Consider the following 273,200-nt stretch of genomic DNA (forward strand, 5'->3'; position numbering starts at 1 on the left):
AGTTCATTTGCATTTAATGTGACTATTGCCATGGTTAGGTTTAAAAATCATATTGATATTTCTCTTTTTGTGTGTGTGTGTGTGTGTGTGTGTGTGTGTGTGTGTGTGTGTGTGAGATCACTTCAACTGGTTGGTTTTCATAGGTTTTTTTGAGTGCACAATATTTTTTTAGCTATCAAATACTGGTATTTTAATATTTCCATAAATATTTTTCTGTTTGCTCTGGAATTCATTTACTTGGAAACACTGGATATCTTTTTTTTTTTTTTTTTTTTTTTTTGGTCGTGGGGCTTGAACTCTGGGCTTGGGTGCTGTCCCTTAGCTCTTCAGCTCAAGGTGAGTGCTCTACCGCTTGAGCCACAGTGCCACTTCTGGTTTTTATAGTGGTTTATTGGAGATAAGAGTCTCAAGGTCCTTCCTGCCTGAGCTGTCTTTGAAACGTGATCCTCAGATCTCAGCCTCCTGAGTAGCTAGGACTACAGGCGTGAGCTACCGGCACCCTGCAACACTGAATATCTTATACTTTGTTTTTGTGATTTGTTCACTGAGACCAGAGCAACATTTAGTTTAGGGATAGTTATTCTAGATGAGTAAAATTATACCTTCCTTAGTATTCTCCTAAATGCCCATAGCTTGCTATTCTCAAGAGAATCTTTAGATACTTAGGGAATTCCACACATCATAGGTCCCAACCCCTATCACTGTGGAAACCCTAGACCACTGTGGGGACTGTTACTGGCTGCAGATATGACTGGTATTTGAATAATACCAGTCAAACTGTGGAAAATCCTGGTTGTGTGGTTGTCTAGGCTGTCTGAGTGCTTGACCCTCTGCAGTAATCCTGTTAAATTACAGGAATGAGTGCCTGAGGATATTTAACTTAGTACTTCCTGATTTCTTGTTATTTACCTCTTGGAATGTGCCCTTCTGTTCATTTCCCCATAACTCCTTTAAGCCAGTCTCGGGACAATCTGAGCCTAAAAACAGAGATTGGAGAAATATCTTTGGTTAAACCATACCTGTTGGTTAACCAATTTTTTTTTTACCCCTTGGAGGTATTGGTTTATTACTTATTTAATATTGAAATTATTAAATATGAGATATTACTACATGGTTATTTCTTCATCTGTCATTGTGTAGTGTGCTGGTCAGAATCAATACTTTACTATAGAAGTCATTCTTATTGTTCCAGCCTCTCTTACAACTTTAATTTTGACATATAATCTAGGATCCAACATCAGGTCCACCCATACCAGAATCAAAAGTTTATGTCTACCAGGTGCTCTTGGAATCCATTCTGATGAGATTCAAAGACCAAATTCTAGTTACAGAGCGTAGTCACAATGCTTGGGAGTGTTTTCAGCCTTTAAATGGTGAAACTGGAGACTCCATTAACCAGTTAACATTGTTATTTGGTGAATTTCATGGCTATCTAGCTTCTGAATCTAGTTTTCTGGTTCCTTCATGCTTTATATATGCTTTAATACAGAGATTGGTAAGCCTTTTCTATAAGGAGATAGTTAATTGTTATGGGGTGAATTGTGTCCTTCCCAAATTTGTGTCAACATCCTAACCTTCAAGGTAAAGTTATTTGGCGGTGAGTCCTTGGGAAGAAGTTGGGTTTAGATGAGATTGTGAGAGTGGCTTCTCTTGATGGGGAGAGATATGAAAACCATCTCTCCTTCCCTCTGCCATGTGAGGACACAGAGGAAAGCAGTCATCTGCAACCTAAGGGAGGATCCCTCGTGAGAAATGACTATGTTGGAAATATCCAAAACTATAACAAATGTTTCTATTTTTTAAGTTACCAAGCCTAAAATATTTTGTTTTGGCATACTGAACCAACAAAGACATTTGTAAGGAAACGCCCACCTCGCAGGCCTAATCTCTGCCCTCCATGACAGCGCCTGCACAGTAGGTGAGGCACCTCCCACTTCCGGCCTCCACTATAAAAGGGGCCTCCAAAGAGCCAGACGGCGCCATTTTCCCCCTTTCCTCATGAGAACTTGGCTTTGTCAGCTCTGCTGGCAATAAATCTTTCCTTCTACTTAACTTCTGTCCGCGTGGTCTTTGGGTTCCTTTCTTTGGGTTACTTCCTACCCAGGTATTACATTTTCTCCTTCAACATTAGTAAACATTTTGGCTTTTATCAGCCCTATCAATAAATGTTTTAGACTTTGTTGCAACTGCAGTACTCAGTTTTGCCACTGTGGCATGAACATAGTTATGCACAGAATATATGCATATAGGTGACTGACTCCCATATGGAACAGTGAAAGGTGAATTTTCCTGTACTTTTCTTGGCTCAGAATGTTCTTATTCAATTTTTGTCCAACTATGTAAAAATCATGCTTAACTGTGGTTCATATAAATTAGTGGTAAACTCAAATAGCCAAAGCAATTCTAGATTAAAAAAAAAAAAAAAGCAATACTGGGGGAATCATGATCCCATACCACACACTCTGCTACAGAGCTAGCTACCATAACAAAAACAGCTTGGTACTGGCACAAAAATGGGCCCAAAGATGAATGGAACAGACTAGAACCCAGAAATAAACTATATAGATAACTATTCAGTTATCTGATATTTGGCAAGAGAGCCAAAAAACATGGTGGGAAAAGGATAGCCTGTTCAATAATTGGTGCTGGGAAAAGTGGACATCATATATAGAAAACGAAAATTGGATCCCCGTTTGCTACCATGCACCAATATCAACTCAAAGTGGATCAAAGACCTTAACATTAGACCTGAACTTTTGAAAATACTGCAAAATGGAGTAGGAGAAAAATTAGAATTTATAAATATAGGTAGAAACTCTTTGAAAAGAGTCCCAGGGGCACAGCAAATAGAAGAGAGACTTAACAAATGGGTTTATATCAAAATTAAAATTTTCTGCATAGCAAAAGATATAGTTACTAAACTAAAATGTTAGCCAGTAGACTGGGAGAAAATCTTTACCAGTAATATATCTGACAAAGGCCTAATATCCAAAATATGCAATGAGCTTAAAACATTAACACTCCCCCATATTAATAAACCAATCAATAAATGGGCAAAGGAGCTAAAGAAAGACTTCTCAGAAGAAAAAGTAAGAATGGCAAACAGATACACGAGGAAATGCAAATCAAAACATGAGATTCCATCTTACCCCAGTTAGATTGTCCAACATTATGAAATCAAACAACAAATGCTGTCAGGGATATGGGGGGGGGGGGAAAGGAACTCTGTTGCACTGTTGGTATGAATGTAAACTAGTACAACTACTCTGACAGGCTGTTTGGAGGTTCCTAAAAAACTAAACATAGAACTATGACCCAGCCATACCACTTTTGGTGATCTACCCAGATCCTTATGAGTCCAGGATACTGTAAAGACACTTGAACATCCATGTTCATTGCTGCACTGTTCACAATAGCCAACCACTCCAGATCTGTTTTAACAAATGAATAGATCAATGAAGTGTAGTATATATGCACAATAGAATTTTACTTGTGTAGAAAAAATATGATTATGTCATTTTCAGGGAAATGGATGGACCTAGAACAAATCATGCTAAGTGAGGTAAGCCAAGTTCAGAGAGACACAGAACATGTTTTCTGTTATGTATGGAAACTAGATCTAAAATATGACTGGACATGATAACCTATATAGGATCTGGGCATTCACACACAAGCAGTCAGTCTAAAGAAGAATAGCCTTAGGTGAGCAACCCAAAGGTATAACTTCTCTGAACATTTAAAATATTATTTATCAAAACAAATGCCAGGGAATGGTAACATGGGTTTTTGTTGTTATTGTTATTGTTGGTGGTGGTGGTGGTGGTGGCAGCAGTGGTGTTTGTTTTTGTTTTGGGGAGGTTTTTAGGGGGGCAAAACTGGGGGCACAGAAAGGGAGGGAGGAAAGATGAACAAATGCAATCATACTGTTCAGTATATACTATCTGAAAAATAAGCTAAATAATTTGTGGGCAGAAAAGGGAGGGGAAAACTGAGGGAAAGAGAAGGAAGGGGAGACATTGTCCCAAACTGCCTTAGGAAATGGTAATTCCACTGTACAATAAGTCAAAAATAACAATAAAAGCATATTTAAATAAAAAATAGGTAGGTGCTAGATCATATTTTTGAATTCCAGCACAAACAGGCCTTTTCTACTTAAAGGATCCATAGCTGGTTTCTGATTTGGAGTTAAGAAGCATGACTGATACATAGGGTCCAGGCCTATTAGAAGAGAAGCTTATTCTTAAGCAGCTGAGATAGAAAACACCCATCCTGCTTTTCTTCAACTGCCAGAGAAGAATTTTCTGCATAAACTTCCCTGTATTACCTGCTGCAATTTTTAGCAACTGCAGAAAGTTGTCTGATATAATCTAGCATCTTGTCGGGAAGAAAGATTTTGAATATTTTTTTGTTTCCTTCTCCTGCAGAGTGCCCTGCTCTAGAAAGCCTTTGCTCCTCTGTATGAACTATTTGTTCTGTTGTCACCCGTGCCACGTGACCCTGGCTAGCTAGACACAGCTCAGCAGCCATAGCTGTAGCTCAGCTCTGCTGTGGCTGACAGAAAAGATTTGTGGAACAAGACAGATGGCAATAAAAGGAAGTAGGCTGCATGGTGGAAACGGCATTGCCTGGACTCATTTGAAAGGTAGATTTAGCCACACCTTTCTAGGAGCTCAAAGTGACCAGAGTCATGAGCATTGAGAGTCTCTCCTCCCCCTTTTTTATATTCAGGTACTTCATGGCAAACCCCAGACTGTGTTTGCATTTTCAAATAGAGTACCTTGCCTAATAAAAATATGATGCTTAGCAACAGAAATGGATTACAACTATATTTAGCCAAACAAAAGGTGTCTAAAAATGGACTGGACGATGTGATTGGCACCTTTGGCAATTCTTCTTTCCCTCACTGACAGCATCACCTGGTTTGTACGCTGCCACAAGAAGAGTCTTATAGTCTGGGATGATTTGATTTATCAGAAAAGTGATGAAGGCCGAGACTTCTTCCAAAGTGTCTCCTTAGATATGGGACTACAATGTACAGAAGTCCTGATTGCATTAATGACTCTCACTTCTTCAAATGTTTGGTATAATTTCCCTTAGGAAATTATAATAATTAATATAAGTCGATCCAAGGGCAGGAATGGTGGTGCGTGTTTGTATTTCCAACACCCGTCAAGTCTGAGGCCAGCCTGAAGTCCTGTCTCAGAACAAATTAGAAAATTAGAAAAACTAATCAAAAGAGAAAGCAAAGCAGTGCTACTTGAGGACCTGGAAGCAGGTACCTAAGATTGAGAGGAAAAGTGATTAGCACAAATTCAAATAGTAAATAAGTCCTATCAGTACAATATATGATGTACCCCTGATTTTATATGAAGAGTGACTCTTTCTTCTTGGAGCCTCCTCCTCAAACCCATAACCCCAATCTAATTATAAGAAAAATGTAAACAAATCCCCATTGAGACACTTTGGAAAGTAGTATGGAGGTTCCTCAAAAGACTCCACATAGAGCTCCCCTATGACCCAGCAATCCCACTTTTGGGCATTTGCCCAAAAGGTCACAAACAAGACCATACTAAAGCTACCAGCACAACTATGTTTATTGCAGCATTATTTACCATAGCTAAGATATGGAACCAACCCAGATGCCCCTCAGTAGATGAATGGATCAAGAAAATGTGGTATATATACACAATGGAATTCTATGCCTCCATCAGAAAGAATGACATTGCCCCATTTGTTAGGAAATGGAAAGACTTGGAAAAAATTATATTAAGTGAAGTAAGCCAGGCCCAACGAAACATAGGTCCCATGGTTTCCCTTATTTGCAATAATTAGTCTATGTCTGAGATAAGCAGAAATGGTCAGATAAGATGATGTTAAGTGAAATGAACCTCAAGATAAGGATTCATATGTTTTTTCTTTCTTGCTATTGTTTCTAACATATTTATAAGGTACTACGTGATTTTTTGTTGCTTTGTATGTCCCTCCCCCATGGTATAACCCCTGTTTTCATTTTCACTGTATTTGATGTTGGTATAACTTGGGGAGTGGAAGGGAAATAACAAACTGTTTAAATAGGGATACAGATTGACCCATTGCAACAATGAGATGTACAAGACTCTGTCAAAAAATGAACTTTACAATTCAGGTGGGGGTGGGGGGGGGGAGTGTAGTTGTGGAGGTGGGAGGGAAGGGATGGTAGGGGGAAAACAAAGGAGGAGGCAACAATGCTTGATAAGAAATGTACTCATTACCGTGCTCATGTGATTGTAACCCCTCTTTACAGTATTTTCACAATAAAAACTTATTTTAAAAAATCCCCATTGAGGAATACTACAAAAGACTAACCAGTCTTCCTCAAAGGGTCATCATATACAAGGAATGAAGAACTGTTACAGCCAAGAGGAGCTTAAGGAGAGGTGGCAATTAATGTGGTATCCTGGATGGGATCCTGGAAGTGAGAAAGGACATTAGGAAAAAGCTGAGGAAATTTCAGGAATCTTTGAACTACTGTGAGTAATAGATACTACTTGTCATTAATTTCAGCAAGTGTATTATAGTAAATATGATATAAGTAATAGGAAAAATGGTATTTGGGGATGTAATGGGTGGGTGCTCTTGGTACTACCTTTAAAATAATTCTATACATCTAAAATTGCTTTACAATGAGTTTAGTAAAAAGAAGAAAATCAGTAAGCTAACTGCCAATGATACCTGTCATCCTAGCTACTCAGGAGGCTGGGAACTGAAGGTCATTATTCAAAGTTATCCTGAGGAGAAAGTCTGTACATCTCCAATTATCCAGCAAAAATCTTTGAGCAAGCAAGTCAAGTGAGAGCAAGAGTTCAAGCCCCTGTACCAGCAAGGGGTGGGGTGGAGTGGGAAAGATGAGGAGGAATTAGATTTCCCCTTTTGCTAGACTTATTTTCAAATAGACCACAAGAGCTGGTGATCACTATCTGCTCTGAGCTCCATCCAAAGGACATTATCTACATCTATATACAGAGAAGATTGAAACATCCAATCAGACATTTTTAAGATTAAGCATGGTAGCACACATGTATAATCCCAGCACTTGGGAAGCAAAGTAAGAGGATCTAGAGTTTGAGCCAGCTGAGCTATATTAGTCAGTTAAAGTCCAGCCTAGGGCACATTATGGGGCCCTGCTTTAAAAAAAAACCAAAAAACTATATCTAAACAAAAAAAAAAACACATCAGAATCAAAACAGTATACACTAAAGAATAACTTCCCACAGCATTTTGCTATTTGTCACCATGAATTCGACATAATGTGTGAGAAGCTACAAAATGGAATCCGACCTTTTATTTTTAACACAACAGCTGAACTCTCAGTGGTTGCCTGCAATAACTACAGTCATTGCCTATAGACAGCACCTCTTCCAAATTAAGGAACATTCCTTGAAGTTCTCATTAAATGCACATTACTGTTTTGAGGTTGATATCCTGGGAGCTACGATTGTTCAAGTTACTCTTTATGGAGCCTAGTCCTTTATAAAGCAGAGGTACTATGAGGAAGCTGAAATGTCTTCTGCAGAGCAGGTTTGTCTTCAATATTCTGCACACATACCTCCTGTGGGAATTGTACTACACTAAGTTTCTCTGATTAGTGCTCTATGACTGTTGTTTCTGTGGCAATGGCTCCTCTTCGGATAACTTTTAAGAAGTCATTCTTTGAGACAGGATCTTACTTTGAAGCCCAGACTGGCCTTGAAATTGAGATCCTCCTGCCTCAGCTTCTTGGTGCTGGGATCACCGTTGTATATCACCAGGTCTGATCAGAAGTCTCTGTGAAATAGGAAAGAATCAGTGATTATCTTACCTTCTGTAACTGGTCACAGGCTTGGCTGGCCCCTAAACAGGAGGCAGTAAAAATAAAAAATAAAAACATGAGGGAACCAAAAAGTCCCTTAGTGCTGTGTCCAAGCCTGTTCTAGAGTTGGAAACTTCATGGGCAGAAACAGCTGCCTCATATCATTTTTAATTATGGCCTTTACCTTTCTGTGCTTTATGTAAATTCAGTTCTGATAAGCACTTTTTTCTCGCTTTTATTTTGCTTGTACAATATAAACTTATGAAGGAGAGAAGCGAAAGATCAAAGGATTTGAGTTCAACCTTCCCAGCTATGCTTAAAATGTATTTTGGGCTATTTTGTTATTATTGTTCTTGTTTTTGTTGGTGGTGGTTTGTTTCTCTGTTTTTGTACTGGTCCTAGGGCTTGGAGTCAGGGCCTACAGGCTGTCTCTGAGCTTTGTGCTCAAGGCTAGCAGTCTACCACTTGAGCCATAGCTACACTTCCCACCATTTTGGGGCAGTGAATTGGAAATGAGAGTCTCATGGACTTTCCAACCCAGGCTGACTTCAAAGTGCAATCTCAGATCTCAGTCTCTTGAGTAGCTAGGATTGCAGGCATGAACTACCAGTGTCTAGCTAAACACGTTTTGCCACTTGAGCAGGACAGTTGGTTCTCTTGATTCATTTTCTTAAGCTGTAAAATTGTATACTTGCCCCATGTTACTGTGAAAAGCAATGCTCATAATAAATAAATGCCAGTTATTCCAGTTATTTGGGGGGACAGAGATCAGGATTGCTGAGGTTAGCCTGGACAACATGTTAGTAAACTCCCCTCCTTATCACCCCACTGCTCCATCTTAACAAACAAGCTAGGTGTAATGGTCATGAGCCTGTATACCTATAATCTAGTTATGGAAAAGGCATAGGTGGAATTTCCATCTGAAACTGATTCAGACCAAAAACAAAAGACCACCATCTGAAAAATAAAGGTAAAAAGGTGGGGTGGAGGGCTGGAGATAGAGCTCAAGTGGCAGAGCACTACTGCAAAGCCCCGAGTTCAATTCCCAGTACCACACCTTCCTCAAAAAAAGGCACAAACTCAGTTTGAAATACTTAAGGACAACCATTTCAAGCCATTATCCAAGTCCTCAGAATAGAGTTTTACTTGTGACCAACATGTCAGAAGCTACTATTTGGTCATGAGTTTCACACAACAGAAGCAAATTCTGGCTAACATGGAGAACATTCTCCACAGTACCTAAGTCTTTGTCACTGAAGTTAAAGGCAGGTTTTCCTTTTTTTTTTTTTTTATAAAATGGTCATAAACATTCTAAAATAGTCACATTTTGTTGTTGCCATCAACATCATTACCTAGAGCTCAACATTCACCTATTTTGAACATGTAGTCACAAAAACTGACATGAGTCTATGTATAAAAGGTAATTTCCCATTTGTAGACATCTGATAGTAACAAAGAGTCAGTGTATGACATATGGTATGTGTTGGGGGAGGGAGGGACAAAAGATATGTTGTTTGTGTCAAAGAATGAGAACCAATTAGGTTTTAAGCACTTATCAAGAAATGTGCTATGATTTGAATATAGTTTGAGGTCCCCCAAGTTTTCATGCACTAAAATTTAATCCTCAAAGAGAGGCATTCGATGGAAGAAACATTCATCTGACTATGGTGTTAAGAAGTGGGGCCTGTGAGGAGTAATTAGGATTTGACAAGGTTATTGAGAGGCAAGCCCATGAATGAATCTGGGTGATTTTATAAGAACAGGAGGAAAGATCAGAGAGAAACAGGCATGTGCATTCTGTGTCTCTGCTGTGTGATGAATGCAAGTGTTTTTATGCGGATTTGCTTACATTTTGTGGCACCATTTTCTAGTAAAGGAGCTAGAAAATGAAGATCTGACATTTTCTGCTTCTAAAGTGAGAAGCAAAGAATATTTCTCAGTGTGAATTATAAAATAGAAGTCTCCAAACACAGAAAGGTTCAGAAGTGTTCAGTAACACCAAACAATAACAAATATCTCCCATGCAAGACTATATTTAGAAGCAAGGGATGTCATCAGAGAAAGGAAAGGAATGAGGAAGATTGTTGGAGATGAGAAGGCAAAAAATCTACAACTTTGCTTCTCAGTTTCCATTCAGATCATAAAGCCTTTCAGAAAAAACAAAAAACAAAAAAAGCAAAAGGGCTGGGAAGGTGGCTCAGTGGTAGAGTGCTTGCCTTGCTTGCATGAGGCCCTGGGTTCGATTCCTCAGCACCACATAAACAGAAAAGACCGTAAGTGGCTCTGTAGCTCAAGGGGTAGAGCACTTGAGCTGAAGAGCTTAGGGACAGAACCCAGGGCCAGAGTTCAAGCCCTATGACTGACAAAAACCAAAACCAAAACAGCTCACAAGGTGGAAGTTTCACAGATTTATTTCATAAAGCATTGAACATCAGGGATTGACAGAAAAGGAAAAAGAAGCACTCTCATCCTGACACACAAAAATGTGGGCTTATGAGGCTCAAAATGGCAGTCCCCATCCTGCATGTAAATATGCCTTCTACACTAAGATGGAGAATTCTTTTTTTTTTTAATTGTGAAAATACCATACAGAGGGGTTACAATTACATGGGCAAGATAATGAGTACATTTCTTATCAAGCATTGTTGCCTCCTCCTTTGTTTCCCTTTCCCACCCCTTCTCCTCTTAAGATGGAGAATTCTGTTTAAAATTTTCTTAAATAAATGGCTCTGTCACTGGCGACTTTTAATCCAAACATGTAAACAGTGGGTTTAGGTTGGCTCTATAATCCTGTTTTGATGTCCTTTCCCTAAAATAGAAACAATGGGATTAAGGTGGCTTTATAAAGAAAGGATTTTGTAATAGAGGAAGTCTTTTTTTTTTTTTTGCCACCTTGAACATTCCTTTCTAGTCAAAGAATTACCTTCTATTCTTAGACTAAGTTACTAAGTGAGTTTGCAAATCACTTAGCATCTAAAGAACAGGGTATATTGGCTGCATGCACTTTCTTAAAATGGTTAATTTTTTAACGCTTACTGCTGTAAAGATTATTTAGCAAAAAAAAAGGTTATTTATCACTCAATATTATTCCTATAAATGTGGCTTTTCTTTAGAGTTTTTTTTAATGCAGTGATAAGAGGACTGGGAATATAGCTCAGTGGTAAGAGCACTTACTTAACAGGAGCAAGACCTGGGTTTGATCCCTGACACTATAAAAAAAAAGAAACAAACATAAATAAATAAAAATTAGAATGCCAACAAAGGGAGAGGAAACTAAAATCACTTTGCCAAGGACAACCCCAATGGAGTAGCCATAATCATAGTATGACATTTTACTCACATATATTTAAATCTTTTAGTGGTATCTTTTCATTTTAGGTCATGTCTCTGACTTATTTTCTGAGTTTTCCTGATGGCCCTGTCATCTTGTTCTAGCTAACCTATCTCAGAGAGGACTACCTAATTTTGAAGAACTGTAAATACGCATCCAACTGAATTGGCCTATGTCTTGAGCATGTTTCCAGTATTCTATCCATGGCCTCTTTGTGTAGCCTATTTTTGTGACCTTTAGCTTTCTAAAACCTGAGCCTGTTTACAAACCACCTTACACTCACCTCTGTCTCCCATAAATTCCAACTTGAGGTATGACTACTAATAGAGTATTTTTAAGTATGCCAAATAGCCCATTGTTTAGGCAAGCTGATAGAGACCTAAACTATTAAACTATAGCATGTTTTTAATATGGAATCTTAAAGTTATTCTTTCAAATTTTGGAAATGTTAGTTCTTTTCGTTATCAGAAATGTTCCCTAAACAGTTTGTGCAGGCATTCTCCTGATGGCACCTCGGAGTGCCAATTACATTTTTAAAAGCTTCTTTTCACATTTTTATTTGATGAATATAGAGCTTAAGCCTCGATCTAAAGATGAGATAGACCTTATCGTATCCAAGTTTTTAAAGACTCTCCAATGATCAAGAAGCTCCCAGGGGTCCTGAAGCTCAGTGACTGGCTGAGGAGATATCCAGAACAAGGGCAGGAAGCAGGTTGCAGGACTCCTTATCACCCTGTGGATTTGCCAGTCCTCCATTTGCTTTTAGGCATCAAGGAGAGACTATGAGGTATGTGCTGCAAAAGCTATTTTCAGAGCTGTTAAGATTTAATCACTTTACTGTTTTTAACTGGAGGAAACTATTATGTCTTTTATTACATGGGAGCAAATTTTCAAAGGAAATCCCACAAGGCAGTCCCTGACTTTGAATAATTGACTCCAAGCGCTTCCTCATCCTCTGTCCCTGTTATCACTCCTGCCTAGTTCCACCAGCTGCACACAGGTGACCTCTCTTCCATGCACACTTCAAGTGTTTGCTTTGGTGATATGTTTTGTGTCTGGCCCTGTGCTATGCAGAGGAGAATTCCAGGAACTTCAATTTCATAGGTCTCCTTCCAGGATACACCTAATAATGTATTCATATGGTCCTCCATTTTTGTACATTTTACAAAAATGATATATTCATGACAATTAGTTAAGACCTCCATCTACCCTGACTACACTCCTGTAGTTTGTGTGGTGGTAGAGTCTGTGGCCATTTGGAGGATTTGTCTAAGGAAATTTGAGCTAGGAATATTTAGCTTGGGCGTAATGTGATAGGTTTGTGTGTTTGGCAGTCATTTCTTTTGGGTGCTTAAGGTATTACCAGCCACTCAAGCTTGAGATTGGTTCGTTAGAATAGTACTCTTCAATTTGCCAAGTCACTGATATCTACTTGTTATAGAAAAAAGCCTTACAAGGTGTTGCCTAAAAGTAACAGAAGAATGCAAATAAAAAGTAAGAAAAATGTATAGAGAGATGTGTCAGATTATACAAATATTCCATTTCTTAATTTCTTTTTCTTTTTTGGTGCTGGTACTGGCGCTTAAGCTATGGCCTGGCTACTGTCTCTGAGTTTTTGTGCTCAAGAGTAGAGCTCTACCACTTTGAGCCATAGCTCCATTTCTAGCTTTTGGGTGCTTAATTAGAGATAAGAGTCTTATAGACTTTATCTGTTTCAGACCTGAAGATGCTGGCTTTGCTGTGGTAAATAAATGCACAGGCATTAAAGCCCACCTCTGACTTTCAAGTACTCAGTTTCATAGAACAGACAAACAAGGAAATAAGTAATTTACTTGTGTGATAAGTACTAGAAGTGGCATCGTTTGACCAATTGTGGGGGAAATGGATCCCAACATTACATAGACATCTGTGTATAGCTGTTTCTGCCACCAAATGTGTGGTAACTTTTCTAACAAAAGCATGTTCAAAAATGACTTTGATAATTCTCTCACAACAACTGGATGTGCTTTGATTCTCACACTATCTACAAAGAGTTCATCCAGACTTCCTAGGTTGAAGGCTCATCCCCTACAAAGCTACCTCTTCAGATGCCAATTTTAAGTCCTGGGTCCCCAGGTTACTCATACCTATGTTCTACTTGGTTATAAATTCAGGGATTTACATAACCCTGGCTCATGTTTGGTAACTTTCTAGGATGAATGATGAAAGTTAAGAAAGTGCTTTACTTAAGATGACTGGTTTACTGTAAAGCTTATTCTATACAACCTAGAATAATGGGGAGAAGGAACGTGGACATCTTCTATGTCCTCTTCAGGGAACCACCACATCTCTTCAGTGCTATTACCCTGGAATCTCTTCAAAGTTCAATTTTATTTTATTTCATTTTTGTAGTATTAGGGGTTAAAGTCAAGGCCTCATGCTTGCTAGGAAAGTGTTCTACCACTTGAGCCCCTAGTCTTTTGGCTTTTGAGCTTTTTTATTTCAGTATTTTTCTGATAATGTCTCACCTTTTTGTCCAGGCTGGCAAAATGATCCTTCTACCTTCATGTCTTGCGTAACTAGGATTTCATAGCTCAAGAGTTTTAATCAAAGTTTTATTAAAGAGGTATGAATAATTAGATCATTAGCCCTGGTAACTGACCTTAGTCTTTTATGCCCCTCGCCCCTCCAAAGGCTGGAAGGGGCCCCTCTCTGGTTTTTCTGGTGACTGGTGCATCATCGATCTAGATGCCCCTTTTAGTCACTTCATCAACGTAAGTCTGTTACAGCCAAAAGGGGTTCATTTATTGGATGTGGAGGTGCACATCTGCAACCCCACTGGGAAAACTAAGACAAGAAGATCAAGAGTTTGAGGCCCATCTGGGCTATAAGTGAGGGCCTGTCTTAAAATATCAGGAAAGTGCTGAATGCTGGTGGCTTATGTTGTAATCTTAGCTACTTAGGAAGCTGAGATCTGAGGATCGTGGTTTGAAGGTAACCCAGGCAGGAAAGTCCAATAAATTATTCAGGAAACCCAAAGTGGTGCTGTGGCTCAAGGGGTAGAGTGCTAGCCTTGAGAAAAAGAATCTCAGGGACAGCACCCAGGCCCTGAGTTCAAGTCCCAGGACAGACATACACAAAACACACACACACACACACACACACACACACACACACACACACACACACACACACACACACACACACACACACACACACACACACATCACAAAGGAGGTAATAATAAATAACAAGGCACTCCAATCACTTAAAAATTCTGAGTTTTCAAGCTTTTTGCCAGTAACTGGGTACAAAGGCTATTTATTTTTATTTACCCATAACCTAAAGCCATAATTTGATTTATAAAATTAGAATTTCAGACAAACTCTTTGTACCATATACATAAAATCTACTCCCAAGACCTACCAAGAAACTATCAACCTCCTGGGAATTATTTTCATTTCTATGGCCCAAGCTTCATTGTAATTTTGACTTTGTTGAAAAATGAAAATAAAAATAAAGAGCCAATTGTGACAAATAGTAAGAGGGTGTGTGTGTGTGTGCACACGCACATGAGCCCACCAGTACTTGTCATACTGGGCTTAAACTCAGGGATTTCCTCTTCCTCTTAGCCTTTTTGCTCATGTTACCATTTGAACCATACCTTCACTTCTGACTTTTTGCTGGTTAATTGGAGATAAGAGTCTCTTGGATTTGTCTACCTGGGCTACTTTTGAATCTCAGTCCTCAGATCTCAGGCATGTACTACTGGTACCCCTTAGGGTGTATAGAGTGTATACACAATAGTGTATAGAGTTTCTGTACAGTATTTATCTGTTTTAATTGTATGAATTGAGTTCTGAGTGATGAATTACTATTTGAATTTTATGTTGTTGAAGCCTACATGCTCACTCTTCAACATTATGTATATGATTTATGACTATAGGTTGGGAAGTTGTGTTCTGTGTTTGTAAAATTGAAGGTGGGTATCTGGATAGTTTTTAAAGTTCCTTCTAGCTTCTAACTTGTTTTGTTTTAATGAACTCCTAGCCTTCATTAAACCATGAGCTTCAGGCTCTTGATCATATGCTTGATCTCCTTTTTACAGACTTAAAGGGGGAAACTGGTTCAACTTACATCATTTTATTGATAGTACCTTTTTTGAGAATAGTAATTATAAGGTGTATGGATTAGTAATCCTATACCTTTGTGATAGTATAACTTCTTTTAAATGGTTATGTTCTGTTGAGAAGTATTTAGAGTATTTTGATTTTTTTTTTTTTTAAAAAGGTAAATGTCTCTTTGAAGATGCAGCTTGGCCAGAGCAGATTGTAAAGCTGCAGGGTTTAGCAAAGAAGTCACTTAGGCTAATTAAGAAGTGATGAAGGAGGAAGTTAATTGAGTGAATTAGTAATAGTAAACTATTCCTGACTGAGAGGAAACAAAGTGGTTAGGTGCAGACTTTGGACAGTTGTAGATGAAAAGTCAAAGTTGGGAAAACATTAGGTTTTTATCTGAATAGGAAGACAAGAAGGAAAGACTGAAGAAAATGGATGTGCCTCACCTGGCACCAAATGACTTCACGGCCACCCAGTGAGTTGTAGATACATGGCTATACGTGAGGAATAGCTGTAGATAAGGCTTTCCTTCGCTAGGGAGAGAAATTGTCCTTTTTGAATTTCAACATTACTGGAGCTGGGGCTAGGAATAGAAAGGGACAAGAAAATAGGGAAAGAGGAAACAACACTCTGGCTCAAGTTGTAGAGCGCTAATCTTGAGTGAAAAAGCCAAGCAAGAGACTAAGTTCCTGAGTTCAAGCCTCACTACTGGCATAAAAAAAAAAAAAAAAAAACTGGGAAAGAGCCAGATTCTTTGATGGCACTGTTGAACTTGCTAATTAGTCAATGTGGAAATCACTGACTCCTGTGTAGAAAAATAAATTCCTTACTGTTGAAGACCCTTGTACTTGGGTTTTCTGTTCTACACAACCAAATGAGTTAGAATTGATATTTGGGACCTCATCTCATCAACTTCCCATCAAGAAATAGCATGTTTTCTAGGAAAATCAGATTCCTTTGTCTTATAAAGAAACAAGAATGGGAATATTAGAATGTAATAAAAATCGACTAGAGTACCCTAACCTCAGAGTTACTCAGGATTACCTAGTATCATTGATAAGTTGCCACATGTAATCTGATGCCTATCCAGATTTAATTCTAGTCCATATAAGGCAGATGTGCATCTCTTTACAAGTACAGACAGCCTAAAAAAGATATAGATATGCTTTTCCCCACCTTTTCAGAGCAATCTCATTTGCCAGTGAGACAGACATAGACATTTGAAATGTATTATAGCCTTCACAGCCCATGTGGGCATCTCTCATTTGGAATGCCATCTGCTGAGCTCTTCCAAAACTGTGCTCGACAGGTAATTCTATCCATAAGGAAGGCTTTCAACTAATTTGCAGTTATTGGGTTTCTCTCAACAGGAATGATGGTACCTATCTATCTATCTGTCTGTCTGTCTATCACACATGGACATCTTCCTTTTATACTTTTTTTTCTGTACTATACATTTTGGTCTTTAAATATATTATATATGATTCTTTACTTTTTTACCTTTTTAAAATGCCTCTTCTTATTATAAAAGTTACCATTTCTTTTTCTTTTTTTCCTTTTGACAGTACTAGGGGTTTAAACTCAGGCCTTATGCTCACTAAGCTGGCTCTATACCACTTGAGCCACACCTCCAGCATTTCGGTGAAGACAGTTCTGTTGACCCTAGGAGATGGGTTCTGAATGAACTTGAGACTCTGAGCATTCCAAGTGTGGTAAATACATACAGTTCTACTAAAGGCACCATAGTACTTAGCAGGAGATTAAAGACAAAGGAAAAAAATCTTCATAACAAAGAGAAGGAATAATGCCTATTGTAGATTAATAATTAGACAACAAAACACAAACAACAAGATGGAGCTAATGCTTTAAAAGAGAAAATGCCTCTCAATTTAAAAATATAAAAAAAGGAAAACAAGCCTGGCACCAATGGCTTATGGCTGTAATCCTACCTACTAAAGATGAGATCTGAAGCCAGGGGCCAATGGCTCACACCTGTAATCCTAGCTACTCAGGAGGCTGAGATCTGAGGATCACAGTTCAAAGCCAGCCTGGGCTGGAAAGTCCATGAGACTCTATCTCTAATAAACCATTCAGAAAACCAGAAGTGGTGCTGTGGCTCAAGTGGTAGAGTGCTTGCTTGAGCTGAAGAGCTGAAGGACAGCACCCAGGCCCAGAATTCAAGCCCCACAACCGACCAAAAAAAAAAAAAAAGATGTGATCTGAGAAGCAGAAAAATCCATGATACTCTTATCTCCAATTAACCAGCAAAAAACTGGAAGTAGAGTTGTGGCCCAGGTGGTAGAGCTCTAGCCTTGAGCAAAAATAATTATATATATATGTATAATATACTATATGTTATATAACATGTATAATAATTATCCATGAAAAGAAGAAAAAGGAAGACACAAAGGAAAACCAGGGGTTTTCAGGAAGCCATCAGAAGCCAAGAAAGATACATAGAACAGATGGATCCCCCCTCAGTGCCTCAGAAGAAACCAATCGTGGAGAAGAATTAGGTTCTAGGCTACAGAAGATGGACCAGCATCCACCTGCCTTGCAATGGGGATCAGACTAATCCTGCTAGAGAACTAATCAGATTTCCAGACTTTCCCCCTTTGTACAGGGTGGGTTAACAGAGATAATGCTTTCTTCTCAGAAAGCCCCTAGGCATCTTGGACAATTCAATAGGAGAGCCTGACAGGGAGACCCTGGGAGAGAGCACAAGATAATGAATAAATCATTGGAAAGTGAAAAACCTAAAAGTAGGTTGTTTCTGGTCACACATGTGTCCTTGCAGTTCAAGATTCTATTCTACTGCTGAGTGGAAATTCCCAAGTGAGTGGATCTAATTACCTTGACTTATCCAGGTGCTTATTTCTGGTCCAGGCAACTAAGACTCTTGGGAGTCAAGTAGGCAGCATGATAGGAAAGTCTAGTATTACATGAGCAATGCAGAATACTCTTTTTTTTTTTTTTTAATTGGTTGTGGGGCTTGAACTTCTGGGCCTAGGTGCTGTCCCTCAGCTCTTCAGCTCAAGGCTAGCACTCTACCCCTTGAGCCACACCATCACGCCTAGCTTTTTCTGTTTATGTGGTACTGAGAAATCGAACCCAGGGCCTCATGCATGCAAGGCAAGCACTCTACCACTGAGCCACCTTCCCAGCCCGCAGAATACTCTTATTACAAAGTTAAGCCACTACATTAATAATATATATATGGGGTACAAAATACTCTTTTCATAGATTCATAGAAACATTATCTAAGAGTAAAGGTTAACAAAGCGACAAGCAGTATAGCTCAGCACAGCATGAATTTTGGAGCCAAAAAGGCATGAATTTGAACACTGAAGTGACTCAGTACACACGAACTGAGTTACCTTGGAAAATTAATATATCTAAGCCTGAACTCTCTCATCTGTAAAGTGGTCATAATAATGAGAGTTGTACATCCTAAACAAAATGGTCCATACATTTATTCTATTTTTGGGATAAAGTCAATGCTGTTTGAAACTTTACTAACAAGAATTAGCAGTATTCTTTCAAGGTGTCTAATATTTCAAGACATTGTTCTCTAAGGTTTGTGAATGATCAGTATTCTTTGGGGAAATGTGCCCTATTTTGAAGTAATTTAATTTGTGTTATTTTGATGGTTTAATGACACGTCATATATACAAGACCAGAGAGGACTGTAATATTCTTCCAGCTATTCGTTCTTAAATAGCGAGTGCAGCAATCAGAACTCCTACAGTTTCAAAGGCCCACGTAGCCTAAACAAACAAAAAACATTTACTGACTCATATAAGTGAAAAGATTGAGGACTTCAAAATTTTTGAGATCTGATTACCCAAATGTTGCTTTCCTATGATGATTGTATTGTCAGACAGAATCTCCTACAGTGATGGCAAAGATGCCAGAAGGAACTCTAGGCTTTCATTCTAGCCATTGGAAAGAGAACATCTCTTCTTAATAGTTTTAGTACAAAATTGGAGGAAGGTTCTCTTTGCCCCCATTGGGTTACATACCTACTTCTGAATCAATCATGAAGACAGGCAATAGGGTATCCTAATTAACCAGGTTATTCTGGATTATCATCAGATCCTGGGGCTGGACTGGGATCAGCTCCACCTAAAATATATGGAAGGATGGGAGGAGATTCAGTATTATTAAGGCCTTTTTACCAAAAGGAGGAGGCTGGCAATGGATGCCAAAAAGGCATAGAACAAGTGAAGCAATCTCTACAGAGAAAAATGTAGCTCTGGGAAGAAAGGTTTAAAATAAAAAAAGGACTATACTCTACTTTTATGTGTTACAAAAGGAGTACAATGATCTCTCTCTGTGTTCAGGCTCTGTATCCAAGGACTCAATCAATCCTGGTGGAAATATCCAGACTTTTTTCCTGGTGGAAAAAAAATCCACCAGGAACTGGATGTGGTAGCATATACCAATAAGGTTGAGGCAGAGAATCACCAGTCTGATATCAGTTTCTGCTACATACATAGTAAGATGCTGTCTCAAAAAAGTAAAACGAATTTGCCACAAACTAAGATGAATCCATGTGAGCACAGTATTGTGCAGGCCCAGAGACAGTCTGCTGTCTCTTCTGCCATTGTACCCATTCTCCATCTCTCTGGCACCCCGTGTTTAGATAGTGTTCACCTTGAGTCTCATTCAGATCCTGTGGTAGGCCCACAATAGCTGTGTTGGCACTGAAGATTTAGAGATTTTTTTCTTGTCATTACTCCCTAAACAACACAGTATAACATCTATTTCCATTTATATTGCATTCAATATTTGTGATTTAAAGCATATAAAGGAATGTGCATAGATGTATACAAATACGAAAGCATTTTATAAAGGACTCGAGCATCTGCAGATTTTGGTATTATCAGAAGTTGATATAAGGTCCTGGAATCAATTCTTCATGAACACTAAGGGATGACTCTATCTCCCTCCTAGTAAGCACTAATGCATTTTCTGTTTTTTTGTTATTTTGTTTTGTTTTGTTTTGGTCAGTTGTAGGACTTGGAACTCTGGGCCTGGGCACTGTCCCTCAGCTCTTCAGCTCAAGGCTAGTGCTCTACCACTTGAACCACAGTGCCACTTCCGGCTTTTTCTGCTTATGTGGTGCTTAGGAATCAAACCAAGGGCCTCATGCATGCAAGACAAGCACTCTACCACTGAGCCACCTTCCCAGCCCCACTAATGCATTTTCTAATTCCATTTGTTGTGTGCTTTGTTTTGAGATAGGCTCCCTCTTTGCAGACCAGACTAGCCTTGAACACTTAACCAACCTTCCTGCCTTAGCCAATCTGTTAGTATTACTTGTACTCATCACCACATCTGGCTGTTTATTTCATTTGAGAGGAATGATATAAATCTGACCAATAATGTACCAAAGCTGACGCCGCTTATAACTTATCATCAGCTGACAATAAAGTAATTCCTTTACATAAAAGTAGTTTCACACTATGTGGATGATTTTTGTGTCTCTGACCACTACCCTAACCAGCTCATCTATAACAAAGGAAATCGCCATCTGTCACTCTGCTTGTATGAAATATTTCTGGAGGTGGCTTGCCAACTTCAGCCAAAATTATAAAACTAATGAGTTTTTAGCTACCATATGCACAGAGTGTAATAATAGTAGGTTCTAGGCAAATGTTGTCTCCTTGCTTTTGGAAGTGCTTTCCCTCCATGATAGGAGCAGATGCCTGAGGCTCTATTAAGAATTCTGTTTTCTTCATAAATCTGTACAGTGACATGGAGTCCTCAGATTCTTGTGAAGTGGTTTTTATTTGGAAAACATGGCCCTCGTTACCCTGTTTCTCATGAGGTTTTCAGGATCTGTTATGCAGAGAATGGCCCTTAATTAAGTCAGAATTGAGGACCAGATATCTCTTAGGAAATTTGACCAGTTTCAATTTTCTGATTGGTCTTCTGCTCTTTTGATGCCTTGATGATATATGTGAAAACAAACACGATTTAAATTTCTTGATACTTCTTGCTACTTATATTAAAATGACTATTTTTACTTAGCCTTGAGCTTTGTGCTGTAATACCTGTAGTCAGAACAGGTCACATTATGCAGTGGTAACAAATGACCCCAAATATCAATGGTTTCTAACAATAAGGACCAATTTTCTCATTCATTTTATGGATTCTACAACTTTCCATACTGTGAGAAAAGTAGTTTGCTTCTTTTCTGTTAATCTTGTGAAAATTATTTTTCTGAAGGGTTCCTGCTTTGTCCAGGTAGTTTTGGCTCATATTTATATGCTAGTTACAAACATCCTTTTCCCCAGCACTTTAAGACATCCTGTTAGAAGCTCCTAGAATTTCAGTTCCATCCTGTAAATTAAGCCACATCCTTTTGCAGACTGTGAACCTGAGCTCAGCCAATGTGAGCAGAGGGGCAGGGCTTGCTGGGTTAGGGATCAAAAGGGAGCAGCCTGCCTGCTGTGTGTGCTTACTTGCCAAATTATTGGCTACTGGTACACTGTTCTGCAAAAGTAAACTGTCTTGCTGAGTTCCTTTTGAGTTGGTGTCCTTATTCTTAGGCGACACTCCAGTACAACAATACATGCAATTTTCTTCCTCTGGGCTCTAGCCTGTTTGACTCGATAAAGAAAAACCCAGAAATACAAAGTATTAAGGGAGTAGTAGGAAAGTATTGTGTTGTGTTTATAAGTTGTATAAGTTTATTGTGTGCGTTTATGTTTTGATTTAAACTAATAGCAGAAAGCCAAGCTCTTTCCATTGATATAGCCCAGTAGCAATGAGCACACCTAATGCCTAATGGATCTTGGCTTCTAAACTCCATCTGCCAGTGATGAGAGAAATCCATGTTCCTCAGAGAAATAGCTGTTCTAGGTTTGGGTCAGGGAAAGGCCATTGCAGAAAATTTTGAAAAAAGTTCTAGGAAACAGAAAAGAACAAGTGTATCCTCTCAAACCATTGATAGATAATTGGATTTTACCCTTTATGGATAATAATCTATAAACATTTCATGTACAATTTTTTTGTGGGCATATGTCTTCAATTCTCTTTGACATGTACCATGGACTAAAATTTTTAGCAGTGTTTTCCGAAGTGGCTAAAGCATATTGTATTTCTACCAGCAATGTTTCAGAGTTCCCAATTTTCCTCTTGGTATTTTTCCTCTTTCCCTCATAACTAAAATGCCTTTACCTCACAGTCCTGGGGCTGGAACTTTGAAATACAGGTAGGGCTGGGCAAGGCATCTTCTGAATCCTTTAGGGAAATTCTCCCCTCCCCCACCTCCAGCTTTCCAGCTTGAACCATATAACTGGAAACTTCTTCCTAGGTACCTGGCTTATGGCTGTGTGTCTGTCTTTCCTGGTTTTCTTAAACCAGTCATATTGAATTAAGGGCTACAGGAACCCAGTATGATATCAGATTAATTAATTGCATCTGCATTGACGCTATTTCTAAATAAGATCACACTCTGAGTGATTTACTGAGGATTAGGATATCAACATATCTTTGAGAAGGGAGGCAGCAGCACACAATACAACCCACTACAGGTTCTAATTGGCAAAGTACTTAAATAAAACATTTGAATTCTGGGTTTAATTGGTCTACAGAGTTTTTGTTCTCTATTGCTCCTCCTGGTAGTGGTGTTTGGTTTTGCATCCCAATGGAGCCAGGGCTACTTTGCATTATCTTTCTTAGTAAAGGAATGCTCTTGGGCCAATTAGCTAATCCTTTATGCCTCAGTTTCCGTATCTTTGAAGTAGAGATAATAATAGTATGAGATAATATGGTACTGTTATAAAGATTGAATAGATTAATACCAGGAAATGGCAGGCAAACACTGTCCCTGAGCTTTTTTCACTCAAGGCTAACACTCTACTACTTTGAGCCACAGCACCACTTCTGGTTTTCTGGTAGTTAGTTGGAGATAAGAGCCTCCTGGACTTTCCTGCCTGGGTTGGCTTCAAACCACAATCCTCAGATCTCAGCCTCTTAAATGAGGATTACAGGTGTGAGCCACAGACAACCAACACAGAATCTTGATGCACATTAGCTAATCATACTAAAGTGAAGGTCTGTAATGCTTAATAAAGTTGTTAACTTGATGGGATTAAGGAACACCAAAAACTAGAGAAGCATTACTTTGGGTGTCTCTATGGGAATGTAAACAGTGGAGGTTAGAGTATAGTTCTGAATGGATAAAGTTAAGCCAATAAGCCCTTGGCGTGAGCAGGCACCAATCAGATGGGAGCCTGGGGAAAATAAATATAGTGGGCAAATTGATATGTATTACCCCCTCATCTTACCTCATTCCTCACCCTAGAGCTGGGACAAATACTCCTGCCTTGGACTTCAAAATCCTAGGCTTGTGGACTTCTGGGCTTGGGATTTATACAGCTACCCCTTCCCTGTTTATCAGGCTTTCAGCTTAGGACTGAGAATTATACCACTGTAACTCCATTGGCCTCTCAAAACTTAGCCTGAGCTGCTATTGGCATCCTGGAATCTCTAGCCTGAAAATGGCCTGCCTCATGACTTTTCAGCTGCCATGATTGCGTGAGCCAATTCCCCAATGCACACCAATTGGCTCTGTTTCTCTGGAGAATCCTGGCTAACATGATACCCATGAGTTGATTATTCTTGTATCCAATTCCATTAGAAAGAAGAGATTGTAGCTAGGTTAAAAAAAAAAAAAAAGTGGATGCATTGTCCCACCACAGACCTACACCTCTGACAGCCACTTGAAGAGCTGTGGGGCCTGCAGTGGGTGAGGGAAGTTGGTCAGTGCTCTTATTGTGTGGGTTGCTTAATTGTCTTTCTTGCTCTGACAAACTAAACAGCCAATAGACTTCCAAAACCCTCAAAGAACTCATTCTTTCTCTGGACAACTAGCCTCTGAAGAGCAATTAATGGAAATGTTTCTGAGAAAAAACTTCACTATTAGAAAAGACTATATACATAATTTAAACTTTCTTTGGTTCTTTTTTCTTGGGCTCAATTTAGGATGACCTGTAGTGAAACTAATATATCTCCAGGAGAGTTGTGAATATTCTTAGGAAGTCTTGAAAATCTTCCTTCCTTTCCTTCTTTGTTTTTTCTTTCTCTTCCTTTTTCTCTTTCCTTCTCTCCCTTTCTTCCCTTTTTTGTTTCTTTTTTTCTCTTCCTTCCTTCCTTTTTTCTTTTGCTGCTACTTGGGTTTGAACTTCGGGGCTCCAACTTACTAGTGGCTCTACCACTTGTGCCTCAAATCCAGCTGCTTTCTGTTTTAGGGGTTTTGTTGTTTTCTTTCCTTTTTCTAAATAGAGGTTTGTTCTTCTTGCCTACAGTGGCCTTGGACTTCTATCTTCCTTCCTATGCTTCTATGTAGCTGGGATTACAGGTACAGCCCAGAATACCCAGGTAATTTATTGAGTTGGAATCTCACTACTTTTTGTCTAGGCAGGCCTCAAAACCAGGCTCCTTCCTTGAGTAGCTGGGATTACTAACATATTGCATCACTCTTGGCCTATTTGTTTGTTTCTTTGTTTTTGATTACTGATTGGTTTATTAGTAGTAGTAACAGTGCTATCACTAATAATTACAACTACATTTATTGAGCTATTATTTATACTGCTATTTATTGGGTAGGGCATTAAGTTCTTCACTAATTGGCACACAGCTGTCACATTTAGGTCTATTTGATTTTGAGATAAGATTTCACTACTTAGTGCACTTAGGTCTTGAATTTGTGATCCTCCTACCTTAGCCTCTTAAATGCTGGGTTTGCAGGTGTGTACTACCATACCCAGCTTGACTTGGACATTTTCTTTTTTGACTTGAACATTCTTTTTTTTGGGGGGGGGTCCAGTCGTGGGGCCTGAACTCTGGGCCTGGGCACTGTCCCTTAGCTCTTCAGCTCAAGGCTAGCACTCTACCACTTGAGTCACAGTGCCACTTCCAGCTTTTTTCTTTTTGCTTATGTGGTGCTGAGGAATCGAACTCAGGGCCTCAGGCATGCAAGGCAAGCACTCTACCACTAAGTAACCTTTCCAGCCCCGACTTGGACATTCTTAAAAGCAAATTTTCTATGCCTGGAAGATCAACCAGGTAGAGATACTTGTTAGGAAAACAAGATTTCCATTGTAATCAACAAGATGCAGAAAAGAATATTCTGTAGTCTATAATTTGTAGTCATGAAGGAAGCCGAACACAATGTGCCAGTCTTATCTCCCATGAAACTGCGTGTTAATCTTTTGGTGGGTGGAGAGGATACTGAAATACTGAAAAAGAGTTGAAGGAAGATATTATTGCAAATGGAGTTAAACTATTGAACAGACCCATTGTCTTGCCTCATTTAAACATTGTAGAGGATTTTATCTGTAAAGGCCCTTGAAAGGTTATTAATTCAGCAGCTGATCCAAAATGTAGAAAGTAATAGGTTATAATAACAAAAGTATAGCTTGTGATTGACAGATTGACTGATGGATAACAAATTCCAATAGATGCAGTATTCATCATACAGTGACTCACAAAGGGAGATGCTATATCATCTGGGAACTTAATAGAAATTTAAAATTTGGAGCCCTACTCTAGATTCACTGAATCAAAAACTTCCAGAACTTGTGACTTCCAGGCAATCTTGATATTCCCTCCAATGTGAGAACCTTTGTTCATGTGGCATCAATCTGAATCCTGTGGCTTTCATGGGAATCTTATCAAGGGAGAGTGGCAAGGATGAGGTGTACAACTAGTGACTGGGGAATGGGCTGTGCAAGTGTCCATGTAATCTTGGGTAACTCATTAAGAGAAAAGGTGAATAATAGTGACCTCATTTATAGAAGTCAAGGCTGAGGCACAGAAGTATAAGTGTCTTACCCAGGGCATGAGCACCACTAGGCAGAAAAGACACTCAGTTTCCAGAGACTCACCACTGAGCCAAGGGGAAAATGGGTGGTCTCTAAAGGTGAGGGCTAACTCCCTTCTCAAGAGAGATAAGACCCAATGCCAAGTTTTGAAGTCTAATGGAACCTAGACTTGGTACTCATCCATTAGTAAAACCTTTTGGAGATTAAACAAGAAAAGAAATGTGTGTGTGTGTGTGTGTGTGTGTGTGTGTGTGTGTGTGTGTGTGTGTGTTTAGTGCTGGGGTTTGAACTCAGGCACTTATGCCAAGCACTCTACCATTTGAGTCACATCCCCTGTTCAGTTACTTTTCAGATACTTTGATGGGGCTTTAGTCTTCTATTTAGCTGGGATTACAAACACATACCACCATGCCTAGGTTGATGCTGAGGTGGAATCTTGCTTATGTTTTAGCCTGGGCTGGTCTGGAACCACAATTTTCCTGGTAGCTGGGATTATATTCAAGAGCCAGTGCCTGCCTTGTATATATCTTAAATGAGCAAAACTTTTTATTTTGGTGAAAAGCACAACTTTATAAAACAATATCTTCTATGGACATAATTTTTTTCTAAAATCATGTTTTTTCACCAAAAAAAGGATATTAGGTAGGATAAAGTGTAGAGTCTTTTAAAGTTATTTAAATAAGTATAGCTATTTGGGGGGTCTGGAGGGCACTAAGGTTTGAACTCAGGCCTTATGCTTGTTTGGCTGGAGCTCTACCACTTGAGCCGCAACTCTACCTCCAACTTTTCCTGGTTTTTTGAAGAATCGGAGATGGAGTCTCCCAGACTTTTCTACCTGGGCTGGCTTTGAATCTTGATCCTTCAGACCTCACCCTCCCGAGTAGCTAGGATTAGAAGGCTGAGGCCACCCTTGCCTGATACCCATCTCTCCCCCCCTCTCTTAAAAAAAAAAACCATAAAAACATCTTTTTGCTTTACTTCCTCATTTCCCCACAGAGCATTGAAGCTTTGCGAATAATCATATGAGGCTCTAGCATCCTGCTTTAGTCCCTGATGAATGGGGCCAAGGCTGCTCACCTTGGCCTGTAAGCCACTGTCACCAAGTAGGCATTTTGATAAATGTTCCTTGATAATAAAAATGATGAAGACAGAATGGATTTATGATATTTCTTACAGTTACAAAACTACCTGCTAGAAGTAAAGGGGACTTAAATTGCTTTTCCAAGGTCATACAACTAGTTATAAAAGCAGTTGGTGCAGGAATTGGAAGCTTCTATTCCCTGTTTTAGAATCTTGTTTGCTCCAGACATTTCTCTCAATGACTTGGGAGAAACAAGCTTGTTTATCCAGGCAAGAAAGATACAGGAAATCCAGGGTTGAGACTTATTACCATAGGTAAAGAAAACATCAAGGGAAATGATGTCATTTAATTTGGGAATGGGAGTGGCCCTGAGCAAAGAGAGAGAGAAGCATCCATTTAAGTGAAGTACTACTGGATGCATTCATGATGTAGAATTCTAGGCTGAGTCAGTGGAAAATAGCCTTGAAACTTTAAATGGTGCACACATCCATGTGGTCTTCTTACATATTCTATTGCTGGTATATTAAAATAGGGGGTAACCATACTGTGGCATGAGCTTAATTTGATGCAAGCAAAGCAAGAGGAAGTGAATTTACCATGACAAACTTTGACAGAGCTCCTGGTGAAAACCAAAAGTCTTCCCTACAACCAAAGCCTATTCTAGAAAGTGAGCTTACAAAAATAAGTAAGAAAATAATACTCATGTTTTATTGTGCAAGAAAGGATCTGCAACAATGTAAAATGGCCATCTATGCTACAAGGACTTGAGTTCTCTTGGATTGTTAGGCTGTCTTCCGTAAAATGGCCATCTATGCTACAAGGACTTGAGTTCTCTTGGATTGTTAGGCTGTCTTCCGCGCACCTATTAGTTTCTAAGAAAGTGACATGGCACCAGAAGTAGAGACATCAACAGGAAATGAGCTTTTCAAGTGGCAAAAGGATGACACCACAAAGATGCTAGGAGATAAGGTAGTAGTGTGAAATACCTTCTGGGCCAGTGGCTTGTGGCTATTGTCCCTGATCCAGCCAGCTCTTCAGACCTTCAAGGGGAAGCTGAAAGTTTGCTTTCTCCCTGCTGCTCCTCTCTGCCTCTTAATCTTCCATAGCATTTTCAATGACTTAAACTTGCCCCAACTTACCAAGATTGACAATTTTCCATATAAATCATCCCACATGTGTGTGAGTGCATGCGCACGCCAGCACACCAGTCCTGGGGCTTGAACTCACAGTCTGCTCAGGACTATCAACTCCACCACTTAAGCCTCAGTTCCACTTTCACTTTTTTTAGTGGTTAATTGAAGAGTCTCACAGACTTTCCTACCTGGACTGGCTTTGAACCACAAGCCTCAGATCTCAGCCTCCTGAGTAGTTACTAGGATTACAGGCATGAGCCACCAGCACCTGACAGAGTTTTGGGGTTTTGTTTGTTTGTTTTTGGTTGGTTGGGTTTTTTTTTTAGTTTTGCTTTTTAGTCAGAGCCCAAAGTATCCCTAGACTTTAAGACCCAAAGTTTTGTTTGGCATTGTTTTTGGCATGGGGGAGTTGTTTGTGTTTACTGTGGTGCTCAGCCTGTTGATACCCTAGTGTTGGCAATTTTCTGATTGTTTCTAGGATTGAAATTTTTGCTTTCCCCAAATATTCACCCAGCTGTAGTCTCAGGGAGAACTGGTGTTAAAGGTGGACACAGAGCAGTGGGACTGAGGCCTAGAGGGAGTGGAAGAGAGGTGGAAACAACCACAGCAGGGTTTTCCACAAAAAAAAAGAAAAAGGACGGGCTGGGAAGGTGGCTCAGTGGTAGAGCACTTGCCTTGCATGCATGAGGCCCTGGGTTCGATTCCTCAGCACCACATAAGCAGAAAAAGCCAGAAGTGGCGCTGTGACTCAAATGGTAAGGGGCTAACCTTGAGCTGAAGAGCTGAGGGACAGTGCCCAGGCCCAGAGTTCAGGCCCACAACTGACAACCCCTCCCCCCCAAAAAAAGGACATTGATCCTGAGAGTTCCACCTTCAGGGGGCTCCTTTCCACTCTCCTGTATTCCTCTAAGGATAATCCTTTGGTTCACTGATTGTGAACTTGTGTTAACTTCTTAACACAAGGAAAATGTAAATAAATGCAAATAAAGATGAGATACTCTATTTTGACTCACCTAATTAGCCAGCAGAAGATATGAACTAGGCATTCCTACGCATTGCTAATAAGGACAAGTCTGTGGATATTTTAAGATTAGATATCAATAGTAAACTGTTTGCTAGTACCACAGACAAGAATGCAGTTCATACATTATGTTTCAGTATGAACTGTATTCTCACAATTTTGGAGGCTTGAAGACTGAGACCACGGTGTGACAATGTTGGTTTCTTCTGAGATACTTCTTCTTGATTTATAAATGACCACCTCCACCTGTGTGTTTACATGGTCTTCTCTTTGTATGTAAACCTTTCCTCTTCCTCTAAGCACTTGTGATATTAGATGAGAGCCTGTGGAATGAGCCCATTGTGTTACCCTGTTGAAAACCATACATCCAAGTATGGTCACATTGTGAGATACTGGGAGCTAAGACTTCAATAAATAGATTTACAAAAACATATTTTGTTGAATTTTTCTACTTCAGGAAACTGTTCTGAAGAAATAAAGAAAATTCTCAAATTATAGGAATTTATCTTCTTTATAGCCTATTTTTCTTATCTCTTATATATATTTTAAACATTTCTCTGTATTTAATCACCTACGACACCAATTTGAATCAGCAATATTCTAATATACCTCACAATAATTTAACATTCTCTTTATTTAATTTAACTTTTCAAATAAGGAAAGCATTCGTGTTTCAAAATGAAAATACATGGAAAGTAAACTCTAAACACTCATTCCCTGTTCCTCCTAAGTTACCCATTTTATTAGTTTCTTGTGTTTCCTTCCAGTGTTTTCCTAGGTAAATAAAAGCAAATGCAAATACACGTTCTTATTTCCTCACTTGCTTACACAGAAAAGAACATGCTATTTTCACCGCTTTGCACCTTGCTTGTATTTCTGAAACTTCTGCATTATCAGTGTAATAGAAGCTCACCATTCTCTACTAGGGCCACAAAACAGACATAGTCACTGCACCATAGTCTATTTAACCAGTGTTAATTTTTTTCCATTACAAATAGAGGGAGAAAGAATAAACTCATACATGGTCATTTTGCTGAAGTACAGGTGTATCGCTAAGATAACTTGAAGGAGTGGGATTGCTGAGTGAAAATGCATTCATAATTCTGATTGACATCCCATGTAGAGGTCATCTCATGTTGGAGTCCACCTGCGGTGACCACTGACTAATTCTTCACAGCTTTGCCAATAGGAGGAATTGTAAACCTTGGGCTATTGGTGAAGATCAAAAAGGACACCGTTGAACATTTAGATTGTTCCTACTTTTGCCACACTTAGCAACACATAGATTAATGCCTTTTTAGTTATTTCCTAAATAAATTCTTGAAGTGAATGTGTCATTCTAGGGGTACATGCATCTTTCGAGTTTCTAATCTCCAAGTCTTGGGAGATTTTAATGAGAGAGAAGAGCCTTTTCCATACCTGTCAAGTAACTAATGCTTTACATTCAGAAAGCTAAGAAACAAAACTAAAAAAAAAATATCATTTTTGTGCCTATTGAAACAGTGATTCTAAACTTAAAATGACTTCAATAGCTTCATATTATAAATTTAATATGAAGCATTTTTAGAATATTTTGTTGGTTTTTTGTGTTTATATTTAGAATATTTTGAATGCTTTAAACAGCAGTGATAACAAAATTTATACTTATTCCTTTAAAATAGCAACACCATGAGTTTAGTTCATGATTAAACATTATTTCTATACTTGCTTAAGGTCGTAACAGTGCTAACTTTTATATTTTCAAAGGATTGCGGTAATTTTACCAGTGCCAAAAATCTTAAAAAAAAAAAAAAAAAAAAAGAAATGAAAAGGCCAGAGCATACCTATAGTTACAGCTATTAGGAAGGCTGAGAAAGACGAATCCTTCGAGTTACAGCTTGTGTCAACTTAGTTGAGTTGTGCTTACATTTTTTTTTTTAAGTCGGTCGTAGGGCTTGAACTCTGGGTCTGGGCACTGTCCCTCAGCTCTTCAGCTCAAGGCTAATACTCTACCACTTGAGCCACAGTGTCACTTTTGGTTTTCTGGTGGTTTATTGGAGAGAAGAGTTTCACACGGACTTACTTGTCCAGGTTGACTTTGAACCGTGATCTCAGCCTCCTGAGTAGCTAGGATTACAGGCGTGAGCCACTGGTGCCCGGCTTGTACTTATTGTATTTTAAATTCAAACATAAATCAACTCAATCAACTGTTATTAGATTTGGCTTTTCCTACCTTTCCAGCCCATTCCTTTTTAAATATACTTTATTTTTAGAGCACTTTAAGGTTCCCTTTTCTTATTTTTTCAGTCATGGGGCTTGAACTCAGGAACTGGGTGCTATTCCTGAGCTCTTTTGCTCAAGGCAAACACATACCACTTTGAGTCACAGTGCCACTTCAGGTTTTCTGGTGGTTAATTGGAGCCAAGAGGTTCATGGACTTAGCTGCCAGGCTGGCTTTGAACTGCTATACTCAGATCTCAGTCTCCTGAGTAGCAAGGATTACATGCCTGAGCCACTGTACCCAGCTTCCTTTCTTACATATGTATAACCTCCCTACTGCCATCCCCACCATAACAGAATGACACATTTGTAACAGTCAGGTATTGACATACTGTGTTCAACTAAAGTCTGTAGTTTAGATTAGGGCTTGATCTTAGTGTTATAAGTTCTATGGGTTTGGATTTGTTGACTATTATAGTATGATATTAAGTATTTTCACTGACCCCCTTCCCAAATCCTCTGGGTTCACCTATTCATTCCTCCTTCCTACTCAATGGCTAGATTTTTTGTCTTTATAATTTTATCTTTTCCAAATTATCAGAGTTGAAATTGTAGTCTTTTTTTAAGTTTGTAGTCATTTTAGCTCCTTCCTTCAGTAGTAATAATATGTAAATTTCCTCCACATTTTTTTCAATGCTTGAGTAATATTGCATTGTCTGCATGTAGTTTATACATTCACGTACTACATTTTTGTTGCTCCCAATTTTAGGTATTTATGAATAAGCCTGTTTTTTTAAATCCATGTATAGATTTTTATGTGAACATAAATTTGTTTTTCAGAGTCTTCATTTTCAAAGTGACTGCATTGTTTTTCCATTCCCACCATCAGTGAATGAGAATTCTTGTTGCTCCACACCATCATCAACATGTTGTATTGTCAGTGTTTTTGGATTGCCACCAGCTTTTTGCTAGTTAATTGGAGATAAGAGTCTCAGGGAACTTGAACCTCAGATTTCAACCTGTTGAGTAGCTAGGAATACAAGTATGAGCCGCCAGTATCCAGTGATAAAATATCCTTAATTATATGTAGATCGATGGTAACTAAGGATCTCTGTCCTCTTTTATTGTCAGTAGTAACTGAAATAAAGGCCTGCACTCACTTGAGCAGGAAAAAACAAGAGTTCAGTGTGATGGAGCAACTCTCTTGAAAGAACAGAATAGTGCAAGTCAAAGAGTTACTGAGATTTCTTCACAGCTGTGAGACCATAAAATTAGAACCAAAATTGGAAGAGTGTCTTAAAATGCAGCTTGGAAGTATAGCTTACCCTGTAATCTTAGCTACTGGGTAAAAAAGTTCCATAGACTCTCTCTCCAAAATAACTAGCCAAAAACAGGGCTTGAGAATTGGCTCAAGTGGTAGAACACCAGACAAGCAAGCATGAGACTCTAAGTTTAAGCCCTAATACCACCAAAAAGATTAAATATTTAAAAATAGAAGCAACTTTCTAACCTACGAAAGCAGTAGTTTATATGATCTCCTGACAAGTATGTCATAAAGGGTCTTTCTTGATTGAATGGCTGGATATGTGCCCCAGCTGTCCTTTCAAATGCTTTGAAGTGAGTCAAGTAAGGTAAGTGTTGATATTGTGGCTCTTCTTAAAGACTCCTCTGTAGAGAGCTGCGAGAGGCCGCACCTGGAAGATGGCGCTGGCTTCTGCCCTCTGCCTTCCCGATGGCGAGTGCTGTCTGTGGTAAACAACTCCTTATATGGCTAAGGCAAAGAATCTGGCTTGCTTCCGCACACCTGAACCTATTGGTGGTTCCCACGTGGCGTATCAGGGTTGGCTACCCAGCGGGTACTTAAGGCTGTGGGGAATTCTCCCCGGGGTTGGGGTCAGAAGATTACTCAAAGTTCCTGAATAAACTGCAGAGAGAAGAGTCCGGTGTCGCGTCTTCCTTGCTGGTCGAGGTGGTAGCGACACTCCTCCTCCCCTCCACACACATACACCTCCAGCCAGTAATTTCACAAGAAGTTGATGATGATGAAATATCAACTCTAAACATTTAAACTATAATTAACAAACATTGGTAAAATGAATTAAATTTAATTGCAAACTTTACCAATGTGCAAGCTTTAGTGATAAATTTAAGAAGACAGACAGATAAATATAAAAATAGAGTTTCATAGCTAAGGCTATAGCTCAGTGAAAGTGTATGTTCCCTAGGTCTGATCCCCAACATTAAGAGAGAGAGGGAGAGGGAGAGAAAGAAGGAGAGAGAAAGGGAATCTCAGCAAAGGCCTATATGATTTGTTAGTAGCAATTTTCAAGTGATTTAGATAAATAAAAGTTTAAAATGGATCTTTAGACATTGTTGATGCTAAGTAGGACTTTTAAGGAACTTCATGTTGGGCTCTCAAATAATTTTGATTTCTGATCCATTGTATTTAATTTGTCTAAACCTTAAATTCTTAAGCCAAGACTACCTTTATGGATTCTAATACATGGTACCAAGATTATAAAATGTGAGGTATGCAAGTTATCCAAACAATGCAGAGAAAGAAGACTTGGCTTTGTGACAGATATGTTATATTTTAAAAAAATGGTTCCAAGCCAGGTGCTAGTGGCTCATGCCTTAATCCTAGCTACTCAGGGGGCTGAAATCTGATGATCATGGTTTGAAGCCAGCCCAGGCAGAAAAGTTGTTGACTCTCTTATGTCCATTAAACCACCAACATGTTGGAAGTGGAGCTTTAGCTCAAGTGGCTCAAGTACCAGCATTGAGCAAAAAACCTAAAGGACAGTGCCCAGGCCCGGAGTTCAAGCCCCAGTATCAGCACAAACAACAACAACAAACCAGAAACAAAGTAGTTCTAAACCATGGTTGTTGAATAGCTCAAAATTGGAAACACTTTCAATCCTTTAATGGGATGGTATCACTGAACTGAACAATAACAATGCAGGACTGGGGTGACAAAACAAAAACAAATGAATGAGCAAACAGAAACACCTTAAGGATAAACTGAAGCTTGTTTCCGTTAATTAACACAGTTAGTTATGGAATGCTGAACAAAGACATCTTGGATAGGAGGGAAAAGTGGAAACCTCATTATTACTATTTTCCAAAGAAGCAATGTACATTTAAATAGGACTGTATTTTCTAATAGCCTTAGGTCTGATCTAACTAGAGGGAAAAGAACTTCCTGCTCTATTGGCCTCTCCTTCCAGTCTCCCTTGTTTTCACAATGGTTCCCATGTGTTCACGACAGGGAATTCCTAAGTCATCACCTTTATTGTAAGCTATGTCAAAGCTGTGCCATCTACTCAGCAATTACAAACTATCCATTAAGAACTAGCTTCTTTTTCTCCCTCTTAGAGTTGTCTGTTTACCCACAGAATTTTAGGTATTTGTTCATCAGTATTCTGTACAATGAAGACATGACCTCACCAAACCTTGTATCCCATAATTCTTACCTCACAAAACCTTTACTAGGAAACTTGCCTCCAAAATTTCCAGATTCAGTTTGAAATTTGACCCCTGTCCATGATCAGATACTTCGTAAGCAAAGGCATCCACAGAAATTTAGAACCTTACTGCACTCACATGAAGAGAAACAAGGCCTACGGGCCTGTGAATATCAGAGGGATTCTGGGATTCAGGACTTGGGGCTGAAAAAAACACAGCAACATTCCTTAAGTTCTGATCCCAGAGTGACCTTGATCTTGTGCTCTAGCCTAGAAAACCTACCTGACAGATACACATGTCCATCCCTAATAGAATATTCTAAGAGGAAATTTTCCTAAGTAGCAAATAACTTAGTGGCAGAGAACCTTAAAAAGTAATCCTTTCAATATAAAAAAAAATGACTATGGGGCATATGGCCCTCTCACTAGAAACTTACTAGATGGATAGGAATTTATGTTTATATGTTAAGAATTTATCACCGGGCGCTGGTGGCTCCCACCTGTAACCCTAGCTAGTTAGGAGGCTGAGATTTGAGGATCACGGTTCAAAGCCAGCTCGGGCAGGGAAAATCCGTGAGACTCTTATCTCCAATAAGCCACTCAGAAAACCAGAAGTGGCGCTGTGGCTCAAGTGGTAGAGCGCTCGACTTGAGCTGAAGAACTGAGGGGCAGCACCCAGGCCCAGAGTTCAAGTCCCACGACCAACAAAAAAAAAAAAAAAAGAATTCATGTTGTAGTGCTAGTATGTAGATCAATGGTAGAATTCTTGCCTGGCATGCCATGGGTTCAATCTCCAGTATTGCAAAAATAAATAAATAAATAAAAATAAAGTAATGATATATATGATAAAAAAAAACCTCAGGCCCAGAGTTCAAGCCCCATGACTGACAAAAAGAAAAAAAAAAAACAACCCAAAAAACTCTGATGCTCCGGGAGGATTGGGTGGGGGGGCGGGGAGGATGGGAAGGGATGGGAAGGGGAAACAAAGAAGGTGGCTACAATGCTTGATAAGAAATGTACTGCCTTTTTCACCAAGATGGCGCCGAAAGCGAAGAAGGGAGCTCCTGCCCCTCCTAAAGCCGAAGCCAAGGAAAAGGCTTTGAAGGCCGAGAAGGCAGTGCTGAAAGGTGTTCACAGCCACAAAAAGAAGAAGATCCCCACTTCACCCACCTTCCGGCACCCCAAGACGCTACGGCTCCCAAGACAGCCCAAATACCCTCGGAAGAGTGCTCCGAGGAGAAACAAGCTTGACCACTATGCTGTCATCAAGTTCCCCTGACCACTGAGTCAGCCATGAAGAAAACAGAAGACAACAACACACTGGTGTTCATTGTGGATGTTAAGGCCAACAAGCATCAGATCAAACAGGCTGTGAAGAAGCTCTATGACATTGAGGTGGCCAAGGTCAATACCCTGATCAGACCTGATGGAGAGAAGAAGGCATATGTTCCACTGGCTCCTGACTACGATGCTTTAGATGTTGCCAACAAAATTGGAATCATCTAAACTAAATCAAGCTGGCAAATTATAAATATACATTTTTCCCCACCAAAAAAAAAAAAAAAAAGAAATGTACTCATTATCTTGCCCATTTAATTGTAACCCCTCTGTACAGTATTTTCACAATAAAAAAAATTAAATTAAATTAAATTAAAAAAAAACTCTGATGCTGTCAGAAGTCGTGCTTCGTTCATTTTAATCAATACTTTGTTAATTTTAAATAAAGCACCTAAGTGGAGAAATGTGTTGTACATTTACTTTAAAATTGGTCGATAGGTACATAGATAGGAAAGGCTTTATGTTATCACTGGTGAAGAACAAAATATTTGCTTAGCTAGTGGGTTGGAGAATAAAATTATATGTCAAATTTTCCTTTGTCATGCAGGATTTAAAGGCCATTTATAATAATTCCTTATTCCTATCCTGGAGTCAATCTGACCTATTTTCTAATGCATCTTTGGTTCTGGGTCTAACTTCCCATTCTCATCACTGCCAACCAGCCACCAACTCTATCTGGACCAGCTGCTCTCACAGCCTGCTAATTGAATAATCACAATGACCCTGTTATATCTATCCAAAATCGTTCTAGGATTTCTCCATTGCACTTTCAAATGTGCTAATTTTTGCACTGAAAGTTATTCTACTCATTTCTAATATGCAAATAATTTACATTAATTTTTTCCAATTGATGTATGAGGGCCAAGTTGATCCACTGGTATTTCTTAAATGATGCCACTGAGCAAAAGAGCTTCATGCTCTAATTAATTGAGCAGGTATACTTTTAGCATGTTAATTGAGCTTATGCATTTATGTCACACATTAAATATGCACATCAGATATATTTACATTGTATTTCCAGCTGGCCAGCCCAAGTCCTTTGTCTTTCTCCTTTTTTTTCTGTTCTCATTCACCCCTAGGAACTATACAACATAGCTGAAGACTTTCCTTAGGTTAATGCTTGTTTTTAAATTATTATTAAGAGAAAGACTGCCTTTTCTTTTCTTTTTGCTGGTCGTGGAGCCTGAACTCTGGGCATGGGCGCTGTCCCTCAGCTCTTCAGCTCAAGGCTAGTGCTCTAACACTTGAGTCACAGTGCCACTTCTGGCTTTTTCTGCTTATGTGGTGCTGAGGAATCGAACCCAGGGCCTCATGCATGCAAGACAAACACTCTACCACTACCACTGAGCCACCTTCCCAGCCCAAGACTGCCTTTTCTAAAGAAAGACTACCTCCTCTATATGAATTGATCACATAAGCATTTATTGAACATTTGCCCTGTTAACATTAGACTAGGCACTATGTACCAGGCACTGAGGATGTGAAAATAAACACATCAAATCTACCCATGAGAAACTTGGTTACAGTGGCTCTTATCCCTTAATTTTCTTCTATTTTTATTTTCTAGTACTTTTACTGGGAAGAGCAGTACTGGAGTTTGAACTCAGGACATTGAGCTTTCTAGGCAGGTTCTCCAACACTTGAGCCACACCTCTAGCCCATCGTCTACTATTCTTCATGAAAAACAAGTGAATTCTGTTGCTCCTATCCATTTTTTTCTTTAAAATTTTGGAATGGAGCCCAAGTATCTGTGTTTTAGAAACTTTCCAACTGATTCTGATATAGGTGGTCCATTGACACCACCTTGGAAATATCACATTAAATATGACTGAATGTTTTATATTTGTGTTTGTAGCCTGTGTTATTTGAAGTATTTAAAAGCCATTTAAGGGAAAATGTTTTGTTTCTTTTCCATAAGGGTTCTTCAATTCTCCTCTTGATCGTGTGTGGGGTGGGGGGCATTGAATCTAAGGCCTCATATAACTAAACACATGCTTTTCTACCCAACTATACCTCCAATCCTTGATCTTTAATTTTAAAAAAAAACTTCCCAGATTTTACCAATCCTGTATACAAAGGCTTAAAGTAGAAATGCTTCGCCAAAAACCTAGTTTATTGTATAATTTCCTTATTTTTTGCTATTATTAAACCATAAAATGAAAAACCTTATAACACTACTTTATGCAAGTTTATATTTCAAGCATTAACACTTTAAGTCTGTTCTTTCTTCATACTTTCCCTGTACTTAAGTCTCTTGCTTCTAGGAAGAAATGTTTGATTTTCCTGGTGTAAATAAAGGCCCAAATAATGATTTATTTGAGATGCAATTTCTAGTCATATGTCTTCTACTTAGAGACTCTGAAAATAAGTTTCAGCAAAGCAAAACACGAAATGATATCACCAAGTAAGCTTTTAGAGCCAAATTTACATGGTATAATTGGGCCCTCCTCCTCTTTTTCTTCCTCCTCCTCCTTTCCCTCTTTCTCCTCCTTCTTCGGAAAAGGTCTTGCTATGTGGCCCCGGCTGGCCCTGTCTATGCTTCTTAATTCAGTTGCCTCTTGCCCCAGTTCTAGAATAGCAAGACTACAGCTATGTAGCATTAATTGGATGATTTCCTTGATAATGCTTACATTGGATAAGGCCGAGTGCCCAACCCCAGACTTAAACTCTTTTCTAACTCATTGTGAAGTATAATGATGCTGAACAGTGGCCTCTTTTAAGAAGTATCACATCTTTGTTAATATTTCAACTTCAAGGTGCTTGGGATTTTTTTTAGAGCTGTAGGGTGTTCACCTTACAGAGAGTAACTCCCTTCTCCTGTTCTAGCATCTCCATAGCCTCTGTCCATGCAGCCGTGGGAGTTGGGGCAACAATGATATAGAAAATACAGACAGAGAGCATGACTTTGCCTAAGAAGCCAAGTAGCTATGTCAAATTTTTGAGACCATTAAAAAAAATCCCTGTGGGTTCTATGTTTTCTAATTAGTAAGAGACAATTGCCTACATTACACTTAAAGAAAATGAAATTGTCCCACTATGACTCTCTGAAGGCAACTACAATGCCTCTTAAGCTTGTTGGGATCTCAGTGGGTTTCACAATGACAATCACTTTTAGGTGGTCATTTATACGCTCAACCAACAACAAGAAGACAATGCCTTATGAAATGAACAGTGCTGATTATTCAAGAATAATATGCAGAATTTCAAGGCAACGATATGTTTTGTTATTATTACCCATTGGAAAATAATAGATATTTAAATTTAGAACTGATTACTGGTAGATCATTTATTATACTATGTGTGTTTGCCTTAGTGTCTGAAATCTTGTTGGGAAAAGGACGTTTTCAGTTGTGAAAAGGATTTCATGCCTTTAATGTCAAGGGATAGAAGAATTTCACTAGTTCCATCTCTACTGTCAGCAAATATATGAAATACATGAAATGCATCTTAGGGAAATCTTGCTGCTGACTCCAACATATCAGCATAGACTGTCTGTATTTTGAACTGATTGGGGGAAGATATAGTAGGAAGGAGAAGAGAATGAGCAAAGTGACATAGGGCTGCTGCTTCAATCCTCCCTTTTTTTCTGATAGGATGGAATGGATTTTTTTTCTCCTAATAGAAAATAACTGCAATGGTTCACATTCTACTTTTATATAAATTTTATTTCACTGATTTTTTTCTAAATCAACCATAACAATTTACTGTATTCTATAATAAAGAGTGTAGAACTTGAAGTTAATACAATAACCTTGCTCATATATTAAAAAGAAAAAAACAAGGGATTTCACAAAAATTCTTTTACGTACATCTCTTCTTTAATCTATTTCTGTAGGTATGGAAGATTTCAACTCAGTGCTGCTGTGCAACAATGTGTGGGTTGTGCAAAACTCAACCTGCACAACCATATGTGGCTTCCCTGTTAAGGTTCATTTTCTCACACTTCCTGAGTGTTACATTTACACACGTTAATATGAGTAGAGAGCAAAGAAATGCAATTCTTCAATGGCAAGTCTCAACCATGTTCTTTATGTACTGTCATGGAAGCCATTGGCTTTGAGCATAATAAGAAAGAAAAGAATACACACATAGAGCAGGAAAATTTCACTATTAAAGCAATATATAAATGACACAACAAAACAAAAACTAAATCACTATGCAGATGTATTTTATGTTATGGAAGATGCAAGGTTTTGAGGTTTATGAAGTCCCAGTGAGAGAGATTCTACTCTTCCTGAAGTCGGCCTTTCATTCACTCTTAGTCCTGATATTCCTATGCGTGACTGCTGGCTTCACGCATTTACTTTATGTTAGCATATGGTGGAGCTCACAGATTGCTTTTTTTAAAAGCAAATGTGTGGTTACCAATATTATGCATGTTTATACCTGAGCAGAAGGGCTTAAAGAGCTAATTTAAACAAGAATTCTTATAACTACTTAAAGCACTTTATTATTAATTACAAAAAATAGCTGGGTTTATGTCTTTACCACTTAACAGATTCTGTACCAGAAAACTAAAATTATAGATCTAAAGTTTATTAATCCACTACTCCACTAACTCCAAATCTGACAATGATACCATGAAAATATAACCAGGGAACAAATAACTTATTAAGTATAATTGCCTGTTATGGATAGGCTCAAGACCTTCTTTTTCAACAGCCAGAACAATCAGCAAGATGTCGAACCTGCAGCATTTAAAATCAGCTAGTTTTTCAGTTACTTCTATCCTGTTGGCCATGAAACTTCAAAGTCCAATGTTACAGATTGGCTTCTACAGATTGGCCAAAAGCTCTTTACAATATAAATGCTCTTTGCAGGCTTGCCACTTATATGAGATAATCATAATCATAATAGTAATAGTAATAGTAACGACAACAACGACAAGCCCATTTATTTAAAACAAAAATTCTCAAAATATGTAGTGAAATAATATTGAGAAATGCTGAGTCAAAGTTAACCTACTTCTGGACTTATGAAAGCTTTGAAGATGGTAGCATGCATTGGGAGTCTTTATAGAAAATTCTAGTATGCAGCATTTCTCTTTGTGAAGGATCAGACATCTGTGATATGGATGGTTCACAAGATACCCTGAGGATAGTATATTGGCCTTTAATGTTTATTATGGGGTAAATCCCTTTCTATGTCCAGGTAGGATTATTGTTACTGACAAAATGGGGTTTTTAAAGAAGCAGAGGGACCAAGGAATTTCATTTTCAGTGGTAGGAGACTTAAAACTCTGTTTTCCTGTGCTTCTCCTAAGGACTTCTCCTGGCTAGAATGAGATGTCTAAAAATACCCATTACTTAGGAATGTTAAATGAATCTAGAGTGTGACTTAGGAGAAAGAATATGCTCAAATGAGCATCTCCATCCAGCTGATGCAGATGTGAGAGGAGCGTGGTACTCCTTGATCCTCCTGCACCCAAACCCGTGCAAGTAGATCTGGAAAATTTCTGAGATTGTTCTTGCTAGGACTCACTGGGTTCCTGAGGTATGAGGGCAGAATCTAGACTTATGGTGCCTGAAAGTTACCAGTTTGGAAATGGGGGTATTCGTTGATAAAAAGAATACAAAATTAGAAATCAAGGTAACTAAAGTAAGGAAAGAAATCACCAGATTAGATTTTTTAACTGAAAAATACCATTAACCTCCCACAAAAATTCAGAAAAATAGCATACACTCTAAATTCCTGAATACTTATACATTTTTTCCAAAATTTGAGTGTTTTGTTTGTTGTTGGAGTACTGCAGTTTTATTTCAGAACTTCGTGTTAGCTGGGCAGATGCTTCACCTCTTGAACCATAGCTTCAATCCCTAAGGTTTTTTTGGGGGGGGGTTGGCTTTTTTTTTTAATAAATGCTTGTTGTTTGCTTCTTTGCATGTTTGAGAGAACATTTGACATAGAATAGAAAGACAATGTAGGCTTTTCCCTAGTATCTGCTTCAAACTCATATTTTATTATTGATAATTTTAGAAACATAACCATCATTTTCTAAGGTTCTCTTAGCATCTCTTGTGTTGCTCTAACAAGGTACATAAGGCTTGGTGATTTATAAAGAAAAAAGGTGTATTTAGTTTTGAGGGTCTAAGGGCATAACATGGCATCGGTCTGACTTCTGTTGAGTGCTTATGACAGATGGCATTAGTTCTGATGGGAATATATAAGACTTTAGGGAGCCGGGTATAGTGGCTCATGCCTGTAATCCTAGCTACTCAGGAGGCTGAGATCTGAAGATCACAGTTCAAAGTCAGCCTGGACAGGAAAGTCTGTGAAACTCCAATCAACCACCAGAAAACCGGAAGTGGCATTGTGGCTCAATTGGTAGAGTGCTCACCTTGAGCTGAAGAGCTGAGGGACAGTGCCCAAGACCAGAGTTCAAGCCCCACAACCAACAAAGAAAAAAAAAAAAAAAGACTTCAAGGAGTGAGGGAGGAGAAGGAAAAGAGAGGGAATAAGAGGCAAAAATGCTAATCTAGTCCCAAGAGACCAAAATCACTCCCAAGAGAACAAATCTGTTCTTGAGTGATCTAACCTAGACTCTTCAAAAAGATGATGTAATCTATTCATACCTGAGGTTGGAGCTTCCATAATCTAGTTATCTCTTAACACTATTACATTGAGAATCAAATTTCAACAGGGATTTTTGTGGGAGCAAATCATAATTTCTTCATAACGTATTAGAAATGCCATGTAAAAATTTTCAGACTAATGTGTAGTTTTGGAAAACGTTTATCAAATTCATTTTATTTATCAGATTTCAAAGCAGTTAAAGTGATGACTAATAAAACTCCTCTGAGTCAAGTCACTAGTTGAACAGTTTGTTACCAATGTGCCTTAATAATGAGCCTTATGTTGAATCCTGGCCCTGTACCAGCGGGGGTGTTCCAGATGTTCCTCTTTGCAACATCTAAGGTTAGGCCATTGCCAAGTTGTAGCAAAAGAACAACAAAGGGTAGTAAAGATGGATTTATTAAGAAAACATAATTAGGGGCTGGGAAGGTAGCTTAGTGATAGAGTGCTTGCCTAGCATGCATGAAACCCTGGGTTTAATTCCTCAGTACCACATAAACAGAAAAGGCAGAAGTGGCATGATGGCTCAAGGTGTAGAGTGTTAGCCTTGAACAAAAGAAGCTCAGGGACAGCACCCAGACCCTGAGTTCAAGCCCCAGGACTGGCAAAGAAGGAAAAGATATAAAGAAAGAAAAGAAAGAAAGAATAGAAAGAAAGGAAGAAAGAAAGAAAAAAGAAAGAAAGAGAAAGAAAGAAAGAGAGAGAGAAAAAAAGGAAGGAAGGAAGGAAGGAAGGAAGGAAGGAAGGAAGGAAGGAAGGAAGGAAGGAAGGAAGGAAAAGAAAACATAATTATAACTTGAGGGGTGAGGTGGGCAGTTCGGGTAAAGCTTGGCTTCTGGGAAGCTGAGGGGAATGGGGTTTTATCCAATGGAGTGAGTTTAGTAGATGGTGAAAAATCAGGGTCCTCTCCTTATGACCCTCCAAATGGTTTAGCCACTGTTCAGGTGCGGGAAGGACTATTCTTGTGCGTTTGATTCTCCTAGCCCTTCCAGGCTGACCTTTTCTGCCCTTCTACCTTCTTATGGGCTCCATAAGGATGAAGGACAATTTGCTTAATTGGTTTGGTGGCCCAGACATGGGACATCTTGGGGTTTTAGAATGGAATATTGTCACCCAGGATATTACCTGTTTCTGCTTATGTTTTCCTGTCTGCCTATGATAACACATATTGGGAATCCAGTGATTTTGCACACACTAGGCAGCATAAGATTTCCTTAAAAAAATATTCCCATGCTTCAAAGTCTGACTCTAATAGAAAAGTGACTTCAAATTCCCAGATGCATCTCACTAGCAAACTGAATGAATCCTCAGAATAACTTTCCTTCACCTGATCTCCCAAATAGCCACTCCATCCCAAAGACATTCACATTGTATTGTGAGAGTGGGAAGCCAGAGTAAAAATGAACAGCCATTCTTATAGCTTTGCTTTTTACTAGTTACAGACTTTTCTGCCGAAGCTTACTTTGAACCACATTCCTTTGTATCTCAGCCTCCCAAGAAGCTAGGATTATACACTGAGCCACTGGCACCCAGCTCATAGTGGATTTTAAAATATGAATGTTGAAAGCAGTGACATTGATCAAGACACATTCTATTCATAAACTGTTTTGTTGAATGACAACGCCTTTGTGCAACTATTTAAAGATAATAATAAAAAAAAATAAGCAAGAGGGTTGCTAGGTGTTGGTGGCTCACACCTAAAATCCTAGCTATTCAGGAGGCTAAGATAGGAGGATCGCTGCTCAAAGCCAGCCCGAGCAGAAAAGTCTGTGAAACTCTTATCTCCAATAAAGTACTCAGACAAAGCTGGAAGTGGTACTGAGGCTCAAGTGGTAGAGCGCTAGCCTTTAGAATAATAAGGCTCAGGGACAGCACCCAGGCCCTGATTTCAAGCTGCAGGATGAGTGGCGGAAAGTACGAGGCTTCTTCTTACCCATGGGAAATCAAAGATACATGAAATCAGATTCTTTTATTTTTATTTTTGGATCAGGGTCTCTAGTTCAGTCTAGTCTTGAACTCACAATCCCCCTGTTCCAATATATCAAGTTCTGGGATATTAAATATACATAGCCACACAGCACAAGTCAGATTGTTTTTTTAAAACTATTTTTTATTGTTATTATAAAGGTGATATATAGAGGGGTTACAGTTACACAAGTCCAGTAATGAGTATATTTCTTTTTGGATGATGTCACCTCTTCCCTCATTCTCTCCCAGTTTTTACCTCCCATCCCTACCCACAAGTTGTATAGTTCATTTTCAACATAGTGTCTAGTGAGCCACTGCTACATTTGTTCACCCTTTGTTCCTCCATTTCTGTGCTCCCCCTTACCCTCCCACAAACAGATAAATGAACAAATGAGACAAAAAGAAAAGAAAATGAAAACAACAATAAAGAAAAAAACTTCTGTTTCTATTTTCTGAAGAAGTCAGTTTTTTCATGAGATCAATGAGAAAATTTGGGCAGAATGTTTCTTGGTTGTATGGGATTATCCCTACATATATCAAAAGATAATTAGTATGTCTGGCTCTTGGATACTCATTAACGGGGGGGAAGTTTTCCCTCCTCATTACGATAATCAAATTGGAAGTTTCCTGAGACATCCCTACCAGAAAGAGAGTTTGTACTGACAATGGAGAAGAGAGGCTTCCTGGTGTATTACACTTCATGTTTGTGTCTGGTGCCATGGAGCACAGAGGGAGGGGTACCCCCCATAAATCTGCTGGTTTCACAGGAATTTGAATAAGGGTATAATAGTCAAAAGAACCCAACAATGTCATTCCTACTCAAACCATTTGAGAACTTCTCTTTAGGGTTTACTTTTAGAGCTTGAGGCATAGTTTTTTGTGTTTTTTTTTTTTTAATTTGTTAAACAGAGGAAACTTTCTTTCTTTGGAAATATCCCAAAGTCACTAGCCAAGCCTTGTGAATAAGATGAGTGAACAAGCTGGACAATATTATTTTTAGTTAAGAGCATTTCACAGAATACAAAATTATGAGCTGACACTTAGCAGTTATTGGATTATGAAAAGCACTTAGTGTAGGTTTTAATAAGAGGTATGAGTTCATTTATATTATAAAATTGTCAGTGTTCTGTTAGGTTCTATGATTATGGAAATGAAAAAAAGCTTGCTTTTAAGGAGTCTACTATCTGGTTAGAGAGATAAACAAGGAAACCAGTCATTGTAATGAAATGTTTAATGCATGCTAGCAGAGGTATATTATAATGCTATGGAGTCCATAGCAAGGGCTGTAGCTCAGTCTAACAGAAGGACTGTGGAAAGTTTGGTGAGAGGAATTGATGTGTTATCTGATATTAAATGTGGAATGTTAACTGGCTTAGATGAGGGGTAGAAGACATTCTAAGCAGCAGCAGCAACATACCCAAAGATAAAGGATGCAAAGTGTGGTATGCTTTGTGAGCTTCAAATTATTGGGTACCTAGGGCAGACAGTATCTGCTAGGAAGGGGCAGGAAATGACACTGGCAAATAGGCAGGGTCATTTGTCATACCACTTTTATGTGCCATAGCAAGGAATTTGGACTGTGCATTGAGAATGAAGAATGGCTGTGAAGGATTTAAAGGGTAGAAATCTGATGATGCTGCATTTTAAATAGCAACAGAATGGGTAATGTACCGGGGAAAATTCTCAGAGAGGTAGGAGAAAGGATGAGGCTCTAAATAGAGAGATGGGAGCAGAGATAAAATGAAGAGGAAGAGATAAGCAGATATTAAAAATCATTTTTAAATAAATCATAATTAAAGAATGATAATAAGGCAGGAAATGAGATTCATTCCAATGAATGGATCAAGATAGAGAGAAATTAGTACAAATATGGATGAGAATGAGAAAGAGAGGGAAAGGGGGTATTAGATGGTTATATAGTCAGAGATCTAGAAAAGGTTGCATTTTAGTAGAAAATGGATAGTACTCTTAATAAAGAATGCTGTTTAGAAAGGCACATTGGTCTCCTAATTAACAAATTACCAAAAACCTGGATTCTTCAACATTATAGAAGTGGAGCTAAGTTCTTAGTACATTCCAGTGAGTGATCCGTGATGTCAACTTACCCCATTTCTGGTGGTGTTAAGTCAGCTAGTTGATTAAGATAGTATCTGTAGGTTTCTCTGCTGAAAAGTTACTTCTGTGCACACTGTAATTAATAAACACTTAGGGGAAACACTTGGTAAAATTCTATTCTTTATTCTACTTTTATCCACTAATATCCATTGGTGCTTCATCTAAAATTTTACTATGTTAAGGTGATGTTCTGATTCCATCTTTCTTTTCACATTTATTAGTATAGACAGTGTGATTTCCCTGTAACCCTCTTCTCAGAGATATCTATGACTAACAGAAATTTTTCTTAGTCTGATGATGATTTTTTTCCTTAGAAGCTCAAATTGGTAAGAAGCTAATGGTTAGACTGAATGGATGCAGTGAATGATATTTTCAAGGGTGTAAGAGTTACTTTGTTTGACAAGGTAGGGTGGGGGTGGGGCGGATGTATCATAGGGTCTATTTGGATAAGGAATGAAGTAAAACCAGCTAGACTATTACAAGGAGCCAAGACAGCCAAGGACCTTGATGGTGCTACTGTGATGAGAAGATGGCTCTGGAGCAGCACAGAGACATCAAAGCAAGCACTTGGACAGAGCATCAGAGCAATCACATGGCTTTAGGGTCTGGCTCATTGTTTTGGTGTTCAAAAATGTTCTGGAGACTTTATATTTATATCACAATGCTTAAGTGCACGAGGTTGGTTCACAGTGATGGAAATAAAGATAAATACCAACATTGCCTTTATTTTTGAGTCAAGACAATTTTGGGGTATTGGTAATAGTGTTACACCATTGTGTGTGCATGTATGTGTGTACTAGTACTATAACTTAAACTCAGGGTCTCAAACTGTCCTTTAGCTGGTGCTCTACCATCTAAGCCACTCTTTCCAGTTCCATGTTTTTGCTGGTTAATTGGAGATAAGGGTCTTGAGAATTAATCTGCCTGGACCAGCTTTAAACCTCAATCTTCAGATCTCAGCCTTGTGAGTAGATAGGACAGGAGTGAACTTCTAGTACCTAGATATATTACTAATTTTGAAGTTCTGTTTCAAGGTCATGAAAGCAATACCAATTTTTGTTTCAATGGCTCCTTTAAATATTTCTTGCTAGTGAATAATGAAATAGGATATAGATAATGAATACTGACAATTGTCAAATTCAGACCTACTTCTACTTCTTCTTTCTCTTTTCCTTCTTTTTTCATAACATTCAACAAAAACCAAACATTTTCTTTAAAAAATTCAATGAGATGTTAATTCTCCCAATTGCTGCTGAAGAATATTAATAAATGACAAATTTTTTGGTTTAATTTATAATCAAAAACAGTTTCTTGTAGTCAAATTTACTTACAGATTGAATCGATTCTAAATTTAACTCCTCAATCATCATTATCAGAGTTTATCATATTTGAAAGTTGTTACCATTTTTATTAAGCTTATAATTGTATATCTTATGAAAACCATCTTCTCCAACTTTGAACTTTATATGAAATTCAAAAGTACTTCTTCAAATCATTGTTTTATGCCCACATACCCCTAATACAGCAAATGACTCATTTGCAGAATTTATATGACTGAAAATTTAGTCTCAAACTTTGGCTGAATAACAGTCCTTTATTTTTAAGCCAGTGAAGAAAAAAAAAATCTCCTGTATTACTGAAGCTGTAAGTTAAAATGTATTGCAACATTCTTAGCAGACAGTTTCTCCTGTTTCTAAGAATCATAGGAGACAACAATTGATCTCTTTAGTCTGCAGCAGTCCTGTGCTGATATTCTGAGATTTCACTTGCCCATACTGAAGAAGAAATATTCACATAGATAAAAAGAACTGGTGGTACACTAAGCTTTTATTTCTCATCAAATCGGCACTTGCATTTCTATGACAAACACTGCCCTTTGAGACCCTGGCACCTGGAAGGCAAATTCACTCTTCTGTTCTTTAGTGGCTCCTTTGAATATTTCTTAGTTGTGAATAATAGAATTAATGTACAGAGAAAATATCGTCAGCTTGTCAAAAAAAATGACTTCCTCTTCCTTTTCTCCTCTTCCTTCCTTTTTTTTTTATACAAGGAATGGAAGGAGCTAGTTGCTTAAATGTCAGACTCACTGCAACAAAGAGCCTGCCTGTGTTTCAACGCCTCTCAAAGATGTTTAGAGGACATCCACCCCTTCTCTACCCTATTTTACCTCTTAACAAAGATTCCAATTCATATTTACCTGATTCTCTTAACTATTAGATTATGAAAATTTAGGTCTTTGAAATGAGAATGAGAAAGTGAAAGAAAAAAATACCATCATGTATATTCATTTGGTTGGGAAATAAAATGGTGCCCTGTAACTTAAAATAAGAGACAGGATGACTCATTACAACAATGGAGGTTATTAAGGAAATGAATAAATCGGTCACATCACTCCAACTGTGCTTGTCATCACTGCACCATTGCCAACCTTTCTATGCCATTGGTAATTGCTAGTCCACATTTTCTTGTATGGAATATAAGGCCCTTTCCTATGTAACAATAATGTCTTCACATTCATCATTAGGTGGGCTATAAAAAGCTGTAACTGGAGCAGGTAGAAACTAGCTCAGAGCCACTCAAAATGACAGCACTGAGAATGCACTTACTTACCCAATGCAATAAAAACTATGTATAAAATTTAATAATCATCAGTGTAAAAGGCCACAATACTTGAAAATTAAGACTGTTTAGATAATGTTAAGTTAAATTGATCACTCAAACCAGAAAAATGATTCAAAGCCTAAACTCACACTTGTATTTCTTCAGTTTAATAAGTCTATAAATGCTTAACAAAAAGAGTGAAAGCGGTATACATTATAGAGCTTTGTTTGACTATATTTAGACAAGGAAGATCTTAAGCTTCTCTGTAGTTTTCTGTATCAAGCTGAAACCACTTCAGCGAAAGTGCTGCTTGATATGTCTCAGTTCCTTTGGAATTCCTGTTCTACTGTTGTTTCTGCCTGCTAGCTTAGCCTAGCTTACTACCTACTGGCACCTACCCTAGCATGTTCATGCCCAGTCAACAAAGAGAGTGATAGTAGGGGGAAGGGGGAGAATGAGAAGCTAAAGAGCACACTTCCCTTCAGTTTCTGCCTGATAGTGAGAGCACCATGACATTTCATCCCCAAACCAAGCACCGTATCTGTAAAAAACAACAAAGAAATAAAAGACATAGAAGTGAAAACTGCTTTATGCAGTCTTGAGCTCCAGTTCGTTTCTCCTCTCAATTCCTGAGTCACCTTGGATAAATTTCCTAATCTCTCCAAACCTTATTTCAGTCATCCATTATTTCTCTTATTTCTCTCTCTCTCTCTCTCTTAATAAAATGAAGATAACAATAGCATCCATATCTTGACCATTGTTAGGGTCACATTAGATAATATATAAATACCGATGGTAAGCATTCAGAAATGCCAGATGAAAGAACATGTTGATGCTAGGAATATATAAATATATATTTTAATGTACTATAGTAGGGTATGATTCCACATCCTTTTGGGGGGCTTTATTTATTTATTTATTTATTTATTTATTTATTTATTTAGTCCTGGGGCTTGAACTCAGGTCCTGGGTACTATTCTTGAGTTTCTTTTGCTTAAGGCTAGCACCCTACCACTTGAGCCACACCATCACTTCAGGCTTTTTCTGTTTATGTATTACTGAGGAATCGAGCCCAGGGCTTCATGCATGCTAGACAAGCACTCTACCACTAAGCCACCTTCCCAGCCCTGTGGGCTTTATTTAGTCATGATGCTGTACTTATGTCAGCTTGTTAGTTGAGAAAGACAGGTTTATAGAATGATCAAATAATCAAGTTTGTATTTGATGGCCAATTCTGTTTCAAATTGGATTTATCTTTCCAGTGATAAAAGAACTGGTGATACACTAAGGTTTACTTCTCATCAGATAGGCACCTGAATTTCTGTGACAAACACTGCCCTCTGAAACTCTGGCACTTAGAAGGCAAATTCACTCCTTTAGTGGCTCCTTTAAATATTCCTTAGTTATGAATAATGGAATTGATGTACAGAGAAAATACTGTCAGCTTGTCAAACCAAAAGGACTTCTTCCTTTTCTCCTTTTCTTCCTTCTTTTTTTTTTTTTTTACACAAGGAATAGAAGGAGCTAGTTGCTTAAATGTCAGACTCACAGCAATAAAGAGCCTGCCTATGTTTCAAAGCCTCTGAAAGATGTCTAGAGGACAAATCAGGTGCTGGGAGATTCTGCACTCAACATTGCATGTAAAATGACAATCATGAAGAGCACCTTGGCAGATTGGAAACTTGCTCATACAAAACTAAGATAGAAAAGTGGTGTACTCCATAATTATAAACATGGAGAAATGTGATCCCCAAAGATTTTTCTGTCCAAGAAAGATTTGAGCTAAGTCTTGGATGATGAGCTAGCCAAAAGAATGGAATTTTGAGCTGGGAGAAGGCAAGGGGAGCGAAACCCAATATACAACCTGTTTGGCCGCTATAGTAAATTTGGTGTGGCTGCATTGTGGAATTTTCCGAGGGTGTAACCAGATGTGAAAACTGGAACAACAAGCAAGTGATAACAAGATAAAGATAGATAAAGAAAAATCATATAGTGTTAGAAAGTTTGAACTTTATCAGTCACCTAACGAAGAACTTTAAAATGGAAAAGCCTGTTCATATTTGGTATTAGAAACACAAAGGGAAGTACCCCGGCACTAACACTAAGTACGAAACTCCAGTACCAACACAAAGGGAAGAAAGAAAGAGGGAGAGATAGGAAGGAGGGAGGGAGGGAGAGAGAGAGAGAAAGAGAGAGAGAGAGAGAGAAATGAAGAAAAGAAAAAAAGGAGAAGAAAAGCAAAATACTGGAATTTACTCATGGCACTTGAACTAAAATGGGTCAAAAATGAAGGCAAGAAAAGTAGTTACAAAGCTGTTTCAAGGCTAGATGAGATGGCTCATACCTAGCTACTTGGGAAGCAGAGATGGGAGGATTTCCAATTCAAGGACAGCCTAGGTTTAAAAAAAAGAAGAAGAAGAAAGAAGAAGAAAGAAGAAGAAAGAAGAAGAAGAAGAAGAGAAGAAGAAGAAGAAGAGGAAGAAGAAGAGGAAGAAGAAGAGGAAGAAGAAGAGGAAGAAGAAGAGGAAGAAGAAGAGGAAGAAGAAGAGGAAGAAGAAGAAGAAGAAGAAGAAGAAGAAGAAGAAGAAGAAGAAGAAGAAGAAGAAGAAGAAGAAGAAGAAGAAGAAGAAGAAGAAGAAGAAGAAGAAGAAGAAGAAGAAGAAGATGATGATGATAGAAAAGGAAAGACAAGTAACAAGCCACATGGTTCGATTTCAGCCTGGCACTGACCTGGAACTTTTGTGCTCAAGGCTAGTGCTCTACTAGTTGAGCCGCAGCTCAACTTCCAGCTTTTTTTTTTTTTGGTAGTTAATTGGAGAAAGGAGTCTTATGGGCTTTCCTGCCTGGGCTGGCTTTTTCAAGCCTCGATCCTCAGATCTCAGCCTCTTGAGTAGCCAGGCTTTCAGGCATGTGCCACTTGGTCCAACCAGTTCACATTTTTAATCCTAGCTAGGCAATAGGCAAGATTGTGGTCCAGGGTTAGGGACTCATGAGGCCTGAGAGAATGGGAAATGGAACAGTGAGTCTTAGATTTCTGATTTTAATAACTGGGTCCTTACCTTAGTCCTTATTTCTAACCATTTTTACCCAAAATAACCAATAGCAGAGGAAGAAGTTAAGATACCTATGGAACATGCAAGGGGAATGGGAAGTGACCATTCTGACTATATTGGAACTCAGGAAAGATGTGGACTCAGGATACAGATTTAAGAGTCATCATTACATATGTAATTCTTAGAAACAAAAGTGTGAATGAGATTAGGCAGAAAGTTGTGTATGTATCATTTACTTATTTTCTTTCCTAGTCATTTTATTCCCTTTACTTAGCTATAACAATTGTTTACACTATAACCCTACCTTACAGATTGCATGTGGCTTTGATCAAGCATAGCATAAATGAATGAATAAATACAATTTCAAAGAGAAAAATTAATTCTCATGTGCCATATACAGTCTATGTGGAGAAGCTCTCAGTCAATCTTGAGTTAGTATCAATTACATTTTAAATCATTGAATAGTATATTGTGTTCTCCTTTCCTTAAGTTTGTGAAAATACACAACCCAAAAAGCAAGTGGTATCCAGAAAGTAAGGTAAAGGTCAACATGATTAATTTAAGTGATACAGTGAAACTTTCGATATATTGAAGATGGTGTATCTAGTGGGAGTTGAGTGGTATTTTGGGAAAATGAGTCAAGAACCACAGTACAGAGCTGAACTCTCTATATCCTGAGCATTCATAGTTTTCCTCAACTGTGCTCTTTGAAATCATATACTTGAGAATGGATCAAATGTATATAACTTTCTTTTTCTTTGTTTGCCTTATATTATACCAAAAGTTTTTGTGATGTTGCACCAGCACTTTCAAAGTGATCATAACTGTGGATGAATAATACTGAACTAAGAGATATGGTATAGTTATAGTTGATTTTGGTGATATAATTAATTTTGAAAGACTTAGATATAAGAATATATATTACATAATTGTACTATACATACATATTCAAAATACTTTCTAAAATGTTTACATTAGTTTAACTAGATACTTGCCATAATAGAATGTGCATAATTTTATTATATACCTTTAACATTTTATTGAAGTATAACATACATACATCAAAGTGTACCAACCTAAATGTATAGTGTATTGAGCTTTCACAAAATAAACATTAGGCAATCTGAACCTAAATCAGGAAACAACTAGTGCTGGGGATATGGCTCAAGTGTGTATCTAGCAAGTTTGAGACCTTGACTTCAAATCCTCCTAGGATTTGAAGGTCAAACAACAACAAAACCCCCCCCAGCATTTCAGAAGCCTCACTTCTTTGCTCTCAATAGTAATGGCTGTCATGATTTCTAATTTATATAAATGGAATCACATAGTATAAATATTTCTATCTTTTCTTTAGCATTATGTTTACACTGTTCACCTACACAATTGTGATCTATCAATTCTTTGTATATACATGTGTGTGCAAGTATTGGGGCCTGGTCACTGTCCCTTAACTTTTTCACTCAAGGCTGCTGCTCTACCACTTGCTAGATAATTGGAGAGAAGCATTTCATGGACTTTTATGCCCCAGCTGGCTTCAAACTGGGTTTCTCAGCTCTCAGCCTCCTGAGTAGCTAGGATTATAGGAATAAACCACCAATGTCTGCTTAATTCTTATGTTTTCATACTGTTCCACTGTGTGAAAATTCCACATTGTATTTACTCTAGTTCTGAGCTATTATGAAGCCCTTTTTACATTCTTTGACACATCCATTGTGAATATATGTGTTTCTGTTGAGTGCATACCTAGAAATATAATTAATGGCTTAGAGAAATGTTTATGTTCAGCTCTAGTAGTTATAGCTACCCTTTCCCCAAGGGTGCCAATTTCCACTCCCACTAGTGTGGATGGTACTCACAAATGCTCCACTTGCTTTCTAGTGAGCAGTATTGTATTTAGCTTTAATTTACATTTTCTTGTTAACTAAAGGTATTTAGCATATTTTCATGTTTTTAGGGCATTAATTACTTTTTGTGAAGTAATTTTTTTCTCACTTTTCTACTGTACCATTTATCTTTTCTGTAATGATTTGTAGGTTTAGTTTGTACTTTTGCATATTCAGAATACAAGTTCTTTGTCAAATATATCTTTCCCAAATATCTTCTCCCACTGCTTGTGTCCACTGTCTTAAAAGTAAGTCTTTTAATGATCAGAGTTTTTTCTAATTGTATTTTTTATTAATTTTTATTATCTTTAAGTAGTTTTACAAAGGGATTTCCATTCAACATATCAGTTTATGATCAATGTCACCTCTTTAATCAGTCTTCCACCATCTTTCCAGAGTCCACTTGTCCTGTTTTTCTAGTTCTATTTTCACATATGTATTTCTTAGTTCTATTTTCTCACCTATTCCTCCCCTTCAGATAGGAGTTCATGTGTATACATTGAATATTATGACTACATTCTTCCACGCTTTCTCTCTTCATTCATTCCTCCTCTCCTTTCTTCTACATTTTGTTAGGCTGTAAATTAGTTGTTCAAAGGAGTTACATCATTGAATCAGGGTTTTGGGGGTTGTGTGTGTGTGAGTTTGTGGTACTGGAAATCGAATTCAGTCCCTGAAGTTTGTTAGATAACAATTCTACCACTTGAAGCATGTCCTAGTTCTTTTATTTTTAAGATAGGATTTCTTTTTTTTAAAGTTTTTTATTGTAAATAGTGTACAGAGGGATTACACTTACATGAGTAAGGTAATGAGTACATTTCCTATGGAGGATTATTACCTCCTCCTTTGTTTTTCCCCTACCATCCTTTCCTTCCCTATCTCCCCAACTCCTCCCTCCCTCCCCCCCACAAGTTGTAAAGTTTGTTTTCAACATAATGTCCTGTACATCTCATTGTTACAACGGATCAACCTGTATCCCTATTTAAGAATTTTGTTTTTTTCCCTTCCCCTCCCCAAATTAGAAAAGTGTATATACAAGATGCAGGGCACCGACATCAAATACAGTGAAAACAAAGGTTATACCATGAGGGAAGAACATACAAAAGAAACAAAAGAATCACATGGTACATTGTAAGTACATTAAAAACAATAGCAAGAAAGAAAAAAACCACTTGTGTCCCTGTCTTTGGGTTCATTTTGCTTAACATGATCTTATATGGTCATATGTACATAGCTTTTGACCTTTTCTGCCTGTCCTAGAGTTATACTAATTGCAAATAAGGGAAACCATGGGACCAATAGGATTTCTTTTCCCCCCATTATTTTTAAGTAGTTGTACAAAGGAGTTATCATTTAACAGAGCAGTTTATGAAAATAGTACACCTTGATCAATGTTACCCCTTTCAACATTCTCACCCATTCCTTCCCTTCAGATAGAATTTCATATTACCTTTCTCCATGTTGGTCTTGAACCTTGATCTTCCAGTCTCCATCTTTTGTGCAGTTGGTATTAGAAGCAAGTGTCACCATACCTGCTCTTTATCATAATAAAATTCAAACTGCCAGATTTATCTCTATGGTTAGCATATTTTACATTCTGTTTAAGAATTCTTTGCCTAACTCAAGGTCATGGAAATATTTTCCTGTTTTCTTTTAAGCATTTAAAAAATATTTCCTTTAAGAGCTACAATCCACTTAGAATATATTTAGTGTTCAGTATGAGGTAAGGATCATGGTGCATATTTTTTCCATGTGGCTTTTCATGTGACTCAGCCTCATTTATTGAAAGTATTACTCCTCCCATGCTGGATATTAATATTTTAAGTTTTTTCCATTTATCAAGTGGAAAATGGTAGTTCCTTTTTAATTTGAATTTCTTGGTTATTTGGGCAATATTGAGATAGAATAGGTAATTCTATAATAGCAAACAAAGCATCAAATTTCAGAGGCTTAAAACAACATGGGTTTATTTCTGTACATGTAAAGTAAGTGCCAGTGGACCAAATTATAAGGGACCTGCTCTCTCTTGAGTGACTGAAAAATCCAAGCCACTTTCATCTTGTGATTTCATATTAATTAATATGTGAAACAACTCTATGTTATAACTATCGGAGTGTTTTATATAGTTAATATGTGCAGTATGTGTGTATTGAAATTATTTTCCAAAATAGGCTTATAATTTAAGTAGCTATTATTTAAGGAATTTGGTGTGTTATACTGACTGGATTACTTTGCAGTACTGGGATTTGAACTCAGGACTTTACACTTGCTAGATGGTGAGCTCTGCTATTTGAGCTATACCCCCTGCCTGGTGTGTTAACTCTTAATTCCTTAGCCTGCAATAGATACCAAGGTTCTGTCACATTCTTATCTATACTTAGTACAAGAGGCCTAGGAAGTATGTTTTTTTGTTTGTTTGGTTTTTGTTACTAAGCCCTGTGCAGGAGGCTCATACAGGTAATCCTAGCTACTCAGGAGGATGATATCTGAGGATCGTAGTTCAAAGTCAGTCTGAGCAGGAAAGTCTATGAATTTCCAATTAAGTACCAAAAAGCCAGAAGTGGAGTTATAACTCAAATGGGTAGAGCACTAGCCTTGAGCACAAAAGTGCAAGGAAGGCACGCAGGCCCTGAGTTTAAGCTCCAGGCCTGGGGAAGAAAAAGACAAAGAAGCAAACAAAATTTTTTCAAAAAAAGAGGAAAACTAGATGCATAGAGGTAGTGGTTCCATTGTACTCATGATTAGCTAATTGTGTTTTCCATTTTGTGAAGGTTTTTGTTTCAAAATAGTTGTTGATGTGTATAACAAATGTTTATAGTAAGTCAAAATAACCTTTAAGATTTCTTATTTTGAACTCTATTTTAATAGCATTTTAATAGGCTTGCTTACTATATTTTATTGATCTATCCTTTGTAGTATTTTTGTGTTATTTTATTTAGATGTATTTTTATAAGCCATGAAGCCTTGGATTTAATTTTTAACACATTCTGAGAGGTCTTTTTTATTAATAGAAAATCTAAATTTAATAACTAGATTTATCAGGCTTAGTTCACTGCTGCCTTTGTTTCCATGTGTGCCTGCTGCTGCTTTTCATTTTTGTCATTTGCTCTACAGACTTGGTTTTTCTTGTTCTTATCTTCTATTCATCTATCAATAAATTGACAGATGGATTTTATTTTTATTTTTGTGTTAGTACTGGTGTTTGAACTCAGGATCTTGCATTCTCACTTGGGTTTTTTGCTTATAGCTGGCACTCTACTACATTAGCCATAGCTTCACTTCCAGCTTTTTGCTTGTTAATTGAAGAGAAGAGACTCATGGACTTTCATTTCCAGTCTGGTTTTAAACCATGGACTTTTGTTTCCAGTCTGGTTTTGAACTGTGATTCTCAAATCTCAGCCCCCTGATTAACTAGGATTACAAGGGTGAGCTTGTATCTGTAGTCTCAGCTACTCAGAAAGTATAACTAGAAGGACTGTGGTGAAGGGAAGGAGGACTCAGGCAAAAAGCTTGACATGCTTCTTGGAGAAAAAAAAAAGTAAAGACAAAAAGAAAAGGATCATTTTCTTCAGGTTGATCACTAGGATGAAATAAGTGGGTTAAAAAATTAAAAATACATTCTTAAAGGAACTCTTGATTTACTACTAAATTGCTCCCCCACCAAAAAAATCCCATACTATAAATAATGTAATTTGTGTTTCTTGTATTATGTACTATATAAATACTACATTATACTACCATACCATAACTATATTACTAGAATTTTAAACTTAAAGCACTGTCATCTCTCATTATTAGTGTATCTATTAACTTAATCTATAGCTAACTTAATCTATAGCTAAAAGTATATTTTAGATATCTCCACCACCTCTTTTTTTAATTTTAATCTTCCAAATCATAAGTTCTTTTTATGATTCAGTGAGTCATGATTTTATGATTCATCAAATTATATGTCAAATCTATGAAAGAATGTTCCTGATATGCTTTTTTTATCACCAATAAATTGATGCTTTATTTAATCTAATTAAAAGGTTTCTTTTCTGTATTTTGAGTAGTTAGATGATTTAATTTCGCTGAGGAAAATTACATTTTCTTACAGATGTCCCTGTCCTCTCCTGACCCATTGCATCTTTGGTGCATGGACAAAGGAGAAGCCTATGTCAAATTTAAAAATTTATTTGTAGGAGAGATTTGAAAGTGAGTTGAAGTCTTTACCTAAGGTGAAAAAGATGAAAAAGCAAGGATGGAAATAGGAGCTCATGACTACATGAAGCTTAGGATGTGATTAAAAATAGAATCTGAAGTTGGTGTATGGAATGGATCCAGACTGTGACAGATAATGGAGAAGTTTAGGATCTTGAAAAGGAACTAACCTTATATTTCATGGCCCAGATGAAATTGTCCCTCATTTAGGACATTTATTTGTCACCTTCTGAATTCTTTCTTTTGCACATGGCTCCTGACATGGATGGTAGTCTTTCCTTATCACCTTGAAGCTTCATATGCTTTGTTCTCCCACAGGACCAGGCAAACCACTTTACCCAGCACAGGTATTCAACAAGTATTTCCTGCAAAGAGTTTTTATTAGTCCACAACTGTTTATATAAGTGATGAATATTCAGGTTATAAGTCATGACTAGGCAACTGTCTTCACTAAATGCCCAAAGTGAAATATTTACTGGAAGACTTTCTTATAGGTAGCTATAGGAATCTCAGTGTGTGTTCCTTGGGGTTTTTGTGGCATTGAGGTTTAAACTCAAGGCTTGCTTGCTTGCTTGCTAGGTGTGTACGCTATCATTTGAGCCTCACCTCCAGGCATTTAATTCCACGTTGTTTTTTCTGAGTTTTTCTTCTTACTGTAAGAATACAGTTTGTTATATTTTCAAAAATGGAGCACATTTCTAACCTACATCTGGATCAAGGAAAAAACTACTTGGAGCTAAGATTCCTACCTCTTGCTTCATGGTGACATTTTGACTGCTTGTTTTTGAGATGAGGAGGAAGAAATTCTCATCAATATTTGACATTTCTGCATTGTTCAGAAGTTTCTAGATATATAAAGGTCTTATACACACAAATCTCTTTATATTTGTTATGTATCTGATTAAAATGTGTTGAGATGGGCATTTTGGTGTGCAAGTGTAGTCAGAGCTAGTTGGGAAGCTGAGGTAAGAGCATTTCTTTAATCTAGGAGTTCAAGGCCAGTCTGGACAAAATAGTAAGAACTTGGGGCTGGGAAGGTGGCTCAGTGGTAGAGCGCTTGCCTTGCATGCATGAGGCCCTGGGTTCGATTCTTCAGCACCACATAAGCAAAAAGAAAAAAGCCGGAAGTGGTGCTGTGGTTCAAGTGGTAGAGCGCTAGCCTTGAGCTGAAGAGCTGAGGGACAGCGCCCAGGCCCAGAGTTCAGGCCCCACGACAGCGCCCAGGCCCAGAGTTCAGGCCCCACGACCGGACCCCCCCCTCCAAAAAAATAGTAAGAACTTATCTTATTTTTTTTTCAATTTCTAGACTGGGACTTGAACTCTGACATCATTTTTTTGGGGGTCCGGTTGTGGGGCCTGAACTCTGGACCTGGGAGCTGTCCCCCAGCTCTTCAGCTCAAGGCCAGCACTCTATCCCTCTAGCCACAGCACCATTTCTGGCTTTTTTCTTTTTGCTTATGTGGTGCTGAGGAATCGAACCCAGGGCCTCATGCATGCAAGGCAAGGGCTCTACCACTGAGCCACCCTCCCAGCCCCGGGACTTGAACTCTGTATCTGTCACTTTTGCTCATTGGCCAGCAGTCTACCACGTGGGCCATGCTTCTAATCCCATAAGACCTTATTTCAAAAAAAAGAAAAGGAGTGAGTGTTTTGGTTCACACCTATAATCTCAGCTATTTAGGAGGCATAGTAGGATTATGATCTGAGACTTACATGACTCTATTTGAAGAAAAAAAAACCAACAAGAATATCTGAGAGTATGGATGAAGTGGTACAGTACTTGCCTAGCAGATTTGAGAACCTCAGCTCGAATCCTAGTATCACACACACACACACACACACACACACACACAAAATTGGATTTTTTTTTAAATGCTGGGACTCAAATTTAGGGCCTTGCACATGCTAAGCACACACTCTACCACAGAATTATATATTGCTAACCTTGTATTCTTCTTTATTTCTTTTTAGAAAAAGCACTAAATAATCCTAAAAGTCTTTCAACCAGGGAGTTGAAAAGATACAATAAAAAAACACAAAGATGTTTGATGTTATTTTTTATCAAATGAAATATCAATTTCTTCGTCTACAGAAACAAAGTCTAGGGTAAAATTTTGGGATGTTTTTGTTTTTTTTTTCCTCTAATATGATAAACATATATTTTGGTTTGACCAGTAAAATCTCAGATGAGTAAGTTATAACACTAAATTACAATTTTTAGTTATTAGTATTAAGTAATTGAACAAAAAGGATACACTCCCATAAGTCAAGTTATGAGTACAATGCTTCTTGGTCAATGTCACCCTTTCCTTTATATGTTTTTTTTTTTAATGTTTTCTCAATTGCTTTTTGAAGTTGCCTGCTTTGTTAAACGGTACATTGTTGATTTAAAATCTGCTATATGAGCACTGTTTGCTTGTTGTACTTTGTTTTTGCAAACATTTCACAATCTTCGTGTCCTTGGAGGATGGCTTCTAGTGCACTTTTGGGGGAGGGGATATTATTGTTCTGAAGTTGGTTATGACTTTTTTAACCTCAGGCAAAATGAACCAATTTTGAGAATCTTGTAGTTCCAGTTTTTGTTATTTATGGACTACGGCTTTCTTTTCCCCAAATGGGTTGACAAACAAGGGAAACCATTTCTGTTGTTGGAGAGCTCAGAGGAAGTGTAACCCAAACTATTATGTACATACCATGGAATGATCTTTACAGGGATTTGGAAAACAGATCCTTTGTGACTTGTACATCACAGGTAAGCACAAACCCACTCACAGCTGAAATGAGAGTTCTCAGAATCCAGTGTTTGCAGGCATTTGTCTAAGCATCTAATCAAAAAGGTGACTGAAATGGCATGTTGAGATGGTGGGCAGACGTCTCCAGAGCGCCTATTGATATGCACACAGTGGACAAAAAAAAGGGTGAGTCTGGACGGTGGGGTTGTGTTGGCAACTCAATTCACTCACATAAGAAGCAAGTAGAGTCAGCGCTTCGCATTTTCCTGATTTTGTAGGATATTTCACGTGTGCAAGAGTAGATCTAAAATATACATGTAGTTTGAAGAGAAAAATAGGAGAAATATGACTGTATTCCTACCCAGTTTTGCAAGGCCAGTTTAGGAAGGCTTTTCAGATCAGTGTGTCCTACCCCCACCCCTACCCACTACCCCTAACCTTTTCTCTGACAGAAGTAACCAGTCTGGCTTCTCAGTCCCATTGTTTTTCTTTCTAGTTTACACACACACACACACACACACACACACGCATGAACACATGCATGCACACACAGTACATATCTGTTTAGTTCTTAATGTTTTCATAAATGTCATAAATAGCATCATGCTGATTTATCCTTGTTACTTCTTCTCTTCTCTTCTTCCTTTTCCTTTTCCTGTTCCCTTCCCTTCCTTTTTTGCTTTTTGGCTCAAAACTCTTGGACTCTATAAATTATTCTGCCTCAGTTTCTCAAGTAGCTGGCAGTATAGGTTTGTGCCACTGAGTGTTATTAACATTGGCATTCCAGTTATTTTTGTTTATGTAGCATTTTCATTGCGGTGTAGCATCCCATTATGTGAACTTTACAACTCTAGTTTGTTCACCCATTCTCTTGTCAGTGGACATTTGGGTGTTTTTTCAGTATAGGGCTATTACAATTACAAACACTAGTGCTGTGCACATTCTGCTTATGTCCTGATACACATGAGCAAGAATTCATGTAGGATCTATTGGAATGGGATTGCCAAATCTCTGTTACACTTGAATATCATTTAATGAATAATTTTAGTATATATATGGTCCACATAAATTTGTATTTTATCTGGCAGTCCTTCCAAGATCAATTATCTTTACCAAACTACAAACATTTGGCCAACCAAAGGTGAGTGTGAGCACCTGACCCTTTCTCTCTGTGCTAGAAATCCAGCTGTTTATGAGCAGATTAGTTTAGGAGGCTCAGGTGTTTGCTAACCAGTTGTGTGGGAATTTTTTTGGCTTAACCAAATTTGTTGGTGTTGTTCCTGCCTTGTGCTGGAATTGGGGCTTGAAATTGGTTACGAGCTTTTCTGCCTAGGCTGGCTTTGAATCTTGGTCCTCAGATCTCAGACTCCTAAGTAGGTAGGATTACAGATGTAATCTTGGTGTTTCTTTTGGCTCAACAAATATGTATCATCTACTTTATGACAGTCATATGTTAGATGTTGGAAATGTAAGAGTAAATGTAACAGATTAGCAGCTTTGTCATCTCTAGGTTTATGTTTTTAGGAAAGACAGGGAAATGGAAGACAGAGGACAATGATAAATGGGCTATGGGAGCAATAGTACACTGGTGAATGCTTAATAACTTGCTCTGATAGGAAGGAAGAAGCCTTGATTTGTAGCTTTTGCTTACTTTGGTGGTGTAAATAGTCCCACCACAGCTGACTTCAAGCTATAGTTATGACATCATTGAACACTGAGTTGGGAAGCAATGAATACAATTAGTTCTCAGGACAGTAGAAACTGGTGCTAGTACTCCACTGTATGGGATTTCTTACAAAAGACACACCTTCTTCAATTCTGGATCTATTTCTAGTTGGTTTAGGGAAAGGGCCCCAGGGGACTTTAGCACTGATTTTTTAATTGAATTTAGAAGGGATATAAATGCATTTTATTACGTCGGTAGTATTGGTTTGTAAAATTTTCACCATAGAATAAAAATATAAAAGCTTCTAATAGACAACAGAGTTGTAAATCATGACCATGCTGTGGGTTAGGGCTTTTGCATATAACCTACCATCAGGAAATCTTTGAAGGCCTCTCCATCTATTGATTCTGTTCATTCATTCATGCTACATTGACTCTGCCCTCAGTTTGTGCCAGGCACTGCACTAGAGGCTGAGTCTCTGTCCCTATGAAGCATTCGATTTATAGGATGCTCTGTCCAGTCTCTTTCCAGGTTTTTTTTACTTGGTTTACATTTGTGTTCTCAAGGTGGCTTTCTTGGAATAATTGTCCCAAGAAGATTGCCCAGTGAACCTTTCTAGAGGTTTTTCTTGTTCTTGAGATTTCTAGTGCATCACAGAGTGGCAGGTATACTTTTCAGTCCACATCTGGATTCTCCTGATTGTGTATCTTTCTGTCATGCTAACTACCATACTAGTCATCCTATCATACCATCTGTCTTTCCATCAGTTTTTGAATGTGCCAGTCATGGAGAGAATTTTCTAGCTTTTTTATGTTTTCATTTATTTGCCATGGTCTTTTTTGTTTTTTCTGTTGTGGGCCCTGTCCCTCAGCTCAAGGCAGTGCTCTACCACTTGAGCCACAGCACCACTTCCAATTTTCTGGTGGAGATAAGAGTTTCATGGACTTTCCTGTCCAGGCTGGCTTTGAACCATAATCCTCAGATCTCAGCCTCCTGAGTAGCTAGGATGACAGGCATGAGCCACTGGCACCCGGCTTCCACATGGTCTTTATTTTTTTAATGTATAATCATGTATATATTTGTATATGCATATAAGTAACTTTTTTTCCAAATGAGGTCTTACTATGTTGTCCAGACAGGTCTTGTACTTAGTATACTCCTACTTTTTTTGCCTCCCAAGTGCTGAGATTACAGTTATGCACCACCATGCCCAGCTTTATATATTTACATAATTTGTGTCTTCAAGCCCCTTTTATGCTTCAATTACTTAAAGGGAATACACAATTCATTATATAGTATGTATTATGCATTTTTACTGGGATATATCCTTCCAGTATTTTAAAATATATGTGTGTGTGTGTATGTATATATATATATATATATAGAGAGAGAGAGAGAGAGAGAGAGAGAGACAGACAGACAGACAGACAGACAGATAGAGACAGAGACAGAGAGGAGAGAGAGAGGGAATCTTTTATTTTCGAGAAAGTGTCTTCCTGTCTTTTTATGAAGCCTAGGCTGTCCTTGAACTTGTGATCCTCGTCTTGTCCCTCAAGCCTTAAAGTTAAAGATGTAGGCCACCATGCTACCTTCTTTGGCATTTTTCAAAGATATGATTTTGTTTTTATTTTTGTGCTAGTCCTGGGGCTTGAACTCAGGGTCTGGGTGCTGTCCCTGAGCTTTTTTAAAAGCTCAAGGCTAGCACCCTATTACTTGAGCCACAGCTCCACTTTTGGCATTTTTGTGGTTAATTGGAGGATAAGAGTCTCACAGACTTTCCTGACTGGGCTGGCTTCAAATCACAATCCTCAGATCTCAGACTCCTGAACAGCTAGGAATACAGGCATGAGCTATTAGTACATGGCTCCAAAGATATGATTTTAAATGAGGGCTTTTTCAAATTAAACCATGGAGTGTTTAATGAGCTACTTGTTGATGATACAGACCTCTTTAAAAGTCAGTTATCTTTACCATAAGCTAAAAGAAGGCAAGAATCAAATATGTAATTGTTTAGTTTTAGGCAGTGCAATCAAAATATATCTGAAGTAACTTGATTATGTGTATGCTATTTTCCTTTAGTTACTATTTAAAACTAAGAATCCAGTCTGCAATTCAGTTGGAATAAAGGAAATTGTAAACTCTGAAACATTTTGGAGGAAGATAGGGTCATCAAACCTCTGGCTGGCCTTTATTCTTGAGAGGATTGAGGTCTTCATAGGACTCACTAGCGACTCTAACTTCCTTTTCATAGAGGAGGAAATTGAAACATTAAGTTACATGCTTTGGGGCACTGTGGCTCATGCCTATAATCCTAACTACTTGGGAGGCTCAAAGGGGATGGTTGTTGATTGGCAGTTAGTAGGGGCAAAACAAACATTTGTAAGACCCCTCTTAACTAAAAAAGTTGGACATGTTGGTGTGTATTTGTCATTCTAGCAATATGGGAAGCTTAAATAGGAGAGTCAAGGTCCAGGCCAACTCTGCAACTATGATATAAACAAGAGACCTTTTTAGAAAAATAACTGCAGCAAAACATGGCTCATGTGGTAGAATGCTCGCCTAGCAAGTACAAGGTCTCAACTTCAAACCCCAGAAAAATAGTGTACTCTCCTCCCACCCACTGCCGTCTCCTAACCGCTTTGCTATCCTATGCCCTGTTCACCACAATCTGCAGATTCCACTTACTGTTAAAAGTGCAAAAAGTGGGGCTGGGAAGGTGGCTCAGTGGTAGAGTGTTTGCCTTGCATGCATGAGGCCCTGGGTTCAATTCCTCAACACCACATAAGCAGAAAAAGCCAGAAGTGGTGCTGTGGCTCAAGTGGTAGAGTGCTAGCCTTGAGCTGAAGAGCTGAGGGGCAGCACCCAGGCCCAGAGTTCAGGGTCCATGACCGACCAAAAAACAAATGAACAAACACACAAAACAAAACAAAACAAAACTTAGGTTAAAAAAATAAAGTGCAGAAAGTGAGATCTGATGACCTCGGTTCAAAGCCAGCCCAGGCAGGAAAGTCCGTTAGACTCTTATCAACAATTAACCAGGGAATGCTAGCCTTGAGCAAGTGTCAGGGACAGTGCCAGACACTAAGTTCAAGCCCCATGACTTACAAAAAGAAAAAAAAAAGTACAGAAAGATGGGCTGGAGATGTAGTTTAGTGGTACAGCCTTTGGGATGGTACATTTGCAGCGGTACACCATACATAGGAGAGGAGCCTGGGTTCCATTCCTAGCACATAAAAAAAAAAAAAAGAATAAAAAGCACATATCCACACAAAGACTTTCACAGGCATGCTCATAGGAGCATTATTCATAACAGCCAAGAAGAAGAAAAATGCAAATGTCCATCAACAGTTAAAGGGATAAAGTGTGGCACATTCCTTTAATGGAATACTACTAGGCAGTAAAAATGGATAATGGATAAATACCACAATGTGGATTAATCATTTTTAAAAAACGGTTGAATTGAAAAACACAGATAAAAGAAATCACATAGTATACTTCCATTTATCTTAAAATTAAAAATGCAAAACACTCTGTAACAACAGAAGGCAATCTGTGGGTACCTGGGTTTGGGAGTGGGTGAGGAGGAACTACAAAGGGGCAGAGGAAACTTGGAAGGGTGTAGAAATGGTTTCAGAGCTGTAAACACATCAAAGTTATCAAATGGTCTACTTTAAATATGTACAGCTTACTATGTCAATTATACCTCAGCAAAGCTGTTAAATTTGAGATCCCTCCCAAGTTTGAAGAATAAAATTCGAAGCACCAAACTAAAATTACTTCTTCAGATAACCAAGTTTCTATTCCAGTATGATAGTTTATCTGAAGAAAACATTACTATGAAAAATGCAAAGTCATAAAAATAAATAGAAATGACATTTTGGTCCCTCTGGTAATCATACCATTTCCTTATGTCATTACAGTTGCTTTATATCATAATCTTCTTAGTGTTCTATTCCATTGTTTTTTTTTCTAAATAATAACCTGTTGTGTTTTCCTGAACTATTAGGCTGATCTTTTTTTTTATTTTTTAAAATAAGTTTTTATTGTGAAAATAATGTACAGAGATTACAATCACATGAGCAAGGTAATGAGTACATTTCTTTTTTTTTTCTTTTTTTATTGTGAGAATACCGTACAGAAGGGTTACAATTACATGGGCAAGATAATGAGTACATTTCTTAGCAAGCATTGTAGCCTCCTCATTGTTTCCCCTTCCCATCCCTTCCCATACTCCCTCCACCCAAGTTGTTAAGTTCGTTTTTCGACATGACAACTTGTATAGGCTGACCTTTTACGTACAATATGGCCTATGCTGGTGTGTGGACGCGGGTGGGTGTGTAGGAAGGTACACAGTATAAATTTGAACAAACGCTGTAATTTGCTTTGGGGATTTTGTAGTCGGGACTCAACATCAGCACTGGAAGCAAGTGGGAATTTTCTAGAAGCCTGTACCCTTTTCTCCAAGATGAACACCTTAAAAAAAAATGTGAATTGAGTAATTAAAATTTGCTACTTAGCGTTCCCACTCACCGTTAAGACAAAGGCTGTGGCACGCGCACAGTCTACACCACCCGGAGTGTCCTTCCATTCTACTACACTCATTTCCAACGCCAAGTTCTGCGTCCAGCCCCTCCCTCCTATTTTCAGGAGCTGGGGAGGCGCACACAGGTCTTTTCTTCTTCTTCGTCTTCCTCGCACGGCGCCGAAGAAGGGCGAGAAAGACGCGACTCACAACTTTTCAGTTCCATTTTGAGAAAGGCTCACGTCGAACTCCGGAGACGCGCGGGCCGGCCGAGAGCGGCCGCCTCCTCCGCGGCCGGGGCGTGCGTCCCGAGCCCGGCGCGCTTCCGCGGGGGTGAGGGGGTGGGCTGGGGGGGGCGGGGGGAGAGTCAGGTGGCCGCGGCGCGGGAGCCGGGGCGGCGCGGCGGGGGCGCGAGCGGGCGGGGGCGCGCCTCCCTCCGGCCGGCGCGGGAGACGGCTCCGCGCACGCGAGTCCGCCGACCCCGGGCTCCGCGCCTCCCCGCCTCGCTCCCTCCCCTCCCTTCCCCTCCCCTCTCCCGCCAGGGGCCTCGTCACCCCCCCCCCCATCCTTGCGCGCCTGCTCCTGTGGCTGTGGCCGCCGCCGCCGCAGCTACCGGAGGCGCAGGAGCCTCGCGATAGTGTTTGCACAGGCGGCGCGTGACGCCGCCGCCGCCTGTAACTGATGCAGAGGTTACCTCGCCGCCTCAGCCGCCACCCACCGCCCGCCGCCGCCAGCGCCGCCGCCGCCGCCACCCGGGCGACGCCGGGGGCCGACGCACTGCAGAGGTGCCGGCAGGTTCCGCCCGCGGAAGTCTCCCCAGCGGCCGGCACAGCCCGCGCTCCGCCCGCGTCCCGGCTCCGGCTCCGACCCCGACCCCGGCGGGCGCCCCCTCGACGCCTCCGCCGCCGCCGCCGCCGCGCTCTCTCCCTCCGCCTCCTCCCCGGCGCGCCCGCCCGCTCTCTCGCGGCTCCCCCTTTCCCTCCTCCCCGGCCCCTCTCGCTCCCTCACCTCGGCCCTCCCCACGTCCCCTCTGCTCGGCTTCCTCCCCCATCCCCTTGACTCCCCCCGCCCAGCCCTCGCTCCCTCGCTCGCCCTCAGCGCGGCCCCCGCCATGACGGAGGCGGGTGCCCGTGCCGTTGCCGCCGCTGCCGTCGCAGGGGGGGAGTCGGGTTCCCAGAAAGTAGCTTGATGAGTGTCCAAAGTAGCAGTGGAAGTTTGGAGGGGCCGCCATCTTGGTCCCAGCTCTCCACGTCTCCAACCCCGGGCTCGGCGGCGGCGGCCAGGTCCCTGCTGAATCACACGCCGCCATCCGGGAGGCCCCGGGAAGGTAAGCGCCACGGCGCCGCTCCCGCTCGCGTTCCGGTTCCCGGGCCTGCGTCCCTTCCTCCTCCCTCCTTTCCGCGTCGCGACCCCGCGCCCCTCGCCCCTCGCCGGCCCCGACCCCGGCTGGCTGGGGGCGGCGGGGAGGGTGGCGCGGGGGACTCGAGGCCGCGGGCCCCGGGGAGGTGCTGCACTCGCTGGCTTGGTGGATCACGGGTGGCGGAGGGGACGGACGATGGGTGCGCGCCGGTGGGGACCGGGCGAGGCGCACAGACGCGGGGGGCTCCCCCTCCGTGCTGCGAGGGTGGCTAGCCTTCCCTTCCCTCCCGGACTGAGCCCCCTTTCTCTCCATTTGTCACTCCGCTCAGCCCTCTTAACCTCCCGGCCTCGGGTCTCGGTTGGGCTCGGGCTCCAGTCGGAGCTCTCCTCTCCTCGCCGAGCCCCCTCCCCTTCCCCGCGCACTCCTCCCCCGGAGGCGGGCCTCGCGCGGCGAGGTGGGCTGCCGGGAACCCGGAGGATTGTAGGGTAGCCCCGGTATTGCGGGGATCGCTGTCCTGGGAAAGGGATTTAGGCAGAATTGGTTCCCAGCGTGGCCCCCTAGCGCAATTCAAACGGCAGGCGGACTCGTGGGCTGGCTGTTGGAACCACCCCTCCAGATGGTGGCAACTTTCTCTCCTTCGCCATCGCCTCCTGCCCCTCCTGCGTGTCGGTGCGTTGTCTTCACCGGTGCCAGTAGGCTGCTGCTGCTTCTTGTTCTTTGATGCGGTGGTGGGTTTTGTGGGAAATAGCTGCGGGAAGGTTTCTGCAAACATGCACCAGATCGATGACAATTGTTTTCTAAGTTTTCTGGCTGCTTGCAGGCAAGTGTGCCACCACCAGATGTAGCAGTTACACAGCTAGCTAGTGAGGCACCGGAGTGCTTTCGACTACAATTTCAACTTGGCTGTATTTAACTTTTAAGTATACGACAGAAAAAGGAATTTGGGAGAACACTCGGCTTACAGGGGAAGAAGAAATGTGCATCGGGTCTCTTCTAACGCCCTTTTGTCTGAGAAAATGCGTCATGGTATTCATCAGCAGTTGGTACATGGGTTGTTCACTCCCAGTTGTCTTGAAAGATTATCGAGGCACGTTTCAGAAAAACAAAACAAGACCAGAAAACATGTGCAAGTCCAACAGTCTAGTGAATCTTTTGCTGAAATTTAGAGTTTCGATTTATGTAGGAATCGGTGGGATTCATTGGTTTTGAAAATAGCATGTTGGATGTGTACTATTCAGAGCCTGGCCAATTGTTAATCAAGTGTTTTGTGCCCTGAATCCAGTGGTTCCGGCAGAGCATTCTTTGTCATTTTGTTCCTAGTGATCATGTGTGAAAGTGACAATAGGCTCAAAGATTGGCATGAATATCCTCTAGAAAATTCATGGAAAGGTTTGATTTATGGCATCCATTAACCACGCTAGCTTCATTGACAGACATTTCCCCTTTCATCCCACCCCCAACGCTGGAGGTTCCCTTATTAGAAGAAAACAGCTTATTTGTTCAGTCACTCAGATTAAGTACATCTGATGAATTTTCTGCCACTTGAAAATTGCTGAATGTTTTAAAATGTATTTTGTAAACAAATCAGTTGCTGCTGTTAGCATATTTTTACTTTTGTCCATAGTTTTAGTAAGATTTAGTCGTCAGGTAGGTTGTGAGTTAAGGGCCATTTTATTTTTTGAAAGACTATCCTTTCTGATCTTTCACATTCCTTTCTCAAGTATTTATTAAGCCCATCACTGTGAGTCAGACCTATCCTGGATACTGAGGAATTGAATTGTTCATCCCTTCACATTTGTTCAGTATTGAGAATTTGGGAGCCCCAAGTTCTAAATTGAGTTTTTCATAGCTTAAAAGCTTTGCTAATTAAACTTTGGATAATTAAACTTGACTCTTCAAATATCCAGAATTATTTTTCCAGCAGTTTTAATTTACAATAGATTTTTTTTTTTGTTGTTAACTCGTAGTGGTCATGTCTGTTAATTCATGAAATAATAGGACATGCTTTTAAGGAAGTTTTACTTCACACAAGTTGCTTTTTTTTAAAAGGTGGGGATGTTTTGGGGTGTGTGTGTGTGTTGTATTGGGATGGAACTCAGCAAACACTAGGCCACTGAGCTACACTCAGAGCTTCACACCAGTCCTTCTGTGTCCAAGTGGGATATTTCTTTTTGACCAAGCAGCATGTAAGCTAAAACCATGTTAATCCTCAAGGGGTATGTATTTTCAGGTTTGGAGTTGTATTCTCAGATTTCACTAATGCTAACAGGAATTGTACATAAGAAGCTCCAGGTTTCAAACTAGAGGTGTTTCTAGTTGAGTGGAACCTCAGTTTTTATTTTAACAAGTGGTTATCACCTTTTATAGGTAGGTGTGTTAATATGTTGAAGTTGGAGAGATCCTTTGGCTTTAGGTAACTGCTAATAAGAACTTAATGTAATGAATATAGGAATCAAAGAACAGACCTAGTTTCTTGAAAAAAACTGAGGCAGTTTAAAATACAGTATTAAAAAGCTTAAGTTTTAACATATATAAATGTTTATTATAAACTCCTCTTAAGCAAATTTAACATTGAAGATGAGTTAAAGATCTGCCTTGAAGTGTTAGTAAAAGTTTCTTTCTTTGAACTTACTCAAGTTTTGACATACTTGAATGAAACAAGTCTGGGATTGTAGTTTTGATTGGTGAGGGGAGGGGGGAGAGCTATGATGTGTTATTTATTTATATCTACTTACAGTGCTAGGAATTGATCTAAGCTCATTATTTTATTTATTTATTTTTTGCTGGTCGTGAGTGTTGAATTCAGGGCTTGGGCTCTGTCCCTGAGCCTTTCTGTGCTCAAGGCTAACACTCTACCACTTGAGCCACAGTGCCACTTCCAGCCTTTTCTGTTTATGGTACTGAGGAATGGAACCCAGGGCTTCATGCATGCTAGGCAAGCACTCTACCACTAGCCACATTCCCAGCCCCCGAGCCCATTATTTTTAATGTTGTATATTTTGGTTTGGCTCTCTTCCTCCCTTTGTTGCTTAATCGCTATGATCATATTTATAATTTGATTTGCAAATAAAATATGGCTTTAAATATGAGATTTAGGAACCTATTAGAATGTAGGAATTTATATGGTAAATATAGTACAGACTATATTCTTTCCTCTGGGCTCCTAGGCTTCTTCTTTATTAACCTTGAAGTTTTAGAGGACCTTGGCAGTATAGCTTGAGTGTTTCTGTCGGATCTTGTGAACCTCTAATCTCCACACCATTTGCTTTCTATAGTCCTATATTAAGGGGTGGGGGGAGCTAAGTTTTCTGGTAAGGTTAGTTTTACTCTGTTGAAGTCTAGGAACTTAGTGTCACATTAGCTAGATAAGCAGTGGATTTGTTTCTTTTTATTTTTTCTTTTGCATGTTAGTATATGGGCACTTTCTGAATGGGGTATTCGTCTAATTAATTACACAAATCACTTGCACTTTCTTCCCAGTTTCATCTTGTCAGTTATAAATGCTTGTTTTTACCTTTCTGTAAATAGTGGAAATATTTTATTCCAAAAGATGGCATCACAGTACAACTAAACTATTGCTGTCTGTTCCCATACTTGAGAACTTCATTCCTTAGATGAAGTGTTTGACTTATGATTGTGTGCCTGTAGGGAGATGTTGAAAGTAAAAATGCCCCAGATCTTCCTGCAAGTCTCTAATTTTTTGAATCACTAGATAGAGGAGGACTGGATTATGTGTTTTAAGAATTCTAGCACATGAGTGGAGTAACATTTTCAGAACAAAGGTCTGGGAAATCAGTTCATGAGAAATAGGATGTAAGTTTTAACCATTTTGGTCTCAGAACCCTCATAAATATTGAGGACCCCCAAGTGATTTTGTGTATGTTGGTTGTATTTATTCATTTTTGCTATATTAGAAATTGAGAATTTTGCAGAGCATTGTGACTCATGTCTAAAATCCACGCTACTCTCTGGAGATGGGGATTGGGAGGATAATCCTTAAAGACCAGCCTGGGGTTTGGGAGTGGGGGGGGGGGGGGGGAGAAAGAACATTTCAGCAAATAAGCCTTTTAATTCCAGCTGCTTTGGAGGCATAGGTGTGAGGATGGTGATGCTGCAAGACTGGTTGAAAAATAAGCCAAGCAAAAAGTACTGGGGCATAGCTCAAGTGGTAGAGCACCTGTTTAGCAAGGACAAGACCTTGAGTTCCATCCTTGGTACCAACAAAATGAAAAAAATATTTTGAAAGCATTATAAAAGTAATAAGCTGATCATATTTCAATAACATTTTTTATGAGAGTATGTTCCGAAACAAAAGTTTAGTGCAATTGGTGTAATTAGTTGTATTTTATATTATTGGAAATCATTCTTAATATTAGTTTATGAGAAGGCAGGATTTTGTTTCTATTTCCATTCTATCGTTATATAAACACACACACACTATGAATACACACATATTCCTGGAGTTTAAATTCAATGCCACATGCTTTCTTAGCAACTGCTTTACCACTTGAGTCACACCCCCAACTCTCTAGTTATTTTCTGTGTGGGGTCTCTAGATTTTTGCCCAGTTGGCTTTGGACTTCAGGCTTCATCCTGAATACCTGGGATTACAGGTGTGCAACTATCGTGCCCAGCTTGTTTGTTGAAGTGGATGTTTCTCTTAACTTTTTAACTGGGCAGGCCTTGAACCATGACCCCCCTGGAGTAGCTGGGATTACAAGAGTAAGGCCACCTCGTTCAGACTATTATTGTGATGTATTTTGATTGAATGAAATACATCAATGATACCTTATATAAAGGAGATAATGGAGTTTTAAAGGCAGTAGTACATAACAGCCTTTTCAGATACTGTCCAAAAAGTCAACAAGTGGCAGTGTTTTTAGAACAGGTTACTTGCCATATGGAACTACTTTGTTCTTGAAAAGTGTCTCTAGGACTAACAAGAATCCTATGGATCATATATTTAGCCTATGGAAGAGACCAAATGTTGAGAGACACTGGTGGTCTTCAGATAAGCATAAATAGAAGACAGTAGACTCATTGTTTTAGGAAGCAGACAAGCAGGTGAATTAGGGATGTAGATTGATGTAGTGATGTAGATTAGTATAGTGTTTTGAAAAGAATGTAAGAACTGTATAGACCTGTCCAGCAATAAAAAGTATTTAGCTGTAAGAATTTAAAGTACATTATAGAGAGAATTTTGAGGGAAAATGGACTTGGCGTCCATGAATTCATATATTGGAATGATTGGATTGAGCGACTTTAAACTTCCATCTAGTTTAAAAATGTAAATATTCTATGATTCCTTTGAAATCTCTGAATACTGTTAAACTGTATACTTGTATATCTATTAGCATTTTTGGATATTTTGTCAAGTCAATAGTTTGACACCGTTGTAGACTTTATGCATTCTTATTGTGCTTTTCAACTCTGAGGATTCTTCTGTATTTTTTGGAGTTGATGAGATCAGTCTTCCTGAAATGTTGCTAAATTCCCTGTGAAATATAATAAGTTTTGAGAACATTTCAGGGAATCAAAGGCTGTTTTTATGGTACAGTTTATTGGAGTGATGTGAGTACAGCATTTTGGAATACTGTGGAAGGGGTCTAATTTTCAATTTTGAAAGAGAAGCTATCAACATGGTCTATATAGTCTTTTATTTGTAATTGCTTATGATTTTGAAAGTAATATGCTTGAGATGTTCTGTTTTAAAGCTAGAGTCCAAAAAACAGAAACATAAAGGGAGTGTATAAGTTTATCTCTTGAGTTAAACATGTACATTAAGATGGGCGCTAGTGGCTCATGCCTGTAATCCTAGCTATTCAGGAGGCAGAGATCTGAGGATCACTGGTTGAAGCCAGCCAAGGCAGGAAAATCCATGAGACTCTCAATCTCTAATAAACTACTCTGAAAAAGCTGGAAGTGGCGCTTTGATATAAGTGGTAGAGCGCTATCCTTTAGTAGAGAAGCTCAGGGATCAAGCCCTGGCCTAGTTCAAACCTTAGGACCGCCCTTCCTTCTCCACAAAATGCACATTAAGCTAGGCGCTGGTAGCTAACACTTGTAATTCTAGCTATTCAGGAGGCTGAGTTCTAAGGATTGCAGTTTGAAGTAGGAAAAGCCTTAAGCCTCTTATCTCCAATTAATCACCAAAAATCTGAAAGTAGAACTGTGGCTCAAGTGGTAAAGCCCTAGCTTTGAGCAAAAAAATACAGGGACAGTGCCCAGGCTCCTGAGTTCAAGCCTCAGTACACCCCCCCCACACACACAAATGCACTGTAATTATAATTTGGATATAAAATAAAGAATTTTAATCCCTAATTTGTCTCATGAATTACTCTTGTAATATTTATCATTGCTTGTAAAAATTCATATTTTAATTTTGTATGAAACAGTCTTGTGAATTGAATATTTAGATGCTGTGAAATTAGACATACATTCTCATAACTTTATTAAGGCCAATTTAATAGATACAGTGATACCCCAGGTTGAGAATTCATGGCCTTGTTGCATTTCCGTTTATAGTCTGTTTTCTGTATACAAGCAATAGAGATAAGTCATTTTGTTTCATAAACTTCATTTCTCGTTCATCCTTTCTAAGGGTCTTAGAATAATTAGTGTAGTTTTGAAGTAAGGGAGGGGTGGTATGGTATAGATGAGAAGGTAGTTGCAGTCTTAGTGTGGCCTCTGCTTTGCTGTTAGTTACTGTGTGACCATAGGCAAGTTGCCCCTCTTGCTTCATTTTCATAAGATAAAAGTTATATTGCTGGAGGGTTCTAGCACAGATTTATTTACCATGAGGAAGTTTAGTTTGCCTAAGCTTTCACTGTAAGAGTGTTGCAAGCAAAACTCAGTATTGTGAGTCCCAGGATAGTAGGTTTTCTGTTACCTTTTGCAGCCTGTTTTCTTCTTACAAATGTGTGTGTAGGGGTAGGTGGCTGGTGTGTGTGGGAGTGGGGGGGGGGGGGGGAGAGTGGCGCTGCCAGGCAGCGATCAGAGGCAGTTAAGTACCTTCTTCCAGCTTACAAATTCACAAATTACTATGATGAGCTGAGCTTGGTGGAACATACTTGTAACCATAGTCTTTTGAGAGGCTGAGACAGGAGGATTAGAAGATCAAGGCAAGTTCGAGACCAGCTTGAGTTATACAGTAAGACCCTGTCTCCAAAAAAAAGAAAAGAAAGAAAAGAGAGAAGACATCATTATGAGCATGGTAACCACTAGTAGGTGGTTGTGTATTAAAAATGATCTACCTACTAAAACACTTACGAATATGTTTAAAAGTAAGTGATGTAAAACCATGTGATATTCTAAAGTAAAGTAACTAGATAATTGCTCCTCTGAAAATATTTCCTGTGTCTGTCACCTGTTAGCTTTCTGTGTTCTTAGTGTTCCTTAGGATTGCCTTATTCCCACTGCACTTTCATCATGCTGTTACATAGTTTGATTTATATTACCACTAGACAGAAAGTTCTTGAATCGAGACCTTTCAATTCCATATTTTCCATGCATAATAGGATATCTTAAAACATAATTAGCACTCAGCTGAAAGTTTTGGTGCAGGTCTGTCTTTCCATTCTCCCTCCCCATCTCCACACACACATTGTAAATCCAAGAAGTGCTTGTTTTATTCTTTGGTAAATTATATTTTAGAGGATAATAGGGATAGCAGTAAAAATTATAGCTAAAATTTATTGAATTTGTATGTTGATTCATTTAATTTCATAACCCAGTGAGATATATTCACTTATTATCATTTTACAGATAAAAAACCTGAAGCTCAGTGTTACCTAGCCTATGCTAGGCTGGGGTTTGAAGCAAGTCTCTGTATTTAATCACTAGGGTATATTGCCTAACATGAGTTATTTTCAGTAACTTTAGTTGTTTTTTTTTTTTTTTTAACATTTTACTTTACAAATTTGGATTGTCTGTACATGTTTTGCTTGCTAGGCAAGTTTTCCACCACTTGGACCATGCCTCCGGTCCTTTTCTTTCTTTTCTTCCCCCAGGTATGGTCTCTCATTAACTTTGCCAGACTTGACTTGAACTTTGAAATCCTACTGCTGCCCTGCCAAGTAGCTGGAACTAGAGGTGTCAACAAGCATACTGGTCTTGTTTTTGAAATAGGTTCTCACTATTTCTAGGGCAGGCCTCCTGAGTAACTGGGATTATGGACATGTGTCACCAGGCCTTGCTTTTGTTCTAAACTTTGTTTAAATTTTTTGACCTGATGTTTATGGGTAAGATTCAACAAACAGGCAAACAAGCACCCAATTTAGAAAGCTGTACCAGGTGTGCAAATCTTATATTTCAGTTTTTTAAAACGAGTCACTATATGGAAGATGTTAGCAATACAGTAGTATTTTCATATTTGGTAATCTGATTTGGAGTTCCATTTATCTTAATATTTTGGCCTTATAAGCCCACGGGGCTGTAGCAAACAAACATTAGAATTTGAACCAAGAATTTTCCATTGTTGATATAGAAGCAATCCAGTGTTGTTGAGGCTTTATAACCCAGTGCATTAGGCTGTGAACAAGATTGATGGTATGGATATGTGACATCTTTTTTAACTCTTACCTACTTTAGCATGGTAGAGAAAAGTAGGTTTGATATGAAATCTAGCTCATCTGTAAGAAGTATTTTTTTAATTTAATTTTATTTGTGAACATACTTTACAGAGGGGTTACAATTACATGGGCAGGATAATGCGTACATTTCTTACCAAGCATTGCACCCTCCTCCTTTGGTTTACCCTTCACATCCCTTCCCAGCCTCCCCCCTCCCCCCCAATCCCAATCCTTCTCCTTCCCCCCCTCTCTCCCCCCCCCCCCCCGCACCGACATTGTAAAGCTCGTTTTGGACATGACAACTTGTACTTCTCATTGTTGCAACAGGTCCACCTGTATCCTTAAACAACTGGTTTTTCCCCATCTCCTCCACAAGTTATACTGACATCAAATATAGTGAAAGCAGGGGTTATACTGTGGGGGAGGGACATACAAAGCAACAAAGAGATAATCTTATAAATGCGTTAGAAACACATGCATGAAAGAAAAAAACATTAAAATACATATCTAAGGGTTCATTTTCCTGACCTCACATTATCTGACCTTTTCCGCTTGACTCATACATATACTAGATATTGCAAATAAGGGGAACCATGGGACCTATGTTTCTTTGGGCCTGGCTTACTTCACTTAATAAAATTTTTTCCAAGTTTTTCCATTTCCTAACAAATGGGGCAATGTCATTCTTTCTGATGGAGGCATAGAATTCCATTGTGTATATATACCACATTTTCTTGATCCATTCATCTGCTGAGGGACATCTGGGTTGGTTCCATATCTTAGCTATGGTAAATAATGCTGCAATAAACATTGTTGTGCTGGTAGCTTTAGTGTGGTCTTGTTTGTAAACATTTGGGTAAATGCCCAAAAGTGGGATTGCTGGGTCATAGGGGAGATCTATGTGAAGTCTTTTGAGGAACCTCCATACTGCTTTCCAAAGTGGTTGAACAAGTTGTAAGAAGTATTTTTAAAAGTAGTTTTAGTTCATTGCTTTAAAAAAAATCCATTGGTAACTTGTAAAGATATTCACAGTGAATTCAGGTGGTAGGTTGTAAATCTTGACTTGAATCCACCCAATTCTGCTTCCTTATTAGGTATAAAATATTGTGAATTTCAAGAAAGCAAGTTATTCCTGTATTTAAAGTGATTATATTCTTAAGATTTATTAGAAAGTCAAGTAAATATGAGTGGCTTTTTAGAATGACTTGTGATATTTGTTCTTCTTTATGTTATATGGATTACTGAGTTGGCTATGCTTACAATTTATGCCTTTCTTTGGGAACTAATTAAATGGAGGAAACGACAAGAATTTTTAGATTTAAATTCTTAAGCTTTGTCTGGCAAAAGTGCTGGTGTCTTTAAATGTGATACATTGTGTGAATTCATGATTTCCTATTTGCATTAAGGTCAGGGAGATTTATGTGAAACTAATCAGATTAAAACTATTGGATGTTAATGAATGGTCTGTGCTGCTTAAAAAAAGTTTTTCCCTTTTCCTGAACATATTTTTGTGGTTATCAGTGTAATTAGGCAGTTTAGTCTACTTCGTGTACTTTTAAAATAATTTCGTTTACTTAAACAGTACATAACTGACATGTGAAGGGACCATAATAGCCTCTGTGTAAATAGTTAACTCATTTGCTTCTGGAAATCATTTGCTTCTGGGAGTTATCCTGGTTTTGCAGATGAGGAGGTTGAGGTACCGGTTAAGTAAAGTAAGGACTCAAGAACACTCAGACTAGCAAGGCTAGGTGAGTGCTATTTAATTGAATGGGTGTACTATAATCAATTAGCTAACCATTCTTCAATTTTTGTTGTTGGTGGTGGTACTGGGTTTGACCTCAGTCCTTGCATCTGTGAGGCAGATATACCACAACTTGAACCACACACCCAACCCTCTTTTGCTTTATTTTTTAGGCAGTGTCAGCTTTTTGCTGGGGGTCTGGCTTTCCATCTGTGAGCTTCCTATTTATGGCCTCCCCACAGTCAGGGTTACAGGTATATATTACCAGCCAGACTTGTTAGTTGAGACAGAATCTCACCAACTTTTTGTCAAGGGTGATGTTAGACCTTGATCCTCCCATCTCTGCCTCCTGGGTAGGTGTGATTACGGATTACAGTGTACATGGTCGCACTCACCTTTTGTTTTTTCTTTAATTTTTTTTTATTGAGATTAGGTGATTACATAAATTTCACGCATTTCACAGTATTGTGGAATAGTGATATTTAAAGTCACAAGCACATTTTAACCTTCATAAGACAAATTATCATTATTATGGTCTATAAAGTTTGTGACTTCTATGAGCTTTGACAATACAACTATTTCTTCCACATCAGGTGATATTTACATTTCTTTCCTTTTGCTTAGTGTAAGCTGTTTCCTCATTCCCTCTCATTCCCTCCCTCCCATTGCTGCCTTTGAGTTGTTTAGCTCATTTTCATCAATGTCCAGTGCAGCTGATAGGCCCCTATTTTGTATGTTTTCCTGTTTCCCTCTGATTCTGTGTCCTCCTCCTAGCTTCCCTCAGATATGTGCATACTTACACCATATATGTGGTCAAGAACATGGAGTCATTTAGCAATGATACAACAAAATGAGTGGAAGTCCTTTGTTTCTCGAGTCCTTTTTACTTTGTCATATCTCCTTGCATTTTGGCTTTAGCATCCACATATTAGGGAGACCATGTGCCTTTTGTCTCTTTGCTCTTGGCTTACCTCGCTCAAAATTATTTTTTCTAGTTTCAACCATTTCCCTGTGAATGCCATTATTTTGTCCTTTCTAATGGCTGCATAATATTCCATTGTATCTAGGTACCACAATGTTTGGATCCACTCATCTGTAGTGGAGCATCTGGGTTGTTTTCATATCTTGGCTATTGTGAACAGTGTTGGAGGACTATGTGTCTTTGTATCCTGGTTCCTGTTGCTCAGGGTAGATGCCCAGGAGTGGTATGGTGGGGAGGTCTATATTTAGCTTTCTGAGGTACCTCCAGACTGCTTTCCACAGTGGTTGTATTGTAGTATGCATTCAGCCCCCCCCCCCCCTTCCCCACTTGGCTATCCTTCCACTCAGTATGTAACCAGGGTAGTAGCCAAATGAATTCTCCTGACTCTGCCTCTTCAATGCTGGGATTACAGATACCTGCCACCACACCTGGCTTCATCATCATATTGTTGATTACATGTGTTCAAAACTTAGCACAGCTTTTCTGAGCTGAAAAGCAGATAGATATATGAGCTTGTTGTTGTGATATTTATGCAGGTTATTCTAATTGCTCCTTGAGTACTTTACTAAGATCTAGAGGTCTATAGTTTAAGATGAGCCTGGACAAGAAGTTTGAAACGCTGATCTAAACAGAAAAAGCTTGGCACAGTGGAACATGTTTATAATTCCAGCTCTGGATGGGGGAGCATAAATAGGAGGATTGAAGTCTAGGCTGGTCTGGGCTGAAAGTGAGACTTTCTTAAGAAGAAGAAAAAAATGTGGGAGGGGGAGAGGGAGAGGAAGGAGAGAGAGAGAGAGAGAGAGAGAGAGAGAGAGAGAGAGAATAGGAAGGGAGAGAAGGAAGGAGAAAGAGAAGGACAGGGTGGAGAGAAGGGAGATAAGGAGAGAAAGAAAGAGAACATAAAAAGTAAAAAGGGATGCAGGCGTGGCTTAAGTGGTAGAGCACTGGTCTAGCAAGCAGGAGACATAGAGCTCAAACCTTAATACTGCCCCCTACCCTTTCTGCCTTGAAAAAGAAAGGAAAACTACAGCCAGATCCTGTGGCTCAGTCCTCTAATCCCTGGTACACTGAAAGTGGAAAAAGAGAATTGTGGTTTGAAGCCAGCTAGGGCAAAAGTTAGCAAGACTGTCTCAGAGAAAAAGTTAGCTTGTTAGTAGGTAGGAGGAACAAAATCCAAGGCTGGGCCCTGGCATAAACCTTATTTGATAAAAAAAAATTTTAAAGCAAAAAGAGGTTGGGGTATGACCCAAGTGGTAGAGCTAGTGCCAGATCCTGAGTTTAAAAAAAACAAAAAGCTTGTAATTGGGAATTGTTGGAGGAGGAAGAGGGAATGGCTTTGGAAACATTAGATCCAAAATCTCAGATATCATGGGGGCTTGGGGATGAGGGGTGGGGGGGGGGTGGTTTCTCTCCACTTCTGAGTTTTTCTAGCTTCTTCTGGATCCTCAATGTATACCTATAGCTTAGCAACCACAGTTGAAAGACAACCTCTTCCTAATGTCCACATATCATTTTGGGGTTAATACTGATCTATTCAAATCATTGGTTCCAAACCACTTATTAGAAACTGTGAGGAAAAAGTTCTAAGGCTGTAGGTAGAGTGAGAAAGGCATGCTGGAGGCTGGGAATGTGGCTTAGTGGTAGAGTGCTAGCCTTACATGAATGAAGCCCTAGGTTTGATTTCTTAGTACCACATAAAAACACAAAAAGCCAGAAGTGGTGCTGTGGCTCAAGTGGTAGAGTGCTAGCCTTGAGCAAAAGAAGCTCAGGGGCAGTGCCCAGGCCCAAAGTCAAAGCCCCAGGACTGGCAAAAAAAAAAAAAAAAAGGAAGGGAAGGAGGGAGGCAGGCAGGCATGTAGGGTGCCAGTGTCTAACGCCTGTAATCCTAGCTACTCAGGAGGCTGAGATCTGAGGATCACAGTTCAAAGCCAGCCTGGGCAGGAATGTCCAGACTCTTGTCTCCAATTAAACACCAGAAAACTGGAAGTGATGCTGTGGCTCAAGTGGTAGAGTGCTAGCTTTGAGCAGAAGAGCTCAGGGACAGCACCCAGGCCCAGAGTTCAAACCCATGACCAACCAAAAAAAAAAACAGGCATGACTGGCAATTCCTTTGAGACCACATAGGTAGAATGATGAAGCCAGGAAGGCTGCCAAAAACAACAGTGCATGGCATTATTTGGAGTGCTTTTGGTAATTGTAATTTGTTATGATGATTAAATAAAATAATATGACAATCTGAGTAAAAGCTTTTAAAAATGATTTTAAGGACTAGATTTTTAGTGCAAAGAACATAAAACAATTCTAGGGCTTTTGGTAAATGTTGCAAAGTTACATATCTGAAGGTTTGTATTTAGTTTAAGTGCCCACAATGCATGTGATAGACATGTATTTATAAGCCAAATAGGGCTCATCCCAGAGTGTTATTTACATATGCTTGGTGCTTAACCAGAAGGTTACAAATTTGGCGTGAGCAAGTGTAATTTATCAAGAGTTCTGTTGTAGTTTCTTTTAGGTAGCCAGCTCGGGCTGGCTTTGAACTATGATCCTCAGATCTCAACCTCCTAAGTAGCTAAGAGTATAGGTGTGAGCCATATGCGTCTGGCTGATGTTTAATTTTTAATTGGTTGATTTTGCAGACTATATAGCTCAGCATGTATGGTCTTTCCTGGAGATGTTTCCATGTGTGCTTTTAGAGAATGCTTATACTGTTTGGTGAACTATTCTATATTTCTGTTAGGTCTTCTGAGGTTGATTTCTAATATTTATTTAAATCGTAGATTTTTCTGCTCATCATTTAAAGTGGTTTATTGAAATTTCTCAACTATTATTGTTGGGTTTTCTATTTTTCCTTTTAATTCTGTCAATTTACTTTATGTATTTTTGGAGTTCTTTTATAAGGACCAGAACAAATTTTTATATCTTCTATGTAGATTAACCCTCTCTTTTTCTTTGATGCTACTCAGGATTGAATTTGGGACCTTATACTTGCTAGACAGGTGTTAAACCACTTGGGCCATGCCCCTAGTCCTTTTTACTTTAGTTTTTCAAGTGAGAGTTCACATTTTTACCTGGATTGTCTCCATCCATGATCCTCCTGCCTCCATCTCCCAAGTAGCTGGCATTACAGGCCTGTGTCACCATGTTCAACCCATATTGACCCTTAAATTGCTATGAAATTTTCTTTTTTTCCCTTGTCAGTTATGGGGCTTGAATTGAGGGCCTGGGTTCTGTGCCCTGAGCTTTTTTGCACAAGGTTAGCATTCTACCACTTGAGCCACAGCGCCACTTCTGGTTTTCTGGTGGTTAATTGGAGATGAGTCTCATGGACTTTTCTGCCCAGGCTATCTTCCAATTGTAATTCTCAGAGCTCAGCCTCCTGAGTAGCTAGGATTATAAACTCATGGTGTGAGGCACTGGCTCTTGGCTAAAATGTTATTTCTGAAATGTACTTTAAACTTTTAATTTTTAAAAATCATCTGTCTGATAGTAATGTATCCACTTCAGTTCTTTTATGTTATTTTCCATAAATACTTTTTTCCAGTCACTTTCTTCTGCCTGTTATTTTTGTACTTTTTAAGTCTAATGTGTCTTTTATTTTTTTAAGTGTCTCACAGACTGTTCCTGCCCTGACTGGCTTTGAACCTCCTTCCTCAGTGCTGAGCTTCCTGAGTACATAGGTTTACACCTGTAATCCTAGCCATTGGTTTTGTTCTTACATCTAATTTGACTGTTTCTTGACTGCATTGTTTTATTATTAGATTCATGTCTGTTACTTTGGTTTTTGTTTTCTGTTTGACTTTTTGTTCCTCCGTTACTGGTATATTTTGAGTATTTATGTATTTTAAAAATTATTTTAATGACTTAAAGACTATTTTTGAATTGTTTCTTAGTGATTGCTCTAGGGTTTAAATTATCCATATTGTAGCTTATCAGAATCCATTAACTCAATGATATGTAAAAGTTTTACTCATATATCTAATCCACTCTCCCCTCTTTTATTATACATATTGATGTATGCTGCAAAAATCAAAATCATGTTTATAATTACTAATACAGTTTTATTTTACTTGTTTTGTGGAACTGGTATTTGAGCTTGTGGTCTTGTGCTTGCTAGGCAGGTGCTCTACCACTTGAGCTATGCCTTTATTCACCCCCCCCTTTTTTTTATGCTTTAGTTATTTTTCAGATAGGGTATCAGGTTTTGCCCAGGGGCAGCCATGGGCCATGGTCCCTCTGTCTTTGCCCTACTAAAGAATAAGGATTACAGTTGTAGACCACCAGGTCTTATATTTTGAGACAAAGTCTTGCTAATGCCTTGCCTGGGAATGGCTTTGAGCTTCACCATCTCTGCTTCACTAATAGCTGGGATTACTAGTGTGAGCCACTGCATCCAGCAATTTTATGTCTTTTAAACAAAGTGAGGTTGTGTGTTCATATGCCTATATAAACCCAGAACTCCCAGCTCTCTGGAGGCAGAGACAGGAATGATTACTGAGTTTGAAGCCAACCTGAGTTACATACTAAGTTCTAGGACTGTCTGTCTATATTGCAAGACCCTGTCTGAACACCTCCTGCCCCCTGGGGGCGGGAACAGAGAGGAAAGGAAAGGACATACATATTTATAGTTTGCTACAATAAGTTTATTATTTGTCATTTTAAATTCTTTTTTATTGCTTCCTATAGATTCAGCTCATTTCTGTGCATCAATACTGAAATGATAAATATATGAGCTTTATATAAAATGTATATATAATATATACATGCATTATCCAATTAATTAAGGAGAATATACAGTTATGCTATATTTTATGGTTCTCTTATGCAATTACCTTTAGCACTAAATTTTTATGTAGACTTGTTACCTTCTTACATGGTTAGAACTGATTCTAATTCTTTTTTTTAATTCTAATTCTTCTGCTAGTTCTAATTTGCTGTTCAGTTTATTTTTTTATTTTTATTTTTTTTTTGATCGGTCATGGGGCTTGAACTCTGGGTTTGGGTGCTGTCCATGCACTCTTTAGCTCAAGGCGAGTGCTCTACCGTTTGAGCCACAGTTCCACTTCCGGTTTTCTAGTGGTTTATTGGAGATAAGAGTTTCATAGACTTTCCTGCCAGGGCTGGCTTTGAACCGAGATCCTCATATCTCAGCCTCCTGAGTTGCTAGGATTACAGTCATGAGCCAACGGTGCCCAGCAGTTATGTCAGTTTATGGATACAATGTATCTTGATCAATATCACCCTTTTATTATTTCTTAATATTTTTACTTTTAAAATAATTTTTATTCTTTCATTGATTATTTGATGAGGCATTATCATCTTCCTGTAATTCTTTTTTTTTTTTTTTTTTTTTTTTTATGGTGGGGCTTGAACTCAGGGTCTGGGCATGGCTCCTGACTTTAATTCTCTACCACTTTGAGCCACAGGACCACTTCTGGTTATCTGCTGGCTAATTGGAGATAAGAGTTTCATGGAATTTCCTGCCTGAACTGGTTTTGAACCTGGCTTTGAAGCCATCTTGCTCCTGACTAGCTAGGCTTACAGGTCTGAGCCACCAGCACTTGGCTTCGTGTAATTCTTTAGAGAGTTGTTTTTGTTTGTTTGTTTTTTGAATTACTGATAATAGCTGCTTTGAGCCCTTTGCTGAATTCAATGCTTGGGCCCTTTTATAGGCTGATTCTGTTGTGTCCTTTTCCACTGCATGTGGTTTACACTTCCTCTTCCTTTGAATGTCTTACAAAGTTTTGTTGAAAATTGAATATATATTCACAATAAAAAATACAATTGAATATATAGTAAATCTGCATATGGATCCTCAACCCTTGAGAATTGTTGCTGTTACTTTTTCACTTATTTAATGATTTAGCTGGGAAAGTTGAGTGAAGTCTTTTCCTCACCCATGTATATAGCCTGTGGGGCTGCTTTGTACAGGGTGCTATTTGGGACACATGCCCTGCTTGCCTTTCCTTGATACATCAAGTTTTTGGCAGGCTGACATTTGTTGCTGTTATACTCAGCTGTCAGCCTTCACTTAACATCCTAGGGTTTAAATTGCTCCACAGTTTGATCCTGTTTAATTCAGGCCTTTTGGCTTTTATACTTGTGATTACATTGGAAGGACTCTTACTACCTTTTTCTGTGGTAATTCAGTTCTTTTGTTAAACTTTTTAGTACAGTTTTGCATGTTGCTGCTGCTTCCGCTTAGCTGTTTGCTCTTAAAATACCCAGTTTTTGACAGTGCTCTTAAGAATGAACTTCCCCAAGAAGTGGCTCTGTGGCTCAAGCGGTAGAGCACTCTCCTTGAGCTGAAGAGTGCAGGGACAGCGCCCAAGCCCAGAGTTCAAGCCCCACGACTGATCCAAAAAAAAAAAAAAAAGTGATTTGAACTTCCCCAATTCTGTTGGAGGTCTAGTTCCCATAGGTGGAGTTGCATAGCTCTCTGTTTATTTAATATTTACATAAGTAAATGGCCATAAATGTTCATTAATTTTTTTATTTATTTACTTTTTGTCGGTCATGGGGCTTGAACTCTGAGTCTGGGTGCTATCCCTCAGCTCTTCAGCTCAAAGCTAGCTCTCTACCACTTGAGCCATAGCACCACTTCCAGCTTTTTCTATTTATGTGGTTCTGAGGAACCAAACCCAGGGCTTCATGCATGTGAGGCAAGTACTCTGAGTACACTGAGCCACCTTCCAGCCCAATTTTTAAATTTAAAATGTAAATGAAAACTGAAACAACTTTGATTTGTTTTAGCTGTTTCTTGAAAGTAGAATATTTTCAAAAAGTTTGCCCATATTTGTCCTTTAGATGTAAAGATGAATATGCTTGCATTTATTTATTTATTTATTTATTTATTTTGTGTTTGGTTTTGTTTTGTTTTTTGTCATAGGGCCTGAACCCTGGGCCTGGGCACTGTCCCTCAGCTCTTCAGCTGAAGGCTAGCACTCAATCACTTGAGCCTCAGCCCCGCTTCCGGCTTTTTCTGCTTATGTGGTGCTGAGGAATCGAACCCAGGGCTTTATGCATGCAAGGCAAGCGCTCTACCACTGAGCCACCTTCCCAGCCCTATGCTTGCATTTAATATACTTGGGTTTAAATTGATATTCCTAATAATTTCTACATAGGTTGTTGGTTTGAACTTTATTTTTCTGCTTTCTTTTAGTGTTTCTTGCTAGACATACACTATTCTGTTGAGTTTTACCTCTCTTCCTTTTTTGCTCGAGTTATTCTTGACGGGGTGTGGGCCCGGGGCCCTGATCTGCCCAAGCTGACCTTGAGCTTAGATCCTCCTAATGCCAGCCTCCCAACTCAGCTAGGATTACAAGTGTGAGTCACTAATGCCTTAAAAAAAAAAAAACAACTAGTTACTTAGAGATTACATAATGCCTCCTTGACATATGAAAGTGTTAATATAATTCAGTATCCTTAATGATGAATACATTAACTTATTTATTTATTTATTTTTGTGTGCTTGTACTAGCGCTTCATCTCAAAGCCTTGCATTCTTGCTCATGGCTGACATTTCACCCTCTTGATGTCAACTGTCAATTCAGCATTTTGCTGGCTAATTGGAGATAGAATCACTTGAACTTTTCTGTCTGGTCTGACTTCTCAACCTCTTGAGTAGACAGGATTATAAGCATGAGCCACCAGCATTTGGTGAATACATTAACTTTAGAAAATGTTGATGATACATTTTGCTCTTTGGAATTAAATGCTATTACTGGGTAATTTTGTTCTGTATAACTGCCTATGGAATAATATAGTGTTTATATAATAAGACATTTAAATTTATATATTTACCTTTCTTATTCTTTGGGGGGGCATCTCCAGACTTCTTGTTGGGTTGACTTTTTGTTTTTTTCTTCTACCTAAAAATGTGCTTTAGTGTTTTCTTTATTTGGACCTGTCTGTGCATAATTATGATTCTTTTTTCTCTGATAATGTTTTCTTTAATCTTTATCTTTTCTTTATATTTCCACTTTTATCCCTTGACAGTGTCTTCCTATGTAGTCCAGGCTGGCCTTCAACTTGAGATCTCCTTGTCCCAACGTTTTGATTCATGCATTACAGATGTGTTTTACTATATTTAGGTTCATTTTTTTTTCTTGAAGGTTTTTATAATGCTAGAATGCTTAACATAGATGATTTAGGTAGGCAGTTATCTTCATTTAGTATGTTGCATATTGTACCTTTCAAATCAAATTTTTTTTGGTCTTTGACCTTTTTATTAGGCTATGTGTAAAACTTCTTAGATCTGTGACCTTGTGTCATTATAACAAGTTCTGTGCTGATGGGAACTTTTATCATGGTTTTGTGTGTGTACATGTGCATGAGTGCAACTTGTGTTCCCATTCACACTCGGCTCAGAACCTTGAGTCCCTACTTGGTTTTTCCTTGTCAAAGCTAGTGCTCTACCACCTGAGCCATACCTCCATTTCCAGCTTTCTGCTGGTTTACTGGAGATAAGAATCTCACAGATTTTTCTGCCCTGGCTAGTTTCAAACTGTGAGCCTCATTTTTCAGCCTCCAGAGCAATTAGGATTACAGATGTGAGTCAGTAGCACCTGAAACCATATAATTTCAAATAGTACACTTGTCTTATTTCTTTCAGTTATGTATTCAGATCTTTCACAGTCCTTGTCTTATTCTTATTTCTGTATTTTTCTATGTTTTTATTTCTGTTTATATTTTGGAAGTTCTGCTTTTCTGACCAGTCTATATAGTCAACCTCACCTTTTTTCTTTTTTTTACTTTTTAGTATACTTTTTAATAAATATGCTTCTTAATACTTTTATAAATTTGGTTCATATTATAGTTTCAAATTCTGATATGCTTTTTTTTTGGGGGGGGGGTCCGGTCGTGGGGCCTGAACTCTGGGCCTGGGCACTGTCCCTCAGCTCTTCAGCTCAAGGCTAGCACTCTACCACTTGAGCCACAGTGCCACTTCCGGCTTTTTTCTTTTTGCTTATGTGGTGCTAAGGAATCGAACTCAGGGCCTCATGCATGCAAGGCAAATGTTCTACCACTGAGCCACCTTCCCAGCCCTTGGTATGCTTTAAACTTAGTATTCGACATAGTTATTTGCAAGGCAAGCACTCTACCACTGAGCCACCTTCCCAGCCCCTCGACACAATTATTTGGAAGTCTGTGATTATTTTATTTTTAAGTGCCTTTGGGGTTTTGTGCCACATTTGATTTGCCTTTCATTTATGGGTTTTTTTTCTGATTCTTTTCTAATGTTTTGGCATTTGTATGAAAGTTATAGAGATAATATAGGGTCTAGAACAATGGCAGCCTTCCGTGATAGATAATTCACATTTTAATTTGGCAGAAATACAGGCAAAATCAGATTTTCTTAATCATCTACCATTACGGATTGAGATGATACAGCATCCGAGCTCTGGATCTCATTTTTGTCTGTCTAGCTCAAGACTGTCATTTGTTTTACTTAATAGCTCTACCTTACAGTTACTAGTTCTTGAATTGATGCCTCTAAGGAAGAGAAAGTCTGTTTAGATACCAGACTTCCATTTCTAGAGTTTCCTTCTTTTCCTAAATTGTGTTACGATTTTTCACTGCTTTCTACCCAAAAGCAGGTTTTTCTTTTTCACTGAGTCCAACTTTTCTTGAGCAAGGTTAATCTAATTCATCAGGATCTAAAGTTATTATTTCCTTTCAGTTTTGTACTTGCATTGGTTTTGAAATTTTTGGTGAATTTGAATCTTTGACCTTTTTCACTACTCCCTTTTATTCTGTCTTTACCTTTCTTTGTTTAAATTGTTACTTCATTCTATAGGGAATTTAGATTAGGGACAAGGTGTATGAGCCATCTGGAGGCTTAGCCTTTCTACTTTAAAGCAGAGCTATTTTACCTTTAATATCTCAAAGACATAATTTGTGTAGGTAGTTTTTGGCAACTAAATAGTGCCAATATAAGTTACATTGTTTTCACATAAAATCTTTATAGCTTACGTATATATGTACATATATGTAGCTTTTTTCTTTATGAAGCAGTTATGATGCTAATTATAGTGAACTTGACACTGAGAATATATTGAATCATGAATTATCATTTACAAGAATTTGTAACTTCATATTTGTATAATGTGTTTGGCTAAACAGTGTAAGTAAGATTCTGCTCATGCTACAGAGAACCCTATAGCCTTCTTGACTTGGGGAAATTTAAAAAGATAGCAAGGATTTTACTGTAATAAGATTTAAAGTCAGAAGAAATGGTAAAGAAACATTTCCTGTTCCTCATGTGAAAGTGGGAGTTATAGACTCATAATGCCAGTCCTTTATTTGGGGGGGGGGGCCCTCTGGGGCTTGAACTCAGTACCTGAGCACTGTACCTGAGCTCTTTTGCTCAAGGCTAGTGCTCTATCACTTTGAGCCACAGTGCCACTCTGGTTTTCTGGTGGTTAATTGGAGATAAGCATCTCATGTGCTTTCCTGCCCAGGCTGGCTTTGAACTGTGATCCTCAGTTCTCAGCCTCCAGAGTAGCTAGGGCTACAGGCATGAGCCACCAGTGCTCAGCAGAATGCCAGTTTCTATTTATAGTTTTTATACTTTTTGAGCTAAGGGAATACTTGTGGTCATACTTATGCTCTAGCAACTCCTAATCCTTAGACATATTTCTGGTTTTGAGTAAATATAGGCCATGAGGTCAATCTAAAACACAGATAAACTTAAGGACTTCTTTTTGGCATTTGTGTCCTTTTATTCTTTCTGACCATACCCATTTATGGAGTTAACAGGTTTTTATTATTTTAAAGGTAAGACAGTTTTAGATTATTTTAGATATTCCTTCCCCTGTCTTGTGCTCTCATTTAATTTAGCATTAAAAAAGGAGGTGTTGATGGGAGGGAAGTTTTTAATGCCCTTAGTTTACTTTCTAATTGTAACTTCTGAGTCTGGTCTTTTTGATATTTGTTGAAAATAATTTCTGTTTCTTCATTTTCCTCACTTTATTTTCTCCCTAAACAGTTTTTGGTTTTCTTTTTTCTTAAAAAGGGTGCAAAACGTTGATGGTCCATCTTTTTTATCTGCCTTCTGCTGACATTGGCTCTACTTTGAAAAAGGGAAACAACAATTTGTTTCTGTATCTAATTTAGGGTGGTAACATAGGAAATTCATCTGACGGGCTGCTATGACCTGGACCAGAAGATAATTATGATCTATTATTATTATTATTGGTGGTGGTGGTTGTGGGGCTTGAACTCTGGGACTGGGTGTTGTCCCTCAGCTCTTCAGCTCAAGGCAAGCACTCTACCACTTGAGCCACAGAGCCACTTCCAGTTTTCTGGTGTTAATTGGAGAGAAGAGTCTCACGGACATTTCTGTCCGGGCTGGCTTTGAACCAAGATCCTCAGGACTCAGCCTCTTGAGTAGCTAGGATTACAGGGGTAAGCCACCAGTGCTCAGCTAGACTTGTTTTGATTGCATCTCTATGTACAACAATGTCCATTTAGCTCAATGTATATTGTACAGAAAGAGTACTTCCCCAGTCATTTTGCCTGCATTATATACCCTGTAAATTTTTGCATAACACTTAAATATGGCTTACACTTATAATTGGATGTTAAATTTTAATCACTTAGCATAAGACTTTCATAAACAAAAACTTAAGCGAACTCTTATTTAACTAGAACTCAATTTCCTATGTAGAAGCCTGATAAAATTAGCAGAAAACAAGTGTGTGTGTGTGTGTGTGTGTGTGTGTGTGTGTGTGTGTGTGTGTGTCTGTGTGTCTGTGTGTGTCTGTGTGTCTGTGTGTCTGTGTGTGTACTGGGACTTGAACTCTGGGTCTGTGCAATGTCCCTGAGCTTTGGTGCACTAAGTTAAGGCTTTCCCATTTGAGCTACTTCTGTTAAAAAAAAAAAAAAATTAAGTAGTTGTTCAAAGCAGTTGCTATTCACCAAAGCAGTTTATGAATACAATGCCTCTTGATCAATGTCACCTCTTTGAATGTCACCTCCTTTCCTTTCATTGCCTTTTCCCTCACTTTTTTCCTTTTCTCTTTCTTCCTTTTCTTTCTTTCTTTCTTTCTTTCTTTCTTTCTTTCTTTCTTCCTTCCTTCCTTCCTTCCTTCCTTCCTTCCTTCCTTCCTTCCTTCCTTCCTTCCTTCCTTTCTTTCTTTCTTTCTTTCTTTCTTTCTTTCTTTCTTTCTTCCTTTCTTTCTGCCCTCCCTCCCCCCTCCTTCCCTCTTTCTTTCTTTCTCTATATCTTCCTTCCTTCATTTCTTTCTCTCTTTCTCTCTTTTTTCTTTCTTTCTCTCCCTCCCTCCCTCCCTTCCTTCTTTCCTTCCTTCCTACCTTTTTTGCCAGTCCTGGGGCTTGAACTCAGGGCCTTCTGGGCACTGTCTCTGAGATTCTTTTGCTCAAGGATAGCACTCTACCACTTGAGTCACAGCTTCAGTTTCCACTTTTCTGTTTATGTGGTATTAAGGGGCTTCAGCTTCATGTATGCTAGGCAAGCATCCTACCACTGAGCCACATTTCCAGCCCCTCACTTTTCTTAATTACAGGATATGCATTGATTTTTGTTTTTTACTGTATTTTCCCCTTTTCTTCATTTGTTTACCCCTACCCTTGACCCCACCCTACTCCTTTCAAGTACCTGTTTCCTGGTGTTTAATTTTTATTTATTTTTGATTAAAAAATCATTATTATTAAAAAATCATTATTATAGAGGGATTACAATACCATAGTCAGGTAATGAATACAATCTTTTTGGACAATGTCACCTCTTTCTCCTGTCCCTGTCCACAAGTTACATAGTTCAGTTGTTCATTTTTTACATAGTGTATATTGAATACCGTGACTACATTTGTTCACCCACCCTGCCTTCATTTCTGTGCCTCCCTTTGCTCCCCCTAAAAAGACAACAAAAACACTAAAAACAAAAACAACTACACTAACAGTAACAACAACCACAAGCCAGGTTTCCATTTCCTGGAATTCATTTTGATAAGAAATGTTTTAAATGTTCAGAAGAGTTATGCTTTTGGTTCCCCTCCTAAGAATATCCTCCTATAATCTCTTTCTGTGTTAATACATAGAGCCCTGTGTAAGTTGGTGTTAATACATAGAGCCCTGTGTAAGTTGTCATGTCTGGTTGTATTTTAGATCTGGCTTCTACATGTGAGAAAATTTCTCATTTGTCTCTCTTAGCTTGGCTTAGGTCACTTAACATGATTTGTTCTAGGTCCATCCATTTTCCTGCAAATAATACTATTCTTTCTAATGGAAAAGTAAAATTCCACAGGTTTTGATCCATTCATCTAGTGTAGGCCATCTGGGATGTTTCCATAACTTAGCTATTGTGAATTATTTAGCCTTTCTAAGGAATTACACTGTTGAGTTCTCTTAAATGTACCTCATTTCTGTTAATGCATTTATGTACACTTGTAACCTCCCAAAGTATTTACTCAAATGTTTATAAACTAATTTTAGCTTCCTCATGAGAGAAAACATGTAAACTTTGTCTCTTTAGGCCTGAATTACTTCACTTAACATAATGTTTTACAGGTCCTTAACATTTCTTTGTAAATGATGCAATATCATTCTAATGGAGGAGTAAAATTCAATTGTGTATAAATACCACATTTTCTTGATCTATTCATACATTAAGGAGCATCTGGGCTGATTCCATACTTTGTCTGTTGTGCATAGTGTTGCAATGAGCATGGTTGTACTGGTCGCTTTTCTGTATTCTAGTTTATAATCTTTTGGATAAATGCCCAAGAATGGGATTGCTGGATCATAGGATAGTTGTATGTTTAGTTTTTTTGTGGAACCTCCGTACTGCTTTCCTGCAGTCATCTAATATTTGATAAAGGAGCTAAAAACATAGAGTATAAGAAAAACAGCCTTTTTAACAAATGGTGCTGGTGAAATTGGTTATTCACATGCAGAATACTGAAACTGGGTCCCTATCTTATCACCTTGCATCAGTATCCATTCAAAATGGACCAAAGACCTCAACGTAAGACCTGAAACCATGAAACTTGTTACAAGAAGTAGAAGAAGCATTAAGACTCCTTGGCACAGGCAGGATCTTTCTGTCAGAAGCACAGCAAATTAAAGAAAGACATGACAAATGGGATTGCATGAAACTAAAAGGTTTCTGCAGAGCAAAGGACATCACTAACAAGCTAAAAAGACAGCCTACAGAATGGGAGATACTTGCCACAATGACCTAATACCCAGAATATATAGAGAGAGAACTAAACCCTCACTTGCCAACCCAATTAATAAATGGGCTAATGAGCTAAAGAGAGTCTTCTCAGAAGAAGTAAAAATGGCCAATAGAAGAAATGTTCAACCTCTCTGGTCACAAATCAAAACACTGAAATTCTACCTCAACCCTTTTAGAATGGCCATTATTAAGAAAGTAATAACAGGTACTAGTGAAGATGTGGCTCAAAGGGAGTCCTAATGCACAGTTGATGGAAATGTAAACACATCTAACCTTTCTGGCATTTTATAGTTGGAGATAAGAGTCTCAGGGAAGCCGGTTGCTGGTGGCTCATGCCTATAATCCTAGCTACTCAGAAACCACTCAGAAAACCGGAAGTGGTGCTGTGGCTCAAATGATAGAGCACTCGCCTTGAGCTGAAGAGCTGAGGGACAGCACCCAGACCCAGAGTTCAAGCCCCATGACCAACCAAAAAAAAAAGAGTCTCAGGGACTTTTATGCCTAGGCTGGCTTCAAACCACAGTCCTCAGATCTTAGATTACAGACAGGTGTGAACTGCTGGTGCCCAGCTTCCATTTACATTTTGATGGATACTTGCTTCCATCTCTTTTAAGTATTGCGAATAGTGCTTCAGATGTGTGTGCAGCTATTGTTAATATTTTTTTGTATATATGCCTGTAAGTGGGATTGCTGGGCTATTTGTATACAGTATGGAACGATTACATAAAGCTGGCTAACATCTGTCACCTTATTTGAAATTTAGCTATTTTGAAATGTGTGATACATTATCATTAACTGAAACTTTGACCAATACTTATTCTTCGTCCTCCTCATCCCCACTACCTCTGGTAATCACTGTTCTACTATGATATTTCTTAAGGCTGATAGTGTTTCATTTGTGTGTGTGTGTGTGTGTGTGTGTGTGTGTGTGTGTGTGTGTCTGTGTGTCTGTGTGTCTGTGTATAATATATTACACATTTTATTTCTTTCCTGGTTTGCTGATATTCATTTGTATATCTTAGGTATTGTAAATAATGTATCATTGAACAAGAGACAGCAGATGTCTTTGATAATGTTTAGTTCCTTTGGATATGTAGATGTGTGGTTGCTTGTATGTAAGCATCTTCATAACTTGGTGACCATCTACATATCTCTAGAGAAACATTTAAGGTGTGTGTGTGTGTGTGTGTGTGTGTGTGTGTGTGTGTACGTGTGTATGTGTATATGTACTGGGACTTGAACTCAGAGGTTGGGTGTGGTCCTTTAGATTTTTCACTCAAGGCTGCTACTTCTGGCTTTTTGCTGGTTAAGTGGAAGTAAGAGTTTCATGTGCTTTCCTGATTGGGCTTGCTTTGAATGGTGATTCTCAGATTGAAGCCTCCTGAGTAACTAGGGATTACAGGCATGAGCTACTAGCACCCAGAGTATAGTTTTATTTTCTATATATTGAGCTATTATTTCTTTGTACCATTTCTTTCTTTGTCAGCTCATGTTCTTTGCTAAATAACAATTGAATTATTGTCAATAGAGCAGACCTTTTATTGAGTCTCAATCTATACTTCTGGATAAATAGGATAAATAAGGTCTGAGGATGAAACTCAGTTATTGTTTTTTGTGCTCTGTACCCTTAAACCAAATTCAGTGTCTTTAAAATTTCCCATATGCTATGTGGAAAATAAACTGTAACTTGTGGGCTGGGTCAAGAGGGGAAAACTAGGGGAAAATGGAGAAGGGGTGATATTGTTTTAAAAGAATTGTATTCATTATCTGACTTAGGAAAATGATAGCCCCTCTGTACTATACTTAATAACAACAATAAAATTAGATTAAAAAAAACCTTCTGCTGTTCTCCTGAAACAAGGTCTTTGAGATATTCCTCATTTTTAGTGACTATTACTACTAACTATCCATATGTATGCAGAAAGTTTTTCCTTTCTCTTTTCAAAATCACCAAATCTGTTTTTTTGTTTCCTAGATGACCTGATCTACTACTGCTCCATGCTACTGTTTTCTCTTACCTGGATCACTGCAGTTGGCCACCTAACAGTTGTCCATATATCTTCTTTGAAAATCTACTATTAGGCAGAAATACAGAAGCTATAATATTTTCTCAGTAACAGGATCTATTTTTTTTTATCTGACTCAAGTAGCTTGGCTTTTGTATACTTTTTATCTAAATTATTGAACTGTAAGAAATTATACTTCATTGCTATTATTGACTTAAGTGTATCTTACATGCCACAAAGAATTGAATGTTGCATTGATATTCATGCCAGTAAATTAGACATTTTGTTTCCTTTTAGGAATGAGGAAACTGAGTCTCAGAGTTACTAAGCAGTGGGGCTAAGATTCACATTTAGTTTTTTTTTTTTTTAGAGAAATATCTACAATTTGCGAATGACTGAAAATATACTTTTATTCACTTGAAATCCTTTTTCAGAAGTTTCCTATGTCTCAGGTACTCTTTGAAGCACTTTGATATTTTACTGAACAAATAAGGTCAAAATACTCTTTAGGAGCTTACAGTGTCATGAGTAATGAGATATACTGGCTTCCAGGTACAACCCCAGCCTGAAAAATGACTTTTTTGGGGAACAATTTCAGAACTCTAAAATACTGACCCAGAACAGAAGTGTCAAACTAACTTACCAGGGCTCAGTCTCCAATAGCTAGGTCTTGCCATGATCATCATGCATCACTAATGTTTACATATTTGTCTATTTTAGAGTAGTAGAATGTGCTGTAGATATTTTGTCAAGTGTCCTCAGAGCCACCTCCATGTTCGTTCAGATAGTTGCTATCAGGACTCTGGAGCCCAGCATATAGAGTCGTATATAGTGTAGTGTAGTGAAAGCTGAGGCACATTACAGTGATGTGATATAAGGATTCACCGCTGGATTGTTATGGAAAAATGCATAGGTAGAATTTTGATGAATTCTGGCTTCATAGAGGCATCATAGAGTTTGTTCAATATGTGTGATGTGACTACCTGGGGAGGCCCATTAGAGATTGTATCCAGCATGTTTTTGAGGGGCACATTTAGTAAATACCAAAAATTGGAAATGCCATATTGTTTGTATAGACTGAAAGCACAATGAACCACATTTAGGGAAAGGTGGAAATTATTTGCACACAGACCTTTCCAAAGGTAGCATGCTATAGGCATGCTGTGTTCTTTCATGCACTCATACCCATTTGCTCTGGGTGAAGATTGTGGAGTGGATCTAGGGAGAGATAAGTATCACTGATACTTACATGTCTTCTTTGTACCATGTTTTAGGAGTCTTTTTAAAGAAATTCAAGCAAAACATTCTGGGCACAAAGGTGATTGTTACAGCACTGTTTTTACATAATTGCAATAAATTAGAAACCACTTGAATCACCAATATATTCTCCACATCCATTTAATTGAATGTTAGGTAGCTGTGAAAATAATTTTAAAAATATATCAGGAGGTGAAGTATTGCTTATGGATAATTGGGAACAAAAATACAGAATAGCAACTGGTATAGACTTGTGCGAGTATTGATAGCTGCCAGACAACTTTCCTAATTCTGACATTTGCAAATAACTTACCACAGATTTCCTATTGGAAACATTGGAAATATATACTAAGCTTTCAAATTTTATTCAGGAAAATTTCAGAAATTTCTTTAAGTAATGTGAATTTGGTGTGAACAATTATGTGCTACATGGCTTTGACATTTACCAGTTTTAACACACAAGTAAAAATGTCCCTTCAAAGCTTTTGGTTGTCTTACAGGTATTTGAAAGGAAAAATTCAAAATTTTATAAAACATAGTAATATGGCTGTATTACTAGTAACATCAACATGTAGTGAATTTATACAAATCCCTATGTTAGTAATTTATCTGAGAGATGTGTGTGTGTGAGTGTGAGTGACTCAGGGTTTTGTGCTCTTGTTTGGCTTTTTTTGAGCCATACCTTCATTTCTGGCCTTTTCTGATTAGTTGGAGGTAAAACATTTATCTTCCCAGGCTGGTTTTCAACTGTGATTCTCAGATCTCAGCCTCCTGAGTAGACTTATAGTTGGTTGTAAGTCACCAGCACCTATCTGGCTCTGAGGCTTGTCTTTTATGGCAAAGAATTGCCACTATTGTTTTCACTCTTAAATTAACATTATTAAGGTTTTGTTTGGGGGGAATAATAAGTTTTTTGGGGATGAGTGGGTAGGTTAATATAATGTCATGAGTTTCTGAATGTAAAATTATCAGTTAAGGAAAATAAAGAATTGGCTGGATGGAAATTTTATGTAAGTTCATTTAGCAGTACTTCAGAAAATGATAAATTTATCACATGAATATTCAGTGTGTCTGTATGTGTATGTGCTTGCTCATGTGTGCACACATGCAGGCAAATGATTAAAGCTGTAAATGTTAAAAAAATCTTTGAATGCCATGATGCACTATAAGCATGATTTTAATTGTTAAAAACTAAAGTCTGAAGAGCAAAGAATGCAAGGAAAGAATAAAGTAGGATATTGATGTTGGTTAACTTCAGCTATGGTTGGTATGTTTTACTCTGTAGGATTTTTTCCACGTTCTCATTTTCCCTTACTGATGGCAGTACATTTTTTATTATTATAAAGGTGATGTACAGAGGGGTTACAGTTACATCTCAGATAAAGAGTACATTGTTTTTACTTTTATAGGTTTAATGTTTTTTTTTTAATGTATTGTAAAGATACTGTACAGAGGGGTTATAAGAGTACATTTCTTTTTGGATATCACCCTTCCCTTACTCTGGAGTTCATTTCTAAGCATAAAAAATAAAAGTGAAATTATTGCTTTTATAAAAATACCTACTTATTTGTTTATATGGAAGATAAATTGACATTGGAGAAAAAATATCTCTAGGAAATTATTACAAATAGCGGCCATTGTCCCATCAACTGCACTAGACATTGATGAAAATGAACTAGGCAACTCAAAGGCAGTGATGGGAGGGAGGGAATGAAAGGGAAAGAGGGAACAGATTACACTAAGCAAAAGGAAAGAAATGTAAATATCACCTGATGTGGAAAAAATAGTTGTATTGTCAAAGCTCATAGAATTCACAAACTTTATAGACCATGATAATGACAATTTGCCATGTGAAGGTTAAAATGTGTTTGTGACTTTAAGTATCACTATTCCACAATACTGTGAAATATGTGAAATTTATGTAATCACCTAATATCAATAAAAATTATTTTTTTAAAAAATCAACCATTGTGGTGGTGCCCACCTGTAATTGCAGCTCCTTGAAAGGTAGGGTCAGGGTTCCAGGTCAGCCTAGGCAAAAACAAGCTGGGTGTGGTGGCAGGCATCTGTGGTCACAACTATTGAGGAGGCAGAAGTAGGAGGAGATTAGGCCAGACCAAATAAAAGTAAGGAAGAAAGGGAGGAGAGAAAGAAGTTATTATTAGAATCAAAGGAAAAGTTGATATTAGTCTCTATTTTAAGGTGATTAAAATTTACCTGAAAGACCATAGTATAAAATTGAGGACCAACTAGGCATAGGACTGGTTTAAATTTACTTCTCCCACACTGTTTTTGCAGTTTTTAGATCATACATGCACAAATAAAAGAGAAATGAGAATGATACCCAATTTTGTAATACTATGAAAAAATGGCAGTCATTTGTGGAAATACTAAGGGATTGATTATGTCGTAGGGTATTTTGGTCATTGAGTAGTAGGATGAAACATACAAACCTATTGAAATAGTTTCATTTTTCATTGATTTACTTAGTGTTTATTGTATAAGGTAGAAAATAATGACTAGATTTTAAAGTTAGGGTTTTGGATGATTTGATCATTAGAAATTTGTCTTTTTAGAGGAATTTATTATTATTTTGGTGATACAGGGAATTAAACTCAGGGTATCACACTTGCCATTTGAACTATTGTACCACTCTGGAGAATCTTATGGGATGTGGCTTAGGTACAGATTTATATCTAGATTCTAAACTTCTGACATCTTGAGTTAAAGCAATTTATAGTTGGGAGGAATAGTGAAAGAACACTTTTATTTTCATCCAGCAAGATAATGTGTTAAAAATAGAGTTGCCTGTTTTGTTGGAAATTGTGTAGATTAGATCTTTTTCTTTGTTATTGGAAAGTTTTGGCTAGATATATAGAAAGATGAATAGATTGGAATGTTCTACTGTAGGCTAATAAAAATCCTTTTGTTTTCTCTTCATGTCACTGACTTGACATGTAAGTTTGGGCAAGTTGCTTATTTTCTTGGGACTTCATAATAGTATGTAAAAAGTATTGTCTTTATATATTCCAGTAACCTGCCAAGAATTTGTGTGTTTGCCTCATTTAATTCCCACTGCTAATTAATCCATGACCTCCTTGGAAACAATCCTATGATATAGATTATTAGGTTTTTACAATGAGGAGGTCATCACTGTGATTTGAACTCAAGACGGTTTGGTTTTGGAGCCCATGGTTTTATAGATAATATCTATTTGGAGCCCATGGTTTTATAGATAATATCTATAGTAATCCCATTTTAGGAATCTTGTGAGGATGATAGAGGTGATAGCAATGAAATAATGATTGTAGTATAAAATAGCACTGAATGAACATTTATAGTATTCTGCCCTTGTTTATTAAAATACACTGTTTTAGATTGTGTTTAATATATAGGTAGTATTCAGTCTGGATTTCTTACATATGTTACATGCAGCTTTCTTCCTTTCCTGATACAGATGGACTGTAAGAAATAAAAACTGTGGCCCTTCTCTCACCTTGCATTATTGGGATAGAAGAATAGGCCAAGGCGTACCATGGGACAGTAATCATCACTGTCCTTTTTAAAGGTACATATCTACCTCTGAAGAGTGGGATTTGGGAGATAAGGGAGTGTTTTGATACTTCTCACTTTTATATTTCTGTATTGTTTATTACAACAAACACTCATTATGTTAGTAATGAGGAAAAGCAATGAAACCAAAAGAGATGCCTAAGTACTTAGTACTTAAGAGACAGGACACTAGTGGTATAGTAACTCTTTAACTGATGGAATACAATGTAAGCTGATATTACTAAACTAAGCATATACCATAGTATGTCAGATTCTCGGGTCAGTAAACGAAAAATTAGAAAATTTACAATGAAATATATTATTGTAGCATGATTTCTTATTAAATATAAAAATGAATGAGGCTGCCACCAATAACAAGTTTCCAGTGGACTCATTTGTTAGCCAAATAGAGACCCATTTACTGATGCTAATTGAGTTGTATTTGATTGCAGCTGTTAAAAAAATTATGTCTAGAGAAAATAGACTTGTTTTAAGCTATTAACTTTTTGGCAAGATTTGTGGATTTAAGAGTTGAGGTTTGAAACAACATCAGTAGTCAATTAAAAAGACAAATGATTTAGAGTGGTTTGCTTAGGCTCTTCATAACTTGATGGATGTTATTGATATTACTCCGTTGTTGTGTATTTGTAAGACTCAATGCCAAGTTTGAAGTGTAAAAGAAATTAACCTTATGAATATTCTTTGTGGAACAATTACAGACAAGGACACACTAAGCACAATTTGAAATGGGGTCCACTAAGATGCACTGCAGTGAATGCTGATAAAATAGAATAGAATAGAACAAAACAAAATCTTAGTTGTACAAACTTAGAAGTGTAAGGTATACAAAGTTGATGATGATTCACTAGCAGGTAATTTGCCGAACATGTTCAAATCTATTGTATTCATTGAGCCAGTTGTGAACTGTGATTTTTTAAAATATTTTTTGATGATCTCTTGCTAATGGAGTTAAACCAGCTATATGAGTTTTCCTTAAAATAGGATGCTAGTCTTGATGGGTTTAGCACTTGTAGGAATTTTTCTTTTCCCAATCTTAGTAAAGACTGAGATTGAATTTTTTTTTTCTGAAGAGAACTGACTGACCAACTGCTATCAAACAGTGTTTAGTTTTGAAATTTATTTGTTCTGTAGATGTTTAAGACACATCTTTTTTAATTTATGCTTTTGGCACTAGTTCTGGGGCTTGAGCTTAGGGCCTGGGTGCTGTCCCTGAGCTTTTTTGCTCAAGGCTAGCACTCTTACCACTTGAGCCACAGCTCCACTTCTGTGTTCTATTCTGTAGATTTGATGACATTTTTACATGAATTTAACCTATAATTATAGAAAGAACACTGTTAGTTTGTGAAATTACATTTTAATAAAGTTATTATAGTAACATCTGATGTTTGTCACAAAGAAGGCAGATCTTCATTCTTACAAAATTTAAGTGGATGTATTTCTCAGTTGCAAACTATTGTTCAGATGCGGATACAAGTGCAAAGAAAGTTTTCATGTTTTATAATCTACTTACTATGCAATTGGAGGACAGCTTTCTAACTTTTATTGGAAGTAATTACTGTGTGATGACATGATAAAAGGCAAATATCAAAAGAATCTAATAGAATCAATATCTGACTTCAAGTGAAAAATATACTCAAAAGCATATGATTGTAAATTGGTATCACTATTCGGTCATATATATTTATGTGAAAATATATTTTCAAAGATAAAGTACTATTACAGACTAACGTTCATAGATGGATATTTACAATAGATTTGATAAGAAACCCCAGTAAAGTGAGGTATCCCACCCCCCACCCCGCAAAGAATTTCATTTTAATTCTCAACCAGTTAGTATCACTTGAGTTTTTGTCTGTTGGCAAAACAGGGCCTTGTGCTTGATAGGCAGACACTACCACTTGAGCCTTTTCCTCAGCCTTTTTCTAGTTAGTTATTTTTTAGGTAAAGTCTCATATTTTTAGCCAGCATGGACCATGGTTCTTGTTCTTCTTGTACCTCCTGTATAGCTGAGATGATAGATATGAAGCAGCATGACCAGCTTTTTTGTTGAGATGATGTCTTGCTAACTTTTTGCCCAGACTAGCTTAAACCTGGGTCTAGCTGTGATTACAGACAGATAATGACAGTAACATTTGTTATGTACCTATTATGTGCCAGATATGTGTTGATTCTTTAAATGCTTTCAAGAACTTTTTAGAAAGTGTTTAAAAGATTAAGACAGGATTGGGTGTGAGTTTGGGGTTAGAATGTTTTCCCCCCTGAGTATATGGTTTCTTGTCAATCTCACCTGGGAAGACTGAGCTTCTAGAGGGAGCTATATATCTGATAGAAAGTGAGAAACAAAATACCTATTACTAGCTGTTCCAGGTTGCAGTAGGGCCTTATGTCCTCATGTTGCTAAGATCTAGTGTGCCATTAACTAGTTATCAAGTCCGAGTGTACATAGTATATAACATATACATTTTTAAAAACTATCTTCTAAACTTCTGTGTCTTTTTTTATCTTAAAACTTTTTTTTTTTTTTTGTCGGTCATGGGACGTGAACTCTGGGCCTGAGCACTGTCCCTGCACTCTTTAGCTAAAGGCAAGTGCTCTACTGCTTGAGCCACAGTGCCACTTCCAATTTTCTAGTAGTTTATTGGAGATAAGAGTCTCATGGACTTTTCTGCCTGGGCTGGCTTTGAACCGTGATCCTCAAATCTTAGCTTCCTAAGTAGCTAGGATTATAGGTGCGAGCCACCAGTGCCCAGCTTATAACTATTTTTTGAACTAGCAAAGCTTTAAGATTTTGATGAAGTCTAGTTTATAGTTTTAATTAGAAAAAAATTTAATATGGAAGTTATACCTGTATTAATATGCTGATACCTGTAATTCTAGCTACTAAAGAAGCTGAGAACTGAGGATTGAGGTTCCAAGCCAGCCTGGGCAGAAAAGTCCATGAGATGAAACTCTTTATCTTTAGTTAACAAACAAAAAGCTGGAAGTGGAGGTGTGGCTCAAGTGGTAGAGAGCCAGTTATCCTTTAGTGGATACAGAGCCAATTGAGAGTTCAAGGGCCTGAGTTCAAGCCCTAGTAATGGCATACAAAATAATTAAATCTAGTAAAAATAGACATAAAATTGTCCATTTTGGGGCTGGGAAGGTGGCTCAGTGGTAGAGCACGTGCCTTGCATGCCTGAGGCCCTGGGTTCAATTCCTCAGCACCACATAAGCAAAAAGAAAAAAGCTGGAAGTGGCACTGTGGCTCAAGTGGTAGAGTGCTAGCCTTGAGCTGAAGAGCTGAGGGACAACAGGCTCAGAGCTCAAGCCCCACGACTAGACCCCCCCCCCCAAAATTGTCCATTTTGATTGCTTTTTAGGATTATAGTTTAGTAGTGTTAAGTACATTCACATTATTATTGTCAACATCTTTCATCTTTAGGACATCCCCATCTTCCCCAGCTAAAATTCCTTAAACTAATTGACACCAGCACCCTATTCTAGCACATCTGCTAAGTGCTGGCAACACTTCTATGTTGTATCTATGAATTTGTTTACTCTGTCAAATGTTATATTGTATTTGTCTTACAGTATTTGTTCTTTTGTTACTGTTTAGTCAGTGTCTTCATTTTTCTTCATATTGTATCATGCATTAAGATTTACTTGATATTTAAGTCTGAATAATATTATATATATACACACATTTTGTTTATCTATTCATCCAGTGAGTGCTTGGATTGCTTCTATCGGTATTATGAACAGTGCTGCTATGAGTGTGTATGTTGAATTCCTGCTTTAATTTCTATCAATTATAAACTCATAAGTGGAATTGCTGGGTCCTATGGTAATTTTTAATTCTTTGAGGAACTGCTAAGTCATTTCCACAGTGGCCATACCATTTTTATACTCTCACTAGCATTGCCTAAGGGGTGCAGATACTTGTGTTAATTTTCTGTTATTGTAATAAAATACAAAAGATAACCTAAAAATAGGAGCATCTTATTTTGGTTTAAGACTTCAGAAGTTTCAGACCAGGTTGTTCAGGGCCTGTGGTAAGGCAGCATATCATGAAGAGCATGTGATAGAGCAAAGCTATTCACCTTGTAGTGAATGAGAAGCAGAAGAAAGAAAAAAGAGGGACCTAGGCCCCTATACCCCTTCAGAGTCACATTTAAGTTCTCATGACTATTAGACCTTACCTCTTTAAAGGTTCCGCCACCTCCCAGTAGCTCACCGGCCTAGGGACCAAGCTTGGAATACATGGTTTGGGGAGATATTCCAGATCAGTATTTTTTTTTTTTGAAATAACACCAATCCTAAATGGATGTGAAATGATAGTACATTGTTTTGGTTTGCATTTCCTTAACACTGTTAATGTAGCTGACCATTTTGAACTTACTGGCCATTTGTATCAAAATCTGGACACATTTCTATTCTTGTCTTTTCCCATTTATAAATTGCTGCCTTTTTTTGTTACTGAGTTACAGTTCTTTATTTTGGATGTCAGTCCTTTATCATACTTGATCTGTAGATCTTTCTGTGTGTTCTCTCTGTTGCCTCTTTGACACATAAAAGTATTAATTTTCTAAGCGCCAGTGGCTCAAACCTGTAATCCTGGCTACTCATCTCAGGATGAGATCTGAGGATTGCTGTTTGAAGCCAGTCCATGTAGGACAGTCCCTGAGACTCTTACCTCCAGTTAATCACCAAAAATAATTAATTACTTAATAAAACATCCAGAAATGGAACTGAGGCTCAAGTAGTAGAGTGATAACCCTTACCTTGAGCAAAAAAGCTCAGGGTCAGCATCCAGGCCCTGAATTCAAGCACTAGGACTGGCACGGGGGTGCACACGCACACAAACACACACCAAGTTTTAATTTTGCTAGTGAGAATTCATGTTACTTGTCTCTTTATTAGCTATATTGTCCTAGAAATCATTGATAAATTCAATGTCATGAGGCTTTCCTCTTATGTTCTTAAGGTATTTTGATCCATTTTCAGTTAATTTTTATAAGCTATGAGTTCAATAGTCTACCTTATTTTTTTGCATATAGATACACAGTTTTCCTAGTATCAGTTTAAAAGACTGTCTTTAAAAAATTTTTTTATTGATATTTTAAGAGTGATGTTACAGAGGTGTTACAGTTACATAAGTCAGGTAATGAATATATTTCTTTTTGGACAGTGTCGTCCCTTAAATACTATTTTTTCTTTATTGTTGGTCACTGCATCTGAGTTTATTTTCTGCATTTTCCTTATGTCTTTGGTTTTTTTTTTTTGTTTGTTTGTTTGTTTGTTTTTTTAGTGCGTGTGTGCCAGTTCTAGAAGTTGAACTCTGGGCCTGGGCACTGTCCCTGAGCTTCTTTTGCTCAGGGCTAGCATTCTACACTTGAGCCATAGCACTAGTTACAGCTTTTTCTGTTTATGTGGTACTGAGGAATTGAACCCAGGGCTTCATGTATGCGAGGTAAGCACTCTACCATTTAGCCACATTCCCAGCCCCTCCTTATGTTTTTTAATACCACTAAATATTCTTATTATTTCAAAAATGTGACAATCTATTCAAAATAACCTTGTGCTAATGAAGAACTGCTGTTTTTAAAAAAATAAAGCAAGGGGCTGGGAAGGTGCCTCAGTGGTAGAGCGTTTGCCTTACATGCCTGAGGCCCTGGGTTCAATTCCTCAGCACCACATAAGCAAAAAGAAAAAAAAAGCCAGAAGTGGTGCTGAGGCTCAAGTGGTAGAGCACCAGCCTTGAGCTGAGGAGCTGAGGGACAGCGCCCAGGTCCAGAGTTCAGGCCCCATGACCGGACCCCAAAAAAACACAAAAACATAAAGCAAAACCAAAAAAATCATTTCAGTAGAATGTAACCTCCAGTGCTAAGAGGTGGTTAAGATCCATCCAGATTGGTATATAATAAGCATTTGATTTGAGATTCCTAAATTTGAAGGAGAGTCTGAAAAGAGAATAGAAAGATCAGTGATTTACCAATCTGGGATAGTCACAGTTCAAAGAGAAAGTGGAGGGACAGAAAAGATCTAGTTACATTTTTGAAAACTACAACTATGCATTTTTGTAATTTCTCTTTTTTCCTTCAGTCAAAGATTAGTAAAAGTTTTGATGTATTTGTAGGATCAGAAAAGACAAAAAAGATGCATTGATGTCTAGGGAATAACTAAATAGAAATAGTAGCAGGTTACAATTCAAACTAAAGTGGACATTCATTTATTTATTTATATGCTTGTTAACTGGCTGATTGTTTTGAATCAGGGTCTAGTGATGGATCTCAGACTGTCCTCATAATTCAAAATCCTGAAGTGTGTACCATCACATCCAGCCTTTAAAAGGTACAACAGGACAGAATAGAGCAAGAAGGGAGTAAGAGCCTGAGTACAAGAGCCTGTTCACTGAGTACAATCAGAAGTAAAAGTTAGACTTTAGGGTTTTTTGTTTGTTTGTTTGTTTTGTTTTTTGTTATTTGTTTGTTTTAAGAGAGAGTTATTTTTGGAAAGAAAGGAGAAGGAAAGATATGTTCAGGATACCAGTAGTGTGGAAGGATGGTTACTACCCATCTGTTTCTTTATCCACCTGAGAGATTTTAAAGGTAACATATATGAACAGTTATTAAAACTTTAGGGGTAGAATGTTGTTAGGTGAAAAAAGGCTAGCAGAGTTTGAATATGTTCCCTAAATCATTATAGATTTCACTAATAACTCTCCTTGCTATTGTCAAGAACCATTTTTTATAGTTCTAGTGTTCTATAAATGAAGAATTAGCAGCCATAAAATAATTTTTAACTAAGATTTGTGTTTAATCTGAATAATTACAAGTACCTGAAGTGATACCCTCCCACTCGCCCCTTACCCCCATTCTTTGGAGTATTTAATTGGCTCTCTGTCCTTAGGTTCTACATCCATGACTTCAACTAACTATAGAACTAAAAATATTTGATAGGAAAACATATGCAAACTTTCTTGCTTGTTATTGTTCCCTAAATAATATAGAGTAACAACTATTCTTACAGCGTTTATACTTCATTAGTTATTAGATGATTTAAAGTACATGGAAGGATGTACTAAAGTTATATTCAAGTAACTTACTGTTTTATGTAAGCATCTGTGGATTAGGTATACGTGGTAGAACTAATCTCCCATAAATACCAGGGAAGATGTATCAAAGAAGGGATGTGCCAGTGTTAAAACAATCCTTCTGAGCTTACAATATAGTCAGATAAGTTATGTGTAAATTAAGACGACTAATGTCATTTACTATCTAAATTCTGTATAAATTTAGAATAGGGAGATGACATTATGAGAAAAATATATTTTTTTCCAGTGATGGACTTGTGGTCTGTTAATAGCTTGTGAAATCAGCCCCTCCCACCTTAACAGATTAAAATAGTCATTTATAGGATTCATCACTGCAGTGCAGCAAAGGTTATGTTTTGTGATACTTCTGGATGTATATGTATATCTGTGTACTGAATTGGATATAGTTCTTACTTTGGGTTCTAATCAAACGTGTTACAAATCTGTAGGATGTTTTGATAAGTAGGTGTGTATATTAATTAATTAATTTCATCTGTCTATAGTATTCATTTTGAATTTTTATTCCTTCCTAACTAAAAACATGTATTTGTACCTTTCACATATCTTCCCTCCTCCCCCTTTCAATAGGTGCAATGGATGAACTTCATAGTCTGGATCCAAGAAGGCAAGAGTTATTGGAAGCTAGATTTACAGGAGTTGCAAGTGGAAGCACTGGGAGTACTGGTAGTTGCAGTGTTGGAGCTAAAGTGAGTAATTCTAATCTTTTAATATTCTTTCTTTGTACAAAATAGTCCAAAAATGTTTTGAAAAGAAACCCTACATATGTATTTAACAGCTGATGATTACTTCTATGACTTTTATAGCATGTACAAGTAACTAAAAATCAGTATTTACAAATACTTATTTTATTTTTGGCATGGGGGATCAAACCCATGGCCTTATACATAGTAGTAGGCAAGCACTCTACCAGTGAGCTATTAGCAGCTGTATAAACCTGATTACTGTTACAGCATAATACACTTTAGAGATATTATATTATAGAACAGTATAATATATTTCAAGGGTTCATAGTACTTTTAAGTACTGGAGTAATTAGTTAAGGCCCCACTCAGATACTCTGTGATAATGTGCCCAACACAAAATCTTTACATTTAAACATATCTAAAAAGCCATCTTTGCCACTTTAATGTAACCAATTCATAGCTTCTAAACATTAGTATGTGGGCATCATTGGTGTCCATTAACAGTCACATACTACCATTCTTTTGCCTTCTTATTACCTAATTTTTTTCTCTAATTTTAATATAACTGAAAATAATTGATGAACAATTCCTACTTTGATGTTATAACAAAATATAGAAAAATAAGATCAAGAAGATCTCATACTGCATTTTAGAATTTTGGAAGGGTCCAGTTGATATTTGATTGTTGTAAGAAAGTTTTTAAGAAAGAATAAAAGTTCTAATATATCATGTCTTTGTAAATACTGTATTATGAACAGCTCAAAAAAGAAACCCCCAAACTAAACTGAGTTCTGTAGACATCTCATATCCTGACAGCTACAGACTTTTTCCTTACTTTTGGGCCACAGAGTTATTATATGGTTTCTTTTATTAGTGTATAGTTTTATCATCACTTATTTAAAGTATCAGCTAAGTATAATATATGTATTAATTTGGTTTTATTTTTCTTCCATCTATTGGCTGGTTTTCTCTACAATACACCTTAAATCATCCATGTTTTTCTACTATTTTGTGGTGCTACTTTGATCAATATATGATTGCCATTTCCATTAGTAATTTGTTACATAGGAGATAAATATATATATATATGTATACGTGATGTATGATTAGCATATATACATGTGGGTCTTTGTGTTCTTTTGCTAATATTAAAAACAACTGCTTTGGGGGGGGAGGGAAAGTGGGAGAAAAATGAGGAAAGGTGTAACAATGTTAGACAATGAATACACTCACTATCTCACTTATGTAACTGTAACCCCTCTGTACATCACCTTTACAATAAAATTAAATTAAAAAAAAAATCCCGAACTGCTGTGGGACTGACAGTGGCTCATGGCTCAACTTGAGATTCTTCTGCTTTAACCTGCAGTTACAGGCATGTCTCATCATATCTGATATAATATTGCAGTCTTAGGACATTGTCTAATCTATGATCATAGAGGTCTTTAGATTTGCTTATGTATTTTCTTTTATGATGGTTTTTATTTTTAGTGTATAGATACTTTATGTACATTTTATTTTGTGAAATTCAGTCATAATTTAATCAAACCTTTTCAGTAGTTTGTTTTTTTTTTTGGTCGGTCCTGGGGCTTGAACTCTGGGCCTGGGCACTGTACTTAAGCTCTTCAGCTCAAGGCTAGCCTGGGCACTGTACTTAAGCTCTTCAGCTCAAGGCTAGTTCTCTGCTACTTGAGCCACAGCACCACTTCCGGTTTTCTGGTGGTTTATTGGCGAGAAGAGTCTCACAGACTTTCCTGCCAGTGTTGGCTTTGAACTGTGGTCCTCAGATCTCAGCCTCCTTAGTCGCTAGGATTACAGGCGTGAGACCCCAGTGCCCAGCTCTTAACAGTATTTTAAATGGAATTTTCTTCATTTTGTTTCTATTTTTTGTTTTAATAGAGTTTTCTTAATTTTATTTTTAGTTTGTTTATTGCTGTCATGTAAAAATATAATTGGATTTTTTGTGTTGCTCTTGTGTCCTGAACTTGCTGAACCTGTTTGTTGATTTTGAAAGTGTTTTATAGTCATCTTATTTTTAGAATTCCTTGGTGTTTTCTAAATGTACAGTACTGTTTGCAGCAGTGATGAACTTAAGTCTGCTGTCAGATCTGACTTTAAGCATCCTGGGTCTGATGTTCTTCATCACAGATTTGATCAAAAGGCCAGGCTTGTTCCTATTTCTCTTTTCTATATTAATAGTTCTCCTAACCTTGTTAATGGTAACACTAAAAGGCTATTCATTTGTGAGTGGAGTCACTTTTGTGGTTGAGATTTTTTTTTCTTTATTAACCATTCCAACTTTACTTCAACTCTGTATTATGTCTGTCTGTCTATCTATCTATCTATCTATCTATCTATCTATCTATCTATCTATCTATCTATCTATCTATCTATCTATCTGTCTATCTATCTATCTATCTATCTATAATTAGAGCTGTATACATTGCTGTTGAATTTTTACCTGAGTGGAATATGTACTTATGTTGTCATCTTCCTAGTTTGATCTTTCTAAAATCACATCCGATTGCCTACTCTTGCTTAGAAATTTTAAAATAGTTTTACACAAGTTTTAAAGTTTAAATTATTTATCATTAAATTATTCCTGATTTCCTGACTTATCTCTATGGCCCAATTTTATGCCCATCTTCAATCTTTTCACATTCATATTTTTCTGTAGTTAGACTGTGGTTCCATAAACAGGCATGGATTTTCACTTTTTCTTTTGGACATAGTGTTCACTTTGCTTCACATGTCTTTATCTCCATTTTCCTTAGACTTATCACTGTTTTGATTGCCAAAAGTCAGATGAGTAGCACTTTAAGAATGCTTCTTTGACAAGATTGCCCAAATCTAAACTTGGTGGACATCCTATGACCTTCCTTTGACATCTGGGTATATACAGAGAAAATTTATCTCATCATATTTTATTACTTCTGACTAGACTACTGAGATCTTAAGAATAAAGGACTTAAATCCTTATATCTCAGCTCCTTAATTTTGGGAAAGAACCATAAAAAGTTAAGAGGATGACTTGATTTTAATTCTCTTTTGAAAATTTTAGTGACTGAGACAATTAGAAGGTTAGTTTTGAGATTTGCATATATTCCTGGGGAAAATACTTGGAATTTTCATGGACTCACATGGTCTTTGTGAACATGTTTTATAATATGCTGTTGGTGTTGGTTAGAACCAACAAGCTCTTTGCAACTGAACATAGGACCAAAATTTGTTTTGTTTACTAATTTGCTTACTTCTGAACTGATAATATCACATCAAACAACATTGAAATTACTTCATTGTGTGTGTGTGTATGTGTTGTATACACATGTTACCAGTACGTGTACCTGCTAAGATTTAACTGAGCACTTCAGTCACGTTAGGCAAGCTGACAACCACTGAACTGCAACTCTAACATCTCTCAGGGTATCATTTAAGTTACTCATCTGTTTCATTTAATCTTTTGATTTCAGACAGTGAGTACAGTTCTTGTGTTAGATATCTTATAGTCATTCTAGTAATAGCTAAAGCAGGTTAAGCATAGTTTGGTGACTTGTAGATGGAGATGCCTTGGTTTCTCACATTTATCATCTAGTCTGTGGGAATTTGTATGTTAAACCCACAGTTGAAAAAATTATTAAAATATGAAGCATTCTAACTAAATCCAATAGCATAAGCTTTTGATATTTTGGTATATTGTAATCAGTGATCTAAAGATGTTTGGGGAGATAGAGTAATGATACTTTTTTTTCTTTATATGCATAGGTACTACCTAAAATCTAAGATCCTTGATTAATATTTAGAAATAATTGATAACAGCAGAATGATGAATGCTTAATGGGCAATTTAACAGCCCAACAATACAATAGTGGTAGGGCTGATTGAGATTAGGGGGAACCACCATCTATTTATCTTCAAAGATCGTGGCTTTGTTTTCTACTTTTTCCACTTCATATTTTTTGCCAAATTGTAAATTTATTTTGTATCAATGATTAGAATTTATTTGCAGAAGAATGAATCAACTCTAGCTATCTTAAACAAAGAAAGAAGATATTGGCAGAATATGGAGCAATTCAAAAGATGGCTCAGAGACTGGAAATACCGGACTTGAATAGGAAGCAGGGCAACTCTGCTCTCTTGATTCAAACCAACAAAGAAACACATTCTTCTGTCCTGTGCTTATATATCACTGTCAAGACCCAAAATACTGGGAAGAGAGTTGATTAGTTTAGTATTGATTTTGTGCTTTCCCATTGGTTTCTTGGATGGAGAGTATATATGGGAAAAGGACCTTCCTTAGAATTTCAGTAGTGGCAGGCAGGTTGATTTATAGTCCCATCTAAAATATAAGGACAGCACAGTTCTCTGAAACTACCTATGGTTTCTGCCTTGAAACTGGAATGAAAGCACATCTACTAGATATTGAAGTGTTTGTTGTATTTTGTATTATTAGACTTGAATTTCAAATTGAGAATTTAAGACTGCTTTTTGGGGAAGCAGTTTTATACTGAATTATATCTGGTTAGGTAGGGGCATCTATTGGTGAAGTATAGCATTGCACTCTTAATTCTCCCTCTTCTCACCCCCTCTTTCTGTTTCAAACACACACACACTTCTGCTTTTTATTTTGTTAGGGTTTCTAGAAAAGTTGGAGTAACTTTTTCTATATAGGCAAAATGCTTAATGTCTATAGGCTTTGTGATATCCATCAGAACTTTTCTATGCAACTTTTCTATGCCAGTCCTAGGGCTTGAACTCAGCCCAGTTAGAAGCACTAGAAGGCTAGTGCTCTGCCACTTTGAGCACCATTTCCAGCTTTTGGATAGTTAGGCTTTGGTTAGTTAAAAACAGGTGGAGGACCATAGTTTGCTGACTCTTAGTCTGTAGCTACTATGTTCAATAGAGTTTTATGAGGTATTTGTTTTACATTTATATGTAGTCACTAGTCACATGTGGCTACTAAAACTTAAAGTGTGACTAGTGTAGGCATGGCAACACAGTCCAAGCTATTCAGGAAGCTATCTGAGGATCTCAGCTTAGTGATACTGTCTCAAAATGAAAATTTTATTTTATTTTTTAGGTTTTGATATTTTTTAAAATTCTTTTAGCATTTTCTATATTGACACATATGCAAAAGAAAATGAAACTTAAATGAGCAATTCTTTACAAATCAATCATAATTTTGTCTCTCTCTCTTACTCATGTCAGTGAAAAAAATCACCAACTATTATGAAAACTGGACAAATTATATCACAAAAGAACCCCCAAATAGAAAAAACATTTCATAAAAAAATATGTCTAAATATGAGACGAGCTGCTTCCTGGTGCCTTCACATCCTTCTCCTTCTGGGTGTTTCCTCGGATAAATGCATCCCCGTACTTATTCTTGAGCTGTCCATTGACATACTCCTCTCTCTGCTTCAAGGCTATTTTCATGTAGCCGTCCAGGCAAGCCAGGACCCCTCCCTGCCCGGATCCAAACCGGTACCTCTGGCGCCTCCGCGTCCCACACTCCGAAAGCCGAAACCACGCAGACTCTCAAAATGAAAATTTTATAAAGGAGGGTAGGGAATATGGCTCAATAGTGAAGTGGTTGGCTAGCACATAGAAGCCTTGGGTTCAATCTCTATTAATTTCCCAATCTCTCAAATAGGACTAGTACAACCAAGGAGTTAAATTTTTAGATTTGCTTTTCAAATTGTAATGGTCTCAGTAAAATCATATAATTGTATATGCTAGTTTAAATATGGCAGTAAGACAAGGCAGTGGTTGTATTCATTGTATACTATGTAAAAAAGTGAACTATGTAACTTTGGATGGGGAGAAACTTGGAGAGAATGAAGGAAGGAGTGGCATTGACCCAGAAGCGTTGTACTCATGACTTACGGAATTGTAACCCCTTTGTACAACTACTTAATAATTCTAAAAAAAAATACAACAAAATATTGTATCTTTCACCATACTATCAACAAGCTGATGAATAAAAGCCTTCTGGAGGCACACATCATTAATTATCAGAGTATGCAAATAAAAATCACAATGAAGTATCATCTCACCCCAATCAGAATGTTTAAACAAACCAGGCCTGTGGCTCCCACCTATATTTCTAGCTGCCCAGGAGTCTAAATTCTGAGGATCACAGTTCAAAGCCAGCCTGGCAGAAATGTTGGTGTCTACAATTACCCAGAAAAAAAAAGGAAAAAACTGGAAGTGGCAATATGGTAGAGAGCCAGCCTTGACTGAAAAAGCCAAGAGAGAGCTCAACACACTGGGCACTGGTGGCTCATGCCTGTAATCCTAGCTACTCAGGAGGCTGAGATCTGAGGATCATGGTTCAAAGCCAGCCCGGGCAGGAAAGTCCGTGTGACTCTTTTTTTTTAATTTTTATTTATTTTTTATTGTGAAAATACTGTACAGAGGGGTTACAATTAGATGGGCAAGTCGTGAGACTTTTATCTCCAATAAACCACTTGAAAACTGGAAGTGGCGCTGTGGCTCAGCGGTAGAGCGCTCGCCTTGAGCTGAAGAGCTGAGGGACAGCGCCCAAACCCAGAGTTCAAGCCGCAGGACTGACCAAAAAAAAAAAAAAAAAAAAAAAGAAAAAAAGAGAGAGAGAGAGCTCAACACCCAGAGTTCAAGCTCCAGTACTGGCACCAAAATAAAATAAAATAATTAAAATCAAATAAAGTAAAATACATGCTGGCAAGAATGGGGAAAAAATTCTTTTTCACTGCTTTTAGGAGTGTACATTATAATAGACATTATGGAAAACTCTGAAAGATTCATTTTGGAAACTAAAAATATTCTATATGTTCTAGCCATTCCAGCCCTAGTATATATCTGAAGGAAATTAAGACAATAGCAAAAACATACCTGTATATCCATGGGTTTTTTTTGCATTTCTGTTCATAATAGTTAAGATGTGAAGCCAATCATGGTGTCTCTTGATCTATGGTTTGAAAAAGGAAGTGGTTACAAATGATGGAATATTATTCAGCAATAAGAAAATGAAGACCTGTTATTTGTAGCAAAATTATTGTAACTAGTGGACAGTACGTCAGGTGAAATCCTGAAGATCCAGAAGAACCAATATTGTATGTTCTCTCTCCTGTGTGAAGTCCAAAACAACTTGGTACAATAGAATACAATAAAGTAGGATTAGTGGAAACTAGGGAGGAAAGAGAGAGGAAGGTAGATAATGGGAAGCTAGGAAGAAGAGATAGGCTAGATAATGAGAATCAGAATAGGAGGAATAAAGTCTAGTGTTTATGACACAGTCCACAGTCAAGTAAGAAAGGAGCTGTATGAAATGGAAATACTAATTGTCCTGATTTGATTTGATTAACAAAGTGTACATACAGTGGAATGTAACATTGTTACCCCATAAATGTGTGAAGTTATTACATGTTAATGAAAAATAAAATAAAATGTGTATAAATAGGTATACTAGGGTTAAGAAAAATACTTTTTAACAATATAATTTTATTTTCATAAGATTAATTATGAATTAGTAATGCATTTAAATCAAACAATACTTCAGAACATTTGTCACACAGAATTTACACATCATATTTAGTAACAAAATGTCTAGATGGGTAAAATTGTGTGTGTGTGTGTGTGTGTGTGTCATGGGACTTGACCTCAGGGATCATATTTAGTAACAAAATGTCTAGATGGGTAAAAGTGTGTGTGTGTGTGTGTGTGTGTGTGTGTGTGTGTGTGTGTGTGTGTGTGTGTGTGTGTGTGTGTGTGTGTGTGTGTGTGTGTGTGTGTGTGTGTGTGTGTGTGTGTGTGTGTGTGTGTGTGTGTGTGTCATGGGACTTGACCTCAGGGCCTGGACACTATCCTTGACTGAACTCGTGTGCTCAAAACTAGCACTCTGTCACTTGAGTCACAGTTCTACCTCTAGCCTTTTGGTAGTTAATTGGAAAAGAGTCTCATGGACTTTTCTGCTTGGGTTGGCTTTGAACCCCAATCCTCAGATCTCAGCCTCCTGAGTAGTAGGCCAGTAGTGCCTGGTGAGTAAAACACTCTTAAGAACCAGCTACAATTCAGTTTTCAAACCAAAGAGCAAAAATATTAAATAAATTGCCTTAAAACACAGGACACTGTAAACTTACAGGACGTACTAAGTGATTAAGAAAAAATGAGTAGAAAGCGAGGGAAAGGGTGACATGAAATGTACTTCACCTGACTTATGCAACTAACTACTCTGTACATCACCTTTATAATAACGTTAAGAATATGGTTATAGCCGGGCGCTGGTGGCTCACGCCTGTAATCCTAGCTACTCAGGAGGCTGAGATCTGAGGATCGCGGTTCAAAGCCAGCCCGGGCAGGAGAGACCATGAGACTCCTATCTCCAATAAACCACCAGAAAAAAACCGGAAGTGGCGCTGTAGCTCAAGTGGTAGAGCGCTTGCCTTGAGCTGAAGAGCTGAAGGACAGCGCCCAGGCACAGAGTTCAAGCCCCACGGCCGACCAAAAAAAAAAAAAATTAAAATGAGTGCTTATCAATGAAAAAATATTGTCAGCTGAGAGCACAGATATGTACCATTACATCTACTTCCATTTTTTTTTTAAAGAAAAGACTCACCATGTGAGGACAACCTATTTTAGGCACACAGGTAGGATTGATACACAGAATTTTAGACTTCTTTTAAGCATGGGAAGTACTGAGATATGAAGTCAATGGCCTTGCTCTTCCAAAGCAAGCACATACTATATTACTTGAGCCACACCTCCAGCCCCACTTGCTTCATAATTTTTTATACAAGGTTTCATTTTTTTAAAGCATTTTTTTTGGGGGGGGTCTGGTTGTGGGGCCTGAACTCTGGGCCTGGGCGCTGTCCCTCAGCTCTTCAGCTCAAGGCTAGCGCTCTACCACTTGAGCCACAATGCCACTTCCGGCTTTTTTCTTTTTGTTTATGTAATGCCGAGGAATCGAACCCAGCGCCTCATGCATGCAAGGCAAGCGCTCTACCACTGAGCCACCTTCCCAGCCCCAAGGTTTCATTTTTGTCATTTTGCTGGCCACCAACCACAGTATTCCCACCGACAACTCCCAAGTAGTTGTGGTACAGACATGAAAAGTTATATCTAGCTTGTTTGTTGAGAATAGGGTCTTGCTTTTTATGGTGCAAATCCTGATCCTCCTGATGATTTCTGCCTCTCAAGTAGCTGTGATTGCAATCATGAGTTATGTCCAGCCCGAGACTTTCTCTGTGGTTCATTATTTTCCAGCATATCTCCCCTCTTTCTTTCTTTCTTTCTTTCTTTCTTTCTTTCTTTCTTTCTTTCTTTCTTTCTTTCTTTCTTTCTTTCTTTCTTTCTTTCTTTCTTTCCTTCTTTCTTTCTTTCCTTCTTTCCTTCTTCTTTCTTTCTTTCTTTTTCTTTCTTTCTTTCTTTCTTTCTTTCTTTCTTTCTTTCTTTCTTTCTTTCTTTCTTTCTCTTTCTTTCTTTCTTTCTTTCTCTTTCTTTCTTTCTTTCTTTCTTTCTTTCTTTCTTTCTTTCTTTCTTTCTCTTTTTCTTTCTTTCTCTCTCTCTTTCTTTCTTTCTCTCTTTCTTTCTTTCTTTCTTTCCCTTCCTCCTTCCTTCCTTCCTTCCTTCCTTCCTTCCTTCCTTCCTTCCTTCCTTCCTTCCTTCCTTCTTTCCTTCCTTCCTTCCTTCCTTCCTTTCATGGGTCCAGTCGTGGGGCCTGAACTCTAGGCCTGGGTGCTGTTCCTCAGCTCTTCAGCTCAAAGCTAGCACTCTACCACTTGAGCCACAGTGCCACTTCCAGCTTTTTTCTTTTGCTTATGTGGTGCTGAGGAGTGGAACCCAGGGCCTCAGGCACGCAAGACAAGTGCTCTACCACTGAGCCACCTTCCCAGCCCCTCCCCTTACTTTCTAACTGCTGTGCTATTTAGAAACTTTTTTTTCTAGCCGGTAAAAGTATGTATTTTGATCCAAGTTTTAGCTTCCCTGGGTAGTTCTCAGAGCCTTCTTACATGCAAAAGTCAAAATCTATTCAAATCTGTTCCCTTCTTTCAAGTATTGCCGATTATCTAAGATTGCTACAACTTTTGGTTTCTCACATATGTTCAGGTAGGTTTTTTTCCTATTTTTTCAGAATTTATAGTTAACAATGATAGTGTTCTTCTGATAATAGGTATTTTGATATTATTGGGATAGTGAATATGCAATAAAAGATAGTATGATGTGAATTCATACCTATAATTTAAATTTAGGGCTAGAATGTTTTAATTAATCTCATCTTTTCTGAGAATTTTGGCTCCTGATAGAATTCTGATTTTTTATAATTACTTAATCTATATGAATAAGTAAGCAGTATTACTGCTTATGCCACTTCCTTTCATTTTGTTTGTCTGAAGGTTATTCTCTAGTAGATTGTTTAGGAAGGGTTCCTTGAGTACTAATCCCTAAATATGTTTTTGTAATATAATACAGTGATCCCTCAATCCCTCATCTACCATGGGAAATTTATTTATTTATTTATAAAGGCTTTATAAACTCCACTCTCCTATAAACCTTTCCCACTCTTGTATTAACCTTTCCCACACTCTTATAAACACTTCATATACTCTTAAACACTTTCTACACTCTTAAACCTATGTAATTTTAACAACATAAAATTCTATATGGGTACTCACCATTGAAGTATACTACAACTTGAATGATGAAGATCATGAATTATGTAGATGTGCATTACTGATAGTAATGTAGGTGATGGCTGCACAGCCAAGAAGATCATTACAGCTTTTCTGAAGGCACCACTTCATCATGCATTTCATCAGGTACAGTATCTTCACCCTGGGCCATAACTTCTATTTCCACTAAAGACATACCTGTAACTGATCTCTTTGTCCGAGTGATGAACGTAGTTTTGGGGAGTTGCTGGTACTCCTTTTTTCTTCTGAGTGAGAAGGTTTTTATAAACTGACATGCCACTCTTGATTGTATTTATATGAAGTGCAATGAATAAATCACCTGACAGTCCCATTTTTCAGCTAATTGTTGAAATTCTTTGGTCATTCTGACTGTGGTTGCAAGACAATTGGATGTTAGGTCAACCTCCTCCTCTTCTCCAACCCGTATGTAGTTCATCCCGTATATAGTTCATCTTGTTCTTCACCCTCTTCACTTGCTGACTTCATCTCATCCATGTTAAAAACTTGTTCAGGCTTATAGTCCCCTTCCTCAGTGGTGGATTTGAACAGGTCATTCACGTACTCCTTAGTTCTGGGTTTATCTGAAGAGGCAGCTTTTCCATGAAGAGAAATGCTCTTGAAGCCAAAGCATCTTTCAAATTGGTCAAACCAGCCCTTGTTGGCACTCAATGGGATTGGTCTAATGGGAGAAGCACTCGACTATCCTGCTTCTGTGTCATCGTCCTCATCTTTATCCTCATCACCATTGTGAACATCTGTACTTCCTGCAAAACTATCATAAAAGTTTCTTGGCCTTTGTCTGGAGGGTGTTGGTATCTAGCGAGATATTCTTTTTCCTGCAGTCATTTATCCACACAGTCAGTGCAGACTTCATCCTCATAGTTGCTATAGACCCAATATTCTTCTTGTCTTTCTTTATATAGTGAAAAGTAGATTTGTTGATCCTGAAATGGTGGCCTATAACCCATGTAGCTTTTGCCTTCCTTAACATGTTCTTTGATGATATGCATCTTCCTCTGGCGCTTAGGTTCACTACCTGAAGCCTTAGAAGGCACAGAATGTTTGGGTGGCATTGTCGGGCGTGAAATAAATTCAGGCTTTTACAAAAATTTCACAAAAACACAATACTTCAGTATAACACTGCGTGCAGTGATCAGACGTCAATGTGAAATGGACAAGGAGAGATACTGGATGTATAGGCACAGTGCAGGAGGGTAAACAGACCAATCAGCGCCTAGGATACAGAACACAGTGCTCTGGTTGGTCACCATCCATTCCATCAGTGTGCTGTGTACAATGTCTTGTTGGCAAACTTGTACAAGCAGTAGTAGCATACTGTGGTTCCATTGTGTTCAGTATGGTATTCATCTGTTGAAGAAATACATCTGTATTTTATTTTGATTTAATATTCTTTTAATATGTTTGAATTAACATTTTTATATTATTTTAAGTTTTTAGGCAAAAATAACTCAAATCATAAATATTATATATATGCCTATATACCACAGAATCCTGTGATATAGTGAAAACTCTGTGATGAAAAATTATATATATATATATATATTTTTTTTTTTTTTAAACCCGTGATTCAGGGCTGGGAAGTTGGCTCAGTGGTAGAGTGCCTGCCTTGCATGCCTGAGGCCCTGGGTTCGATTCCTCAGCACCACATAAGCAAAAAGAAAAAGGCCGGAAGTGGCGCTGTGGCTCAAATGGTAGCGCGCTAGCCTTGAGCTGAAGAGCTGAGGGACAGCGCCCAGGCCCAGAGTTCAGGCCCCACGACCGGACCCCCCCCCCCCCAAAAAAAAAAACAAAAAGAAAAACCTGTGATTCAGTGAGGCTGCAATAAGTGAACTCTGATGGATGATTGTAATTAATGTGTTAAAGGTATTTTGTTCATATTGTTCCTTGAATATCTAAAATAAATTTACTTTTTGTTTCTCTGGAATAAAGTGTTGCTTTTGAACATTTTATGTTGGCTTTTTGGGTTGATATTTTTATCTGTTGCTCTTTTAGTCAGCAGTTTTGTGGGGGTTTTTCCTTGCTATACTGGGAACTGGGCTTTGTGCCTTCTAACAAGTACTCCACCACTTGAGCCACACACAAGTTCAGTAGATTTAAATTTTTTAAAAAAAAGTTCAGAGATGGTTTCTTTAATTTTTTTCCTTTTGGTGATCTTTAACTAATGTTTTTATCTGAATATTACATCTTTATTGCTTTATTAGTTGTTACTCTCAGATCCTTTTTATCTTCTTTGCATTTCAAAAACTTTCTAATAGTTCACAAGTTTCACCTACTTTGTAGGGGCATATGTTCCGGGTATGCTTTTATTATTAGTTAGGATATTACTCTGTACCATGTCATTGAGCTCCACCATTTTGTGGCTTTAGTGTTTCGAAATCGAATGTCCCTTACCTTGAGATGGCTTCTGATAACTCTTCTCACACCTCTCCCTGCTTTTGGTTTTGAGCTCATTTGCTTTCTGAGGTATTTGTTTCCTTCCTTGGTTTACTTAGACTGTCTTTTTCCTTTATTGCCATTGTATCTGTTGTGCAGTATAAACTCCACACCAGTAATGTATACTCATTTCGCTTTTGTTTATAGGAAGGTCTGTTTCCAGAGTTCATAAGACAATTGCTCCAACTTTCAAAACTGGATTAATTGCACTTAATGATTTTTGGAAGGGTAAATCCTTTCCCAAAGATAGTTTCTGTACTCAAATTGACTGCTGGTTTTGATAAATGCTTTCTGCTGTTTGAGGAGTATCTTGTTTTCAGTTCTGACAGATGTCTTTTTCTTTCTACTTCTTTCTGTGCAGATAATCAACCATGCAGATCTTGTAATTGGTAGTGATTTGTTCCCACCTGCTGGGTTTTTTGGCAGAGGTGCTGAAGGAGGGGGGTTGGTGAAGGTTGCTGTCACCTAGATTTGTTGTAAATGTCTATGAATTTTTGGTTTACTATTTAGTTTTGCTCATTTTCATGAGTATTTAGGGGTGCTCAAAGTTTTTGCCCACACCTCCATTGTCTAGAATCAGAATTTCTAATTTGTCACTTAATTGCTGTTAGTAATATTTTTTTCTAGCTTGACAAACGTAAAACTCATCATAGACCCCTATTACAACAGTCAAAACAGATGTCATCCTACAGAACAATAGCTCATACTCTATTTATCATACTTCAAAAATATTGTCACAGAAACAAACTTTTGAGCAAAGTGATTAAGATGATCAGGATAGTAGATTGTTTCTTAAATGATAAAATCAAAACAATAATAAACGAAAGAGTGTTTATTAATATGGAGAAAGGCAAAAGGGTTTATAAGGAGGTATGATGGAATTTGGTAATTGTGAAGGGAACTAATAAATGCAAATAATACTTTTGTTGGTGGTGATTAATTCACTTGCTTTTTAACTAAAAAATTAGCTAATAGAAATATGCTCACAAAAGGCTGGGAAGGTGGCTCAGTGGTAGAGCACTTGCCTTGCATGCCTGAGGCCCTGGGTTCGATTCCTCAGCACCACATAAGGAAAAAGCTGGAAGTGGCGCTGTGGCTCAAGTGGTAGAGCACTCGCCTTGAGCTGAAGAGCTGAGGGACAGTTCTCAGGCCCAGAGTTCAGGCCCCACGACTGGAACCAAAAAAAAAAATGTTCACAAAATAGCAATATGAACTCGATCAAACTATCCATGACATTTAGTGCATTAAGAACTTGGTATTTCTTATTTTGCTTCATTTGGCTTTCTTGTTTAAATAAATCACACTTTATTGGCATTTCAAAAGATAGATTATATTATGCTTATTTAAAATTACTTCTAATTTTTACCTTTCAAAAAATCTTTAACAGGCCTCAACAAATAATGAAAGCTCTAATCACAGTTTTGGAAGCTTAGGATCTTTAAGTGACAAAGAATCAGAGGTAAGTAATTCCATTTTAAATATGGCATTATTTGAGGTATAAATTGGATTCACCTTTTTAACTAATAGTTTTGGGGATTTTTTCACTTTTATCAGTTCTGATGCTGAAAGTTAATAATTTTAAAGTCCTTGTAGGAGTATTTTTTTTTCTGCCTTATGAAGCAACATCATATTAAATACTGTGTTTGGTATTAGAAAGAAAATAGTTTTATGATTAAGCTAAACTTACAAGTTTAACACATTAGTGGTGTATACATATTTTTAATGGAAGATAATAGTCATTCATAATTCTATGAAATAAAAGTGGTTTTTGAAATATGTTGTATTTCAGAGTTTTCCATTATTGTTTTTGTATTTCCCTTCTTTGTTCCCAAGTAAGGTTTTATGAGCTTTTCTAGATACAGATGTACATAGTTAGATATAATATAGGTTCTCTCTAGAATTTCTTTCAGATCATATTGATGGTGTTTATTTTGCATATTACAAAAAATGTGATGTATCTCTTCCTCTACCACTGACTTACTGGCCCTACCAAGAAAATGCAGGATTTTTTAAGTAGGCATTTGTATCCATGGTATTAGTTTATTTTGAGTATGGTGTATTTGATGGCATCTTTTAAAAATGGGTAGACCGTATTTTCTTCAAGTGTTCATTTGCTGATAATTTAACTTCACTTTTTGTGAAAATAGCCTTTCCTTGGATTGTATAGTTCTGTCACAATTTTTACATTTATGTGTGCATGTATGTTTTTGTATGTATGTGTGTGTGTATGTTTCCTGTCAATAAAAACTTTACTTGCTCCATTTTAATCTCTCTCTCTCTTTTTTTTTTTTTTTGCTGCTTGAGTTGATATAGATATATCTCTTGATAATTTCAATAGGCTGTTAATGCTTAGGAACTCTCTTTGGCATTTGGTTTCTGTGTTGAGTGGAAAGAGATTCAAAGGTGGACATCTTTTTAGCCCTTTGTTACCGAGTATCTAGGAATCCCTAGATGAGCAGTTGTACAGTTCTATACAGGCATCCTGACATTCCAAAGGAGTGTGGCATAGGGTTCTCACTCATCAGGCTTTCCCTTCCACAGAGACAACTGGCAGGCAGCTGAAAGGACTGTGCAATGACGGGACTTTATCTGCAGTAGGTTTCCTTGAGGTAAGCGTTAGTAGCCCCTGTAGCACCAGAATTCACAGGTTAGTTTTTTGTTTTTGTTTTTGTTTTTCCAAATTAGCACACTTGCATGTTTAGTTCTAGTCAAAGTACAGTTTTTCAAAAACTGTATCAAGAATATTTTTACTCTATATTTTCTAGACTATTGAAAATTCTTATAGAATTGGTATATTCAATAATTTCATGTTCTTCTTTCATAGTCTTGTGCTATGAAGGACAGTAAAATGATTTTAGATATTTTTCCTTTCCCTTCACCAAATATGCTGGTTTTATTTATTTTGGTGGCACTGTTTTTTTTTAAACTCATGGCCTTTGCACTTGCTAGACAGGTTCTCTGTTACTTGAGTCATGTCCCCTTTTGCTTTAGTTTTACACTTTTTTGCTTTAGGGTTTTACACTTTTGCTGGGCCAGCCTGGACCATGACCTTCCTGTTCTTCCCATGTAGCTGGAGTGACAGGTATTTTCCACGTGCCCAGCTATTAGTTGAGATGACATCTTGTGAACTTTTTGCCTGGGCTAACTTTGATCTGTGATCTTCTTGATCTCTCTACCTCCTAAGTAGCAGGAATGACTGGCATGAGCCTCAGTGCCTGATCAGTTTTGTTTTAGTTTATAGGGTAAAACGTAGTGTAAAATAGATCACTTTATAGCTCTTACTTGTTTTGTGATGTTTGTAGGTAACTGTATTCTCAATATAAGTTGTAGATTTAGTATTTTGCTTCTTTCAGAGGACCAAAAGAAAATTCCTTTTCCCTTTGAAGAATTCCAAATCTGTATTTTTAGTTTAAATGTTTTTGTTTTAAGACCATAGTTACAGTTGCAGTGAAACACATTTGGGTAGGCATTAGTTATGTATACCTTTATTTGTGTAGAAACTTTGACCTTTGGGGCAGCCATAGAAAATTTTGAAAAATCCTTTTGCTTTTGCTGTCTTACGTCCTGTATCTGAAAGTTTTACAAATGAATATTATTTTGGAAATTACTACCAGTTATATATTTTTCCCAAAACATTCAAAACTATAACTTTTAATGCTACTATGTTTCATCTTTCCATGTAAGAAGTTGCTTATCTTTTGGAAAATTAGTCCTTGATTTTATCTCTAGAGTAGGTATCTTAATTAGTGAATTTGCCTGGGATGAAATTTCATCCATATCAATATAACAGGTGTTGCTAGGTCATTAACTAATGTGGTTGAGAGTATACTGTTGTAAGATGGGCGTACTTCTTCCCTTGGTACACTTTGCAGTAAAGTGAAGATCGAATTCCATTGTCTTTTAGTACCATTTATTGTCTTGATTATACATTCCCATGTCTGTTACATATTTTTAAATGACAGGTTTTGTCTTTGTGAGTAAATAATACTAGGTTTTATTTAAAACAAACAAAATTAGCTGTCTTTTAGTACCATCTGTATTCCACACTCAATTCTTTAGCTTATCTTCTTGGTATCTCCTCACCTCTCTCCTCCTATCTTTCCCCTTCTCCTTTTTATCCTCTCTACCCCTTTCTCTCTCCCCCTTTTCTATGTCCTTTCTTCTCTTAGTGTGTGTGTGTGTGTGTGTGTGTGTGTGTGTGTGTGTGTATGTGTGCATGTGCATGTGTGCGTGCCCGTGCGCACATGCTCGCTGGTACTAGGGCTTAAACTGAGGACCTCTTATTGGCTTTTTTGCCTCCATTGGTCACTTCCCACTTGCCATACCTCCAGTCTAGAAATCTGCTGGTTAATTGCAGACAATCTTACCAACTCCTCTGCCTGGGCTAGCTTCAAACCCCAGTCTTCTAAGTCTCAGCCTCCTGAGCAGCTAGGATTATAGGCATGAACCGATAATACCTAGCTTATATCTATATTTTATTTTATTCTATTTTCTAAATGAAATTGTTATTTATGTATTTAGTGCTGCTATTGAGGCTTTTACTCAGAGCCTAAGTACTGCTTCTTAGCATTTTCCCTCAAGGCTAGTGTTCTACCACTTGAGTCAAACTTTCACTCTAGGATTTTTGCTGGTTAATTGGAAATAAGACTTTTCTGTCCTGGCTGGCTTTGAATCACAGTCTTCAGATTTCAGCTTCCTGAATAGCTAGAATTATTCTAGCTGAACTACTTAGTAATCCTAGTGACCTACCACCACTCGGCTATTTCTGTATTTTAATAAAAATAAAATTCACTTTCTATTTTGGTTTTTAAGTTAGACATGAATATTTTGATTACCTCTCTAGTATTTCTGGGGGGGGGGGGATTGATTGTTTGTTTTAGTTTACTAAGATGTTACCTCCCATCTCTGCTTTGTATATTCTAATGGATGGTCTTTTTATACACCCAGAATCCTATTTTCTTCTGTCTTTTTACTGTTTAAAATAAAAACCATCTGATAGTTAATGTTAGGGTGATTGAATCTATTTCAGCTGTAACTTTTATTTCTGTTCATAAATGAATTGAATTTAACTTATTGCAAAATGTACAATTGTAGAATAAAACATTTTCCTCTTGCTTGTGAAGTTACCTGATAGGAAGATTCTAGTTCTTATATCACTAGTACGTATTCTGGTGAGTGTGTGTATGTATATGTAAAGTGTGTGTGTGTGTGTGTGTGTGTGTGTGTGTGTGTGTGTGTGTGTGTATACACACACACACAATACATACATATATACATATATATTTTTTCTAGATTTATATCACTCTGAGTCTATTAAATAGACTCTAGAAATTCAGTGTTGTTTTCAGTAAGCATTTATTGCATATCAATTGTCTTATTCTTGTGCCCAAGCTCAGAATATAGATGAATAGGATATAGTCCCTGCCTTCAGATTAGATCAATGTGTGGAAAGACAGACATTTAGACACTGTTTTCATAAGCAATGAACTTTATTACAGATGTAAATAGGCACTAGATACTGTGGGAACAAAGAGTAAGCAACCTTAAATTTTATCTGTCTGTAGAGAAAAGTAGGCAAACAGGTCTTCCTTTAAAAGAAAGATGATACTTGAGTTACTCAAAAAGGGCATGAATTCATCCCTGACAAATAAGACAAATTATAAAAAGCTGGCAGAAGAACTACAGTGAGTGCTGGTTTTTATGTGGGAATATGACAGGTAGTTTGGTTCTGTAACAAAAGGATAATGATTCAGCTCCTAATGTGGTTTAGATCACCTGAGAAACTTAAAAAAAAATTAGTCAGGTGCCAGAGGCTCACACCTGTAATCCTCAGGAGGCTGAGATCTGAAGATAGTAGTTCAAAGCCAGCCCAGGCAGAAAAGGTCTCCATGAGACTCTTATTCCCAATTAATTACTTAGAAAAAAACAAAACAAAACAAACTGGAAGTGGCTCTATGGCTCAAAGTGGTAGAGTGCTAGCCTTGAGCAAAAGAGTTCAGGGACAGTGCCCAGGGCCTGAGTTCAAGCCCCATGACCCGGGTGGGGGGAGGAGAGGGAGTGCAGGGGAGGAACAAGCTGCTTAGGGGTGAGTACAGTGGTCTCAAACTTCTGGTTTAGTGACATGTATAAGAACGGTGAAAGAATGGAAAACCAGAGATTTTGAAGGCAAGATGTTACTAAGATTATCTCTACCCAGTGCTATGCTTCTCAAACTAAAATGTGAAATGAATCACTTTTGTTTTAATGGTAGTAGGTCTGGATAGTATTTGGTTTTTTTTTACAAGCTTCCCTACTTACTGTCAGCAGTGTTTTTAATGTTGAATAAAAGGAAAGAGAAGGAGCCTAAGATGGTTAAGGTACCTAGGCTTAGTGGCTTTGGCAACATGGAAGAAAGCCAAATATAGTTAACATAAAAGGTAATGACTTGAATTCTGGGTAAGACTGAGTTTAAATATTTGTGGAATGATAGTATTGTAGGCAGCAGAAAACACCTGGAACTTAGGGGAGGAAATCAAGATAGAGATATAGACCCTAGTAGTCTTGGGTATAGGTGTTAAAGACTTATGTATAGATAACCACATCTAAAAGTACAGGCTAAGGATTCCAAGGGAATTTATGATACTCTTTCAAGGAATCTACAAAGGTCAGAATAGTTTTGTTTTTTGTTTTTTTTGTTGTTTTTTTTTTTATAACAGTACTGTTATTTGGCTTTTTTAATTTTCATTTTTTTGTTAATGAGTAATTCCCAGAAATTGTGGAACATGAATTCAGGGCTTCACATTTGGTAGGCAGGTAGGTATACTATCTTCACACTACCAGTCCTTTTTGTGTTGGCTATTTTTTAAGATAGGGTCTCACTTTATGTTTGGGTAGCCTGGACCTTCAATCCTTCTGTTTGTTCTTTTTTTTGGGGGGGGGGGTCCGGTCCTGGGGCCTGAACTCTGGGCCTGGGCACTGTCCCTCAGCTCTTCAGCTCAAGGCTAGCGCTCTACCACTTGAGCTACAGTGCCACTTCCGGCTTTTTTTGTTTTTGCTTATGTGGTGCTGAGGAATTGAACCCAGGGCCTCAGGCATGCAAGGCAAGCGCTCTACCACTGAGCCACCTTCCCAGCCCCTGTTTGTTCTTTCTTATGTAGGCTGGATGACAAGTATGTGTTACTGTGCTCCATCCATGAGTTGATTCAGAGTCTTATCCTTAAACCACATTTCCCCTGAACTCTACCTCCCAGTACCTTGCTTTAATATTTTGTTTTTTAATGGAGTTTAAAAAATATTTAGGGCTGGGAAGGTGGCTCAGTGGTAGAGTGCTCAGTGGTAGAGTTACAGCTCTCCAACCAAAAAAAAAAAAAAAAAAGATTCCCTTTTCCAAAATTAACCAAATAACCATGACAATCCACTAGACTTATTATAACTTCGTTAGTTTTCTGTTGGCATGTCAGAATTTTTGTAGTTATTCTCAATGGAAGAGATTTTGTGATATAATAAGTATCTGACTTACTATAGATTGACAGATAGCTTGATAAACTATTCCTTATCCTAACAGTACCCAGACCCTGAGTTCAAGCCCTATGATTTTTTTTTTGGTCTTTTTCCAGATAAGGTTGAATTAAATTGGACTGGGAACTACAGCATGTTTTTTTTTTTTAAATAAAAGCTTTGTAAATTGTGACATATGGTCAATATTGAGAATCATTGCCAGTAGATATATGATAGAACAACTTTTTTTTTTGTCGGTCATGGAGCTTGAACTCTGGACCTGTGTGCTGTCCCTCAGCTCTTTAGTTCAAGGCTAGTACTCTACCACATGAGCCACAGTGGCACTTCCAGCTTTTTCTGCTTATGTGGTGCTGTGGAATAGAGCCCAGGGCCTCATGCATGCAAGGCAAGCACTCTACCACTGAGCCATCTTCCCAGCCCCAACTTTTAAATTTGAAAGACAAGTTGGGCACTGGTAGCTTATACCAGTAATCCTAGCTACTCAGGAGGCTGAGATCTGAGGATAGTGGTTCAAAACCAGCCCAGCCAGGAATGTTCATGAGACACTTATCTCCAGTTATCTACCAGAAAACCAGAGGTGGAGAGAGAAAGAGAGAGACAGCGAGAGAGACACAGAGACAGAGACAGAGATCTCTAGTTATTTACCAAAAAACCAGAGGTGGAGAGAGAAAGAGAGAGAGAGAGAGAGAGAGAGAGAGAGAGAATCACTTTTTCCTGGTAGTAAATGTTGTTTCCTGTGGAAAAACAATAATTGTGTGTGTGTGTGTGTGTGTGTGTGTGTGTGTGTGTATTGTTAAGAAATAAACACAAGACTTTGATTGTGTTAGACATGTGGTCTACCACTGAGGTATATCGCAGCATACAATTGTACTTTTTATCTGTTAGATACCTGTCTAGAAAGAATGGTATGCATTCTCATATTGTTCTGTAAGAATAGATAGATACTGCTTTTGAAAGTGCAATTTGGCATTAGTAAAATTTTTTAATTGTTCATATTTGATGACACAACATTTACACAAAATTATTCCAAACAATGAGTCTCAGGCAGCTACATAGGAAGATTCAACCTCAAAAATAAATTATTTATTAGTATTTTTAAAAAACAAAAAGTATCCCAGGGAAATAATCAGAATTTATAAATTCATTTTCACGAGAATGTCTGTGTAAGTATGTATATAAGAAAACGCTACTGTAGGAAGTGGTGCTATGGCTCAAGTGGTAGAGCACTCGCCTTGAGCTGAAGAGCGCAGGGACAGCTCCCAGGCCCAGAGTTCAACCCCATGACCGACAAAAAAGAAAAAAAAAAGAAAATGCTACTGTATCTTGGGTGTCTCAGTGGGACAAAGTTGAGACCACTGTTCTAAATTGTATTATTATAAATAGTCTCAAAATTAGAACATTTCTAAAAACAAAATCACCTTGAAACATTGGTTTCTACACCCACCCCCACTCCTCTCCTAACAGCTATGGTTCTACATAGTTTCATTTGTTTGTTTTAATGATTCTAGTTGAAAGTTTCTGGGAAGAATATTTGAGTTGGTGAGAAAGTTGAACTTCATTCTGATAACAATTAAAATCTTAAAGGAAAAGCCAGAGAAGGGCCAATTAATGCCAATTAATAATTATGCTACATAATGGTAAAATAAGACAAAAAGACAATACAGCAGAAAATAGACTGCACTCATTTACTGATGTGTTGATTTCATTTGCTTAAAATGGCCAGGAAACATTCTCATTTGATGGTAGGTAGTATTTCAAAATGTGGCTTGAATAGCCATGTGTGTGTGTATGTGCGTGTGTGTGTGTGCGCACATATACCAGTTCTGTGACTTGAACTCAGGGCCAGGGCCCTGTACTTAAGCTTCTTTTGCTCAAGGATGCTCTTTGAGTTATAGCTCCACTTTCAGCTTTTTTGGCAGTTTATTAGACCTAAGAGTCTTTCATAGACCTTCCTGCCCCAACTAGCTTCAAACCTCAATCCTCAGATCTCAGCCTTCTGAGTAGTAGCTCAGATGACAGGCATGAGCCGCTAGCACCCAACTATGAACAAACTTTAAAAAGTAAACATTGAAGTCCTCAAAATATCCAATCTTTGAGGGACGAAAGGTTCAAGCAAGCTGAGAGCTTCTACAGATTTTCCCCTAAGTTCCAAATTTCCAAGTAGGATAATTGACAAACTCAAGAGAATTGGCAATGTCAGGCTTGGGAGCCAGGAGGGGAGGGGGAGGGGGGTTGTTGTGGTTGTTTTGTTTAATATAGTTGTTTCACAAATATTCAAATTCAGAACCGATAAACTATTCAGTGCACATTTTCTAAGGGTTAGTGGTAGTCTAAACCTCAGGTTCTATGGTCTGAATTCTAGAATATAATCAAGTGGAACCTACAAAGGGATAATGTTGCCTGTTGTGTAAGCCCTGTACGCTATTGGTAAACTAATAGGGAAAAGCTGCTAATCCCTTTATATGACACATAAATAAGTTTTAAAATATAAAATGCATGTGTATTTGGAGTGATATTAGGATAGCCATTGACATAAGAGAATGAATGCTTACTGATGGATGTATTATTGATTACCCCCACCTGCACTGCCAGATACTGTCTTCTAAGTATGGTTCTCATTTAATCCCACAGTTTGACTATTCCAATATTATTACATCTTAAACTGGTAAGAAAATTGATTCTTGAGTTGGGTATTTGTATGGTTATGTATAATGGAACCAAAGTTTGATTATCATTCTATTTGATATTGTAATCCATTTATATTAATAGAGCAACTCTAATTGGTCTATGAGGTGAAAACAAAATGAAAAATCAACATCAGCCAATAGTAATTAGGACTGCATGAAAGAGAATAAAATTCTTAGAAGGGACATAAGGTCTTCATTAAATAGAGACATTTGTTTTGAAGGCCAATTTAAATATATGTTTCCCATTCTATTTGTCTTGACATTGTATTTTTTTTGTTTTTTTTATTAGCTATTTCCAACTTTTTGTATATTGAGCTAATTTTTATCTTATCACACTTATTCTGCATTTTTCCTCAAATTCTTGCTTAATGAGGTAAGCCTCTTTTATTAACTATAATCATGAATACCTGAATTAAGTGACATTTTCCTCAAAAGGGTAGTCCACTGCTCCATACTCTAATTTTGCCTCAAAGAAAGCTTTTAAGAAGAAATCTTTGTGTCTTAAAATACCCTTAAATAGTCTAAAGCATATGTGCAGTGGAATATGTAATGATTTACCAAATAGGTTGGAGAGTATATCACTTTGTGTCTTGTTGTCTCACCCCTTTTTTGGAGAGAAATAGAGCATTAGCCTTTTAATGTTGCTGAGAAGCTTTGCATTAAAGAAATCTAATTTTATTTTCCCTAGTGGAATACTGTACACACAAACACACACATATATGCACACACACACCCAGCCAGCCTTCTTTTGAAATGTAGCTTTGTCAGCCTTATCAGTGAAGCAGTGTTCCTTGAAATACATTTTCAAAAATTACGTGGAACTTTTAAAACATTTTAATTAGTTTTCTAACTAAAACATATTGATTCCAAAATAACATTTGCAGTTGTAATATTTTGTCATTTTATTTTGTTCATTCAAAATTAATCAAGATTTAAAATTCAAATAGAGTCCTGCCATGCTTAAAATTAGTATAACAGCTAAGCCTGGTCATACACACCTGTGCTACCATGGTGATAAAAGAGTTTGAAGCCTGAGGGGGAATGGCTTGGGTTAGAGGGATGGGGTGATATTGATGGAGATGAATTGAGCTAATTTATTGAATGGTACCCCCTTTGTACAACTACTTAAAGATGGTAAGCATTTTTGTTTAAAAAAAATCTCAAAGCTGCAGTATACAAAGTTAGTGAGACCCTCTCTCAAAATTAAAAGACTGGGGGTTGTAGGTTAAATAAGTGTAAAGTACTTGTATAACGAACTCAATCCCTGGTACCTTAAAAAAGCATTAGTATAACATTAACTTACTCTGAAAAATCACATTGGGGGGGGCTTAAACTACATTGTTTTGTCATAGATTGAATTTGAAAGGATATTAATAAATTATTTGGGGATATTCTTATTTTAACATAAATGTAGGGTTCTTTTTTAAAACGTTAACCTAGAATTTTTAATTTGATAATTTTTATTCCTAGAAAACAGAAGACTGTTTAAGCTTGAATTTGATAATTTTGACAGTGAACCCAACTAAATATCCTAAATTAGAGTGAACTTAGCTATTTACCTTAAATTTCTAGCATACCAGAAAGTATACTTCCCAAAGTATATTAGAAAGTGGGATTTTTATAAAATCCAGGTTTGTGAAATCAAGAATAGTTGACTTATTTAATTAGTTCTTGATGAAGGGCATGTAGCATGTCAAGGAAAATTAAAAAAAAAACATTTTAACCTTGCAATTATATAAAACTGAATTTAATTTGAATCTTGGGTAGCACTGTATTTAATGTTCATGTATTTATCAAGTAATAACACATATTATGCACAGAATGGGAAAATGAGGTGGGGAGACGATACTATGGTTGTCTTTTAAAGTGTTCAGCCCAGCTATTTAAGAGGCTCAGAGATCAGGAGGAAGATGGAGGTTTGAAACCAGACTAAGTGTCTGTGAAACCTCATCTTAATAATAGCCTGGTGTGGTGGCACATGCTTGTCATCCAGGAATATGGTAAGCTAAGATCAGGAAGATTGCAGTTCCAGGGCCAGCTCAGACACACACAAAAAGTTCATGAGCCCACATCTTAGCAAAAAAGACTAGACATCATCTCAGCTTTGGAAAAATAGGAGGATCAGAATCCAGACAAAAATGAAGACCCTAACTCAGAAATAACCAGAGTAAAAAGGGCTAGAAGTATAGTTAACTTTTAAAGTACCTACCTAGCAAGAATTAAGAGGTGGTAGCATTCAGTACAACTTTTCTGAATCTATTATCTTGTTGGCAGAATGGAAGTAAAGGAACTTTAAATTCCCAAGATACCTGAAGGAACAATATTTGATCACTTAAAATTAGGTTATCTATTATTTATGCTGTTGAATCACATAACTACTGAGATGTAAAAATGTGGATTAAATTTTTTTCTTGTGTAGTGATCACAGTGCCTTACTAGATTTATAAGTTATTTAGTATGATTTTTTTAAATTCTAGTATTCCTTGAACTCCTATGAAGTTCAGGAATTATTCTGGCGCCAGAGCTATTTATTTTGATATGTATTTAGGGAGGTGCAGCCCTTGTTTTGTGCCTTTGGCTCTTAGCTTTAATTTTTGATTCAGTAAAACAGTTTGTCAGACTCCACAAAAATTACTGTATTAGCCTAATGAAAATACTTGGTGCATATTTAAGGAACAAATGTAATTTTGGAACAGTGTTATTAGTAAGAGTCTGCTAACTTTTCTCTAATGGGACAGATAATATAGATTTTATAAGCCATATCATCTGTGGCAGCTACTGTAAAGTAAAAGCAGCCATACAAAATACATAATCATGTGGCTATTTTCCAGTCAGACTTTCTGCTGAAATGTGGTATTTCTTGGGGCTGGGAAGGTGGCTCAGTGGTAGAGTGCTTGCCTTGAATGCATGAGGCCCTGGGTTCGACTCCAGCACCACATAAGCAAAAAAGAAAAAAGCCGGAAGTGGTGCTGTGGCTCAAGTGGTAGCCTTGAGCTGAAGAGCTGAGGGACAGCGCCCGGGCCCAGAGTTCAGGCCCCACAACCGGACCCCCCCCCCAAAAAATGTGGTATTTCTTACAATTTTAACATCACGAAATGTTGTTGGTTTGAGTTGAGTCATTAAACATTTGTATGAGTGTGCACATAGTGCATGTGTGCATGCACACTATTACTAAGGCTTGAATTTAGAGTCTTGTGCTCTTACTTAGCTTTACACTCGTGGCTAGTTCTGTACCACTTGAAGCCACATCTTGGAGATTAGAGTCTCACAGATTTGTCTGTTTGGGATGGCTTCAAACCATGATCCTTAGATCTCAGTCTCCTGAGTAGCTAGGATTATGGAAATGCATCACCAGTACCTAAAAAGTTTTCAAAATAATTAGTTGTTTAAAAATTCAAAAGTTGGGCCAGATATAGTGTTGCATACCTATAATCCCAGAGCTTAGGAGGCTGAGACATGACATAATGAGTTTGAGGCCAGCCTGAATAACAGTGACCTATTGTCACAAAACAACAGCAAATATATATATATTTTTTTTTGGGGGGGGGTCTAGTCCTGGGGCCTGAACTCGGCCTGGACACTGTCCCTCAGCTCTTCAGCTCAAGGCTAGCGCTCTACCACTTGAGCCACAGCACCACTTCCGGCTTTTTTTCTTTTTGTTTATGTGGTACTGAGGAATCAAACCCAGGGCCTCAGGCATGCAAGGCAAGCGCTCTACCACTGAGCCACCTTCCCTGCCCCAGCAAATACATTTTTTAAGCATTGGGAGAATAACAATGAGGATGGGAATGTAGCTGAGTGGCAGAATCTTCACTTGAGTATGTGCAAGTCTCCAAGTTTGATTCTCAATGCCAATAAGTAAATAAATCCAGTAAGTAAAATCTGTGCTTAGATTATGGACTGTACAAAAACAAGTAGAGAAACATACTTTCCTTGCCCCTGATTGAGAATATAATCCATAAATATAATTGTTGATAATAATCGCCAGGTATTTAAGTGAACAATATTTTTTTAGTAGGGAGTGAATATGTCAGTACTTGTGTTCTGCCCTTTTTTCCTCATCTGAATTTACTCTTATATACTGAATATGTATGTACAGTAGAAAATTAACAAGAAAAAATTTAGGTGAATTTTTTTCCCAGTAAGGAGGCTTGAATTCAGGGACTTCTACCTACTTGGTTTGGTTGCTCAGTTGGTGTTCTACCACTTGAGCCACACCCCAGACCAGCTTTTTGTTAGTTATTTTGGAGGTGCAGTCTCTTGGACTTTTCAACCCTGGACTGGCTTGGAACTGAGATCTTCTGGATTTCAGCATACTGAGTACAGGATTACAGTTATGAGTCACCCTCACTAGCCAGTCAAGAATTTAAAGGGTCGATTATTATCAGATTTCTAATCCACTTAAAGGCAAATTCTGTAAATATGAACTTACAGAAAATGTAAAAGGTCTGTTTCCCTTGAAATTTGTGTGTGTGTGTGTGTGTGTGTGTGTGTGTGTGTGTGTGTATGCATATGCATGCATGCACACATGCATGTCAATACAGGGGCTTGAACTCAGGACCTCACACACTCATTCAGTTCTGTCCTTCATGACTGGCTCTCTTAACACTTGAGTCATATTTCCAGTACAGCTTTTTTGCTGGTTAATTGGATAGTGTTGACTTTTCTGCCTGGGCTGGCTTTGAACCAAGACTCAGACCCTTGAGTAGCTAAGTTACAGATGTGAATAACCCTTGATCTATACTTAATTTTTAAAGTTACAAAACAGGAAGTGTTATTTTCTAATAATCAATAACTACATTAACATCCAAGCATTGTTGAACTCTGGTCCTGAAAAGAAATTTGTCTTAATAATAAAAAAGTTTACATATTAAAACTGTAATTTTACATTATATTAATTTATTTTCTGTAGACACCAGAGAAGAAACAATCGGAATCATCCAGGGGAAGAAAGAGAAAAGCAGAAAACCAGAATGAAAGTAGTCAGGGTAAGCACAGAAATATCTTCCTTCAGAGACAAGTAGGCATTTACAATGAGCTATTTTGATTTTTAATCAGTATTCTAATTGTTTAAAATATGATTTCATGTTTTTGTGTATTCTATAGCTCTTCTGTGACTTCTGCATTTTTTCTTATATGAATTATGATATTGAAATGGCTTCTTGATTTTAAATAGAAACTTTTAACTATCACTGTAAAACAAGTACCCAAACTTTTTTAAAACAACATATATGGGTGATGTGGCACGCTCCTGTAATTTAATTATGCTGAAGGCATAAATAGGAGAGTTTTGATATGAGACTTTATGCCAAAACATAAAATCTTATTTGAAAAATAACTAAAGCAAGAAAGACCTAGCAAGCATGAAGCCCTGTGTTCAAACCTCACTACCTTGAAAAAAAACTACACAAAAATAATTTGGAAGTATCTGTTTTTCTTTATATCCATTTCTTGTATAACTCCCTTTTGTGATAAGTGCTAAGAAAATAACTTTGATTAGATCATAAAAATTTTAAAATAATAGACAACAGATAGTAGTTTAATGTGGTCACTCAAAATGAAATATGCTAAATTAGGCTCCTAAATATTATATAATTATTTTATTCATAATATTACATGATTTGGAGCCAATGTTTAGCTGTAAGATGGGACATGAACCCATGGTTTATCAGTTTACATATGGTACTGGGATCATGAAATATACTTGTGTCAGCTGTTTTTATTAGGAGAAAAGGGGGTTATAGGCCTTTTCTTGATGTGTTGGGCCTTTTCTCTAATTCTTTAGTGCTTTGCACCTCACTTTGATCTGAGTGCCATTTTATCTTAGTATAGCTTCTCCAAGTTGTAGTTAGTGGACTAATAACTTACTTACAAAAATGAATCAAAAATACAGTTCTTCCCACAGCAGATTAAGAAAAACTCAAAATGGCCCAAAATGGTATGAAGACTTTTGAGTTAGTTGAGCCAACCTTTCTTTAAGATCTTATGGAGGTTTTTGTTTGTTTGTTTGTTTGTTTTGCTGCTGTTGTTTGGGGTTTTTTTTTTTTTTTACTCTGTTCTGTCATCCATGGATCTGTCTGATTTTCTTCTGGGTTAGCATGGCTGCCTAAATTGGATTTACTTTTTTCTACTTCTTTACTAAATATCTGTTTTAGAGAAAAGTTAGTTTACTGTTTTGTTTTCTTTCCTCCCAGGAGTGAGCTTCTTCAAGTCAAACAAAACTCTTTATTGAATCCATTACCAGGTCATATTTCATTCCAAGACTAGTAATGTCCAACATAAGTAGCATTGTCCTTACATAATATGGGCCCATTCTGCCAAACTCTATATGAAATAGAATGCCTTCCCCTTTAAAAATATAGGCAGTGTGTTGAAAGCTTGATACCTGATGAGGACGGAAAAGAGAACTGGGAGTGTGGGCTGGAAAGGAGCCAGCTTCCTCTGAAATTATATGTGCTGTGTATGGAAAGGGGTTCAACATTGAGTGGGGTATGTGACTTACCTCCAATTAACCACCAGAAAGCTGAAAGTAGAACTGTGTCTCAAGTGGTAGAGTACCAGCCTGGAGCAAAAAGAAGCTCTAGGATAGCACTCAGGCCCTGAATTCAAGCCCTATGACTGATTACCCCCCCCCCCAAAAAAAAGGGGGCAAAAGAAGCAACATACTTTCCAAGACTGAGGTGTGGCTCATGGTAGAGCACTTGCCAAGCAAAGGCAAAGCTCTGATCTCAAACCCCAGTACTACCAAAAAACAAAAGTAAAACACATTTTCTAATTATAATATTGATAGTAAGTATGTTGTCAATTTCATAAAAATTGTCTTGGTTTATATTAGTCAATCTGGTTTTTCTTGCCATGAATGAATATTTGTCACTTGTCTTTTATTTCTTATGCATTGATTGATTTTCTAAAATGAGAAGATATTAAGCTGGGCACCGGTGGTTCACACCTGGAATCCTAGCTAGTCAGGAGGCTGAGATCTGAGGATTGTGGTTCAAAACCAGCCTGGGCAGGAACGTCCGTGAGACCCTTATCTCCAATTAGCCACCAGAAAACCAGAAGTGGCACTGTGGTTCAAGTGGTAGAGCACTAGCCTTGAGCTGAAGAGCTGTGAGACAGTGTCCAGGCCCAGAGTTCAAGCTCCACGACCAAAGAAAAACAAAAACTAAAACTAAACAATATTAATGTTTTTAAAACAGGGATCCCTTTCCTGAAAGCATTACTCATTATTGCAGTATGTACTTATCATGAATGAGGCCCTAGATTCATTCAATTGCCAGGCCTCCTTTCTCTAACAAAACAAATGCTCAATGAAATTCTTATTAAAAATTTTGTTGTTGTTGTTGTTAAAACGGTGATATAGAGAGAGATTGCAGTTATGTAAGTCAGGTAAAGAGTACAGTTCTTTTTGGACAGTTTCACCCCTTCCCTCACTCCATGAGATTCTTAATGTCATTATCTAATTTTGTAGTTATTGGGACTTCGGTTTAATTAAAATGGAATTTGATGGAATTTTTAAAATGTGACTTGTTTAAAGACTATTAATATTTTAATGGCCATCATGACCCTACTAAAATGTATGATTTTAAATTAAATAGTGACTTTATGTGCATTTAGGAAATTGTTTGGCACATTCTTTTTTCTCATGTAATAATGTGGTAGATAATTATAACTGGCTTTTAAATCTATACAACTTTTTTTTATATTTTAGGAAAAAATATTGGGGGACGTGGCCACAAAATTAGTGACTATTTTGAAGTAAGTCATTAAGGTTTATTTCTAGTTATTAATTCAGTATAATTCTTCTATGAGCTGAAACTAGTTTCTTTGAGTACATGATCCACTTTTGAGCAGAGCTTTGGTACTGTGTGATATTCTAAGAACATTAAAGTTTACTGCTATATTGGTATGACACATCATAGTTTTCAAACTTCTTTCTCACATAATTATAACTACTCACAATATAGGCAAAAGTGGTACTGTGGCTCAAGTGGTAGAGCACTTACCTTGAGCTGAAGAGCTCAGGGACAGCGCCCAGGCCCAGAGTTCAAGCCCTATGACCAACCAAAAAAAAACAACAACAACAATTTAGGCAAATTAGTGTTTCTGTTTAACAGGTGATGAAACTGAGGAAGAAAGGTATAAAGTAGCCTCCATAGAGGCAAACACTCAATGGTAGAACAAAGAATGGAACTTACCAAGTCTCTCTGCTCGCTAGTAACAGTACAGACTTTATTGTATGAATGGGAACATTGAACTGATAGAGATGTGAATCCAAAAATCTCTGGGAAAGTGACTCATTTAGTCTTCTACATAGAAATATTTTACAGTAGAAACCAATGTTACTATTGAAACAATCAATGTAATCTGTTCCATTGAAAAATGCTTATAATTTGCTTTCTGAGAGTGAGAATAGGATGTGCTGATTAGGGGAACATCTGTGTTAAAATAAAAACTTCTTTTAGTATTCCATGCATTACTTTCTAAGGTAAAATGTTTTCTCACCACAAATTACCAGGCTCCCATTAGTTGCAGTTAGTCATTCAATGCTGATATCATTAAAAAAAAAACAAACTTTTGTTAAATCTAGGATTGAAATAAATATCTCTTGAATGCCTACTATGCCCTGTACATTGTGTTAGCACTACAGATAAAATAAGTGAGATAAGGTTGTTAGGTTGCAGGTTTAATAAACCCACTAAGCAAGCTTTCCTCAAAACTAAGTGACTAAATTTAGAAAAGTTATATGGACAGTAAACTATACACCCAGAAGAAACCATTATCAACAAATTGTTTTCTATTCTTGATATAAAAACATGAGATTGACGCTATGAACAGATTAATTGGTTTCTCTTCATATACACCTAAGTCATGAACTTTGGAAGAAAGAATTGATTTCTTCGAAGGTTTTATGCTGTTAAAGGGAAAAGACTTGTTGTATATAATTATTTTCTATAGTGCTGTGAACATATGGATGTCTATTAGATATTGTAAATGATTGTATTTTACCATAGTTGATTCACAGGTAAATATTTTCAAATTTATTGAGTTTGGGGACTATATTGATTCAAAAAACAGAAATGTGTAAAGCTTTGAGGGAAGAAATAAAACATGTTCATACCTTTGGGGTAATTCATTACTTTCTGTTTTTTTTTTGGGGGGGGGGTCCGGTCGTGGGGCCTGAACTCTGGGCCTGAGAACTATCCCTCAGCTCTTCAGCTCAAGGCTAGCGTTCTACCACTTGAGCCACAGTGCCACTTCCGGCTTTTTTCTTTTTTCTTATGTGGTGCTGAGGAATCGAACCCAGGGCCTCAGGCATGCAAGGCAAGCGCTCTACCACTGAGCCACCTTCCCAGCCCCCTTCATTACTTTCTGTAATAAATTATAACACAATAACAAGCTATAATAACTAGACTATAAAGTGATTTTAAGATATACTCTTGTCACTTTCTTATGATTAGTAGTCCCTTGTTAGTTTAGGTTTGGGTTCTAATTGACCTTTCTAACCATTTATTTATTTATTTATTTATGTATTTATTTATTTATTTATTTATGGGTCTGGTTGTGGGGCCTGAACTCTGGGCCTGTGTGTTGTTCCTCAGCTCTTCAGCTCAAGGCTAGCACTCTTACCACTTGAGCCACAGCACCACTTCCGGCTTTTTTTTTCGTTTTTGCTTATGTGGTGCTGAGGAATCGAACCCAGGGCCTCATGCATGCAAGGCAAGTGCTCTACCACTGAGCCACCTTCCCAACCCCCTTCCTAACCATTTAAATACCAACTTGGTCTGATTTTTAAATAAGATCTGTTTAGGATTAGGGATGTATGTCAGTGGTGGAGTGTTTGTCTGACATGAGTTTAGGTCCTATGTTTGATTCCCCAGCACCACAAATAAAGCAAGGTACATTTAAATTGATTTCTTAATGCTGTGTTTAAACTAATCTAAGCTAGCTTTAATAAACAGTAGTTTTCTTTTTCTTTCTGACAGTATCAAGGTGGAAATGGCTCAAGTCCAGTAAGAGGCATACCTCCTGCAATCCGTTCTCCTCAAAACTCACATTCCACTCCTTCCTCATCTGTAAGTTTTTTACCTTTCAAGTTTTCATGCATATTCTTTGTCTAAAAAGTTAAGTACATATAGTTCATTGTTTTATTGAATTAGTATATGAATTAGTATTTATACTCTTGTTTTTGTTATTTTGTTTGTGTATTTGTTCTGGGCACTGTTGTCGTTTGGAACTTGGGGCTTTGCACTTGCTAAGTATGTAGATAATGTACCACTTCCAGATTTTTTTTCTTTTTATACACTGGACCGTGATCCTCATATTTTTTGTATGTGTGTTTGTTTTTGGCAGTATTGCAACCTGGGACTTTTTGTACTTGCTAGGCAGGTACTCTGTGAGTGAGCCCTGCAAGTCTTTTCTTTGCACCCAATCAAGATCCTCTTAGTTTATGCTTTCCTGCTATAACTGGGGTGACCGGTGTGAAACATATTCCCAGAATCTTTGGTTGAAATGGAATGTGGACTAGTCTAGAACCACTGATGCGCCTAGTCTCAGCCTCCAGCAGAACTATGATGACAAGACTTCACTATGCCCAGTTATTTATTAGTTGAAAAGGGAGTCTTGAGAATTTTTTGCCTGGGTTGGCTTCAAATGAAGAGCCTCCTGATTTCAGCTTCCCAAGCTGCTAAGATTACAGGAGTATTTGTTTGTTTGTTGGTTTGTTTTAATCATTTCTGAGCTGGGTACTGGTGGCTCATTCCTATAATCCTAGCTACTCAGGAGCTGAGATCTGAGGATTGTGATTCAAAGCCAGCCTTGGCCAAAAAATCTATGAGACTCTTTAATCACCAAAAACCAGACATAGAGCTGGTAGAGTGCTAGCTTTGAGCACAAAAGCTCAGGGACAGGGCCCAGGCCCTGAGTTCAAGTCCCAGGAGCTGCACCAAAAAGAAAAATCTTTTCTGTGAAGCAAGTTAAATCTCTTTTAGTGACCTAATACTAGTAGAAATTTATTTTGGGAAGTGAGCTCCTTAAACTGAAGATTTTCTTGTGGAGGGAAAGGGAAAAAACAAATCGTTTAAATAGGGATACAGGTGGACCCATTGGAACAATGAGACGTACAAGTCATTATGTTGAAAACGAACTTTACAACTTTGATGGGGAGGGGGGAGTGCTCGGGGCGTGGGGGGGGAGGATGGGATGGGAAGGGGAAACAAAGGAGGAGGCTACAATGCTTGATAAGAAATGTACTCATGGGGCTGGGAAGGTGGTAGAGTGCTTGCCTTGCATGCATGAGGCCCTGGGTTCAATTCCCCAGCACCACATAAGCAAAAAGAAAAAAAGCCGGAAGTGGCGCTGTGGCTCAAGTGGTAGAGCGCTAGCCTTGAGCTGAAGAGCTGAGGGACAGCGCCCAGGCCCTGAGTTCAAGGCCAGGACTGGTTTAAAAAAAAAAAGAAATGTACTCATTATCTTGCCCATGTAATTGTAACCCTTCTGTACAGTATTTTCACAATAAAAAAAAACTGAAGATTTTCAAATTTACTGTATATATACAAAAAGTATTGATTTTTTTTTTCTGAACTTCAAAAATTTTTACATGGGAGTCACAATTTAAAATGTCTACTTAAGTGTCCAGTGCTTCTTGATTAGTTGCCCCTTCCATCATTCTCCTCATCTCTTCTGATTCCTCCACCCAGACTCATTTCACATTTTCTACTTCCTTTATCACAGATATATATATAGAGAGAGAAAGAGAGAGAGAGAGTATTATGATTGTATTGTTTCCTATTCTCTTTTTCAGTAATTCATCCCCTTACCATAGCTTCTTGATAAACATTTTGTTAAAGCTTTTTGCTTTTTCTTCTGCTGGTCCTAGGGCTTAAACCTAGGGCTTGGGCTCTGTCCCTGAGCTGCTTCTACTCAAGGCTAGTGCTCTACTACTTGAGCCACAGTCTTCAGGGTATTTTATTGGAGAGGAAACTCTCATGATTTTCCTACCTGAGCTGGGTTTGAACCACGATCCTCAGATCTCAGCCTCCTAAGTAGTTTAAGATTACAGACAGGAGCTACCGGTACCTGGCTAAAGTATTTCTTAAAAGAGTTTTGTTGAGCCCGTTGGAACAAAGATAAATAAATCCTCTTGTGTCAGTTTGTAATTTATTTGTTGGTTCTGTTATCAAACAAAAGACTCTTAAACATAGAATTAGTACTAGGCATAATAATGCATGCCAATAAATAGTAGTTAAATTCCTTCATCACAAAAATGTAACAAAAATCACTTCTGAGAGTACTAAAGAAAAAGAAAGCCAGTAATTACAGAATTACAGAAATGCCTGTAATCCTAGCTGCTCAGGAGGCTGAGATCTGAGGACCACAGTTCAAAGCCAGCCCAGGTAGGAAAGACTGTAAGACTCTTATTTCCGGGCTGGGAAGGTGGCTCAGTGGTAGAGCGCTTACCTTGCATGCCTGAGGCCCTGGGTTTGATTCCTCAGCACCACAGAAGCAAAAAGAAAAAAGCCAGAAGTGGCTCTGTGGCTCAAGTGGTACAGCATTAGCCTTGAGCTGAAGAACTGAGGGACAGCGCCCAGGCCCAGAGTTCAGGTCCCACACCGGCCAAAAAGAAAAAAAAAAAAAAAAAGACTGTTGAGTTTAACATGAAAGAATCTTTTTATTTATTTTTATTTATTTTCATTGTGTGAACTTCAGTATTTAACCAGAAAAATCAAGACTTTCAGTTAAAGATGAACTATAAACTTCTGAATTTAAAGTTACTCGAATTCTTATTATTCAAGTACTCTTATTTTCCTTATATTTTCTTGTACTGATTGTTGTATTTTATTTATTTTGTCCCTTAGGGTTCAGCACATTGCAGTGTACAGAATAATACATAAATCTCAACAGTAACTTTAATTTACAGTTATTTAATGTTTTCAGTGAATATGTTTTTAAAGTAATGAGTAGACAAACCATAAAACTCATTAATAAGATGATTTCAGACTACTGTGCTCATGCATTGTTGTCCCTAGTACTAAACGTAATGTATTAAGAACTTGTATTTCCCTTTTGAACCATCATATCTGTTTTTAGTACTTTTGTTTCGGAATAGTTAATTTGTTCTTTAATGCAAGATCTGTTTATGACACTTGCTTGTAAGTTCTGTAAAGTCAAAGTATTAATGCTTATAAGTTTCACTGAGCCTTATGTAGTAAGTACTCATGTAAACAAATAAATAATAGGCTTAAATAGAAGCTTGCGCATAGTGGTACATTCAATTGCTGGTAAAAGAAGCAATTGGGAATTGGAGTCAGGCCAGCCTATGCTACTAACAGAGACCCTTTCTCAAATAAGGACAAAGTTCAAAAAAGTCAATTAGCCAGGTGTTGGGGGCTCATGCCTGTAATTCCTAGTTACTCAGGAGGCTGAGGTACGAGGATTGCGGTTCAAAGCCAGCCTGGGCAGGAGAGTCTGTGAGACTCTCGAATAAACCACTAGAAAAACTGGAAGAGGCACTGTGGCTCAAGTGGTAGCATGCTCGCCTTGAGCCTGAAGTGCTGAGGGACAGTGCCCAGTCTCAGAGTTCAAGTGCCATGGCTGACCTCCCCCCCATCCCAAAAAAAACAACCAAAAATCACTTTATGTTAATTATGTTGTAAGTCAGATATTAGAAGGTAATAATATTAGAAATAATATTAAGTACTAGTTGCTAAGTAGGAATCTTTCTGTTTGCTAAGATACAACTTTTTATATGTGTGTTTAATATTTGTTTATTTAGGTTCGACCGAATAGTCCTTCTCCTACAGCATTAGCTTTTGGGGACCACCCTGTTATACAACCAAAGCAGTTATCCTTTAAAATTACTCAGGTAAATAATACATTTTTCTATGACTATTAGGAACCCCATAATCACCTTTATACTAAACAATTACAATAACATAAAGTAAGCCAATTTACTAAATAATAACAGCAAAAATGCATGCTCTCACTACTAAGTTACACCTTCATTTTGTACCAAATTTATTCTTTAAAGTTTTAACGTGCAACAGTTTCTGGTTGACAATATTTGGGGCTGGGGATTGGGAAAATAGGCCTTTTTGCTTGACCACCTCGGCTCCCTGATTTATTTCTGTTGTATTTTATAAGTATAGTCTATTCCTTTGCAGAGTTGAAGAATCAGAGTAGTGTGTAGCAAAAAGCAGTGAATATATTGTTTAATGGAACATTAGTATAATTTTTATTTGTAGCATTTATGCCTCTGAAGTTATTAAAGCTTAGAACTAACTACATTAGGACTTTGAGATACTGTTCATATATATAAACTCATTTTTTCTTTCCTTTTTGAATTTGGGTAAAATACAGTTTTAAGTTTGTATATGGCAATATATATTTTAAAAGATATTAAAGTAGCTTTTTTTCATTTAGACTGATCTCACAATGCTGAAATTAGCAGCATTAGAGAGTAATAAAAACCAGGACCTGGAAAAAAAGGAAGGTCGTATAGATGATTTGCTCAGGGTAAGTAATAAGTTGTGGGGGGGGAAATCAAGTAAATTATTTGGGAGCAAACTATTGAAAAACTATTAAACATGGAAAAACACTCTGTAGCTCGAAAAAAATAAACTTTTTCTGATAGCATAAGTACATGATTGAAAATACCAACTTTAAAATGAAAAGCAAGGCTGGGTTCAGTGATACATACCTATAATTCTAGCTTCTGGAAAGGAAGCAATCAGAAGATAATGTTTTCAGGCCAGTCTGCGTAAAAAGTTAAGATTCTATCTCAATAATTAAGCTGTGTAACGTAGTAGTATGCACCAGCCATGCACCAGGATTGCTCTGGCAAAAAGAGACCCTTTCTGAAAAACAACCAAGTCAAAAAGGCTTAAAGGTGTGACTCAAGTGTTAGAGCACCTGCCTAGCAAATGTGAGGCCCTGAGTTTAAACCCCAATACCACCAAAACTGAGGCAGCTTGTGCTGCTTCTATTTAGAAATAAGAAAACTGAATTCAGATGACTCATAGCCATTGTTACATACAACAATATGGATATGAATGTCTAAAATATGTATATAAGTTTCATGTACTTTCTTGAAAATTTTTAAGTTAGTCATTGTTAAATTTTAAAAATTTAGTATCCATTTGAGTTTTCATAACTTTAAATGATAATAAATACTTAATGGTTAATACTATTATCTCATGGTTAGTAGTAAGCTTTTTAAAATACACTCAAATATAGCCAGTGGCTCATGCCTGCAATCCCAGCTACTTTAGGGGGGGTCAAGATCACAGTCAAAGATCACAGTTAGAAGCCAGCCTGGGTAAGAAACTTCATGAGACTCTTATCTCCACTTAAGCATTAAAAAGCAGAAGTGGAGCTATGGCTCAAGTGATAGAGCACTAGCTTGTGCAGAAAAGTTCAGGGACAATGCCCAGGCCCTGAGTTGAAGCCCCAAGACCAGCACAAGAATAAAATAAAAATTTATTTTAAAAAAATACACTCTCTCTCTCTCTCTCTCTCTCTCTCTCTCTCTCTCTCTCTCTCTCTCTCTCTCTCTCTCTCTCTCTCTCTCTCTCCTCTCCTCTCTCTCTCTGTCTCCTCTCTCTGTCTCCTCTCTCTCTCTCTCTCTCCCTCCCTCTCTCTCCCTCTCTCTCTCTCTCTGCCTCTCTCTCTCTCTCTCTCTCTCTCTCTCTCTCTCTCTCTCTCTCTCTCTCTCTCTCTCTCTCTCTCTCTCTCTCTCTCTCTCCCTCTCTCTCCCTCTCTGTCCCTCTTCCCCTGCCAGTGGCTCATGCCTGTAATCTAGCTCTCGGGAGTCTGAGATCTGAGGATCATGGTTCAAAGCTAACCTGGGCTAGGAAAATCTGTGAGACTCTTCTCTCCAATTAACCACCAGAAAACCAGAAGTGGTGCTGTGGCTAAAGTGGTACAGTGCTTGCCTTGAGCTGAAGTGCTGAGGGACAGTGCCCAGGCCCAGAGTTCAAGCCTCACAATCGACAGAAAAATACACAGAGAAATATTTAATTTTATGGAAATGAGGTTTTTAAAAATTCTATAAAGTTGCCGGGCACCTGTAGCTCACACCTGTAATCCTAGCTACTCAGGAGGCTGAGATCTGAGGATGCGGTTCAAAGCCAGCCCAGGCAAGAAAGACCGTGAGACTTCTATCTCCAATAAACCACTAGAAAACTGGAAGTGGCGCTGTAGCTCAAGTGGTAGAGTGCTCGCCTTGAGCTGAAGAGCTGAGGGACAGCGCCCAAGCCCAGAGTTCAAGCCCCATGACCAACCAAAAAAAAAAAAAAATTCTATGAAGTCTATTATCTTTACCATGTATTCAAAATGTTACATTGTAGGCTAACTGTGATCTCAGACGACAAATAGATGATCAACAAAAATTACTTGAAAAATATAAAGAACGATTAAATAAATGTATATCAATGAGCAAGAAACTTCTTATTGAAAAGGTAAGTTCAAAAAAAGAAAGGTAAACTCAAATTCATTTTATCTCTTTCCCTGTAAATTTCCCTTTTACTAGCCCCTTTTTGTCTTATATTCTTTTTTAAATTTAAAGGAATAAAACTCAGTAATTTTTTTTCTCCTTTTTTTCTTTTTTTTTTCAGAGTACGCAAGAAAAACTGTCAAGCAGAGAAAAGAGTATGCAAGATAGATTACGCCTTGGGCACTTTACAACAGTTAGACATGGCGCTTCATTTACTGAACAATGGACAGATGGCTTTGCTTTTCAGAATCTTGTTAAGTTAGTCATTGTTAAATTTTAAAATTTTAGTATCTGAGTTTTTATAACTAAGTAATTATAAATTTAGAATTATGTTCAGTATCTTCTTAGTATTTAAGAAGCTTAGAATCTAAAATATATGAAAGAAATTTGAAGCAGTTATTATGATCTTAACTTTAGTAAACATTAATTAATATTCATCTGTAGTGTGTATGTATGTTTGTCTATTTGTTTTGTTTTTTTGTGCCAGTCCTGTGGCTTGAACTCAGGCATTCAGGGCTAGGTATTAGGCTTACTGTGTAACAATAGACAATGTCTTTCCTTATCCTAAGGGTTTGGGTTCAATTTTTGGATAATGGGAGTTATAACAGTTTTATATGTAGTGATCAGACTTGAGTTACAAGATAACTCAAATAATGTGGAAATTACATTTTTAAAAGAAGAAAATTGTTGACAGAGAGGTGATCCAGATGCAGCCATTATTTGTAAGCTAAGATATTGACAGTAGAGAGCAGAAAGTAGATTTGAGATAGAAACTATACATTTTTAATGCTTTGTGAGCAAAGATTCTCTTACCACCAAACCCAGACCTGTAATGTATAAATGAGGAAAGGCTTCATAATTAATATACATGGTCTAAAATATTAATTCTGCTGGTAGTTAGTTTCTCTGTTGAGCTGTCAAGAACAAAATTACTTATGTGCCTTAACTATCACTTATAAGCATTTATTGGAAACTATGTGCTGTTACATATTTTATATCATGCTGTTTATAACACAAAGGGAGTAGAAGAATAGAAATGAACAAATAAGAATAAATAATATTAACATATTAATAATGTCACTGGAGGCATGGCTCAACAATAGATACTTACTAGTTTTTAGAATCAGAAAGCTCTTTAAAATTTTTTTTAGATTCTTGAATGGGAAATTTAATAACTTTGTTTATTAATTGCCCATTTTTCAAACCCACACATTTTTTTGCTATTCCCTTATTTACTTCCCCAAAATTGACAAAATTATTGCTTTATTTCCCCTAAATTTTTAAGGTAAATTTTTGTTTCACTTTGAAATATTAGTTGTATATTCCCAACATTTGTAAGAGATAAATATAGAAAGTAACAACTCTCATATTAAATTTGTACATGCATTTCATAAGATTAACTGAAAAAAGTAATCAGTGGAATGAAAGTATAAAACTTAGCTCATACTTCTTACTAGTTTTCTTTTTCTTTTTTTAGCTCATTCATTTATTCAGCAAATGGTTATTGAGCACTTCTAGTGCATGTTGATCACCATGTTAGATATTTTGGATTTAACTATAAAATAGATGTGGCCCGGCGCTGGTGGCTCACTCCTGTAATCCTAGCTACTCAGGAGGCTAAGATCTGAGGATCATGGTTCAAAGCCAGCCTGGGCAGGAAAGACCATGAGACTCTTGTCTCCAATAAACCACCAGAAAACCGGAAGTGGTGCTGTAGCTCAAGTGGTAGAGCGCTCGCCTTGAGCTGAAGAGCTGAGGTACAGCGCCCAAGCCCAGAGTTCAAGCCCCATGACCGACAAAAAAAAAAAAAAAAAATGTGGTCTCTCTTATGGAGTTATATAGGCTAGCGAAATACATTATGATAAACTATCTAGACGTGGTATTTGTTACTGTGAGATTATATAAGGCAACATATTTTTCCCTACTCCAGGTGTTTGAGAAATATTTCACTTAAAAATGAGATGAGAGGCCTATGCTGGTGCTCATAGTTATAATCCTAGCTACTCAAGAGACATGAGAGCTAAGATTTGGGGTTCAAACCAATCTGGGCAGGAAAGTCCATAAGACTCCTATCTCCAATTAAGCACCAAAAAAAGTAGAAGTAAAGTTGTGACTCACGTGATAAGAGTGCTAGTCTTGAGCAAAAAAGCTGAGAGACAGAGCCCACCCTAAGTTCAAGCTTCAGAACTGGTGGAGAGAGAGAGAGAGCGAGAGAGAGAGAGAGAGAGAAATGAGACCTGAAATTTTTCATGCTTTATAATGTATTTTTAATTATGAAAAGTAATATGTTTAATAGGATTTTGTTTTGTTTTGTTTTACACAGGCAACAAGAATGGGTGAATCAGCAAAGGGAAGAAATTGAAAGGCAAAGGAAACTTCTAGCCAAACGTAAACCTCCCACCACAGCTAATAATTCTCAGGCCCCTTCTACCAATTCTGAACCAAAACAAAGAAAAAACAAAGCAGTTAATGGAGCAGAAAATGATCCCTTTATTAGACCAAATTTACCACAACTGTAAGCCATTATTTAACATTTTCCTTTCTTAAATTGTTAGTAGTAAACATGAAATGTTACAAAATTGTTTATAATTAAATTAATACTTGCAAAGCAAAAACAAGGACCAGGAAAGAAAAACTGTTGAAAAATTCAGAAGTCCCAAATATCAGAATTCTGCTTTTTTAGCTTTTCTTTTTTTTTAATGCTGGACCTGGGGCTTACACTCAGAGCCTGGGTTCTGTCCCTGAGCAGTTTTGCTTAAGGCTAGTGATCCACCACTCCACTTCTGGCTTGTGGGTGGTTAGAGATAAAAGTCTCATGGAGTTTCCTTCCCAGGCTGGTTTTTAAACTGCTACCCTCATATCTCAGCCCCCTGAATAGCTAGGATTACAGACATGAGCCACCAATGTCATGCCCTGTTCTTGGTTTTTGACAAAAGGGCTGACTGTTGCCGGGCTGACTTCAAACTTAGTCTTTTTACTTGAGTATCCCTGCCATCCCCTCCTCCATGCTGGAATTACAGGCATGCACCACCCTGTCTTTCTACTTCCCTTTGTTTTCTAATTTTCTGTGTTAATGAAGTATTCTTTGTAATTTAAAGGACAAGGTCGTTTAAAAAATAGTTAATTAACATGTGTATTGTAGAGAATAATAAAACAAATCATGTATGATCCCAATCCACAAAGAGCACTATCGTTAAAATTTTATTGTACAGAAAAAATCCAGAGTTAGCTAATTTTCTGTTCCAGAAGAACTTTAATATATGTAAGTAAGAAATATATGTTTTTTATGGTACAAGTGTATTCTTTTCTTCTCTGTGGAAGAACAATGCTTTGAATTTCATCCCCTGCTATACCATTTTGTTTTTTGCTGGCATCTTCCTTTCATGAAATATATGTAAACAAAAGAAAAGAAAAAACTGTTAGTTAAGAATCTGTTACCTCTCATTTAGCTCCATCCACATACATACCTGGCACCTGCTCTGTGTTTTCTCTACTGATGAATGGCACTCCATTCTGGCTTCTTCAAAACCTTTTTTCTTTCCTGATTTTCTTAAGCTGTTGTAAGTTTCAGTTGAAACATTTGACTATCAATATGAAAAAGGAAAAAGGGTAGCTGGGCGCTGATGGTTAACAGCTATAATCTTAGCTATTTAGGAGGCAGAGATCTGTGGATCATGGTTCAAAGCCAGCCCAGGCAAGAAAATCCATGAGACTTTTATCTCCAATTAGCCACCACAAAACTAGAAGTGGCGCTATGGCTCTAGTAGTAGAGAGCTCGCCTTGAGCTGAAGAGCTCAGGGACAGTGCTCAGGCCCAGAGTTCAAGCCCCACAACTAACAAAAAAAAAACAAAACCAAAAAAAGGAAAAGGAGGCTTTATCTCGGAAATTATTTTTATTTTATTTTATTTTTATTTTTTTGGAGTCTGGTCGTGGGGCCTGAACTCTGGGCCTGGGCGCTGTCCCTCAGCTCTTCAGCTCAAGGCTTGCACTCTACCACTTGAGCCACAGCGCCACTTCCAGCTTTTTTTCTTTCTGCTTATGTGGTGCTGAGGAATCAAACTCAGGGCCTCATGCATGCAAGGCAAGCGCTCTGCCACTGAGCCACCTTCCCAGACCAGGAATTATTTTTAAATTAGCAAATTTTTTGCTTAAGGGAATGGATAAGTGCTGGCTTCTTTTGCCCTCTCTAACCTCTGTCATTACTCAGACCTCTCCCCGCAGAGCCAGTTTTTAAGTCCTTGTCTTAAATTTGTTTTATCTTTTAATCCTATAATATTTATTGTTCCTGCCTCCTGAAAAATGTCCCCTAACTCTTAAAAGATAACTATATCTTATCCCTTTGAGAAGTTGATATGGTATTTTCAACTCTTAGTTACAGCATCACAGTCACTTAGTTAATGAGACTGGTACCTTGGGGTCAACTTTCGTGTTTCCCTTTCTCTCACTGCCTGTGTCTCTTTCCATAACTGTCATATCTGTTCGGTGCCTCTATTTTCATGGCCATGATCTCAGTACAGGGATTCTTTATTTTATGTTTGTTTGGTTGTTTTTTTTACTTAGGATAATATTTCCCATGTTGTCTCATCTTGTGGCTTTCATGTTTATGTTCTACTAGTAGCCTTGAAGATGAAATTCACCTACAGAAAATCCCTTTGTAAATCTCCTTTTTCTCTCTAGCCTGATTCTCCAACATGTATCCAAGTTAAATGGGTAGTTCCTTAAATAAGTTGTGCTTTCTCTTTCTGACTTGATTCCTATGTTGCATGCCTTTCTTATCTCTCTCATTTCCTGTTTATCCTTTCAGACTTTTCACAAATACAGTACTAACTTACTAAGTAGAAAGCCCTCAAATCTCTCTGCCCCGCCCTAGTTTATCCCATCACTTGGGTGTCCATGACCTTTTCTGCATACCTGTCTGAGTTCTAGCATTTATCTCACTATAGACCCATTATCTAGTAGTTACTAGCATAAATAAAATGGTCAGTAAATACTAAATTTCAATACATAAGTAAGTGTTGGATTAAATTTCATTTTCTTTTCTTTATAGACTCCTGGTTTGTCAGATGTGTTTTACTTAGTACTTCTCTGCTAAAGTGCTGACAGCTTCAACTGTCATTCGTAGTTCTGTCTCATTACCATTCCATTTCATTGTATATATTGACTTTAACTAACTAAAGTGATTGAACCCTAAGAAAAGCAGATCTAAGTAAGGAAAAGAATCTTAGAAACACATACACACACATATATATCACAATTTATTGTTTTTATAGCACAAAGTTTTAGCAGTTCTGTTCTGTGAATATCCTCTAAGTACTTCTAACTGCCTAGAAGAAACTAAACTTTGACTTGTGTGCATAATTTTTAATTATACTATGCATTATGAATCTTTAACTATTTTTACTTTCAAATGTACTATTTTAGCAATAGTCTTTTAGGTCATAGGACATCTTTTCATTTAATTATGTCCTTTTCAGATTCTTTAGAAATATTTTATAGTTCTCCATATACAAGTATTTTTTTCTTGCTCAGTTAACTTTGAAGTATTTTATTCATTTGGATGCAGTTGTAAATGGAATTGCTTTTCTATTTTTTTTTTATTTTTTATTTTGGTTGGCCGTGGGCTTGAATTCTGGGCCTGGGCACTGTCCCTGAGCCCTTCAGCATAAAGCTATCATTCTACCACTTCAGCCATAGAGCCACTTCCAGCTTTTGCTGTTTATGTGGTGCTGAGAAATCGAACCCAGGGCCTCATGCATGCATGCAAGGCAAGCGCTCTACCACTGAGCCACCTTTCTAGCCCCTCTAATATTTTTTTCAGATTGTTTATTTTTGGTATATAGAAACACAGATTTTTGTCCTTTAGTTTCATGCCTTATTTATCAGAAATAATTCTGTGGTGGGATTTTATGTATTTCGTGTTTCTTTTTTTTTCTTTTTTTTTTTTTTTTACATAGAGTCATGTCATCTGTGAATTCAGATAATTTTGCTTCTTTATAATTTGGATGCATTTTTTTTTTCCTTGCCTACCTGGTCTGGTAGGACTTCCAGTAGAAATAGAATAGCAATGGAGAGAAGATTAAACATTATAGTCTTGCTCCTGATGTTAGGGAGAATCAGCCTTTCATTGGTGTTTAAATTTGCCCTTTATAATGCTGAGGAAATTCTTTTCATTTCTAGTTGGTTTGAGTTGTTCGAAATTAGACTAGAATGAACCTACAGTTCATTCTAAAAATGTGACCCACAGTGCATGACTAAGTGTTCCATAAAGGTATTTGATTATAATAAACATGGGGGACTATGCTATGCCTCTTAATGGTTTATTTACTAGCTTGTATTGTTTACTTTGAGGTTAATTTCCTGATTAAAGAGAGAGGTTTTTTACACAGTGAATATGAAATGTCTTTAAAAATCACCATTCCCTCTGGGTGCCAATGAATCATACCTGTATCCTACTTACTCCAGAAGCTGAGACCTGGAGGATTGAGATTTGAAGCCAGCTTAGGCAGGAAAGTCCATGAGACTATCCAAAAATAACCAGCAAAAAGCTGAAATGGGGGCATGGCTCAAGTACTGTAGAGTACCAGCCTTAAGCAGAAAAAGCTGAGTGAGACTAGAAGGCCCTGAACATACATACACATACTCACACAAGACTTGCTAAGTAGCATGTTGACTTGTTTCTTTTTAAATTAAAATATGTCATAAAAATAATTGTGAGTTAAGCCCAAGTGTTGATGGCTTATGCCTATAATCCTAACTACTCAAGATTGAGATCTGAAGATTGTAGTTCACCCCCTCAGTAGATGAATGGATCAAGAAAATGTTATATTTATATATATAGGAATTCTATGCCTCAGTCAGAAAGAATGACACCACCTTGTTAGGAAATGGAAATACTTGGAAAAATACTTGGAAAAAATTATATTAAGTGGGGGGGGGCGGATTGGGTTGGGGGGGCAGGGGGGAGGAGGCTGGGAAGAGATGTGAAGGGTAAACAAAGGAGGAGACTGCAATGCTTGATAAGAAATGTACTCATTATCTTGCCCATGTAATTGTAACCCCTCTGTACAGTATATTCACAAAAAATAAAAATTAAAAAAATTATATTAAGTGAAGTAAGCCAGGCCCCAAAGAAACATAGGTCCCATGGTATCCCTTATCTGCAGTAACTAGTGTATGTCTAGGACAAGCAGAAAAGGTCAAAAGCTATGTACATATGACCATATAAAATGATGCTAAGCGAAATGAACCCCAATATAGGTACACAAGAGATTTTATCTTTCTTGCTGTTGTTTTTAATGTACGTATAATATACTATGTGATCTTTTTGTTTGTTTGTTTCTTTTGTATTTTCTTCCCCCATGGTATAACCCCTGTTTTCGCTGTTTGATTCTGGTGCCCTCAATCTTGTATCTACAATTTTCTAATTTGAGGAGTAGCAGGGAAATAATAAAATGCTGAAATAAGGATACAGGTTGACCCATTGTAACAACGAGATGTTACAAGCACTATGTTGAAAATGAACTTTACAACTTGAGGAGGGGGGGCAGGGAAGAGTTGGGGAGGTGTGGAAGAAAGGGATGGTAGGAGAAAACAAAGGAGGGGTTAACAATGCTTGATAGGAAATGTACTCATTACCTTACTCATGTAACTAACCCCCTTGTACAGTATTTTACAATAACATATGTGTATATAATATATATATGATTGCCGTTCATAGTCAGCCCAGGCAAGAAAGTCTGTAAGACTCTTATCTCCAATTAACCACATTTGAGCTATGGCTCAAACGGTAGAGTCTTGAGTGAAATAGCTAAGGGATATCACCTAGTCTCTTAAGTTCAAGCCCCCCAGTACAGGCACAAATAAATAAATAAAACTTGGGAATAAAAGAAGATTGTCCAATTTCTTGTATTTAAATACATAGATTTTTAAAAACATTTTTCATTAATACAAATGGATGGATATCTGAAAAACTCAACTGTGTTAGGTACTTCCTAATTAGAGAAGCACAGAAATGTAAGAAATGGCTTTTTCGCTATGTTGGATTTCTATTTCAGTTGATGAGCTAAGACCTTGGGGAGGGGGGGGGAAGAGAGAGAGAGAGAGAGAGAGAGAGAGAGAGAGAGAGTGCGTGTGTGTGTGTGTGTGTGTGTGTGTGTGTGTGTGTGTGTGTGTGTGTGTGTGTGTGTGTGTGTGTGTGTGTGTGTGTGTGTGTGTGTGTGTGTGTGTGTGTGTGTGTGTGTGTGTGTGTGTGTGTGTGTGTGTGTGTCAGTCCTGGGATTTGAACTTAGGGCCTGGACACTGTCCCTGGGCTTTTTTGCTTAAGACTAGCACTCTACTACTTAAGCCACAGTGCCACTTATGGCTTTTTGGTGCGTAATAAGAGGTTAAGAGTCTCATGGACTCTCCTGCTCTGGTTGGTGTCAAACTACTATCCTTAAATCTCAGCCTCCTGAGTAGCTTGGATTACAGGAGTGAACCCACGGGTGCCCAGTTCTAATTTTTGTTTTGAAATACCTGATTTTGTATACCAGATTGTAACTCAGTAAAAGATAGTGTTTACTTTTGTACAAAAACATCCTATGGTTACTTAGCCTAAAACTAATTTAAGAAAAAAAATAACATGGTTATATAGCTAATTAAACTTCTATTACATATACACACATATACTTTAACAAGCACATACATACACACATACACACACACACACCTATTACATACACACAGTCTAGAAGCTATTTGCTCTTCAACTTTACTGAACTGTTACTGGAGATATTTAAAGTAGTTTCCAAACCTCATTTTTTGTATCTCTTTTCTCTCACTCTCTCTACATTCATATTTCAATAGTTAATTCTTTTTCTTGTTTTATTTTTGTATTATGAGACAAAGTCTTGTTATATAGGCTAAGCTGGTCTTGAATTCATAATGTTCCTGCCTTAGCTTGTCAAATTCAGGGAATGTAAGGATTACAGATATGTACTGCTGTCCCCAGCTACAATAGTTGATTCTCTAAATTTGTTATAACCAACTATACTAGCTGTCAACTATGGCTAAATTTAATGAAATCTAGTAGTTGAATTACTCTAAAACCAGAAAAAGAGTATTAATTGGAAATGTTTCACTTCTTTCACTCTTAGATGTTTTTAGTGGAATACTAAATAGATTTCCTCTATCGTTTGCTTACTTCCTTTGAATTAGTAAATGTAATTGACATCTAGCTAAAGGGAAATAGTCTTGACACTGTTTTAGAAGGACCTGAACCATACCTGAATTAGCTTTACCACACATCCTCAGAACATTTAAGTAAACTAACAATTATAGGCTAGACTATGATAGACAAAAGAAGTTCTTTCAAAGTTAGAGTATGAAATGAAAGTTGTTTTGTCAGAATGCAGAATTTTTTTTCTTATGACATTCCATGCTGGCTTAGAAGTATGTGCCATCATCCTTGGCTTCAAACTAATTTTTCATTAAGTTATTTCTTTCCTACCCCTTTGTCCTCTCTATTGATTAGAAGCTCAGACAAAAATATAAGAAATTGTCTTATTTTCTATAATCCTTAAGTTCTAAATTCCATAGTACTCATCAAGTAGTTGCTGAATTAATTACTTTGTTTCTAAGTATTATGTTTATTCTGAAAAAATATCTTAAAAGTATTTTTTGGATCATGTATGTTTAACTTAAGACTTTTGTGCATTTTAGTATTTCCATTTGGTCAATTTTACCCTGTTTTTTGTTAATAAGAAATAATAAGTATTAATTTTAATATAGAATTAAAATTTTGCTTTTGACAGGTTGACTTTGGCAGAATATCATGAACAGGAAGAAATTTTCAAACTTAGACTAGGACATCTCAAAAAGGTATGTAACGTATATGTTTAATTATTGTTGTAATTTGTTGCTAGAATTTGTGGTTCTGTATTTTAGGAGCTAAATCTAAACCAAATTTAGAATTTTAAACAGAAAGATGCACTAAAGTTACATTTCATGTTGAGTATACATAACTTTGAGATAATACCAGTTAGTTTCATAGATTACATTTTTAATGTGAAATCTGAAATCCCATATTATTTGCATCTGTTTCATAATAAATTGAAATGATTATACATATCAAAGTTACTTCTTTGGCTTAACAGCTTGTCGAATGCTTGCTAGAATGTTTTTTTTGTTGTTGTTGCTGTTGTTGGTCGTGGGGCTTGAACTCTGGGCCTAGGCGCTGTCCCTCAGCTCTTCAGCTCAAGGCCAGCACTCTACCACTTAAACCACAGCGCTACTTCTGGTTTTCTGGTGGTTTATTGGAGTTAAGTTTCACAGGGAATTTCATGCCCCAGCTGGCTTTGAACCACAGTCCTCAGATCTCAGCCTCCTGAGTAGCTTGGATTACAGGTGTGAGCCACTGGCGCCTAGCTGCTAAAATGTTTTGGTTAAAATGTGTATGTACATGAAGCTGGTGCTGGTGGCAAACACCTGTAATCTTAAATACTCAGGAGGCTGAGATTTGAGGTTTGAGGTTTGAAACCAGACAGGATAGGAAAGTCTGTGAGACTGTTACCACTAATGAACTACTCAAAAAAAGCCAAAATTGGAGCTGTGGCTCAAGTGCGTAGAGTGCTAGCTATCCTTGAGCAAAGAGACAGTGTCTAGGCCTTGAGTTTAAGCCCCAGAACAGGCACCTCCCCAAAAAAAGATGTATATGGAAAATATAAGAGTATCTATTAGTTGAGTACCTATTAGTTATGATGTAAAGTGATATAATTTAGAAAAATTGTTAGGTGTTACTGTAGTTATAATGTATAGTTTTGTATTACAATTCTGAAATTATAATCATTTCATTGTTTTTGTAAGTTAATTTTAGTTGAAATCACTTCTAAGAATTTGAAATAAGAGCTGATTTTTCCTTTCAAAATGGAGTTATTAGCAGATATAAAAATCATTTTTCTTTGACTCAGTTTTCTTTATTCTGCTTGCCAAACTATTTTAAACTTTTTATAAGTTAAAATATTGATTACATTGAGTCGATGAACTGGAGATTGTGTCTGTAATGTCATCTCTGGATAGGATAATGTAGGACCAAGAAGCACATTTTGCTAGCAGCTAGCTTCATTTTATCTACTGAATTCCTTTTTATCAGTATGCCAGTTTGTTACAGAAGTGTGTGTGTATGTGTGTGTGTGTGTGTGTGTGTGTGTGTGTGTGTGTGTGTGTGTGTATGTGGTTGGTTGGCTATAGAAGTATATATATATATATATATATATATAAATAATTATATATAATTATTTGTATTAGTGTCCCTTACTATGCCATGTTTGGTAATCCATTGTTTAGAAAGCGTCAACAAAAATTATTAGAAGAACAAATCCTAAAATGATTTATTTTGGTCTCTTTTTTTAAAATTTAAGTTCTGTGCTATTATAATTATTGAGTATTTTAGCTATCTGCTCTTCAAATATAGTAGTCAAGTTTAGTCTGTTTTCCGTAGTGGGTCAAATTAAGGAACAGTAATGACAATGGGCCGGGCACCTAGCTATTCAGGAGTCTTGTGATCTACAGACCAAGATGTGAAGCTAGCCTAGGCATGAAAGTCTCTAATAAACTTCAAAAAAAAAAGTTGGAACTGAGGCTGTGGCTCGAATGGTGGAGTGCTAGCCTTGACTACAAAAGCTCAGGATAGATAAACTCAGGCCCTGAGTTTTTTAAGCCCCAGGACTAGCACAAAAAAAAAAAAAAAAAAAAAAACACGAAGAAGAATGGAACTATAAAAAGGAAGAGAGGATTTTTAATACCTAATAAGTCACAAATATTTGTCTGCCTACCTTAATTTTTGTAATGACTCAATGAAGACCTATGCTTCATGTCCTATGTAAAAATTTACCAATTATTTTCTAATCAGTCTTTGATGAAAAGGTATTTAATATGCACTTAGTTATACTGGTAGTGATATGGCTAAATATATACTTAACTGATACTAATTTTTCACACATAATAGCATATTCTTTTTAATGATAAAATTTTGCATCTGCTGCACTTTATGAAAATTTTAAATATAGTCATATTAGGAATTCAATTCCTAATTGTTACAAGAAATACACTTCTAAAAAAAGAAATACACTTCTGCAAAAGCCTTTAGAAGAGGATTTGTTTTTGCTTTGGATTAGATTGGTGGTTGGTTGATTTTTTTTTTTTTAAGCTTTCCTAGTACTTTGAAAATACTTGGTGTCTATGAAAAATGCTTTTATTTTCTTAAATGAAGTATACTTATGCCTCTAATTATTATCTAAAAATTTGTGAGCTGTTACAGAAAACTTATTTTCTAACCTCCATATTATCCTCTTTCCCAGTGTTTGACCTCTTCATTTTTCATATTTACTTTGTTCTTCCTAATAACTGTCTTTTCCATATTTTTTCATGTTTTTCCCCCAGCTTTTATCAAAGTTTCTGTGCAGTCTTAGATTTCTCACTTTATCTTTTCTTTACTACTTTACAACATTAACTTTTCCTTGATCTTAGTTACTGAATATTTTGGGAGAGTGAATTAACTAATACTGAAATTTACCTTTATGTCTTATATACTCATATTTTCTTCTGAGATACTTTTGTGAAAAATGAAGACATGTATAAAGAAAGTTAATACTAGGGCTGGGAAGGTGGCTCAGTGGTAGAGTGCTTGCCTTGCATGCATGAGGCCCTGGGTTCGATTCCTCAGCACCACATAAGCAAAAAGAAAAAAAGCAGGAAGTGGCGCTGTCACTCAATTGGTAGAGCGCTAGCCTTGAGCTGAAGAGCTGAGGGACAGCGCCCAGGCCCAGAGTTCAGGCCCCACAACCAGACCCCCCCCCCCAAAAAAAAGAAAGTTAATACTAATATTTGTAGAGGGAAAAAAAAAAAAACTAACCAAGTACCCTTAGAGAATAACCAAATAGCAGTTGTCTGCTTACAACTAGGTCTTTATTTTAACCTATACAATTTAAAAAAATAATAAGCACTATTTAACCCACTAAGCACTGGTTTTGAATGCACAGATGAAAATAGATTATCTTGTTTTCTAAAAAAAACATAGATTGGACAGACTTTTTTGTTTTTGGTTGTGGAGCTTGAACTCAGGGCTTACGTGCTGTCCCTGAGCTCTGTTGCTAAAGCCTAGTGTTCTACCATTTTGAGCCACAGCACCACTTCCAGTTTTCTGGTAGTTAATTAGAGATAAGAGTCTCATACACTTTCCTGCCTGGACAGGCTTTGAACTGTGACCCTCAGATCTCAGCGTTTTGAGTAGCTAGGATGACAGGCGTGAGCCACCAGTGCTTGGACAGCTTTAACACAGAGAGGACAGGCTTAATTCCAGAGAAAGAACATTACCACCTTCATTTTATCAGTTCACTATTGTCCTAGGTTTATTAGGGTGATACAAAGTGATTAGCTTGTAAGTATATAGTTTCTACCATAAGCTGGATCTGGTAAGATCTGATCTGCATTTGATCCATATGGAACCTGCTTGGTCAGTCAGTTTAGGGTTTAGATTGGGAGCACAGCATGAATTAAACATCAGTTTATCTGTCTGCTTGTCTGCCTTTTCTCTCTCTCCCTTTCTGCTTCTCTCCCTCCCTCTTTCCTTGCCTTTCTTCCATTTTCCTTTAATAAACTCTTTACAAAGCCAAGCACTGGTAGCTCATGCCTGTAATCCTTACTACTCAGGAGGTTAAGTTCTGACGATTGCAATTCAAAACCAGACTGAGCTGGAAAGTCTGAGACTGTTATCTCCAATTATACAATAAAGGCAGAAGTGGAAGTGTGACTCAAGTAGTAGAATGCCAGTGGTACAACAGAAAAGCTAAGGGACAACGCCTTAAGTTCAAGCACAAAAAAACAAACCTTTCAACATAAAACAGAATTAATTAATAGATTAAATTTGTTAGCACTGAAGTACAGGACCTCCTTCATTGAGGAAGCTCAGGCCATATTTACCTAGAAAAGTAAAAGATCTGTTTATTAGTCTGAGTAATTTATAATATGTATTCATAATAATCATAATTGAGCAGGTAATATGAAAATTTTTATTTACCATTAATGAAATGTTAGAAAAGTAATAAATCCAAAGCTGTGAAAGTGTGATAGTCAGGCAGAAACCTCCCAAAGTAAGTATATAGCTAGTTGGCTCCAAAAAGTAAATATAAACTTTACTTACAGGCTTATCTGTCTTCTGAGATTAGGGTAGTCATTGTATAGCATCTCTTTTTTCTACTATATCAAAAAGGTTTTAATATTTACTGTTTTGGTTCCTACTTTACGTAGTCATTACTCACTTATTCAGAGTGTTATATTTTCCTTGTTCTGCCTAGTGTAGGCATTATTCAAGAAAATTAATTTTAGAGACTAGTTTTAATTATTTTTAATCAACATCAATTTTAACTTTTTGAATCCCAAGATCTCCTATATATGCTTTTTGTGAAGTAATATAGGTAGTAAGTGACTTTTCTTACTTCTTTCTGTTATATCATGTGTTTCTTTTCTAGAATTGATTCTTTGTATACAGAAGAATTAATTAACTTGTAGCTTGCATATCTTACAAGTAGTAGTTGCTGCCAAGCATCAGTGGCTCATGCCTGCCATTGTAGCTACTCAGGAGGCTGAGATCTGAAGATCTAGGTTCCAAGTTGCCCAGGCAGGATAGTCCATTAACTACCAGAAAAGCCAGAAATAAAGCTATTTCTCAAATGTAGAGTGCTAGCCTTGATCACAAAAGCTCAGGTACAGAACTTATGCCTTGTATTCAAGTCCCAGGACTGGCACAAAAACAAACAAAAAAAGTAGTGTTTGCTTCAACCTGAAGATTTTGAAGAATCATGCTATTTTATTTCATCACAGCTAGGATAACATTTAAGTCAGTTGTTTTCATATGTTCTTTTTCTTTCTCTTTTTCTCTCATATTTCCTTTCTTGAACTGGACTCATGATTATTATATCAGCTAGAATATATCTTTATTACTAGCTAATATATTGATTTTCACTTCATTTTTTTAAGTAGGTAGAGAAGCACTTGTTTGTAAAACATGTAAATACTTTCAAATAATTTAAGGATTGCAAAGAAGTATTTGTTGGACCGTGCTTGTAATTCTAGGTGCTTGGGAGTTGGAAGCGAGAAGATCAAGAGTTTGAGCCCAGCTTGGGAAGTTAATGAGATCCTGTCTTTAAAACCAGAACACAAACCAAGGCTTATGGATGGGGCATGCCTCAAGTGGTAGATCTCTGCCTAGTATATGATTAGCCCTGTGTTCAATTCCTAGCACTGAAGGGTGGAGGGAAGTTGGTGTTCTAAGATAAAACTACTAAGAACCCATTTTATATATCTTCCCCATGTGGAGTCTAATTTAAAGAAACTAATCAGGTACCATTTCATCCTGTTTTAATACTAGTCTTTGAGAAATTCTAGTTAGGGGAAAATAAGTTACCTTCATAATTTGAGGATTTCTGCTGGGCTGTTTGTATAATCAAATCATAAGTGTGGAGCTGAAAACAACTGTGGCTGTTGTCATAGTATCCTAAACTGATGACGAAATTAAAATTTTAAAGTTATTAGGACCAGTGACTTAAGTTACTTGACAGTACTGTCAAATGTATGGTTAGTATGTAATGAATAGTAGGAGGTTATGTGTTGCTGTTTTCTCGTCTTCAAATTTTGTGTCTTCTTGATTTTGCACATTTAATCATTTGTTGAGAATGTTTGATATCTCAGTATCAAATACTAAATACTATAATAGGGGTTGGCTTTAATAAGTGTATTTTGTAGTGTGTGAGAAACAGAAAAGGCTGGGAAGAGGGAAAGAGAAAGGAATGTATTTACTTGATTTATAAGCCCTAAGTAAAGTGCCAGAAATTTTATTGCAGAAATATAACCAATTTGTAATTGAAACAGGGTTAGTCAAGAATCATCAGCACCGACACCGATTTTTCTTTGCAGACCGAAGGAATTAGCTAAACAATTTACAGTCATCTCAGTCTCTACTAGAACAAAAATCACATCCAACATGCCACCTGACACCATTTCTTTCTCTCTCTCTCCTTTGCTCCTTGCGATGTGGCATTCATCTCTCCTTGTGCCTCCGTTCTGAAGAGATAACAGTATAGCAACAACTCTGCCACTGAAATCCTGTTCTGTGACTGATATTGGCACCTGCAAAGAGAAACAACCAGTAACAGGCAGCGGCAGCATCAGTATTAATCTTCCATGATGAAATCTTTACAGGTCAAGAACAAGTATACAGCTCTTTCCTCACCCCTTCACAGTGGACCATGCAACTAGTTGAAGTGGAAGACAATGAATGGATTGTCTACAAGTCTTTTGAGCAGTGGAGAATACAGGGAGTTGATTTTAGGTGAATTGATCCCCAGATATTCTTAAAGTTTTGTATCCCTCTTAGTTTTTCTTTTTAAAATATCAATGTTATCTAGCAAACCCTTATTATGATCACAGAAAATAAGTTTATATATGTGACATTTCTTGTCACTTTAGGTTTAATTGAAAATTATATGATTATATATGATGAACCATATATAATGCCAGCAGGCTTAATCTTTAAAATGAATCCAGAAGAAATCCTTTGAGAATTCTTCTTTTAAATCCAACCACAGTGTACATTGTTTCTGTACAATGTAACACAAGATGCTACTTGTGTAGGTAGTTTTCAGTGTAATTCTAGTAGAAATGCACTCAAAAAGGACACAGCTAAGTCATAAAGAACATTATGAAGTTCCTGACTTCTTGATGTAGTAGATGAGAAAGGTGCTAAGAAAAATGTTTGGAATTCTTCACAACCATTTCTCCTTACAACAGCTTCTTACTTAAAAGAATAATCTATAAAAGATGACTTGCTGCAAGAACACAAAACTAATTGTAAATGGAAGACACTCAGTTGTTTATATTCTACCTCCTTCTGACTTAGGGAATCTAAAAATGTTCCTGGCTCTGATTTTCCACACTTATAATCAAACACCTTAACTTGGTATTAAGTGACCTTAAGTTTTATGGATAAAAAGGGATGTTATTTCCTTTGAATAAGCAATGAAATATAACATTTTGGAAATAATTTTACAAGTCATATTTCCCATCACTTAAAACAGTTTGTTCAATTTAAGTTTGTATGTTTAGTGTAAAGATTTCTATTTCATAAAAAAAAGAAAAGGTTTCTTGGCCACTAGCCTTTCCCAGTCAAAAACATGTTTATGTCATTTATGTGTACAGTGCATAGTGAGAGTGTAGAAAATTAAGCTATTTCCATTATTGGGAATACTGTTTAAAAAGAAAGAGGGCTGAAAAGGTGGCTCAGTGGTAGAGCACTTGCCTTGCATGCCTGAGGTCCTATGGGTTCGATTCCTCAGCACCACATAAGCAAAAAGAAAAAAGCCGGAAGTGGTGCTGTGGCTCAAGTGGTAGTGCTAGCCTTGAGCTGAAGAGCTGAGGGACAGCGCCCAGGCCCAGAGTTCAGGCCCCACGACCAGACCCAAAAAAAAAGAAAGAAAGAAAGAAAGAAAGACAACTGTATAATCCACCAGCATTCCAAAAAAGGTTAAAAGGATGTAGAATGCTGAGGGAAAAGGACCACCATATATAGTCCTGAAATGTGCTTGGCTTCAGTACCTCAGTTAGTGTTTAACATTAAGGAATAATATCTGTATAACATAACAGTATGCAAGAAAAATACTAAGTACATTTTTGCCAGTCATTAGAATTTTTAGATTTATTTGCTGCAAGTGATATAGCCATTTATTTTGTTTAAATAAAATGGAAGAACTCCCAGAGAATTAAAGCCCTTCATTATTTTAATAGCCATTTATTTTTAATATCCATTTCCATTTAAGGATTTAAATGTATTTGTATACATTTGAGGAGAGTAAACCAGTTCTTTCCTCCCAGGGAATGAAGGGTAGAGATAGGAAACAGCGGTGAACCATTATTAATGAAGGTTCCAAGGATAGTATTGAGGACTTGAGAGTTTCAGACCTATCAATAATGACCACTTTGGTGATTGGGGGTGATACTGGGGGGAACATTTCAAAACACAAGAATTTCATAAGTTACTTTCGTCTGTGTTCTTCCCCTTCTTCCTCTCCCCATTATATACTTAATACTCGAGCAAAACTATGGTTATGGGGCAGCAGTTTTATAACTGAGATAAATGCAGGCCTGTTTTGAAGACCTGTTTTTTTGTGGGTCTGTTTTTTTTTTTTTGCGGGGGGTGGGGGGTGGGCGGGGGGAGTCCTGGGGCTTGAACTCCTTTTGCTTGAGGCTAGTGCTCTATCACTTGAGCTACTTCCGTCTTTTTCTGTGCTTCACTAGAGATAAGAATTTCATAGGCTTTCCTGCCAGCGCTGGCTTCAAATTTTGATCCTCAGATCTCTGGCTCCTGAGTAGCTACAATTACAGGCATGAGCCACCCAGCCCAACTAATGCAGACCTGTATTACTTAGGAATTTTGTTTATTGTTTGTACTTCTGTTGTGTTCATATTTAGGATTTGGGTGGTCATATCAATGTAACGATGTGCAATAAGGACAAATTTGAAGTATGTAATTTCCTCCTTAATTAATCTTTTTCTTTTGGCACTGCCCTTTCATTAGTTGTTTTCTGTTTTGTTTTAGTTTTTGCCATAGGGTCTTGCTATGTAGCCAGATGGGCTTTAAACTCTTAATCTTCCTGCCCCAGCCTTCCTAGTGCTGGGATTACAGGTGCACATCACTCTACCAGGCTTCCATTATCTTAAAAATAGTGCATTTTGTTACTTTTACCTTTTACTTTTTAAGGTGACAAACTTGGGTGTGTATCTTTGTGTCTGTGTATATAATGGAGCTTGAACTCATGACCTCGTGTTTTTGCTTGTTGTTTTCACTTATAGCTAGTGCTTTACCACTTGGGCCACACTTTCACTTTACACTAACTAACCAGCATAGAGCTGGTTAGTTAGAGATAGAGACTCTTGCAGATTTCTCTGCACAGGCTGGGCTTTGAACCTTGATCCTCAAATCTTTATCTTCCTATATAGCTAGAATTTTAGATACTATCCACTGGTACCTAGCTCCTGATAATTTTTTTTTTTTTTTTTTTTTTGCCAGTCCTGAGGTTTGAACTCCAGGCCTGAGTATCATCCCTTTATACTCAAAGCTAGCGCTCTACCACTTGAGCCATAGCATCACTTCCGGCTTTTTCTGTGATTAATTGGAGATACAAGTCTCATTGCCTTGGGCTGGGAAGGTGGCTCAGTGGTAGAGTGCTTGCCTTGCATGCATGAGGCCCTGGGTTCAATTCCTCAGCACCACATAAGCAGAAAAGGCCGAAAGTGGCACTATGGCTCAAGTGGTATAGCACTAGCCTTGAGCTGAAGAGCTGAGGGGCAGTGCCCAGGCCAAGTTCAGGCCCCACGACCAACCAAAAAAAAAGTCTCATTGCCTTTCCTACCCCAGCTGACTTAGAACCATGATCCTCAGATCTCAACCTCCCAAATAGCTTGGATTACTGATGTGAACCATGGGCTCCTGACCTGAAAAACTTTTAAAATTACATTATAATAGTTTATGAAATTGAGCAGCTAACATTTTTCATATTACTGAAATGATTTTAGTAATGAATTTTTGAAATCTCATTTTGAACTAGCTTTCTTTTTACATGTTTTCTTTTTGTGCTGGTTCTGAGGCTTGAACTCAGAGCCTGCGCATTGTCTCTGGGCTATTTTTTATTCAAGGCTAGTGCTCTACCACTTGCTGGTTAGTGGGAGATAAGAGTCTTACTGACTTTCCTGTTCATGGTAGCTTCTGACTGAGATATTTAGATCTCAGCCTTCCTAATAGCTAGGATTACAAGCTTGAGCCACTGGCCCCCGGCTGAACTATCATTCTTGAATCAAGCATTATTGTTTGCTATCTAGCTAGCTAGTTATCCATCTATCTTTATCTGTCTGTCTGTCATTTATTGGTACAGGTATTAGGGCTTGAACTCAGGACCTGGGCACTGTCTTTTAGTTTTTGTTCTCCAGGCTAGCACTTTCCAGTTAAGCTATGCCTCAACTTCCAGCTTTTTGGTGGTTAATTAGAGATAAGAGTCTCACGGATTTTCCTGCCTTGCCTGGCTTTGAATTGAATCCTTAAATCTCAGCTTTCTTAGTAGCTAGAATTACAGGTGTGAACCACTGGCACCCAGCTAGCATTGTTGTCATGATGCTGTTTAATAGTCTATACAACCTATAAGCTTCAGTTGCTTCTATTCTTTTTATAATGCATCATGGAGAAATTACTTTCTTTTCACAAACTTTCATAGATAATAGGTTAGCAGAAAAAGCTATATCAAAGTTCTTTTGGGGCTGGCAGTATAGCTCAGTTGTAGAGCACTTGCCTAGCCAAAGGCCCCCGGATTTGATCTCAAACACCACAGAGAACAAACTAGAATACTAACTTAATTCAGTTTATTTGGGCTTTATAAAATTTCAGTTTTTGGAAATTGAGTTTTTTGTTCTGTACATGCAGGATTTGCTAAATAACTAACAAATAAGTTTTTCACTTAAGTGTGTTTGGGTTTTACATGTAAAAATGCATTTTATAACTTTTATTGCTTCATTGCTTATACACACTATTTTTCTTTAATAATTGACTTGAAAAATTGCTGTTATAAGCCGGGCACTAGTGGCTCATGCCTATAATCCTAGCTACTCAGGAGGCAGAGATCTGAGGATCACGGTTCAAAGCCAGCTGGGGCAGGAAAGTCTATGAGACTCTTATCTCCAATAAACTACTCAAAAAAGCTGGAAGTGACACTGTGGCTCAAGTGGTAGAGCATTAGCCTTGAGTAAAAGCAGCTCAGGGACAGTCCCAGATCCAGAGTTCAAGTCCCATTGCCAGCAAAACAAACAAACAAAAAATGCTGTTATGATAAATGGTTAAAAAGAAAAACCTCCAAATTCACCTACATTTTCAACTGGAATTTTTATAGATTCTACATTTTTTTAACTTGCCTTTGGGTTAAAGAGTTTAGCGAGAGACATTTAAATATCTTTACCAGAAGATATTTTGATTACAAATAGAAAACATTTCTATGCAAAGATCTGGCCAGAGACAAACTATTCTGGTAAAGTTGCTATGGGATTTATCTTCCATATAATTTTTTTTAAATTAAAAATGTTGAAGGTAGTATTTTTGTAAATTGAACAGTAGGGTCATATTGAGATACATTGTATAATTGAATATTTAGGTTTTTTATATAAGTAATACAGAATATTTGAGCTTAAAGTACTGTTAAAACTGTTTTGTGTATCTGTTCTCTGGTTTAGTTTAAATGAGAAGAGTTATGTCCTTTTATCAATCACTAAATCTACTTCTCTAATACAATTTGTTCTTATTCATGTCCCTTATAATTGCCTCCAAGGACCAATGCATTCTGTTTCTTCTAGATTCTCTATGCTTTAATTAACCGTTCACATAGGGGATGAAGCTAGTCAGATTGTGTCTCATTTACTTTACTACCCTGGCTTAGTTTTGCCATGAATTTGAAAATTCAATTTCGAGGTGATTGTGAGACAAGGTCATTTTTACTTTAGTTTTTTGTTTTTGTTTTTGCTAGTCCTGAGGCTTGGCCTGGGCACTGTCCTTGAGCTTCTTGTACTCAAGGCTAGCACTCTACCACTTGAGCCACAGCACTACTTCCAGCTTTTTTCTGTGTCTGTGGTACTAAGGAATTGAACCCAGGGCTTCATGCATGCAAGGCAAGCACTCTGCAACTAAGACACATTCCCCAGTCCCTACTTTAGATCTTTATTGAAAAAAATTAATTGTGAGGATACTTTCAGGGGTTAATGTCAATCTCAAGCAAGAGCTTAGATGATAAACCTTTGGAAATGACCTAATCAAAGATAAATTAGCTGTTCAGACTAGTACGTTCTGTGCAGCCAAAGCAAAACTGGGCCACCCCTCTTTCTATGATGAGAAGGTACATTAGATAGTGTTGTTCCTGGCATTTACTTTAAGGATCCCTATTTAGTTATTGCAGCCCCAGCAAAAGACCTAACTGAGCTACTTAAAAAACAGAAATTCACTTTCTTACTGCTTTGGAAGATAAAGCCCAACATCACAGTCTGGCAGGGTTTGATTTCTTTTTTTTTTTGTCGGTCGTAGGGCTTGAACTCTGAGCCTGGGCGCTGTCCCTCAGCTCTTCAGCTCAAGGCGAGCGCTCTACCCCTTGAGCTACAGCGCCACTTCCAGTTTTCTGGTGTTTTATTGGAGATAGGAGTCTCACAGTCTCTCCTGCCCGGGCTGGCTTTGAACCGCGATTCTCAGATCTCAGCCTCCTGAGTAGCTAGGATTACAGGCGTGAGCCACCAGCGCCCAGCAGGGTTTGATTTCTAGTAAGAGTTTTCTTTCTATCTTAGACATGGTCTTTTCTCTATGGACCTGGAAAGGTGGGGAGAGGGATATTTCTTTCATTAAGTCACTGATTTCATTATGAACACTACCCTCATGATTTAATCTAATTCCCAATTCCCTGTCTCCAAATAACATAATCAGAGGATTAGGGCTACAAGGTATGAGTTTGGAGGGAACATAGATATTTAGTCCATAATGGTATGTATGCTTTTTCTCAGTGGGATTTGAGAGAAATTAAGAGTTAACAGATTTTTTTTCCCCCAGAAGTATGTCACTTTGTTTTGAGGTCTAAAGAAACCATGAAATACTTAATACAAGATGAAAATGCAAATGTATTTTGCTAACTATGGTGCACTTATGTCTATCTGTATGTAAGACACCATTATGGTACAGTTCCTTCTCTTGATATTTCCTCCCAAATACTTGGAATTCAGCTTTTTCCCCTATAGTGCCTCTGACATTCTATTTTTCCAGTAAACTTAGCAATTCAAACTGCTTGCATATCTGTGCTTTCTTTCATTTTGTAATACTTTGGTGGGACATACATGTCATGTTTCATTGGGGGCAGACTTTCTTCTTAATTTTGTAATACATTTTACCTTAAATATGTTGTGAGAGGGGTTACTACCATTACATTGATCTTCAGCATATGTGTTCAACAATGTAGTTGAATGTTATATATTTATGTCTCAGCAAAATTTAATTTCTGTGAATTCACTGTTGAAATAGAATCCCAATGACATAATTTTAAATCAGAGTTAAGCCGGGCGCTGGTGGCTCACGCCTGTAATCCTAGCTACTCAGGAGGCTGAGATCTGAGGATCGCGGTTCAAAGCCAGCCCGGGCAGGAAAGACCGTGAGACTCCTATCTCCGATAAACCACCAGAAAACCGGAAGTGGCGCTGTAGCTCAAGTGGTAGAGTGCTCGCCTTGAGCTGAAGAGCTGAGGGATAACGCCCAGGCCCAGAGTTCAAGCCCCACGACCGACAAAAAATAAATAAATAAATAAATAAATAAATAAATAAATAAATAAATAAATAAATAAATAAATCAGAGTTAAAAACAACATTTTAGCTAGTGTTAAGCTTTAAGCAGTTTCATCAGATTATTTACAATTTGACCAGCCTTCCAAATATTAGTAACATAAAGAGTAAAGGTTATTACTTTCTGGATTGCATGGTATAAGTGAATTCAAATTCTATATTTTTGGGCATTTCTTAGATAATCAGATAGTTGTACTGTAATGGGGCTTGACTACAGGGCCCTGAGCTCTTGCTTGGCCTTTTCACTTAAGACTGGGGCTCTTCCATTTGCATCACATCTCTACTTCTGACTTAATTGGAGATAAGTCTTACAAATGTTTCTGTCTGGGCTGGCTGTGAACTGTAATCTTCAGATCTCAGCTTCTTGAATAGTTAAGATTACAGGCATGAGTCACCAGTTCCTAGCTCAGCCAGTTTTCTTTAATCCTACCTTATATGGCTTATTGTTGCAAAGTTTTAAAATTATTTTCCTGCTTTTTAAATAAATCTTTGATTTATGAGCATCTTAAGATGGAACTTTACCTTTATTATGATAAGATACTCTCTGCCAGGTGGTGGCACATACCTATAGTCCCAACACTTGGGAGACTGAGAGAGAAGGATGGGGAATTTGAAGCCCGTTTATACTACATGAGAATGTCTCAATCCTCTAGCCCTCCAAAAATGATTAAAAAAAATATTTGTGAGAAAAACTATATTAAATGAGTATGAAATTTCAGTTAAGATAATCTATAGTTGGAAATGTAGCTCAGTGGTAAAGTATTTGTGTAAAGCTCTAAATTCAACTCCCATTACCCCTCCATAGCGCACAACACACACATACACATACGTGTATGCATACATGCCAATGTAGTATGAATCCCTTTTAGAAATAAATGTCTTAAAATTTCTCTTTTAAATTTGTCTTGAAATTTTAATTTATAATCTTAATACCTAAGCTATTTAAATATCTCTACAAGCCAGGTACTGGTGGTTTATTCCTGTAATTGTAGGCTGAGATCTAGATACCAGTTGGAAGCCAGCTTGTACAGGAAAGTCTGTGAGACTCTTGTCTCAAATTAACCACCAAAAATCCAGAAGTGGTGATGTGGCTCAAGTGGTAGAGAGTACTAGTTTTGAACAAAAATGCTCAGGGACAGCCCCCAGTCCCAGGACTAGCACAAAAATGATGACAGCAACAAGAACAAAAAAAAATCTTGAAGAGCCAAAGAGGATATAAACAACATGTTTATATTTAATTTCCTAATCTAAGATTTATTTTTCTTTATAACAATTAAAATAGGCCTTACAATGTAAGTCTTCAGTATAGTTATAATAGACTTTATATCTCTATATTTAAAATGAAGGCACTTAAACTTTCAAATTAAATTTTGGATTTTTTGGGCTGGGAAGGTGGCTCAGTGGTAGAGCGCTTGCCTTGCATGGATGAGGCCCTGGGTTCAATTCCTCAGCACCACATAAGCAAAAAGAAAAAAGCCGGAAGTGGCGCTGTGGCTCAAATGGTAGAGTGCTAGCCTTGAGCTGAAGAGCTGAGGGACAGCACCCAGGCCCAGAGTTCAGGCCCACGACTGGACCCAAAATAAATAAATAAATAAATAAATAAATTTTGGATTTTTTGAGGTAATCTTTATATGTAAGTATATATTATTAACAAAGGAGCTGATGAAATATAGAATATTTAAACATTCAGTATTTAGAAATAACATGAATCTTGTAACTCTATAATTAAATTATATTCATATCAGACCAAAATAATCTATATTTACTTAAATATTCAAAAATACTTTTGAGTATTTCTAGAAATTTCCACCTAAATTTGGCATATCTATTTAAGTAGTACTTAGATTGTGTTGAAAAAGGTATGTGTGTAAGAGAGACATTAGTGATTTGTTTGCTTATTTTCTTTGGTTTCTTTTGTATTAAATGCTTTTTAAAGTACATTTCTTTAGGACTTGCCTACATCTGCTCTGGTAACTGAGGAGCTACCACCACAGTCCTTAATTTTTTAATTTTAATGTCTCTTTAGGATTACAGTGGGGTTTATTCAAGTGAGTGGTGAGAGAGAGAGAGTGTGTGTGTGTGTGTGTGTGTGTGTGTGTGTGTGTGTGTGTGTGCATTCCAGATCTTATAAGAAGTCTAGGAATACTCAGTAGTTGTCTTCTTCCTTCATCTTCTAATCATAACTCTGTGTGTGTTTGTGTGTGTGTGTGTGTGTGTGTGTGTGTGTGTGTGTGAGTGTGTGTGTGCGCGCATTCCAGATCTTATAAGAGGTCTAGGAATACTCAGTAGTTGTCTTCTTCCTTCATCTTCTAATCATAACAAAATACTTTCTTTTTTTGTAGTAGTAGTAAATTTTCTTTCTTAAAATCCAAATGGACCAGAAATAAATTTTTTAGTTCATTTGTATCATAAGTCAGTTTCAAATGACTGTGACTACCTCATAGTCATTTCAGTATAGACATTAATTTTTTTTCTTAGAGTACGTAATAAAATCCAGCATGTCTTTCGGTATAAACTTTTATGTGAAGGATAGTGTCTTCAAACAGGCTTTTCTTTCCTTCCCCCCCCCCTCGCCCCCTTATCTCTTTCTGTCTTTCAGGCATTGAAAAGAACACTGTGGCCTTTTAACTCAGTGGTACTTTAAAATGCACTATTCTTCTTATCACTAAAAAAAAAATTGATGCATGGGTAAAAGTAGCTTTTTATATCACAAATAAATTGAGCTTGTTATAGTCCTTTCTCTTCATTCTCAGGAGGAGGCAGAAATCCAGGCAGAACTTGAACGTTTAGAAAGAGTAAGAAATCTTCACATACGGGAACTCAAAAGGATAAACAATGAAGATAATTCTCAGTAAGTATTTGTTCTTCACTGCTGATAAATTCTAACCTACTCACCTCTCCCTGCTCCCAGGCAGAGCATAAATACCACTTCCTTGTGAGGCATGTCATCACACTGAGAAAAGAGCTTCCTGTGCTCAAAGGACCTTGTATGATATAGTCACCAGTCATCTCACCACTATCTCTCCCCCTCTGCTTGCTGCATGGCATAGACATGCTTGCCTCCTCAGACATGTCACGCACATTCCTATCTCAGGCCTATTTTGCATGTCATTTCCACTGGCTGATGTACTCCTCCTCTAAACATCTGAATGACTTTTATTTCATTCCAAATTTTTATTAGAGAGGCTGTCTGCTACCTTAGAAAGCAGTTCCTACCTCAGCTCATTCTCTTTCAGTAGTGTTAGCTTGCTTTAGTTGTCAGGATTTGGGTTTACACATTTAGTGTTTGGTTATTTGTTTTGTCTCCCAGCTAGACTATAAACTTCATGAGCCCCTGGACTTTGTTTTATTCTTGTTATATCATCAGAACCTAGACAAAGGCACTTATTAAATGTTTGTTGATTTGGCTTGGTGCCAAAGTTAACATTATTGCAGTGAAGGAGAAATTATTTCTAACATGACATATTTGGGAGAAAGGTGGAGAGAACTACATGATATTACAATGTGTTCTGATTTCTAGTTGTTAAGATGAGGACCATAGATATGGTATATGTTGAAAGAGTTCAAAGAAAAATATCTATGAGTTTATGGGAACATTATGAAAACAGAAATTAATTAAACAAAGGCACTACTTAGATTTGGTTGGTATAAAAGAGAATTGGTAGTGGGATAACAGTGGCGCCTGCCTGTCATCCTAGCTACTCAGGAAGCTGAGATCTGAGGGCCGTGCTTGAAAGTTAGCCCTGGCAGGAAAGTCCAAGATGAGAACTTTGATCTCCAATTAACCAACAACAAAAAGCTGGAAATGCAGCTGTGGCACAAGTGGTGGAATACCGGACTGAGTGAATGCTGAGTGAAAAAGCTAAAGGACAATTGCACAGCTCTGGGTTCAAGACCCAGTATCCACACCCACAACCCTCCTACACACACACACACACACACACACACACACACACACACACACACACACACACACACACACACACACACACACACACACACACACACACACACACACACACACACACACACACACACACACACACACACACACACACACACACACACACACACGAGGAATGGTGTTTGTTTACACTTTCATCTTTAAGTCTGATAACATAAATTTAAAACTTCATGACAATGTGAGTATCATAATTGAAATAGCCTATTTCTTCTTCTTTCTTGTTTTTATTTTGTGCCAGTCTTAAGGCTTGAACTCATGTCCACAAGCTTCTTTTGCACAAAGATAATGCTCTACTTCTTGAGCCATAGCTCCACTTCTGGCTTTTTTTTTTTTTTAGTAGTTTACTAGAGATATGAATCTCACAGACTTTTTTTGCCAGAACTGGCCTTGAACAGGCATGGTTCTTGTATCTCAGCCTCCTGTTAGCTAGGCATGAGCCACTGGTTCCCCGCAGCAAGAACCCATATCTGTTTGTAAAATATAATTATTTTACTTAGGAAAAAAGGCTCATTTGTGATTATTAGTGTATGTGTAATTCATAAATATGAAGATCTAATTCTATTATGTGAGGTAAATGAAATAATACAGTTAATTTCTATCAGCAACCCATGGGAAATTAACTTAAATTTCTGGACATGAGGCTCAGAATTTGTGATTGTGACTTAGTGATTAAAATAAAAACAGTAGTTAAAAATGTGCATTAAAACTAAGCAGATATTATTAAGCGTATTTTTACTTTTTTTTTACTTGTTTTTTTAAATAAGAATATAAAATACAATGTGTTTGCACTTAGAATTTTTACTATCTCTGTGTAGCAGTTCCCTTATCTGTAAAGCAGACATAACAGGTTCTACTTCATAGGCTAGATGAGAACTAAAGTGAGTTAATAAATGTAAGTACTTAGTGTCTCCAGGTACAATAAAATTAAGTTTATGAATAATTTTTACATTAATTTTTTGTACCAGTCTTGAGACTTGACCTCAGAGCCTGGGCACTGTCCCTGACTTGAGCCAAAGATCCACTTCAGGCTTTTTAGTTATTAATTAGAGATAAAAGCCTCTTGGATTTTCCTGTTCCAGCTGGTCTCAAACTGCAATCCTTAGATCTTAGCTTCCTGAGTAGCTAGGATTATAGGTGTGAGCTACTAGCACCAGGTTCTAAAATGTTCTTTTTTACTTTTTAAATTAGAGATTAAAATTATTTAAGAAAAGTTTCAAAGACAGATTTAGTCATGGGCAAAGGACATTCAATGAATAGAATTATTTACTTAAAAAGTATATTTTTGCCATCTGGTTATTGGTAGTTCATTCCTGTAATCCTGTCTGTTCAGGAGGCTGAGGTCTGAGGACTTCATTCAAAGCCAGCCTGGGCAGATAAGACTGAGACTTTTATCTCCAGTTGACTGCCTAACAGCCAGCTGGGAAGTGGAGATGTAGCTCAAGTGGGAGACTGCCAGGCTTTAGGAAAAAAGCAAATTGAGGGTACAACGCCTTGAATTAAGCCCCAGTGTTAGCACCAATAATAATAATAATAATAATAAAGTAAATTTTTCCAAGAGAAGTGATATCTGAAGATAAGGGATTTCATATCAAGACAATAATTTGAACTGGGTGTTGTAGCGATGTCAATAACCCGGGTATTTGACAGTAATTTTTAGGTGTTTAAGAGAATCCTGTAATTGACCATTGAACATGAACATTAAACTATAAAAGCTAAACTTTATAGACACTATAGCCTTAAGCTAGGTGGTATTTGTGCAAGCATGGGTTAGAAAATGAAAAATACTGACTAGAATTTGAAAATAACATTAGAGTAACTGAGAAAGAAATTGCTAGAAGAACAGAGAGTAGAATTTGTACAAGGACCTTTTTGTGTGTCTTTTAATGTGCCTGAGCAGTTTTTTCCTTTCTTCTTAAGGTTCAAAGATCACCCCACATTAAATGAAAGATATTTACTGCTTCATCTGCTTGGAAGAGGTGGCTTTAGTGAAGTATATAAGGTAATATATTTTTCTTCTTGCTAATATAGGAAAAACAGCAGAGGTGGTTAAGAAGTATTTTATCTTTTGTTTATTGATTTTACACTGATTTTTATGTCCTCACAGAGTTTACTGTGGTTTATGTTATGTTTTCCCCAAGTTCTAAATACTGTTCTTGGACATGGTCTCCATTTATTTAATCCTCTCGACTTTTTTTTTAATGTTGGTACTGGGCTTGGACTCAGCCTCACGCTGTCGCTTGTCTTTGCGCTCAAGGCTCTCCCTTTCCACTTGAGCCACAGCTCTATTTCTGGGTTTTTGCTTGTTAATTTCAGACAAGGGTCTCATGACCTTTTCTATTCAGGCTGACTTTCAACCAGATCTTCAGATCTCAGCTTCCTGAATAGCTTGGATTAGAACAGTCACTCAGCTAATAAGTCCATTATGTGACTCCAAAGAAAATATTGTTTATTCTTCGTGTGACTGTGTATCTGTGTGTGCATGTGCATGCATGCTTGCACACATGTCTGTGTCTGCATCTGTGTGTCTGCTGTGTGTATTAGCAACTAGGAGGGTTACAGGGGTGAGCCACTGGCATCCGGCTCATTTTGTTTTGGGTGCTTTTTTTTTTTTTTTTTTGCTTTATTTTGAAGAAATAGGCTGATGGCTTGAACAAAGGAAGTGCACATCCCTTTTTTTTTGAGACATTAGGGAAAATTAAGCATAGGTTGTTTATTAAAGGAGATCAAGGAATTACATTATTGAATATTATTGATATAGTTATAAGAGTAATATTTCATTTTAAGTGTGCTATTATTTCTTAGAGATAAATGCTAAATAATTCATAAGTGAAATGAAATATTACCAGGAGCCAGATATTGGAGGCTCATGCCTATTTATCCTAGTTACTCATGAGGTTGAGATCTGAAGATTGAAGTTTGAAGCCAGCTTAGACAGAGAAATCTTAGATATTCTTATTTCCAGTTAACCAGCAAAAAGCCAGAAGTGAAGATATGGCTCACGTGGCAGAATGCCACCCTTGAGGGAAAAGCTAAATGAGAGCATGAGTTCCTGAATTCAAGTCCCAATACCAGCACTTAAAAAAAATCACAGGTGCTCAGTGGTAGAGCACAGTATGTGCAGAGCCCTCTCTTTGATTTGTAGTGCTGCATTCCCCCAACAGGAAAAAAAAAATGAGTAAAGAACAGATGGAAAAGATGAAACAAGATTGCCAAAACATTGATAATTTTTAAAACTAGGTAGTGGGTAAATCTTTTAACAACAAAAAAAGAATTTTTACTTTTGTTACATATTAAACAATTAACACTAAAAATTATAGTTTGTTCTAATTCTATAGTATTGCAGAAATTATCACAAAAAAACTTTTAAAAAATTTCTTTAGTCACTTGGTTGATCTATGGGCTTAACTGTTCTTTGGCTTTAATCCTAGGCATTTGACCTATATGAACAGAGATATGCTGCTGTGAAGATTCATCAGCTTAATAAAAGCTGGAGAGATGAGAAAAAAGAAAACTACCACAAGTAAATAATAACACTTCATAGCTTTAATAAATTGCATTTTGAAGCTGCTTATAGAGAATTAATATACTCTTTTCCTATAGACATGCCTGCAGGGAATATAGAATACACAAAGAACTGGATCATCCCAGAATAGTTAAACTCTATGATTATTTTTCCTTGGATACAGATACGTAAGTAAATATAAGGATTTAACTTTTAAGAAAAGACGTTTTTTACTTTCCTTATCCTATAGTGATAATTCATTTTTCTATTGCAATTCTGAATTGCTGCATAATAATTATGTCTTTTTCCTCTTCCTGTCCCACTGTAGGTTTTGTACAGTGTTAGAATACTGTGAAGGCAATGACCTGGATTTCTATCTGAAGCAACACAAATTAATGTCAGAGAAAGAAGCTAGGTCTATTGTAATGCAGATTGTAAATGCACTAAGATATCTCAATGAGATCAAACCTCCTATTATACATTATGATCTTAAGCCAGGTAATTAATGAAAGATGTCTACCAATTTAAGCTCTGAACAGTATAATTTTAGAAGGTATCATATGTATAATATCTGACAACCAGGTTTACTTTCCAAAAGCTAGTTTAAATCGTAAAGATAATACACATTTGAAAAAGAATCTTCTGTTTTGTTTAGGAAACATCCTTCTGGTAGATGGCACAGCATGTGGTGAAATCAAAATCACTGATTTTGGTTTGTCCAAGATCATGGATGATGATAGCTATGGTGTAGATGGAATGGATCTAACCTCGCAAGGAGCAGGCACTTACTGGTATGTGTATTACTAAGCATATCAAAACTACCTAAAGTAGTCTCTAGTGATTATATGGGAATGTAAATTTATTTTCAAGTAGCCTAATTCTCTCGCTTGGCTTTTTTGCTCATGACTGGCACTCTACCACTTGAACAATGGCTCCATTCCAATTTTTGGTGATAAGAGTCTCCTAGGTTGTCTGTGATTCTCAGATCTCAGTTTCCTGGGTGGCTAAGATTACAGGCTTAAGCCACCAACACCTGGCTTAGATTTTCTCCTTTAATGTTAGAGTGGTATTTATCCATATAATTTATTTATTTATTTATTTATTTATTTATTTATTTATTTATTTATTTATTTACTGTCAGTCATGGGGTCTGAACTCTGGGCCTGGGCAGTGTCTCTCAGCTCTTCAGCTCAAGACTAGTGCTCTACTACTTGAGCCACAGCACCACTTCCGGCTTTTTCTGCTTATGTGGCGCCGAGGAATCGAACCCAGGGCCTCATGCATGCAAAGCAAGCACTCTACCATTGAGCCACCTTCCCAGCCCCCATATCAATATTTTTATAAATACATTGTCTTTACTATTACAAATAAACTAATCATACAGTTTTCTCTGTAAAGTTTTTTTGGTTGAAGTTTTTGTGAACACAGGTAGATGTTATGTTGATTTCAAATGGGAGAACATTCTTGATCTTTAGACTTCCCCAAAATTAAAGACTTAATACATATAGATTCAGCTCTAGATAGAATCCATTCGTAGACAAAAATATAGTTTAGTGTCATCCCTTTTAGTGTATCTGGGTGTTTAAATGTGACTTGAGGGTTCCTAGAACAGTTTTCACACAATTCGCCTAGATCCGTAATGACCATTTTCCACATGACGCCACCAGTCTATATAGGTTTTACCTTCATGGATTCTTTTAAACCCACTTTAAAATTTCAAATTCTACTGGGTCATTTCTTATAAATAATATATGGATAATATAACTGTAAAAGTGTGTGTGTGTGTGTGTGTGTATGAAATGATCAGTCAGACAACTCCCTAACCATTAATAGTGTCAATAAGTAGTCTTTATATTTTTTCTTTTAGCAACTAGACTAGATGCTTTTATTGCTAAATCAAATAGAGCTTTCTACTTGCTTTGGAGTATAGGGAAAGATTTCTATCAGAAACAAGTTATTGTTCCTCTTTGGTAGTTCTACTTTAAGAAAGTTTCACATGCTAAATATCATCCTTGTATGAGCCTTCTGAAACCTCAGTGATTTTTATATAGTGAGTATAAAACTCAAAAGTTTTTTGTTTGTTTATTTCTTTGCTAGTGCACTGGGACTTGTATTCCTACCATTTGAGCCAAAGTCCCAACCCTAAAACTCATTTGTTTGTTTTTCAATAAATTTTTATTTAGTAGAATCATCCTTTTTCACTTTTTTAGTTTTATCTAAAGTTTTGAGTTTTAAGATTCTAAAATGGATCTTTTTTCTTAAAATCTGAGATGACAAATGAGATTTTCACTTTGGAATAAGAGCACCCTGTATTGCCTTAGTGTCTAGTATGATTAACAATTGAATGCCATTGTAGAGGTACCCATAGTACCCTGCTCTAACAGGAGGAAGCAAAGAACTGTCTGGAAAGAAATGGAGAAGGCATAAGAGATTCAAAAGAACACAGGATACTGGAGCACCGTTTGCACGTGATGAGGAGTCATACTGAGTGCAGACTTTGAAATTTATATTATTGCCTGCATTAGGATTTTTCTGTGTTACAGCAAGAAATATGAAGTTTTACTTTGTTGGCAATGTGTTCTCCAAGTGGTTTAAACAAGATAACCATATATTTGGCGCATATTTTAGAAAGGAAATTGCATGTCTGTTTGTGCAGATTTAAATAAATTATCCTTTATTACAAAGTTTTTGTGTTTTGGCTTGAGAGCCAAATGGTTTAAAAGATGTAAATTTGTCAATAGTTGAATTGGATTTCATTGAAGAACACTGTTGTTTTTGTATGGATAAAATAAGTATTCTAAGACAGTGTTTTAAAAGATTTTTAAGTTAAAGGTTATTAATTTCTGTCTTTTTCTTTTTCTTCCCCCAAAACTATAGGTACTTACCTCCTGAGTGTTTTGTAGTTGGAAAAGAGCCACCAAAGATTTCCAACAAGGTTGATGTGTGGTCAGTTGGAGTCATCTTCTTTCAGTGTCTGTATGGTAGAAAGGTAAGTTAAATTATACTAGCTTCATCTGTGTAGAAATAAATTGAATTTTTTCTCTTAAATGCAGAATTCACTAATGAAATCACTGTAGATCCTTAAGGAAATCCAGGCTTCTCAATTTCTTTCTTGGATCAAAATTACTTTAATGTCATACCAGTTTATTTGGCTATCCTCCCTCTCACAGTTTATTTTCTGTCCATCTAGATCTGTCTGTCTTCCTTCCTGCTTACCTACCTACCTAACACACATATTTTATTCATTGTTCACTTTTTCTAACACCCACCACAATCTCACCCTCTACAGAGTTTATAATGGGTATAATTCCTCCTGTGACTCCTCAGAAAAATACTATTAAATATAGTCTTAATTCCTTCCAAACTTTTTAAAATATTTTAGTCAGAAGTGCAAGTTGCTGCAGATAATATTTGGCTCATATCCCACCTTATAGACCTTATATGAAAAGAGAGGTTAAGGGGCTTTTCCAGAAGTTCATAACATGTTATGACCAAACCCACATCCCATAGACCACACCTAGAGCTATTTTGTCTTAAACTTACATTGCAACAGTATTATTTTCTCTTAACAGTGTTTCATCTGTTAATGATTAGATAATTTCATAAACTTTCTCTGCCTACAATCAATTATAATCTTGTTTCTGAGACTGCATCCTAAATTTTACATAACTAAGGATAAGATTTTAGTACCAAAATAATTTAGTTTGGAAACTCACTTGTAATATCTTAGTTTTGAATATTTTGTGAGATAAACTTCTCATCATTTTTTTAAAGCCATTTGGTCACAATCAATCTCAACAAGACATTCTTCAAGAAAATACAATATTAAAAGCCACAGAAGTCCAGTTCCCTGTAAAACCAGTTGTAAGCAGTGAAGCCAAGGTATTAAACTCATCTTAAATAAGTCTTTGAAGTAACTTTCACTTGTGCTTACAGTATGGTAAGTACTTACAAGTAAGTACAGTCACTGGAGTTGCCACTGCAGGGATCTGAAATCACTAACTTGGGCTGGTGATTTCCTCGGAAAAAGGAGATTTTTCATCTTTTAAGTACCCAAATATAGTTTCTGATTCTTTGTGCATGTCAGCTTTCAAAATTTAGGGGGAAAAGCCCCCACAAGATCTGATAGCTTTTATGTTTTTATGTTAATATTGACAATTTAAGTATAAAAGAAAGTAAAAGCAGCAGTAACTAAACCTACATACATACAGCCTTATGAAGAATAGCTGTTTTAGTTATTTCTATTTTGTCAAGTGGGAAAACAGACACAGTATTGCCAACTAAGGGGTAGCACAGATGTGGCTCACAGTGTTCATGCCTGTGATAGAGTCCATGTCCTGGCATCTTCACTTGTAACCACATTCTAATCACATATATGTCTATGAATTAACACAATAGGAAATAGGATTAATAATAGAATTTTTCTCATGCTGCATATTTTCATCCTTTTGGACTTTGATTTTTGTATGTTTACTCCTGCTTTGTCATACTTGTCACAAAGCTCACTTCTTGGTGACTCTTGTTAGAGTTTTCACTTTTGTAAGTCCATAAAATTCTTAAAGTAAAGAAGTTTCTGATGTGAATATATCAACCCATAAGAACAATTTATAAGCAAGCACAGTATATTTTATATATTTTCGTGTGTGTGTGTGTGTGTGTGTGTGTGTGTGTGTGTGTGTGTGTGTGTGTGTGTGTGTGTGTGTGTGTGTGTGTGTGTGTGTGTGTGTGTGTGTGTGTGTGTGTGTGTGTGTGTGTGTGTCAGTACTGGGGTTTGAAGTCAAGGCTTTGCAGTTTCTAGGCAGACAACTCCATCAATTTAGCCATGCTTCCAACCTTATATTTCTATTACTTCTTTAAGTCAGTCCCAGCGTTTGAACTTTTTGCCAGTCCCAGCCTCATACTTGCTCACTTGCTTGCTCAGCTGGCGCTATATTTCTTTAGCCCTTCTTTTTGCTGATTATTTTGGAGATAGAGTCTCACAGATCTTTCTGTCAAAGCTGGCTTTGAATCACAATCCTATAGCTCAGCCTGAATAGCTAGGATTACAGGTATGAGCCACTAGCACATGGCTCCTTGCTATTCTTAGTGTGGGTAAGTACCATTAAGTGTTTATAGACATAGTAGCCTTTTTAATTGAAGATATGCTGGATTTTATGTCATCAAGTTATTTAGTGATGGTTAGAATATTTTGATAATTAAAAAGATGAGAGTAAAATTATCTTAGGATGTAATGGTTGGATCCCATTAGTTCAAACCCCACTACATCACCAAAAAATACTGACTTAATGAATTATTTTTTAGGGTAAATATGACTCCTTTAAAAAGATCTTAGCTGGGGCTAGGAATGTGGCTCAGTGGTAGAGCGCTTGCCTTGCATGCCTGAGGCCCTGGGTTCGATTCCTCAGTACCACATAAGCAAAAAGAAAAAAGCCGGAAGTGGCGCTTTGGCTCAAGTGGTAGAGTGCTAGCCTTAAACTGAAGAACTGAGGGACAGCGCCCAGGCCCAGAGTTCAGGCCCCATGACCGGACCTCAAAAAAAAAAAAAAAGTAAAGATAGGTACAAATGCTGTGGTGATCATCACCTTGCTGTGGTGATGAAACATTTATTTAATGATATCTTCATTGCATTTTTCCCTGTACATCTTTTAACTTGTGAATTTATGAAGTAGTTAGAAATTTCAAAATGAAACTAATATTTCTGGTGGCACCATTAAACGGGGACATAATTTTTTACCAGTTATCACTTGAGAACATTTTATCTGTTGCCAAATGAATGACTTTCACAAATACAACATTGAGTGAAAGAAGCCCATCAAAAGATAACATACTTCTGTAATTCTGTTTACAAAAAGTTCAGAGCAAATGAAAAGAAAACTCAGTTACAGTATTAGTCATTGTAAAGGAGGTAACCCTGCTTCACTTGTGGTCTGAGCCAGTACCTGGAAAGTAGGAAGAGGCTTATGGAGCTTAGGTGTGACCACGTTCTTTTTCGTGATCTGATTGTTGGTTACATAAATGTATTCATCTTGTGTTATACACTTGTAACTTGAGTGTTTTTCACAAAAATATACTTGAGTCCATGAAGTTTCTTTGTAAGGACCTATTTTCAAATAAGTAACAGTGGGGAAAATAGTGACTATCTTCCATAGTTTAGTTTTTCCAAAACTGTAATGATGCACAGAACTGACCAAACAGAAACCTTAAAGGGAGGGTCACTTTAATGGTATTTCTACTTAAGCAAAGTCCTTATGCTCAGTAGAAAAATGTACTATGACTAAAAATGGCTTATAATTTAGGCAAACTAAATTGATAATAAAATGGAATGTGGTAAGTGTATTGTTTAGCAAAAGAAAAATAGAACAAAAAGCCTTAAGAATTTTGTAAGCAAAAATACAAGTTTCCAGCAGTAAATTCAAAGGGTAGTAATAATAATTTAGACTATAGTGTGGCACTACAAATTGTGAGTGGAGAGTTGCAATTGGCACAAGAATTTCCTTTTTTTTTTTTAAGGCCTTTATTAGACGCTGTTTGGCATATCGAAAAGAAGATCGATTTGATGTGCACCAACTGGCAAATGACCCATACCTTCTCCCACACATGAGAAGATCGAATTCTTCAGGAAACCTACACATGGCTGGGCTGACAGCATCCCCTACACCCCCTTCTTCAAGCATAATTACTTTCTGACTTGCCTCCAAGATTGGCATGATATCTTTGAATTTTTTCCAGATGCATTCTTGAGTTTGAGAGCATTTGAGTGTTTTATTGTTTTCTTTTTTTTTAAAAAAAGGACATGGATAAGAACTGTTTGTGAACTGAAGTTCTTTGTAGCATCATTTGTATGAGAGTGGATCATGGACGGTGAAAAATGCACACTTCTTACTCTGACCTTGAGCAGTGAAGGATGGCTGCCTGTTATGCAGAAACAGGAGTGCCATGTTGAGATAGATAGAAAAAATGCGGAGCTTATTTGTTTGTTTATTTAGGGGAACACTGTAAATAACGTTTATAATACTTAAATATATTTGATTGTTACTAGAGAGTTCTAATATGAAGGGTAGTTTTTCATTATTTAAAAACAAACATGGAAAAATAAGAGACCTATTTCTAACACAAGAACTACAGTGCCTGGATACATCTTCAGCATTTGGCAGTTAATCTGCTGAAACCAAAGTAAGAACTGAATGACAGTGACCGTTGTATTTTCTAATAATAGAATGTGGGAGTTAGAATCTTTAGACAAAGGTGGGCTTTGTCATTGGCCTATTCTGGCTTACCAAGTTGTACCTCGAAATCATTTGTCCATTTTTTTTTCCACTGGTTATATAAAAGAAAGAGCTGTTATTCCTAGATACTTCATACTTTTGACACAAAGAGCTGCTTATTTTGAGATCAGTTGAATTCACTAAATTATAATATCTCCAGTGTGCTTTCAACCTGTTAGAATTGTTAACATTTTATTTTGTTACCAGGCCTTGTTCATTAAAATGAGACAATATGTGACCAAAAGCAGTCCAGTTCTATGCAGGATAATGATAAATTCCCTTCTAGCTCTTATTGTAAATTATTGTACAGATGTCCTGTTTCAATTACTAAGTTTCAGCAGCTTATTCTTGTACAAATGTTTAAAAATATGGCTTTTTAAATTGGATATTGTATTTTTTTTAAGTCTTCTTGAAGGCGCTTTAATTGCTGCTAAATGATGTTGCTTCTTTGCTGAAAATCAAATGACCTCCTTGAAGGTGCAAGTTGACTGTACATCATAGAGAGACATTAAAGCAAGCATTCATTAACAATCAAGGCATGTAAAAGTGATCCGTGTTGGGCATACTGAGTTCTTCAAATCAGTTTCTTCGGTTCTAGGGCTGTGGAGCACATAGATATTAGATTTATAAATTGTTCGTGGTTATTCTACATTTCTAGAAGGTTCTTATCATCAAGGTGGGATGATGGTCCCATAAACAAGTTTCTTGTGGTTTGTACAGATTAGTTAAAATGTGAACATTTTCTAATTGCTTTGTATGGTAGAACCAATATTTTTCAGGATGTTGTTATTTCACTCCTGTAAAGACTCTTTATTGTCACATTCATGATGCTAATACTTACATGTGTAAGCTGTCCATGTTGCAGAAAACGGAGGCTATACCTACCACAGATTCCCTTAATATTGTACAAACTGTGGCTTTTATTTCTCATGTTGCAAGCCATTTTGTTTTTTTCATTGTACATAGACACATTGTCTCTTTAAGATGCTGCTGAAATTGTAGAGAATGTAGCCAAAACAATAAATAATGACAGTTAAAATGTAAAGACTATGAAGATTACATTCAAAGACAGCTTTCAAGATTTAGGAACTGACTTTAATACTTAAGAATCTGTTGAAAAAATCCTTAAGTATTCTTGAAAAGAAATATAAACTATTTCAAGCTCTAAAACTTACCATTTACCAAAGCTGATCCTAGGTAAGTAACACTTAGCTATATCAGGAGTGGCTTAAAAGATATACCTGTACTTCTGTACATTAAGAGCAAAATTCCGTATCATCACTGACATAGTCATGAAACATTAACATTGTTGAGCATTTTCAGATGCTGCCTGCAACTTTTTGTTTTGAGTTTACATTTTTCAGAATCATAAAGTACTATATTGACAAAGTAACTGTTATTTAAGTCTTAAATGCCAAGTTTGGATATGTTGCCAGGCATCATGGTGTATGCCTATAATACCAGCAATTAGGAAATGGTTCAATAGTTTGAGGCCAGCTACATAACAAGACCTTGTCTCAAAAAAAAAAGAAAGAAAAAGAAAAAGGAAAAAGAAAACAAAGAACAGGGGCTGAGAATGTAGCTCAATAGTAGAATGCTTTCCTGGCACGCACATGGCTCTGTGTTGATTCTCCAACGCCTCATACACAGGCAAAGTGAATATATAACAACAAAGTTGAATGAGTAGTAATAGACCTATATCACTTCTTCACCTTATTATTTTCTTTATTTTGTTTTTTCTTTCTTTTTTTCTTTTTTGTTGGTTATGGGGCATGAACTCAGAGCCCAGGCACTGTCACTAAGCCTCTTTGTGCTCAAGGCTAGCACTCTACCACTTGGGTCACAGCACCATTTCAGGTTTTTGAGTGGTTAAGTGGAGATAGGATTCTCACAGGGACTTTTCTGCCCAGACTGGCTTTGAACCGCAGTCCTCTGATCTCAGTCTCCTGAGTAGCTAGGATTATAGGCATGAGCCACCGGCACCCTGGCTTACCCTGTTATTTCCAAATGAACAAGAATAACTGCTAGTGTCAAATGCAGGTAAGAGTCTGAAGCAGGAAGATTACAAGTTTATGTTCAGCCTGGGCCACATAGAGGGACCTTGTCTCCAAAAAAGGAGAAAAATACAGGATTGGACAGGGAAATGAACAGAAATAGTCATAAAATGATAGTTTCATTGACAAAAGTATTCATTTTAAAGTGAAGAATGTAGGAGATGAATCAAGTCATAGACCTTCTTGGTCAATGTTATCCCTTCCTTTGTTGCCCCCTCCCAGTTTTATGCCTCTCATTGTTACTCACAAGTTACATCGTACATTATTTTACATAGTGTACATGAACATTGACTGCATTTGTTCTCCTTTCCTCCATTCCAGTGCCCCCACTTTGCACCTCCCCTAAAACATGTTTCCACTTCCAGGTATTGGTTTTGACAAACTAGTTGTTTTGAGGAGTTTGGGTATAAATGCATAGAGCCCTAAGTGTATTATCATGCCTAGTTGTATTTTACATCTAACTTACACATAATGAGAGAAAGCATGGGCCATTTGTCACCTTGAGCCTGGATGGCTTCACTTACCATTATTTGTTCCTGGTCCACCCATTTCCCTGCAAATAATACTATTCATTCTTAAGGATCAGTAAAATTACATTGTGTATATGCCCCACAATTTCTTGATCTGCTCATCTATTATCGGACATCTGGGCTGTTTCCATAACTTGGTTATTGTCACTAGTTCTCTAGTGAACATAGCTGTAAGTGTCTTTATGATATCTGGCTTGCAATGTCCCCAGGGGTGATATGGCTGAGTTGAAAGGAAGATCTATGCTTAGTGTTTTGAGGAACTTCCAAACCACCTTCCAGAGTGGTTATACTAGTTTACAATGCCATTAATGGTGTAATAGGGTTCCTTTTTCCCTACAGCACCTCCAGAGTTTTTTATTGTTGGAATTCTCCATACTGGCCCATCTTACTGAGGTAAGATGAAACCTCAGTTCATTTATTTCCTTTATGGCCAGGGATGTTGAGCATTTTCCTCAAGCGTTTCTTGCACATTCTTCTGAGATGGCTCTATATAGCTTCTTTGCCCATTTATTGATTGGATTATTAATTTGGGAGGGGAGTTTCATAAGGTCCATATATTTTGTTTGTTTGTTTGTGGCCAGTCGTGGGCCTGAACTCAGGGCCTGGGCACTGTCCCTGAGCTTCTTTTACTCAGGGCTCACACTTTACCACTTGAGCCACAGCTTTTTCTCTACCACTAAGCCACATTCAGAAAGTTTCTGCTTATGTTGATAAGTTCTAGTGTTTCTCCTACTCCACCTTGTAGTAGTTTCAAAGTTTCAGGTCTGAAACTTGGAGGTCTTTGGTCCATTCTGAGTGGATATTGGTGCAAAGTAACAAACAGGGACCCAATTTTATTTTTCTACCATGGCAGTTTTACCAACACCAGTTATTGAAGAGGCAATCTTTTTTTTTCCAATATATATTTTTGCCCTCCTTGTCAAATATGAGTTGACTGTAAATATATAGGTTTGTTTCTAGGTCTTCTAATCTATTCCGTTGTACTTCAGGCCTGCTTTTTATGCCAGTACCAAGCTAAAAATTTAAGATTTTTTTGGAACCCTGCTCTTTGGATTCAGATGTTGACAACCGTCTACCACCTGTGATCAGGGTCTTCATCTGGAAATGAAGATACTAAAAGTACCTCTTTGCATAGTGAACTATAAATAAGTGCATCTATTTAAATCACTTAGATCAGCACATAGTATGGGCCATGTATAAAAGCTGCTCTTAAGCTGGGCACTGGTGGCTTATGCCTGTCAAAGCTACTAAGGAGGCTGGGACAGGAGAATTGAAGCCAGCTTGAGCAGGAAAGTCTGTGAGACTCTTATCTCTGCTTAACCACCAAAAAGCTGGAAGTGCAGCTGGTAGAGTGTTACCCTTTGAGCAAAAAAGCTGGGGGAAAAGCACCCAGGTTCTGATTTCAAGCCCTAAGACGGGCGTTCACACACACACACACACACACACACACACACACACACACACACACACACACACACACTTTAAGATTCAAAAATAATTCCTTTTGCCTTATGTATTAAGAGCAGTCTGCTTCTGGTTCCTATGGTAATTTAAACTCTTCTAGAAAACTTAATTTGAAACAGCAACTTGAAAACCATTAGAAAAAAATTGTAACGATGTGTACAGTAATTACCAAAAGGAACCTGCTTTGGCCTTTTATGATGTTTCATCAGTAGTAATTCTATACTTTCCTAAGTTACCTATGCTAGTAACAGACATCTAAACTAAGATGAGTGGGTTGCACTATTTTAAAAAGGAGGAAATAGACTTGGAATGGTAAAGCTGCACGTAAACAGCAGGATCAGAAAGTAAAGAACTTTTGGAGTCTTGTATGATGTTCTTGCCACGTTAGCATTTACATCTCACTTTATCATAAACTGAGTTGCCTCTTGTCTTCAGTGGTAACAGACATCAAGCTAAATAGCTACAGCATGACTCACCATAAAAGAAACATGTTAAGAATTCTTTGTGTGTTGGGTAAGGAATGCTGTCTGAGCAGAGCCCTGATGGCTGTGGGTGATACGAGAGCAGGCCTAGTGTCCCAAACTCATTCTAGATAAGGCACAGAGAGTCACAGGCTGTTTCCTCTCCTGCATTCATTGCCGCTGAGAGATGAATCCATCAGTGAGCAGTCCCCTTCACCTTCCTTGGGAACATGTCTCGTTGGCTTGATCAGGAACACAAGTAGATTCTTGCTCCTCTCTGCCAGTGGTCACTAATTGTTCATCATAGCCCTATGAACTGTCTCACATCCTCTTAAGGCACAAGAATAACCTGCATGTTGTGTTCAGTGTATACACTGCATACCACACACATGAAATCTTGGCTGCAGGAGTGGCTTTTGAATGTGTGTGTGTGTGTGTGTGTGTGTGTGTTAATTGGATATAAGTCTGATAAACTTTCTTGTCTGGGCTGGCTTTGAACCAAGATCATTAGATCTCAGCCCCCTGAGTGGCTAGGATTTCAGGCTAGGATTACCAGCACCAGGCTTGAGTAGCTACTTTTTAAGAATCAATCTGGTGTATAGTTCAATTTTCTTTTAGACTATATGGTCCATTTTCAATTGAAGCCTCAAGAGTGTTCTGAAAACACATTGAGTCAAACATGTACAGTCATATTCTGGGTGTTGGAAATATCCTTTTACATCCTTAGACCAGCTTCTAGTCTGCCAGTGATTAAATCCAAGGCTTCCTTGTAAAAAGATTCAGAAAGCTCAAAAATTGGAGAAACCATGCATTTGGGAGTCGGAGAGCTTGCCCTCCTCGGCTTTTTTAATTTAATTTAATTTTATTTGTGAACATACTGTACAGAGGGGTTACAATTACATGGGCAGGATAATGCATACATTTCTTACCAAGCATTGCAGCCTCCTTTGCTCTCAGCTTTGTTCCTTGATAGTTGTGTAGCTTCTGAGGAGTCAGTACTTTCATTGAGGAAGCTTATTTTCTACATCTGTAAAATTCTCCTAACAGCACCTACCTCACAAGTACCTAGCTCGAAAAATATGGGGCTTAGAAGTGTTCCCATCTGATGTAGCACGGATCCTGCAGTGCAGAAGAGAGGCCAAGGAGACTCAGCACCATTGTGGGGAAGGCCCCGAGGCGCAGGGATTGCCTGTAGGGAGAAGGGACTCGGACTCTTAAGAGCAGCCACTTAACCAACTGGTCTGGTTATCTTCCAAGTATAGCGCAGACCTGGACATAACCACCTCTTAGGAACCCTGCTTGTCAGAGGACACCTGGCAGGCTCCGGGCATGAGTAGTTGAGGGGAAGGTTGCCATCTGCCATCCATCATAGCAGCAGGGCGGTTGTGGGGTGCTCTGTGCTTCCCAAGCTTCTCCTGTTTAGGGAGAAGCTTCTCCCTCAGTTTAGGGACTTTAATTTGGATCTCAAAGTGTTTTCTGCCCAAAGCCAACTTGAATAATTTCTGGTGCATTCTGGCCTGATAAAACAAGAATTGCTAACACTTTGTTCTGATGATGAATTTTAACTTAGTGGTTTTGTTCGGAAGATGATAAGCTTCTTTCCCGGAGGTACCAAGCCATTCATATGCATACTTTTTACTATAAATTTTCAAAAGAAATAGAAGTTGGAAGAATGACCAGGGCATTATGAGGTATCCTGTGAATGTCAGGTAAGATGAAAAACTTTAAATATGAAACAGCATGGTGACATGGACAGAGGACTCTTTTGTTGAATCTGTTTAGTTCTCAAACATTTATCTTTACATTTTCAATTTCCATGAAAGAGTAAAAGAACCTTAGAGAAAAAGAGCTGTGTTAAAATGTAACTTAAAGTAGTTTACAATTTGCTCTATTTTTTAAAAAAAATACAAAATTAGTAAATTTTAACAGTCTTACCTAATCAATTTATTTGTAAGGGTTAGACAAATAATAGATTTTCTTGCAACACAGATGGATGCCGACCATGGAAATTGCTGGTCACATTTCATGTTCCACAGGGAAAATTGTATAAATTAAACTCCACATCTCTGAAGCAAAATAGAAAAGCAACATTCAGAGATAACATCTGAACATTATAAAGAATCACCCTAGGAAAGCCCTCAGGTATACACTGTGAGACGGGGAATGACACCATGCCATTGCTAATTGGCCTGGCTCAGCAACACTCAAGCGACAACAAAGTGACTTGATTTGAACTTGTCATATAAACCTTCGGCAAGCCCTTCCTGTTGCACAGAGCAAGGTGCCTCAACTTTTGCTTGGCCTCACTGGTTGGGAGAGTTGGGAGACTGCAATGAAAACATTAATAGCTACTGTAAGTTTCAGTTGCCACAAAATTGAGTTTAATGGTCTCTGTAAGAAATACCTATTGGCTAAGACGTATCTGTCTCTTACCTCCTGATTATTATACTGTCCCATACACAGTTAATACAATTTAGCAAATACTGCTCGATAATTGATAGTCCAAAATATTAGCATGTAAATTTTCCACAGTCGTAGCCAAGATGACATCATAAAAGTGTTAGAATTATTTGGTTTTTGTTTCTTTGGGGGGTTTTGTTCCTTCCCTACAAGTCTGAAATCTGTGTGGTGTGGTTCCCTTTCCATCTCTTGTCATTTGGAGCCTTGCTGTGCTTTCTAGCTCTTAACAAAAAAATATAGAAGGTTACTGTGAACTCTGCTGTGTTGTGTGTGGGCCAATGGAGCTCACTCCACTTTGGCATGCATTTTCTACCCTCCTTCTCCCCTGCTTATTCTTTGTGGGTTCTAGGCTTCACTAGTCTACGTCTGGACTGGCTCCTAGCTTCTACATATGGGAAAAAGCACAGGTATCCATCTTTTACCTAACGTGGTTCCATGCACAAGGCAGGGAACCCCTGTGGGGCCATGTCCTCTAAGGAAAGGACAACCGGGCATTTGTTGACACCGTACACCAGGTGCTCTGTCAGCCCTGAAGTATGCCTATTTTATGCCCATTTTGTAGGCACAAAGTGGGAGAGAGTTCATTGTTCACTAAGCTGCTGATGCAGCATAACTAGGCTGTCATCCAGGCCTACTGCCCTTTCCCCCAACCAGGCTTCTAAAAGTTCAGCTGGATGAAACATCACGAGTTGAGTTTTCCAGCACCATCCTGACAGCATGGTCACTAGAGTTCTCAGATTTTTTTTTGGGGGGGGGGAGGGTTCAGTTGTGGGGCCTGAACTCTGGGCCTGGGCGCTGTCCCTCAGCTCTTCAGCTCAAGGCTAGCGCTCTACCACTTGAGCCACAGCACCACTTCTGGCTTTTTCTTTTTGCTTATGTGGTGCTGAGGAATCGAACCCAGGACCTCAGGCATGCAAAGCAAGCGCTCTACCACTGAGCCACCTTCCCAGCCCCTCTCAGATGTTTTTGTTGTTGTTATTGTTTTGTTTTTCTTTGTTGGTTGTGGGACTTGAACTCTGGGCCTGGGCGCTGTCCCTCAGCTCTTCAGCTCAGGGCGAGCGTTCTACCACTTGAGCCACAGCGGCACTTCCTCAGATGTTTTCCAGTGTCAATCTCATCCTTTTCTTACAATCTTGTGTTTTCCAGTGTCAATCTCATCCTTTTCTTATAATCTTGTGTTTGTGAGTCTTTAAAATGTTAGAGCAGACTTCATGTATGGTACAGTACCTTTTGGGTCTGTTTGTTTTTCGGTATCATTCCTGGGGCTTCAACTCAAGGCATCTCTGCTCAAGTCTAGCACTCTATCACCTGAGCCACAGTTTGAGCCTTTTGATGGGTAATTGGATGATTGTCTTGAATTTGTCCATCCAGGCTGGCTTTGAATAGCAGTCCTCAGACCTCAGTCTCCTGAATAGCTAGGACTGAGCCTCTAGCATCTAGCAAGAAATACTACCTTTGACTTCTGCAGATCATACTTAGCAGAGCTTTTCGAAATGTATAGTTACTTGATAACTTTCATGATAGAAACAATTTTGTTGGGGAGCTTTAAGGATCAAGTTCTAAAACATCTGATCTTGGGCACTCCCAAGATGGGTGGTGAAGGAAGGAAGACAAAGCTTTGGGCTTGGTTGGCAGAGGCCGAATAACCTTTGTCCCTTGGGGCCACTCTTGGTCATAGGCACAGGTGCCTCATGAGAGACAGGGAAGTGTGTGATCTGCCAGGCCACGTGCAGCCCGGAGACCACCCTTCCTTGCAGGAAGTCGTTGAGACTTCTGGTTTGAGACTACCCGGCAGCCGAGGGCTCAAGGATGCCACACCCTGAAAGAGGGCAAGAGGCTTAGGTACTTGGTAACCCTCCTAAGCTAGGCGCTCCTTCCTCAGCCTAGATGGCTAGATGACTGGCCTTGCACCAGGCTCATTTTTTAATCTATGATCTGATTTTAAGTCTATGCTCCGTAGATTTTCCATCAGGCTTTCCTAAGATGTCGGCTTGCTAACACAGTTTTGGACACCGATCTTTGTGAAGGGCAAGTTCTCTGCTCAGATCACCCCGGCCTCCCGGACTGGGTCGGTCTACACGTCTTAGCATGGCAGCCGCTGTACCTCTCCCTGCAAGGCCTCTACCCCTGGACCCCCTGAGAGAACCTTCCACCCATCCTTCAAAGCCCTGATCTTGCCGCCTCCAGAAGGTCCTCCTCATCTCTGATGGAGGAACTGCGGCAGCTCTGCCCTCGCTGGCGTCCATCTTGGGTTCGAAGTTGCTCAGGTATGGTCCCCCACCAACTCCTTTGGGTGTGGGGGCGCTAGGGGTGCCCCAGCTTCTCCACGTGGTTGCTTTGAGCCTGTGAGTCCACAGAGCTCAAGCAGCTGGCGTCACCCAGGATCCCACATGAGGGGCGCCAGGCGGAGGCGGGCCGGGCGGAGGGGAGGCACCCAGAGTCCCCGGCTCGGGGCAGGCTTCGGGTCGCACCACCGAAGGCCTTCCAGCTTTATCCTAGCATCCCCAGGTGATTATTCACTGCAGCGTTGCATCCAAAAGGAGGCTCTTTTGGGTGAGTGTAGGCAGGGGCTCTTCTGCATCCTTCCTCCAGCTAAAGTCTCTGCTGGAGGAGCAGCGGGGTACCCGAAGGCAAAGCGCCCCCACCTCTGGGGTTAACCCCCCCCCGGCCCCGCCCAGCGGCCCTGCCAGACCGGCCCGGAGACCCCGCGGCCTCCGCAGGGCGCGGCTTTCTCGGACTCGCAGCGCCACCTGGTGATCTGCGGCGCGCATTGCGGGTCTCGCTCCGGGCGCCCTCCTTGATCCCAGAACACGTGAACGCTATTCCAAAACTGCAGAAGCGCAGGTGCACCTGTGAGGGGCGGGGTGGGTGGGGGGCGGACCCGAGGCTTGGGAAGGCGCAGACCGACACCCGCGCGTTCCCGCCGTGTGACCTGCGCGCTCCGAGCCTGCTGGAACCGTCTCGGCACACACACACACGTCTCTGCACGCAGGTAAGTCCGTAAGAATTGGGAGAAAAGCTCCCAGCACGGTGCCTGGCCCTCGCTATCAACCACTAAAGCTTATTTTTGAAGAAAACTACAGCAATCTTATCCAAGACCATCTTCCTCCATGCGCCACACGATGAGTAACTCCTGTCCATGTGTTGGCCCAAGTGCCAACTCTGAGCCTGGCACAGGGTCTCTCCTTCCCTCTTTTTCTCCCCTCATCTTTCCCTTCCTCCTTCCGCTTTCCATTTTTGCCTAGTAAACATAAAGTTCTTGAAAAAAGAAATATCATGGCATATGATGTTCTATACCTTTTAATGTCTGGTTATCTTGGGGGAGGGGGGGACACAATACACTTGGCAGAAACCAAAATATAAAAGTGCTGCTGTTGCTGCTGCTCCTCTCCCCCACTTCTACCTCCCCCTCTCCTTCTTTCTTCTTTGTTCCTCTCTTCCTCCTCCCCTCTCTTCTTCTCCTTCCCCCTCCTCCTCTCCTCCCTCCTCTTCCTCCTCCACCCCCACTATCACTTCTACTTCCCCTCTCCTTTCTCCCTTGTTCCTTCTCCTCCTCCTCTTCCCCGCTCCCCCTCCCTCCTCGTCCTCGTCCTCTTCCTCCTCCTTCTTCTTCCCTTCCCTTCTCCTTTCTTCTCTCTCTTCCTCCTCCTCCCCCATCCTTTTTTTTTTTTTTCTGCCAGTGTTGGGGCTTGAATTCAAGGCCTGACAATCTCACTTGGCCTCTTCTGCTCAAGTCTGGCAGTCTACCATTTGAGCCATATCTCCACTTCCAGCAGAAAAATGCCTATTCAGCGGGAGTGGCGCTGTAGCTCAAGCGGTAGAGAGCTCGCCTTGAGCTGAAAAGCACAGGGACACCGTCCAGGCCCAGAGTTCAAGCCCCACAACCGACAAAAAAAAAAAAAAGAAAAAGAAAAAGAAAAATGCCTATTCAAGCGAACAAGCAAGCATTAGAATGAACCCTGAGGGTCGAAGTCTCATCAATAGGAGCCTGTTTCTTATTGCTTCTTTTTACTTCTTTGAGGAGACAGGTGGAGCTTGCTGAAACATTTGTGTTCCATCCTGTCAGTGCCATAGCCATTCAGCAGCTGTCAAATGAACCAGTGTGTTAGAGAGGTGTATATTTCATGTACCTGACATTATTTCCGGAGACCAAAGGCCCCAACAATTAAATAGTGCTTAGACACAATGTAAACTCTTGCTATCCTCACTACGCAGGAACATTTCTAACCAAAGCAATTCAACACAGCCCACACTGCGGCGAGTTCACAGTGCGAGGGTGGAGGGGCCATCACTGGTCCTTATCTAGGGCCAGTGTCAGAGATTTCTTGGTAGAAAACTTCTGCCCGCTGTGCAGGAGCAGCCCCAACATGGGGCGCTGACATGCTGCTGAGGTCGCTCACCAACAGCTTTCCTCAGGAAATCTAGGCTTTAGAGGACCAAGAATAAGGGTTCCTCTGTTCTCCAAGTCTCCCATTTCCCTCTTGTGCTGACCAAAAGTTGAAATTGTGGTGAGCTGGGGATACCTAGTTTAGTGGTAGGGCATGGCTTAGTATATGTTTGACCCTGGGTTCAATCCTTAGCACTAAATGAAGAGGATAATAATTTTGGTAATACAGATGTGTATAAAAAAACAGACATTTCCTGCTGGGCACTGGTGGATCACACTTGTAATCCTAGCTACTAAGGAGGCTGACATCTGAGGATCTAGGTTCAAAGACAGCCCGGGAAAGGTCCGTGACTTTTTTTGGGGGGGGGGGTTCCAGTCATGGGGCCTGAACTCTGGGCCTGGGCGTTGTCCCTCAGCTCTTCAGCTCAAGGCTAGCGCTCTACCACTTGAGCCACAGCGCCACTTCTGGCTTTTTTCTTTTTGCTTATGTGGTGCTGAGGAGTCGAACCCAGGGCCTCATGCATGCAAGGCAAGTGCTCTACCACTGAGCCACCTTCCCAGCCCAGGTCTGTGACTCTTATTTCAATAAACCACCAGAAAACCAGAAGGGGCACACTGTGGCTTAAGTGGTAGAGCAATAGCCTTGAGCTAAAGAGCTGAGGTACAGTGCCTAGGCCCATTGTTCAAGCCCCACGAATGACAAAAAACAAAACAAAACAAAAAAAAACCCCAAAACAAAAACCAGACATTCCTATAACCCTGTCTGTCCCAACTGCTCTAATTCAAGGGCTTCTCAAAGGTGCATGTATAAACCCTCAGACTTCTGAGTGCCCATCTCAAATTAGGTCCACTAGGCCAGAGCTGGGCAAATAGCTGGTTCTTCTCACCAGGAAGCAGAGCCACACAGAGTAGAGGATAAGAAACCCATTCAGGGGACTGGGAATGTGGCTTAGTGGTAGAGTGCTCGCCTCGCATGCATGAAGCCCTGGGTTCAGTTCCTCAGTTTCATGTACACAGAAAAATACAGAACTGGATCTATGGTAGAGCGCTAGCCTTGAGCAAAAGTAGCTCAAGGACAGTGCAAAAGCAGATCAAGGACAGTGCCTATGCTCTGAGACCAAGGCACAGGACTGAGGGGGAGGAAAAAAAGAAAGAAAGAAACCCATTCAGGCTGCTCCAATCAGGAGGCTGAGGCAGGATTGTGAGTGTGAGGTTAGTTGGGGTCAAATAGCAAGATGCTGTCACACCAGACAAAACCCTATTTTGGGGATTCATGAACTCTCAATGAGAATTCTTTAGTTCCAGAAAAAAGAACTGAAGGGTAAATTTCAAGAGTTGTTGAGGCATATTGGTGAGGCTGAAAACTCTAATTCCCATCACTTCCTCTCTCATCATCTAGAGAAGTTTTCTCCCTCATGTTTATTAAGCAACTGCTTTAAATTTTATCAATGTGTTGCCCAGTCCACCATGACTCGCCACCTTCCAGAGAATGGAGTCCATGAACAATCTCTCCTTTATTCCTCCCTTCTTCTCCGCCCCCCCCATCCCTCCTCTCTCCCTTTTTGCCTTTTGTTTTGAAATGTTTGTAATTGAAAAAAAAATGTTCTTGAGAGACAAGGCCTCACTCAGGATGGCCTAAATCTGCAACCCCCTGCCTCAGACTCTTGAGTGACAACTTGGTTTTCCGATCTTGGACCCTCCCACGAGCGCTGGACCTTCATGTGGGTGCCAGTCTTTGGACACATCCCCCGTCCCCAGCCTTCCAGGGTGACACGGGGACACTGGAAACTCCAAGCCTTGAAAGGGTCCAGGAAGGTGGCTGGGGAAACGGGTCAGGTGGATTGCCAGACTGGGCGTGCAGGCCAAGGGGTACATTCCCTATGGGCCTGATCTAGCAGGCTTGAGACTTCTCAGGAGAAATCAAAGATCTGAATTTACACTAAAGTTTAATTAAAAAAAAAAATGTTGGCAGCTCATTCACACTTGGACATAGACAGGGCAGTAAGAAGGATGTGTGAAAGGAAGGTTTTCTACCTTGTTGGCCGGGGCAGGCTCTCCAGCACAGGGCTGAAGGGATCTCAGCTATGGCTCCCATTCCTTACCCCTCCCGCGGCGAGCACGTGACAAATGTTGCGTTTATTCACGTGCAGGCTTGACTCTGTGGTGGGAAGTGTGCGGCCTCCACCTCCGCGGAAGCCCCTGGAACCTAACTCCAGAGGATGGGTGGTGGCATTCCCTTGTAACTTGCTCCCTGGGCTGGTGAGGGCGACCAGCCCTGTGGTGCTCATGCCCCTCCCTGAGGTACTGGCTTCTGCTCTGCTCACCCTCAGCTGCAGGGGCGCAGGCAGAAGTCCCAGGACCTTTGCTGTGTTGCATGCTGCTATGACACCTTCGCTCTGCCCATCTCCCCCCCCCCCCCAGGCAGCCAGCCCCAAAAGGGGTTTCATTTGCCCTTTCCCGGCCGGTGGCGCATACAAGCTCTCTAAACCATCTGGCGCACCATGGAGCCGATGCACAGGTGCTTCTCCATAGCTACCTGCAACCGTCATTCTGAACGGCCTGACATGATGCAAAACAAACAAAAACATTCAACACACCTGCATGGCTTAGCTTGATGAGCGCGAGGTCCACTAGAGAACACTGGGGAGCCCAGCTGGAAGCGGTTCCTGCTAGAAGGGGTGGGCAACGAGGTCCCTCCTCTGTCTACGCCCCCCCCACACACACACTCAGAGAAATGGTCCTCACCGGGGGGCGCTCGGAGGCTACCCTGATGATGACCGAGTGTGGGCAGAGGAGCTAAAACCCCAGCAGATGCTTCCATAAAGGTAGGCCTCCCTCTGGAGAAGATGGGAAGACCTGGCTTACCTTAAAAGATAGCTTATGAAAGCCCAGAGGGTGCAAGCCTAAAAGAAAAAGCCTTTGACAAGTTGTTAAAATAAGATGTATTTTATTTTCTAATAAAATAAATGTGGTGTAGGTGACAGAATTACACACAGCAGAGCCTGGCCCTGGGACCTGAGCCTGGGACCTACCAGGGCCTGGCAGCAGCCTTGGTGAGGGTGGGGGGGTGGGTGAGGAAGGGGAAGGGAGGAAGGGGAGGGGGATGTTCCTCTGCCCAGGAAGTACTGTGGTCACCCCGCACAATGGGGCCCACACTACATCTGGGTCTTTGCAACTTGCAGGAATGAGCTTGGCATAGCCACTGTCAGGTGAGCGCCTTCAAGTTGGCCGGTGGCTCCTCCCAGCTGCCCTGGTCTTCCAGGACACAGGGGCCTGGAGAGACTTGTCTCTAGGTCTCCCTGTTCCCCGCTTCAGTACCTGGGTCATTTCCCAGGGTGGGGGCTGACAGTTCCCCTCTGGGGGCCCATCTGGAGGCCCCCCCATCTGGGGGCCTCCCAGCAGTGACTGCCCTTCACTGGTGGCCTGGAATCTAAGGATCCATTTCTCCCAACCTCCTAGAGCTAGGTGAGGCCACGTGGCCCTACATGCCAGAATGAGGTCTGCCTCAGTGCTGTGAAACCTCTCCAGAGGCGAAGACAGCTCCCCATCTGATTGAACAAGGATGGACGGGGCCAGGCTCCAGCTGCCCAGACTGCAACCACAGCTGCTAGGACCACAAGATAAAAAGCTAAAGTCCCTGAAAATCCTGACACCTGGGGTGCTGACCTAGGGTTTTCAGGTTGCTCTGATTATGGTTCACCGCCCCACCCCCCCACCCCCAGGGCTGCCTAGCAGCTCCACTTTATTACTACAGAGCAGTGATCTTAGGGCTAAGTCCTAAGGGCTTGGCTCCTGGCCTGTAGAAGCACAGGCTCTGGGTGTGGGGATGAGTTAGCAAGGGTGTGCCCAGCACACAGAGCCCTGGGTTCGGACCTAAGTGCCACAGCTTGTTTCCCTAAGAAAGCACAGAATAGTGAAGTGCTCTCTGATTTGGGGAAGATCAGTGAACTAATCTAGGCCACATCTGAGCTCACCCCCTCTGAGTTTAGGGGTGTGTACGCACTCAAGGACATCTCCCCTGGACTGACTGCTCCAGAGCTGATATTCTGATAAGAACTCATGGGAACTTGCAATCACTGCACACACACTGTTACTCACTTCCCATGAAGGGATCTCTGTAACATTATTTTTAATGTATCTTTTAAAATGTATTTGCATTTTCCCTTCCTGTTGTCTCTCTGGAAAGAAAAAAGCTGAAAGAATCTAGAAATACTTACGAAACAGAAGTCATGAATGGAGCTAGTGTTTGGCTGCAGTGGTTCAGAATGGACAGTGTGGACACTGGCTGCACTGGGCCTTCTGGCAGGAGTGTGGTGGGGTTGGTGCGCACCGTCCAGCTGAGTGTACGCTGAGAGACATGCCTGCTGTCCCCTCAGCCCTGGCCACTACAGCAGGACCACTCAGTCAAAAAAAAAGCCAATGAATCAAGCTGGGCACTGGCGGCTCCCATCAGTAATCTTAGCTATTCAGGGAGCTAAGAATATTTCAGAATTGTAGTTCAAAACTAGCCTAGGCAGGAAGTCCATGAGACTCTTATGTCCATTAACCACCAAAAAGCCAGAAATGGAGCTGTGGCTCAAGTGGTAGCATGCCAGCCTTGCGTGAAAAAGCTAAGGGACAGCGCCCAGGCCCTGCACTCAAGTGGCACGCGCATGCGCACGCACACACACACACACACACACACACACACACACACACACACACACGAGCCAATGAACTGCTTTCACCTCATTTTAAAAACAGATATAATATGCATTTAATTTCATTCAATCAACCAATTCCAGTTAACTTACCATCTCTTAGAAAACTTAGGAAAAAAGGAAGCATAAGTTGTAAGTACTCCAGAGATGCAGAGCGCAGAGGACAACCAGTGCACACGTGGCGGATGAGCTGTAATTTAGGTAATGCAAGAAGAGGAAAATCACCGTAACTTATTGCTGATCTATGCTTCCCCAGGGGACTGGATTGTGAAGGAGCCACCGAGTGCCACCTTCTGGTTTAAAATTGTGCAACGTGTCCTTTATTTCTCTTCAGATGCCATCTTATGGTAGATGTAGAAAGCAACTGCAGCAGTTACAAAATGTTGTCTGAGTAATTCTGGGAGCTCAAAACAAGGATTTGTGTATAGGCTGAGTAAGAAGGTGTTCAATTAATAGTGCACATTGTATAATTTAAACATCTTTAACGGGGAACTTTTTATGTAAACCTTAACAGAGACTCAGAGATGGAAAGCAAAATACCTTTTCCAAAGTGTAGTCAGGTGGTCTACATTCTTGCAAACGTTTTACAAAGTACAAGAAATGTTGTGTGTTGAGGCCTCAGCCTAGAATAATTCTGATTTCTTACAGGAGCAGTAGGGGACCAGGAACTGAGCAAACACCCTGCCGCCTCTGTACTCAGATGTGTACACCTCAGAATGGCAGTGGTCACCTGGCAGAAAGCCACCCTGCAATTCTTTTTGGTTGTTTAAAATACAAGCACTTTGAGACATTCCCTCCCAGGCTATGCTGTGTGCTCCACCCCACCCAGGCAGGATAAAAGCTCACATCCTCTTGCTTAATTTTCCCCTTAGAATTATTTACAGGACGCCTACAGATACGGTACGAACTAGTATGAAATTAATGATCGTTTGCATTTCCAGACACGCTCCCGTGGTTAAAATAAATACACCACGCCGACTCTGAAGAACGGTTCAAAGTTACGGTGACTCAGAAGCACTGGCACTGGTCACGGCAACAGCAGGCGACTCGCTGGCTGTGGGGGAGTCGCTGACTCTGTCCTCAGCAGTGGTGGGGGCCTTGGAAGTGGGGGGTGTCACAGCCACAGGGAGCGAGGTGGCCGCATCGGCCTTTGCAGTAGTCGTGATGACAGGGTTGGAAGGCAGGCTGCCAGCGGGTGGAAGCGAGGACAGCAGCTCCCCAGAGCTGGCTGCAGAAGAGCCCTCTGGAACCAAAGGGAATGATGGGAGCAACTCGGATGGCATGGTGAGAGGTGCAATGCCAGGCAGGTTTCGGGGAGGCAAGGAAGGAAGAGGTGGCAAACCTAGGACAAAAATGGCAGAGGTCACACATCCTCCCAGCATCTGTCACGGAGCTACTGCAAGTGAGAAAAGAACACAGAAGCATACCTCTGGCCTTGGGGTGGCTGGCCTTGGCAAAGGTTCACTATGGTAGGCACTAGGGCCTCAGCCCAGCACTGAGGAAAATCAGCAGAGGGGAGGAGGATCCCAGCCCCCCAGAAGGATGGCAGCCCTCTGGAGAATCCCACTCCTGCAGGTGACCTGGGAGCCCAACTATATATAAGAGTTGCCTCTTGCCAGACATGGGGAAGAAGAGACGTAGAGTCCAACTGAGAGGCTGGGACAGCAACCTTGCACTGTCACTTGCACTGTCACTTGCCCTGAAATCCACAACTCACTCTTTAGCCCTCACACTGATAAGTGAAGTATGCAATTCCCAGTGAGCATTACAAGGTGCACGGCTAACATCTAGGCAGCGATATGCACTCTGGGGGAGTTGGGCCACTCACCGACGCCACCTATGGGCCACAAAGAGTGCAGTCATCGGTGTCATGGGCAATTCAAGAGCAGGCCTGTGGAGGCCCTGCTTCATTTTCATCTGCACACACACTGCACATCACATCTGGTCTTAACTATCTGCAGTTAAAACCTCTCACGGTTCTTATTTTAGAAAATGTTTGTTAATACTGGGAAATATTTAGCCAGACATGGTGGTACATGCCTGTAATCTAGCCAGCACTCTACCCTTTGAGCTACTATGCTACTTCTGGTTTTCTGGTGGCTAACTGGAGATAAGGGTCTCACAGGAAAAAAAAAAATCTCACAGGGACTTTCCTGCCTGGGTTGGCTTAGAACCATGATCCTCAGATCTCAGCCTCCTGAATAGCTAGGATTATAGATGTGAGCTACCAGAGCCTGGCATCATAAAGATATTCTTTCTACTTATTTTTAAAGTTTTTTAAACAAAAAGATCAATATTGGTTTGAAGTAGCTGGAATTGGTTAAACTTACTTGCCCTATGAGAAAAAACTGAACTAGAGGGCTGGCTCTCCAGAATACAGCTTTCTCTGAGCAGGGTCCTCGGTGCGGAATACATACCAGGGTTCACGAGCTCCGGCAGGCTGACCCCTGGCATGATGTGTGGCGCAGGAAGGTTGAGGTTGGGGAGACTGGGGAGGTTAGGCAGTCCTGCTGGCAAAGGCATCAGACCTGAGCAGAGAGCAGGAAAGAATGAAAAGGTAAGTAAGGCCTTCTTCACCAAGGGAAGAGGAGAACTCCTTGCGTAGCACCCACCTCAAAGTGAGTACACCAGGCTCACTTAATGTGTGATTCGTGTCAGTTTAAGAAGGCCATAACACAGTTGCACTGAATGGAAGGATGTCTTTCTACCAGCATGATTAGGCAGCTAAATGGGTAAAGGTAAAAACAACTAAGCTTCTCAAAGTCTGGACAAGAGCCATGATGGCCACATGCAGGGGTGGAAGTCTGAGGTATTTTATAGCAACTTCAGAAATTTTCTTTAATGATTGAGGTTTATGTTGGCTTTTTTTTTTTTTTTTTTTTTTTAATGGTGCTGCTACTGGGGCTTTAACTCTAAGACTAGATGTTTTTTTGCTCAAGGCTAGCACACTACACCTTGAGCCACAGCTCCATGTACCTGGAGATGAGTATCTCATGGACTTTGCTGCCCAGACTGGTTTCAAACTCAATGCTCAGATCTCAGCCTCCTAAGTAGTTAGGATTATAGGTGTGACCCCTGGTGCCCAGCTTGGCTTTTGTTTTTATTCTAATTTCAGGCTTGCAATCGCAAACATAGTAATCCAAATCTCCATGTTTCTATTGCCTCAATTCCTCATTTGTTACCAGTTTCATTACACTTGACCATCAACTGTGTGTGTACATGCTCACTTTGTTCATAGCCCACTGTGACTGTATAATGTCAACTTCAACTATGTCACAAAAGATTTTCACAGCAAAATTAGAATTACTAAAATCATATTTCACTGTTACCAGCGATATAAAGGGACTCGGATCATTTGTCTTTTAGGACATTCACACTAGTAACTAGCAAAGTTCTAACTGTACTGTGGGCCTTGGGACTGTGGGAGCTGGCTGGGTAAGGAGCCCCTAGGCAGCTGACACCTTGGTTTCCTTGTCAATTAAGGAGAGCTGCCACTTGCTTTCCTTTATCACAAAGCTAATGTAGGCAACATGACTGAAAGCCCTAAACCATCACCAATGGGAGTGAGCTGCTGTTAGGTGCAAGCACGGTCACTACACATATCTCTGGTCCCCACTGCTTACTTGGTAATGTAGTGGCTGGGTTCAGTGGCGGCACAGAAGCCAGGGACTGGTTTATCTGTGGTGGTAACAATGGTACTGTTGGTACACCTAAAATAAAAGCACATGAAAAAAAATACAACAAATTCTGCTGACAAAGAATTGGCAGACTGTAATAGGACCATTTTAAGCACTTCACCTCAGTCAGGCCTCGAGTCCCAATTTCTGGCTACATCCCTGTCTACTACCATTCCAAGCCTATCTACTTACTCACTGCCCACACCTTTACAGAGATGATAACCATAGCCTGTTAGTGGGTGGAGGCGGAGTAACCTGGCCTGGCTAACCTCAGTTGAGAAGAGGTTCACACCTGGCTTAAACATGCCAGAAAACTGTCTGAGAAATGTGGAAATAGGACACAAGGACTTTTGTCAGTTGCTATTGGGCTACTGAACCAGCAGGCTCTGGTGAACCTGAGGTCTGCGGGAGCGTAGTAAATGCTACTGCCACAGAGGACACTGACAAAGATGCTCCAAGTCAACAGAGCACATGGAACATTAGAGGTGGAGAGAATGACTGTTTCCTTAGGTATAGGTTCTGTGATATTCCTGTGCAGTGTAACAGATCCCTGCTGTACTTATGGCTCCTGGAAGAGGTTCTATGCTCCATGTACAAGGGACTCTGATAAAGAACTGCTGACAATGCCTATCACCTACTTAACTGGGAGCTTTCCTCTCAGTTAACACTGAGGGCTGGGAATGCATGAAGCCCTGGGTTCGATTTCTCAGTACCACATAAAAACAGAAAAAGTGGCAACTGGAGTTGTGGCTCAAGTGGTAGAGTGCTAGCCTTAAGCAAAAGAAGCCCAGAGACAGTACCCAGGCCCTGAGATCAAGCCCCAGGACTGGCAAAAAAAAAAAAAAAAAAAAGTAACACTGAGTATTCTTAATATGAAAAAATCTATAATTGGAGACATTCCTAGATATAAAACTTTCTTCAGGGCAAATGTTAATCCATAAGAAGTTGCTTATAGGGATAGAAATTATATTGCATACACTAAAATATTGCATAAAATTTTATGTGTGTATATGAAATGTGAATGAATTTCATGTTTAGAATTGTGTTCTATCCCCAAGATACCTCATCACATATATGCAAATAAACACTTCTGGTTCCAAGCACTTTGAATACTGCACACAGACTAAAATTTTGTCTTCTAGAGCTATGCTTAAATATGTCTAAGTATTATTCCTGAAAGTATGAGCCAGCCATTTTCAGATCATCTTATTTATTCATATATTTATTTTTCTACAGAGATTAAAGGCATGCAAAAAAAATTGAACAATAAATGAATGATTGAAAGGAAGACCCTAGCCCAGACTGTGTAATCCAATGTTGGAAGCTGTTCTCTATTCTGTACCAAATTGTTAGAAACCATGTGCTGTTGGGTGCTCACATACAATAAATAGCAACAGAGAGCTACTTTATATTTGTCTTCCAATTTTTGATTAAAAAAAGAATATCCGAGACTTGTTGCAAATTTCCTGTTCCTAATAAAATCTTTCATGTAAGTTTCTTTTCATTTTTATGGTATATCCATTCATTGTCTCAAAAACTATTAACTAAAATGGGTAAAGAACTGTATATCTAGGACCCATGAATGGGCTTTGTTAAAGCACTTTTTGTATGTTTTTTGACAATCGTTCTTTTTTCCTAAGATTCTGAACGGAGTTAGGTGGCTGGATGTTCATTCATTTCAGTTTACTGTATGTTCTTGCACTGTCTGGGCAATGATACATCAGGAAGAAACAAATCTCAACCTTCAGGAAACTTACATTCTAATGAGAAGCAGGAAAAGCAAGTAACATCCATAGCATGGGAAATGGCACTAAGTTCTCTGCAAAAAAATTAAGCAAGAAAGGGGGACAGGGATGGGGAGGGGTTTACCGAAAAGGTCACACTGACTAATGTCATTTTAAAATATCTTCATTTTCTAAAAGTTTCACAACCCCACAACTTTCATAGTCACAAAGAAGTATGTTTTCATATCTCTCCTGTTTGGGCTACTCTGAAAGTACTGAAATTACCACTGAAGATGAAAAACTAAATAACAAAAGTTGTTTGGTATTTGGATGTGGTGGCAAATGACTACAATCCTGGCACTTGGGAAGCTGAGCAGGAGAGCAATGTCAGGACCAGCCTGTAGTGAGATTCTGCCTCAAAAATGAGTTGTTTCTCACATGCTGATGCCAGAACATTTTAATTTTTTTTCTTTGTAGTATAAACTCAGTAATCTCAGTAATTTGTTTATAAGACCATGCAAGTATAACTATGATGCAAGGAGGGAAGACTTTAAAAAATCAAAGAGAAACCAGGAACTGAAGGTGTGGCTCAAGTGGAAGAATGCCAGCCAACAGAAGAAAGCTGAGTTAAGAGTGTGAGGTAGAGTTCAAGTCTAGTACCTCTGAAACAAACAAAAACGAGAACTTGAAGAGAGATGTCTGCTTTCTCCTAAAATCAGAAGAGCTGTTATATGGCAATGCACACTCTGGTAAGAATTACTCAAGCACAGAACGGTGTGCTGACACACTAGGTTCTCAGCAGAACTTCACCAGCTCTATTTAGGAATGAACTTGATACACATCTGATGGGATATAAGAAAACACCACAATATTATAAAAAGGATTCACACCTTGCTTGAATGGAATAAATCTAAGATCCCTTCCAAATATGTCTTCAATCAGGTAATAACACTAATAGGTGTCTTCTAGAAAATGTTCTAAAACTGAATTGTGTTAATGATTGCACAGCTCTCTATATTAAAAAATCACTGAGATGCATACTTCCAGTGAGTTAATTTTATGGTATGCAATTACATTTCAGTGAAACTGGAAAAGAAATTAGCAAACTGATGACGTGAAGCTGGGTGACAGCGTCCCACATATATTCCATCATTTTTGTGTCTGAAATTGTCTATTTTATCTGGAAAAACACATCTTCAAGGAAATAAAACTAAGACTCTGAAAAGACTTGGATTTGAACCTGGAGAAAAACTCCAAATATCATGATATTCCCCTTATGACTCCTTCTTGGTGGCTATGTGAGGCTCTCCAAAAACAAAGTGGAATAAAAGAAAAATTAACATATTTAAGAAAGCAAGAATAAAATTATATACATTTCACTAGATATAATAAAAACATGAATGCTAGTCGTTTTATCTCTGATTACTGAATGTGTGATATACTCTTAGTACTGTGAAGAATGAAAACCAGACCAGGAGACTAAATAAAGGAGATGAAAACTAAAGCCTGTCTTAAATTAATCATTATATTATAACCTAGTAATTGCACTCCAGGGATTCAATCCAGAGAACGGAAAATATATTGATGTGAAAGCTTGTATATAAGGTGAGAGTAGCATTGTTCAAAACAGCCAGAAAAAGAAAAGAAAAGAAAAGGAAAAGAAGAGAAAAGAAAAGAAAAGAAAAGAAACATCCTGGATGGGCTCATGCCTGTAATCTTAGCTACTCAGAAGGCTAAGATCTAAGGATTGCATTTGTAGCCAGTCTAGGCAGAAAAGTTCTCATGAGATTCTTACCTCCAATTAACCACTCAAATACTGGAAGTGGCATTGTGGCTCAAGGGGTACAGTGTTAACCTCAAGCACAAAGAGGCTCAGGGACAACACCTAGGCCCTGAGTTCAAGCCCCACAACTGAACAGAAAAAAAGAAAAGAAACATCCTAAATATCTCTCAAGTGAGTGATGAATGGATAAGGAAAATGTGGCACAGTGTTATTTAGTCATGATCATTCACAAAAGACCACAAATGTTATAAGACATATACAGATGAAGCAATGCCTAATGAAAGCTGACCAGTAGTTGCCTAAGGCCTAGGGAGTGACTGAAGTTGGGTATAAAAATTTCTTTAGAGGGCTGGGAAGATGGCTCAGTGGTAGAGTGCTTGCCTTGCATGCATGAGGCCCTGGGTTCGATTCCTCAGCACCACATAAGCAGAAAAAAAAAAGCCAGAAGCCAGAAGTGGCGCTGTGGCTCAAGTGGTAGAGCACTAGCCTTGAGCTGAAGAGCTGAGAGACAGCGCCCAGGCCCAGAGTTCAGGCCCTACAACTGGAACCAAAAAAAAAAAAAAAAAAAAAAAAAAAAAAAAATTTCTTTAGAAGCAATAACATGTTCTGAGGTATTGACTGTACAACTGTGTAAATATACCAAAAGTTCACTTTAAGTGAGTTATATGGTATGAGAATTCTATGTCCACAAATATGTTTTAAGAAAAGACCCTAAAACAAAAGACTGAATAAGAACAAGGAAAAAGCAGAGAATGCCAAATGCTAGTGGCTCATAACTGTAATTCTAACTACTCAAGAGGCTGAGATCTGAGGATCGAGGTTGGAAGCCAGTCTGGGCAGGAGAGTCCTTTACACTCTTATCTCCAATAAGCCACTCAGAAAAAGTCAGAAGTAGCACTGTGGCTCAAGTAGTAGAGTATTAACCTTGAGCAAAAGAAGCTTGGGGACAGTGCCCAGGCACTGAGTTCAAGCCCCAGGACTGGCAGGAAAAAATTCAAACAGAGAACAAGGTATGTATGAACCCCCTGAGTAACCGAGCCCTGGAATGTAGAGTCTCAATTCTGCAAGCTGTATACCTGAAACTGCAGAGGGGAGGTTTGAGTGCTGGCCCATGTGTGTGCGTGTGTGGGGATTTATGCGTTTTCACAGACAGGTCCGAGCAGGTTACAGATCTCCAGGCACAGTGGCATTAAGTTTAAAATGCTCTGTAAGACTATCATATAAGACAAAAAAGACTGAAAATAGCAAGTCATCCTTTCTCACCTGTACTGAGAACATTACTGACAGCTGGTGGTGGAGTTGAGCTAATAGAAAGTCCAGACAGAGCCTGTTCCATTCCTGCAGTTCCTGGTGGTGACAAAGGTGGAGGATTTACTGAAGAGAGCTGGACCTTTCAAGACAAAAAGGAAAACAGAGAAAGGAAATGATTTAAGTCTGCTTGAAACAATATGTAAATACAGCTCTCCCCTGCAGATACATACTTGGATCGTATACTAGCTGTTCAGAGTTTCGCCTGGCACTTCTGCTTCCAACAGTTCTTCCTGATTTTGACACATCCAAAGAGCACACACTGGAAACATCTTCCCATCCACTACCTCCCTCTTCTAACACATGGTCTCCAGCCCTAGTTGCATACGAGTTAAGGTCCCTCCACACTACTCTAAGAGGATCTCATCATTCTTTCTTCCTAGATACCTAGAAATGATTTTCTTCAATCCTTAAATACCACCACTTTCCCATCAGTCATGGGTTTTTTGTTTTCGTTTTTTTGTAAATTTTCATTATGGACGAAATGAGCTAGAGGCCTTTAACATCATGATAGATTTCTTAAAAGTTTCTCAGAATAAAAAAAAAAAAACATTTAAGTAGCTGTCACACCTTTCAACATTCTCATCCACCTCTGCTAACCAACTTCTTCCCTCACTTTTCGTAATTTTCTGTTTCTCAAGACTTCTATCCTCCTGAATCACCTAATCTTTTCTCATCAGTGAATGGAAGTGGCACCAGATCTCCACCATGGACTCCAGTGTCACCATATTAAGCGTCACTTTGGACTATGCCAACTTTTGCTGGCTCTAGGCATCCCAAGAGTGTGTATTCTGGCTGTTTCCCAGGCAGGAACAGTATACTACTCAGGGCTCTGGCCCTGAGCGCATGACAAGGGTGGGCAAAGCTCAAGCTACTTGGTAGAATTCTCTTTGGACTGGGGATGGCCAAATTGTGTATCATACAACGGCAGTGGCAGAAGCCCTGTGTACCCACATTTGGTTTTCACTTAGTTCTGCAGATAATAGGTAACTGTGCTGGGATACCTGGGATGCCTGCTCTGACAAGCATCTAATACCCTTTGCTGCTCAAACAAGCTCCAGAAGCAGTAAGCACCAGCTAGCTTCCCTTAGTACCCACCAGCACTGTGTCCCCTGCAGTTAGATGTTTCTCCCACCAAGTCTCTGAATGGGCTCTCCTCCAGGACACCTTTCTGTTCTTCTCTCTGGCTTCTCTGCTGGCTGCACACAGTGTGGCCGAGCACACCCTTTCTCTGAGGCTTTCCCCTGAGCTTCCCCTTCAAGATCCATATTTTCAGGATTCTAACTTCTGTCCTCTTGACTCAGGCAGACCTAATTCTTGCACAATTTTTATCACGATCCCTTGGGTCAAATTACCCTTGCTCTGTTAATGATTCTCAAATCTGCCTCTCTAGCCCCTTCCTCACTCCTTAAGTCCAGCCCCATATGCCTAACCTCCATCTGGGTATCTTAGAGGAACCTCAAATTCAACCTGATGATAATACTGAAGTCACCATGTGACCTATCTCAATTAGTGCTACCACCATATGCATCAACACAGGGAACTGTGTTGCAGGAAATGTCAGTGGGTAATGAAGTTATCTTACCTCTGTAAATCCATCTTTAAGAGGGGTAATAGGTGGACCAGTCATTTGTCCTGGAAGAGAAATTTTCTTGCCTTCTTCAAATGGGCGTGTAGGTATTCGATGTAAATAACCATATCCAATGCCACATCCTAGGCTGTAAAAATTTTCTTTCTTAAAGTTATTGTTATATTATGGCTTATTTAAATTTTGAAATATAAAAGCAAACACATGCTTTTCTATTCTTTTAAATAATGTCATCTTATCAGAGGTATACACTGTTTATTCTGTATGAAATACCACCTAGACTTTACCTGAAACAATTACCACCACCTGATACACTGCATATTTATTGTTTTGTCTCCCTCCATAAAATGTAAAAGCCTATAAAGAGGAATGTTTACTGTTTATCAGTTCCTACCTGAGTGAATAACAATCTTTCCAATGAAGGGCTTTTTTATATTATCTACGCATTCCATATTGCTATTTCAGAATTTATCAGAAACCGGTCATATACAAATCAGCAATCCAGATTTTCTTCAAATTCACCCCAATATAGCCACCAGAAGCATCTTTGTAAAAAGATGTTAAGTACATTGCTTCTTCCATAGTCTATTGGCTTCCCAACAGACTTTCTGCTTACTTTGGGAAATTACTTCTTTATGGTCTCTATGTGCATGCTGGTGAGCCTGTAAGCAAGGGTGCCTACTCTGCCTAATCTAATGGGATAGTTTGTGGCCAAAGCTGGGACTACAACCCTCTCTAGTCCAGGTTTGTGGCTTTCCCCGGCCAAGGCACACAATAGCTTCATGGGCACCACCACCAAGAGCTAGGAGAAAGCCAGGTACCAGTGGCTCAAGGCTGTAATCCTCAGGAGGTTGAGATCTGAGAATTGAGGTTCGAAGTCACCTAGGTAGGGAAGTTCATGAAACTTTTATCTCTAATTAACCACCAAAAAGCCAGAATTATACCTGTGGCTCACTTGATAGAGTTCCAGCCAAGAGCAAAAGAGCTGAAAGACACTACGCAGGTCCAGAGTCCAAGCCCCAGTACACACACACAGACACAGACACACACAGTGAGGAGAGTGGGCAGTAGCCAACTTCTACTCTTCCTTATCTAAATCTAATTTGTACAATGGTGCTTTATATTATAAAATAACATTCCTTCCTCATCATTACAACTACAATTCTCATCGGACTGAATCCTCAAGTTTAGAGGAAGAGAGAATTTATATTTTTGTCAGTAGTAGGGTTTAAACTTAGGGTTCTGAGCTTGCTGCTGTGCTCATCTACTAGCCCAAAGATGTTGCTAGCCCAAAGATTAAATAACCTCAACTGATCAATGACAGCCTTTTAAAGCAAGCTACATTTATTAATCCAAACTAAGTGATTATAAAGAAGTACTTAAGGCAACAGCAAGAGCCTCTCTAAATTTAAAAGTACCCAAAGAATGAAATTAAGAGAAGTATGATGTAAGACTGGCTCATGCCTATAATCCTAGCTACTCAGGAAGCTGAGATCTGAGGATCTTGGTTCAAAGCCAGCCTGTGCAGGAAAGTCCGTGAGACTCTCATCTCCAGAAATGGAGATGAAATGGCCAGAAGTTGCACTGTAGCTCAAGTGGTACAGTGTTAGCAGTGAGCACAGAGAAGCCAGGCCAAGTTCAAGCACCAGGACCAGCAAAAAAAAAAAAAAAAAAAAAGAATGACATGTGGTCAGCACCTAAGGAAGAAATGAAAACACCCAGTGATTAGGAGTGATGGGTGACAATGTTGTCAGACACCTTGTATTCATATACTGTTTTGTAGAACGGGAACTTCTTTGTACAACTACTTAAAGATAATAATAAAAATGTTAAAAAAAAAACAACAACCCAGTGATACTCTTGAGTGCACTGTAAGAGCAGGCTCAGTAAAGGCCTATCTAAAGCAACACTGATCTGTGATATTAAACTACATCTGACGAAAAGGACAGATGACGTAAGTTTACAAAGGATGAGCCCCAAGAACAAGAATATAGCTGTGTTCAGTCAATGTAATTAAAAATGAAAGCACACACCATGTTTTTGCTCACAGAAAGCTTTTCATTATATTTGGTTCTATGCTCAACAAGCACTATTGTGGTACTAATGGACTCTGAGTATTCTTCCAACTACAGAGGAGTACTTTGCCACTTAAATGGAAATGCAAATTTAGTTTATTTGGGGCAGGTCCTCTGAAATGAATCAACTTGGGATGTCTTGGGGACATCATATTTGAGTAGTTATAAGCCTAGGAAATGGGCAGTTATAACCTGATTAAATATTGCCACAGACGGGCTGGATTCCTGGAAGATACCTCTATCTTACTTTTCTTGAGTCACAGTTAGAACTGTGGTGGTGAAACATGTTCAACGGAGAATCTCAGGCACTGGGAGCTCACGGAGCCTTTCCTACAACCAAATCATCCTTTTCCCAGCAAGGGTTACAACTTTTACCAAACATTTGGAAGTTTCCAAATTCTTCATTTTTCTGAAACTGTGGTTCATGCTCAATAATTTCTCAAATAAAAATTATAGTTTTTTTATATCACTACAGAAAGGAATTATAATACAGATGCTTTGCTCCTTTTAAAAAATAAATGGCTGCTTTCAATGTTTTACGTTAACATTTCAAGGGGGACTGATAACAAAATAGTAACTTATGCCAAACTAAAAGCAATATAACACATCTGACTGATGAAGCTTAACTTAGTCTCAAATCATCTTACCTGCCTTCTCCACCCCAGGCAGAATTTGGTGTAATAATCACTTCACGACAGTTATCAGTGTCTGTGTTATATACGTAAAGCTTCAGTGGTTTTGCTTCATGTGTTTCAATAAGACTGAAGAGATCTTCAGACTGTACAAGTATCAAAGGAATAAAATCAGTTCAGAATAGTGGCTCTCAAACCTGGCTCCTCTCAAGTCATTTGGAAAACTTCCTTTAAAACTCAAGTTTCTCACATTTTTCTTTTTCTCATATTTTTCTAATTTGGGGAGGGGAAGGGAAAAAACAAAATGCTTAAATAGGGACACAGGTTGACTCATTGTATCAATGAGATGAACAAGACAGTATGTTGAAAATGAACTTTACTTCAGGTGTACCAGGGGGAAGGGGGGAGGGGGAAGTTAGGGAGAGAAGGGATGGTAGGGGGAAAACAAAGGAGGGTGCAGCTGCTCGATAGGAAAAGGACTCATTACCTTGCTCATGTAACTGTAATCCCTCTGTACAGTATCTTTACAATAAAAAAAATATTAAAAAGAAAAAGAAAAAAAACTCAGTTTCTCACTAGCTGCCAGTGACTCATGCCTGTAATCCTAACTACTCATGTGGCTGAGAACGGCAGTTTTGATCCAGCCTGAACAAGAAAGTCCAAGATACATCTCTAACTACCAAAAAGCTGGAAGCAGAGCTATGGCTCAAGAAGTATAGTAGTAGCCTTGAGCAATAAAGCTCAGGGACAGCATCCAGGCCCTAAATTTAAGCCCTATGGTAAGCACAAAAGAAAAAAAAAATCAGTCCAGAAAAAGGGATATCTGACCAAAGGAAAATTTAAGGTTACCTGTGTTTCTGTTGGGTCTTACCCATCTTACCCATTCAAAATCATTGTTGAAAGATTAAAAGTTCAAATTTTCCCCACTCAGAAAGTACAAAGGCTACAGACAGGAACCACCATTTTGAATTTTTAAGTCCTATTTCCTTCATGAGGAGCAGGAAATAATACTTCTCCTTATCTAGTCCTTCATATTTTAACCTTGTTAGACTAAAATAAATCCTTGCTTAAAGAAACAACAACAAACAAAAAAGCCAAAAAACAGTGTCTGGGGCTGGATATGAGGGAGGCTCAATTTATAAAGTTCTTGCCTAGTAAGCGCAAAGCCCTGGCTGTTCAAACACTAGCACTGCAAAAATAAATAAAATGAAACAATTCAGTTCTGGGCCTTGTTTTGAACACTGAAATGACTAATTAAAAATCAATGCACACACAAAAAAAGTTTATTTCAAGGTAAAATTCAACATATTAATTCAAGCAAAGCTACTAGGTGTGAGGTCTTAGACCTGGTTCCTAAAGACTTACTCAACACTCATTGACTCTTCTACCTACAAGAAGTTTTACATATTCTGCTCTTCTTCTTCATTATTATTACATTACTACATTATTACCACATTACTACATTATTAAAACCTCATCTACTCACCTTTTCTTTCAATTTGACTCAGTAATATATTTCTACTACTAGTAGATGAGGAAAAGGTCTAACTAATATAGCTATTTTTGTCACCTTAAAAAATTAAGGCAGGTGATGCTCAACACCACCATGGCAAATGCCATGTACATATGGTTTTGCTGACCGAGATGCTACAATGATCCTCTTAGAAGTTCCAGTGAACACACTCATGCATAAGCTACTTAACTCTAAATGTAAAACAATCTGATATCTTTCTGAACTAAAACATAAACAAGAAAATATTACATAACTGCCACACTCATTACCTCATTCATGACCATATCTGCTCCAATGATGTAATCACTGTGAGGTCGAAGACCTGCCAATGCTGCGGGAGAATTTGATTCTACTTCCTAGGAAGACACAACATACACCTCAAATTTAATATGTGTAAATTAAATATATCTATATTAATTTAATTAATTTAATATATAATAACTGCCAGTTTTTTTTAAATTGGTCGTAGAGCCTGAGCTCTGGACCTGGGCACTGTCCCTCAGCTCTTCACCTCAAGGCTAGTGCTCTGCCACTTGAGCCACAGTGCCACTTCCAGCTTTTTCTGTTTATATGGTGCTGAGGAATTGAACTCAGGGCTTCATGCATGCAAGGCAAGCACTCTACCACTGAACCACCTTCCCAGCCCAGTTTTTTGGATTTTTTTTGGTCAGTCATGGGCTTGGGTACTGTCCCTAAGCTCTTATGCTCAAGGCTAGCACTCTACCACTTGAGCCCAGAAGCCACTTCTGGTTGTCTGGTGGTTAACTGGAGATAAGAGTCTCGTGGATCTTCTTGCCTGGGCTGGCTTTGAACCATGATCCTCAGATTTCAACCTTCTGAGTAGCTAGCATTACAGGTGTGAGCCACTAGCACCCGGCACTGCCACAGTTCCTAACTGCAATAATTGAAATCTCCTCCATATTTCTGTCTTATTAGAGATAATGTTACATAAAAGAAACTAGGGAGCCAGGTGCCAGTGGCTCACATCTGTAATCCTAGCCACTCAGGAGGCTAAGTTCTGAGATCATGGTGTGAAGCCAGCCCAGGCAGGAAAGTCCATGGGACTCTTTTTCTTTTTATTGTTGGTCGTGGGGCTTGAACTCTGGGCCTGGGCGCTGTCCCTCGGGCCTGGGCGCGTCCCTCAGGTTTTCAGCTCAAAGCTAGTACTCTACCACTTCAGCCACAATGCCATTTGCAGCTTTTTCTGTGTATGTGGTGCTGAGGAATTGAACCCAGGGCCTCATGCATGTGAGGCAAGCATTCTACCACTGAGTCACCTTCCCAGCCCTCCATGGAACTCTTATCTCCAATTAACCACCACAAAACTGGAAGTGGAGCGGTGGCCCAAAGTAGCGAACACTAGTCTTGAGCAAGTAAACTCAGGGACAGCGCCCAGGCCCTGAGTTCAAGCCCCACAAAGGACCAAAAGAAAAAAAAAAAAAGAGAGAGAGAGAGAAACTAGGGAAGAGATATATTTAAAACTTCTAAGCATATAAGTTATAAAATATCGGGCTGGGAATGTGGCTCAATGATAAGAGTGCTTGCCTAGCATGTATGAAACCTTGGGTTCAATTCCTTATACACAGATAAAGCCAGAAGTGGTGTTATGGTTCAAGTAGTAGAGCACTAGCCTTGAACAAAAGCAGCTCATGGACAGTGCCTACACCCTGAGTTCAAGCCTCGGGAATGGCCAAAAAAAAAAAAAAAAAAAAAAGTTACAAAGTATCTAATATTTAAACTATTTCTATAGCTTTAACATATGTACCTTTCTCTAACAAAAAAACAAAAACAAAAACAAAAAAACCAGAAAGAGTTCTGAAAGTAAGGGGTGTAATGACATGCCTATTATCTGAGACAGGAGGATCTCTAAATCAAGGCCAGATGGGCTATATAGTGGGACCCTATCTCAAAATCCAAAGCAAATTTAGGCTTCTTTTTAGCTTCTCTTCTTCAGGTTTCTTAAAAATTAATTCATATTTAAAAAGCAATGTATGCTGATTTTCAGAAACTAAAACTGGCCCAATAATACTGTGTATCTGCTCATAGTGCAGGCCTATCCCACCATCACACCTTTCTACGGCTTTTCATATGGCAAGTAACAGTTAATGTCAATACCTACCAGCACGTGCCAAACGTTTTCATTTGCCCCATCAAAACTGCAGAAACGAATGCTCACTCCCAGCAAGCCCTGGCCGCCCCACAAGTTGCTGGGTGTGACTGAAGTCTCCCGCAGCTCTAGAGTTTTGCTGCTATAGATGAGCATTTTTACAGGCTTTTCAACATTTGCTTTCAATAAATCCTTCAGAGTGTCATTATCTTTATTCTGTGGATAGACAGAAATCATATTATATTACTTAATAAATAAATAATATTTTTATTGCTTAATAAATAAAACTTTAATGCTAACTATGCTTAGAGTAAGCATCCTATAATATCCTGAGTAATACTGATAATCTACATAAAAAAAAAAACATTCATCAGACAAAGGTTTCATCAACATTCAAATATGTCTCCATGTAAAAAAAAAAAAAGTCAGAAATTAAGATAACTATGTTTGCAGCAACTTAAAAGCTGACTATGGAACTAGAAAACTTGTGTAACCCAGCATTAAGAGTGGTAAAGAAACTTCAGTGATGAAAAACAATATATCATAAGAAGTCACAGTATTTAAAAAAGGTGAAATGACATTAATTCCAAAATCAAAATATATTCTACTTCTAAATATATCTTTTATTTTTTATTAGGGGCTAGAAGGGAAATGGAAATAGAATTTAAATATATTTCATTACATAAAAAAATAAAGGCCACTGTGTCAGAAATGCTATTACATAATGAAAAAAAAAAGCTTTAAAACTGCTATATAAAAAAGACAAACCTATTCAGTCACTACCAGCATACAAAATTTCCTCTAGAAAACTGGGTACTGCTGGCTTAAGTTGGTGGCTCACACCTGTAACCTTGGCTACTGAGGAGGCTGAGATCTGAGTGCTGTGGTTCAAAGCCAGCCTGTCCAGGAAAGTCCATGAGACTCTTTTCACCACCAAAAAGGTGGAAGTAAGAGCTATAGCTCATGTGACAGACTACTAGCAAATAAAGGTCAGGGACAACACTCAAGCCTTGAGTTCAAGCCCCCAGACCGGCACAAAAATAACAAAACAAAAAATAAAAATAAACCAATCCAGTCACTACTGTCATAAAAAATTTCCTTTAGAAAGCTGAGTAACAGTGGAAAAGTAGAGCTTTGGCTCAAGTGGTAGAGCATTAATTTTGAGCAAAAAAGCTCAGGGACAGCACCCAGGCTCTAAATCAAGTGCTAGTTCCAGCATGTGCGCACATGCAAATATGCTTGTGCACACACACGTGCACACACACACACACACACACACACAATTTCCTATTAATCATTTCTATAAGATTTTATTATGAGTAAACTGAAAAAATTCTAAAATGACACTTGATTGGACCCATTTGTCAATACTTTATAACAGTCTCACTTTTTAAAAAGGCAATCTTTTTCACTTCACTTTTTGTTTCTGATTATAAAAATTAAATATTTAACATACAGAGTAAAAGTCTTCAGTGATTCTACTTCTCTAAGATAATCATTGCAGTGTGAGTACTAGTATAGATCTTACATTTTAATGTCTAGTAATACATGGTTATTTCTAAAAACTGACATATTCTACATAATATTTGTGATGAATACACACCCCCAGATAATTTGAAAAATTCCATTTTCAAAAAAGTATAAAGTTCTATAGACAAAAGCTGTACTTACTAATCTTGAACCATTAATAGAAACAATAAAGTCAAAGAAGGGCTCCAGTCCAGCTCTATGTCCTGGGGAATTTTCTTGTACCTGTTAAAATAAAACAGCAAAAATGAAAAATGCTTATTTGCAAATCTCACAACCTTACTTGCTGACCTTCAGTGTCATGAAGGTCATTATTCCAGTAGAAATAGTGGAGCCTTTCTTTCAGGATTATTTTGATGATTTAGAGCTAGAAGGTGATCATCAACCAAGTTCTAACATAGTATGTGTTCAACAAAATTTTTGACTGAACAAATTACTCACAATGACAATACAGTTAATTTAGCTACATATAATCAAATGGAGGTGGACATACAAATGTAGTTACTTGGAAAATTTAGAACTCCAAAGCCACAGGGAGACCAAAATATCCAAATTTATTATTACATAAATAAAAGTAAAAAAAAAAAAGAAAGAAAAATGCACAGTCGAATGAAAAATTGCTAGCTAAATTTCAATAGCTACCCCTTCTCAGTAAAAGTAGGTTAATTTCATTACTAGTGAAATACACAGAAACATTCGAGGCCTCTCCTTTTCCTCCAGTCTCTCCCAGATCCCTAAATTCTGCCATTCTTTATGTTCCTTTTTCCCTGGGGCTTTCCCTCCATGGCTCACCACCTTCTCCTTTGGGGGGGAGGGAGCCCTCCTCCCAACACTAAGCAGAAAGAAAGCAAACAGTTAATAACTAGGAACTGATGGCGCATGCCTATAATCCTAGCTACTCAGGAAGCTAAGAGTTGAGGATATGGGGATAAAGCCAACCTGGGCAGATAAATCTTATCTTGAATTACCAGCAAAAATCCTGAAGCGGATGGAGGTGGAGCAGGCACCCCCCCTTAAGTGAAAGAGTTGAGTAGAAGCCTGGCCCAGTATCTATCCCCCCCACCCCCCACAAAGATTTGCAGTGGTTATCAGTAGGCTATGCAAATAATAGCACACATCTATCCATAAAGCTAGAGTTATTTACACAGTTACTAATTATTGTTGGACTAGCTCATTCCCATAACAATTTTCCCTAATGCCAGTATCGGGATTGCCAATTAATTTCAAGGTTTTACAATTACACCACTTTTACATCAATGTTACTTTTTATCCATTTTTCAAGCCAAATCACATAATCAGGAACAAAAACTAGGTATTCTTTTGTCACAGTACATACTTGTCCTTTAGAAAGATGGTTTGACACCTACACTATTGTTTGATCTTGCCTTTATGTATGTGTGTCTGAAATTGGATTTTTTTTTTTTTTTTGTCGGTCATGGGGCCTGAACTCTGGGCCTTGGTACTGTCCCTTAGCTCTTCAGCTCAAGGCTGAAGCGCACTACCACTAAAGCCACAGTGACACTTCCAGCTTTTTCTGCTTATGTGGTGCTGAGGAATTGAACCCAGGGCCTCATGCATGTGAGGCAAGCACTCTACCACCGAGTCACCCTCCCAAGCCCTCAAAAGGATTATTTATGTAGGAGTTCAGGTGAGAGTGACTCCCGCCCCATTCCTTTTTAGTTCCTGCCCCCCTAGGATTACAAACATGAGGCACCACTGCCTTCTTTTAGAGCCTACTTTAACTTTGCACCTGGGCTGGTTTAACCCACAATTCTCCTGTCTTTGCCCCCAAGTAGCTAGAGTTCAGGCATGTACCACTGTGCCTGGCTAGGATTCATTATTTAAAGTTTCAGTTCAGTAAAAATAGCCAGTACAAATGTTGAGATTCTTTACACCCAGTTTACTTAAATGGAAGTTAGTTCATATAATGTACTACCCAGTAAAATGTCTAGAACCCCAAATAACAGACAGTTTCTTGGGCCCAATGTTAAGTCTGAAAGGTAAGTGATGGCTGGCAGGAGCTATATTTAGAAAAGTAAAGTCAAGTCATAGCTAGCTGGGAGAAAGTCACACCTATTAGGTGTGAAATGCCTGGCCCATAAGCAGTACTCAAGTTAAGCAATTAGATGTGAAGTGCCTCCATGTGAAAGGAGACAGATCCTTAGGAGCCCCTCACAGTATAGTCTCTCAATTATCAGTCTCTTTCCTAATTACCTAAATATCAATACTTCTAAATGACTACTAATGACCATCACATCTTACCAAGAAAAAAAAACCTATAGTTTATGGACTGATTTTGGATTTGTCCCTTGACACTGCTAAAAGTTTACCTCTTAATGAAAAAGCCTAACACCAGTACTTCTGTAAGGTCATCATCATCTCAGGGAGTTGACCCCATACTCTCCAGGACAAAGTTTAAAGTAGTTGTTTGAAATGGAAACTTTCCAATATTACTGGAAGTATTCTTCCTGTCACTCAAAAGAATTCAATAGCTGTTTGTATTCTAAAATAAATAAACTAAATAATCCTTTCCCTGATTCTATTTTTCCATTTCATTTGCTACATCGATTTCCTTTGTTTCTAATGGACCTTGAAATTAATTTCTTCCCTAAATTTATTTATATCATTAGTAACCCAGCACAATTTTGGCAAGATAGTGCCTTAATTACTGCTAGGAGAAACCAGCAGAGGGAGCCCTGGAAAAAAACGCTATCTTTGACTCCAATACCCTTAAAGGAAGTTCCTTGTATTTCACAGTATGGAAAGACCCACTACACAGCAACTAAACATCACACAGGTAAGTTTCTTTTGCAATACTATCCACTGACAAGATCTCTCAGGCTCCTAGTGTCACCAGCATCGATTACTACTTCAGTATTTTCTGTCCCTTATAAGATCTCTTGATCTCTACCTTCTGCTGACTTCAAGATATCTTAATTAAAAAGTCTACATGCACTTGGTTTCACAGACCATTTAACATTTATTACTGGGCCAAATACCATAGCAATTTAAGATGAACAGGTTAACTTTAAAACTGTACATTTAAGATTATCTATATAAATGTACTATGAAAGTCTTAATAGAGCTTTAGAGCGCACTGACTTCGTTTTAAGCCATGGTTTTGCCCTCTTAGCTGTCTGAGCTTAGGAAAGTTTATTTACCTCTTTGGACTCAATTCTCTTTTTCAAGTATGGGATAAATGGCACCTACTCAATGTGATAAAATGTCTGAAATAACTGCTAAATCTCTAGGCTATGACAGAAGCCCACAAATCCTAAGTTGTTCCTCCAAACTCCAATCACCACTTAGGGGTAAATCTTTATAACCAGCCACTATTTCCATAGTTATTTCCCCAATAATGTATTAAATCTCTAACCCTTTACAAAATAAAGATAAATATACTAGTAAAGAGTTAGATGGGGAGGGGAGACAAATAATATGTTTTTACTTAAAACATATTACTTTAGACAGCAGATCCAAAGGTCAAAAGGATTACAGGCTTATACCTGTAATCCTAGCTATTTAGGAGGCTGAGATCTGCGGCTTATGGTTCAAGCCAGTCCAAGGCAGGAAATTCCATGACTCTTTTCTCCAATTAACTACCAAAAAGCTGGAAATGTAGCTGCGGCTCAAGTGGTACAGTACTAGTCTTGAGCACAAAAGTTCAAGGGCATTGCCCAGGTCCTGAGTTTCAAGCCCAGGGTTGGCACTTAAAAAGACCTTCAAGAATGCAAAGATTCCTAAAATGGTCAAAAAAAAGTAGTAATTATCCATTTAAAAAACACGGATCTACTGCACTATACTAAGAATTTGCACTTCAAAAGGGAATAAGCAATTAAGACAGTGAAAAGATACAATACATATCCAACAGGGTATCAGAAACAAGTCTTGAATGATTATAGATCGGGGTGCGGTAAAAGCCACACAAGATGCTACTTCTCATCCTCTAGAACATTAAAAATAAAAATGACAACAGCAAGTGTTGGCAGTGTTCCAGTGGAGAAACTGGAACTCATACACTACTGTGTCCTGAATCATTAAAGTTTGTCTAGATTTAGCCTTTTCCCTCATATAAACCTCATTGTTACTTTACTTACCCCTGTGATCCAACACTTGACTATATAACTTAAGGGAGGAAGGATTTATTTTTATGATGGAGGTATCAGTCCACCATAGCAGGCAGGAGCTTTGCTACAGCAGTTCATGTCATAGAACAGTACTCACTACCTACCAACAATGTAATCATATTATTAGCCCATGAAAGAATAAATCTGTTCATTAGGTCAGAGACCCATAATCTATACCTAGAAATCCTCATAGATACTCCAAGAAATATTCTTTTCTCATCTCATAGGTGTTTCCCAGTCTAACCAAAGTAAACCATCACAAGCTGGATGCCAGTGGCCCTTACCTGTAATCTGAGGAGGTTGAGATCTAAGGATTACGGTTTGAAGCCAGTGCAGGCAGAAAGTCCATGAGATTCTTATCTTCAATTAACCCCCACCCCCCCCCCCCCAAAAAAAAAACAAAGCTGGAAATGGAGCTGTGGCTCAAGTGGGAGAGCACTAGTCTTGAGCAAATAAACCCAGGAAGGGTACTCAGGCCTTCAGTTCAAGCTCCAGTACTAATACCAATACCAAAACCAAAAACACCCCCAAAGATTAACCATTACAGCATCCATCTCTTTTTCAAATTGAGTTCAAATAATAGTACTATATATTACATTTGGCCATTTTCCATCAACCTTTTTCTCTCTTTTAATCTTCAACTGGAAAAGGAGGGATTACAGAAAGAAAATTCTGTGTTATTTCCTGAACACAGGAGGCAAAGTAGAATTTTGCTATATCATAGGTTCTTTCTTGTAAGATATAGTCCTTTGAATGACATCTATTCCACTAGCTCTCAATACATTATCACCATTCACACATTTGCAAGACCTCTAAAAACAGTAGAGATGCTAAAAACAAGAGTACACAAACTCAACCCAACACAAAAACTCTCATGTTACCAGGCACCAGAGCTGCACACCTATGATCCTAAGTACTCAGGAGGCTGAGATCTGATGACTGTAGTTTGAAGCCAGCCTGGGCAAGAAAATCTGTGAAGCTTCAATTAACCATCAAAAAGCCAGATGAAACTATGGTTTACTTCAGCAAAGAAGCTCAGGAATAGCACCCAGGCCCTGAGTTGAAGCCCCAAGACTACACAAAACTAATAAACAGAAAAAAACCTCTCATGCTATAAGATGTGTGTAATTAGGTAATTAAAATGATGGGGAAAGATCTGGAAATGCGGTGGAAGTTGGTAGTTACCACCTATAATCCTATCTACTCAGAAGGCTGAGATCTGAGTATCTTGGTTCAAAACCAGCCTGGGGGCAGACAAATTCCAGAGATTCTTATCTCTAACTACCAAAAAGCCAGAAGTGGAGCTGTGGCTCAAATGGTAGTGTGTCAGCCTTGAACAAAAGAACTAAATGACAGCACTTAGGCCCTGAGCTCAAGCCCCAGTACCAGTACAAAACAAACAAAACAAGAGAGTCCTTCAAAATTAACCAGCACCACAAATGTATGTGTGCTCCAAAGACTAGAATTAATGGGTCAAATCCAATCCAAACTTATATTTCACAGTTATAATAGCTATTATACCACTGATTCTCAGGAGTGAGAAATGTTAGCAATAAAGGTGTCACCTAACATTTAATTGCATCTGTATTATATTCCTAATTCTACACTAAGTACTTTACATGTAATATACAGGATAATCAATATCTGTAAGATAATGAATACCATGGCTTTAATAGGTCCACAGTATTATTTTAATGAAGAGACTTAACAGCAGTTTTAGAGTCACAAATGGGCAACAAAGTGATGGCACAGGGACTAGAATCCAGCTCCCAAGAGTGATCTCAGTGGTCTATTATAAGTCTCTCAGTGTGTTCGTGTCACGAGATGACATGGTTCTTTAGGTCTGAAAACTTTCTTGAATGATCTCATTGGTGCTAGGAAAAACACAAGGGAGATGGGAAAAGAGGGAAAGGAGAGGGAGAGGGAGAGGGAGAAGGAGAGAAAGAGAAGGAGAGGGAGAGAAGGAGAGGGAGAGAGAGAGAGAATATAAAAGTCTGGCACCATCTTTTACATGCTGCAATAAACTGAAAAGTGTGACTTAAAAAAAAAAACAAGTCCTCACACTTGATAATCATACCTCCCCCCTAAGCAATTTAGCCAGATTTACAAAGCACATTCCAAACTTTCACAAATATTTTCCAGTTCAGACTGTTAATATTTAAAAATTCAATCAAAATAATCTGATCCTTGTCATGGACTATTAAAGTCAGCAAAATAAATGTGTTAATTGTTATCCAATCTGGCCCAGAAGCAGTAGAATAGTACTGAGCATCTGTGCCTCACTCCAACCAAGGTCTCTGTGAGCGTCCTGAGGATGAAAACTACCAAGGCCTGTGAACAGAAAGCTCATGTTTAATGATACCGTTCTTAAACGTGTTCCGTAAAAGGCTCATCTATACAATATTCCATGGCCTTAATAAATGGATTTTCACTCTTGAAAATAATTTTAAAGAATGTATATGAGTTAAAGGACTTCTTAGTCTTTTAACAGAGAACAATTTTGGGTATAGGGCAGAATCTTCAGGCAGTGTTGGTTATAAAGCTTTTTTAGAAAACATCAAATAACCCAACTGTTTTACACACATACACACTTTGCAGAATGTATAAAAAGGAAGATATGTTGAAAAATTTTACAAGTTGAAAAAGTTTGGGAAATTATGTATAAAAGAAAGAGGAAAAAATTATGACTGTGGGGCTGGGAAGGTGGCTCAGTGGTAGAGCACTCGCCTTGCATGCTTGAGGCCCTGGGTTCCATTCCTCAGCACCACATAAGCAAAAAAAAAAAAAAAAAGCCGGAAGTGGCACTGTGGCTCAAGTGGTAGAATGCTAGCCTTGAGCTGAAGAGCTGAGGGACAGCGCCCAGGCCCAGAGTTCAGGCCCCACGACCGGACCCCCCCACCCAAAAAAAAATTGTGACTGTTGATACTCACATGCAAGCCAGCATGTGGGTGGTAGAGGCAGGAGGGTCTTCACTTCAAGGTCTGCTTGGGCTACACAGTAAGACCCTGTCTCAAAAACCAAGTGCTGGAGATGCAGAATATTGTAGAATGCTGGGTTCACTTGACAAAGCAAAGCAAAACTAAACAACACCCCCCCCCCCCGCAAGCCACCCAAAACAGAGCTATCCAATATTAGGAAATCATTTTTTTCAGGTAAGTATTAAATTGAAACTCTACTGCAGCAGGATTTCATGTACCATTAAAAAGAACAGTTCTATTTGATGGTAGAAATGATTTCGATAGAAATAATTCCACTTGTAGCCCCTGTTCCTCTGACTAGAGCTAGTGCTGCCCAGGCTTGTGGCAAATGGCTCAGGTAATGAAGACCTGTTATTACACTGGAGTCTTACTACACCTCATGACTCCTCCTCCAAAACATCCATCATTTCAAAATCTTTCCTGGAGTTACAGAGAACAGCAACCACAATAGTTCCCATGGCCCCACACCGCGTGAATACTGGCTCTCTAATACCTTCAGATGTCTCCCATTTCAGGGTGTTCAACATAGAAAAGATTTTGAATATTTTAATTGGGAAATAAAAGGTTCTATTATAGGCAAAGGTGTGATTCTGAACATTGCCTTTTTTGGCTTACTTGACAGCAAGTGACAAAATGAAGCAAGAAATCTGTTTTCAACACACTTCAACTTAGGATGCACTTACAGGAGCTTCTAGACAAAATGAAAAGCCCTAACACTTTACCCATCTCACATCAGAGGACTTGAATAAAAGTGGCGCTACAGAGAACATGGATTCTGACCCACCGTACAAGGGAAGCTGAAGTAATATCTTTAAAAGGCTTCTTGGAACTCATTATTTAGCAGCTCAGGCTGGCCTCAAATTCCAATCCTCCTGCCTGAGTGCTGGGATTATACAGGATGTTTGAAGCACAACTTCACTGAATGCACAGTTTACCAATCAGTTATTGAGCCTTGATTCACTTAACAATAAATAAAGTAGCTGTTGGATATTTAGGTCGGAAAGAAAACGAATTTGTGTGTTGCATGCATGTGTGCTTGTGTACACATGTACGCACGCACTAGGGCTTGAATTCAGAGCCTTACCCTCTTGTTTGGCTTCCCCCTGCCCCTCAAGACTAGTGCTTTACCACTTGAACCATCTCTACTTTTGGCATTTTGCTGGTTAATGCTGGTTAACTAGAGATAAACTTATCTTGAATTTATCTGTCTGAGTTGGCTTCAAACTGGGATCCTCAAATCTCAGCCCTGAGTCACCAGGATTACAAATGTGAATCACTAGCACAATTTAACTTTTGGCCATACTTTTGATACACAGGTAAGGGGCAAAAATTATTTCAACAGTATTAACTTCTAAACAGTGGAGTTACAGGCAATTTAGATTCTTTGTTGTACTTTAGGAACTTATCAAAATGTTCTTTAATGAACAGATAAGTCAGAAAACATAGCATTTTACTAAAACAAAGATCAATATTTACATAGATAAACCTTAAAATTCAGTAATTTGGGGAAGTGTGTGTGTGTGTGTGTGTGTGTGTGTGTGTGTGTGTGTGTGTGTGTGTGTATTTCTTCCTCCTCCCCCAGAGATGTCTTGCCAGGGAGCCCAGGATAATCTCAAACTTGAGATCCACCTGCCTTAATTTCCCAAGTGCTAGAATTATAGGTGTGTACCACCACACTCAGTGGTGAATGTGTATCTTGAGTGAAAATAAAAAGTAAAATTTAAGATTGTTAGTACTATTCGCCTAAAGGTAAAAAAAACTAGAAAAATAAAGATTCAACCCTATGAGATGCCACTTAGCCACACTATGATACCACATACCATTATGGAGCTAACCAAAAGCACAGGCAGATTCTATGTGCTGATCTGAATTACCACCAAGTTAACTCACCAAATAAGACCAAGGTGTGTGGTGGTATGTATTACAGGCTTCCAAAAATTACAAAAATACAACAATGGAGAAACTGAAGTGCTAGATGGGCCTAACACATTTGAAAGGCCACATAAGAAACATTCTACTAGCTCTGGGTCATGACCACATGGAGATATGCAATAACATGTAACACACATAATATGTAAAGAAGAAGGCACTCAAAGTCAGTTCTGGATCCATCTCAAAGTTATCCTCTGAAAATTTTTAGAGCTGAACCTAACATTCTATTATGAGGATTCATGAAATAACAATGAAACAGCAGTGGATATGAGTGTCACTGAAGAAATTGGTATTTCAAAATTCACATAATTTTTTTTAAAGGAAATGGCAATGTAATTGGTTTAGAACTCAAAGTAAGTTTAGAATTAAGCAAGCATGCGTGGTCTGAACTCAAGATTCTCCTGACATATTTCAGTGGAACAGACCTTTGTACATTTATGCAATAACAAATAAAAGGAAGACATTTTTACACATTGAGATTTAACATAGGGGGCTGGGAAGGTGGCTCAGTGGTAGAGTGCTTGCCTTGCATGCCTGAGGCCCTGGGTTCGATTCCTCAGCAACACATAAGCAAAAAGAAAAAAGCCGGAAGTGGTGCTGTGGCTCAAGTGGTAGAGCGCTAGCCTTGGGCTGAAGAGCTGAGGGACAGCGCCCAGGCCCAGAGTTCAGGCCCCACGACCGGACTCCCCCCCCCCCAAAAAAAGATTTAGCATAGTATTTTCCCCTTGAAAACAAAGGTAAGGAAACCGATTATGAACTTAAGGCAGGTTTGGGAATGTGGCTAAGTGGAAGTGATTTTTAAGCATACCTAGGGCCTCCAAGGAAAAGAGGCAGAAGAAGTTAAGAATTTACAATCTCCTAAGCTAGATGCTCATTTAAAGCTCCCTTCAGAACCTGGCGCAGATTACTAATTAAGATTGTTCCTAAAATTTCTTTTTGTTTGTTATTTTGACCAGAGTCTCACTAGTAGCCCAGGATAGCCTAGAACATGAAATTCTCCTGTTCCAGAGTCCAAGTGGTGAAATTACAGACGTGTACCACTACACGCAGCTTTGTCCCTAATGTTTCTAAGAATCAATTTACAGATGAATAACACACCTGCACTACTGTGTGTAAACACTGATTTACTAAGATGCACCTTACTAAAGAAGAGACTCCAAGCTACGTACGCTTTAGTGGCTCGTGCCTATAATCCCCGATACTCAGGAGGCTGAGATCTAAGGAACCATGATTCAAAGCCAGCTAGTCAGGGAAGTCCATGAGACTCTTATCTCCAATTAACCACTAAAAAGTTCAGAAGTGGAGCTGTGGCTCAAGCGGTAGGTGTGTCAGCCTTAGGCAAAAAAAGCTCAAGGATAGTGCCCAGGTCCTGATTTCAAGCCCCACCACTGGAACAAATGAACGAAAGGGGGAGGGGGGGGAGGGAGAAAGGGAGAACATGGAGTCTTGTTCATGTGTTAAGGCTATCCTTTTTTAAAGAATTGATTTTTTTTTTTTTGGTCAGTCATGGGGCTCGAACTCAGGGCCTGGGCACTGTCCCTGAGTTTTTTTGCTCAAGGCTAGCGCTTACCACTTTGAACCACAACGCCACTTTAGGTTTTCTGGTGGTTAACTGGAGATAAGAGTCTCACAGACTTTCCCCCACTAAGAACCTAGATCCTGGGCTGGGAAGGTGGCTCAGTGGCAGAGCGCTTGCCTTGCATGCCTGAGGCCCTGGGTTCGATTCCTCAGCACCACATAAGCAAAAAGAAAAAAGCCGGAAGTGGCGCTGTGGCTCAAGTGGTAGAGTGCTACTAGCCTTGAGCTGAAGAGCTGAGGGACAGTGCCCACGCCCAGAGTTCAGGCCCCATGACGGGACCCAAAAAAGACAAACAAAAAAAAAGAACCTCGATCCTCAGTTCTCTACAGGCATGAGCCACCAGTGCCCAGCTTTATAGGGCTATCTTAAGAAACACTCAGATTTTTTTCTACTCATTAACACTAACGTCTTTTTGGGTGTATATATTATAAAAGAATCACAAGTCTCCAAGGATTCAAGGTCAGAACCAGTCATTTGAAAATTAGCTGTTACCCGGGTGTGGTGGCTCATGCCTGTAATCCTAGCTACTGGGAAGGCTAAAATCTGAGGATTGCCGTTCAAAGCCAGCCAGGGCGGGAAAGACTGTAAGACTCTAATCTCCAATAAACCACTTAGAAAACCGGAAGTAGCAGCTGTGGCTTAACTTGTAGAGTCCTGGCCTTGAGGCAAAGAGCTCAGGGACAGTGCCCAGGCCCAAAATTCAAGTCCCATGACCCACAAAAGAAAGGAAGGGAGAGAGACAGGAAGGAAGGAAGAGAGGGAGGGAGAAAAGGAAGGAAGGAAAATTAGCTGTTAAATGGATAATGTATCCCATAAGAGACAACTCAAAATCTGACCATGTAATAGAGAGCATATCATTGTAACTCCCAGGGATTTCAACTTCCTTTCTAGGATCTCACCATTTTCTCCCATTTCTCTTATCAGTGGAACTCTTGGGAGTTTGGTTAGCTGAAAAGACTAGGTAAGTATTATGATGGCTTGTTTATGGACTTTTTCTTGGGGCAGGGGAGGGGAATCATTCCTACCAAGAGTGTGGATTCAAGAGGGATCTTTAGTGGAATCAGACAGATGACCAATCGTCGCCCTACTACCCAACTACTTGGGTCATTTGAGAAAGTTAGCTCACCTAAAACAGGAGACCTGGGGCCAAAAGTGAAGGTAACACCAGGAAGTGTGCTGTCCCAGGGCAGATGCTCCTGCTTGGGAGGAACGAACAGCTAGTGACACTCTTTTGTCTTTAAATGGCCCTGCAGACTGAGGCAGGCTGGCCCTCACTGTACCACTCACACAGGTGTCACCGCACACAACCACCGACGCTGCTCTGGAAATCTCCAGGTTCCCGGCGGGAGGGTCAAACGGTGCGCTTTCCCCACCCCAGGCTGGGCACGGTGGTGGTGGGGGGGGTCCCTACCACCTGATATCTGAGCACGCTTCCTCTCTATCTGCCCCGGCTAGGTTAACACGCCACTCCCTCTAACCTCTTCCAACTACTGGGCATCTAAACCTTAAATCTCCACCACACCTTCGGCCGTCTCGGAAAGAACAGATCCGAGTCTCTGAAAAGATAACAGACCGCAAGTTTCTTCGGCAGGAAATGTGGAGAGAGGAGGGCTGGAAGGGTCGGGAGTGAGGCGGGAGAGGGAAAGTGTTGTTCCCCCTCCCACACCACCCCTCCCCAACCCCCCCCCAAAAGAATCCAGTCAACCCAAGCCCGTCTAGCCTCACCCGGGGGTCAGCCCGCCCCGACCCCGGGGCGCTGCCGAGGGGGGCAGCCCCTGCCGTCCACCCCCGTCCGGCCGGGGCGCAGGCCGGCTTTCCCGGGGCACCCCCCAGCCCGCCTCACCCCCGCTCTGGACGCGGTGCCCCCCCCCCGCAGCCCGTCTCGAGTGTGGACGCGGGGGCGGACAGGAGCCGAGGCTCCCGGACCGGTCCTGCCTGGCCGCGGCCCCCGAGCTCGGGCGGGTCGCGAGCGGCCGGCCGGACCGGCCGGGCCCGGGCAGCGCGCCGCGGGAGGACCGGGCCCGGCTGGGCCTCCGCCTCCCCGCGGCCGGACCCCGCCTCCGGCCCCCGCGGTGGCCGGGTCACCGGCCGAGCCCTCACCCGCAGGACGTGGTAGCCCTCCGTGCCGCCGCCCGGGATCTCGACGCTCTGCGAGGAGCCCATGGCGGCGGGCGATCGCTGCGACCGAGCCGGGCTCCGCGCTGCTCCCCGCCCCGCGCGCCGTCCGCTCCGCTCCTCAGCGTAGCAGTACTTGGGACGTGGCACTCGCAGCCGCCCGAGCGCCGGGCCGCACAGCCCGCCGGGAGATCGTCGCCGGGGCAGCCGGCTCCGCGGCGACGCCGCCGACAGCGCCCCCTGTCGCGAGCCCCCGGGAGGGGCGGGAGCGCGCGCGCGCGCGCGTGCGGGAGGGGCGGGGCGAGGCGCAGCCGCGCTCGCGAGAAGCAGAAATGGGAGCCACGCCCTCCACGACGCCTTGCTACGGGACCCTAGGTGGGACAAGAACCATCCTGGGCGCGTTCTCTTACGCCGATGAAAGAACGTTCGTTTGCTTGCAGCTCCCCCTAGTGGCCAGAGGCAGGGCAAGAGCTGCTGCTCAAAGAAAAGGCGCAAAAGGCAAGGCACCGGGCTCCCTTGTCTAGGCTGATACAACTGAGACTAATACCGATGGAGTGGCCCTCTGTGGCCCACTTTTATAAAGGGAAACGTTACCTGCATAGAGCAAAGATTTGTGAAGCATCCATTGAGTTCTTTAGCTCCTATGAGAACAAGTTGAAAGGATTGTTCACGATTGAGGCTACACAGATTTCCTTGGTGTTCCATCCAATCCCACTCCGTTTCAAGGTTGAGTCACACCTGTCCTACTCCGGTGCTACTTCGGCCCTTTGTGTCCAAGTCCTCTCTCTAAAATTCCTAGTTATTGGCCATCACTGCTGGTGTCAGAGGTGGCTGTCTCGTCTTTGGACGGTTCGCAACAGTAAACAACACGTCGCTCACAAAGTAGCGTAGGACAAAATATTTTACCTCGATTCCAACTTTTATCTCGATTCCCTCTTTAGTTAGATCCTCTAGTTTAGAGCACACAAGAGGAACCAGTAATCGACATTTCAAGGAGATAGAAGGTGCGCCCTGAGAGTATTATCCCCACCTCCTGTCCTCAGCTCCACCCAGCCCTGAGCTCCTCCCTGCCCTGGAGTTCCCTCCAGATAGCTAGCTAGCCTCTGCCCCTCCCCTCCCCCTCCCCTCCCCCTCCCCCTCCCCCTCTCCTTCCCCCTCTCACTCTCCCTCTCCCTTTCCTTCTTCTCCCTCTCCTCTCCTTCTCCTTCTCCTTCTCCTTCTCCTTCTCCTTCTCCTTCTCCTTCTCCCTCTCCTCTCTCCTCTCTCCTCTCTCCTCTTTCCCTTCTCTTTCTCTCTCCCCCCCCCCCAGACCTACCTGCACACATACCTACCCCACTACCAGTCCCCAGACCTACCTGCCACCTGGATAGGGGCAGACTCCGAGTGCTTCCTCTCCACGAGGAAGACATGGCCCCTCTAATAAACCTTATGATAATCTTTCTCCTGTGTGTGCCTGCCTCTGCGTGGTCCCCTGGGATGGTCGTGTTGGCTCCAATAGGCCTTTCTTTGGGAAGCCTGGCCAAGTCTCTTCACTTAATATAAGAAAAAGCGTGTGCGCCATGAAAAGAAATACAATGAAATACTGGGAATACTGGGAAATGCAGTGAAGGTCTCAAGTTAGGGACTTGTTATGGTTTGAATCTAGACTGTCTCCCAAAGGCTCATGTACTAAAGGCTTGTCACCAGTCTATTGGGAGGGCATAGAACCTTTAAGAGTAGAGCCTAGTTAGGTTATCGGGATGTGCCCTTGAAGCAAATATTGGGACCCCACCATTTCCTTTCTGTCTTTTGCTTCCTAACTGCCAGAAGGGGAATAATGTGCTCTACTTGGTTCTCCCAGACAAGATGAATTGCCTTGGAACAAACGAATATATACTAAAACCTTGGAAACCAGGGCCAGAATATTTTTTTCGGTCCTTAAGCTGATTATCTCAGGTATTTTGTCACAGCAATAGAAAGTTGAGTAAATTACCTCTATGGCTACTCAATAAATGACCTCTGTGGCTACTCTTTATGCCTCATCAAAATGTGTATGATTTCTTTAGCGGCAATTAGTAGAGGATGAGGTATGGGATCTACTTGATCTGGAAGAGAAAAATACATGAGATGTATTATTCCAATTTCTGCTGTCTTCCTCTTTTAAAAAATATTCCCAACCAGAGGACAAAGAATAAAATCCCAAGGATGTTGCCAAAATGAATCAAAATAAATATAATGTGACGGAGGGGCGTGCTGGGTGATGGCTGTCCAGCTCACTCTCAGCTGCAGTAGGAATCTGCTGCCGGCAAGTTGACATTTTGAAACGCCATAGGCAGCAGAAAAGCAGAGTCCAGCAAAGGCAAACATCTACAGGCTAAAAAAAGAAACCAAGCCAGAAGGAATTTTGTTTTTTGGAACAAGCTTTAGTATATGTCTTCTGGGTTTCATGAACACTGAGTTTTCATGAATAAGTCGTTGTGATAGAAGGCTCATTTCTTATCATATTGGCTAGTGCCAATATGAATTTAAAAAAATTATTCTTAAAAAATTCTTCTTCTTTCTTCTTCTTCTTCGTCTTCTTCTTCACCAGTCCTGGGGTTTGAACTCAAGGCCTGCGATCGCTGAGCTTCTTTTGCTCAAGGCTAATATTCTACCACTGAGCCACAGTGCCAGCCTTATCTTTTTGACTCTAGTCTAATCTGGGAAAGTTTAGTTCTTGCTCTATTTGGATGGAAACTTCACTCAGTAAATCAGACTTGGAAACCCTTCATAGCACAAGCCCTTTATAACTTAGATTATTTTGTTTCTAAGCAAAACACTCATGGTTAAGTGCTCTGGAAGGAACGTCCCCCACTTCCTAGACCAGAAGAGAACCCTTAAGCTATGAGTGACCAATGTTTACCATGAAGTGGCCTTTTAAGAGAATCTGTCCTTTGTTTTGGTAGTGATAGCTTGGCCAAGCAAAATCAATTTTGGGGAACTTGGAACAGGAATTTACAAGGAGAAATCAAATCAGTGTGCATTTATTTGCATATGAGGATTTAAGCTTGATGAGCGATAGTCTTTGCCTATATTTAATACTTAATATATTTAGTACAGTTAAAAGGCTGACATAGAAAAATTGCTGAGTAAGTTATTGTGGAATGAATGCATGGTCTTGTTAATAGTTATAATAATAGAAAGCACCAGAGCAGTAGTTTTCTAGAATGGGCATCAAGAAGCATTACCAGGGAACTTTGTAAAAAAAAATACAGAAATCCGAGTAGTAATACACTTCAATAAGCCTGGGTGCAATAAGCTTGGTGCACATGAAATTCTGGGCTGCAGGTGCTTGAGTTAGGACTCCACCTGCAATTGCCAGCTCTCCAAGAAAGACTCCCCATTCCATCCTTCAGGATGGGACTTCTCTTGTTTCTTGAGATTGAATTCTCATGTCACCAGAGACATTACCAGTGGTCTTCGTTAATTTCCAAACAATTCTGATCCACATACAATTTAAGAACTCCCATACTACAGCAATGTCTAGTGAGCTGCTTTGCATTCAGTCAGATAATCAAGGAGACTCTCATGCTGGGAGAGATTTTCTCAGGTATCAAAAGGTCTTGTAGGGGCTCAGTGGTAGAGCGCTTGCCTTGCATGCCTGAGGCCCTGGGTTCAATTCCTCAGCACCACATAAGCAAAAAGAAAAAAGCCAGAAGTGGCGCTGTGGCTCAAGTGGTAGAGTGCTAGCCTTGAGCTGAAGAGCTGAGGGACAGCGCCCAGGCCCAGAGTTCAGGCCCCACGACCGGACCCCCCCCCAAAAAAAAAGGTCTTGTACTGATAAGGTTGTGGTTCTTTGATGGTTCATCACATTTATTGCTTTTTTGCCCCTTGGAAACAAGTCTGTACCTCTATCTAGCTTAATGGGGGAGGGGAATTAAATTCTATCTCCTGAAGGGGTGTAGCTAGATAATTTAGAATTTTTTCTAGTGGAATTGTGCCCCTTCTTTTCAATTTATTTATTTATTTAAACATCTATTTATATTAGTATGGTGCGCTGCATGCTTATTTCTAAAACTTTGGCTCAGCCTTTCTGATATGATTTGTTCTTCAAGTTGAACCTTTGTCCCTGAAAAAAAAATCACTCCTTGCTTTTGGGTGGGCTATATCCCTAAGCTTCCTTCTACAGGTTTGCCTTTTCCAGAATGTTGTATGAATAAGCTCGCAAAATATAGAGCCTTTTAAGTTTGACTTCTTTCACTTAGGAAAACCATTAAGATCCAAGGCTGGGAGTGTGGCTCAAGTGGTAGAGTGCTCGCTAGCAAGCATGAGGCCCTCATGAGCCCTTTATCCCCAGCACTCCCCCAAATAAAACAACAACAACAACAAAAAACAAACCAACCCAAACTCATATGCATGCTATGAGAGTCTATAGTATGCTTATTATTGAACAGTATTCCATTTTGTAGATGAGTCACATTTCATTTTTCCATTCAAGTGTGGAAAGATATCAAAGTTGTTTCCAAGTGTTTGTAATTATCAAGAAAGCTGCTATTAATAACCATGCTTTGGTTTTGGTGTGGACATGTTTTCAGTTCACCCAAGTAAAAACATCTAATCAGGTACATTTTTTAGGCTGTAGGAGTGTAATATGTATATGTTGTATATATTTATGTTGAACTCTGTTTATAGCTACCAACCTGTCTTCCAACGTGGCTGTACTGTGTCATGTTTGTTTTTTATTATCAGCAATACAGGATTATTTCTATTGCTGTGCACCCACAGCAGCAATTTATTTGTCAATTTTTAACTTTTTCTTCAATGATGGGAATGAACTCGGGGCTTGGCACTCTACCACTAAGTAATAGCCAATTTTTTGGATTTTAATTATTCTATTAGATGTATGGTAATATCTTACTGTGGTTTTTAATTTCGATTTCCCTAATAATAAGTGCTATTGAGCTTCTTTTCCTATGCTTGTTGACATCTATATATCTTCATTGTTGAAGTATGTGTTTAGATTTTTGGGTTGTTTAGTTTTATGTTGCTAAGAAGAGTTCATTAAATGAATTCTTACCAGATATGTGACCTACAAATATTCTCCCCCAGTGTTTAGCTTGTCTTTTAGTTCTTGTAACAGTATTATTGGTAGAACAAATGTTTTAAGTTTTGATAGTCAATTTATGACTTTTAATGGACCATGCTTTTGGTACATCTAAAAACATCAAACCCTAAATTAGACAGATTTTTCTCCTAAATTTTCTTTTAGATGGTCTGTAGTTTTATTTCTTTTTTTTTGGGGGGGGTCCGGTTGTGGGGCCTGAACTCTGGGCCTGAGCACTGTCCCTTAGCTCTTCAGCTCAAGGCTAGTGCTCTACCACTTGAGCCACAGCACCACTTCCGGCTTTTTTCTTTTTGCTTATGTGGTGCTTAGGAATCGAACCCAGGGCCTCATGCATGCAAGGCAAGCGCTCTACCACTGAGCCACCTTCCCAGCCCCTGTAGTTTTCTTTTAGAAGATGTAATTTTACTTTTTTTGAATTACTTTTGTGTCAGATGTGAAGTATATGTTAATGTCCATTTCTTCTGTGCTGGGGCATCTGATTACCCCAGTGCCATGTGGAAAGGCTCTCCTCTCTCCTTTGACTTGTCCTCTCACTTTTGTGACCAAGAATCTCTCGAGTGGACTGCAATCTTCCTACCAAAGAAACCCAACAACAAGGCCCAAATTGTACAAATGCTCTTGACTTGCTTTGACATTTTTGTCATCTTCATTACTGCTTTATTATAACCAAACCTTTTTTTATGCAAAATATCCTATCCTAAGCCCCCTTTTTTGATCAGATGAAAGAATCTTCCTATTATTGTCTCCCCAAGTCTGCCTCTTTAAACTCTTCCAAGCAGCTGAATCCTTCTATCAACTTTAGTTGTGCCCAATTTTAGGGAATAATACTTGTGCTGATTATTACCTGTGGATCCTTTGAAGATGAAAAGTACTGGCATAGCCTAGTAATTAATGTAGCAAGAACTCTATTAACCTTCTTCTGATGTCCACTTTACTTGCTTGATGGGCTCTTTTATTTTTTTCCTTGATATTGTAGAGAGATGGAACACCATGAGGTATATCAAATGACTTCTTCAGAATTTTGAAGAAGGTGGTGCAGTTTCCATATGGTTCTCGGTGAACCATTTAGAAAGGTTCCTCTCTACAGGGAAGAGCCTATCATACTGTGGAAGAAATAATTGTATTGTCAAAGCCCATAGAACTCATAAACTTTATAGACCAAGATAGACAATTTACTCCATGAAAGTTAGAACGTGTGTGTGAATTTAACTAAGCATCACTATCCCACAATACTGTAAAATTTGTGAAATTATGTAATCACTTAATCACAATAAAGAATTTGCAAAAAAAAAAAAAAGAGCCTATCATACCATCTCTGGCTATTTATTTCTCCTTGGCCTCTTTTCTGTGTTATGGGACACTGTTGATCTGTTAAAGTACAATGTGTACAGTTATGTTACAAGCTGATTGCTGAAAGTCTCTTGTCTAAAGGTCACAGTATGTCAAGGGATCTGAGATTCACAATAGACTTAATGACATGTAATTCCTTACTTCTGAAAGTTGCCCCAAGAGGATTCGGTGTTTCATGTTAACATTAATTCATATCCCTCATGACATCATACACAAATGGTTTCTACTTGGGGGATACATATCTAGTATTATACAAAATTGACTGCTTGACAAACTTCTCAATTTCTCTCTCTCTCTCTTTCTCTTTGTCTCTCTCTTGTCTTCCTTCTTTCTTTCTTTCTTTCTTTCTTTCTTTCTTTCTTTCTTTCTTTCTTTCTTTCTCTCTCTCTCTCTTTCTTTCTTTCTCTCTTTCTCTTTCACCTCTTTCTTTCACTCTCACTCTTTCTCTTTCTTTCTTCCTTTCTTCCTCTTTCCTTCCTTCTCTTTCTCTCTTCCCCTCTCTCTTTCCTTCCTTCCTTCCTTCCTTCCTTCCTTCCTTCCTTCCTTCCTTCCTTCCTTCCTTCCTTCCTTCCTTTTCTTTTTTTCTGCCAGTCCTGTGGCTTGAACTCAGTTCCTAAGCCTCTTTGTGCTCAAGGCTAGCACTCTACCACTTGAGCCAGACCACCACTTACAGCCTTTTCTGAGTAGTTTATTGGAGATCAGTCTCACAGACTTTTCTGCCCAGGCTGGCTTTCAACCACGATCCTCCGAGCTCAATATCCTGAGTAGCTAGGATTATAGGTGTGAGGCACTGGCACCTGGCTTCAAGTCTTTTCTTAAGGAAGTGTATTGAAATATAAGTAGGCAAGAGTGATGGTATCACAAGAAGATGCTGAATCTGCTCTAGTGTGGTAAAATGTCACTTGCAGATGTGGCGCATTATTTGTGGTAATTACTGAAGGAACCAGGCATCCCAAATGCACACATCCATCGAGGTAATGAGTCGGGGTGAGTGCAAGAGGCGTGGGCATACTGGGGAACGAGATGTCTCAATGGGCTTGCCGCTGTCTCTCCACCTGCTTTAAGATAGTTGGGTTTCATATTACCAAAGCTGATTTTTCAAGAGGAGTTTGATTATGAAATCAACCAATTTTATGTAATTGTAATGATCAATTAATATTTTCTCCTTTTTTTAAAAAAAAAAAAGCTATACTTTGTGGGTCAAAATAATGCAGACCAAAGAAATATTGGAGACCTATTTATTATTATTGGGTTTGAGATCTCTGATTTAGACATTGTTAAATCACTATACCAATAATTGTTAGTATCCCTTAACAAATGGAATCTTTGACTTGTTAGAGCACATTGGCATTTGTGATATAAAGTCAAATATTTTGTTTGATCCTGTGTGTGTGTGTGTGTGTGTGTGTGTGTGTGTGTGTGTGTGTGTGTGTGTGTGTGTGTGTGCCTGTGTGCTGGGGCTTAAATTCAGGGCCTGAGTGCTGCTCCTGAGCACTTTTGCTCAAAGCTAATGCTTTACCACTTGAGCCACAGCTCCATTTTTTGCTTTTCCCTAGTTAATTGGAGATAAATGTCTCATGAACCTTCCTGCCTAGGCTGGCTTTTAACTGGATCCTCAGATCTCAGGTTCCTGAGCAGCTAGGAAATATAGGCATGAATCACCAGTTCCGGGCTCTTATTCTCATTCTTTAGATGGAAGAAGAGAATGGTTATGACTTACCTGAAATCACAGAAGCTGGTACGCAATAGAGGTATGCCAGAGGTAGCACCAAAAGTCCAAAGCTCTTCCACTCAGCTAATATCTAAAGAATTAATAGTAGCTTCTATTTCTTGAAATGACTACTGTACCTTTGATGTCATTGGAGTTTGTGTGCTTGATCTGTAATGATTTGAGCAGCTTTGGTAATGCCAGATCGATATTATTAAATTAATTTTATAGATATTAGAACCGACTCCCAGAAAAGCAAGGTAACTTGCTCAAGATTCTACAGCTAGTGAAGAGGCAGATCAGAGCTGGAATGCAGGCCCACTGATTCCAAAGCCTGCACTCCTAGACCAGCCCCTCCTGCCCCTCCTGCAATGGAAATGGAGTCTCTACCCTCACCTCCCCTGCAGGGAACCCAGCAATGGAAATGGAGTCTCTACCCTCACCTCCCCTGCAGGGAACCCAGCCCAGGGTTGTGCAAGAGGCAGTGTAAAGGTTCTTTCTTGTTTTCCTTGTATAGGACAGAATAGGAAAACTGGAGCCAGGGACCGTAATGTTAACATTTTGAAAACCCTTAAGCTGGCTGAGGAACCTCTGAGATGAGAGAGCACATTTTAGAAGCATCCAGAGGTTTCAGTTCAAAATGTGCAAGGTAATATTTTGCTACTCTAGTATTTCTAAGAAATGATGGAAGAAAATCCATCAATCTGCTTATTATGGAGGGAAAAACCCTTCAATCTGCTTAAGACTCTAGAAACAAGCTATTTTTTTTTTTAGTAAGTATACAGTAGTGAGGTTCATGATACACCATGGATGGTAGTGTGCAATAATCAAACTGTATTGTGGGTAGCTACAGTACAAATAACCTGTTGGATTCAGAGTAGGTGCAAGGGGTGGGGTGGGGAACATGAGAGTGATAGCTGAGCCCCAGGGGCTCATACCTATATTCCTATACTCAGGAGCTGAGATTTGAGGACTCAGGTTCTAAGCCAGCCTGGGCAGACAAATTCAAGAGTCTCTTATCTCTAATTAACCAGCAAAAAGGCAGAAGTTGAGGTATGCCTTAAGTGGTAGAGTGCCATCTTTGAGTGAAAAAGTCTAGTGAGAGGGCAAGGCCCTGCTTTTAAGTCCCAGTGTTGGGGAAGGAAAGAACGAAAGAAAGAAAGAAAGAAAGAAAGAAAGAAAGAAAGAAAGAAAGAAAGAAAGAAAGAAAGAAAGAAAGAAAGAACGAAAGAAAGAAAGAAGGAAGAAAGAAAGAAAGAAAGAAAGAAAGAAAGAAGGAAAGAAAAAGAAAGAAAGAAAGGAAGGAAGGAAGAAAGAGAGAGAAAGAAAGAAAGAAGGAAAGAAAGGAAGGAAGGAAGGAAAGAAAGAAAGGAAGGAAGGAAAGAAAGAAATGAAGGAAGGAAAGAACGAGAGAGAGAAGGGGGAGGGAGGGAGGGAGGGAAGAAGGAAGAGAGAGAGAAAAAGAGAAGAGAAAATAGGGAGGTGAGGAGTTTGTAGATAAAAAATACTAAAATACTTGTGGTCAGTGGTAGAGCACTTACCAAGCAAGTGTGAAGCTCAGTTCAAACTCTAGTACTGCCCCCCCCCGCCAAAGGCACCCCCAAACCAAAACAACCCCCTCTCAAAAACTTTGAAAGGTATATCAACAAAATAAGGCTCATGTGATCTTTTCCTCCCAGACACTTTTCCAGATCTTTTCCCCTACCACTGACTGCCACCTGCCATGTTAGCACCACATCCTTGACCTTCAAGCCTGTAAGCTAAATAAAGCTCACTTCTTGGCAAAATTAGTCTGCCTCAGGTATTTTACTATAGAAGTGAAAAAAATGGTTTAGAGCCTGCCCCGTGGATTTTTCACACAGCAAATTACTCAGGCAATTCAACAGGAAGGGGATAGGGTTTTTAATTTTATTTATTTATTTAATTTTAGCCAAATGGTGCTGGACAATTGGGTATCCATATGAAAAATAAAAAGTGAAAAGAAGGAAAAAGAGAATCTCAATCCACAATTCACAAAGTTGACTATAAAAAAAGCCAGGTATGTGACTGTTCATAAATACACTATTCACCTTACACCTTCCAGGGGCAGGGGCAGGGGCAGGGAGGGAGGAGTTGGGAAAGTGGGGAGGGAAGGAATGGAAAAACAAAGGAAGGGGTAACAATGCTCAATAAGAAATGGACTCATTACCTTACTCATGTAACTGTAACCCCTCTGTACAGTATCTTTACAATAAAAATATATTAAAAAAAAGAAGAAAAAGTACTAAGACTACAGTAAAAAAAAAAAAAAGAGAGAGAAGACATAAAGAACTAACAAAAGGAAGTGGTGCTGTGGCTCAAGTGGTAGAGCGCTAGCCTTGAGCTGCAGAACTGAGGGACAGCACCCAGGCCCAGAGTTCATGCCCCACGATCGACAAAAGAAAAGAAAAGAAAAGAAAAGAAAATGTGGTATATATACACAATGGAATTCCATGCCTCTATCAGAAAGAATGACATTACCCCATTTGTTAGGAAATGGAAAGACTTGGGGGAAAAAAAAAAGAACTAACAAAAGTAAGGGAGCTTGCCCATGGCAAAGAAAAAAAATGTGAAACTAAAAGTTTAAACATTGAAAGAAAGAGAAGGGCTAACAAGTTAGACAAGAAATGTAACCAATACCTTACTTCTGCAACTGTAAAACCTGTGTACATCACCTTGACAATAAAATATTTTCAAAAAAGTAAAATAAAATAAAAATTGAGAGACAGTTTTTCAAAAAAATAAAAATACATCCACTATTCACCAAACCAAAAGGTAAAATGACCCAACTACCCATCAACAGATAAATGGATAAATGAAGTATGCACTAACGGAATATTATTCGGCCATAAAAATGAAGTTTTAAAACATGCTACAACAGAAGTGAATCTTGAAGATGTTATGCTAAGTGAAATAAGCCAGATACAAAAGACAGACACGATTCCATTTATAGAAACTATCTAGAATAGACAGGGTCATAGAGACAGGAGTAGATTTGAGATAATCAGGAGTCTAGAGACTGGAGACTAGGAAGTAATAGCTTAACGGGTGCAGTATTTCTGTTGGGGCAATCAAAGGCTTTTTGGAGATTTGGGTGCCAGTAGTTCACAGCCATAATCCTAGCTACTCAGGAGGGTAAAATTTGATGGTCATAGTTTGAACCCAGCCCAAGCAGGAAAGTCCATGAGACACTTATCTTCAATTACCCAGCAAAAATCCAGAAGTGGACATGTGTCAAGATGTAGAGTACAGTCTTGAGTGAAAAAGCTAAGCGAGAGCACCCAGGCTCCAAGTTCGAGTCCCAGTGCTGGCACACAGGGGAAAAAAATGTAAAAAAAAAAGTGAGGGGTTGGGAAGGTGGCTCAGTGGTAGAGTGCTTGCCTTGCATGCATGAGGCCCTAGGTTCGATTCCTCAGCACCACACAAGCAAAAAAGAAAAAAGCCGGAAGTGGTGCTGAGGCTCAAGTGGTAGAGCGCTAGCCTTGAGCTGAAGAGCTGAGGGACAGCACCCAGGCCCAGAGTTCAGGCCCCACGACCTCAAAAAAAAAAAAGTGAAATTGGAGGAGGCAACAGGCTTGATAAGAAATGTACTCATTATCTTGCCCATGTAATTGTAACCCTTCTGTACGGTATTTTCACAATAATAAAAAAGTGAAATTATTTTGTATTCTTAACATAATTCTTTTTGGTTATGGCTCTGTGGTTCCAGGGCACCCCACTCATGCTGGTCTCTCAGATAACTACTGTGCAAATAGAAATCATGTATGTCATTATGTGTCACCAGAAAGCAGGTCTAGCTCATATTTGCTTTTCTATCCTTGCTGTCAAATCAAGTGTTAAGGACAGGAGTAGAAGCTCATGAAATCCACGTCAAATGAAGGAATTAAATGGTGCTAAGCAACATTTTCCTTTAATCCATTTACCTACCATTTGCAGTCTGCCATACATTATCTTTATACCTTTCATTCCACTGCCAGCAGCATCTGTTTCTCTCTTTACAAGTTCTTTTGCATAAATACAATTCTTGAGTACAATATCAGTCCAAATGATAAATTAGAGCCACATCTATCAGCATAGGTAAATCTCAAAAATATAAAATTTTGCCTGGAGCTGGTGACTCATGCCTGTAGTCCTCACTACTCAGGAGGCTGAGATCTGAGGATTGAGGTTCAAAGCCAGCCTGGGCAGAAAACTTTGGGAGACTCTTATCTTTAACCAGGGAAAAAAAGTCAGAAGTGGAGCTATGGCTGAAGTAGTAGAGTACCAACCTTTAGTGGAAAAGCCAGATGAGAGTTTGAGGTCCTGAGTTCGAGCCCCAGCACTAGCATCATTATAAAAAGGTATAAACTTAAACAAAATAGCAAGGATATTGAAATGGTATTCTCTAACAGTCCATGTGTTAAATGCTTGGCCCTTAGCTTGGTGCTATTGGAAAGTGCTAGAAAACTTTAAGAGGTGGGGATGAGGGAGAGGTTTTAAGTCATTGGAAGTGAGCCCTCAAAAGGGATTGTGTAAGCAAGTCTCTTCTCTGTGTTCAATGTCCTGGTTAGCAGGTGAGGAGCTTTGCTTTGCCACTGGCTCCTGCCACAATGTGCTGTCTCACCACAGGCCCAAACACAAAGAGGTCAGATGACCATGAACTGAAATCTCCAAATGTTAGTCAAATGTTATGAGTATTTATGATATGTAATGAGTATTTATGATATGATATGTAACACTTAAGACTATCTTGCTTTAAAGGAAGGTGTGTGTGTGTGTGTGTGTGTGTGTGTGTGTGTGTGTGTGTGTGTGTGTGTGTGAAAGAGAGAGAGAGAGAAACAGACAGACAGAGACCAAGACAGATACAGAAGAAGGAGGATGAAGAGAGGGTGAAGAGAAGAGGGAAAGGAAAAGGGAAGTGAAGGAGAGAGAAGAAAAGAGAAGAGAAAGAAGATGGAGAAATAGCTATGTTTGGGACTACTACCTTTTCACCTCAAGAAATTACTTTGAAGAAGAGAAACTGGAACCTACATGGACTTAATAGCAGTCCCTCCAGTGGTAGACTCTAGCCAGTTCATTGATTGAGGAGTACTTGCTAACAACTGAAGAGTGCTGCACCTTCACAGAGCAGAGGCCTTGCATGGACCACTGAAGTCAAATTTTAAGAGGATTCATGGGGCTGGGAAGGTGGCTCAGTGGAAGAGTGCTTGGCTCGCATGCATGAGGCCCTGGGTTCGATTCCTCATCACCACATAAACAGAAAAGCGGCTCTCAAGTGGTAGAGCACTAACCTTGAGCTAAAAGAGCTGAGGGACAGTACCCAGGCCCAGAGTTCAAGCCCCACGACCGACCAAAAACAAAACAAAACAAAAACAAACCCAAAACACCAAAAACAGGATTCAGGCAGGGAGATTCCAGGCTAGCCTTTTAAGTGTCAACTTCTATCTGGACAAACTAGACATAGATACCAGATGGAGGTGATTTAGGAACCACTTGATTTGTAGATTTTCCTAATCTTCATCTCCTAGTGGATTTAGTTGGAAAAATGATGGAGCATGTGCCAAGTGCTCTGCTCCTGTCTGGAGCCTGAGACTTGTTTGGTTTGCACTCTTAGCTCTTACCTTCTTTGCCTCCAATCTGTGGGGTCTCAGGTCCACTCTAAAATGGCTAAGTGGGGGAAAGAAAGATAAGTATCAGTCGTTAGAGCTTCCACTCACTTGTTAATTAATTTCTGCAACAATAACCCTCTGGCACCTGCCAGCTTTACTCTGCAATGGAGCCAATGAATTTGGAAAATAATTAAAGTTAATGAGCTGCTGTTTGTGATAGGACCCAGAAAACTTAACAGCCATAATTAGAGCGAGGTGTAATATGGGGGAAATGTCACTTGCTGATAAACAGGATTTCCTCTTCTTGTGGGTACAAGAATCCTGTCCATATGGAAAAGTGATGCTTTGTTGAGTCAAACAAGATGATGCCAGGGTTTACAAGGTGAAAGTGAATTGAAGGACAAGTACCAATCTTGAAAGTATTTCCCTTGGCTAACATGAGGCCTTTTCCCTAAACTTCCAAAGTATTTGTGTCAAACTGTTGATAAGAATTCATGATAGGCTGGGGGTATAGTACAACTGGTAGAATGTTTGCTTAGCCAGCCCAACGATGGCAAAAATAATAAATACATAAAGTCACGGCAAATTCTTCATGAGTGATTGGGAGCCTCAGAGAGTTATCACAGCTGAAGAAGGGCGTTGAATTTTGTACCACTTCCTAGCAAAAATTAGCTTGGGAATTGGGGATATGGAGGAACTGAACTCTACATTGACAGCTCTTCTCTGTGAGCTCAGTTTATATGGAACATGCCAGTGGGAATTTCTTGAAAGCAAATTCAAAGGAAGCCTGCAAGTTCAGAGCTGGGATAGGCCTTCATGGCTGGGCAGAGTGATGGGCAAGCATGCTACTGCAGGATGATTCTAAGGTAGAGTCAAACTGCTTTCTCCCATTTTAATGGCATTAGATTTATTTTAATTAACATTCAAATAATTTGATGAGCATGTCAAAAAAAAAAAACTTCATAAAAGTTGGATGCTGGTAGCTCCTGCTTATCATACTAACTACTCAGGAAGCTGAGATCTGAGGATCAAGGTTCTAAGCTATCCTTGGGTAGGAAAGTCCATGCAACTCTTATCTCCAGAAAAAAAGCCAGAAGTAGAGGTAGAGGACTAGCCTCAAACAAAAAAACAAAAACAACAAAATAAAACCAAACAACTAAGTCCAAGCCCCAGTCCGGGCACAAAAACAATTTAAAAACACCCCAAAACAAAACCTTCATACGAACATACTTTTTTCTTTTCAAAATAAAGGTGTTTAGGTTTAAAAATGAGATGACTTTTAAAATTTAATCTCAGTGCAGGCAGAACTTGGTTCTGCATTCACTGAAAATTTGGAATGTGAAGAAAAAAACTCAAGGTAGTTGTTTGTAAAATCTCTCTCTTTTTGGGGGGGGGGGTCCAGTTGTGGGTCCTGAACTCTGGACCTGGGTGCTGTCCCTCAGCTCTTCAGCTCAAGGCTAGCACTCTACCACTTGAGCCACAGCACCATTTCCGGCTTTTTACTTATTGCTTATGTGGTGCTGAGGAATCGAACCCAGGGCCTCATGCATGCAAGGCAACCGCTCTACCACTGAGCCACCTTCCCAGCCCCTGTAGGATCTCTTAATTGTAAGTAGTAGTTTAAGATGTATCATATTTTATCAACTGTAAGAAGGTTTTAATAGTAGAAAATGAAGAAATGAGAATGTTGCTAACAAAACCATGGCACAATGCTTTCTCAGCACCTAGGATTTGTTCTGTGTTTAACACTAGCAAGCACCATTTTGGACTCACTAGGCAGCAACCTTTCTCTTTTTCTTTGGGGTGGGGGAGTACTGGGGCTTGAACTCTGGGTCTGGGCATTTCCCTGAGCTCCTTTTGCTTAAGGCTAGTTCTCTATCATTTGAGCCACAGTTCTCCTTCTAGCATTTTCTGTGATTAATTGGAAAGAAGAATCTCAGACTTTCCTGACCTGGCGGGCTTTGAACTTAGATCCTCAGATCTCAACGTTCTGAGTAGCTAGGATAATAGGTGTGAGCTACTGGTGATCTGCCCAAGGAAATCTTTTTGGAGACATTTTAGCTACAGCAGACTTCAAGCCCTGTGGTCCAGATGATGCACAGTGCTCAAGTGCAGAGACAGATGTGTGACTGGGACCACATCTGCTCATAAGTTGGAAATGCACCATTTTCTTACTGCATATAATTTTGAAGGCATAAAAGGATGAAAAACTGCACTTCACACCCAGTGATACACCATACCACCCTCTACAGGGTTCTTTCTCAAGATGACTGGAAATTGTTTCCTTTCTATATCCTGGGCAGAGATCAGGGACATGAAATGTGTGCTTTAAAAAGCCAGACAATGGTGTCTCATTCCTGTAATCCTAGCTGAAATGTGAGGATGAAGGTTGAAAGCCAGTGTAGGCAGAAAAGTCCATGAGATTCTATCTCCAATTAACCACCAAAAAAAGTCAGATTGGAGTCATGGCTCAGAAATGATAAAGTGCCATCTGTGAATGGAAACCGCCATGTGAGAACACAAGGCCTTGAGTTCAAGCCCCAGTACCAACACACACACACACACACACACACACACACACACACACACACACACACACACACACACACACACACACACACACACTGGTAACAATATTCACACTGTCAGCATCAATTTTAGGATGTTACCATGAAGTCGTGGCAAAAATGTGAAACTAGATCAAAAAGATCTCAGCTGTTTAATCATTTACCCCTGGTTCAGGAATTCAGCACTCAGGAATCTTCCTATGTGTGTCCTACTACGTGAAAGTCAAGGGTTAAGTCCAGTCCTTATTTTGACTATTCAGCCCTGAGATAATATTTGCAACAATGAATTACCTTGAACTGAAATCAAGTATTATGAAGTCTCGGGTCATTGTTTGGATTTTGGCAGTCTGTGTGGTAAGCACTGTGATAGGGAAGTTAATTAAACCAAGGAATTGAATTTTTTCTTTTTCTAAAGAAATGGCCATTGAGTGTTCATCAGCTGTAAAGAAGAGAGCAGAAAGCCAAGGGAATCCATAAAAGAGCTTTGCCCTGTAAGCACAGTTGCCTGACCTCTAACCTCTAAAACTGAGAGAGAGTTTGGCTCCAGCAATGTTCTCTGTGAAGTTAGCAGCTTGAATCACTGCCATGAGCAAATGAGTTTTCTCTACTGAGAGTGGATTCTCCTGAACTGCTGAAACAAAGATTCGTGTTCCTGGGTGGCTGTTATTGACTTGGAAGATCACTAGAGACACTGAGAAAGATCCCCTGCTTCCCATCCCGTGTGTGGAAACTGCAAGCTGTAGTGTTTAGTCACAGAAAGGAGAAACTGGATGGACAAGTAGTGTGAAAATGTGAAAAGTGCCTACCCAAACAGAGCCAGGCACAGCCCCAGGAAGGAATAAAGAAGGGCCTTATTTACTGTCTATCTCTTGCCTTTTGGATGATGCACATGACTGTACTATTGATTTTTTATTGCACTCTGTAAGAAAGTAGGGTTTGGGGGCAGGGAAAGGAGAGAGGCTGCATCTCACTAATTTTGAAATCTTCTCTGAGTCAGCTGTAATGAATTACTCAACAGCTGCCACAGATGTAAGGTTCAGAAGTTTCCATTTCTCTCAAGTCAATAGCCTGGAGATTTTTGTATTAAACTGCTGTACGATACATCACTGTAAAAACCGTCCAATGTACCGCTACTACAGCTAATTCTAATATCACCACTCAGTCCAGAGTCTTGATGAATTTGCCTTTGAGGAAAACCACAGCAGGATTGGCTGGAAATAGAGTTCTATCAGTTCCCCTAGCCCCAAAAGAAACCCTTTGGGGCATTATTTCAATTGCATGTGTCATCGTCAGGTCCTGTCTAATATCACTGCTCTATAGAAACAGCATAGAGCACCTGTGGAAGTCTTGCATTCTGTCTGTTCACCTCATTTAGCTCCTGGCTAGTCCAAAGGCGATGTCCATAGGCTTTTGAGAATGGACTGCTTCTGAAGGAACAAAAGTTACATATGTGACAATTTACTGTAGTGTACTTATTTATATGGGTAAAGCATTGTCCCTGACTCATAGTAAATGCTCCATAACTATTTATTAAAAACCTAAAAGCACAAATGTAGGATAAATATGAGCAGAAAGGCCCACCATTTTGGACGGACAGAGCCTTTCCCCCATGCTATCACTCATTATCCTCTCTAGTCTTTTGTTCTTCCTCTCAGTCTTCCTTCTCCCCTCCCTCCCTCTTGATCTCAGCCTTCAGAGTAGCTAGGATGGTCATTGCACCTAGCTCAGGCAAAAGGCATTCTTACACATTATTTGGGGAATTTAAGTTCACACAACTCACTGGTGAACAGTCTGAAATAGTATAGGTACAACATCTTTAAAAACAGGATAAGTTGGCCAGGTGCTGGTGGCTCACTCCTGTAATCCTAGCTACTCAGGAGGCTGAGATCTGAGGATCATGGTTCAAAGCCAGCCCAAGCAAGAGAAGTCTGTGCCATTCTTATCTCCAGTGAGCTTCCAAAGAGCCAGAGTGGACATGTGGCTAATGTGGTAGAGCACTAGCCCTGAACACAAAAGCTCAAGGACAATTCCCAAGCCCTGCGTTCAAGCCTCAGGATCGGCCCTGTGCACACGAACATGCGCACACACAAGAAGATAAGTTAACCCACAAAATTACAATATTTTAAAATCCCAAAGCTTTCTTAAGGAAAGCTCTTAATTTTTAGATGATCCTCTCGAAGCTGTGGGAAGGTAATGGACTTGCACAAAGATCCTACCACCAGCCATGTCAGAGTCAGAATGTGAACCCAGTCCAGAATTTCCCCGATCTTTCTAAAGCAGCCATACACTCTGAAGAGCCAGGGGCTCCCAGGAACACAGGTGTTTTTCAAGAAGGCTGTGGGGCTTCTGCAGCTTGGTGTATGGACACAGCTAGCAGTTCTCTGCTTCGCAGGAGATCTTCAAAATGGCCCCGAGTGAAGCCTACTCAACAGGTGAAAAAGAGCCCTCTGAGAGCATGAAACATGCTCCATCAGGATGCCTACTAGGCTGTATTTTCTCACTTGGCAGGTGACTCCTCTCCAGAAATGCCATTATAAAGAATTTCCCTTTCTACCGTGTCAGTGACACCTCTGAGCAGGTGAGCAACTCTGCCAGGTGTGTTTAAGTAGGCTCCACAACCCTGAGGAGACTAATTGGCCAGTGCTCATTCAGTGCAGGTTGAACTAAATAAATAGGTCAGTTGAGATCAATAAAAGGGAATAAGAATGAAAGATTCTTACTCTTATGTGCTACCTTTGCCATGAAGTGAGTTCCTGTGGTGACATCAAAGAGGCCTCACTGATTCCTCTTTGGGATTCAGATAACACTGCATGAGTTCCTAATTTCTGTATCTTTACATCTATAGAGGAGCTAATTAGCCTATGTGCAGGCAAAACCCTTGGCAGCCTGCCTTCCTGCTTCCTTTCTCTAGCTTCCATCTTTATGACTACTTCCAGCATCTGCTTCTTCCAGGGACTTGGATCCAAGTCCAGTAAGATTTAAAGTCACTTTCTTCTGGGCTGGCAAAGAGTCAGTCTACCATCTTTGGGTTGACGAGTGGAAGATTTTCAATTCAATAGCAATAACACCCTCACTTATTGAGCTGGTCTGAAAGCTGTATATTTTTTGAACTGACTTCATATCATTTCTTGGCATTCATCTTTTCTCCTTGCTTGCCAGGGAGTCCTGGGCTAGAAGGACCCAAGCTGACACTAAGCTCGACATAAAGTTGATTTGCCCAAATGGTGAGCCCCGGTGACATTAGTATGGATTAGGGTAGACTGCATGTAACACAGAACATCTGGCTGAAGTTGAGACAAGGTCCTTGTCTGGAATTAGACCCCCTAGGTGCTGTGTTAGAGCATTGTTTCTTGTCATCAGAAACGTAACTGTGGTTTTTTTTTTAATACTAATATTCAGCAAAGTGACCTTTATTGTCAAGGTCCTCTTACCTTCCGAAGTAGAGGAGAGTTCCAACCATCTTTATCCGTTCCAGGCTGCAGAAAGCAGAAACAGCAGAAATAACATTAAAACTGCTGTAATAGAGACTTGCTAACCTGAGAGGCATCCTGTGGTCTTCAGGTGATTTTCCCCTTCGGACTCCAATCTGGAATATATTGCTCTTGCATTTTAACTCTTAACAGACAGATATTTCCTTCCTTCCCACTTTTGATGGAATACTTTATTATAGCCTTGAAGCAATTATAAGCAGGATTATCTCAGAATCCTATCAGCCTCACTCCAGGTATCTAGCCTTCATCTCATCTCAAAGTACTGCAAACTGCTCAGAGCTGCCAGTGCAAAATGATAAATCCCTAAGAAGTAGAGTTGTCCTCTTTCCCTTACTTGGGTTTATCCTGCCTTTCCTGATAAAAGCTCAGAAACAGAGGCAACCTGCCCTTTCCTTTTATTTAACACTCTAGAGAACGTCTCTATATGTTACTTAAATACTTAAATTACTTAAAGTCCATCATCTTTCAAAATGGAGACCCTCTTTGCCCTCGCCTCCCATCCCCACCAGTACTGGGACTTGAACACAGTGCCTGTGCACTGTCCCTGAGCTTTTGTGCTCAAGGCTAGCACTCTACCACTTGAGCCATAGCTCCAGCACCAGATTTTTGTGGTTAATTGGAGATAAGAATTTCATAGACTTTCCTGCCCAAGATAGTTTTGAGCTACACTTCTTACATCTCAGCCTCCTAAGTAGCTAGGACTCCAGATATGAGCCACCAATGTCCAGTTCTTATTCTTTTAAATATGGTATTTTTGTTAACAGGTGGGTCTGATGGATTTATTTAGGTTTTTCTTTTTAGGAAGAAGGTTACAAATATTTCTAATATTCAGAAACCTTTTAGCAAACAAGAGAGCATGTTGGAAAAACAGTAGTTTACACACATTTGTATTTCTGAGTCTCAAGAACTTATGAAAACATTTGTGAGTCTGAGGGTGAAATCATGTAGTTCTGACTTTTAGACATGGACAGGTGTCTGGTTTCAATGTTAGGCTGATAGAGCTGACTTGGAAATCAAAGTAGCAATTCTATGCCTGGTCTTCCCTACCTGTAATAAGAATTCAGATTCCTCTTCATCATCAGCAACTCTTTTTACACCTAAGATTTTTAATTAAAATAGCCTTGGAAGCAAATTAAAACCTCAGGGGCACTACGCTGCAGTGAAAAATATGGTGTTTGGAGACTAAGTGACCTGGATTCAAATTCTAGTTGTATCATTTAGTAGCAGTGTAAGTTTGAGGAAACCAGTTTTCCTGACCCTCAGTTTCATTATCTGCACAATGATGAAAACCATTCCTCTCTGGTAGGTTTTGTTGTCTGGCCTAGAACTTGCTATCCTCTTGCTTCAACCTCCTGAATACTGGGATTATAGCTGCAAACCACTACACCTGACTTTCCCGTACATTTCTGGGGAAAAAAAACATTTTGGGAAGGAAATTGCACTGCAGATTCTATCAACTTTGTAAATATCTAAGGATGGTATATGGGTTCCTAAACTAGAGACACTTTAGGCTGCGCGAAAACTGGGCTGTGTTTCCTAGAGCTAAAGCAGTCAACCTAAAGGGACTGCAGGCCGTGCTGAGGAGGAATGAGACACATTTCAAACTAAAATACAGAAAGAACTTCCCTAAATGGCATCAGGAACTTCTAGTCAAGGAGAATTCCTTTCACTGGAGAAAAAGGTTGGGACAAATGCTGGGCCTGAGCACAGTACAGCTTAAACAGATTGAACTCTGCTTAACAGTATCATGCTAGCTGAGTATCACTGGAAGTGTTTGAAAACATTAATGGAGGAGCCTCAGTCTCAGAGAGTTTGAGTCTGTGCACCCCAGGCATTAGATAGGCTTATCAAATTTTCAGATGACATGGAACTGGAAGAGAAAGTACATGGCAGAATCAGTATTCAAGTAGCTTTCAACAAAGGCCTCTTTCTCTGACCCAGCAAGAAGATATTGTTCATGTCACATTCTTTTAAAGTGATCATATAGCTGGTGAGATCTTAGAAAAAAAATCTGTTAACTTCTTGGACTTCCAGTATCCTCATATGTAAAATGAATAGATTTTTTAATTAGAGTTCTATTAGGTGCAGGTAACAGACAATTTAAGAGAAGGAGGAGTTCATGGACTTCTTTGGGCATAGTCGGATGCAGTGTGTCTGCAGGCTGCCTGTGGGCTTTCTCCCATCTTGGGGAAGAGGACTCCTAGTAGCCTCAACTTGCTAACTTATCATACAAAAGACTCCTGCAGGACTCACACATCGTCTCTGAACCAATCACTGAGACAGTGAGTCATGACTGAGTCAGCCTTGGTCATGTGCCCACGCTGAGGATGGGTGAGGGAGCACACCATCAAGGACACCCCAGTCCACCATTCTGACAGTTCCCCCGAGGGAGTGCTGCAGAGTGACTCAACTTGTTCAGGCAAATATCCTGCAAATCCTCACAGGATGAGCAGGGCATATATAGTCATTATAACACAAGGCTGCAGGCAGAGTTAGTGTGAGATGAGGCAGGTTTGCAATTCGCAGACTAGCTCTAATGCCCAGTTTTTAAAGTCTCTGAGCTCTGCTTGTTAATAACACTGTCTGGTGGCAGATTTTCTTTTTCTGGACACAATCCCTTGAATGCCAAGGCTTGGTGGAATATTTAGTTTGCTGGGTGTCCTCTCAAAGCACATTGAATCTTCTGAGAGACAGGTCTGGTGGAAGAATGGCCACTTTAGAAGGCCTGTCTACCCTCTTGTCCTCTGAAGTGCTTCTGCCCACAGTTTTCTGAGGACCTTGTTCTCAATTCTTCTTGTCTCAAAAAAGATGATCTGGACTTCTCAGAAGTGATTGTGGGGATTAGAAGTAAAAGGCAGAAGGGGAGTCTCTGTGCCACTGGGTGTGATGGTGCATGGTCCTGTAGAAATGGGGCAGAGGGTGGCCTTGCACAAAGAAGCAAGGGAGTTGGGTGAGAATGGAAAAGAATAGAGGATGCACAGACAGACACAGAGGCCTAGACAAGCCAAGGCCTGAGATGCTGGAGCAGGAAGGATGAAGGTGGGGAAAGCTTGGCACCCTGGGCTACGGTCATAGAAGGTTACTCCTGGAGCTTACCTATGTCCTCATCAGGCTTACGCCTTACAAGGTGTGAGGAAAGTCATCCTACCTATGGTAAGCTACTTTTTTGGGTCTATATATGCTAGGAGGTATATTAGAGACTTGAAAGAATTTGGAGTAGTGCTGCTGGTACCAGACAGTCTGAGATTGCACTGGGGTGTGAAGCCTTTAGGAGGAGGTTGCTGAGAAAGCTGGGGTGGGCTTGGGATGATAGGAAGTGGAGGAGGAACTCTTCTGTGTCATGGAATTAGAGGCAAGTAAGTAAGGAGCTTCTAGCACTCCTAGAAAAGAAGCAGAAACTTTCTACCAGATGCAGAATTCTCTAATATTCTAGGATTAGGGGAAGTCATGCCATTGCCAAAGAGCTGGAAAGCAAGGTATCCCAAATGCATGGGGAAACAGGACTGGCAGAGTGGCCTATGAGAACCAGAACCTTTGATTCTCAGTCACTGTCATTCTGAGACCAACTGACTTGTTGATGGTCCTTTAACTGTTTTATTGTGACAGCGAAAACTTCTGGGTGAGAGGTCTTCTTCATTATGGGGTCAGCCACCTGTCCTACAGATCCCACTGAAGAACGAAAATCACCCTGGAAAGGGCATTTGCCTTACTGAAAATGAGAAAGTCAAATGTGGGTTTTTTGGTCCTGTGCTTGTGTGTTGAGCCATTAGTTATGACTGGCTGTAGCTCCTAGAAATGACTTCATGACAATATTATTCTACAAATAATACTCAGAGTGCTTGGCTCTAGGGCTACAGAAGAGAGGCAAATAAGAAAAAGGCATCCAAATAAATATGTAATTACGTTGTAATAAAGTCTATGAATAAAATGGGAAAAATAATGGGGTGGAAGGATGGGCTTTCTTCCCAGACTAGGTGATAGAACAAGATGTCCTCAAAGCATTAGCATTAGGACTGAGACCTAGGTTTTAGTTTAATTGTTGGCCAGGCATCTGAAATGGCTCAGTGACATGGCAGGCTCACAAGAAGAGCTGGTTGATGAGGGAGGCCTCAGTGCACAGTTACTTGAGTGTCCTCAGGGTCTGTAGAGTGGGCGAGGTACGAGACAGCAAAGTGTAATGATGGTGCCTTTAAGGAAGCAACAATGGAAACAAGGTGTAATGATGGTGCCTTTAAGGAAGCAACAATGGAAACATCACAGCCCATCTCACCCCATTGTGCTTGTTAGACAGGAGTCACTAAGTCCTGACCTTTGGTGGAGATACAGAGGAAGCTGAGCCTCAGCAAGGGCTAGACTCAGGGACTGCGATACTGTTGATATTTAGTTCACTCCTGTTGAATTTAGTTGGTTTTCTCTTTGGATTGGTTTTCTTGCTTTCTTTTTCTATGTAACAATATGTGATAGCCACCCCCTATTTCATCTTGCCCTCCTTTTCCTGGGTTTGCAGCATACACACAGACCAGTTCCAAATTCTTGGCCCCACAGAGAGTTGGACTGGTGCAAGTTGGTTAGGCTCTTCTTGGGTCCATGGACTGGGGTCAGGGAAGCAGTGGTGGGGGATGGGGAAGTGTGTGGAGACATGGCTGGGAGTGGCTCACCGTGTAGGAAGAGGCAGGAAAGGAACTTTCCAGAGCTAGGGAGAGCTGAGCAGCACTCAATGTGTCCTCTTCACGTTGTCTACTATTGGTCTTGTCAACTTGTTCCATTCCTACAGGTGGCGTATCCATCAATGGGAATGAATGAGACTTTGAGCATGGGAATTTTGAAAGTGTACGACTGCACTTGCTTGTTAAAATAGCCCCAAGAAAGGACTCATGGAGCATTTTATGGGGTACTTTTGGAGACTGTTGAATAAAATGATCTAGTCATAAAATAGTTGGAGTTAATCAATTGAATAAAAATATCAGAGCAAAGAAAAAAAGATAGAGAGAGGGCTGTTTCAGCTGAATGGACTAGTGTGTCTTATTAAAATTAGAAACAGGAGTCCAATACTGGAAGTGAGACAGCATGAACAGAGATCTTCCCAGGGCAACCTACCAGTGGAAGGCAGGGGCTTTCATTTTGGAATAACTGCTGCAGAAAATGAGACATAAAAGACTAAGTCCTGATATTGTCATTGTAATTGCTTTCAGACAAGACTTCCGTTTTTCTGGCGAAGAAGTCAGGTTGGTGAACAGTTTTGCTGGTGATACTCATAGCTGCAAAGAGATACCTTGATGAGAAGTCACTGGACCCTTCTCCCGTGTTTTCCCAGCCCCGTACTTTCAGATGGACAGAAAGTTATATTTGTTCTCCAGGCTCTTTGGAGGCTATTGGACTTTCACATAAGAAGCCCAGTCTCAGAAATCTTCCCTTCAGTTTCAGCTGTTGTATTAATACCATTCACGAGCCGAGGCAACCCACCTAATTAAATGTATTTGTATAGACAGGTGTTCCCATTAGAGAAATAAAAATCAATGGAAGATCATGTTCGTGTTCCCAGCCAACACTATATTGGCCCACTTTATTGAACTACTAGATTGTGGTCTGTTTATCTGTTGGTTACTTTCTCAAGAAAAAAATGATACCATCAAGGGTAATTATCAAGTAATCTTCAGGGCATAAAAAAGAGCTTCATTCAACTCCTCAGTAATAACAGTTATTACTGTACTCTCTAAAAACAATTGGCTAGTTACTCGCAGCTCCCAAAGAGTTTCCCAATCCAGAAAACTGCAAATTACAGAATAATGATCATTGAGGTTCTAGGGGTAACTCTAGTCATAATTTAAATGTAATTGGTAGAGCATGAATAACTATGAATTATGTCAGATATACAACCTCTTCACAGGGAACTCACACAGCTATTTGTGGTGTGTGAAATAAAGCAAAACCTCAGTTGAATGTTAATCTTAATAAAAATCCCTTTTAAAACCTAATTTTCATCTGAATGGATACCATTTGTTTCAAGGTGCTGGCAGGGAGTAAAGTGAAATTGAATGTCAAAAGTGAAATTATTTGTTGTTTCCCAACTTCTCAAATTGAATGCTGAAAGCCCATGAGCGAAACAAGACATTTTTTGATAGAATATTGTTTCCTAGGATTTCAAAGCTTTAACAAACATTAAGAATCTCCCCTACCAGACTAAGGTAAGAAAGCTTTTGGATTCTGGTTGTGATTTTCAGACCTTTGGCCATTGTTCAATTTTAGGATCATTGAGCAGCAAACCCTCAGAGTAGGGTTTAGTCATGGTAGTTTACATGGTGGTCCCAGGAAGCATCACTGGAGAAGCTTTACTGGCTCAGGCCAGTAAAGCAGAGACTAGAATGAGCTCCATCATGAGGGGTAGCTGGAGCTTGAAGTCTCAGAGAATCTGGAGGCTGGGAGGAACACTGCTGAGATATTCCAGGGAAGAACACCAGAGCATTCACCCACTAACACCCCACTCAGCAGTAGCTTGGGGTCTCTAGAGATATTTGCTGCTCATGCTCACTGTGAGAGTGGACAGAGTAGAAATGAAGGCTAAGTTCTTCTTCATCCAGAGAAACACACTCTTCATTCTAGCCCAACCCAAATGTTCCTTCATGGAAGGAATTGAGGTTTTGAGGCAAAGTAGATTTGCAGAACAGAATATTTAAGTTGACTATTAGCTATTATTAAAGGTCCTTGCCATTCTCCGTATTGTGATATGGGATTGAATTGTGCCCTCCGCCCCCTGAAAAGATATGCAGAAGATCTAACCTTAGTCCTTCAGAAAGTGACTTTTTCGGAGATAAGGTCATTACAATGAGGTTATTAGTGTGGCTCCCAATCCAGCATTTGTCCATATAAGAAGTCTGGACATAGAGACAGATATTGGGAGGGAAGATAGTAAGAACAGACACAGGGACCAAATGGCCATGTAAGCCAATGGGAAAGGCCTAGGACAGAGTCAAACAGGAACCAATCTTGCTAATACCTTGATCTTAGACTTTCAGCCTCTAGAATTGTGAAACTACAGTCCTATTGTAAGACTGTATTTGTGTTACTTTGTTATAGCAGGCTCAGCTCCCCCTCCAATACCTTCTTTTGTTCTCTCTCTCCCGTGGGCCTAAAACTTGCTCTCCTGCACAGTGGAGGAGTGTGTGTGTGTGTGTGTGTGTGTGTGTGTGTGTGTGTGTGTGTGTGTGTGTGTGTGTGTGTGTGGTTGTGGTTGTCACAGTTCTGGGGGTTGGATTCAGGACCTGGCCACTGTCCCTGAGCTTTTTTGTTCAAGGCTAGTATTCTACCACATGAACCACAGCTCTAATTCAAGCTTTTTGGTGATTAATTGGAGATAAGGGTCTCTTAGACTTTCCTGTCCAGGCTGGCTTCAAACCACCATCCTCAGACTTCAGCCTTCTTAGTAGCTGGGATTATAGGCATGAGCCACTGGTGCCTGGCTTCCCCTCAGTGTATTGTGAATAGCAACTGAATTCTTCTTAACACTTTCCCATCCAGTTAATCTCTAAGAAGCCTTTTTGTTGGTAACCATTTATATCCTTTAGCTGTTTTCCTAAACAAAAGAATAGGTTTCAACTCCACTGGTCAACTTCCTTTACACTACAGCCAGCTCTTAAAATAACTTTCCTTTCTTTCAGTTATATATGATTCCATATTTTGGTCATGTTTAAATATCCATTTTAGATACAAATGTAAACTGATTACCTCTAATCATCTTTAATTCCTCCTGGAACAATCTTCAGGTGACCTGAGATTAGCTCTTCAGAACAGAACACTTGCTTTTTTAAATTGTTTTTTATTGTGAAAATACTGTACAGAGGGGTTACAATTACATGGGCAAGATAATGAGTACATTTCTTGTCAAGCATTGTAGTTTCCTCCTTTGTTTCCCCTTCTTATCCCTTCCCATCCTCCCCCACCTCGCCCCCTCCCACCAAAGTTGTAAAGTTAGTTTTCGACATAACAACTTGTACATCTCATTGTTGCAATAGGTCCACCTTATCCACATCTTGCAGAGGAAATAGATCTGCATTGAATCTGCTCCCTGAGATGCTTTAGGAAACTTTGTTCCTGTGGGGGTTTCTAAAGACATAGAACATATTTTCCTGGATCCTTATTCATAATCTGTTGTTTATCTAAGACAATCCAGACTCGTTCAGGTCTAGATCACAGAGCTGGAACTATAGATTGCTTCCAGTTTTTCCATGACGAGATGTTCAGATAGTAAATCAGCATTCAAAGGCAAAAGGTACTTATTGTGTTTTATTTCCTTCATAGGTGCTTTCTGAAAACCTTGGGATAAAGTAAGTATGTGTCCATTTTCAAATTAACAAGAAAAGTTCCCTGCCAATCCCCCCCCCCCGCCCCCACTACTGAGGTCTGCACAGTGTTTAACACTTGCTAAGCAGGTGCTCTGCCTGAGAGCCATGCGACCAGCTATGCTGGATTTTTTTGTCAGTCATGGGGCTGGAACTATGGGCCTGGGCATTGTCCCTGAACTCTTCAGCTCAAGGTGAGCGCTCTATCACTTCGCCACAATGCCATTTCCAGTTTTCTGGTGGTTTATTGGAGATGAGAGTCTCACAGACTTTCCTGCTCAGGCTGGCTTTGAACCGCTCTCCTCAGACTCAGCCTCCTGAGTAGCTTGGATTCCAGTTGTGAGCTATGAGCACCCAGCTATGCTGGTTTTATTTGAAAGACTTCATTGATGAATATCATTATGCCCAAAACCTTGTCCATAATAAATAACATATGTTTATTAAATGAATTTTTTAGTGAAAAATGATTCTCCTAGAACAGCCCCCTAAATCCATGAACCAAATGCAAGCATTCCACTTGATGAAATGGCAGTGTGGAGAGGCAGGTAGAGTGCATTCTGGAGCTGGGTTGCCTGAATTGACTCCATCCTGACACTCAGGCATGCTGGAAGCTTAGGCAAGTTACATAAACTTGATGCCACTCCATGTCTCACCTAGAAAGTGGGGATAATAATGGTGCCCTCATTAAAGGTTGCTGTAAAGAGTGAATGGACTCCTCCATATCAAGTGCTAGGCTCTGCGATACGTATCAAATTTCTTCTTGTATGGAGTTGCTGTCTTTCTTCCTGTAACTTGCTTTCATGGCTTTAGTTCCTGCTCCCTGAAACACCATCAAAGGGCAGTCATTACCCATTCTTCTTCCTCAAGTCACATCCAAACAAAACATCCTGGCCTGTTCAAATACTCCCACGTGTGCCTTAAGTAAACATCTTCCCATGTGAGCCCTCTTTGTCCAATTCGGCTGACCGTTGCTCCTTCCCCTGTGGCTCCCAGATCACACCCTGGTCTCCACACATGGCCCACACAGAGTGGGGGACAATGGCACTGTTATCATCCTGTGCTGGACAATGTCTTTCCATGCATCTGGCTGCGGGTTTCAATAAGTGCTCAGGCAGACCTTGCAATATAAGCTCAGCCACTAAAATATCCCAATGTCCTTAATTTTCTTTTTATCTTAAACTTCAGTATCCTCATTCTCATTAATGCATTTCAATGTTGGTGCAAGTGTACATGTGTGTCTTGTTAGCATTGTTTCTATTAACATTATATACCATTGTGGGAAGAAGGGAGTAAAGAAAGAAGAAAGGAAACTGTCAATATAAATACAAAAGATTCCTTCTTTTGTTCCTTTTCTTCCCTTCTCTTCCTCTCCCTTCCTTTTCCTTTTTTCCTTCCTTCCTTCTTTCCTTTCTTTCTTCCTTCTTTGCTCTTTCTCTCCATTCCTTTCTTCCTTTCCCTGGATATTGAGTAAGAATTTTTGTGATGCCCAGGAATTAGTAATTGGGCTTGAAAGAACAAAGACACATTAGGGACCTCATTTTATTTTATTTATTTTTGTGTTTGTCTTGTCCAGGTCCATTGTGCATAGATAGTATAAAATATAGCATGAGTCAGAGGACAGACATTCTTTACCTGAACAAACTTTAACACTTACATTTTTTCCCTGACTGGTCCTGCTATCTTGAGTCATAAAAACCTTCTGATATCCAGGCTCTGAACTGATCACCAGCTTCTCCACAGACTTCCCAAGCTTCAAACTCTGCTTGTTGCTGCAACAGACAGCTGTGACCCAGGGGGTCTGTGTTCTGTATCTGGTTCCAGCCTTTGCCTTGAGCCCAGCAACTACAGACTCCCCTTTGCTCTCTCCTACTTCTCAGGGCTCTTCTGAGCCATACCTGTCAGTCTCAATTAGTTACTACTTCTTCCCCAATGTACTGGGAAGCCTTTAACAGCTCACAGTTTCCACTCCTTCATTTGGCAGGCAAAGCAAGGTATAAAATGATGCTAAGGGAAATTAACTCCAAGACATGGACACAAGAGGTTTTTCTTTGTTGTTGTTGAATTTAATGTACTATGTTTCTTTTGTATGTTCTTGCCCCTATGGTATATTCCCTGTTGTCCCTATATTTGATTTTGGTGCACTGGTATTGTATATATGTTTATCTGGATCAGGGAAGGGAAGGGGAACAACAGAATGGTGAGAAAAGGACAAGGGGGAACCAATGCAATAGCGACATACACAAGACAATATGCTGGAAATGATCTGTACAATTTTGGGGGCTTGGGGGGAGGGAAAGTAGGAGAAAAATGAGAGAAATGGTAATAAGGCTGACAAGAAATGTACTCATTACCTTACTTATGTAACTGAAACCCCTCTGTACATCAACTTGACAATAAAAAAAGGAAGGAAGAAAGGAAGAAAGAAAGGAAGGAAGGAAGAAAGAAAGAAAGAAAGAAAGAAAGAAAGAAAGAAAGAAAGAAAGAAAGAAAGAAAGAAAGAAAGAAAGAAAGAAAGAAAAAGAAAAAAAGAAAAAGAAAAAGAAAAAGAAAAAGTAATGTCAACCCCTGCTGGCCAATTCTGGCTGAGTGTAAACGGCTTGTTCATCCAGTAGATGGCGCCTCTGGAGCCGAAGGAGAGAGGACTTTCCTGTTAAACGCACAAAGGGCTCTTTTGATTTGCTTTTTCCCTATTGGTTTCATGCACCATCACATCTCTCCCCACCCCCAGTCCTAAAAGTAACATTAAAACAAGGCACCTTTCTCCTTCTCACTCTCAGGAGGATTCAAACTTCTCAGCTGCTCCTACTAGAGTAAGGGGAGAAGTTTGTTCTTATCTCTCACATCTGAAACTGAGACTCAGTTTCATTTGTGGTCCGGCTGTAATTGGAGCCCATAGAGAACAGTAACCCCACCCTGAGCTCCTTCCTTTGCAAGCTCTGCAATTAACTTTAGCCACCGGTTTCCCTTCTTTTCCCCTTTTTCTTCTTTGCTCCTTTCTTTGCTTGCTCACCCTCTTCCTCTCTCCCTTGATTATTCTTGATTATTAAACATTTAAAATTATTGATCATTATTACTTAATCACATCACAGCTGTCTCTGGCCTTCCTGCCTCCCACCTTCCTTTATGAGGACCGGAGGGGGGGTTGCACTGGGCTCACTTAGAGAATGTAGGACTCCAGAGCTTTAATTGCATCTGCAGAGTACCTTTTGCCACGGATGGTAACATATTCATGAGATCCAGAGGTCATGGTGTGGCATCCTTGGGAGCCATTACTCTTTCTACCACAAGGGCCTGTGAGTAGCATCCAACATGAGTAAATGTGCCTAGGGGCCAAGCACATGCTATCTTACACTTCATCTAAAGAAAGGGACTACTGATGGCCCAAAGGACAATGAAGGCGTGAACAGAAATCTGCTAAACTCAATTGCCAATATCTTGGGAACATTATTTTTTTTTTTAAGTGGGAGACCTTAGATTATCCCTAAGGACTAGTTGCTAGAAACATGCAAAGAGGAGGTGGTAAGGGGAATTGTTTCACTGTAACTGGAGACATTTAAAAGCACAAGCTGGCATGGCTTCGGAGCCACTAACAGTGGGGGAGGTTGGGGAACAGAGTCCAGTGGCTTTGCTGAAAGGCCTGTGCTTTTGCCTGGCACTCAGTTACAGAATTAAACTCGGATAATGAGGATGGCATCAAAGCAGTTAACTGCTGAGGTTGTTTCCCCCACCTGTGCATCCACTTCCAAGTCTCAAGGGCAGAGAACTAGATGGGAAGAACAGGCTTCTTCTGCTCGTGCCAGGGCATCATGTTCTGCTGCTCCATCAGGACCTACTGGTCACTCGGGAGGCATGGACAGTGGATTAACAGGCAGCCTCCATGGTAGGAGGACCCAGTGTGGTGAGCCAGGTCAGGGTCTGCTATTGGTCTTCAAGAATCAGGTATAGGGAAGTAAAGAGGGTGTGAGGGACACTTCTGTGTCCTGCAGGTTAATGTGGTTAATGAGTGAGATTTGTTTTTTCTGTTTGCTTCTAAACTGGTACTTGAACTCAACACTGAAAATACAAGGGTGACGTGTTTCCATGTTTTAAACAAAGCTGTCAATCATTGGGCTGCAAATGACTTACTGAGAGGGTAGAATTGGCTCTTCTAAACTGTAGCTATAGGCTCAAACCAGCCTTCTATAGCTCCCCTTGCTGCACCCTTCTCAGACAGGAGAGAAGAGGAGAGGAGATGTTTGTCAGGATTGTGAGTTGAGGTCCAATACGCTGGAGTGGCGTGGGCCCGGAGCTTGGAGGTAAGGTACACCTGCCAGGAGATACAAGTCCTTATGAGGTGAGGCGTGATGGAGGAGAAACAGAGCAGCCCATAGCCCCACCCCTGCCACTGCATATCACAAACGAGACAAAATGGTAAAACACGCAATGACATATAAATTTAGAGCCTGGAAAAGACAAGGAAAGAGATTCTCTCCTAAAACCTCCAGAAGAAACACATCTCTGCCACCACCTTGATTTTAGCCCATTGAGACTGATTGTGAACTTTCTTTTCCTCTTCTTCCTCTTCCTCTTCCTCCTTCCTCCTCCTCCCCTCCTCCTCCTCTTCCTTCTTCTTCTTTTTGTGTGTGGTACTAGTGATTTTGAACTTAGGGCTTTATGCTTACTAGGGTGGTGCTCTACCACTTGAGCCATTCCACCAGCCCATTTTGCTTTGGTTATGTTTTGCTTTATACTTAGGTGGGTCTGGACTGTCATTCTCCTAGTTCTGTTCCCATGTCCCTTGGAATGACAAGTTTCCACTCCTAGCCATGTGCTCCCCCTACAGCTGGAATGACAGTCACATGCCTCACTATAGTTGTTGAAGATGGATGGAGTCTCTCAAACTTTTTGCCCAGGTTGGTAACAAACACCATTTCCCAGTCTCTGCCTCACAAGTAGCTAGGGCTACAGTTACGAGTCATCACCTTGGGTTTTCTTCCAGAATTTGTAAGAAAATAAACTTACTTTGTTTTGTAATGCTGAATTTGTGAGAATTATCTGTGGTAGTATCCCTCCAATATAAGCTCCTGCATTGTCAGAGGTTGTTAATGAACATAGTGCAGCTTTGTAAGATAGGGCCCTTGTTGCATGTTCTATGTCAAGTCCAGTAATCCTCAGGCTCAAATTTTGCTTTGCTCATGGACTCTTTACTGGTCTGTGACTTTTATACCCAGGGGATGAAGTACCCCCATTGATCACACCCAAGTCAGGTGACTACCTCTGGAATCAGAAGGTGGGATTATCCCTCAAAATTACACTAGGAGGGGCTGGGAAGGATCAGTGGTAGAGTGCTTGCCTCGAATGCATGAGGCCCTGGGTTCAATTCCTCAGCACCACATAAGCAGAAAAAGCCGGAAGTGGCACTGTGGCTCAAGTGGTAGAGCTGAAGAGCTCAGGGACAGCGCCCAGGCCCAGAGTTCAGGCCCCATGACCAACAAAAATAAATAAAAATAAAAAATAAAATAAAATCACACTAGGAAAGCATTAAGAATGGGTATTTTCTTGGAGGAAAGTGAGAGTAAAAACAGAGTCAGTGGGGCTGGAAACGTGGCTCAGTGGTAGAGCGCTTTCCTTGCATGCCTGAGACCCTGGGTTCGATTCCTCAGCACTGCATAAGCAAAAAGAAAAAAGCCAGAAGTGGCGCTGTGGTTCAAGTGGTAGAGCGCTAGCCTTGAGCTGAAGAGCTGAGGGACAGCGCCCAGGCCCAGAGTTCAGGCCCCACGACCGGACCCCGCCCCCCAAAAAAACCCCCACAAACAGAATCAGTGTTGGAGAATAGCAGACATGCTCACTTTGGAGAATGAAGGAGCCAAGAAGGGGAGCTTCAAAGTGGTTTTATTGGAATACCAAAGAACCCTAGATGCCATATTTATTATTAAAAAATCCATCGTCAGCCCCAAATATATGAGCTCCCTTTCATTAATTTGCTCTATGCCATTTGCTCAGATGAAAGAGTTTAAGATTTTAAGAGGTAAGTTTAGTGTGTGCATTTGGCTTCTTTTTTTGTAAGACTGAACAACATCCTTTCATGTCTAAAAGCAGGGCTCTTTGGCGTGACTGGAACATTTCCTGTGCAACAAAACCTGCCGTGACTAAGAGTTATCTTTCCTATCATTGAGGCAGCAAACCACCTGCATCAATGTGCTTTCAAACCAGCCTCTCAAGTACAGGAAAGTTAGAGAGGGGCTATTAACAGGCTTCATGGAGGCAAAGTTCAAACACATGTAGATCAAGGAGAAAGAAAATGACTCAAATGAAAGGCCTGAGATAGAAGAGAGAACCAGCACAGATGTAGTGGTAACTAGCTGGGAATAGCTAAGCAAAGATCAACCGAATAAAATTATTCATGTACAAATTGTGAGGTTAAAAAAAAAGAGAGACCTAAAATACTGGATAACACTGGTATGGAGATGGGGAGGAAGAGGATCAAAGTAGTCTAAGGTTCTCTTGTGACTCACAAGGAAGCAAAACATTAACTTAGGAAATCACAAAGTATTCATGCTATTGCATCTGGGCTCACCAGAAAAAAAAGTAGTGGGAACCTGTGAGTAGAAGGGAAAACAGAAACACAAAGAAGACGAAAAAGCCCCCGCATGGCCATTAACGCAAAACTCTGGACAAGAAAGGAGACAAACAATGTACAAAGTAGATCATGTGGTACAAAATAAGACAGTGGAAGTAAATTCAAATATATCAGCAATCATAATAAATAATGTGAGTAACATCCTTTGGTTAAAAAGAAAGAAAAGATAGACTCCCCACAAACTCCAGCTACAGGCAAAACCTGAAACTTAAGGTCATAAAATACTAATTAAAAAAAACAGAATATGTACTAGGAAAAGACTGATATAAATAAGTATGGTAGAGCTGTAGTAATAGTAGACAAATCAGACAAAAAGTCAGTTGTTACTAATACAGTGACAGAAAGTTTTAGATAACCAAAAAGTATGGAAATGATAAACTTGTTTACTACTAAGAGGAAAAAAAATCAGAAATAATAAGGAAAAACTGAAGAATCTACTGTATGTAGAAATAGAATGGTAACAAATAGTATATGCCTCAACATGTAGCATGTAGCTAAAGAATGCCTTCAAGGCAACATGGGCTTCTTGTTTTATTTTGGCTTTTTGTTGTTGTTTAGTGGTGCTGGGGCTCAGTTCCAGGACCTCATGCATGCTAGGTATTACATACTAGTTATCACTGAGCTATACCATGGCCTTATTTTTGTAATGCTTCCTTTAAAGGAAAATAGAAGAAAAGCTCAAAATTATTGACCTGCAAACTGAGAAGTTAGAAAAGAAGAATGGCAGATAACACTCAAAAAAAAGTGAAAATAAAGAAGAAACAGGGAAGGAGAAATCAATGTGGTAAAATGCAGTCCTACATTTCATGGTATGGTAGAAGACAAAGTACTTTCTGAAAAACCTAAGGAAACCATCACTCTTCTGAAATTAATCCATACCAAAGGGAGAAAAGACACAGGTAACACTAATAGGAAAAATGGGGAATATAACTCTAGCTAAAACAGATTTTACGAAAAGGATACTATGGCCAACATCATGCCAGTGAATCTGAAAATTTAAATAGGTGCAAATTCCTAGCAAAATGCAATCTGCAACACGTGACTCAATACAGCATGGAAAACAGTATAGGAATAATAACACATTCACAAGGAGACAAGTCATCCCAACCAATACAGGAAATGTCATTGATGAAATTAAACATTCATTTAATGAACTTTTTAATTATAATTTTATTATTGTTAAGTAGTTTTCCAAAGGGGTTTCAATTTGATATGTCAGTTTATGAGTACAATGCAACTTGATCCATGTCACTCTTATCAGTCTCCTCCATCTCTCCCAACACCACCCACCCCTCAATTTTCCTAGTTTCACTTTCACATGTACACATTGAATATTATAACTACTTTCTCCTACCCTTCCTCCCTTCATTTGTTCACCTTCTATCCCCCACTTGCCCTCAACCATACTAAATATTGATTTTATTAGACTGTAAGTTAATTGTTCAAAGGAGTTACACCTTTGGAAATCTCTTCTGAATATATACCATAGTTTAGTTAGTACATTTGTAATGCAGAAACCTTAGGCAACTAGGAATAAAAGGCATCTACAAAATCCCAACAGAAGGGGTTAGGAATGTAACTTAGTGGTAGAGTGCTTGCCTAGCATGCATGAAGCCCTGTGTCAATTCCTCAGTACCACATACACAGAAAAGCCAGAAGTGGTGCTGTGGCTCAAGTGGTAGAGTGCTAGCCTTGAGCAAAGAAACTCAGGGACAGTGCCCAGACCCTGAGGTCTGGCCCCAGGACTGGCACAAACAAAACAAAACAAAACAAAAAACCCACCCAGAAACAAAACTAAGAGGCAAGAGGTGAAGTCTTCTCTCTAATGCCAGGATATGAACTCACCACCCTTCTTTCTTACCCTGTCTGCATTTCTTGGCTTGTGCAGTATATTAAGGAAAAGAAAGGCATAAGAATAAGAAGTAAGTAAGCCAGTCTATCATTAGCTTTCCAAATATAAAATCATTACCCCAGATGCAGTTACATTTCTTCATATCAACAATAATCATTTAGAAATTGTAATTTTTTTTTGCAATATGTCGTGATACTTGCCTGTAATCCCAGTATTTGGGAGGCTGAGGTAGGATTGTCAATTCTAGATCAGCCTGAGCTACATAGTGAGACTCTGCTCAAACACCAAAAAAAAAAAAAAAGAGAACAACTTTTAAAAAATAAAATAATAACAACATATATAAAGTACCTAGGAGCTGGACACTATAATCCTAGCCACTAGGCTGATATCTGAGGATACTGGTTCAAAGCCAGCCTGGGAAGGAAGGCTGTGAGACTCTTTCCTTCAGTAAACCTGCAAAGAGACAGACTTGGAGGTATGGCTCAAGTGGTTTAGTGCCAGTTTTCAGTGGAAAAGCCAAACAAGAGTGAGAGACCTTGAGTTCCATCAAGCCTCAGAACCGACATTTAAAAAAAGCACCTAGAAATGTATATATCAAAATCTGGACATGTTTGTTATGGAAATTTATTGAAAGACATTGGAGATTACTAATTAAATAACATATCCTAGGGATTGTGGGGATTATGGTTGAAGCAGTAGACTGCCTGCCTAGCAAGCCTGAGGTGAAAGCCTGAGTTGAAACCCAGAGTTAACCCCTAGTATCATAAATAAATTAATACAATTTAAAAGATCTGCACTATGTTTTTGATTATTCAATATTGCAAAGATATTAAAATCAAATAAGATCTAAATAATATTTTCTTTAAATTGACCTCCAGACTCAATACAACTTCAATAAAAATTCCAACAGATTTTTTTTGGGGGGAGGGGGAGGGCCCGGTCGTGGGGCCTGAACTCTGGGCCTGGGCGCTGTCCCTCAGCTCTTCAGCTCAAGGCTAGCGCTCTACCACTTGAGCCACAGCACCACTTCCGGCTTTTTTCTTTTTGCTTATGTGGTGCTGAGGAATTGAACCCAGGGCCTCAGGCATGCAAGGCAAGCACTCTACCACTGAGCCACCTTCCCAGCCCAGGATTTATTTTTGTAGAACTTGAATTCATTCTAAAATTTGTATGAAACATGAGGGAGCTAATAATAGCTCTCTTACTGTCAAGGAAGAACCAAACCACAAAATCAAGGTAGACTATAGACTTACAAGCGACAGATATAATCCGCAAGACTTACATTCTTAAATATAAATCCTCAAATGTCTTTGTGACAGGGAAGATTTTTTTTTTTTTTTTTTGCTAATACTGGAGCTTGAATTTGGCCTTGTGCTCTTGCTTAGTTTTTTCTGCTTAAGCCTGGTACTCTATCACTTGAGCCATACCTCTACTTCTAGCTTTGTGCTGGTTAGCTGGAGATAAGATTCTTTTGGACTTGTCTGCCTGGGGTGGCTTTGAAAAGAGATCCTCAGATCTCAGCCTCCTGAATGGCTATGATTACAGGCATGTGCCACCTGTACATGGAAAGAATTTTTAAAAGATGATTCACACACCCACAATACCCCAGCACACACACACACACACACACACACACACACACACACTCATACACACACACACACACACACACTCACATAAGAAAGCAAATCAAAACCACAAGATACTACTACTGAGAGAATACTTGATATTTTTAAGGTTACAATACCAAGGTCTCAGGAAAAATATGGACCAACCGAAAAACTCCATGCATTCTTAGTGAGGATGCAATGCTACATCCACAGTGGGCGAACAATGTAGCCCGCCCTTCCCTCCTTCCTTCCTTCCTTCCTCCCTCCCTCCCTTCCTTCCTTCCTTCCTTCCTTCCTTCCTTCCTTCCTTCCTTCCTTCCTTCCCTCCTTCTCTCCCTCCTTCCTTCCTTCCTTCCTTCCTTCCTTCCTTCCTTCCTTCCCTCCTTCTCTCCCTCCTTCCTTCCTTCCTTCCTTCCTTCCTTCCTTCCTTCCTTCCTTCCTTCTTTCCTTCCTTTTTTCTTTTCTTTTCTTTTTTCTTTTTGGTAGTTCTGGGGCTTGAGCCCAGGCATGCTAGGCAAGTTCTCTACGTCATGTGCTACTCCTAACCCTTTTGTTTCTATTTTGTCTTGAAGATAGAGTCTCACCACTGCCTTGGCCCAGGATGGCCTCAATCTCATGATTCTCTTGCCTCTGCCTCGTGAGTAGCTGGGATTATATATGTAGCACTATGCCTAGCTAGCAATTTCTTATAAAGACAAAATACTCCTACTAGCTGGGTGCATATGGCTCAAGCCTGTAATCCTACCTACTCAGGAGGCTGAGATCTGAGCTCTGTGGTTTGAAGGCAGCCTGGGCAGGAAAACCTGTGAGACTCCTATCTCCAATGAAGTACTCAGAAAAAGCCAGAAATCCTGCCACTGGGACTCAGTGCTAGCTTTGAGCAAAAGCAGCTCAGGGACAGTGCCCAGGCTCTGAGTTCAAGCTCCAGGACTGGCACAAAAACGACCTCTACCATATGATCTAAGAAACCTACATCTATGTATTATCCAAATTAAATGTAAACTATATTCACACAAAAATGTCATGGCACATTTCAGGGACCCTAATGCCAAATGCCAATGGACAACAATGTAAAATTGTGCTTTTGCTACTTTAACCTTCGCCACCTACCTGGCCTGTGTGAACAAATACAGTTTCTACGAGGATAGCTGGAAGAGGTAAGGAAAAAGGAGACTCAGCCT

The 273,200-nt window shown here is 39.1% G+C and overlaps 2 protein-coding genes and 1 pseudogene across 4 annotated transcripts; 2 read left to right on the forward strand and 1 right to left on the reverse strand.

The window, feature by feature from the left end:
* Positions 1-36,022: 36,022 nt before the first annotated feature.
* Positions 36,023-36,575, forward strand: LOC138834623 (large ribosomal subunit protein uL23 pseudogene; annotated as a pseudogene).
* Positions 36,576-68,685: 32,110 nt separating this feature from the next.
* On the forward strand, positions 68,686-188,121 carry Tlk1 (tousled like kinase 1). 3 transcript variants are annotated; one of them, XM_070021113.1, is made up of 22 exons: positions 68,887-68,973; positions 101,223-101,333; positions 108,999-109,117; positions 123,623-123,694; positions 137,332-137,407; positions 140,131-140,177; positions 142,406-142,495; positions 146,194-146,283; positions 146,841-146,933; positions 148,766-148,876; positions 149,033-149,169; positions 151,235-151,426; positions 158,704-158,770; positions 175,099-175,196; positions 178,227-178,308; positions 179,738-179,829; positions 179,910-179,999; positions 180,140-180,309; positions 180,467-180,602; positions 182,689-182,800; positions 183,586-183,693; positions 186,322-188,121. In XM_070021113.1, exons 3-22 carry the CDS (start codon positions 109,004-109,006, stop codon positions 186,496-186,498), a joined length of 2,154 nt encoding a protein of 717 aa, XP_069877214.1. In that variant the 5' UTR covers positions 68,887-68,973; positions 101,223-101,333; positions 108,999-109,003; the 3' UTR covers positions 186,499-188,121. The 3 variants fall into 3 exon arrangements, with proteins under 3 accessions (XP_069877203.1, XP_069877214.1, XP_069877224.1); XM_070021123.1 differs by lacking the exon at positions 68,887-68,973 and adding an exon at positions 97,807-97,826; XM_070021102.1 differs by lacking the exon at positions 101,223-101,333 and having other exon boundaries at positions 68,686-68,973.
* Positions 188,122-203,163: 15,042 nt separating this feature from the next.
* Positions 203,164-233,969, reverse strand: Gorasp2 (golgi reassembly stacking protein 2). Its single transcript, XM_070021134.1, has 10 exons — positions 233,783-233,969; positions 221,211-221,291; positions 219,552-219,755; positions 217,702-217,788; positions 215,935-216,065; positions 213,210-213,342; positions 211,580-211,706; positions 206,756-206,842; positions 205,550-205,660; positions 203,164-204,474 (listed from the first exon to the last, which is right to left on the reverse strand). The coding sequence occupies exons 1-10, from the start codon at positions 233,843-233,845 to the stop codon at positions 204,131-204,133; spliced, it is 1,368 nt and encodes a 455-aa protein (XP_069877235.1). The 5' UTR covers positions 233,846-233,969; the 3' UTR covers positions 203,164-204,130.
* Positions 233,970-273,200: the final 39,231 nt, after the last annotated feature.

The sequence above is a fragment of the Dipodomys merriami genome, unplaced genomic scaffold (genome assembly GCF_024711535.1).
Source record: "Dipodomys merriami isolate MVZ:Mamm:240054 unplaced genomic scaffold, mDipMer1.0.p SCAF_1, whole genome shotgun sequence".
In the NCBI taxonomy this organism is placed as follows: domain Eukaryota; kingdom Metazoa; phylum Chordata; class Mammalia; order Rodentia; family Heteromyidae; genus Dipodomys; species Dipodomys merriami.

What these genes read in the sequence shown, in the direction of transcription:
- Tlk1 (XM_070021102.1), top strand. Translation starts at nt 68,835, where the DNA reads ATGAGTGTCCAAAGTAGCAGTGGAAGTTTGGAGGGGCCGCCATCTTGG. An exon ending in ATCCGGGAGGCCCCGGGAAG is followed by an intron (nt 68,974 to 108,998) that starts GTAAGCGCCACG and finishes CCCTTTCAATAG; the next exon opens with GTGCAATGGATGAACTTCAT. An exon ending in GTATAGATGATTTGCTCAGG is followed by an intron (nt 146,934 to 148,765) that starts GTAAGTAATAAG and finishes GTTACATTGTAG; the next exon opens with GCTAACTGTGATCTCAGACG.
- Gorasp2 (XM_070021134.1), bottom strand. Translation starts at nt 233,845, where the DNA reads ATGGGCTCCTCGCAGAGCGTCGAGATCCCGGGCGGCGGCACGGAGGGC. An exon ending in AAAACGTTTGGCACGTGCTG is followed by an intron (nt 217,789 to 219,551) that starts GTAGGTATTGAC and finishes GTGTCTTCCTAG; the next exon opens with GAAGTAGAATCAAATTCTCC. An exon ending in CAGATATGGTCATGAATGAG is followed by an intron (nt 216,066 to 217,701) that starts GTAATGAGTGTG and finishes ATACTTGTACAG; the next exon opens with TCTGAAGATCTCTTCAGTCT.